Source organism: Megalops cyprinoides, chromosome 13 (assembly GCF_013368585.1).
Source record: "Megalops cyprinoides isolate fMegCyp1 chromosome 13, fMegCyp1.pri, whole genome shotgun sequence".
NCBI classification, from domain to species: domain Eukaryota; kingdom Metazoa; phylum Chordata; class Actinopteri; order Elopiformes; family Megalopidae; genus Megalops; species Megalops cyprinoides.
The window spans coordinates 9,095,358-9,346,009 of record NC_050595.1 but is presented as its reverse complement, the minus strand read 5'-3'; the positions used below and the strand labels follow the sequence as shown (position 1 = coordinate 9,346,009).

The window sequence follows — 250,652 nt, the reverse complement described above, 5'->3', positions numbered from 1 at the left end:
CGACAGAAAACATGTTTTATAGGCAAAGCTGAACAGCGAACTCCCTTTGACCTATATTCTCATCACATGAAGCCCACAGGAAAAATAACAAAGCCAGGCATAGGTGCGAGACGACAGCTTATTGTTTAGTCCCGGCCTTTGCATTCCGTCTGCCACCACTTTCCACACAACCTTTTAAACCCCTGTCTCACGCCATCCCATAAATGTCGCATAGCCAAAACAGGAAGCCGAGCCTGGGTTACGCCGCTGCCAAAAATGTCGGAAACCTTCAGTGCTGTTTGTTTTACATGGTGCAGACCATGGGGAGGAAAACACAATGGGCACTTATGATAAGAAATGCCATTATAAATCTATATTCTTTATTACTATGGTGTTGATTGTGTATAGTAGTTTGGCTGCATGGAATAAGGGGACAGATGAGCTTGATGCAGATAGCTTGGGCTGGCTCTGGCCCTGGCAGAGTGGCCATGTTGGCAGGACTCGGTGAGAAGAGGGTGATGAGCTGTTAGACTGAAAGGAGCTCGAGTGACGATTAATTTAATGACTCTGGGTTGATGGGGCCTATTACCCCATGCACAAGCTGGCACAAGCTTTCTCCGCATGTAGGCACTAACGCTGTGGGTGTCAAAGGAGGGAAACTAGGGCGGGTACACCCATTAATCACTAGGCTGGGCAGGAAGTTCACAAGCCTGCATAGACCAGCATGGCTCACAAGCTTGAAGCCGCTGTGTATGAAAAGCCCTGTCTCTTGTCTTCATGTGGTGTGTAGCAGAACATGGGAGTTAACAGCCAGTGTGTGCATTACCCTAGTGTGTGTTACATTTTAAGGGGTTCGTCTTAATGTACAGTGCTGATGAAAGTACTAAACACTACACACAGTGAAGTTTTACAGAAGCATATGATACCCGCAGGCAGCAAATGATATTCTTTTAAGATGTCATGGAACAAGTGTATATATAGAAATAAACCTGTATTCATTCTTTTACAGGAAACAGAATGATTTAAATATAGACCTTGTATAATGGCATAGCGGATGTCCTAATGCAGGGTTAACTTGCATAACTTGCATTTTATGTATTAGCCACTGATTTGCTGATGCAATTAAAGTTGAGTTTCTTAATTGCTTAGGGACAGCAGATGTGCCCCATAAGGGATTAATACTTGGCAACCTGATGATTACAATTTTTGTACCCATATCACTCTCACAGTACCACACATAAAAGCACACAACTGCAGATTTAAGCAGCTCCATCTTATGCTTGTCCTTACCCTTAAACTCGACCCCTTTTTGATGTGATGCAGTGTTTGACACCAGAGTATTAAGCCGTCTCTCTGCTTTCACAGACGTTGTCCCACTATGTGAATTCAGCACAGCATGGAATGGTGGTGGGGCCTTGAGGTTTCTGTGGCATCCTCTCCACCATGGTCCCCTCATCCTATCAGCTGAAGCCATCTGGAGAGGCTCAGCCAGTCAGGGGTCTGCAGGATGACCCAGCAGAGGAGACAGGAAGTCAGGAGGGTGCAGCAGCAGTTGCCCCCCCCGGCCAGCTTCATCTGGTTTGACTTCCTGCTTATCCTGGGGATTCTTCTCGCCTGTGCGATCCTCAGGAAATGGTGGATAGCGGAAGTGGCCGATGGCTCCTCATTGTGACACCAAATGCCAGCCATATCAGCTACATCTGGGTGATTCACTTCATTGTGATTCCCTCACACTTTCACTAAGGCCTCAACAATTACACAGCTTCAGCCAAAGGACAGACATTCACTTTTAATTGTAAAGAAAGCTGTTTAATCTAGATGCAATTGACTCCAGAGTAAAGAGGAAAATTACTAAGTGGTTCAATGAAATATCAAAATACACATTATTTTTGTGACTGTCCTAAATGAAATACAATGCACAATAGGACAATTTATATTGATTAATTTAGCAGATGCTCTTATGCAGAACGACTTACAAGAGTTACAAGCATTCAAAGGGATAGGCAATTAGTAGCACAAATATTGAATGATTAGTGCCATCCTTGAAATGTAATGGCATTTGCTGTCATGGGGCCTAAAAGCAGTGCAACGCATTCACTGTGATATCGTATTGGTACTCTTACTCACAAAGTCATTTATGATGTCTTGCATGAATGTATGCAATTCTAGGCCACTTTATCTCAAGGACAGCAAAAAAGGAGAACGATACAGCTCATGGAAATCCATCTCCAAATTGTTCCAGCAACAGACTTAGAGACACGTTATCAGTGCCAGCCGGGATGACCAATCAGAAGTCTCCAAAAGCTGGTGGAACCGTAGCGGCAACCACTCTGGACCGGCCTGCCGTCGTTCTGCAGGGTTGCAATGCCGGTGAGGGGCCACCGTATACTTCTAACCGCCGTCTCCTGCGACGGGAGATAAAGCTGCTCTGCCCCTTCGCTGTGTGTGCTGGTTCCAATCCTGACGGCCTGGCTCTGGGGAGCGCTCGACCTACCCTGAGCGCTGGGCTTGGGGAGGGACTTTATCTTCCAGCCCAGTGCAGCTCCAGGCGCTGCCCCTCCCTGCCTCGGCAGGTCCAGCGGCGCTGGCGACAGATAAGAGAAACGCTCTCTAACTGATGTGCCCGTGGGGGGGTGGAGAGGGGGGGGGGGGGGGTTGAGGAAGGACAGTAAGTCCGGAGAGAGGCGGCTTGTTCTCCCTCGTCAACTTACAACTTCATCTGCATTCTCATATAGGTGCACTCATTCAGCGCAACTGTAAAAGTTGCGCCAGTTAGAGCAGACAATGTTGACTGGTGATCAGTAAAGTGTCACTCATGAATTTCTGCGACTGTATTAGACCAAGGGTTACATTTACATTTATTCATTTGGAAGATGCTTTTATCCAAAGCAACTTAGAAGTGAGGCACATCACAAACAAAAAGCCACATAAGGAGTCAACAATACCAGAAATGCATCATGACCACATTTCAATAATCGGTTCGATAGTTGGTTGTCAGAAATTGTTACACACCCATCACTATCCTAGAATTTTTCTTGAACAATTTAATCTCCAAATCTGAGTGCTGTGAATACTTTCTTCAAGAGCCCCATTATGAAAAACAATGCACCAAACTGAACCTCATATGATGATGAAGAATAAAGAGTATTTCATTTGTGTTGGGAGTGACAATTTGCAGAATCTGTGAACACACATTGAGTGCTTGTCAGTGATTACCCCTAAATTGTCTAATGGGGAATCTGAACAAATCGGAGAAGGGTGTTCATTGCATAAGAAAAGTATCACTCCAACAGGAAATCATTCACACCTTATAAACAGGGCACACCCTTCAAATGTAACCTTTCTGTTGAATCTCATTGGTTATCCTTGTGATTTCTAGCCTACTGTTTTTTGATGTATCACTTAGGTGTGAAGTGATGTTTGAAATATGCTTTTGGTTACACCTTTGTTATATGCTATCTCTCTCTTGTACTTTGTCATTTGTATTGTGACTGTTTAAACTGGGCCCTGTAGGTCATGAAAATTGTGTGCCTTGTTCAGATGTACAGTTGTAGTTGAAAACAAATATTTTCAATAAGTTACTTTACATACTTTACACAGTGTTAAAATTTTATTCATTGTTACAGCTGAATATTTACTGAGGCAATTGGGGTTTAGGTACCTTGCCCAAGGGTACAAAAGCAGTATCCCAGCAGGAAATTGAACCAACAACAATTTATTAGCCTTGCTCCTTACCACTGCACTACACTTGAAATAATGACAGAGATGCCAAACTGTCTTCTGAAAGAGTAGTCAAAGACCACCTGGAGTGAAAAACACCATCAGAATTTAGCTTTCAGACTTTTACGGATAATATTACATTCATTTAATATTATTTTGATATTTACATTAGATACATTTAACTATTTAAAATTAAGCATTTTAGTTGCATGAGACTCTGTTACATTAGTTACATTTAGTTACTCAAGAAAATGAAAAATACCATAATTTTACATTTGTCTAACTTAAGTACCAAGTTAAAGGTGAACCATTACGTTAGACATGCTTAAAGTATAATGTGAATTTCGTAAACGACTGTACATGCGAAGTAGCACGTTCAATTTGTGAAAAATGTACTGTGTTATTATAGTTCCCTTAAGGGGTCGTTTGCGCTGATATGCCCCAAGGGTTTAACTAGCCGTCGCTGTCTCTTTAAAAGCTACTTCCTTCAATTGTCGAGGAGTCGTGAGCAGGAAAGAGGAAACGAAACCAGAAACCGAGGGGGCCGAGCTATTTAAAAATACCTACTGTACAACACGGAGTGCAGTCGCACACACATCAACCCTGTATCAACCCTGCGGTCACAGCGCAAGTGTGGAAAATCAGGAAAGGACGCACACAACAGAAACCGCAGTGATGGAGCGTTTATAGGCCTAGCACGTGAATCGTCTCATTTTCAACAACGCCACAGTAGTGGGTGATTGAAAAGGAATTCGATTAATAAGATCAGAAGAATACGTCCAGCATCCAAAGACTTCCAGGAAATTACACGGAAGGAAGAATCTCCGGTCATTGCCAAAGGCATCAAATAAAACCATCGTTTCATGGCATGTCCTCGATAACCATGCACCTTAAATTCAGCAAGTGATGCGAATAGGTAAAGAAATTAAATACGCACCGTGCGGACGTGTGTATTTTCCGCTATAGGCGGATCAGGTGCAGCGGATCTTTTTTTTGCATTGGATTTGCATGTGTGCACTTAATTGTACTAAAAGAGATACCAAGTCAGTCTGGGATTTGGATGTAACGTCTTGCTGCACGAAAACAGGGTTTATAAAGACAAGAAACGCTGTCTCCTTTCAGAAGTGGGCGACACATCAACTGAGGTGTTGATGCCATTGGTTACAAAAAGGAACGTCTTGGAATGTCATCTACAATCGAGAGAAAGAGCTTGGAAGCTCCCGAGTAAGTGCTATGTTTTTAAAGTGAACAAAGACGTATATTTATTTGTAAAAGGGGCCTCTTTCTGATTTTAATTATTATTACTGCAGAGTGGACCTCTGAGAAGCACACCGACCCAAAAAATTATCTAGTTACTTTGCCATAGTTATTTTACTTAAGCGGTATTTAAAATTTTGCTCACTGTTCACCGCAGGCAGGTCGACACTGTTTTCACATACAGGAAACATTGCAACGAGCATTTATTTCCAACTTTCCAAATGTAATAAGAAGCTGAGGGGCAAGCCGTCACAGAAGAAAACCGAGTGATGCATTTCTGTTACGCACAAGCATTTTTATTTCAAAGTTGTATTGGCACGGCGTATTACATTTTTACGATGGCGAAATACTATGAAAATGAAACTGACTTTACCCAAGATGTACACACCAATAGTTTCATCGGAACTTATTTAAAGGTGTTGTCTTTAAAAACATTGGCAGATATTGTTTTCTACATTGCGAATATTTTCATTTTAATTTAATAAAGTGTTGTTGTAACTGAGGAAGGGTACTCTCATTTATTGGCTAGTGTGGCACCATTTCAATTTTGACCGTAATACTCGAGAGCCTCTAGCGTGCCTTTTTTTCGTGAATGCAGTTATTTTGTTGGAGACAGTGCCCCCTTGTGACCAAATAGCATGAACGCACACGTCACTTGGACTGGACATTTGGACTGGAGTTGTTCTCCATTACCGTTTCAGCACTGAGACATCAATCACAAATCAATCTATCAATCAATAAAAATATTTGATACACATTCTACTACCACTTAAACGTTGTAGAATTGCTTCGTTGTCGTCGTTTTAAAAGCCCCCTGTCAGTTCCCCGTGCTAACCTCGAGGTGCCCCGTTTGCGCAGGGAGCCGGTGGACGAGGTCCTGCAGATGCCGCCCTCCCTGCTGACGTGCGGCGGATGCCAGCAGAGCATCGGCGACCGCTTCTTCCTGAAGGCCATCGAGCAGTACTGGCACGAAGACTGCCTGAGCTGCGACCTGTGCGGCTGCCGGCTGGGGGAGGTCGGCCGCAGGCTCTACTACAAGCTGGGCAGGAAGCTGTGCCGCAGGGACTACCTCAGGTGGGTCCAGCGCCACAGGCAGCCTGTCGTTCGCTCACGCTGACAGCCAGCCAGCAGTGGTGAATGTAGCATTACTGTAACGCATAACATTTTAGCAGCAATAGCCCTATTGTAAAAGCACCTGGAAAAGTGGGTGAACTGAATTTTGACTGGGTAAGTTTGGAATAGTGTAAGGTACAGTACCAGTCAAAAGTCTGGACACACTTAAGATAATGGGAAACATGCATTCAAAGACATTTGGATCTAAAGACATGCTTAAATGCTTGAAATTTTTTTCTTAGGCAAATATAAACAGTGAAGTTGATGCCTATGTATGAATTTCTTTCCAAAAAAATAATTTAAAATTATTTCTGGCTGCTTTGAAGAATCTGAAATATAAGATAGTTTTGATTTGTTTAACATTTTTTAGTCAGCAGGCATAGTTACATTTGTGCTATTTCATAGTTTTGATGTCTTTTACTATTATTCTAAAAAAGTGGAAAATAGTAAAAAATAAGAAAAACCCTTCTATGAGTAGGTGTGTTCAAACTTTTGACTGGTACTGTAAATCTATATCACGTGAAATAATTTGTTCTTGAATCACTGGGCTTAAGTTGTTACCTACACCCCTTTTTTTTGGACCCGACACACTATATACTTGTAAGCTTTGTTTTCTCTGCTGACAGTAGACGTGTATGTCAGGAGCACATTACAGAGAACAGTCAGTCACGACTACAAAGGATGAAAAGCACTCCCCTCCTGCAGCGTCCTGGAGGTAAAGGGGGTTGGTCACTTCTTGATGTCTTCCCTGTCCCTCATCTAGGCTCTTCGGTCAGGACGGCCTATGCGCGTCATGCGAGAAGCGGATCCGGGCCTTCGAGATGACCATGCGCGTGCGGGACAAGGTGTACCATCTGGAGTGCTTCAAGTGTGCCGCCTGCCAGAAACATTTCTGCGTGGGTGACCGCTACCTGCTCATCAACTCGGACATTGTGTGCGAGCAGGACATCTTTGAGTGGACCAAGCTCAACAACATGGCTTAGGCCCTTGCTCCCTGTGTCTCTCTCACGTCTTCCTCACAGAGAGAGAGAGAGATATGAACACAGAGGTTATACAGGGGCAGCTTGTTCTAGCCCCAGACGGCCAGTTTCAGTGATGAGTCTCAGATCTTTTTTAATCCATTCATTTTTAACTCCTTTTATGGATATGTATATGCAATAAGACACTTGCTTGTATTTGAATTCATTGTATTATTTAAATCGTAGACATTTGACTTTTGAACAAAATAATAATGATACAGTATTTCATGTCCTTTTTAGAATCAACTGGAAGCAGTATTTGGAACAGTTTTTTGGAATCAGTGATGGTTGATCACACAGCTAAGGCTTTAATGCACATTTCTGAATAGTGTAAATAACAGCTCTTTTGTTTTATCAGTTATTGTCTTCGCAAGAAGGAATATAAGGTGAACTTTTCTTCTTAACAGATCATTTCTATGTTCATAGAGTTCAGATGTGGATACAGGTCGGCATGAATGGGAGGAAGCAGGGCTTTGATGGGTCTAAAGAATGTTAGTGTGTGACTGTGACAGTATATTCAGTCTTCTCATTGTCTGCACTGCAAAAATAACCAGGACTGCTGGGATGTTTACATACATTCTCCTCTTGCAATAAAACAAAAATAGTTCAATTTTTGCCTTTTGGAACACTCTTACTTAATGTGTTGAATAGAATTATTAAATTATGTTAAAGTAAAAAAGTTAAAACTAGATTAAAAGGGTTGTCTTTATGAACAAAAACTATATGTTCACTGTGAGAGATTTTCTGAATTGATACTTATATTCAATATTTGGCCAACCATATCAATCAACTCTGTTACATATGCTGAAATTTCAGGAGGATCTACATTTCCCTGTAGCTCTGCCTCATATTAGTCCAGCAACAGTCACATATGTGAGGGCTTTAAAATAGAGAACAAATAATGAAAAGAATATAAAATGTTTCACAAAATCTGTACTTAAGCTTCAAAATTAAACATTTGTTGGCCATAAGCTGTCCTAGTTATCTTGTAATTAGACCTTTGGGATGGATCAACTGGCACAGTATGAGTAAACATACAGTATTTCAAACCATAAACAAAATGACACCGAATGAATAAAAAAATAACTGATGAAAGAAAATATTTTGGTACTAACAGATCCATCCATACCATAGAATCCACCCTATTCATGTTGACATTCTCTTTATCTATATGCATTTATTAGAAAAAAAAACTGTACCACTAGCATGCTTGCATTGCCTAGTTATCGCTTTTGAAGTAAATACAAATAACCTTGGCGTCATGGTTCAAGCCTTTGTTAGTTTAGCAGGATCTAGCGAAGGGGAGTCTTGCTGTTGGTTTGAAGAAGTACTTGTCAACAGCAGGGATCAAACCTGTTAGCTAATTCTTGTGAACTACCATACCACTTTGCACATAAAGTCTCCCTGTGAAATTCCCCTGTGACCCCCCTCCTCAATTTTAATACCACTGGTTTTTAACTTGAATGTTCCTGCAGCTTCACAACTCACCACAAGAGGGCAGTAGTAGACTATAGACGCAAATTGCATGTCTGTATTTGCCTTTGGTTAATGCAAGCCAAAACAGATCCACAGGCGGTATGGATTCCTCAGACCATCTGCAATCCATTGTCTCAGTCTATTTTCTCTTATTATCAGCCACAGTGTGTGAGCCTGAATAACAGGTGTACTCAGATAGTGCTGTTGCAAGTGAGAACTGCTGCCTGCTCCATTGGGTCGCATTGTTTCCATAATTTTTACCTGGAAACATTTCTGTTTGATGTTGCTGTTCCTTTGGTATCATGGACATAAATGCAATATGCCCTTTACATATATATATATATATATATATTGTGGCTTTGCAGGGTGGAGTCTGCAAATATTCATCTAAACACAAGAAGAGCTCGGCAGATAACCCAACGCTTGTTGGTGTGTCAGTTGCTTGCACACTTGAGGAATGAGTTGCCAGACCATTAGAGAGAATATCGGTCTAGCCGCAGAGAAGAAGAGAAAATGGCGGCTCTTTGCTCGGCTAGCATGGAATTAATTTGCGTCGATGGGGAAGGGGTGATCGCTCCTTATCCCCGATCCCGTTGGGGCTTTCTTGAAAGGATGAGGCACAGTGACACAGCCACCCACATGCACACGCAGACGTGCCATATATATATATATACGCCCTAAAAACAGGTCCTGAGAGACGTCTGCGCCCCCTTTCATGTGGGCTGCTTCATTAGGGGATCCCGCTCTGATCGGCTCCTGATTCATCCTTTCCAGAGCCCTCCCGAATCTCGCCACCCTCCCCTCTCTGCTGCCTCCGCCGGCTCCGGAGGGATTATGCCGGCAGAGCGAGGCGTTGGCGTGCTGGATGGGGCAGTGATGGAGGAGCAGCAGCATGTCCGAGTCGCTCCCTCGCTCCCCTCCGAAACACTGACCTCAGGTCATCTCTGTGCTTAGGCCACATGAGGGGACTATGCGTTGAACGCTGATCTTAGATCTGTTATAGCGGAGAGCGGGAAACAGAGAGACAGAGAGGGAGAGATTTATAGTTCACGAGTGCAAAGATGCATCCTCTCCGTGGTTGCGATGCATGCGTGAAAGAATGACTTCAACAACACCAGTGCTAAAAAGTTGTAACTCTTCAAAAAACTCCACAGATGTGAAATCACTCATTGAAATCACTTTTATTATTATCATTAATGTTATATTTATCATCAATCAGGATAACGATCAGGATTGCTCTGCAGGGAAAACATACATATAAATTATCTTATGTTTATGCAAGTATGTGTATCAATGGACATGACTCATGTGCCATTTCACAAACAGCTGATTATTTCAACCATCCATGAACCAAAGCCACAACTAACATTTTTACAGTACATTGTAAATTGCACTATACATGGCTAATTGTGTTTAATTAAGTAACCTCAGCGGGTAGGAATGCTCACACCACAGTGGGCATGGATGTCACAAGGATGGTGATGGGCCCCTGTGAAGTCAGCCCAAAACAGCTGTGTGTGGTTCAGCATGGTTCCCAGGAGAAGGCACTGTATGTCACACACAGTGTTTCTGAATCTGAGGCCTAAAGTAGTACACCCAGTGCACACCAAAGCGTTTGGCAAACTCTGGCACTGAAAATCCCACTACGAGCATGCCAATGGCCTATGTGCTGCCTCTCCAGCAGTTTAATTCTCACGGCCAGCAATGCCCAACCAGCAGAAGAAATGATATTCAAATTTCAACATGGGGAACTCCAGAGGAACTTCTTCGAGGTATAGCATGTCTCTGGTGATTATGTGACAAAGGTCAGCTGCATGGACTGTGTGAATCAGATGGTATGACAAAATGTGTCAACACAATCCAATGCTACTCACTTACTTGTGAATGCATACTTCTGGCAAAAAGTCTGGAATCACCCATAAGGGCCGCACTTTGAATTTGTTGGTATGCATACAGAATGAGCTGCATATTATCTCTGCATATCGACTAGTCAAATAATGTGGCCCACATGTTGTCTACACAGCTCTGGTTGTGTATGTGCCAGAAGTCGTGGGTGGTTAGCAAGAGTGCCTTCCAATTGGCCTGTTCCTCTCTCTGCGATTGAACAGGACTCTTCCGCAGTCTCCTAATAAATCTGACATACAGCATCTCTTGGGAGACTCCGCCTCCGGGCTTGGCCACTATGGCGACCACTTTGTCTGATACTGTCAGCTGTGGCCTCTGTGACCTCTGACATCTTTCTGTTGCAGCTAACATTTACAACAACTGCGCAACAGCGGCATCCACTACAGATACCTTCATGAACCTGCCCAAAGTAATCACAACTGGAAACAACCCTGACTGATCACTCTCCAGAGAAAATAATAAACAAATATCTGTTGACTACCCCATCAGGAATGATTTAAACCTTCTCGAGTCTCCATAGTCGTCTGCTAATTTATGTGTTTGTTATTTTTAAGCATGTCTGGTTTGGCGCAATGCTTCTCATTGTCTCAGCTCAGTGATCGATGGCCCGGGATGTGAGAACTTCTTGATGGATTTATGGAGTTCACCCATTATTTATGAGCTTAAACACGAATAACTCTGGGCGAAAAGTACCGTTTGATTGGGAACGAACTGTGAGGGGTTTTTTTTTGCTAACTCCAGCGTTGTTCCCCCAACAGTTTCTAAAAGGCGGTTGTAACACATGGTTTTGGAGCACTGAAGCTTTGAAGGCTTCCAGAGGCTCGAACTGATGAGACGGCTGTCAAACGCTGACAGGGAAGACTCGCGCGATTGTTGTGTTTGCTTTGCCATGCTATTTATAGCCGACTCTGTACAAAGGGGAATGGGAAAGGCAGGAAGACTAAGTAGCGGAGAATTGAGACGGTAGAAAAAGCTGATAATGTGGTCAAGATGCTTTCATGCAGCATTAAGCTAAGATTCCTCTGGTTCCCCATTACCTCTCTGTAGCTTTGTGCCCGTCATGGGAATGCTTCCATCAAAGGGCATCTTTCCCAGTGCCTGTCAGCCCCCTAAAGACCTGCGATTTCAGCTGACATCTCCTCTACTTCGGATCTCATAATCCCCTCACTCAGATCCCCTGCGAGCGCAGTCGTCTTGGCTGGGACGTGTCTGAGTCGGATAATTGCATCCATGGGCTGCCATGTTTTTTGACTCGCGTGTGAGGTCCCACAAAATGTTTAAATATGTCGTAATCGGGAACGGGAGATGCGCCGCTAACAGACGCTAGCAAGTGGTTCGCGTTTGGATCGCGAAAGGACCGCGACCACATGAGAGAGCGCATGGTGCCCGTCTCCGTGCGCGAGAGGGGAACAAAAAAGTCGCAAAAGAGCTGGGAAGTTAACCCAGCGCAGCGGCTCCAAGACAGCGTCTCCTCTGCGAGACGTGATGAAGGCTCCAAATCCGAGGACGACACCAGAACAAATATAACGGCACACACCACCCCCCTTCTGACACCGCGCCAGGAGCCCAACGCCAGACAGAATGGGTCTAATCAACGCTGTGTCCAAAAGCGCTTTGCCAGATTTTCCGCACATGAGACATAGAGATAGAGAGCACTGGTACCACACGCAGTCTGATTAAGGTGTACGGATTTAGAGAAAGAAAGACTGTAGGATTCCTGGTTACATAAAATTGTGACCATGTCACATATGACAGCTTTATGACAGAGTCTTGACCGGGGCTTAGATGCTCTGGTCTCAGGGAAGCAGGTTTGTTTTTGCATGCCTTGAGCTTAAATGAACCGAGGAAGGGGAGAGGTGTGGACAATACTCTGCGGACCACCGAGTCGGTCCAAACATGGATCATGTTTGCTGATCACCGCTGCGGTGTTCGCACACAGAGACCAGGGCGCGTAACTGCAACTGGCACCTGAACCGCATCCACGTCATCAGCGATCAGAGCAGGTGCATGGGCTCGACGTCCGAGACAAACAACGCCGGCGCCTCTGGGTTTGAGATGCGGGTCCCTGTGAAGGCTGTTTTCACTGCCGCGTCCAAGCGACTCCGTGAGAACGCCTGCTTTCAATCTCAGGTCCTTTCAACCTCACCCGGAGCCTGAGCCTCCTCACCAAGAAACAGGACTCGACTCAAAGACGTGGACTCATGCGAGGACTGCATATAGCCCGTTACATCACTTGTTATCCTTACCAGCTGCGCACAAGGCTAGGAGTGTAATAATGTGTTTGTGCGCAGACGTGCCTGCAACATCTCCCTGCATGTCACCAGCCCTCCACGAATAGCCCTCAAACTGCAATGAGCTAATTGCGCTCATGGAAAATGAGGGAATGTTCTGCAGCAAACCGCAATGTGCACCAGTCTGTTTGTCGAAGGCTGACCTTGACAACACTTCAGCCCGTTCAGGCAATTCCCGCAGCAAACAGCAGATGGCGGTAATCTCTCTTAAATAGAGAGTGGGCCACCGCTCTCTGGCAGGGAGAAGAGACGAAGACAAATGTGAAGAATTAAATAAGAAACTGATGAAAGCAGAATAACGGGTGCAAAAATAATGATTTAAAATAATTAGACATAACAGACCAGATTTACCCTCCATTTCTATAGTTCCCAGAAATTCCCCAGTGCAATATTGTGAGCTCACCAAGATATAGAAAAGAGAGATTTGAGGATTCATTTTTATAGTAAAAATTTAACACAAAACCCCTCCATCTTTCTAAGAGGGGGGGGGGGGGGGTGCACTAAATGATGGTGAAAGAGATAGAGGAAGCACTCCTCTATCTATGTGTGCACTCTGTGAGCACATGGATGTGTTTTTAGAGTCCATGTTTGACAGTGCAGTACAGACACTCTGAGGAAATGATGTCTTCAAGCAGCATGGTATTCAGCTGCTAGTGTATTTGTAGATGATGGCTGTGGATGAACTGCGGTGAATCATTTTCCTGTTGGGGCTATTTCAAGTGCTCAGACATCCTCACACTTGAATCACTGTGTTTGCTGCTATTATCGTTTCCTCAAGCCATCCCAGGGCTTTTCTTAGAGGAGCCTGAATTTGCATCTCCACACAGCTGATCAGACCATACAACTCACACTGATCTCTTATGATACACAATGTATGTACAATCATTTTCTATGCATTTTTGCAGTTGAAATTGTCACAAAGTGCTATACATATATAGATATAGTGCTTTGTGACATACAACCCCCTCATAGAGACCAAACTGGTAATATATTGAGTCTCACCTCTAGCTGTAAGTACCTAGCCAGCTGCCTAGAGACACATACATATTCCTTCCCAGACCTCTGCTGTTGGACAGAGGAGGAGGTTTGGAAAGGGTAGTGGGGTTGGGGGAGGGGAGGCAGGGATGCGGCAGCAGGTCGCTCTGAAGTGGGCTTGTGAGCGATGACCATATATCCTCTTAGCTCTCCCTCGGCGTGCACATTCTGACAGTATTAAATATGTGCCGTAGATTTATTGGTTGAAAAACCGCAGGGCCCCACAAACACTTCAGCAGAACCCCGCTGCTGCTGCAGGACTGGAATTCAAGAGCTGCTCCTTTGTACCTTTTCTTCTTTCTCCCTCTCTCCTTTCTTTCTCTCTTGTCTCTATATCTCTCCCTGTCTCCCCCCTCTTCCTCTCTCTGCCTCTGTCTTCTTCTGCCTCTCAAAATTTCTCTTGGTCTCTCTCCCTATTTCTCTCTCTCTCTTCTTCCGTCCCTCACCTGCTTTCATCTCTGTGTTTTTTCCCTATTTTTTGCTCCTCCTCTCTCGCTATCTTTCCCTCATCCCCTCATTTCTCTCTCACCTCCACCCCTCTGTGCTTCTCTCCTCTCCCCTCCTCTCCTCTCTCTCACCTTCCTCCATTTTCCCACTTTGTTTCTCTTCCCCACTCTCCTGCCCTCTGCTCATCTTTCCCTCTCTTCCTTTACTCTTCGATGTCCTCCATTTCTCTCGCCATACACTCACATGTCTCCCTACCCTTCTCTCTCCCCCTGGCTACCCGTGCCCCTTCTCTGCCTCTCACTCTCTTCTGCACTCTCTGTCCTTCCCCGCTGCTCCACTTTATTTCCCTAGACTTCCTCCTTCACTCTCACTATCTGCGCTCCCTCTGGAGAGCCTCACGAAACACAGGGCTGACAATAACAACAGCGAGAGAGTAGAGAAAGCATGAGAGACTGTGAGGACTGTGAGAGGGGAAACTTAAACACAATACATGCACACACACAAGCATGTACTCAGATATAGCCAGGAACCATGACTAAACTATACTATTTCTCTCTGTGTCTTGAATTTACGCTAACAATACGATCAGAAATGATTCACGTTCAGCAAAGACGGTGTAAAAGTGCTTCTCTACTGATTCCTCTCATTGCTATCATGGCACAAGGCAGAGATAATGCTGTGTTTCTGTCAAAGCAGTTTGCTTTGTTCTCTGTGTGCTTTATGTGATTCTGTTTTTGTTCATGTTGTTCTTGTTTCTTTTCTGGATCGTTCATAATACATATTTTTTTGCTCAACCCAGTCACAATAGCTGAGGGAACAAAACAGCACAGCGATGCTTTATTTCCCCGCTTTGTGACAAGGCTGAATATTTAAGTAACCCTGCAGAAATGAACCCGAACCTCTGATCAGTCAGAATCAATGAGGATTCACAATAGCGTTAGCTGAGGCAGCCAGCGCATCGGGGTCCCCACTTCTGCCTGCCACATGCGTGGATCGTAAGACTCCCGCTGACACGGTGCCTGTTTGGGGGGACGGCAAGGATAATCTCCGCGCGTAATTACCACAGACATCCATCAGGACACACATCCATCCATGTGCATGCTGGGATGTTAGGGAGGCAGGACCGGCGAGAGAGGAATAGCGTTTGCCGAAATCAGAGTGAGGAACACTCGTTTTCGATTGGAGGGTAGGGGCCTGGGTTCGGCCCCCTTTCTGGGGAGAGAGGGGTGGGTGCAGGACTCTCTGTTCACCAGATGCCCGGGGTTAGGGGGCCTGCTACTCCCTCTTCCTGGGTTCATCCACCCTTCTGTACCCTACAGAGCCCCAGAGTGTCCCCACCCAATACCCACAATGCAACACCCCACTGGAAACCTTACTACACACATCTCAACGGAAGCTTTTCTAATTTTCTCCTTTTTGATCTGACTTGATGATATATTGACCATAATCTTATTCATTTATCCTCTAATGAAAGGGAGATGGTTGGGGGCTCGATTTCATACGCAGCATATTTTACGCACACTTCAGCTTCCAGTTCAGCTTTTCCTCTGCATCTCCTCTGACCTACTACAATGAAATCCGAAAGGCATAAAAGTGGAGATAATGAATATATTCAAAAAAATCAGTCTCACAAACAAACTGGCTTTGCAGGCTTCTTCCACAGCCTCCAAAAAAAGCCAGTGGAAAAACATGGATCCAGAGAAAGAGGAGGCAATAACAAGTCTGGTCAGATGTGGAGGCTGGCAGGGCGAGGTTAGGCAAGTGGGTCCTCCTACGCACCTATCAGTCCCTCACCATCCGTCCCAGAAGCCACCAAGCACAAGTTTTCCACTGTAAAAGGAGCGTGTCTGCAGAGATTAAAAGTGAAAACTCAATTAAAGTGTGAGTCTTCGGGACTGGGCTGGATAGCGCCGGTGTGGAACACATGGCGGACCCCCCTCGAGCACGCACTTTCCCCAGGCGAGTGAAAGCGACACAGCTTGTCGACACGCTCCTCAGCACGTGTTCCGTCCGCGCACTTTCTCCACCATCAGCGCGTGGGGGGGGGGAGAGAGGCAACCAAATAGCTTGAAGATGTGGCGGTTGCTAACACACGAGAAAGTCCTCCCACTAACAAAGAATGTTGAGAGAAGAAGGGGATGCACTAAACTCAAACTGCACAAGAAGGCGAAACACTTTGTAAGCCACATTCTCACAAGGTGTACCAAACTGACACCTGTGGGACTCCAGCCAAAATGGGGGCACTACATTGCAGTTACCTGTCCTAACCTGTGCAGCGCTAAGGTCATCCTAGCTTTGATGTAAGGCTTGGGATGTCATTTTTTGTGACACGAGTGACAAATTACTTAATTATCCGGGAGTGAATGCGTCAAGGGGCAGTTATTGAAACAGTCACCTCTAAAACACACGTCTGACTGTAGCCGTACTGCCCCTATCTGCCCTCAGCGGCTCTCTCCTGCTCTCACACTCCCCCTTCCCTCCCTCAGGTCTAGGAGGTGGCCTTTACAGGCTGACTACTGCAGAGATGAGGTGAGCGTCTCCCACACTTTATCTCCCTGAGACTCCCTCTCTGAGAGTGGAGCAGCAGGAGCAAGGCCTGCTGCCTTTCAAAGGCTGAGCGGGATGGTGGTGGACACAAAACAGGCTGCTCCGTGGGCGAGGTGCGGTGCACCGCCACATCCATCACCATCTGACTGCAGAGACAGGCTTCTGTGTGCATCGCCCTTCCTATCACAGGAGTGACGGAGGTCCTTAGCAGCGGCAATGGTGGCACGAGGTTGAAACCAGGAAAAACGCACTAAAAACGCAAGGACACTTCAGAGGAGGCTCTTAGAATTGAATCTGCCTCACTCCTCTGACACTTTGCTATGAACAGAGATGCCCTCCCTGTTTTGAAAGCCCTGAAAAGGAAAAGCAGATAAATAATGCTAATGGTGGAGGAAATGTGACCTTTGACCCAGATTCCTGTTCTTGTCTTGCGTGACTGAACGTGGTTTGGAGTTATGGGCACTCCATACCCCCCCCCAGATCTCAGACGTTACCCCTGCAGCTCCAGGGGAGGGTCCAGCACTGACCTGCGGTGGTCAACATAAAAAGCCTCTGTGTGCTGATCTTATCTTCCTCCTTGAAATCTGAGCTTGCCTGGTGCTCCACCAAAACAGAGCCAGTCACCAAGGGCGTTGAGGGAATTCAGCGTGTTGGGGGGCGGAATTCAGGAGCCATGCTGGGGTTCACCCTGGTGTGGCAGCTGTGAGAGCCGGGTATTCACCATCAACTGTCATTCACAGACCATTACTACATTACTACACTACCACAGTACTACGTGTACATTACTACATCGAGGGACACCTTTTATGGAATGCAAACGCCTTTTCAAATGTGCACTGTAAGACTACTGAAAATCCTGCAGTAAATTTGCCTATTGTACATGACATTTTAATCAGGGCATTGTCAAACTCAATATCACGAGGCAGGACACACAATAAACTGTTAATGTGGTAACAGTTTTATAATTCCTGCCTTATAGCACAGAGAATGAGGCATCGGGGTAACTGAGTGTGTGTGAAAATGAGTGTGCCTGGGGATGCCAAGTGGGGGTGTGGTTACAGGTGGACAACATAGATGAGCCTAATCAAAAATGCAACCCATGCCATCAAAGACATATTTCCTTTGATCACATCGATGGCTTTTACATATGTTTTTTTGGGGGTCATAACTCATTTTCACTCTCAAACGATACCCATATGTAGTGCTGTTTCTTTGTTCCCGCAGGAGCCGAGAGCGGCGCGCAGGGGTTCTCTCCGTTGGCAAACTTCACAGCAGTTAAAACCAAATGTTTCAAACACCGTTCAAGGTCCACTCCTTGCCTCCAAGGGTTTTTAAGGTGTCTGATACTGACTGCCCATATTGCGCTCAGACAGCCATGAAAATGGACATCAAGGGCTGGTATGGAGGGCTGTGTTGACTCAGGAGAGGGAACCCAGTGCTGGAGACCATGCTAACAGGAAAACAAACTAACCACACAGTAAAAGGGCTCCATAAATCTCAATCTGATATACTGTGGTGAAAGTTCATAAGCTCTCACAAAATGCGCTAGTTCTTCCTGGCATTAAAAGTTTAAAAAAAAAAAAAGTTGATTGGAGTAACTTGAAGAAGCAGCTTGTGAGCATATTATGCTGAACATGCAGCAGGGGTTAATGGAATTGCAGTGGGGAGAGAGACATGTGGGGCCGGGAGTGAATAAACTAGTGAGGATCGAGGATTTCTTTGAGGAAGTTTCACGAAGGGTCCTTTAGCAGAGCCCTGGAGGTCTCTCATCCACCATCTCCTCACCCAGAAACCACCATGTCCAATCAGACCTTCCCTCCCACGGCAGGACCTCCGCAGCAATACAGCTCCGCTCGGGAGGACAGGACGCACACCCTGGGAATCAGACGCTACTAAGGGTATGTGTGACCTACGGCTCTGAACGGTTCTGCTTCCAAGGTCCCGATTCACATCTCCTTCAAAAGCTTCCTCTGAACAAGTGTGTCTACTGGGTAAGAGAGCTCAAGGCCTGAAGGGATGGCTTGAAACCATATCAACAATGGAACAGGAAAGGGAAAGAAGATGCACAACTGCCAAGAAAACAGAGCAACACCGTGCCTATAAGACAAATGGGGGTTGGATCCGGTTCTCTCCCATGCCTCTGTCAAACCAAAACGATTCTGTTATGTTTACTTTAAAGTCAGATGGATATGGACTCTGAACCCTGATTGCATGACTTGGCAGAAGCTTGTTTGCACTGCAGGTCAATGTTTGTGTTTGAGCATTTTAGAAGATTTGAGCTCTCACCGGTGCTGAGGGAGAAGTCCATTCGGATTGCAAAAGCGAAATAAAATCTGATGTGCAGATAACAGAAATGGACATTTCTGCAAAACAAGTCAAACAAGAAACACGTTTCGCCGTTTCTTCGTTCGTGCTGATGCTATCAGCCTAAAAGCTTACGACATCATAGAACGAAAGCAGCAAAAACCCACAGGAATCCATGTACAGCAAGAGAACATCTGGACAAATGTGTGGACAGGGAGGAAAATATGCCATGTGAGCAAAAAATGCATGGTAATTTCTAAAAACAAAACATAATGGCAGTATTAGCTGCAGCTAAAAGACTGATGCTGGTTGGCCAAGACATGTCACTCTTATACCGGTCAGTCTTTATCTGGGTTCTTTTCCCTTGATGTGATGCGCTGCCACACTCAACATAATTTCAAACCCTAAACGAAAATTAAGAACGGAATTCCCCCCCTTTTGTTCTTACATATTGTTTGTCTTTGTGGAACTTCACCCAGATTATAAACTTATGTTAATTGTTATTTTGTAAAAACCTAGGATCTGGAAAATGTTAAGATTGTTATAACTGTAACCTTAAATTACGTTGAACTCTGACCTTCCCCAAACAGCAAAGAATAAACAAAAAAAGGATGCTTAGGGAGACACTGATATTATTATATTTTTTTAAAATTAGGAAATAAACTCATCCAACATGCTGAATGAATGAGAAGTGCTGGAAAACATGATACGCCATGTAAGAGACCACCTCTGTGAGTTCCATTAGCGTTCTGTTAATGGAATCTCACAGAAACCGTTCGTTGGGGATTTGAGAAAAATGAAGAGAGAAAGATAAAAGATAAAAGCTCGTGAGCGTGTGAGAGTGAGAGAGTGCGAGAGAGAAAGAAGGCACATTAAACTACAGTAGAAACAGATAAAGCACATATGGCTCTGATGACTCTCGAGAGTAATAAAACAGAAAGGGCCCATTCTAAAAGCAGGCCCCCACCTGCGAGAAACAGCTTGGTGGTGTTGTTGGTGGAGGGAGAAATGAACCGCCAGGGTGAGAGTCACTGGACGGACCTCTTACGGCACGGCCCATAAGCTGCTTTGGAATCACTTGGCCGACTGGCTGACTGCGGTGTGGAGCTTCATTCCGCCTCTGTGAATTTGAATCCTGACGGCCTCCTCAGCTGCAGCAGTTTCAGCTCGTCACAGCCTCCCCTAACCCAGAGCGGGGAAGCCGCAGCACCACAACTTAGTCCTGCTCCGAGGCTTTGATCCCACAAAAATCATGTGCAGAGAGGAAACCAACAACTGCAGCAGCAAACATCGTAAAAACGTTGTGAGCTTAAAGGCTCCTCTTTATGAACTTTAAGACAGCAAATTTCAGAGGCACAGTTGCCTCCCTTGACATTTTCAAATATTCATGCATTCACACACACACACACACACACACACACATACAGTCACACACACACACACACACACACACACACACACACACACACACACACACACACAAACACACAGGAAGTAGAGTTCTGGTCAACACGCACGCATTTGAGACTGGTCATGTTGCGCTTGTTAACAGAGCCTGCACGCATGGTTTTGAGAGCATGTGCGGAGAGGGACACAAAGGATTGGGAGTGAAGGGATGTCCCAGGAGAAAGAGTGCTGCCATGGTTCTGGAGTATACCTGATCCGTGGGCTCTGGTGATGTTTCAGTCACTGTGTAGTCTGGGTAACGGGCCTGGCCCCAGGGCTCTGGCGTCTGCCATAATTCCCTCAGAAGGAGGCTTTGGTAACAGAGCCGGTCTTAATTAAATCAGATGTACTTGGTTTTGTTATTCTAAAAAAACCCCCCTATGCTCCCTCCCCCTTTTTTCTCCTGAATGGCAATGCCCCCTCCATCCAGCGATGGTCAGCCCACGTCAGGCTGCTCAGACCCGGGCTATGAGGCTATGATGGGAAGATTGACTCGCCACGCCAGGGCTCTGTGAATGATCTGAGGTCAGCGGCAGTATTGAGTATGAAGATTCAAACATGGGACAAGCGGAGAGGTTTGCTTGCAGCGAAGATGGAGAGTCAGCAGCGGGTCTGCAGTGACCTCCACACACAACACATGCTGCCTGTCCCAGGACTCCACATCTCCGCACCAGACGCGGGCACTGTCACGTCGGACTCCAGTCAAAGAAAACAGGGGATTTATAAATAGATAGAACAATGCGTGCCAGCATGAATCACTGGATAAAGACATACCCATCTGTTAAAACTCAAGAGCCTGTGCATGCAACCATCAGCTAAGGCATTTAGAGTCAAAGACCTCATGTGCAAAATTACAGATAACAGGGCAGTTAAAGTAATAACAGTACAAATGATTACTTATTTTGAAGAGATTCTAACCTATCTGCATATGTGCATTGTTGTGTTGATTGGTCAAATGAATATTGAGTTATATGGATCGTTCTGAGCTGCACCACACCCACAGCACAGTGCATCCGTGGGGGGGGGGGGGGGGGGGGGGGGGGGGGTCTTGAGTGAGCTGGTGCGTGTGTGTGTTGTGTGTGCGGAGTGTGGGGAGAGTGTGTGTGAGCAATGTGTGTGGGGGTACATGCACAGCGTGCATATGGTAAGAGAGCCAGGCCAGAGCTGCTGCTCTACATCAGAGACGCTGTCGGGCCATTATGTAGTTAGAGCTCATTTGCAGAGATGCTGCTGCCTCTGTGACTGTGCATTCATTGCGGGGAGATGGGGAATGTCCTGTTTCAGGTCAGGTAAAGAGGAGGAAACAAGGCCCCCGCTTTTTCGCTTTGCATCATTTTTTCCTACTCCATTTTGCCAAAAAAAATCGTCATCTTTGTGTCCTTGCTGCCCCTGCTTCTGCAGTGTATACAAACCTTCACAGTGCTCGCTCCTGGTGTCTTTTCAGTGACACTGGTCTCTTCACAAGCTGTAGCTTATGTTGCATGCTGTAACACAAGTAGGGTTACTGAGTTACAGAACGCATGCGACAGAATTACATGTTCAGAATAATAAATTATAAAAACGGTACTCCTTTATAATTATGTGGATAAAATAAAGATTCAGATTACAGATGTTTTGACAAAGTTCAGCAGAATATTTTTTGGATTACCTTTAAATCTTTTGAGAAAACACCCATAAGGTCCAACCGGACATAATGAAAATCACATTACTTTCCCCCTCTCCATAGTATGGCAAATCCATGCACCGCACCCCTGCAACTAAGACATCACTTTACAGCATTGTTTCTTTTGTCAGCATCACTAACAGATGATTTCATTCAGTTTTTGAGTTTTTCAGTATGACTTGGTTGCTGCAAGTTACATGATGGAAGTTTCTGGAAGTATGTGACAAATTAAGGGAGAAACAACAAATCCAGTTGTATCTTCAAAATGTGAAAATACTACCAAGTTTGAAATGAAGAAAATGTGGTAAGTCTAGCATATCTAAATGCAGGTGTGTCAATAAAATATTTTACTGTGAGATTTTATTTTTTAAAATAAGCGATATTCCCATTCCAACTGTTTAATCTACTCATAAAGTGATGACTACATATGGTCCAAATGTAGATTCAGGAGGAGGATTTTTCATAAATCCCACTTACCACTTCCTTTTTGTGTGTACTGTTCAGAGCATCCCTCCTCCACCCTGTCTCTGCTTTTTTCTGTCCTGTTTATGATATACAAATGAGGGGGGGGGGGGGGGGTCAACAACCTGCTATCCCTTCAACGAGCTTAAAGCCAGCAGACAGCAAAGCTTATAATTCTTCTCATATTAAAATTCCATATCTGTTGATTGTTATAAATTGTTATCAACAGGAAATCTATATGAGGAAGCAGATAAAGCCGTTAACTGGAATTCAATTTAGTCAGAAAAAAACAAAACACCCTTGATCTACATTTTGATGGCATCATTGAAACATCTACTTTACCGATGCCTTTGGTCAATGAGAGAATTGGGAATATGTACACTTATAGCTCAGTCCTGTTTCTATTGTCTGCTGTATGCTCTACTTCTGGCCTTATGATGAATTTCAGATTTGGAAGTTTCTTTAGTAGAAGAGAATAATGTGGCTATGAAAAGTGTCCAGGACCTTGTGGAAACATCTTTCTTTTTTGAGCATTTTGAGTTTTTTGAGCATTTTCCAAAACTAGCTAGCTTGCTAGATTTATGGTGTACTGAATAATAGATGTTTAGCCTGACACTGGTGCATTAAATGACATACTTTCACTCTGTACTGAGAGCCTGCAGACTTACTGTCAATTTTTGGTGGTTTTCTGGCCTCAACACTGAGCTAATCCAGCAGCACTCCACTGTTTTGTGTATGTTGAGCTTTCATAGTTTAAGCTTCTGTGGTTGAAGAAAGTTGCAGTCTGATTTCTTAAAAATCACCAGTTTTACCCAAATAAATGGTGTATCCACTAAAATGCTTTGATGATGTATTTCGTTTGTAAGCCTCATAAAAACATACAGTAACTATGTTTATGATCAGAGAAGAAAAAAACTAATCTAGCCCATTTACTGAAATTTCTGAAGTTTACAAGGCAAAGTCTGAGAGTGAGACATGCAATTGCATGTGTCACATCCAAGGCTTGAAAGGTTTGCATCATAGATAGAGAGCTGCTAGAACAGACAAATGTAATGACTTGCATTTCTGACGTTGCACATGCTACATCACCTACTTATACTGCTGGGGCCCTTTCCACATATGGGGTTTGCGAGAATTTCCTGTCACAAATCAGATTTCCAGATCAGGTAGTTTCACAGAACAATGACACTGCTCCAGATTAATCCTGTGATGTGTTGTTAGTAGAATTGCAAATTATTAGAACAAGCTTCTGCAAGGTTAACTGTGCCTATTGCACATTAAATACCACAATTAAGTCACAGTTGAGCTTGAACTTAATCAATGAACTGTTTCATTACAACGTCTAATCACATCTCCACCCTATGTATCATTGTGTATATGTGCACTAGATCTACTGTTTCACAAATTCTTTAAATGTATGACTGCTACAAAGACAACAAAGTGAGTTAAATGTGGTGTTCATCCTGCTTACTCAGAGGAGTACTAGGAAGACCACAAGAAGAAATAGGCTTTTCTTGCAGCGTGCAAATCCACTGAACACATCTCTGAAAGCAAACTACTTTTAGAGACATTTGAAAATATTTTTGTTGAATACCACCAATCTGACAAAAACCTATGGCTACAAATTAATAGCTCCCCTGGAGGCCTGTGGGTACTTGACTGTGTTTTGATTTGAGTTACCCACAGATTCTGTTCATTTTGGCATATCATTTCTTCTGTCTGCCAGGCCTTACATAATGTTCCAGGCTTGGAAAATGGACTGGGGTTTCCACTGATAAGGCAAAGTGGTCATGTGCAAATTTGAATGTTTTAAAAAATCTGATATGCATAACATTTCACTGGAGTGCTTTGAAATAGAAACGAAAGCATATAAGAGACATTTGAAAAAAAAAAAACTGGCATATTTAGTTAACAACAGAATGCATTGTCTCTTTGTTCAATCACATTTGCCAAAGAATTCATTAATATTAATTTATTAACCAAACAAGTTTTATTATTATTAAAATAATAATAAAAAGAAATTATTATTATTATTAAGCATCACTGGCATACTTAGAATATTTTTGACTTCATGTCACCAGCCACCTATTTACAGCGATAATGTGAAAGAAAAATGGTTGTATTCCAGGGGCTTAACTGGGTCAGGGCAGGAAATAAATAAACAGATCTAAAGGTAAAGAGAAAGGTTACATATTTTACTGTATCAATGATTAACATTGATGGTGTTTACGTAACCCCCATGAGTAAAACATGTTCATGTGTATATATTGGCTATTTTTCCAGTACACTAACTATGCATTATTCAGTATGTCAAACTTTTAGTTGAACTTTTAGTAGAGTAGAGTTTACACTCTCTGAGTTAAATGAAAACTACTGACAATAGCAAGATTGCGCAACATGACACAGTTAATCAACTCAAGCGTAAGAAATTAGACAGTCATTCTGAGAACTGTGTTTGATCACAGCATGCGGGATACTCATAAAATATCACTGTGCAGTGGTGTTGGGCTATAGCCACCCTCGTGGACTTGATATGTGATAACAAGGGATAACAAGGGATTTTGCATGCAGGATGAAACTCTATGCTTCTGTTAGTAGTAGTGCCTTGTACAATCACCATTCAATTGACATGACAGTGCAGTTTCAAAAAATGAGGAAAAAAACATTTTTAGAGCAGTTCTTAAAAATACAAAGGCTAAATATACGTTTTCTGTAAACTAGATCAAAACGCATTATTTGACCATCACTGAGTTTCAGTGCATTTTAGTCTGTAACCAAAAATGAGGCAGAGAGACTTCTGGTTTCTGTCGACCAAAACACATTTGCGGAAGCTAATCAGGTTCAGCATATCATCCAGAGGTATGCTAAAAGAAACCTGATAAAATAACTAAGTTTGAGTAACATAACAGAAAACGTTACTGATTACTTAAAGAGCCAGCCTATCTGTGTTTAGCATTAGAAAACACTTTCAAAGTAACCCTCCACATCCTGGGTGCAATATGTACAAAATGTCCTTCAAGTGTCCATCTGAAGTGTTTCAGAAATCATCTTTTACTAAAAATTCAGTTATATCAAAAGGCATCATCAAATTAAATACAACAATAATAAAATGTATACATAATTCATTTTTTCACTCCAATGTATACAACTGTATGTAATTATATTATTATATATGAGAGGGCAAAAACAAAACAACCCACAAAGCCCTGTCTCTTGTTATAAGAAAATGTATTTTCATCCACAAAACACATATTTGTCATGACAACTAAAACAAGGCTGTAGTTACGAGATGACTCAAACAAGTTCGCAGAACCATATCGGAAATAATGGAGGTTTTCACATTTTGCATTTTGCTGAAATGATAATAACCTGGAGGACCAGCCAGGACACCCATTGAGGCGTTGTCAATTGCCATGACAACACACGAGCCAATAAACAGCAAAACAAACACTTGTACAGTCTCTACGCACAAAGGAAAGCATAAACTGACGTCAAGAATGTGAAATTAACATCTACTGTGGGTTCCTTGCTGCACGTGATATACTATAAAACTTATGTATTCTCAGATTTCCACAAAACCGTTCAAAAGGTCTCCTCTTTCACTTATCATGATGGAATGACCACAGTCCGTTTGACGACTAAAAACTAGTAGTTACACACGGATTGTCTTATACGTCCTGCGTAAGCATCGCTGTAGATTCGCCCTCATTTTTTTCATCCATAATACCGCAAAATATGGATAAAAACTGTAATCGTGGAGGATATGCTCTGTAATTGAGCGACCGCAGTATTATTATTGTACATAGCTGCGTAGGGAACAGAATCGTTTTATGTGAGACGTCAAAACATTCCTGAAGATGGTTAAGCACAGCTTGTCCATGAGAATGTGGGGAGTCTGAGCTCAGAGGAAATGGGCTGAGGGGTCAAAGTTGAGACTCAAGGGGAGACACAGCCAAGGCTGGGGGGGGGAGGCAGGGTGGGAATGAGGCTACACCAATGCCAGCCCTCTCTCTGGCTGATCTGAGGGATGGTTCTCATTATAGCAGAAAAAAAGAAGAAAAAACTCTTTTCTTTCAGAGCATCATCTCTCCCCCCCCTCCTCAATCCATCCCGCTTTCGCACATGATGAGACTGGGAACCTGATTGATCTGGAAGCATGTATGGGGATTTGGCTCTGTAGCACCCCAGGGATGGTCTTCCCAGGTCACTAAAGCTCCTAAGGTGTGGCCTGTAGGTGCAGGGCATGGATGATCTCCAGGTAAGGAGATAAAGGACACATAAACGCTTGAACACAAAGGAAAATCTTTGTGCGTTGTGATTCAGTGGTGTGGCTGGTCAGGTTGAAGCCTGCCACAAATCAAAGGCATTGACAACACATTCATTCAGTCCTTTACTCTTTGGAAGAAGGCACCTACAGCATGTTTGGAAATATCTTCCTAAGATGTCAACTGTCCAATTTTGCATTTATCAGGGGCAACTACTGTAATTACCTGAAGTGGAGAACTGCTGTTTTAAGAACTCTGTTTCGTATCACCTAAGCCACTGTTAGGGCAGATAAGGAATTCCCCAGTCCTCCATAACTCAGATCTTTCTCTGATGTCATCCACGTGCATGAATATACCCCACTATATGTCTTTGTAAATCAATGTAGCAAAGTGTAACAACACAGCATTACAAAATTATTTAATTACTTGACAGACACCCTTATTCATAACCTCCTACATAGCTGACATTTAACATTTTCTATATACAAAACTGAATATCTACTTGAGTAACCCAATTGAAATGCATTTATCACATGTACAACTGCAATGCCCATTCAAACCTGTGAACTTCGGGTTGTATGGGAAGTTCTAGCCAACTACTACATCTCACTAGCAGGATAAGAACCAAAGAAAGTTATTTTAGTTTTCAAACAGCAGAGGACTGGATACGTTCACATCAACCTTATAAGGAAAATTGTCTGTTTTCCCACCAAAGACACCAAAAAGCACAAGGTCTAAATGGCACGCAACAGGGGTCCCAAAGAAACAGAAACCCGAACTAATGCATATAAATATAGTAACAAACAGCAGAACCTAGAAAGGGCCGTTCCCTGTAGCGTACACAGAGGTCAGTGGATGTACCAGCAGGCCTTGTTTCCCTTGAAAGCAGAGAGAGAAGGGACTGTAAGCCGTGTAAACACTGGACTTCCTCCCCCCCCTGCTCTATGCTTTCATTTACGGTGCCGTCAGCTGACATGTCTGACAGCTCAGGGGTCCCCCCTCTCAGTACCCAGCCAGCGCCCCCCAACTTTCTAAGGCTTGTGGCAGCTCCGGTAGGCCAGGAGTTCCGGAACAGGGTGATCCTTCCTGTTCCCTCAGGCCGAAACCATATGGGTGAAGGGTTTTTCTCGTATAGAAAACAGCAGAAGAGATCGAGGCAGGCTGCAGATCTTCCTCCTCAAAAGCACTGGGGTGCAAGCCTGACGCATCGCCACCCCTCAGCGGTGAGGCTATATCACTTGGCTGACATCACCACTGACCAGAGTGCTCCGCAGTTCGTCCGCAGAGTGAAGATCTCACACACCATTTCATCCACGCAAATGAAACGAGCTGGATGCCCCACGACCGCGGCTGACGGATAAACACAGCCCGATGATGGGAAACAGCGGAAACAACACGGACGCGTCCAACCCGGCCGGGTTCCGACCCAAAAAAAGTCCGCCGCAGGCCTCAGACTCCTGCGCTGTTTGCCGCTCGTCCCGCAAAGCAAACAAAAGGCGAGCAAAGGGGCTGCAGCAATGATTAGAAAAATCAAACAAATCCCGCGGAGGAAGTGACTGCATGGCCCTGGGAGGCTGGATCGGGTTGAGCGGAGAGGGTGAGTCAGCGGAGGGGAGAGAGGGGCGGGCCCGCGCCGGGGACCAGAGGTGTCAACTCGGAGCCGGCGGTGCGGCCCGTCTCGTTTCGGTTTACCCGATCCGTCATGGGAACATCGCCTCTATTTTCTTTTCATTACTGAACCAATCCCTCCTCAATCCGTCCAAACAACAGTGGAATAACAGCTTATTTGATTTGTTTGGTCTCTGCGGAGGGCACGGGGATTGCGCTTCGCGCCGAGGCCTGCCCGGGTCCACGTTTGTTGTGTTGCTTGGGCCGCGGCGAAGGTGGAAACAATCGCTCTCCCAAACGTAAACTTAATCAGCGGGACACCGGTGAAGCGTTACAAGATTTCATTTTTCCCACGGCAATAACCTGCTCATGCTCCTCTGGCCCACGGCTGGCTCAGGCACAGAGCAGTACCAGTAAATAGTATTCGAAAATGAAAATAATTCGTAAGGCGGACTAACTGCCTTTAAGGCCTTTGACTGTGCGCCTCAGGTCACATTGAGAGTAATGGGTTGCTTTCTGAACTTCCCCCCATAGTTACAATATGACTTTTCAAAGGAAGCCAAACGAGCACCAGGTCGCAAGTTGATTACGGAAATCTGATTTGAAGGGAAACCCATTGCTTGTGTCGGCCTTCGAGGGACATTCATTGACATTTCATTTGGGAGCGTCGTCGTGAGACAGCCATTTGTTCCTCCGGAGATGATGTGAAAACTTGCGCCAGTGCTCTGGAAGAAAGAAACAAACAGTACCACTTTTGTTATCCTTTTATTTTGTTCTCCTTCAAAAAACCTCTGGAGAGAAGAGGAGAAAGGCCCAGTCAACTCGGGTAAAAAAATAATAAAAAAAAAACCTCTCCCTAAAGTACAAAACATTTTCAGATGTTGCAGTGTCTGGGACAATTTGGGAGGGCAGGTGAGTGATGCAGAGTGGCAAGGCCTGGCATGCCTGTGTTGGGATCAGCACAATTTCCCCCTAATTGGACTTCCCACGCGAAGCCTGCTTCAGATCACCCTGACACAGTGGGCAGGGCTGTGGCAGCATCCAAGATCCCGCTCTACATACATGTAAAGTCTACTGTGATCTGTTTAGTGTTTCCCAAACAACTGGTTTATGATGCGTTTAAGTGCGCGGACTAGCTTGGCCCTGGGATCTGGCAATTTGCATGTGCATCTATTGAAAGAAGATGGTGTCTGGAAACAAGGAAAGAAAACACACTTGTGAGACTCAGTCAGTCAATCAATCAAAGTCATTTTAGTACCCGTCACAGGTACTAAACCAACAGAACTCAATTGTCCTGTTGTTGACAAGCGATTAATTGTTTATCACAGCCTAGAGGAAGATGTCACCAAAGATTCAGTGATTTGGGATGATTGTGGACATACAGAAAGCATCAACAAAAAAACCCACGCAGAATTCTGCCCCTGAATATAAATGGAATTGTTTATGACAGAAGTTGTGCGTAAGATATATAATCTGTAAAACCAGCAGTCCAATGCAACCACAAATTCAACAAAATGATATACGTTTTCCACTGGAACACACATAACATCATCACCTCTTAAACTGTCCACATGCATTTATAGACTGTAAAAAGACTAAAAAAAAACAGGTGAGATTTCACTGTGGCCTCAAGCTTTTATCTCCATCCAGTTCGTAACCCACCAAGTTCTCCCAGAACTTCAGTGCAACCAGCAGATCTGCACCATTAAAACTGAAGAAAAATGCTGACCCAGACAGTGCTTTTATTTCTGCCCATTGAAATACAGCAGCAGAAGTGTATTTAACCTTTGAACCAACAATTATTTGACATATAACCACCTGTCCCTTGCATGGGCAGTGTTTTCAACAGCTGGTGGATGCCGATTCCCTATTAGAGAAATTAGCTTTCCATCAATTTTTGAAAATATCGACAAAAGAAAGGAACAATCATTGAATTGAAGAGTGAACACTGATTGATTTTACGGTTTGCTAAAGGCTGTTGATGGGTTGCAGTCAGAAAAGCGTAACAGTCTTTGACATGGATAGACTCTGTTGCATTGCCATTTGAAGAAGGTCTTCATCTGAGTACAGGCATAGGCTGAGTCATTGTATACCTACTAATTTTTTTGTGTGATACCCAAGTAAATGGCAGCTTTTCACCAATCATTTACAACCAATTGTAAAAACAATAAATGTTTACCTTTTCCACTTCCAAAGTTTCCTTTCTCTTTTTGACATTTACATAACATTTTATGAACAACCTTTTTAGATTTTTGGCAGGTAAATACATGAATATCTGAGAAAGATCAAGAGATGGGGGAAAATGAAGGTAGGATGGCACAGTGTCCCTTGAAAGAAGCCATATTTACACTAAAGAACAAAGCTGGAAAATATCTTCTCACAAAAGGGGGTTCACAGGGAAGCACTATTTCTACCATAATTCTGACCGTTGCGGTCAGCGTTTGAAGTCTCTGAGCGTTACCGTGCTAGCCAACAATTTACCATGCATGCAGAACACCCTTGCCCCCCCTTTCCCCCCTTTCCCCCTTTGCTGTTTAACTTTTAATGTGACTGCGATTAACCACAACAAGATTTTTGAGGCCCAGCCCTTCATCCCTCCAAATCCCGCTGAACGTGTGTAGTTTTGGAATTCCGGCATGCCATCCCGACCGTGAAGCCTCCTTGACTCTCGCCGGCGCTCCACTCAGGGCAATTTTCCTCTCACTGAGCTTCCCAAAGCTGCCTCACCTGGAACCAATCAGTAACACAATCGAAGTGTCCTGACTTGAAAGCCCCGTCCTTCCCTTTGATAGTCTTCCCCTTGGTAGCCTGCTCGAGCGCTGGAAACGGTTCCTCTGGCGAAACAAAAGGGGGGAGAGAAATCGAGGAAAAATTTCCACCCATCAGAATGCATTATGTAAATGGCCCTGCAACAAAGCTCAGATACAAAGTGGAAAAGAAGACCGCGCCGGCTTCGGAAACTCTATCACAACGTTTTCTAAAGGGAGGTACACTGGGGTGACCTTGCTCCCCCCCCATCCCTCATTGATATCAGTCTAAGATCCCTTTACAAAGCCTTGCATGTCCTATTACCTCCCTGGTCCCTCACAGAGAGGTTCTCATTTTATGAACAGCTGTCTGTGGATTTGTGGTACTGTTCATGCATGCACAGGGCTCAGGCCAGTTTGGTACAGGGCCTTCCTCAGCTCCCAACTACCTGTTTTCTCTGGCTCTCTGCAGCTAGAACTCCAAAAACTGAATCCAAAGGCAGACGATTAAAGTTTAATAGCTGTCCATTGAGGGGTCCTAGGGGATTATTTCATGAGTCAACATGCCAGACCCCATTTCCTCTCCTCTCTCTTCCTTCTCTTAACAAATCCCTGTACTCGGATTGGGCCGTAGACTCACTAAGGCTTCTCTGAAGGTGCATGTGGAACTGACGGGCCACTCTGGGAGGGGCCGTCTGGGACAAGGGCTGTTAATGGCATGAGCCTAGGGGGCTTCTTTCTGGAAGCAGGCTCACTGACATGCCGATTTTAAGAGCCCCCCATAAATGAGCTCCCTCATCTTCTGCGACAAACTGTAAACAGATCAAGAGGGACTGTAAAGCATCTTGTTTAGTGCCACGTGATAATTCTTCTGACTCTGGGCCTAACCGTCGAGCTGAATTTCGCTCGACTTTCTGCGAGCGCAACTGGAGGTAGACTCTCTGCTGGTGAATGTGGTTAAAGCGCTTCAGTGTTTTGTGGTTGGTCAGAGGAGCTGAGGTGCCAAAGGTAAGTGAGAGCATCAGCTTTTTTTTACAACAGGGACCAAGTGTTTTCTGAAGAATTGTCGGCATTTGGCGGTTTGGAAGCAATGCCCGGCATTAGATGTGTTAGCAGGAAAATGCCACGGTGACCCTCTGCCTACAAACACGGCCCTTCTCTTTCAGGCTGACTCACATGCTGGCCGGTTGTGTAAAGGTGCTATATATGGGACAGAGGCTCTGTGTATTGTCCCGCCAGAATTCGATCCACAAGACTTTTCAGGAAAATAACACTGCTTTCGTTATTCAAGGGCTGGTGCCTCGGAGAGGGTTATTTACTGACCACTGCATGTGATTTTAATTGAGCCATTAGCCGTAATTCAATAAGTGATCGAAGGACAGGGCGCATGAATTGGAGGCGTAAAGTAAAAGAACGCTGCTCAGTGGACCCTTTGTCCCTGACCCCAGTCACAGCCGCTACCTTTAAGTGCTAGTCACAAGTCCCAACAGGCACATGGCCAGTACTCGGGTCCCAACACTGCCTGTATCTGGCACTGGTTGACCAGCTCAGTCTATGTCAGCCCCTTGCAATTTTTTTTTTTCTAACCTATGCTCACATGTCCAGCATTTCACAGCTGGGCCTATGTCTTTAACTGTGTTTTCTCCCCAGAGGCCCAATGTGTCCTTTTTGAACAGTATTAGATTAGAATTTATCCAAACTTTCATCTTGCAGAGATTGTCAGTTTTATATTTTGGCACTCTGTCATCTGCGCTATGTAACTTATTTGGACTGACATTTTAAAGATCACAGACGTCAGGTGACAGGGAAAACCTCAGTTGTGACAGGACTGTGCTGAACCAGAGAACAAGCAAGACCTCCAAAGTAGGAGACCCACATTACTGTGTAAATCCTAATCCATCTCACACAGCATGTAAACGGTATTGGCACCACAACTGTTCTCGGCAAACAGGGAGATATGCATGCTCCTCCTTACAATAAAACAGCAATTTAGTGATGTCAGGTTGCCCTGGTCCATTCTAATTCACCAAAATTCCCTTTTAAACGACATTGCTGGCACAGCAATAAAAGGGACAATGGTACATTACACATTTTTCAGTTCTACGTCAAACGGTTCCATACATGACTTCAAGTTTTCTAATTGCCATGTTAAGTCAAGCTCACGCGCAGGGCGGAGGTTGGTAGAACAGACCAGTATTTACTGTCAATGATGTGGCCCTCTGCATGTTTTTAGTCAAGTCAAATAAAACTCAATTCAAGGGACTTCTAACCCCTTGAGGTGGTTTTTATAAATCTCAATACGAATGTGGGCATTTCAGTTTGAGCCTGAAATGCTTTGGATTGGTTCTGTTAGGGGTACCATTTACTTCCCAGGCAAGGGGGGCAGACACTGTCCTGTTATCTGATAATTTCAATAAGGACAGCGGACTTCCTCTTTTCTTCCTATTGTATTCCACACTGCTCCACACTGTCTTACTGTATCTATAAAAGCCTTTACATCAATCTTTCACCAGCAGGATTGGCCATCCTCACGCTTTGACAAATAAGTTAGGGTATTACAGAATCATTGCGGAAAGCTTATGTTTCTAGATAACAATCCTCATTACAGTAATATAATTACTGCACTGCGCTGCAAGTTACTATACTAGAAAATCACCAAGACCAAAGTTTTATGAGGAAAACATATGTTTCTTGGTAGCTGCTCTCATTAGAGTAATATGCTATGAATATGGAGAAGGGCGCATGGAGTGCAGCTAAGATGAGGCTAGAAGGGTAGCCAGAGCAGAGTTTTATTTTTCTTGATAGGCTGTAAAGTTTTATTTTCAATCACTGTTACTGACTCCCAAGCAGGAAGTTGGGGCTTATTGCTACAGCTGGCACAAAGCAGAACCGAATGGAGGGGCTTAGCTTGGACACCACATGCTGTTTTTATTCATTTCCCTGTGAATACGCCACGTCAAAGCGCGGCAAACCATCGCCGCGCCGTGAGAGGAGCGCCGGGGAGTCGCCGAGAAACCGGTGCGCAATTATCACCGCCTCTAAAACAAACGCTTTCCGCCACGGCTAGCCGCTGAGGTCCTCTCAGTCATGTTTTTTTTTTTTTTTGTCTTCCATTCTCAGTGACCCAACAAAGATGACTTTTCAATGCATAATCTGCTAAATGACTCACTATTATCCTCTAGACTGAAATTTAAACAATTTCATTCATCTTGGTTGGAGTTGAAAAATGGATATGGTTCCAAACTGAGTGGCAACAATTGGCAAATCAAATCAAGAAAAAAAAATCAAGAGGCTCTAGCAGGTCGTATAGGATAAAACTTGTGGTCCAGAGTTAGGAGGTTTAAATAAATTTAAAAAGTATTTAAAGTACTTTTGTGCAAGGTCCCTCAAAGACCTTCAGTCTGGCTGTATCAGTGAATAATATGTGTAAAGTAAGCATTAAATGCCCCACAGGATGAAGCTGTCAAGTGAAAAAATAAATACTTGGTTTTGAAGATGAGGTAAGAAAACCTCCAAACCTAAATTATTATTTCTGTGTCATTAAGCAGACACAACAGCTCAGGGTGATGCAAGAACAATAAGTAAAAAATAAAAACATTTGTACGTGTCACGTAATCATCGGTAGGCCCCAGATCATTCTAACTGATACAGAGCCCTGCTGTGATGCCGTGAGAGTATTAGGAATGCCGCCATATTGAGACTCATTGTTAAGCTTACTGCCCCCAGGTCTTCCCCTTCCCTCTCTGGCCAGCAACACTCACCCCACCTCTCCCTCCCTCTTCGAACGGTGAGCCTAATTGATTTCACTTGCCTTTTCCACTGCCAGGGCCCATGCTAATCTAATAAATTGGCTTGCATTATTCTTGCGGTGGTTTTTTAAGTAACGTTGGCCCTGTCCTAGTAGCAGCGGATGTGGGTTTGACAGCGGCGTGCCCTTTTTGAGAGCAGGGGTGAGGGGGCAGCTGGATGAAGTCAGAGATCCCCCGGAGATCCCGTGTTTCATTATGGGATGTGGTCATCTTCAATCCCCACAGAACCATAAACTGTATGCCAGCATGACTACTGTACAAAGGCTCTCTCCCACAGGATAGTTGATTTGATTGAAAGGGAAATCTTGCCTCGATCATTCTATAAAAAGGAAGCTGTTCACTAAAATAAAAGCTTTTGAAAGCTGTTGTTTCAGAACAGGGAAGACACAGATGACTAATACTTGAAAGAACACACTACAAGATAGTGTGGTTATGAGCAACAATCCTGGAAAATTACATTTATGGCACTAATTTTGAGAAAACAGATATGTTCAAATATGTAGGGTGTTCTGTACAGAAAACTAGACTAACTATAAGGTCATACGTGCATATACTAGGTTGGAACATCGCTGTTGTACTCTTGGACCAGGTACCAAATGTAGATTGCTTATGCAAATATACAGCTCTGTGAATGGATATATACGATGTCAAATGAATAATAAACCAATATGCCTGCTGGAATGAATGAGGTGTAATCAATAGCAATTCAATCGTTAGGACAAACAATGAGCTGAGGTGTTGATGTGAAGACAAAGCACTGTGTTAATGTGGGAGAGAAGAAACTTTGTTACTCCCGAGATCAGATCACCTCACACGTGTTGCCCTGCCTTGTGCCACAGAAAACAGGACACTAAGAACTAAGAGAAATCACGTGTGCCTCGTGGACAGGACGAGCAGCTCTTTGTTCTGACCAGGGCAGGAACCTCAGAGCTTTCATCAACCAACTGAGAAAAGCCAAATTTTACAACCAAATGTTCAATGTCCACATGGCAAGACAAAGAGACAAGCTGTGAGCTTTTTGATGGACTTCCTAGTCCTCTGCTCATTTGCACTGGCACTGTCTGTTTAAGATGGGGAATAAATGACTAAAATGGCACAGAAGCAACCACTCTCTGTGTGTTCATTAGCTTTTACTCAGCGCAGCACTCCACACCTTTACCTGTTCTAAGCCTGCAATGAATAACCTTTTAGTCTCTCGACATGTTCTTCCCCAAATCCCGGGCCTAAATATGAAACTTGGACCATCTTCACAGTCCCTTACATAAGACAGCGCGATTGAGCTGTGCTGTAATTCTTGTCAAAACCTGTCACTGTCTTTGCCAACTCAGCCGTCCCTGCTTTTCTGGTCACCTGTTGCTACCGATTATCGATTGAAGCTGCAGTTCGACGGGCTTGATGCTACAGCTCCCTAACATTGTCAGCAGAGGAGTTAGGCAGAGAGAGGTAGCAGGGAGGGGGCCTAATATCATGCAGTCATAGAAGGGGAAGGGGGGGCATCGGGGGGTGGAAATAGGGCAACGGTCGACCATGAGCTGGTTTTCACATCCCCTCCCTCCACACCCCTTCCAATGAATGAGCTGTGAATACAAGGCATCTTCTTCCAAGCAAGTGTCCTCCCAAATTGAATAAGGAACATGACTCTGATTAGGGGGCCATGTGAATGGGCCCCTTTCTTGTCTCTCCCAGGACATTCCGAGTGATTAAGGCAGATGAGTGGCGGTCTCTGTTTTCTCCCTCCCGTGACCTCAGCCGCGAAGGTCAGTGCTGTCGCAATACCTGACACTGCTGGTAAGGTAGGCAGAGGGCCCATAAGCCCATACCCGCACAACAAGCTCCTTTTCAGACACAAGAACAACGGCAAGGGAAGGGGGTCAACTGCCGAGCTGCCCAGATCCGATCGGTGCGTTTGCGGCCTGCTGCCTTCGGACTCATCCCCAGTTGTCATGTCAGCTTGCTGTTTATCCCCCATTTCCTTCAAAACAAATTTTGTCCCCTGACTATAAGAGTCATGGAGGAATTACAAAATACAAACAAACAGTGTAGCGTTCACAAAGGGTTAAACATTTTGTTGCACAACAAACCTACAAAAATGCACCCTTGTGTTTTTCGCTCATGATTAGCATGTATCTGCTTAGCAGATGCTCTTATCATGGGAGGCTTACACAGCTCACATTTTACATTGTAGATCCATTTACAGAGTGGGGTATCTGCTGAAGCAATTCAGCCTGGGTACGGTTTCTTGCTGAACAGAATATGTACTTAGCAGAGGATCATATCCAGAGTGACTTACAAAGCTTAGAATTTTTACATGCTATCCATTTATACAGCTGGATGTTTATTGAGGCAGTTTAGGCTAAGTATCTTGCCAAAGGACACAACAGTAGTGGCCCACCTGGGAATGGAACCTTTTCCCTTTGGGTAATATGCCCTGATCCTTACAACACAGCACTGCTGCTATGTAGTGTGCAGCTGCTGGTGGACTGCCATCTTGTTCCGGCGGGACTGAGAGGGGAATGAATTCAGGGCCCCTGTGGTGGCACAGAGCAGACATCATGGGGAGAAACAGGATACCCACAACTCCCTGGCAGCACGGACCTTTCTCAAAATTTGGGCTTCACTGTACGAACCTGGCGTGGTGAAGCCAGCTCCTCATTCCCACACACCCCCCACCCTCGCGGGCTTGGTGGCCATTCCCGGCAAACGGCTGGCATGTTTGCAGGACAGATGCCGGGTTGTTGAACCCAGCTACCCCCATGCCAGGATTGTTTTCCAGTCAGATGTAAACTCTCCCACAGAGCTGGGCATTGGGAACGAGGGGAATTCCCTCACTGCTCGGAAAAGGAGCTGAAGGGTTGCTGACAGTCCCAATGTCACCGACAAAGAGCTTTCTTCCAAATGTTTTTGTGCAAGAATGCCATGGTTTCAGGGCATTGTGCTTACGCATCCAAACAGTACCTAGGGGTTCTGTTAGTTTCGCGATTCAGCATCTCAATAACAAACAACAGCATCCTTTCATGAAGCTGAGAAAGTAGTCTCCCCACCGATATAAGAGATCATGTTTAATCCCTGGGTCCACAGAGCTCCTCTGTAAAGCGTAACAAGTTCAGACATTTTTATGACACAGCCGCAACCCCATATCCGGATATTGCAGTTTGGGCTTCTGAGTCTTTAAAGCCAAAACCACTCAGCATAGAGGGAGATTGCCTCCCTGCTTGGCTCTCTCTGGCCAGGCCCACATGTGTGCGCAGTGGCTGGTTTTCATCCCACACTTAGGAAGGTAATTACAGGCTCCTTGGCACATTTATTGGACTGCGCGTGACAGAGGTGATCACTCGGTGACCCCCTGTCCCCATCTGTGGGGTCAGAGCGGAGATCGGGGAAAGGACACAGAGGAGCAGATCCCAGGTCAGGCATGGTGTGAGACTGGGGAAATTTGCAGAGAGGTACCATCTCAATCACTATGGACTGTTTCATCCCAAAAAAAACCTCTCTGGCCCCTCTCCTAGCCATTCCTGTGGGCTGGGGAAGTCTTGACAGACAGACCCTGGGTGGAGACGATGATGTCAGAGTCTGGTTGCCAAGGCTGGCCGTAGAGGATCATAGTTTCTTTGGAGCAGCCAGAGACCCAGTCATGGTGTCTGACACCAAATGAAGTAGCACAGTGAGGAAAGCTTTCCTGGTGAAAGACGGTTCGTGCATTTCACTCAACAGACAGGACGAGACGTTGGGCTAGCCACTGGCGAGAAGTGGTGGCAACACATTGTGTTTAAAAGTGTGGTTTTTCACGAAGCAGACATGAAAACAAGGGGGGAAATCTATAAAATTTGCAGCTTGTTGTTTTGCTCAGAGAAACCCGTCAGATTGTGCTGTTAGCCTTCAAAGGAAGTACGCCCTCACACTACTTCCTCTGTAGCCACGCTCTGATCTTGCTAATATCCCTGAAACAAATTGTTCCCAAAAAATGAGATGGACAAGATTATACAACGATTTAGCGATAATTTCTCCTCTACCCTACAACTAAATAACTGACAATAAGATGAAATCTAGCACCGAGTGCACCGGTCAGTTTCGCTGTTAGGTGATAATCTCATTGCTAGCTCGTTAAAACAGCAAAAGCCTGTGAATACCTTTGTAGCTTGAGCATCAGGAATGATTCCCTCTATAAACTGCACAGAATGAAGTACTTCTCTTTCAAGTCATTGTGCCCAATCACCCCCTTCAGTCCTTTCACACTCTCAGTATCCCCCAGCCTTTTGAATTACACTGAAGTCTTTTATGTGGAAACCTGTGTAAAATGAGAAAGCCAATGAAGGGCTTTTCAGCTGTTTCTCTTTTTCCAAATAAACTGCATGGAATTCTTCTGGTCACGGTAATTTTCCGATAAGGACGCAAACGCGGGATGGAGACGAAAACCCCGGAGGCCTGCAACGTCGGGGCCTGCAACGAGAGGACGCGCATCACTGCCTTCCCAGAATGCAACAAGTAACCCACCGCACCAAGCAACTCCAAAACAATCCCTTTACTTTGAAACCATTAAGTATGCATCGCTGAGGTCACCATGATGATGATATCCATAATGTACACCTGCACACCTGATGTGGACCTGTAATTCAGTGGAAACATGGTTTCCGTTTCTGTGACCTGTCTTCTTTAGAGTCACTTTCCACCCATTTCCATGAAAATTCATTGAAAGGAAGTGATATGCCAACTGGGATGAAGCAATAAATTTCTTCCCAGTTGGCATAAACTTTTGTTGCGAAGGGCCAGAGCAGTCACCCCACCCGGTCGCCCTTCGCTACAAAACCCATGTCCTCCTCCCTAGTATTGAACACTATTGAATTTTGTAAAAAAAAAAAAATTATAACATTAAATAAGTAATCTATGTCCAAATTTCTTGACCGTATTTGAATGAAACATTTGTATTACAGTAATTATTATAATAAAATAGTAGGTTTTATTTGTATAGCACCTTCCTTAAACCCAAGGACACTTCACATTACAAAATGTAAGGTGGGGGAGCAAGTAGACATTTTTTTCAATATCCCTGAATGTCACGAAATGTTGGTATCTGTGCATGCAATAGGACTCTATGTAAAGCACATCAATGATCCTTGTCATTGCGATGTTACTCAGCCCCGCATGACAACGTGCAGAAGCAGGTTTCATACAGCACACAGCAGTTACTGAAGGAACTGGAAAATGGAATCAGAACAGGAGAAAGCATTCCTGTGGCAGAGTGGAATCAAAACATTTTGCTGGGAGTTTTTCGTAAGATGCACTGGTATTGAGCCTGTATGGGAGTATGGTAGGATTATAAACCAAGATAAAAGATGGATCTCTGGCTTCAATACAAGAAAGATTGCCCCTTTCAGCTCTGAATCAAATCAAAGACAGACCTCTTAATTTCTGACAGGTTTTTCAAGCCTACAACACAAGGTTATTTCATAACGTCTAATTGCTTTCTGTGTTGTCATTAACAGGGAGAACAGCCACATTACACAAAGAACAAGTGAATAAAATTGCTTGAAGGGGCCAATAAAACCGTTCTGACAGGAAGTAAAAAAGGGAGAAGGGAATCAAATGGTTTGTGGCCTCACACAATCACCAGATCTCGCCCGAGAAATCAAAGGCTTTTCTTAAAACTGAAACAAAATATTTATACACTGTTCACAGTATCTTCTTTCGCAAGACCTTGGGGTGCATACTGTGAATATCCCAATTACTTTGAAACTGTAACATGAAATTGCCACAAGCCAGCAACACCAAAATTAGTAATTCAGTCTGAATGTTCGATTATGCCTTCTCATAAGAAAAGAGGAAAAATAAGGCTACCAAACCCCAAATGCTTCATCCTCCTCAATGAATACAGATTGCTACCAGGAGCAAGAACAAAGTAGTCCAATATTTAATCCAATGTGTTTAGAAGTGTGAAGTGAAATAACAAGAAAATTCAAGACACACACACACACACTGTTCTTCTTGGATCACTAATATTATTGAATGATACCATGCTTGAGTTCATTGGAATAATGTGCAATCTACAAATAAATGGTAAGTTTGTGATGCTCCAACAGACATGACAGAATGGGGGGTACTTACTTAACAGCACTGCCCCCCCACCCCACATCCCACCTTACCAAAGAAAATCCCATACCAGATAATGTATCAATAAGGGCTTTTTGTTCAGACTGGGAGATTGCTGGAGGGCCTGAACTGATCCATTCCTGGCCAGCCAACCTCTTCCTATTTGATCTCCTTTAAGAAAATATTGAATTAAATTACTATAGCGGAAGGGATTGGGGGCAGAGGCTGACCCCACAATGAGGAGCGAGCTGAGTGGAATGTGGAATTTGGGGGCGGTGAGGGGGTCCTTCGGTTTTGTTATGCGAGTTGGTATAAGGGCAAAGGAAGGTCAGTGTCTGAAGAGAAAGTGAAACCTGAATTTCATGGCAGCCTTAGGGGACAACAGGAGCCCTGTAGCTGTAGGTGGGAGAGCGTGGTGGGGTTGGGAAGTCAGTGGGCATGTCGGGCAGACAACAGGACTTCCACAACTTTGAGCAATTTCTGCATTGCATTTCATTACAGTCAGCAGTCCTGTCCATACCCCCCTTCACTATCACAGCATGACTTTCTCCCTGCTAGGTGAACAGCCAGCTTAGCTATTTCGACCATAGCAGGAGAACGAATGCATTTGTATATTATTGACCCATCCTATGCGTTTGTCCCCAAAATATTCTCTGGCATGCAACACAGAATTCAAAAATCTCAACTGTCAGGCAAATTTTGGTTGTGGAGCGGTGGAGGACCGTGGGATGTGGTAGGAGGAGAAGGGCCGGAGAGACTGCTTGACAAATTTGTGGAACTCCTCTGGAAATGAGGAGCTCTCTTGGAAGCAGACATAGTCAGCTTCGCCTTATCACTGCAGCGGAGACTGTCTTTTGCATGACAGCTGTGGGACTATAACTGCACTCTGTGCTGTTAGCAAGCTCTCTACAGCCTAGATATATTACCAGCTAACTGTCCTATGTTTTTAATGAATTTACTGTTATTATTCTGATTTACTCTTAAATTTTACATACACAGATGGAAATAGTCCGTAAACAAGCCATTTTCTTTGCCTATGAAAAATGTGTTGAATAGTATTTTGAAACAAAGAAGCACTCCAGTAATTCAAAAGTGGGCAAAGCCTGTAAAAATGTTATGCTCTATTTATGAATTAATAATGTGTGTCAATAATCCCAAATTTCCATCTGTGTATTGTAAGTTTTAAGTTTGTGATCCAACCTTTAATACTAAGATTGCTGGGTACATTCACTGTCAATATTTGATCTTTTATATACATCTTTTCCCTTCTATAGTACATACACCCCAGCTCACACACAGTGAAACAAGGCCTAGACAACACAAAAGTGGGGAAAGTCTGACCTACATGAAGCTGGCAAGTGACATTGCTGTTCGTCATCTGGACTATGGTGATAAATTCTCAGCCTGTCATTCAGCACAGAGATTCATACTGCATTACTGGGCTGTGCTGTATATTTATGGTAAAGTTCAGACAGACATATTTTGTGGGGAAATCATCATCTACTACAATGAGTCAGTTCCAGAGGACAAGCCTTGTGGTTTGAAATGGAAAACCGAAAGAAAGCTGTTTAGTAAAACAGAGATGAAAAAATGTTGACTTTCCGAAATTTGCACACATCCACACTCCCTGCCCCCTGACCCCTGGTAGGCATCCCCCTGAGCTGCAGCCCACCTCTCCCTCCGCTGGGCTGGACTCCAGCTGCCCTCTCCTCGGGGGATCTGGGGATGGACAGCAGGGGGGGTCAGAGGTCACCGCGATGACAGGTCGCGCCTCGCTGCGAGAGTCCTGACTTTCCCTGCAACCAAAACACAGGAGGAGGGGGCGGGGGGGGAGGAGCGGCGAGCACGTCTGGCCACCCCCAGCCAGCCCCCTTCAAAAAGCGCCCAGATAAAAAGCCCGGGGATCAGGCCTCTCTCTCTGGAAAAACACTGGTGGGATCGCGGGTCAGCCGGTGAGATCACACAGAGCTTTCATCCCTGTGAAGCTTATTTACAGGGAATGTGGCTTCATCCCTGCCAGGGAGACCTGCTCGCTTTGCCCACGCTGAACTCCCGTTTCAGTTGCGTGCTCCGCCGTCCCTGCTTGTTTTTCTGTCCCCCTGCGTTTCTGACACACTACTAGGTTTCTATTACAATCCAAACAGAGGAAGGGAGAAGAACAAAAAAACTGAGCAACACCAAAGCAAATGGATCACATTCCTATTTTTTACCATTTTTTTTTGCCTATCTTGCACTATGGATATTCCTGCTGAATCAGTCATTCTAAGGCTCTGGTACCGGTGGTGAGCATGTTCGATATGCCCAGAGCCGAGAACGGTTGTTCCAGTCTTCTTAAGACAACTGTGAGCCTTCCCAGAATTCAAAGTGCTGCGAGGGGCTGCAGCGGAGTCTGCGGTGAGGGGTTTGATGGAACATTCGAGCGACGAGCAACTTCAAATATGCCTCGTTTTTATGGCCTTGGAAGACAAATAAAAAGACAGCAACGCGCACACAGAGGGTACAGCAGAGAGCCAAATCTATAACTCTATAACTCTGAACTTCACACGGAGCCTCCAGAGCCAGCTTTTCACAGTTCAATCCATAAGGGAACCATTCAGACAAAACGCCTTTTTACAGACCAAATGGTACATTACGGTATGTTGGCTGGAGCCAGGGAACGCGGGGGTGAGCCCTCAGTCATGACAGATGTCCCTTGAATATCTTCCCATGTTTGTAGTGATGCACAGCACCAGCACTGAGGCTAGACAGATATGCAGGCCCCGAGACCTTCCAAATCACGCAAACCCAGAGAGTCAGCATCTCAGCAGCAATCAACAGGAGAGATCTGTGCCATCTAATAGCGCCGACTTTCCTGAATCCTGTCGGGTTGCTTTGGCTCCTGTTTGTAAAGCAATTTATTTCATGATGTTCTGCGAAAGTGTCACTTTCTAAAATTGATCTCATAATTAAAAAAATGCGCCCGACTGGCAATAACGGCTGATTTTGTAGACTCACTGAAAGGTTCTCTGGATTTGGGGGTTATTAAAAAAAAAAAGACAGACTTGTGTGCTATTACTTTTTAAAATACTCACTTTTGTTAGACCACACCAGGTGAAAACCAAGTTGATTTAGGTTGTGCACATTTGCACATATGCACATTTTGCTTGGATGGGACCCTTGACCGGTCTTTGGTTTTTGAACCCAGTGGCAGGTGAATGTCCACTGGGGTTTGCGCTGAAGTGGAGGCAAGGGCAAAAATGTTTCCATTCACAAGGAGGTTTACAACTTAAAACTTTGTGCCTTCACTCTGCACACCCTGACTGTTGTTAAAGAAAACTGAACATTTTATATTAAGCATAAGCATTTTGCCTGTTTTCTGTAGTTGAGTGAGTTCTGACTAACCTACGTTTAAAAAAAGCATGGACCACTACACTGTCAACCTTAAGGTACAGCGGAGGGAGGTGGTGGCTGTGACACCCAGCCCCAGAGCATCGGTTCCAGGGCAAGACCAGTAAGAATGGGGAGGGTTAATGTGGGTGAGAGAGGGAGAGGGCCAGTCACTCCCCACAGGCCCGAGTCTGGTCCAAGCCCCACTCCACAACACCCCTCTAAAACCCTGGATGAGATTTCAAAGTAGAGCCATGGGGTGTGTGGTTGGCCCTTTTACATTTGGGTTTTTCTTATTTGTGGTCCCATATTGTTGAAAGGCATTTCCATAATGGCACTCGTGACAAGACGATGTTTTCCCATCCATTTGTAAAAAGTCGCCAAAGTTTATTTTAGTACCGATGAGATCTCTCTCCTCTCCCTTAGTGTGTAAGGGCTTTATATTGTGGGGCTGTCAGACACTGGGAACTGAACATCAGGACTGCCCAGGAATCTTTTAAACAAAACTTAGTAAATCATTTTTGTATTTTGTATTCATTGGGGATGAAATTAAATGGTTTTAACCTGAATGTTTCCTTTATTCAGTCTAGCCACAATCTACTTGGTAGTAAAGAATTTAAGAAAGTGCTCCCTTTTTAGTAGAGTAAAGATTATTACAAGTTTGATCATCACTGAAATTAACAAAGCAAGTTGCTGGATGAAAGGACAAAATAATGGAATTACTCTGTTCTGCATACAGCCTTTGACATGATCATGGTAATACCAGTAATTTAAGCTAACACAGAACACTTTACAGGCAATATAGAGAAAGCCAACACCAACGAGACACTGACTATTAATAGGCCTCACAAATCATTTTGATTTGTAGCTAAAGTTCCTGGCAAACATCTCCATGTGGCAGTCAGATGCAAAAAATCAGTGTGTGAGCAAATAGAGGACTCTGCCCAGAAATGATTCTATTCACTCTTTACTGTCAGTTATGCTTCTGCCTAATTTCAGGAGGAATACCTACACTTTCTGCAGTGCCTGCGATATCTGCTCAGGGGCAGGTTCTTACACATCAGCTGATGATGCTAAACAGCCATGATATTGAAGCTCACTGAGATACAGCGTTTGACCATATTAATTATCATGCTTCTATAGGTGAAACTGGAAACTTCTACTGATTAACTATACTGATATATTAAGAATAATCATGAACATATGCCACTGTTCTGACCGATTGTCACTATGGCAACAGAGACTACTGCAGATTAACTTGAAGAACAACCTGACTGCCTGCAACACATAATGCTTCACTCTCTGTGAATTAACTGCCCTTTTGATGTTCCATCAATTTCCCTAGCAGTGCTTTTGACTGTTTTGATGCTTGAAGTAAGTATTTCAATTCACCTTTCTACAGGGCTTCAAACAACAGTCAATGGTTTAACAATAATAAACAGTAAAGTTTTCCTCTTGTTTAATGCTGTAGAATTTGTAGTTCCAACATCATTGCTTTTTAGTGCTACCTGTGCATATTAGGGAGAACCTGTCTCTGAACAGGTTTCATTGACGCTGTGCAAATGTGTCCAGAGCAGGTCTGAAACATGAGGATCAAGCTATGTGCTCTGTGTATGTAAATTCAAACACTGCAGCACACTGAACACGCGGTGTGTTTAGCCAAATGCTCCATCTGTCACATACACACACCGTAGCATTGTTACAGACAAACAATGTATATTGCAGTGTGAATTTATTTTCTTAGAGGGCTTTCTTTAAATCCCATTTTAATTTCATTGGCCTATTAAACTGTTTAGACATGAGGCCCAAGTGGATTATATTTAATTCAATGTTCAGGTGTTTTCCCTTCTGAAATACAAAACAAACGTGTAACAAATTAAATGAACCACAGTTTATCTACATTGAGATCTAATTATGTTTAACAGCAATACAAATAGTTATTGTGTAATTCTTTGTTTCTTTGAAGCAAGTATCCAGAACATGTCCATGTGTTCAGATACACTTGAGCAGTGGTATACAAAGTAATGCTCTTTTGTATTTCATTTTGAATTTAAAGCCAAGTAAACAAAAAAAATCTATTTCTTCCTTTTCAGGTTATGTTTCCACTCATATTGGAGCACTTGTGCTGGGTAATTGAGTTTTCAGATACACATTTCTAATTTTTTTTTCAGTCCTCTAATAAACTCACATTACATTTTCATTCATTAAGCCTTTATACCAATTTTGCTCTTGAGATAAAGTTATGCATGTTTGAGTCATTTTAACCTGATTCTTAGCCAATAGAAAAACACAACTTTATTTAGGTATATTTCATTACATTTTCACTCAGTAATGCGGGGAAAATGGGCACAGTGTGGATAATAAGATCAGTGCCATTTCACTGCATAATATCATTGAATGATAATTTTTCGAAGCTTAACGGATGCTATTTAATGGGTGACTTGACTGACCAGTCTGGTCGCAATTTCTCCATAAACAGCCAGACAAATGAACATATTTGTGAAATGTTCACAGAATGGACCTGATATATTCAAGACCAAATAAAATAATTTTTGCCCTGCTGATAAATTTTGTTATTGTCAAACCTAACATTAAATCAAAATTGCAGGTAGAAGTGTGTGTGTGGAGGGGGGTGGGGGGGGGTGGGGGGGTATGGCACCAAAGTGGCCTACAAGGGGAGCAAAAGAAATGTTGAAGGTTAATACACAGTTAGAGCAAAGGACCAAAACAGCTGAAGCTCAGTCCTCCACCTCTAAAAATTTTAATTCGACTTGGGATGGCAAAGGGAGCCCACAATATCGTTTTCAAATTGAAAGCATTCGGCTCCCAATTAGCTGTCCTTGAAAGTGAGTCTCTATGTAAAAAAAAAAAAAAAACAGACTGAAAGCCCTCTGTCTCTGTACTGACCATTTCCATTTTTATAACCTTTTTCAGAAACTAAAAAACAAAAACAAGAAAAATCATGTAAGAAGTCTTACTCAGAGCGGGGCTGGCTCCCTCCGCTTGTCTGCTTGGCAGTGGGGCTGTGGACAGGACAGCTCTTCCATACTGCTGACCTAAGTATGCGTTTGGATGCACAGAATACTCAGTAAATGCTGAATACACGGTGTACAGAGAACCAGCTGCACTGCCTGGGTCTTACATATTTCCAACAGTGTGGAAAAAAAAGAAAAATAAGCTGCAGGACACGTGTGTAATTTATTCACAGTATACTGTCAGCTCATTTACCATCTACAACCTATTTATAGCAGCAGGAAACACTTACAGTCAGTTAGTTATGAATCCGTGACTTGTGAGCTAGTAGTACATTCACAGCCAGCCCTCACGCAGGACCTATACTCCATAAATGTCTACACTTTAAAAGAGGTGTAAGCACAGCATTCGGTCACTACAGTTACTGACATGCTGCCGTAATGGTAAGCTGCCAAAGGTATATCAGGCAACATATTTAGCAACAAACAAAGGTATTTTAAATTTGCGTTCGGCATATCCAGGAAAAATCATCATTTTTTTAATCCAAAATCAAACAATAACACTGCATTTATTTCCCATGTGTATGTATGAGGCCATTTTTTATAGATTGAACGTTTTTAATATATATTCTTCCAGAAGTGAATTTTCATGAAAAATACCTTAAGCAAAATGTTTTATCAGAGAGCAGGTTTTTAACAGAAAAACAAATACACACAGATAAAGCGCTAAAATGGGTGTGTATGTGTCAATATATATGTATATATTCTCAGATTTAATAAAAAAAAAAAATTAAAAGTGGCTGGTGAACAATACCTTTTTCAACTTTGAGGATAATACCATCATCATTTAAAATTGAATTTTAAATCTATTAATTGCCTCTATCAGCACCTCTATATTTAGGTCATTTAATTGGATATTTTGGACATGAAGATGTAAGAATTTCGTAAAATAAAATTTTCTAGCAGTTTAGCATTGAGAGAACAGTATGACAATGTTAGTGTGGACATCATAGGTATCCTCATAGTGTCAGTCCAGACAACTGGAAACTTAAACCTACTACAAGGGTAGAAGAAAACAAGAGACAAATAACCTTCATATTACATGGAATGTACACATAAAAAAATCTATAGCGCCATTCACTCTCTGACCTTACTGTTGCTGTTGTTGTTCTCTGTAAATAGTTCTCTTCATTTTGGCCCGCATGGGAGACAACAGACTTCATTGAGATGACAGAGAAAATTGGAGTTGGACCTATCTCCTCTGTAGCCCTGCCAGCCTCACTTTCAGAGCCTTTTTAATTAGAAGAATGCTGGGAATTCACTCAGTACTGACTGCATATTAACAAAATATGCAGTCAGACTCCAGTCTATCTGCAATATCTTAAAGCTGCAGGGTGTTCATATCAGACCTAATGGTATTTGTGTCACATGAGGCTTTGTACATTGGAAAAATGTCACACATTTTTCTTAATTTTGACATTTTCAGAAGTACATACCCAGAAACGTTATCATCAAGCACCTAAAAAATGAACACATTGAAAATATGGAGAAGAATCTAGAAAAAAAATGAATCAAAGCACCTCACGTACATCTCATCCTACCATCACCTCTTCATTTACGTATAAAGAGCGCCTCTTTACATGAGTATGTCCTGAACAGGTGAGAAACTAAACTGGGGTTTTAAAAAAAAAAAATCAAGGTTTTCACAGACTGTTAAATAGTTGTGTATTTTTAAGACAGCATGCAGACAAGGCTGAGAAGACAAATCCTACCAGTCTCAATTCGCCATAACAAACAGATGGTGGGCCTCCACCACAGAGACACTGTGGTTCTGACTGTACTAAGCATGACGCATAACGCTGCCACAGGCTTGTTTGTTCCAGTAAGAGTATCGCATGGTGTTTTGCCATTTGGGTTGCTTTTGTTTTTGACTGTGCGTGCTAGACAGGCCCACCAACATGCCCAGGTCCTTTCAACCCCTGACCCCCTGGTCCCTCTCATGTGTCCCTTTGTGCTGGGCTGTCTGGGCGAAACCCGTCCATTCCTTGGTGAAGATGCACCCTCACATCGCCTGTTTGGAACTCAGCTCCAGATTTTTCAAGTGTGGCTGGAATTGGTTTCACATGAGCTGGAGGCAGACTGCGTCAGCAGATTTTCTGATCAAATTAAACAGAGAAGGGGAGGGAAAAAAAAAGAACCAGCGGTTGTACTGATCTTTAATTTAATAAACAGGACCAAGGAGGGAGACAAAAAAATGGTCAATTCCCTCTTTTTCCTCTGTTCTTTTTTTGGTCAAAAGCAAGTTAAACCAATTTTCGTTGAAGGAAAAATTAAGCCTCTGTGCATCTTCACCTAGAACACAACCATTTTTCAGATTTGTATTTGAACTGCCATTTAGGATGCCTGGAAGAGAGGGGTATTTTTACTGTTCCCAAGTCCGTTACAGGGGAGAGTTAACACTAAGGAGTAGTAATATAAGATCGAAGTCTAATGGCATGAATCGTGACCTGGGGCTGGCCATTCCCATTCAACCCCCTGCCACCCCCGAATGCCTATGCATATCAAGATCCCAGTGTTCACATCGGGGGGACTCACTTGGGGGGCTGGGGGGGCCGGGTGCTCAGTACCCCCCTGACTTACGGATGAAAGTTTATTAGGATTTGTAAAAATGTGTCCCATATGTGACCGGCTTTTGGAGTCTGGTCTTGATCTGCGGATTCCTCCTTTAGTGATATGATCAGTCGGGTGAAATTATCCCACCTCATCAAATTCAGAGCACACCCGGCGTGAGCCCAGCAGAAGGTGAGGGGAGTGCTGTGCTGCACATTGAAGCCGCTCCACGGGCCTAACAGCGGGGGGGGGGGGACAGGGGGCGGAGAGCTCTCTGCCAGTCCTGGCCCAGCCCACAGATTAGGGCGGCTTGTATCAGCCGGTGTATCCTGAGTTATTACGCAGTCAAGGTTTGTGTGGTCAGTGGTAACAAGGTCTGTCTCGCGTGATCTGGGTTTTCCTGTCTCAGGTCTGCTTAACGCTGAGCGAAAGGAGGAACCCACAACGCCACAGGTGAAGGTTACGAAATCCTAAGACGCTGCAGAACATGTGCATCTGTAGCTGTAAAATCCCACCGGTTAAAAGCATCTGGCCACAGATGCAGAGATCCAGACTCTCACCATGGGAAAGCAGTTTGGATCTAACTAGAACGAGTAAGCTACGGTGTCAAGTTTTTCTTTCCAAACGACACTCTAAAATGATGGGATATACAGAAAGACCCCTCAACTATTTGGAATGCAGGGAGATGGAATAACAAGTGCAATCAATCAAACTAATAGTTTGCAAGCAGCCACTGGTATGTAAATAACTTAAGTTTTACATGCTTTTGCAGCCACGTATGAATGGTGTCCCCCCCCCTATAATTTACTTCTTAAAACAGCCATCCTGGTTGTTTTTGGGTTAGGAGGCTTATGGGAGGTGGTAGAATATAGCTTTAGCGGTGCTTGGAAAAATAATGTACACTGTCCCCCACAAGTTTATGTGAATTATTTTAAAATTCTTTCATATAACTTAATAACATAATGATGGAGTGGTTCTCTGCACCCTACTTTACGATCTGTTAGCAATCTTTCAGGCAGGATTACCACCCACCATGTGTGACATTAGGCAGTAGTTTATGTGGTTGATAGTTGGGTATGCATCTTTGCACAGAGGTGCAAGAGATTGCTTTTGCATGATATATTTGGCTATTGTATTACACATGATATATACTGTATGATTTTCTGTTCATTCTTACTTATTAAATGGATCAATTATTTATTATTTTCTAAACAATCCAGTATGTGACAGGGTGAAAGTGCTGGTGATGCTGATGATGAGTACCAATAAAACATTTGCAAGACAGAGAGGGTGACAGAATTATAGTATTTTATTTATCTCAGAAATGAAAGTAGGTGCAAGACCTATACAAATACATGGAAGCCATAAAGCCGAACAAACAAGGCAACAACATAAACAGAACAGAACATAAGAGTGTAAATAAAACTCACCATCTGCAGGATAGTCACGCTATTGTCCACTGGTCCAATAGTTTTTTTCCAGCCAAAATCTCAGGACACGTAAAACCTGCCCGCTGCTGCCCTGAGCTACTTCCTCCCAGCTGAGAAATCCCAGGTCGATGTGCTCCCCCTGGTCACTGACTCAGTCTTGGACTGCACTATAAATAACGTTGACCATTTTTAACTCAGCAGTTTTCCAAGTTTATAGCAAAGTGCAAAATAAATAAATAAATCAGCAAATGACTATATATAATGTATGGTGAACCCAGATGTAGTAAAATTAGCATTACAACAATTTGCAGTTTGTATTACAAGTCTGAAAACTGCAATTTCCTGTAAACAATGTGTGAAAATATGTAAAAGACTTATCTCACCTTCTTTTGGAACCAGTCACCTTATTTTGGATGTGGAAAAACTGCAGTAGTGGAGTGCCTTACCTAGCTGTGGATGGAAAACTCCATTTTACAGTCACAAACCCCTATCACTGGATCTTCCTTCAGGCGATGGAGGGGATTGATGGCCAGACACATTTGATATACTGGAGAACCTGCAGCTCATGATATAGATGTTGTTCACTGTTGTCATGCAGGATCACCACATCATTGATGTAAGCAGCTGAAAATTCTGCCGTTTCCTGCAGCAGCTGGTCTATTAATCTTTGAAATGTAGCACGTGCCACCTGTAGGCTCAATGGTATGACAGTAAAGTGGTATGTTCAATGCATGCTCCATATAGCGTCCGAATGCTGTGGGCTCCTTTGTCTCTCACTCGGTGGCATCTTCCAGTGCCCTAAGTTTGGATATGAACTGGCATTCCTAACTTCCTAAAGCAGATGATCTTTGCAGAGCATTTGATAGGGGTCAAATCTGGAGACAGTATTCACATGGTGAAATTCTACGCCGAACCTCATAGTACCAACACAAGTGGGACCAGCACAAGTGGGAAAAGCCGTTCACTGGTTGATTTTTCAGCCACTCCCAATAACAAAGTCTCTACTCTTTGCTGCAACACCTTTTTTTCCAGTATTCACCAGCATTTTTTGCCTTAGCTATGCATCTTCATTAGGGTGGATGTTGTACCAGACCAAAGTGGTATAACCTGGTTTCGCCTAGATGAGGTGTTAATCTGGGAAACCCTTCAAATGAACCTGCTACTATGCTGTGAGGTAAGACAGCTCAACTGGTTGTTGTCCACCATCAGCTGGAAAATACTGCTCAGCGGTCTTTTCTTATTCTATAGTATGGATGGACAGCTGGGTTTTACAACCTTTGGTCTTGGAAAGAACTCTTTCAGCAAGTTGGTGCGAATGTTATGCTTCTTTTCCCTCCTCCCTGGCATGTATATCTCACATATTATGGGCCCTGATTTGCAAGTAACCTCATATGGCAAAAGCCATTTTGCCAGCAGCTTGCTTTCATGGCTTGGAAGCAGCAACGCCTCCTCTTGCCCTGGCTCCAAAGCTCTGTTTATGGGAGTGCGGTCATACTGTGACTTTTGGCTCTTGCGTGCTCTCTTCATGTTTTCCTGACCCAGCAGTGTCATCTGTTCCAGTCTCTCTCTCTCTCTCTCATCTGCGCAGTGCAAGACACCCCATTCTTGTCATTTTCACTTCTGCCTTCCCAGAAGTCCTTCAGCAGATCAGCAGCACCCCTCACCTGATGACTGTATAGGAAACTGTGAAAACTCCTCTGCACTCTGCACTCAAAAGGCAGATATGGCAGCCACTGATTCCAGTCAGTTCCTGTCTGAGAAACACATTTGCACGGCGTGTTCTTCAGGAGCTGGCTGAAGTGTTCAACCAAACTGTCTGTTTGGGGTTTATTGGGGTAGTTTTTATGCCCTTAATCCTTAACAGGTGATACGCCTACTTAAGGAGCTTTGAAATGAAAACTGGTCAGTTATTATTCCGTTTGGTATACCTACCATTCAGAACAGTTGCATGAAAGAATTTGCAACCGACTGGCTGTGATGTTTCGGAAAGCTTCAGAATACTTAGTCACTTAATATCAAACAACAAGAATTTACCCATTCCCATTTTCACTCCTGTTCACTGGCTCAAGGTGCCCTGTTCTGTGTTTTCACAACAATAGGTCAAATAGAATAGAGTGTAAAAGTTCAAAATGGAGATTATCTGCAGATAATACTCAAGCTCAGGAATCAGAGCATCAGCCCTATTACACAGCAAAGGGAAGAAAACCTTACATAATATATAATACACTGCATATATTATCAAATATCATTATTTATAATATTAAAAGTTTTGAAAAATAGACAGTAAGAAGGCTGTGATATTAAGCAAGCTTATATTAACTGGTTTCATCTGTAGTTTCCTTCATGCGTCTGTAAAACGGAAAATACCGTTATTTTATGCACCTATGTTGCGGGGCTGTTGTGTTACCTTGGGCCCCCATTAAAATTTCTGCCTTCTCTTCCCCTCTGCTGGTCACGTCAGGTTAAGCTGATGTGACCGGTAGATCTAACCCCCTTCGGCCTTGCATTTGAAGTAAGGGAGACAAGACTGTTTATTTGGGCTTCCTCTTTGTTTTAAGCACAGGATGAGATTTTTAAGGGGGGTTTAAAATGCCCCAATTATCAAATTGTAGGTGCACCGTGCAGTAATAAAAACCACAACCACTTATTTATTGTGACTTGGAAGGTCAATCACAGCCAAATGCAATAAAAACCTAGATGTGTTTCTTCTCAGGGGCAAAAAAAAAGAGAGGAACTGCGACAGTGGCCCCTTTGAAAAAATGCATTTGTTTAAAATGTCATGCTTGAATGACATACAGATTCCTTGTATTCAGGCCCTTCCATGTAATAGTGGTATGTTTTGTGTTAACAGTGGGGTCCTTAATGGTAACGGTTAGCTTCCTAGGCAAAATAAAAAGAAGCTGTCTTTGACTCAGCCAGCATCTCTGTGTGTAACAGGGGCATTCAAGGGCTAAAAATAAAAACAGTCAAATATGACTTCAAAAATCATTTGTCAATGAAAAACAGGAAGACTTTTTAAATGCATAAACATTTCATTTCTTTTTCATAACATGCAATAAAAAAAAATCATTTTGACAAATAATGTGATTAACTATGTCGGAACTGATTTTCATATTTTGGATATTTTATGAAAATTAGCACCACATAGCAGCGCAATAAAATGTTATGCTATAAAATAAATGAAAATCATTCTCATTTATTTTTTTAAACCTCAGTAAAGGAAATGCTTTGCTTGCAAATTGGGTGCCTCAACTGTGAAACCAAGTAGAAATTACAGTGTGTACACACTGAAATTACACAGCGACATATCCCAGACTTTAATTACCCTGTCAATTGACCATAAATTTGCAACAACAAAACACAAAACACCTCATAAAAAAGCCAGAAGAAAAGTGTTGCGGAGATCCGCCAGGAATGGGGCTCCAAAAAAGGACAAAGCCATTGGTGCTGAGGGAAAAGATCCCTCTGGCCCCCAACACTCTGCATTAAGCAACACTTTCTACCCAACCTTTTTTGCTACCTCTTTCTGCTACCCAGCACTCTGCTACACAACATACTCCTACCCATCTCCCCCTGCTATCCAAAACTCTCTGGTGCCCCAACCCCTATGAACACTCTCTTCTACCCAACACAACATCATTTCAGGGTCACGTGAACCACATTAACACCACACTACGTAGCATAAATATAATGTCATATTGCGCCTGTATTATATAAATGGCAAATATTATAGACTTGGACATAAATATGCAAAATAAAGCAGACCCGTGGAACCGCACTGTATGATCTGCTTTTCGTCGCGGCAGTTTTAATCCATTCTGAATGTATTCGAGAGCAATTAGTGTTGTTTACCGCTCGCGATGGGCTGTTTCCACATTGGCGGCTCGCAGTTAAGCAAGGGCGGCCTTGACAAAAAACAGGCAGGTGAGTGAGAGCAAACACATCTCGGCCCTGACAGAATGGCATGAATTAGGCCTACCCTCTTCGAGAGGCTACGTTTTACTTTGCCACCAGCCCTGAAATCCGCAGTAGCCAGTAGAGATATTCTACTGCACTCCCATAGAACCCTTAAGTGTGCAGCGACACTGTGATGTCAAGACGGACGACCTGAAAACAAACTCCTCTTCCTCCTCCCTTGCCTATCTTGCGGACAAGATTGTCAATCCAGACAATTCTTTCCCCCTTCCTGTGGCATACTGCGGTGAAAGGGCAGAATCAGAATGGCTTTGCCAAAGGCTGTGCCTCCCAATGACAACCTTTGATTCTACAGCTATGTGGTGGACTAATGTCTCTTCCATAGTCATGTTCTCATATTGCACAAGTACACAAATTGATTACTCTTCCATGTGTTGGAATTAAGCCTTACAACAAATATTTTTAGGGAGTGTAGGGTGGGGGGATAGGGTTGTGTCTTGAGGGTTCCTCAAGTAAGGAAGATAAGTGGAGAGGAAATACTAATTAGTTGATCACCATTGCTCTTTTTTTCCTTCTTGTAAAAAAAAAAGCCAAGAGAAATTTGGAACTGTATTCAACTTGTTCATACTTATCGCTTTAGATCACCACTGAAGCATTTTCCTGGTGGCCACATTCCTCCTCTTTTGGCTATGAATACCAGAACTGTGGGTGGCTCATCCTGTTCTTTTACTGCCCATATTCTCCCATTCACAGTTCTCTCATAATTAAGGTTTGGAGCAGGGGTGCAAATGACCTTCACTGCTATTAAAGATGGCAGAGGAGAAGGATATGGTGATCTAAGCTCACAGGAGCCAGTTAGGACTCTCTTCTCTGTAACCACTCTCATGCCACCATATCTGTGCTATATTACACGGATGTTCCAGATGAAGTCACAACAAGTAATTAAATGATACCTTGGGGTCGCTTGCCTGTAGTAGAGCGTTTTCTTTCCCACTGAGACGGCGCAGGGTTTAGCTATAAGAGGATTCCAGATATATTTTCCATGGAGAAATTCTCAGAAATCCAAGAGCCTACAGCTGTTGAAAAGCCGCCAGAATAAAAGAGGGCGTTTCTGTCTTCCTAAAGCTCACAAGGAAACAGTATTTCAAGATAAGAAGATTCCCCCCCATGCACTCTCATTTTACACACTTAATTTTCCATTCTTTTTTTTCGTGAAAAACATCTTCAAACACCCCATTAGGGAATAAAGAGAAGCCACGCAGAAACTTGGGGCCCGATTGCAAGCTTGCTGCTCTGCTGAAATTAGGCTCATTTTTTTTTTTTTTTTTCATGTGAAAGGATTGTAAACTGATGAAGTCACAACACAGATGGGAAATGGCAGAGACAAAACAGCAAATCAGATCAGGAACAACTTATGGTGTCCATTTTCAGTTGTGCCCTCAAGTTCCACTGTTTTGGTGTCTTCATCGTGCCACAATGCTGTTAAACTTTTTGGTTCAATCCAGGGTAAACGGACATTCAACAGGGGCTCACAAATCCAATATAAACATGTTTTCCCATCAGCAAATGAGCAAACATGTTCAAAAGAAAACTGGAATAAGATGGAGGTGATTGTGAGGCCTGTTAAGAGTTATATAAAGCCTGCTTGAGTCCTATTCATTTCTTCTTTCTGTTACAACAGTACTGAACCTGCTACAGCCCTCAATGGCCCAGTTCAATGAACTGAGCCATCATATTCAAACTTGGTTTGCGTTACATTTGTGCATTTCTCCTCTGAAATGAAAGAAAAATGAATAAAGGAAATGCATTCTGGTATGGGTGTAGATGATTACCCAGCAAAAAAAAAAAGCTTGAATGAAAGAGTGAATTCATAAATAAAAACAAGCAGCTAAGATCAGCCCTTGTTACGGGAGACAGTTTCCAGGCACTGCAGAGAAAAAGGCAAGAACACACCATGCATGTCTCTAGTTATGAGCTTGAAAATCACCAAAGCCCCGGGCTTGTGAGTGTCCCAAGGACAGATGTCTTCCCTGAAACAGCTCCGCTCCCCACAGACCAGGGCTGGAAGATAAGCTTGGGCCCCTGCTACCGCCCACAAGGTTCCTGTAGGACCCCACACGGGTTTGACAGGGGACACATCGAAGCCAAGAGGAGCTCCACTGAGAAAAACCTGTCACGGACATCAAACAAACATCAACAAAACAGATTACAATGAACAAAAATTACAATGAACACAGACATACATGCACAGTTCTGGTAATGTCTCTCGTGTAGCTTTCTCAATCCCCCCAGCAGGATGTCGGGCGGCAGTGTAGCATAGCTGTAAAGGAGCAGGGCTTGTACCCAAAAGGTTGCCGGTTCGCTGGGGCACTGCTGCCGTACCCTTGGGCAAGGTACTTAACCCACAATTACCTCAGTAAATATCCAGCTGTATAAAAGGATCACATTGCTAAAGAAAAGACCGTAACCTATGTAAGTCACTCTGGATAAGAGCGTCCGACAAATGCCAATAATGTTCTGTAATGTCTCTAGTGTAGCTTTCTCCATCCTCCGGCAGAATGTAGGAGCGTACACAGCTAATATAGCTGTTGCACGTTCCCTATGACCACATTTGCTCACACATTACAGAGAATGCAGCAAACAAACAAAGAAGGTTTACAGTCAGTAGCAAAATGAACTCATTATTATTTGGGGGGGGGGGGGGGGGGGCAGTGTTTTACTGGAGGGTTGAGCAATAAAACAATGAGGAAAAATGCGCTCAAAGCCTCGTTAAAAAATACCTGCGCAGCAAGAAAGGTGCCAGCATTAATATAGCCCCCCGACCCCCCCTCCACCTCCACCTCCCTTTAGCTCACTGGTGTCTCCAACGGCAACGGAGCCTACCTCCTGCACATGTTCCCTTTATCTATTTCTAATTTGTGGCGTGTGGGTTCTCTTTGAGAAATTAGAAAGATTGTATGTTACCACATCTGATAAATAACTACAGATTGTTGCCTCTCAGCGGACCAATATGTAATATAATCGTTGCCCACATTTGTTACCCCTGTATTTTCATACAGCTCTCTTCATTAGAACGGGGGGAAAAATATCTGATCATACATCATAAAAAGGACCTCCGTGCTCATATGTGTGCAGACCACAGAGAGACGGTCTATATTTTAGTGGTGTATTGCGTGATGGTGTGAGCAGTTAAAAAATGGGTTTCATGTTTTAATAAATCAGCAAATTTGTCAACATTTTTTTTACCAGGCAGCCGTTTCGACTTACTTCGTGCCACCCTTCAGTTAATGTTGGGGGGATGAAGATTTCTGTTGTTTCAGAGTGTGATACTCTAATACCACAAACAGATGCAGTCAATCAAAGCACATCTGCGTATATAGGAAAAAAAAAAAGAAAAATCAGCCACCATTAAATTTAAATAGCTGCAGTCATCTTCATTTTCTATGCGGCCTTATATGATAAAAGCTAACAAAATCATAAAGATAGGTACACCCAGTGTAGTATCACAGTAAAAGTGTCATAAATTTACAAAATGTATGACCAATTTGATGTTATTTTATTTTAATTAAGGTGTCATCTGAGTATATTTTAAATACAGTTAAATGTCAGTAAAACAAGAAAAAATAACAATAAATTCAACAATAAATTATGGGAGAAATAAATGAAAATATAGTTAAAACTATTAAAGCTTTCATTGCAAAAGAATGAGCAGCTTTATTGCTGTGTTGATCATCAGTGATATAAATAGACATATTTCAGTGCTAACTTTCATAGATATCATCAAAGCAAATTCTTGGAAAAACTTATTTGCATGAATAAATGACAATTAAAGTCATGAGCTAAAACATATTTTCAGTCTATATTTGCAGCATCAGGGGTAATGATTGTTCAAATATTGAACACTGGACACAAATTTTCAAAGAAGTATTTTGACAAATAATACAACTAAGAACACTTTGTGCAAAAAGATACCCAAAATGATCAAATACATGAAATACAATTTTGTTCAATGGATGAAAAAATACATTTTTGCTTCCTGTACTCCCCGTATGTATTTATCTTTAAAAACATTTTTAGAATGAATATAGATACATAGAATCAGCTACTGAATCACTACTGCTGTATTAATCTTTGCCACAGTGTAGACATAAGTTTATATATTGTGCATATATATACACAACCTAAATATAGTTCATTTTACAAGGTAATTTTAATGTTACATATAGATTGAATTAAACTGTACATACTTCTCCACAAAACAGAACATCAGAATATCATATATTTTCAGAACTTTACACCATTTTTTTCTATTAAAACACAATAGAAAACATCACATCAACAAACATCTTAATCATATTTCAGTGAATTTAATTAATGTCAATAACTAATTAATGAATTAGCAGCACAAAATAACTTAGTTAAGTTACTAAATTACTCCTGGGCTTACATTGAACAGTTTGGAACCATTATTTAGGAACCTTTCTCAGCAGTGTTCCCCAAATCTCATTTTACTTCAGATTGTTAGGCACTATTGCGCCAATGATGCAATCTTTCTTGTTTTTTCCCTTAAATTAAAATACTACTCTCGATAAATTGGGTCCAATATGAGACGCAGGTGGGCATGCGGTCAAAGGGAAGCTTTCAATGGCTTGCCAGAAAAGTGACATACGAATAACTCATCCATCATCGGGGATGTAAGCGCATGCGGGAGTGCTCTGCACTTGCCTACTCCGAGGCTCGGGACGAGGAGGCGGGAGGGCGCATGGTTCTTATAATAAAACAATTACAGCAAGCGAGACCCGGGACACATTTTTCCTCTGAAATGAAAGGAGCTGAAATCATGCTTGTGGCCAAAAAGTGGACCACACTCCGAACGTGCCAGTGGAAATATAAAACACATATTCCGTCTATTTGCTGGGGTCTGTAACGTGTTATTTAGCACAATGCAGGGTTCCAAGTCTTACCCTGTTTACTCCCCCCCCCCCCCCCCCCTCCCAACAAGAGTTTGGGCCTGGAGCGAGCATACGCTGTTCACACCATGTAAATGGCATTCGGGATAGCATGATACCTCTGTAATATTCATGAGATGTCTTTGCCTCCAGAAGCAAAAAAGGTAAAGGCCATTTTACAGACGACACTTGAACGGTCTCCAGTAGCCAGATCTTTCAGGACAGTATGAGCAGGTAAGACCCTACTCAGTACAGAAACCTCAAGATGGGCCACATGTATGTAACACCCAGAGTTGCCTATTAGTAACTGAATGCATCAGTGTGGAACAGTGGTAAGTGGCAGGGCTCGTAACTCAAAAGTTACCCCTGCTGTTGTACTCTCACTAAAACCCACTTGCCTTAGTAAACACCCAGCTGTATAAATGGGTAACATGTAGAAGCTGTGAGCTGTGGAAGTTGTTCTGGATGGGAATATCTGCTGAGCAAATGTAATGTATAATTTACAGTGTAGTGCATTCGTCCAGCATACAGACACTGTGCAAGCAGCTTGTGGCATGAAGGAGTGAGCCACTTTCTGGGCTCAAACTCTGTTTCACTGGTGTGGTGCCGTTCATTCAGGTCGTTCCATTAAATATCTGATCAAATGGTCACTCAAAATCCTGCACACAGCATCTGACTCATGATTTGGGAAACAGCAGGGGCCAAATAAACAACTTTCACTCTGACTGGCCTGTGGCATTAGCACTTCACAACCACAAATGAGATTCCCGTCCAGTGAGCAGATGTATGTAGCATCTCCCTGCCTGGAGATGCTGCTCAATAGGTGTCAGAGAAGTTGTTTGATCCACTTCATCACAGGTCCCTTAGTCATGCAGACCCATAATCACTGCAGTACTAAATGCGACTGCAGTCCTTTAACACCTTTAGTTTACTATTGGTGAATACGCTGGCATCAGATCCAAGGGAACACAGGAGAGAAACACAGCATTTCCACAGCAAGGTCAATCTGTCAGGGATTAGTGTAACAGGCAATGTGGGTCTTGTTTGAGTATTAGCCTGGGTGTTTTCAATTGCTTTCGGACATTGGCCGACTCTGAACGCTGTCAACCCCCGCTAAGACAGCCCTGTAACTACCCGGGAGGGTTTTGTTTGGGATGACAGTGCTGTAGGGTACAATTTATCATTGGGAAAAAAAACCTACCTAACTTTACGAACTGGCCGGTTATTGCTCGGCAGTCAAAAATGAAACGTCTCTATTTTTGTTTTGGTGGTGAGTTTGAAATGACTTTATTTTTCAGTAGATAAAGTCTGTTTTACTAGCTGCCTTATTGAACCTCCTGATATACATATAATATCCTTCCATTCATAATTCATGTAAAGTGTGTTCACCTTGAATTTATTAACATACTCACAATATTTATTTTTCATAAACCTTTCCAGATCGTTTTTTTTTTTTACTCAGTATGAAATAAGCCACAAAGTTTTGTTTCTGTAGGTGTTCCAAGGAACTGTGCACTAAGCTGGTCCTGCCATTTGTGACCATTTGTGATTCTGCGTTGTTCCACGAATGTAGCGAGGATAAGGAAGACAGGGTCAGAGAGAGCGAGGAGTTCGCACTCTGCACTGTCCAGAAGAGCCAGATTTATGCTCGCGTAATGCGGCTTCACGCTGAGCGCTGCGCAGCTCCCTCCAGCTCTCAATGGCCGTCTATCAATCAACGAATAGCGTTCTGTTAAGAACATAAAACAACAAGCTTTGCGTTCTCCGGCGGGAAACAAAGTCGCAAGCGCAGGAAGGGAGGGCTGGCTTTTCTGAGAGTAATTACCGCCGACATATGGAGACAGCAGCACGTAAACATACAGGCACCTTTTCAGCTGAATAGCTGCCCTTCATATCCAATCAGGGAGAAAGCGCGTCGGCGTGGGGCTATCCCTGTGCGCTTTGTGCAGGAGTGGCTGGTTTGCATTTGTTCTGCTGCGGCGTGGGCCCTCCATGCAGGTCCTGTGTCTAATGTATACATTCATCCCCTGCCAAGCGGAGCGCTCTATCCCGGAGCGAACACCGGGCCACAGCGCTGCACAGTGTGTGTAACACTACCTGTCCTTGACTGCAGTAAAAATACGCAAGTGACATCATGTCTGCCAGTACCTGTCCAAAGTGGCGGCCACATCGGCTGTGTACGCCTGTGTGTGTGTGTATGTATGAGTGCGCATTTGTGTGTGCATATGTACACATGTGTATGTGTGTGTGTGCGTGTGTGAGTGTGTATGAGGAGGGTTGTTCTCCTTTCAGCAAGTTTTATTTCTTTCTCTAAATCTCTGCTCCTCATTCCCCATGCTGCACTCCTGGGTCATTCTTGAATGACGTGTGGGTGTGTGACCAACTCACCAGCTACCTGACTGACAAGAGTGAAGGAAAAACGTGAACTGAGTACTAGTGTGGTCAGTATTGAGTATCTTTGGCACATAATACATAGTGCCACATAGTCTGTCCTTCGTTCTGTCTTCGGTTTCAACAATTTAGGTATGGCCTTTACCAAGTGTAAACATCCTGTACCATGGCGACTTGTATTCCTTACCACGCAGGCTGGCCGTTCTGTTTAAAATTCTCTCAGAGAATGCTGGCAGGATGTGTTTGAGGGAAGCAAATTAGTGTTACACCATGCTTAAACCAGAGGGCATTAAATAAACACTGTGGGCATCGCTGGTACCAAAAAAAGCTACTGTTCGTGAGACTGTTATTTGTATGACTCGTAAACTAAGCAGAAAGTGCAGCCATCCAGTATAAATATATGATAATGTGGAAGAAGTAAACACTTAAACAAGGAAACTCTGCAGAAATAAACTGCATCCCTTTAATATTGCCAGAGCGACCAAGATTCACATTTATTTGGATTACAGGTCAGACAGAATGACTGGGGGGGATGCAAATATTCAGAATATAAAATGGATGAAACAATCCATTTTAATTCAATTCAAGGAAAGATTTCAGCTGATCCTGAGACATTTTAGATTGATACACAGGTTTGAGCAGTTTGAAAATACTTCTATAAACTTGAGGAGTTGAGGAAAGCTGGTTTTTCAATATTTAAACCTTTCAGGTATGTATTGGTAAAGCAAACAATCCAAAAGGTAACCTGCAAAGAACAGGAAACCAAAATAAGTGAGTAAATATTCACAATTAAAATGAATTAGAACGAGGGTCTATTTCACTTCAATCGGTAATGAAAAATCTCTGATGAAACAGAGGTCAAGCTCATGTATAACCTTTACTAATGTTCTGTTTATAAGCTTAACATCATTCATTGCAGGAGAGAGCATTTAAATAAAACTAGAAAGTGTTTCAGCAATATGTTTTTTTTTGCGAAAAATGTTATACAAAACACACTACCGTTAGCCAAATGATAGCCAAAACTCGTATACGACACATTGAAAAATATGTTTTAATGTTAAAATGTAATTACATTTACTTACAATTACTTCCCCACACACATACTGTCTAATTATTATAATCTGCGGATTATCGTTACCTGAGATTTAAAAATCAACTTGAAGAAACAAAAGCAGGTGAGCATTAAATCATTCAATAAAACTAACTAATAAAAACGCACACCTATCAATACAAAGCTGGACACGTGCACATTTTTCCCTTCGTGACCTCTGATCTATTCAACATGAAAAAAGCATGACCTCCCAGAAAAAAAGACCCCCAAACATTGCCTCAGGGATAAACCTAATTTGATTTACTTGAGGGTTTTTATTTGTTCCTCGTGCCCAGCCTTTTACCTATAACGATGGTCTCTGGGGTCATGGCGACTCAGTTATTGTAGTAAATATCGCCACACAGTCTGCGTTTGGGAACTCTACCCCATGTTTTACATAAGGATTAAAATAGTCCGGTAATTTGGATTCAAAGCATGATGCCTAAATGCCTTTTTTGTTAATTTCTTTTATTCAAATACTTTATATTTAACGCAACACATTATCAAGAATGACAACGTTATATCAGATGGTGTGCTCTGTATACTATGACAAACTTAAAAAAAACAGTATTTCAAATGAAGTATGTATTTCACAGGGTTACACATAATATCTGGTGATTTATGCATATCTTGCTATCGTGTTTTGCTATTTTGGACTACTTTTTAGATTCCTCTGATTCCTTTGAAATTAAACACGATTTATTGTCAATTTCATTATCCACTAAACAAAATAGCCCTGAATATATTTATATTTCTGTGTGTAGCACAGAATATTGTATAACTTAATACAATATAACTTAAATACAACATTTATTGATAGATTATTGAATTTAATATTTGGTCGAAATCAGTCATGTCGCAAATTCCGTTCACGTGCTCATTTCACTGTCAAAGAGGTAAATATGGCAAGCGCCAGACCTGATTATTACAATGTGCACCTATTGCTACAATGAGTTTAATAAAGAGTAAAAATTGTGAACAACAACGAAAAGAATAACATAGATGAATGAATTTATACATTCATATTACTTCGTTGGCATTTGTTTATTATTATTTTAGCGGCAGCAGCAGTAGCAGTAGTAGTATTTTACTTTTCGTTATTATGATTATAATGATAGCAAACTGCATATCATTCATTGTTCATTGATTCATTTTCAAACCATACCCCATTTTATTCATGGATCCCTAAATATATGAAATGCCATTCCTGTACATCTCTGCCGAAGAAACAGCCCATTCTCAGTTTCAGTAAGACCAGCTATTGCAATACTGTGGCGTCTTACAGCTGAGCGGAAAATAGGAGGATTCATATTAAACGGAAAATCACATGCAGGTGCATCTTCAAATTATTTGCTGGAGACGCTCCACTTAAATCCACTGGGAAGAATTTCACAATTATTTTCACTTCTCTCATTTCACAATCTAAAAGCGATTCAAATAACCGCAATTTAGTATACTGACACATAACATGAAAGGTCTGTTATCATCACACTTATTTCACAGTAAACAGAAAAGCAAATATTGGTATGCCCTCACAGCGAATGTTGCTGTCATTGTAATATTATTATTATTATTATTATTAATAATAATAATAATAATGGTTTATCTGTTAAAACATGCCTAAGGCATATTCAAAGTATCTTCAAGTGCCAATTAATGTATTTGCTTAATTAGCAAAGGGAATTCCGTCTCGGAAACATCCCCACGGCCGGGACAGTCTTCATGTCGAGTCACCAGAGGGATGGGAAGTGTGCTCTATTTAATTTTATATGGAACGCGGCTTTGGATAAACTTGTTTTATTACGTTCCCCCCTTTCCGCCACGGACTCTGCTTAAATTGTCTTAGGACAATAGTCAAGGATAAATGCTGCTTTTGAATTCGCGCTAAGATTGAGAGAAGTAAAATAAGTAAAATAAAAACGTTAATAGCCATCTGTTATAAGGGATTTACGGGAAATTGAAAAAGCCCTTGTGAAAAAAAAGCTACAAGACTAAAGGTTGCGGGCTAAGTAAACGAACAATCACAAAAGCCCGTATTCTGCCACTGTAAATTGCAAGCCCAAAGATGGGTTAACATATTATGAGGTCCATAAATACATACGACCGCTGTTTCTGATGAATTGATGTCAGATATGTGGTAAATATTATGTAAATGAAATTTTCTCATAATGACGACTTTGAGTTTTTTTTCTACAATAAATGCCTGTCCATATTTTCAAAAGAGCATTTTCCTTATTTGGTCTCATTATGTGCCCTACATTCGGATATTACTTTCAAACTAAACGCGTTTATGTCCCCAGATTATATTCCGTTTAACACGCTTTGCCCTTAAGGCAAAAACAAGTAAATCAAACAAACGAATCCCAATAAAAATGCATCTGTATTATTACGCTGAAAGAAACTCTAACTCAAGGTGTTTTTCGTACTTATAACGGCCCGTATTTCCTCAATGAACACATTTCAAAGTGCTGTTATTATTCATGTAATATTATTAACACATATGTGAGGTATAATTGCCATTTTAACTGGCCTCATGGTGTTTCAATCATAAACACCACTGACATGAACGGCCATTAACAGTCTCAAGCAGTCCGTCATGCGGTGAAATCGAAAGGGTACTGAAACAAGAAGACCTTGTGTCTGTTTCTTAGTATTTCATTCCAAGTAATGTTTTCTAGTGATTTAGTGACTAATTTTATTTACATATGCGTTTCGTTTTATAGCCGAATATTAGGCCATTATATTGGGACTAATATTAGCCTATTCCATGAAAAATAAAAAATAATAATGCTTATTATTTTATTTATCTATCACCGTCTGTTTCTGTGCTTTTAGCAATTATTTTCAGCAGCTGACAGCTGGTGCTTCTTGGGGGACTTGTAAGTTCCGGTGCTGCTAACCGTCACTTGCGCGTCCAACGAGAGCAGCGTCCCGCGGAATGTGAATCCAAGCTCATATTCCACGCTGTTCGCAATAAGATTGCGCTCTAATTCCGCCATGACAGCATATGTGACAATTATTTCCAGCCCGCGTATTGCAGTTGGGAGGAGTGCGTCACTGAAATGAAAATTACTGTGTAATTAGAAATGTTTTAAATTACAAACATCATGAGTGTTATCATCGCAAGTCGGACATTACCTCAGATGTTCACCGTGATGATTCCCCTCCCAACGTGCATCCTTCGTTTAGCCTCACCTAATTATTCAATTTATTATTATTAGTGCACATTAATAAAATAATATACATTCACAAAAACTGATAATAATTTTAAAAAATCTTGCACTGGTGAAATTAAAAAAAACACTGCATGGCTCATTACAGGGCTCGGCAAACATTTTTTTTGTTCATTTAGAGAGTCCAAAAGATTATAAGACACTGAATACACAAAGGTCTACGTACAGTACAGACAATATTATCTAAAACTTATGTTGAGGTGATGGTGTCTTTGCTTATTACTTTTCAGATTAATTTATCGACTTCTTTGAGCTAATACATTAGTCATTTACGAAGCTTAATTTCAAAAAGAGAAAGAGAACAATTTACAGAGAACTGGACAGCTTTTATCGAAAATAGACCAAGGCGAGTTTGGACGAGGACGACATGGAGGTTATTAGTCTCTTTGTGGAATTTTGTTGAATATGTGAGTTGCGCTGAAAGCAGTATTGGCACACTCTGATAATGAAGACGAAAATGTAAATCGGTGGTTTATTAATAGTGTAAATGTCAAGCATTGTCAGTTTATGGAATAAAACTGGAGTGCAATCATTTCTATCCGGGTTGGATGACACAGAAACGGCGCTGGTGCATGACGCACAGTTCGTATATAAGTACCCAGACAATGCTACAGTGGGGTGTCATTGTAATGTAGGGATTCAAAAGAATGTATCGATGACAGAAAACATACTCTGCTAATCACAGCAGTAAGATATTTTGCTCAAAACAAGGGACGTGTTTTTCAAATTGAATTTGAATATTAACAAATACTTATACAGTAGTAGTATTTTGTATAAGAGAGAGACAAATTACAGGGTTATACAAGTGTATTTACTGTGAATGTATTTTTTCTGGGAGAATATCCCATAAGTGAGGTTTTCTTAACCAATGATGCACGTTAATTAATTCCATATTTTAAGTATTATGTGGCTTTGTAGGATCATTACCTGGAATATAAATATTTCTATCAAGGGAAAAAGGAATAAAGGATCATACAGTGCCACAAAATCACTTGCATATTAGAAAGAGCAGTGGGCCAAGAATGGACCCTTGTGGAACACCAGAAGTTAAATCCATGTGTTAACTATGATCTTGGAATTCATACTATTCAAAGTGACATACTTCAAAAATATTTATAGACAAAGATAGATAGATAGACAAACCATTGAAATTCAGTTTGTCTGATGCTACAGAGGTGTAATTTTCTTAAAATTACATACTGTTTTACTGTGTCAGACAGATTAAGAAATATGGATTAACTGAGACTGCTCAATAAGTATATCAGAGACATAAATGTAGAATATTTTTTTCTTAAGTCAAACTGGTGATGGTTCAAAAATGTATGCTTTTCGAAGAATTGGCCTGCCATAAACTATTGTTTCTAAACATATCTAGAAAAAAAAACATGAAAGAAATGAGCTGGGTTTATCCCCTGGGAATATGAAGGAATTGTCCCCTTTGTATGAGGGAATAAGGATTGCTCGCTTTAAATCCACGTTTCCTAATTGAAGAGAGCTACTGAAATGTGCAAGAGGTTGTACTATTGCAGATAATGATTATTATTTTGTTGTCTGTGCTAACTTAAGAATATCCAGGCTGGGCTGATTTGATGTCCTTTAACGTACCGTTTCATTTCCATTCACTGGATCAAATATGAATGCATCCCCAGAAGGCTTTGTAATAAATATATTTGGTCTTGATTTTGTTGGGGGAAATTCTGCCAGCTAATGAGGAGCCCATGCACCCAAAAATAATTAAATAACTCATTTGTAATAAGCAAAGACATCATCACCTCAAACATATTATTGTTGTTGTTGTTGCTATTGTTATTCCATTCGTGGCACGCCATCGGATGTTTCGACGCAACTAAGTAGCACTACACGAATGAACTGATTGTCATTCTGGTGGAACAAAGTTAATTTAAGAAAATGTGCCTGTGTAACCATTTGATATCCTATATGTAGCCAAAAGTAAATATTTTCTGAGAGAAAACAAATTGTGTACAAACAGCGACAATTTTAATGTAATTTTTCAATGTGACTGGGAGAAGTTGTGGTAAACCGACAGAACAACAAATAGACGATATGAATTACACGCGTTACTGACGTAAACTCTGTGAACATATACAGTATTGGGAAATGATATATTTGTTCGCACATCACGCGCTGTTTATCTGTTATCTGTTGAATGCCATTCGATGCGCGTGGGGCAAACAGCTTGAAAAGGGCTTCTGTTGTTCTGTTCTTTACATGCTATCCCGTTCTATTTAATATATAGAATAATGCGAGACAAAAGGTGCGTGAGGACATTAATTCCAACGTATGTCCCCAAAATAACTTGCAGACGGTACCAGCGTACGTCTCGCCAAATCACCCTTTACCCTGGCTGATAGTGTGTCTGTGAGAGAGAAAATAACACGTTAAAGTTCTCATGCAGTAGACATTAATTTATGGTGGTTCCAATATTCGAGAACTAGCGACTAAACAGAACCCTGTCTCAGTGAGGTGGACGCTGTTGACGAATTATGTGGCACCAGTAGGCAGGCTATTGGCTACCGGCAAAGAGAGGCTATACATAACCGTTCAAAAATGCAGACCTTTACGAGAAAGCACTGAATTGCCACGTTTTGTAAGTATAAAAAGGTTTAATGCCTATATAAAATAATAAATTAGCGATTAAGCTAATTCCCATTACCGGGAAAAATCCAGGTTTGGAGCAGTAAGTGCAGGGAGAACAGGGGTTATTACAGAGCCACAAGAGTCAAGTAAATTAAAGGCATTATATGACCCATGAATAGAAAACAATATCAGTGAAGTGGGAAAAGGTGACGTATCTTCAATGAAAGTTAAGAGCTCTTCAGTTGACGCTTGATAATATGTGATAGGAGCGTGGGTAGTTCTGTTGCAGGGCCGGAGATACGACTATTATATATGTGTATTTTAGCTATAAATTAACACTGTACCGTACCGTACACCCTTTTCAGTCAAATAGAGAATAAATTAATTGAGTATGATTTACTTTAAAGCGTTACATTTGAAAACGAAAGATTCATTTAAATGTTGCGTGGCCGCCTTACAGGAAAAAAACGCAAATTAAAGTTGTTGGCAGCTTACTTAGTCTTTAATTTTACTTTCACAATCGGGAGTGTAAATATGGCGTCTTTTTCATACTGTAATTTTTTATACAAATACACCAAGTGCAAGGGAGGGAATATAACAAACAAATAACTGTACTTACAGATAACTCGCAACTTTTGCAGTGGAGCGCACTGGGTTCACCTTTGTTGGCTTTCCTCTTGGGTTCAAACGGCTGCTGCTGGCTTCCTGTCTGCCATGGTCACGGGCGCTCAAGAGGCAGTTTGTGCGTTCGCTTCCAGCTGGTCGTTGTTCACTCGTACGCAGAAAGGGTTAAACATGCAGACATTCTGAAATTCAACCTGCAAATAAATTATAGGATTTTAAGCACATGAACGACATTAAGAAGGTGTTGGCAGACAGAAGAATACGACGACAAGACTACAACTGCTACTACCACTGCTTCTACGTCTACTACAACTTCGACTAATATTACCACTAATAATAACCACAATAACAGATCATTGATTTTATGCAAGCCCTGTAAATGCGACATAGTGTCAGATTAAAACAATTATAAGTGATGGCAGTATGTTTCTGCAGGTAATGGCAATTCAAGTGCCTAACAGTTTCCTGTTAGTCCGGTCACAAAAATTTCTACGCCGACCTTAAAAAGCTGTTGTGAGGTTGTTTTTAATGTTACTGTAAAGTCAGCCCAAGCGTAATTAATTTCTCCAGTCTTTAACCTCCATACGTGCGCGTCTCGCGCGTATATTCCCATTAATTTGTGTGCTTGTTATTCTACAGAACGTTTGCCGGATAAGTAAACATCTGAATACTTATGACTCAATCCGAGAGGATTAGTTTTAGAGACTGAAAAGTCTCTTTTTACAACACAAATTATACAGGATAAGAAAAAAAACAGTGTGGAGAGTGACATCTTATGCAGTATACACATAAAAATGTCAGTGTGTTTTGCTCGGCTGAGAAGAAAACGCTCTCTCGGAGCTATCTGTAGCCTGGACAAAGTCTCACTTAAGAAACCATTGCGAATCAACCATTACATTGCTCTCTGTGTTGCCCTTCGCATCCCAATCAGTTATATATTCATATCCTAATTACATTAATGTCATGTGTTGTGTCTCCAGCATATTTACAACAAACAGATTTTTTTTCTGCGAAGCAGAGATCTGACCTCAGCCATCCGTCCCATCTCCATAATAACCGAGGAGAGGTCCTGACTTAAGGTCTTTACTTGGGAGTTCTGGGTTGCATCTTCTGAAGAAAGGGGCATTTTTGTTACTCCACGGAACCTTAAGGGGGCTTTTTAGCATTTGGTCAGCTTGGAGTTTCTGCAAAACATCTGAATCTTTTTATAACCATCCCCAGCTGCCGCACCAGGGTGTGTGTGTGAGAGAGAGAGTGTGTGCGTGTGTGAGTGTGTGCGTGAGTGTGTTTGTTCGCCTGAGTGTGGAAGAGAGAGATAGGGTGAGAGTGTCTGTTTGCCTCGCGCTCCAGAAAGGAAGGAAGGAAAGGAAAAAAATTGGACGTCTTTTTCCCCCAAAACTTTTTTCTAGGAATGAACGCTGAGACGTGCGTTTCATACTGCGATATGACATCCATGGATTCATATTATAGTCCGTCTGCACCGCAAGGTAGGGATCACCAGGCAAACCCTTTTAGGACATTCCAAGCGAGTGACACCAAATACAGCCCCACTTTCCTGACCAACAAAGGTCAGGCTTATGGGGAAAAGCCGCGGAGCCCGTTCCAGCAGGAATGCCAGTCATTGGATGCCACTTCTGGGGAAGGCACCTTTAACAAATACCACCTCTTCATGCAGAGGTCCTCTTGCAAAACTCCCCCTGAAGGAAGCAAACTCCATCAGGAAAGCGGACACAACGGAGCGCTCATCTCCTGCTATGGTGAGTACCATAAAACGTTGGGAGTTTTATGCGTTTAACACAGTGGGTCGTTTCTTAAATTCCGGATCCCCGCTATGTCTGCTTGTGTACATGCTCTGCGACCCAAGTTTTCATATTCAACGTTTTTGTAAATGTTCCGTGACAACTTACAAGAAAGCAGACAAAAGCGTCACGCAGTTCATCGGAAGAAACATAATTCAAGCAATATTGAGTAGAAGGTTCTTGTGGGGCGTTACTTCGTTACTGACGGTGAAAACATAAAATCTTCGCAGGCGTTACAACATATCTAGTTGGGACAGTTATTAAGACGACCGAAATTTAAAGACATTGTTGGACAGAGGAGATCACTGGGACATATGCATACAAGTTCGTCCTTCGTTACAGATGTGCCTAAATTCTGTGTCTTTGTCGGGGACAATATGTTTGGCTATGGTCTTCTGTGGCTTTCCGTGTTGACCCACTGTCACTTAAACCCTTAATTTCCAAGTTTTCTGATGCGGGCTGAGGCTATAAGAAAGAGAAGATACGAGGTTCGAGATGATTGCTGCGATTAACTGTGGCTGTTATTCGTACGAAAGCCCATCACGAAGGACACCAGAGCATCAGTCACTAAATTATATTCATAATAAATGAGCTTAACTTCACAACTTACTACCAATATTACAACCACAACTATCATAACAACGCAATTACGAAGAGGCATAACGTTACTGACAATTAAATTTTCCCTTTAACGATTGAATTAAATTATGTTTAATGCGATAATCTACATTACAATCCTTAATATTGCAACTGAATCGGACAATTGAATTAACACGTTTGCAGATAGGGGTAATAAACACGGAGCATCGTACTGACATTAGCATTTGTGCAACACATTTTTGAGTTGGACAAGTGATTTTTCAGCCGTGCCAGAACGACAGTGACGTGCAGAACAGATTTAATAGTTTATCTGCAACTTTACTTTCTAGAGCATTGCTTATTGCGCTTAGGTTTAACGATGCAGCGAGCAGTTAAAAATTCGAGTTTAAAGTTAATTTTGGGTACCAGAACACCCCCTGCTTTGACAAGGCCGGGGTTAAGTTAACAGGCCATTGATCATTCACATGCTGGCGAAAAGCGGGCAGTGCGAACCGACGTTCATCTAAAAAATCAAACCTCCCTCAAAAAACACAATAATCAAAAACACAATAACACGATAAAAACTGTGGTGAAATAGTCGGCCTATTGCGTTAAACATTTAGAGAGTAGAAAATACGTTTATCTTTAATAATAGTAATAATAATAATAATAAAATAATAATAATAATAATAATTGAAGAGGCACTTCGTGGCGGGAAATGTTTTTACATTTGAGTGTTGCATCCAGCTCTTAAAAATAAAGGTATTAAAACATTCCTTAAATACAGAATAGCAGTCGGAATAGCACACCAGTCGGGAAAATGAAGAAACGATTTTTTTCCACAGACGTCATGCATAAACTCTGTAAAATAAGTTTAACCAATGTAAAAATAATTAACTAACATACCGAAAGATAGCACTGTATGAAAATAAAAGCAAACATTTTATAATCTCTATAACAATTGCTATTCTTACACATTTTCGAAATAGCAAAAATCCATAAAGGAATATAACGTTTCTGTAAGATTCTGTAACATCTTTATATTATAATTGCCAGCACGATGAAATCGTGCAATGAACTAATTCATGGTTGAATTTACATGGGAATAAAACAAAGAATAATACCTTGACTGACACTTCATTTTGTTTGAAAGTAATCAATACCTAGAAAATTTAACATGGGCTACCACACACGTGTCGATTATTTAACAACTGTTCCTCATACCAGTTAAATATTTGTTGATTCCGTAATATGGGTCAAGGTACAGCGCAGATGTACAGGTAATAAACGGCACTGTGGGAGATATGTATATTCTTACTACCAGCATGTGCACAAAACCTGATTATGTGTGGGATACCCCCCCCACGCACCACCGCCTCCGCCATCCCACAACACATACGACACATACAAAGAAAATCTGAACCAGAATAATAATTTGTTCAAATCCTCGCCTTTCATTGATTCTTGAAAGCGCCTTCAAAAGACGAATGACACTGTTTGAGCACTGGCAAAATCCATTGATCCAACCGTAGATTTAGTACAACTGCCGCATTATACATCAGTCCTTTCCACTTCCACAAGTCTGGGCGTAGACGTTAGGAGGGCACACCTGACAGTGATTTATCATCGAGCTTTATCATAAATCATGGGGACATTGTGTCCGAACGCTATGATACTGTCTTTAAGGCATTACATTGTACATGTTTCCTCCGATTCGTACACAGTATTTCTGGTTAATCCCGGTGACCGCCAGACACGTGACGACTTGTTAGAATGGAAGAAAGTGTCTTGCTTAAAGGCATTGTTCAAGGTCAAGAACAAAGCGCTGCAACAGATTAGACAGGCCTTCGATGACATTTTCCATTTTTCAGCGTTGGGAATACTGATGAACGAGAAGAAAAAGCTCCGTACAAAGAAATATATTGCGAAATATAGAGCGAATTTTGAAATGTATAAAGCAACAGCAAAATAATTAGTAAATGGATGACAATGATGGTTCATGACAATGATATGACAATTATAATGATTCCGATAACTGTGACTCAGTTCTTAAGCATGTATATGACCCGTAGGGATCATGGGTTTGTTAGCAAAATAGATTTTGATCTAACGTTTCAAAGCGCCCATAAAACTTAGCTGTAAATGTTTGCTTTCTTAGCTAATGTCTTTTCAAATTAGAACAGGACGACAACAGCACTCTTTTAAAGCATTTTAATAATGCCACGATCATTTTTTTAGCGTCCGGCATTCGGTTGACAATGAGATGTATCACATATAAGAATGTTTATCGCTAACTCCTTTATTTTTATTTAACTTTTTATACTGTAGGATACGTGACAAATAACTTAGGATAGGCCACTAGTGAGCCACGTTAGACAAACCTGAAATACGTTTTTCGGTGATGTTGAGTTTTCTGACAGATACACACCCACACATGGACTTCCTAGCAAACACTTAAAAGCCATTCAATAAAAAGGGACAAACGTCGTCTTAAAACTATCATAGATGGTTGTCATTGTTTTTGCAGTGACAAGAAAAATGAACAAAATATAAATAGTCCAACTACTGCTAAGAGGTTGGTAGCTAGGCCTTTATTTTCCCATTCTCCTTTAAGTCTTTTTGTTATAAATTCTAAATATTAATTCCAGTTATGTCTTTTATTAATCTCATTAGCATAATTCTTTGCCTACAAGGATTCGATTTGACCACGACTGAGTTAGTGAATTAGTGACTGAATTTCTTCATTTTACTGTACTTGCAACAGAATACTTCTTACTGTAAATATGATGACGTACTGGACATCAGCACGATATCACCAAACTCATATCAGTTTTTCCGGTTTGCTTAGGTTTAAATAAAATGGAGATTGCTGATAAGATTTTATTCTAGTATGGAAAGGCTTCACATTTCAAATAGCTGGAACTGCGGCACAAAAACCCATCTCCTTGTACTTTCATGGAAAAAAACCTTGCAATTCAGACCTAAGCGTTTAGATTCATAGTGCTGCGTATTTTCACTTAAACTTTGCAAAAAAAAAAAAAAACACCATTTGCTTTCCACGTGCGGTGCAAAATTTTAAAAAGATGGATCCCCATAACATCTGGATCTGAAATAACATCTTCCATGTGTCTCAAAGCGAGGACCCACAACCCCCCCCCCCCCCCCCCCACCCGCGCTTAAAAAACTTTGCACCCCCCCCCCCCCCCATAAGCTTTTAAAGCGCGTCTTGAGCAATAAAATATTACGACGCGACCTTTAAATATAATAATATCAACAAAAACAATTGTACAAACTCCAATACAATTTTACTTTCACTGTAAAATAGGCCCAAACTAATTGCATATTAACTTTGGGGCCTAGTATAGGAAAAATAAATAGACTGTGTATGAGAGGAATTAATAATAATAAACATTTCACTGACAAAATGCATTAACAAAATGTAGAAAACGTTACAGATTGCATGAACGGTGTAACCACAACTGTAAAACAAATTTCACTGTAGGCTATCACTCGAATAATTGATTCTTGTATACCATGCATATCAATCATCAATCATGTAGGATGAACTTAATTTAATGCCTCGTCTATCCCCAGAACTATTATCGAACGTAATATTGTTTGTGGATTTATATATGTTTTACCAATACTGCAAACGCTCCAGATTATAAAGGAGAAAAAAAATAGACACAACGCTATTTCACAGCGATATGAAAGGCAGAGAAAGAGACCGGGATACACTCGTATGAAGTACAAAGGTTGAAACAGGAGCGCGTGCAGTGAAATGTCTACTGTCATAGCGGACATTGACAAATTATTTTGGTTTCCTTGTAGACGAGGCCAACACGTATAATATTGCACATATGCAAATCAAAAACAAGAAAGAAGTTCTAATTAGCGTGCACAAACAATAGCAACATTAAATCAAGAATTGAAAAGTTAGAAACAAGTGACAATGCTTAACAGGCCTAAAGTAAAATGCGTATCATGGAGCCTTTGGGAGGTCAACGTTCGCCAAATCAGTAAGTTTGTCAATATGTCTTACATAAACAATTGTAAACAGCATGATAGAAACAAACAGGATTATGAGGTCCGAATTCATAAATCTGACCACAATGCGCGTTGTGCCCAATTTTGAATAAAACAATGGAATTAAGCGAGTGTTATTCATGTTCACAATGCAAAAAAGATGTGTGTTGTCTAAATCGAATGACAACTTTTGTAAAACAAAACAACAACAAAAAAATAGTAATAATAATAAACAAAAATAAACAAAAAGGTAACACCGTCTCAGTTTTGTCATTTAAAGGGCAAAGTGCAATGCGGTTTGATAGAATTCGGGCCTTGGTTATTTACAGAGCTAAAAACTAAAGAGAGAGTGGTTTGGAACGGATTAAAAAGTACCACCGCAAAACCTAGAACGAGCCAGTGTAGGGTTTCATTAAACTTTAATTAAAACATAAGGATACGCACCAACCAGCCCTTTCTGCGCCCTCCTAGCTTCATAATTTATTGAAGCAGATGACGTAACATAACTATTTAAATAAGGTTTAATGGCTGGCTGTGGTACAGATGTTATTGAATCAATTAGGTTTTATTCAACAAATGTGCGACCTTTTGACGATAATACACGAACTCTTTCTTTCCAAATTACCAGACTTCTTTTACAAGACAGAAAAAAATGCCTCTCGTTATTTGATGAGGAGGAAATAGGCTACAAACACAACAGTGCTGTTATCCGGTAAAGGGGAACCAGGGACCAGACATAAAACTGTGTTGTTTCCAGACTATGATTTAAGCTGCACTGTCAATCAAAAACGCTGAAGTACGTTAGCAAAATATGAATTTGCATATTGATGATGTGGAAAGGTCAAACAGCAAAAACGTGAACGGGATGTTTCAACCAGGGTTACGAAGAAGAGGTTTCAGACAATTCCTAACTGAAAGCTGGGGGCCAAACTCGGGGCCCTCGCTTTTCCGCCATCGCAGAATCATGGGACGAACTCTTACACTGCCCTCTGGAAAACGAATTTGGGGTGCGTTATAAAGGACTTTGACATTTCTGCCAGGCCATAAAATGTTATGCACGGAGAGGAGGCACTGTTTCTTCGTCTCGAGCAGCCACATAACGGGGAGGAGAAATGTACAGATTGATTGACAGAATTTTGCACTATGCAGGAAGCACCTGATTCCCACGGCCTTAGTGTCTGGTGCATGAAACATCTACTTGACTCGGTAAGCGCTGATGTTTGAGGAAAACCAGCAGTAATACACTTGACCTTCACTTCCAAACTACTGACATAGCTTGACCACACTGAGAAGCGGGACGAAAAAAACGGGCCGAAAAAAAAACGGGCCAAGGTCATTACTAATTTATTTTAGTTTAAAAGGGTACTGCTCAACATAACGCAGAACGTCTTTGGATTAAAGACAAATATTCCAGTTTACGCAATTACTTTGCAATTATTATATAAAAGTGTGTTAAAAATATTAATTTTAAAATGTGATTTAGATTTAATTTAGATATAATTATAGCCTACATTCAAATGTTTGTCCGTGGAAAACGCGTTAAAATGAGATACGATGGAAAAGTAATACTAATACTAATAAATACTGTCGTCTTATGAATATATATATAGATATACAACCTTTTCTCGGGCTCTAAATGAGATATGATCTCACATTCGTTATTATTCATTCGTTAGTCGTTATTCGTCGACAGAATCATAATGACATTCATGACACTAAGAAAGCAGCTTTCTGATGTTTTCCCTACAACAACAGAGATCTGAATTACATTTATTATAGGTCTACTTCAAAAAATTCGAAGGAATTAATCGCCACCTGAATTTTGCATACGTGATCGTCGCATGTGTATAGCCTATTGGATGGCCCCATAGTTACTTTGACTATAATAATCATGAATTATTAATCTTTATAGATTAAAAAGAACCGAAAGAGATCCTACACTTAATTCAACTCTATATATTCAAACGCAAATGTACATGACACGGACATTGGACATAGGTTTTCCATTCAGCCATGACTGAGTAGATAATTAAAACATATACTGTTCAAAAACAATGTACGTGCTAGTGGAGGAATCAGTATGTTGACGTGTTGTATAAAACGCTGTGTGCTCATTTACTACTCTTCCCAGAAATGGGCGCGTAAGTAGGCGGTTGATGCCGCTTTAGCAATTTTTCCTTTCTTTGTAACAACAGACGGACATCACTGTTACACACCAATTAGGCGGATTCTTTTCGTTCTCTATGATACAGGCAATATCGGGTGACATTTGTGCTAAAAAACGTGAGTGGTTAAGGTCAGATGCATTCATCTAAAAATGGAACACCTATTGAAAAATCGTACAGAATATATGTCATATTGCCAAATTGGGATGTAGTGTACCTTTTCGGGGTTGGCGAAATGCTGCCATTCATGGGGAAGTCTCATGGGGAAATTTTGTAAACATAACAACTACAACTATGCTTATGCATGCTCAAATGATACAACATACAGCATACTTTTGATGTGGCCAAGCAGATTAGTAACCATGAGTGGATAAATTACATTGCAAAGAAAATTCCTTCTGGAGCCTATTTACGCACAAAGTTGTACCCTTTTAAGCAAATGATCATTACATCCACATTAATGTTTTTTTCAGAAGTGATTATCTGAAGGCACGTCATAAAAACAATTTTGTATTCATAGCCCAGAGTTCAAAAACGTTTTAAATACCATGAGGTACCAAACGAATTGTATCACATGAATTCAAGCACGAAACAAAGACTGAAATCTTACAAATAACATTTTCAAACATAATTTTTAATTAATCTTAGTGAACCTATTTGTGTGAAATCTGAGCTGAAATGACAAATTCAAGGAGGCACGGTCACCTCACATTCACACATCTGAGACCTGCGTTTTGATCTCCGTTTACATGTTACCCTCGTGTTCACATGGGTCTTCTCGGATAGTCGGATGAGCTAGGTAACTCAGCAGTCTTTCTTTTCATGAAGCCTTTAAGTTGTTTAACAAACGCGTGTGCGGTGTGCTCCAGCCTCGCGCCTTGTGCCTTTTGCCGGCTCTCAGCAACCCTATTGGAAAATGGATTTACGGTAATAAGATGGATAGATGATAAAACCAAAAACACACTCCTAAAAAAGCATCACCGCCTTTCTTAAAACACTTCATATAATATCAAAATAGGTTATGTTTTGGTTATGACCTATGTTTGCACGACACAGGCATGCGCGGCGCTGTATGGGAATTCGTTAACGTTATGGCATGCGCAGCGCTGACATGTGCGCCATACGTCTTCTCCAATGTTCAAAATTAATCATCTTTAATTGCCGACGGCAAGAAAAAAAAGTGTTGTGCCGGGACAGCAATTACCGAGAAAGGGGCGCAACGTCTTGAATTGTTTCATGAACAAATTATTGTTCATACTCAAATTATTGTGTCATACTCAAATATTCTTGAATGAATTACTTCAAAAGTACTCGCTTACTCGCGTTTACCATATTAATAATAAACATTATTTAGGGCCAAGGGTTTTTCTAAATTTATAATTATCTCTTTTCACGTGGTGTGCAATTAAATTTACCAAGGATACTGTGGTAACGAGATATTAATATGCCATGTGTCTGATTGATAAAAGCCATCTTAATGACCATAACTTGCTGAATGTGATCAATCATGGTAGCTTCATAATCATTGCGAATTTTTAAAGCCCCCAGCTGGTCAACTATCTTGTGGTGTCATATAGAGCACGGCAGTAAAATATTGACAACACCAAATTACTACGATTTTTAATGAAAATAAACGGGAAGCCCTCATGCATCGTGGTACATATTCAACTTGACGTACGAAAGCATCTTCATATTTATGATTAGTTCTGCGCATATTGCAGTTTCAGTGGCTTCTATTTCAATACACTTTGGGACGGAAATAATGTGCAGATCAAAATACGAAAAACACATTTTAAACGGAGAATTCAAATGACAACCGTTCAGGTGGCGGAATAAGGGTGTTTCTAACGAGCCAAGAAAAATCCTGATTGGACAGTAATACATTGAAACTGCACCGCGCAAGGCTGCCAACTCCTCTAGAAGTTGCGCTTTCTATGCCAAAGTATGTCCCATAAAGTGAAACAAGAGCTGCTATGTCGTGACTGCAAACAATGTGAGCCAGAGCTTTCATTCTTGGCTTAAAGCGTCATCATCAGCTATTGTTATTTTCCATACAGGTGAGAGAAACTCAGATTACCCCTGGGCTAACTGCAGACTCTTAAACTGGACACGTAACAGGGCTATTTATTGCATTAAAGCATAAATGACAAGCCTTACCGTCCCAACAGTGCAAGTTATTGCTTACCCTGTTACACTTTTAACGAAACGATTACATGCAGTCACAAAAAACACTTCATGTCTTGACCTTCTGACAATGCTTTGTTTTTATTAAAATAGTGATCTTTGCTGGGGTGCAAGAAAGTAATTGTTTTGCTAAGATGATTTATGTTGCAGTTTCCATGACACCCCTTTCTGAATGCATATGTTTTCAGAGGATATATTAGCATGTACTCTATCTACCCAATTCCTCAACTACAAAGCTTACTGTAGCTTGCAGTTTGAGCAGTAATCTAGAGGAATCTGGCTCAAATTGGAAACACATTCACTCCATTTATTCAAAAGCTATAAAATATGAATGATGTAAACAGTGTTTCACACTCAAATGTGAACTATTTGACATTGAGGCAGTGGGTAGGTGTTTGGGTCACACCTCACTTGGAACACATACAAAGTAATTATTTTCTTGCGAAACGAAACCATGCTGGAGTTTTAACCGCAGAATACATGTGTTTTTGACATTTCATTACATTTTTGTATTTTTTTATGAGGTTAGATCAGAGAGAATATGTGGTCCTTATGACAAACTACAAATATCTGTTTGTGGATACCCACTACACTGCTAGTCAGGGGCAGGATCACATGGAGTCATGCTATACATATTACCCATGGCAATATAAAGACCACCAAGACCATCAAGCCATGGACACTAACATATCAATTTCCCACACAGGTACTTGAATAATTATGTTTCTCACAAGTTATGCTATTATTTATAATACTGATTCTTGTCTTTAGTCCTCAATAGAAAATTCCACTGTGACATTTTGAGTTATTGGTTCAATCAGCCTTCAGCAGGTATGCTGAAATTCCTGAAGTCATACAGACTTTAGTTTATTTCCCACTAAGACTGCAGAGTCCTTTGAAGATAATACCCAATGCTGCTTTGGGAGATCTTGGTGTTGACTTGAACCTGCCATTGACCTGTGTGTTACATCTCTGACTCAACTGATGTTTAAGGGAAAGGGATTTACAAGTAAAACCAAAGCAAACCAACAAAACAATGGCTTTGAATGAAGACCAGATCTTTCGACGACTGACCTGATTGCTGTCTGAAAGGGGAAATAGGAAGTTGATTTTTTTTCTGTATATTTAGGCCTTTCTAAGGAAGCATAATATGACAGAGCACTCAAATTACTACGAATTTTAATGAAAATAAACGGGAAGCCCTCATGCATAGCGGTACATATTCAACTTGACGTACGAAAGCATCTTCATATTTATGATAAGTTCTGCACATCTGAGTACGGCGATGAGTAACATCACACTTGCCAGACTGACCAAGTGTCAGAAAAGTGAGAAAGCACTTGCATTTCAGGAAAAGACCTGCTCCCATTAATCCGAGTCTAGATGCACGATAAGGGCTCATACATACCTTCAAAAACGCACGATGAAACCATAGACGGTCCCTTCAAACAACAAGAGGTGACTGGTTTGGATAACCTCTTTATGCAAAATGCCCTGTACAAATATATTACACATCAGCGCGGCAGTATTTGGTTTGGGTTGAGTTTCGGATGATTTAAGAGGTCCGTGTGTAAGGCTGACAGACAGGGGTGCAAAAACCCCCATTGTTGTTGCATGTGCGAGTGTTTTCGCAAATCTCCTCTCAACACGCAACCTCCCTAACGTATTGTGGCTTTTCAAATATGGGGAGAGCCACTCCAGCTGTGCCACCGGTGTCACAAAAAGCTGAACACGTCAAAGGCATAGCAACCTGCTAAGAAACAACATTAAGAAAAGAGGAGACATAACATAAGAAAAACAGCAGTGAAAAATGAGAACAAAACAGTTCCTACGGTGACAAGTGTATGTATATGTAGATGTTGACCCTCAACAGTTTTGCCTGTGCTTACCGACGTGACAGTCTCACCCTCTGATATCCCCTTTCCACAAACATAAGACAGCACTAATGTGAGGCGAATTATCAGTGCGTGAAACAAAGTGACCAAACGAAAGCCCCGCGAACGCAGCGTTGCTGGTCTTTGCAGAGCACATCTGGGCAGCAGAGCTGAGACCTGAGTCTCAGGCCGCATGTGACGCAGATTCTCTCCCCAGCCTCCCTGTGAGGACAGGGGGGTCATCCCTTTCATCACCTGTGCAAACAGCCGCCTACACACAGCGCTGAGTCCCGCAGATGCAGCCCGCCTTTCTCACAGGGCTGCACCACGCTGACACTGCTGCGCGCACGCACACACACACACACACACACACACACACACACACACACACACACACACACACACACACACCCCTAAAAGCCTGCTGATTCAGTGGACTACACATTACACCCAAAGCCAGCTCATATAGCGGGCTACATACTACACTAAAGCCAGCAAATGTGGTGGCTGACACAACACAACACTACACTAAAACCCCCTGATATAGCAGCTGAGACAGTACACTGAAACTCGCTGATATAGTGGCCTACACACTACACTATAGCCCACTGATGTGACGGCTGACACACCACACTAAAACCCACTGATATAGCAGCTGCCACAGGACACTAAAGCCTACTGATATAGTGGCCAGCACACTACGCCAAAGCCCACTGATGTTGTGGCTGACACACTACACTAAAACATGCTGGTATAGCAGTTGACATACTACACTAAAATCTGCTGACACAGTGGCCGAAACACTATGCCAAAAAATGGCTGACAGTGCCCGACACACTACACTAAAACATTAACATTTACATTTATTAATTTGGCAGATGCTTTTATCCAAAGCGACTTACAACTCAAGCAAAAAACCCGCTGACATAGCAGTTGACACACTACACTAAAACACGCTGACAAAGTGGCTGACACACTACACTAAAACTTGTCGACACAGTGGCTTACAGACAGCATTAAAGCCTGTAGAAACAGTCACCTACACACTACGCTGCAGCCAATTGGCCCACAGGCACAAGTTCCTCTCCAGCAGGTAGCTGCAGACTCTGGTCCTGCTCTTTCATTACTTTTGGGAGTTAAGGCCAAGGCCAAGACTGTATACAGTTAATGCAAGACTGTTTAGACTTCTTCAGTTTTTCTTTTGGGCACACAACAAATAGAATTTGCTCTGATGAACAAGAAAAAAAGTACAGTATTACTGCCAATTTATGTGATGTGTAAACAAAGACTTTCTCAATTTTCCCAGCATGCAGGCATCAATTTAAGAACTAAACATAAAATACTTGGCTGTTTTTCTTGCAAAAAAATCACACATTGCAAATATGTGCTTAAAAATCTGGGGAGGCGATGTTGCAGTGTATGTATGTGTTGATGTCTAGCACAGGAGAGTATGTGTGTGTATGTGCCCATGCGTGCCATGGATACATTTGTGCTCGTGTAACACATTGTAAAGTATCTGTGGCCAACTGTGATACATTATCAGGAAAAGCACCAGCTCCTTCATTTCCTTGGGAAAGTTGCCCAAAGTCACACCGGGGTTTGTCAGACAATCAGTTGGTAAAATGAATGTTCCAAACCTCTACATCAATATTTCCTCTTTTTGGAACCATACCTTTTTCCTTTCTTCCTTGTGAGTCTTGCCAGTACCCTCTGAGGACATGCAAAAGAGCTTTGGTCTCTTCCTCCGGTCTCTCCTTTTAAGAGGAGATCCCCTGTGCAACATGGCAAAGAATAACATGTCAAAATTATGAGGGAAACCAGTTGGCAAATGTTTGAATACTACCTTCTATGTCTACACCAGCTGTTTCTGCATTACTTTTTTCCTAAAGCTCGTTTTTACTATTACAGGACAAGCTTTTCATTTTTTCTCAGCATGTACAGCATCAGTGAAGAATACATATATCTTTGAGTACAACTCCAACAACACACACAAACACACACACACACACGGTCTTCCTCCATCCTCATCTTCCAACTTCCATTCAAATGACCTTATCTGATTGTAAATAGAGTAGAGGCAGGACTGGAGAAGTGGGAAGAGATAAAGGTGAGTAGCTCCCACATGAGACAGAAACACATGCTCACACAAAGGACCCAGGCAAACCACAGCAAATTCTGGCATGAAGAATGACATCTGGGCTGAAAGATCTTTGCCTGTACCCAGCTCAATAAAACGGCAGAAAACAAACAAAGGGATGAGGCTACTGAGCCTCCAGGTCAGACAGCCATAGCTGTGGGCCAGCCAGGCCCTGAGCGGGTCAGAACCACGCACAGCCGGCGAATCAGCTGCAGCTTGGGCCGCAGCGAGGTCAGCGTGTGGGTTCGCCTTCCAAATCCCAACATCCACACCACAGAAGACAATTCGGGCTATGTTCACAGAAAAAAACTTGAAAGTGTGTGTGCGCACGTTGGATGTTGAAGCATTTCACTGCGGTTGGAATTCTCAAACGCATCGTGCATTGAACTTTTGCAGTTTGGGATGATGAAAAGAGATCTGACCAGATCGCTCTCAGCAGTGAAAAGTAAACAAAACAGCCACTAAATCTTTGGTACACAGATGTGTCTTTGGTGATACTAGTAGAGAAAACCACAACGTTCATTAAAATTGAATTGCAGCGACTATTCTTGTGCAGAAAGAAAATGCCTGGCATTGAACCTGATAAGACACATGATCGGAAAGTGTAGTCAATCTTACGTTCCAGCTACTTTAAGTCTTACCATTCTGCACATTGATTCCTATCACTCTGTCTTTGGCTGTATGAATGCTGAGTGTAGAATCGTATAGTACAGAGATGATTTTTTACACTGGGATGGAAAGACAAGGCTGCTGTAGCTCCATTCAGACACACAAGAGAAGGAATGCTACTGTTTGCACATAATTTAGAAGTCTGTGTAGAGCCCAGTTTCAAAATGTCCTTAAATTTTGGCTGCCTTCACATTTTCACTGATTCTTAGCTGTAGTACAACTATTTCATCCTTTCATACTTATGAGCGATTTCAGTGTTTTTTTTTTTTTTTTGACAATATGAGCAGAACCTAATAAGAACCAGCCAGCCCCATAGCCTCGGTGTCCAGAGAACAAAGGCACCTTTCGGCAGGTTGTTGACTTAACGGGAGGTGACAAGGGCCGAGTATCGTTTTACCCAGCATGCAAGCATTTTGGCGCCACAATTTACATCAAGGTCAGTCTGTCTGTCGGTGCAGGACGTGGCCACTGCATACTTCTTGGGCCTGCGTGAAGCTGGTCCCTCTCCAGCAGGAGAACGAGAGACTGCCACGAGGGTAGCAAGGCTCAAAGAGGACCCATTCTCCTGTCTTCGAATGACAGAGATCTGCTAGTGCCTCTTATTATGGCATTCCTTCGCCCTCATAAAATAGTGCATTGCTCCACTGCGGTTTTTTTTAAATGTCACCCTGGAGATTTGGGACTTCACCGACAAAGGAAGCAGCAACTTTGGGTTCTCCTCGCTGCATGAACGAAGCGGGAAAAAAATGCAGCTTTTTAAAACACAACAGAGAAGAATAATGTGACAGACAGCCATTTTATCTTGATGAAAGAAGCACTGCAGGAAGATGTACTGGCGCAGTCGCTGCGGCGAGATTCGCCTCCGACTTCCCCTCCTGTGGCACAAACTGCGGCCGCTCGGCTGCCGGAGGCATATTTGCGGATGTATAGATGGAGGCCACGGCGTTCCGCACAGCGGGAAATGTTTGCTGTGCGCTGCGGGTCCGACCTATCAGTGCTAATCACAGCAAAACAAAACCGGAGCGATGGGAACTGAAAGCGCCAGGGCAGCGTCAGGCAGAGAGAGCGTTCCCGTTACGTCTCAATTACCGCTACTTGACATTTTCCTGCGCGTGGGTCTGGGGAAGAGGAGAGCCGAAAGATGAATCGAGAAGGGATTTCCAACGTAGCTATGCGTCGTTATTTCACCCATACCGAGAACCTTGACCACGCCCAGGTCTGTGGAAAACTCACCAGGTTCCAAGAACTGTGAGAAATACCAGCATGTCATGTGGGAGTGGATTTATCAGGGGCCGAAGCTTTACGGAAATGCTCTCATAGTTTCCCCCTGCATGTGCATTCTTCTGCAACCTGGCGGCATAAATCTCCTCTTGGCCCTATCTGCATGCTTGACGTCCACGGGGGTACCTGGTGGTTTCTTCAAAACCACTGCCTTCCTTCATCAGCCCCTGGAAACAAACAATTTCTCAGCCCTGAGTGACACTGATTGACCGTTGCTAGTTTGTTGCAGAAAATGTTGAAAGAATGGTATTCGTTTGCTTGACCTCATGCAGTTTCAAAGGATGTGGCCGCCACGCAAGACTGAAAAACATAACTACAGTGCTTTCGGGTACAGGGAGAGACATGAGTGTGTTGGCCTTGGGTAGATCACTTCCCTGCACAGGCTGGGACCTCAAGAAAACAGTCCTATTTCCTTCAACCCCGGCTCTACATCTGCCTCTGGGAAGGCGATTTTCTCTGGTTTTTACAAATGGCAGCACATGGAGCAACGAGAGGACCCTTCTGAACCAGGCCTCCTCCCAAACCATGTCTTGTGGTGTCATGCTCAGAATTAGCAATAAAAGTGATGCCTGTCCCAGCTTTTGCTACAAAGTCACCCACCACAGCGTCCGTATCGCAACCTGTCAATCACGTTGTGCGAAACACTTCCACTGACTGTGCGTTCTCTCGGTCTGTCTGTGAGCAAAACCCTGTTTGACTGTCGCTGACTGGAAAGGTCAGAATGTTGGCTAGGCTTCTGAGGGCTAAGCAGCCAATTACAACGTAATCCGCATTATAAGAACAGAAAACAAACCAATTATAGACACAAATAAATACTTAACAATGCAAACTCCCTCTGTGAATTTCTTTTGTTCCCTACTTCCAGTCAAAACAAATATTTAACATGCACAGGGTATGCAAACAATCCATTATTTATGTATGTTTAATTGCTGAGTTACCCCCCCCCCCACCTCAACCCCACCCCCCTTGTCCTTTTTTCCTTTTGAATATTTGGTCATTAACCCTTCCCGGGATCTCTGGGGTGCCTAATTTATAGTGTTTCTTTTATTTGCTTCTTGCTGACCCTACCGATCACATTCCATAAAAAAGCAGAGGGGGTGCCCCGCCGCTTTACAGCCAGTTAAATTACACTTTGATGTTTTCCCCTGTTTTCAACAGTGACTAAATGACCGCCCCTAATAAAGATCTGACCCTTAGTAACTCGAGGGGTCTGGCACTGACATCTTACAGGCCAGGAACAGGCCAGTGGCTCCTCTCTACTGCTACTACTAGGCCAGTTCTTTCTGAAGAGCGCAGATGATTTCCTTAAAGGGTCCATGCAGAAATATGAATCAATACACTGCAGAAAACCCAGATGATGACCATAACCTTCTAAAGAACTAGCTCCCTGACTTTGCTGAGAAGTCTATATTAGACACCAGTTACTCTTTGTGTTACATTGTGCTTCAAACAAAGGACATTTGTTTTAAGCACGATGAAAAACTTGGACTTAAAAACTTTCAGTTTAAATTGTAAAGATCAAGAAAGGCCATTTGAAAAATGAGGCATTTTTGTAGCTGCTGAGGGACGCGCACTGCAGAGCTTGCGTTCCGCGTATTTTTGCAGTACCATGTAACTGCCGTCCACGCTGGGCCATTGAGGAGATTCTTTTGGGCGCCGGGGGAAAATATAGGCGCAGTTAAATCGGTTTACAAGCCACACTTCAGCTTTGCAGGCAGGTGTGAACACACTTAGGGTTAAACTGCCAATTAGACCTCCGGTTTCATCTCACCCGCTAGTGAACTCCCAATCCGCAGGCAGGCTCGGCAGATCTCTCCACAACGGCACGGCTTCGGCCCAAACCACTTGAATGCAATCTAATTAAGCGCTGGGCTGTTTCAGCCATGGTTCCAGAGCACCACAGTCGCATCAATATAGATCAGTCAGACCCCTTGGAGGTGTAGAGGAGGACAAGGACAGACGATGGGCTCCAGACCCATCTCTTTCAGTCACTGTAACTGGAACCGGTGCAGTGGAATCTTGGCTTCCCAGGAAAAAATGCACCGTGGCTCTGTTTCAATACACTGTTGTAGTGCAGATTCAGCTAAATGAGAAACACACGGACACTGTAAGACTTTTAAGGCAGGGATTGAAGAGTTTATCATCTACTTCCAAGTGCTGTAAAAGATATCCTTGGAGAAATGCAAAAAAAAAAAAAAAAAAAAAAAAGACAGAGACAGAGATGGAGTGATAAAAGCTCAGGTTCGTCCGAGCAGAACCCAAACCGATCTTCATGTAGGGGAGAGGCACGAACGTGGCGATGAATGAACGGCCCACACAGGCAAAGTCACGGCACTTTCAGCACATCCAGAATAGGTGGAACTCTAGGTGAACATCCAAATCCAAGGCTGCAGTGAAAACTATACAGTGAGTCTTGTTGCACATGAGGAAGGAATCACATGCAGGCGACACAGAGATGAAATCACTGTCTGCTCTATCTGGATCGCCTCCATTGTGCTTGAGTTGTAGTTCCAATGGGGAAGGGCCCTGGCAGGGGAGGAGGGGGCACCTGGGAGATGTAGTTTTTAACAATGAGGGCTAAATGAAGGAGTGCAATGCCCTCTGTTACCCTTCCAGAGGTGTCCATTTTTCCCACACAAAGCACTTGATGTTAATGTTCTCCCTGCAGCTTAAAACTTCAAATCCCACCTGATACTCTTCTCATTTCCCACTTACACTGATTCAGGTTTTGACCAGAGGAAGGCACACAGAGGCCTGAGTGCTCACCCGTGTTTTCAGCATTGACACGCAAGGGCCTCCACTGCTGTATTGCTTTTATGACTTTTTAGTGAAGGCAGAGTGTGTTTCGCTCCCATATGGTGGGCCCCATGGGACTGGAGCAACTCTGTTCACCTTGAGTGGCAGAGAGCCTCGCTGTCAGACCTGGTTGCCCTGACAACAAGCAAAAGATTGTCACAATACCCACCCCCCTTCCAAAGGGAAAAAAAAAAAAGATCAGTGACAGACTTATAAACAAGAGCGTTTGATCGCCGGGCCTTGATTCCCAACAGCCCCTCTTTGTGGAGGCAAGGAATAACTTCAAAATATTTACACTCGGCCGAATATGTTTGTTCCCTCACACTTAACAGGATGTGTCAGGCCCAGGCAGGAGGCAATGTGGGAGCCATTACTCTCCCAGCCCCGGCTCCATTCCCAGCAGGCCGTAGCGCTCTTGTGCCCGGCGAAGACAAACAGAGACACGGCCAGTGAGCGGGGCGCACCCACAGAACTGCTGGGTGCTGCAGGCCCCAGATCCAGGCCCTCCGGCAAATTTATTTATGAGGCTGTTTGTTTACAGAACGAGAAGGTTCTGCTGCCCTCTTCTCCAGTTTAAGCAAGAAGGGGGGGAGGAGGGGGATCTAACCAAAACTCATTACAACTGAAACAGGGAGATGATTGTGACACAGCGAATGTTCTTGTAATAAGAGAAGAGAGAAAGAATTTTGCCGATGCCCCCAGAGAGCACAAACACGTGGAGCTGACTTGATTTTTGTGGGGGCTTGTTTACTCTGCAAGGGCCTACATACAGGCTTTAGACAGCGTATGCGGTTTTTGTGTGAGCTGCCGTGATTGGAGAGTGAGGCTAGCATGGTCACTACTCTTGGAAAGGGCACCCTGCGTTTGTGGGGGATCACTTTACCCTTCAGATACATTGCCCAACATGGCTCTGCGCGGATTCCCTTTGTGCTGCGAACGGGAGCTCGTGTTCATGTGCGCCCCCTTTTCCATCTCTAATTTGAGAAGGCTTTACCCAGGCATCAAATGAGAAAATGAGCAAATCTCAAGCCTGGATGTACTAGGAAAAACGTGCCTAAAATAACCCCTCATCTTGGAGTGCTAAGCTGGACTGAGGATTTGAGGCAGGGGTCAATGCCAGACCAGGGAGGGACACCCTGAGGAGCGCCCAGCCAAAATGGGGCTCCATCACATCTTCACACCCCCTCCCACCCTGAGCCAACCCAGGGAGGATTCAGCGTTCTGAGACTGTGGCAGAGCCTTTCAATCACCTTCAGAACACTCCTCAATGGATAGAACATGTAGCACACCTGGTGTGCACAAAGGTGTATTCTTTGTTCCGAGAGAGTGGACCTCTGCCGAATGGAGATATATCAGTACCTATATCAGTACCTGCAATTTTGTAGTGCAGCGTTTAATATTGCTTGGGTCATTCTGTTGTAAAAAGGAATGGTGAATGTCACAGACATGTCTGCATCATAGTGGGAGCCTAGAGCTCAACGGAATATAGCAGGCAGTTAGCGGGATATGCCATTCTATGCCCTAATGTGTAATGCGGCTGAATTCTCCATGTCTCTTCAGTCTGAGTGCCAGTTCAGTTCTCTCTTAACTACCATGATGTGCCTCCCTCCTATAAGACCCTGTAACAAATGACACTAATATTACAGCAGCAATAAAAAAAATAATATCCAATAAAACAATAACAATAATCATAATATTGGTTATTGCTATCCCTACAGTAATTACACTAATACTACTTCTACTTATAATAATAATTGTTATTCTTGTCAGCAATGTAAAAAACAGGCCATAAATCAGAGCCAGAAATAGGTTTGGAGCAGTCTAGACTCATGTGGATATCAATATTTAGATAGTAAGTATTTTACAGCGGAGTTAATAGCTGAGGTCACACATTTTTTCTCCTTCCACTTCAAACCCACTCGGGTCCTTTAATGCACATCTGCTTCCCCCGACGCCCCACACTGGAGCAGCACCAACCCCCGGCAGCTGCTTTTAACACCGCTGTTTTTTTTTTTTAAATTCCACTTTTAAACTGTCACTTTACTTCCTATTCCAATTTATTTTAATCCAAACCTATGGGATGCATAAGGACAGACATCGCCTCAGAGAAAGCCAAGAGGGAAAAGGAATGTGTCTCGTAATTCTGGAAAATATTACCTTCTCATTATCAAATAAAAAAAACCGCAGTAAAGCACAGAGGAAGAGGTGAAAATAACATAACAGTACCTCATACATTCTTTCATTTCTACTGCTCTCTCTTCACACACAAGCGACTCTAGCCTGGGCAGCAGTCCGGTCGTAGTTTCTCCACACGGTGACATCTGCATTTCTTTATTTCTTCTCGCTCTGAGCGCTTGACAACGTTTAGCTGAAAAGACAACAGTGTTCTGGTTAGCAGAGACATTGTGCGCCAGCTACCCACAATCCCCTGCAGCGGGATGTACCAACCCAGCAGCGTGCTGACACCTCCTCTCCCCTCTTCCCTGTCTCCAGCCAAAGACAGCACAGGGCTGACGGACTCCGAGTTGCCCCAGAACGCTGACCCCGCAGGGATGGACGGCAGCTACCTCAGCGTGAAGGAGCCCGGGGTGAAGGGACCCCCCGAGCGGCCGGGCTCCGAGCTGGCCAGCCCCCTGGATAAGGGCGAGGGCGAGAGCAACAAGGGCAAGAAGAGGCGCAACCGCACCACCTTCACCAGCTACCAGCTGGAGGAGCTGGAGAAGGTGTTCCAGAAGACGCACTACCCGGACGTCTACGCCCGCGAGCAGCTGGCCCTGCGCACTGACCTGACGGAGGCCCGCGTGCAGGTAGGCCCCGCCGTTAGCGTCCCACCTGTTAGCGTCCAGAGAGTACCTGCCATTACCCTTTATTTCCCTTCACTGCAGTGAGCTTTCAACACATTATAGCACTACTAGTAACACTGCTATAACAGTTTTGAAAACAGTTAATGTTTCCAGGTAAAACAGATAAGGACATTTTTGCTATATATTTGCAACAGTGTTATGTCACGATTAATTAACCCTCTGGCACTGGTGCAGGGAAAACACTGTTAACGAATGGCTAGATGAGAGTGGAGCTGATTTAAAAATAAAGCTAACATTGTCAACTTCTGGTGATAACAAGAGATTTCATTAAAGTCTGCCAGCTGCCAAGCAGTTTCAGTGGGCAGCAGTGAGATGGGTTTTATACTAATAAGAATGTTCAAAGCACAAGATTTACTAAACCCACAGTTAGACTCTTGTTAAATGATGGTATTTCATCTCCGTCAGGCATATATGTATTTAAATTTCCGGCCCTTATAATGCAGAGAGATGGACGGTGAGCCTGACATTATTAAACTTTCCACATCTGTGCCTGTGTGAGAATCACAACACGCTAATAGAAATACCTTTGGACCTATGTCATCACACAGCACCGGGGAGCGAGATTTATCTTCTAGTACTGTGCAGGGAGTCAAAGACAAACACAGGCAGAGCAACCCTGAGCGCCTGAACCTGGCCTTCACATGTGCACTGTCAGAAGAGTACGGTTTCATCAACACGCAAAGAGACGTGCTTTCATCTGGGGCACGCCTGAACCTCTGAACCCAGCTCCGCAACAAGGTCTGGGGAGTTAAACCGGCCCCCCCCCCCCCCCAACCCCTGGTTCCAGGATCATCTGTCCACAGCCGCCACATTCCGGTGCTGATTGACAGACCCCTTTTTCCTTCTTGGCCCCGGGATTTGCAATGTTTATCTTTCATTAATGCCCGGCACAGGGGAGAATGTGTCCCTCCCTGCTTTCCAAGGGCAGGTGACAGAACCTGCCCCTGTGCCTCTAGTCTCTTGGCCCGCCTGGCAAAGCAGCCTCTCACTTCCATAGCTGCACACAGGATTCATTACATTACATTTCCATGCATTCATTTAGCAGATGCTTTTATCCAGAGCAACTTCTAGCACAACAGAACATAAGTGTATCCATTCAAGTTGAATGAGCAACAGCGTCAGACCAGGCTCACAACACTCCCAGACCAGTGAGCGTGAACATAACATTCAAACCCTGCCACAAGTTAACATGCATCATGCATCAGTCACTAGATCACAGAATCCAAAACACATCACAACATTACATGTAAATGATTCACGATTCGCATGCAAACATCATGTAGCTTGCGTGAATCCCGTCAACCTGGATTTCAGAGACAACAGTTGTATGTTTGATCCTAACTCGTCAGATATCAGGGGAGTGATATTTTACTCTCAAGATCAGATCATTTGAAAGGCAGATCATTTGATGGCAGAGATGAATCTTAGACGCATCTCAAGGTCTGCTGGCACAGTGGTGCGGAACACTGCCGTGAGTTACAGGAAGTCCCTGAAGCCAGTGGTTATAATTCAGTCTGGAGTTCTGGAGCTCAGACCCTCTATTCTGGCTCCAGCGGCTTTTTTTAAGTTGTTCCTTTACGACCTAAGCACTCCCCTGTGGATCTGTTAAATGATTTAAGACACCTGATCGGAGATATGACAGGGGCTTTTCTGCTATCTAATGTGCATGCACCATCTTGGAAAACTAACCTATAAGGACGAAAAACAAGGGTGAAACCTTTAGGATAAAAGGTTTTTAAATTTTTAAGGATTAAAGCTCAGGATGCATTTAGATGTAACACAGGATGTTGTAGTATATTGAAATTGCCCTCAATTATTTTTGTTCCATTTAATTAATATTTATGATTTGCCCCTCAACCTTTCAGACTGCTGTCTTTGCTCAATTTGTAGCCTATGCATGACTGTTGACCAAAGAGTCAGATATTTTGTACGTACAGTATCTATGCTGAGGGTATTCTACAATCTGGATATTGTTATTTATATTAGCTATTAAGAACACTCGACAGCTTCTACATTGGAACGGCTTAAATCCATTGACTATACTGATTTAGGCTGCTAGTTAATTTTCCAAAAATCTATTTTTTCCCAAATAGAGCATTAGTGACTGGAAGACCTTCTGCCAGTGCTAGTTAGCAACTGATTAATTTAATAAACATTGTTCTTCAGAACACATCCACTGCATTAGGAATATATGATCTAATTTTGCACATGGAGAGGATTCTGAGCCTTTGGCTCTTATAAACTGTTGAAAAACAAAGCAAATAATCTATTAATTTGTCAACTGAAAATATTACATTTTAACACAGTGAAATATTGAAATTTGACAATATGCCACTCAGAGAGTACCACAGCACTCCTTCAGTTTCACTACACCCTTGCTAATCCCTAATTTTACATCACTGACTCATTAATGCTGGCTCAAGATACACACTAAACCAAAAGTGATATACTCACATCAATATTTTTTCATGCTATTACCTTTCATTTCACATGCCAGATACACTATTACTGAATCTGCAATAAACAGTCAATTGCAAGTAAGAGTGGATATTTAACATGCTATACATAACGAAATAACTAGGCTATTGTTCTCTGGATCTCTGTTCTTCAGAGAGGACAGTTTCAGAGAGAGAGGACGGAGCACTGCCTTGAGTTGTTTGCACTCCAGATACAGCTGAGAGGTCAAAGGTTGTTCCAAACTTCCTGCTAATGTTCGGGCTGCCCCGCTGCACGGCATTGGGGAAGGAAAAAGAAAAAAAACCTCACATCAGAATTATTCGGCATGGGAATAAAACCACTTTGAGGTGCCACGTTCAATTTCCAAGCATACGCAGAGACATAGACAGTACAGAACCACTGACCCCTTTTTAGAGGCTTCAGTCGGATACCTGCATTCATGCTGAATGCAAACAGAGCCATCTACGCCTCCAGATGAACATAATTAAATCTCTACTCTGCCGGTATAACACTGGTGCTGTTTTGCAGCTATGGTCCATGAGTATTTCCCAAGTCACACGGAACCTGAGAACCTGTTATAATGAATAAATTTGCTATCCAGTGCAAATGTTTTCAAAAGCTTTCCACAACTTCAGGTTCTTTCTTTGCTCAAGATCATGGTTAATGTTAATTACAGTAACTATCGAAGTAACAAAGAAAACTGAAGTTAGGGCTAGCACAACCCCTTTCTATATTTTTTCCCCAAGACTAAAAAACTGAAAATACAGCTTGAGTTTTCAAATTTTTTTACACTAATTTCCGCACTTGAAACCCACCCCCCCCCTAAGTTTGCGTTACATTTGTTGTCGGCTGCTCCTTTCCACAGTCTGGGTAAATATGCAAATAGCTGACATGATTTTCACATGCGTAGGACATGGAAGCGCTCAGCAGACCCGGCTGTGGAATGGAGGGGCTTTGAGTTTGATTGACAGGACAGGCAGGGGTTGAGAGGACTGGAACTGGGCAGCCCCACTTCAAAGCCTCCCTTTCCTGCGCTCCGTCAGCTTGAGTTCCCCGTTTCAGCATTCTCCTTTTCTCTGCTGGAACATAAATAAAAGGCCTTTAATAAGCCCGAGAGCTGCTTTAGCTGTCAACATCCTCAGCAATTACTGTGTCACTACCGCGTGTGTGGAGCACAAAGACATTTTTCTCTGCGCGTAGGCCACCTTCCCAGCAGATGTACGCAGAAACGGAGCAAACAAATAAACAGATTCGGCCGGCAGATAGAGGTTCGGGCTCGAGGCAGCACTGTTCAGTGTGCGCGCTGACAGAGGGAGGGAGGGAGAGAGGGAGGGAGGGAAGGCGAGAGAGGCACAGTTCATGTCTGACTTCATCGCGTTCCTCGGTGATCTCTCGCCCCCCCCGGTCTCCTCTCCCGGTGCTGTTCGAAGGGGCGGCTCGGGCGGAGCGGAGAATCTGCAGGACCGTGAGTCAGCCTGGGCAGTGAGGCCGAGGGAGAGAGATAGAGAGGGAGAGAGCGAGAGAGAGAGAGAGAGAGAGAGAGAGGGAGAGTCTGTCCGCTTCTCCAGTCTCTCTGGGGTTGGAGGGGGCAGCGACGGAAAGCCAGGGGCTTAGGCGTCAGGAAATTAAACATGAAATGAAAACAAGCTCCGGTTTGAACATTCTCCCAACCAGCTTTCCAATTTCCCAACTTCCCCCTTTAGATTTAAAGAGAAGAGAGAGGGGTAGAGAGAGAGAGAGACAGATTGAGTGAGTGGGGGAGAGAGAAGGAGAGGCTAAGAGCATTACAGAGAGAGGGAGAGAGAGGAAAAGAAAACTGAGAAAGGAGGAAAAATAAAAAGGGAGAGAGGGAGTCTTTTTTTTTCTTGAAATCCCCTGAATCCCCATTCTGTTCTAAATGTAATGGAACTGCACTGCTTCATTTGACCACTTTTTCTCTGTCCTCACCAGCGGTCAGAGCAACTTTGAAGGAAATTCAGTCACTCGTGTCCCCACAGTCGCAACGCAGTTTCACATTTACCGAACTCCTAAAGCCCTGTCATAGCAAATTCTCATAAACCCCCTTTATCAAAGCCAAACTCGCCGGGATTTACAACGGGCATGGAAAGAAACGTTTGACCACCGAGGTCCACTGAGAGAACCGGAGTAGAAGTTACAACTCCTCGAACTTCTAAAAATCAAATTGAGCAAAAGGAATATTAATGTGGCAAAGCCGGCCTTCACACAACAAAGCCAAAGCTTTCATATGACGTTAAATCAAAGGACCGTATTCTCTTCCATTACAAAAACAGCGCAAGCCCAAGCCAAGGCGATATCGAGTTGCACGTGTGCTCAGATAGGCCTTCTCTGACGTCTCCTTGGCTGAAGCGATGAATACCAGGCCTTAAACCTAGCTTACGACTCAGCCCCCATTTGGATCATTTTCTCAGGCTCTGACGGAAATTTAAACAGGACGATACTCGCAATTAACATCATGGAGCAAACCTTTTAAGCTGGCGTGGTGGAGGTAATTACCCCGCACTTTTCTCATGCGAAAATCGCCTTACTCCTGTCAGAATCCAGGGGGCATCGTCTTGATGCATGGGTAAATTTAGTGCTCGGGATCTGTTAGCGTTTTTATCTGGAGGGCTCCTGCAGACATCCCCCCGCACGCTGTCTGTATTAAGAGTCTGCCTTCCTCCTCCTGTCTGATTGGCTGCTCCGCCCTGCCAGTCTGATAGAATGCTTTATTACTTCACTCCACTTTTAATTACGCTGCTGAAAAAAATTCTGGCTGGAGTTGGGGGGTTTGTGGGGGCGGGGGGGTTGAGGTTGATACAAAGGGAAATATCACATCGGTGGCAAAAAAAAAAAAAAACCTCAAACTGATTGGCTGGAGACTCTTTGCCTGAATCGAGGTCAGCCTCCGTGACGAACCCAGATTGGAGAAAGCGGAAAATGAGAGCTGATTCTCCTTTTGAAGAAGTTTCTCCCAGCCCCAGAAGATGGGAGCAAGACAATCAGTAAATAAATGGGACTATATGGAAAGGGACCATTATCTCCCTCTAACACAATCACAAGAGTCACAAGCAACAGGGAAACCGCATCTTCTGTGAATAAGGTTTTGAACCACTTCTCTATGGCCTGTCCTTTACAAGTCTTTATCATTAACTACAGGAATATACTGTATATATAAAATAAGCAGGACTTGTATTACACATAAAATTAATTGCGACATTGTCTTATTTTATACAAGCATACGGCATTGTGCATAGTAAGGGATGAAAAAAAAGAGCCAAATGTTAAATTCTTTACAACAAGCAGTGAGCAAACAGGATCTCTAGAGAGTGAATGTTTTAACTGCAGTTATGTTATACCTGTTTATTGCTCTATTTTTGACAATTTTTCACAAGTTCTGGTAGACCTTTCAATGCTGCTAATAGGCTGCTATCATTACCTGCAGGAATAGACTCCGTATATGGAATAAGAATGTCTCATTTTATGCAGCATGTGCACGTAGGTGTAAGCGAATCAGGTGACAAATTATCCTTAAATTACAACAACTTATACCTCCCCCAAAAAAGAAGTGTAAATGATAAGACACAATGTGGAAGTCTATCCTCACCGCTTGTCTTTTAGCCCGCCTCAGTGCTTGTATTTTAGCCTGCCTGAAGGCAAAAGGGGTCCGTTGTGAGTAATTTGGCAGCCATATTCCGTTATCGCACATACTGTCAGCCGCATTGTCTACAGGCAGAGTAGCAGCATCCCCCGTCTGTGTCGAACAGTGCCCTCCCGTTGGAGGTTGAGGGCAGTAACTGTAGCCCCCAGCTCTGTGAGCTGTGGTGCCGTGTTACAGACGGAGTCAGGGGTCCAGCTGGGATCAGACCTGGTCTCCGGGAGTCTCATTACATCTCCCCGTAGCGTGCCAGAGAGCGGAGAGGCCGTAATGCGCACATGGGCCTGTGAGGGATCTGCTGTGCGCCTCCTGCTGCTGCTGATGGTGCTGATACGGATAGTCTGTCAGCTCCACACACTTCAAAGGCAGCCAGGTCGCACTCTTCCTCCCTGCTTCAGCCAGACACCACTTTAAAGGCTGCCTCCCCCCCCCCGCCCGGCTCCTACCAGCGCGCACAGACACACACATATAAGCATGCACACAGACTTACACATACACATACACACATATAAGCATACACACGCGCACACACACACATACACACAGATATGTGTGTGTGTAGCCGTACACATGTGAATACACAGACAAATCCACATTTATATCCATGCACACACACCGACATACGTGTAAGTATTCACATGCACTTTAAAGGCTCCCCCAGCCCAGCTCCTACCAGTGTGTACAGACATGCACATATAAGCATGCACACACACACACACACACACACACACACACACACATACACAGGTACACACATAGACATACATCCAAGCACCGTGTGTACGAACCCACACAAACACACACATACACATAAACACAGGTTGCTCCAGTCCTCTCTTGTCATTTTATTCTGGCTATCAGTCACTGAGTCTTATTAATGGTTTATAACTGTGTTATTGGCACAACATTCACAAGGAATCCTTAGTTGTTACAAACATTAAAGTATAGCCTATTGTTTCTTCCTCGTGTGTTATGGGAAATAGAAGGTCAAAATCTTCCACCTGAGAGCTTTTATCTCTAGGTGTTAATAACATTTCTGAAAGGGAAAGTTAACCTGATTCACTGTGATGCTATTTAAGGTCTTAATTTAACTTCTGCCACCTGATGTGATAAAACCTATACACTTCTGTTAAGAATTAGGTAAACAGTTCTTTAAAGCCCCTGTGTAGTTTCTGTTACTTTTTGAATTTTTGATTGCTGTATTAACCACAAAAAAACTGTGTTTTATGTCTTATTATATTTATAACAAAAGAATTTTCCACTGGGAAAATCAAGCCTGAGACCTCCTTTGTCCTATTAGCCCGATGGGTATTGTGTAGGTGTGTCTACTCTATGGGTAGCACTACAGTTATAGGAGCCTTCTATTATATAGTAACTTTTGTGACTTTTCCAGGCGCTATTGCACCTTACTCTGTAGAAGACTCTTGTTAAGAGCATATGCCAAATTAGTACATATCCTGTAAATCTAGATGTCATCTGGTATGAGGAGGTGTGGTTTTGTGTAAGCTGTTGGGAACATACACATCTTTGATGCTAGCACGAAGACAAAGACATCACACTCTTAAGGACTGACACTTTGAGTTTTCCAGGAAGAAAGCTGACATCTTAAAATTTAATGTCGCTTTTTTATGATTAATGTTGAAAGGGAGTAAGCATCGCTCTTTGAGAAAATAAAATCCATTGCAGGCATTTTGTTGCATGTTATAAACGATGGCAAATCAGCAACCTATTGGTTGTCGATTTACTGTGCACTTGGAACAACCAAATGAACACTTTCCTGAGAGTTCTTCCTCAAATATGTCTGGCATTTTCTTAGAAAACGAACAAAATTTTCAGCTCCAATTAGATATACCTATTGCATGAAAACTGAGAGGTAAACAAATGAAAAATAAGGTATGGAATAGCCATAGATACTATTAAACAAAAACAGTTCAAAGCAGATGGTTGTATTTATGCAACCCTTTATTATGTAATCAATATAAAATTGGGCTTTAATCAGTAATCTCTTTGCTCTTGATGGATGAAGAGAAGCAGGGAAGTCTGGAATTCAAAGGTGCAGGCAGGGGAAGTTCAGTTCCTCATATAAATAGCTCAGTGCGGACAGCACATTAAAGACGTGACAACCAAAACCTGCAGCAAGGCTTTCATGTACTTCATAATTTATAGGTCTTACTGTGCGCACACTCTCTCCTGCCCTCTCCTGCTCTGTCCGTCTGTCTGACTGTTCTGCAGCAGTTCTGTTTCACATTAAAAAACTGCGCAGAGAGAATTGAATTTACTGTTGTTACAGTACTGTACATTGCTTATTTGTAACGAGAGTTACACTTACAAAAACTAGACTGGCCTCCCAGCCCCAAGAAAAGAGTGGCTGTTCTTAGCAATGGTAACAACCCTAAAATGTATAATGAATTATATTCTATTACATTCCATCACTGTACATTCTGTTATCTGGGTTCACATACATACAGACAATTACAATCATGATCACATGATCTCCACCTAATGGTGTGGAGAATAAAGGTTCACTGTCTGCCTGAAGAAAACACTGAGTAACCCCTTTGAAGCCAGTATCCTGCAGAATGTTATAACACACTGGTCTTTCCTGCAGACATGTACTGTTGGCTTGAATATAAGCACTGAGATTGTGCTGTGGTTTGGCATGTACTTCACTTACGACCACCGCGACTTGGTTCTGACCTCTCCTCTTACTTCCGCAGGTGTGGTTCCAGAACCGCCGGGCCAAGTGGAGGAAGAGGGAGAGATTCGGTCAAATGCAGCAGGTCCGGACGCACTTCTCCACGGCCTATGAGCTGCCTCTCCTCACCCGGGCCGAGAACTACGCACAGGTACTGCAAGGAAGGGTCAAGGGTCAGGGGTCAGGGGTCAGGGGGTGGGAACATGCTGGGAGAGGAAGAAACACATGTCAAGCCATGCAGTGAAGCATTAGACTTGTCAGAACATCTAAGGCACAGCTATTCTCCTGAAACCCACAAACCATAGCTCCGGTCCTACCACTAGTCTACCACTTCTCGCAGCTGTAATCACGTCAGAGATACTTTAAGAACCACCAACAGAACTGGCCCATTACTCAAGATCACATTTGGTTTTGGGAGCCGTATGATTTACATGTAAAGCAAAGACTGAGGCCCTTGCAAGTTTCACATCATGTGAAGATAAAGCAACTAAAAAAGTGTGGGCCTAACTGAGTCCACTGGCTCAGAGAGTGAACCCACTCAGAGAGAGTCCAGTGTGAGATGGCGACACAGCAGGGTCAGGAGGCAGCCGAGTGCTGTGATTGGAAGGCTTGGCCTGAGCACGAGGCTGTTCTCTCTCCCTGACCCACTGACAGGTCAAAGGGAATGAAAGGAGCCCTTTCCCTCCCTCCCTCCTCTCTGGTGTCCACAGTGCAGAGGCTCGGGGTGCCCGGAGAGCCGGGTCAGGGCAGGGCTACAGCAGGGGGACACGCCTTCGCTGGAGGCTGGAGAATCCCTGAATTTATTATTAATCTGCCAGGAGGTCGGAGGGCAGGAGCTGCAGCTGTGGAATGCTGCACATCTGGGGCTTCTCCCTCTGCCTCCCTCCCACAGACACACGGGCCCGTCTCGAGAGCACCAGGCAGAACTCCACCCCCTCCAACACTGCTCCAACCCCCAGCCCCCCCCCATCACTGACCTGTTCAAAACCACTCCACCTCCCTCTCCCCAATACACCCCTCTCTACCCAATACAGACCATTTCAACATCCCACCCCTCTTCCCACGTCCACACTGTAACGCTGTCCACCCCCCTACCCTGCCCAAACGACATTGCTCCGACCCCCACCCCTCTACACTGACCAAAACCTCTCCACCCACACCCCCAAACCCACTCACAACATTCTACCCCCCTCCCCAATACCCAGTGCTCCACCTTCTGCATGCACATTGCCCCCCCCCCATCCCCTCGATTCCCTCTCATCCCACCACACATCCCACTCAAATCCTGTAACCCATGAGTAAGAGGGGGGAGTGGCCGTGTCCTGTTTGGGATTTTGGACACAATTCATCTGCTGTCCTCTTTTACGAGGTTCCACTGCTGAAGCAAGCTTGTTGTTGAGAATCGCGGAGCTTGTGAATGGCTTCTCCCCTCAGCGATGGATGACCTCAAAGCAGCCTTCCCTCATCTGTGAAGCAGAGGAGAGAGTCTCTGCCAAGTGCTTGATAACCCTGAGCTATTCCAGATATTGATTCCATTTGTAAAACACCAAGGCAAAGCACCAACATCACTGACAGACAAAGCCCATGATTTCAGAGTTTTGTCTGTTGGAGGGCTGTGAATGTCGTGTCGCTGAATTAGGAGAATTTGCTGGCAGCACTGAACCCTCATTGGGCTGGTCACTGGTGATGTTTTTCTTCACATTCTTTATGACTGGAAAAAACTGGTTGAAACAACAGAACAAAGTGGTGGTTTACACAAAAAAGAGGACAATGATGCAGATACAGTCACTATATGTTACTATCTGCCTTTTTCATCTCATCCCACAGTAAAACTCACAATAATACAGAAACAGAATATAATAAATTTATAATTTCAGTCTTTCACCAAGCATTGTGTGGAGGATGAATGGTTTAAAGAAGTGCAACAGGAGAGCTATGTACAATGCTTTCACATAAAGCCGAGAATTTATGATAGTGACTTTTGTGGCACTCACTGTGGAACACTTGTGTAAGCATGGGTTGAAAGACAGTATGATTCCTTTATCTTGAAGAGGTTAGTCATGATTTATGCCTGGTTTTGCACTGTAGACGGCATCAGTGAAGGCCCAACTCTCACCACGGTGGCTCTCTCTCTTTCTCTCTGCTGTGCTCCAGATCCAGAACCCCTCGTGGATCGGGGGCAGCAGCGCCGCCTCTCCCGTCCCGGGTTGCGTGGTGCCCTGCGACACCGTCACCTCCTGCATGTCCCCCCACCCGCACGGCGCCGGCGGGGTGTCTGACTTCCTTGGCGTGCCCAGCCCCGGGGGCCACATGGGCCAGACGCACATGGGAAGCCTGTTCGGTAGCCCCGGCATGGGCGGCGGCATCAACGGCTACGACCTCAACATGGACCCCGACCGCAAGTCGTCCAGCATCGCCGCCCTGCGCATGAAGGCCAAGGAGCACAGCGCCGCTATCTCCTGGGCCACATGATCACGCCCGCCACCGCCACCAACGCCGCTACCACCACCACCACCACCACCACCACACTCCCGACCGCGAGAGGAAAACCGAGACTACACAAAACAGTCCACAAACTGCATTAACGACAACCAAGCAACCAAAGAGTACTACGGCTACAGTGATGACGATTAGAGACGACTAACGGAGGACGGCTTAAACCAGGTGAAACGCGACAGAGCTGATCTGTGCCACGGGCTCCTCCAGAACCCTTGCTCCTTCACTGGCTTCTCTTGTGAGAGATCAGAGAGGTGGACCCAGGATGGACGCTGGGGGGATTGACTGGATTTGCCATTTAGAAGCTTAGCCAATCGAAGCAGGAGGCGAGGATGATGTAAACTAACAAACAGACCCACAGTGAAGAAGCCATGAACATTATTTTGCAGCTTTCTGGATGCAACCACTTTCCTGGTTGCCTGGCAGTGACAACCAAAGATGAAGGAAAAAGGTACATCAAATCTAAGAGATCAACAGCAAGTTCCCAGCACTTAAACTGAGAGCGCCAGGTTGGCCTAACAAGTCCCCCTCCAACGGATGGCAATATTGCAGTTCTGTTCTGGTGATTTATCTCCATTACTTGTTTTACAGTATTTATATTGTTAACATGCGTTGTTCCATTTCATTTTTTTTTTCTCTGTCACTTCTCTCTTCCCCTGTACCCCTGTGGCAGAGTGATCCTGGCCCATATCTGGCCAGTCAGTGAGTAGTGTAGAGACCAGTATATATGACAGAATCACTCTTCAACACAAAATTCAGCCAAACTGTTGATCACTGAAGCTCAGACCCATGCCCCATGCTTAGCCATCTAGGGAAATTTCCCCTCATCCTTCATCTCTGTATGGAACACAATCAACATCACTTGAGAAAGAGGAGAGGTTAAAGTCATAAAGACCCCAAACATGTCAGAAGGTAAATACGGGTCTCTTCTGTGGAGTGCACCTTTAACATATGTATTCACGCCTACAGTGCCAAATATTTCAGCCCAAAATTATCCTAAAAGGCAGAAAAAACAGGAATTTGAGAGGAAATCATTAAAATTTAAAATAAAGGCTGGTGTACTGTTCTCTGCTTTGTTCTGCCATCAAACATTTCCCTTTTAGAAGCGAATTCCACGCGGTTGTAGACTGGGAAGCGACAGTGGGCTGTGTTGGGGTGTTGACGCTCGTTCGTATCCCACCTTGCAACCCAAGGGGGACGAGGAAGCTTTGTATGTCAGAGCGGCCAGGGGCCTGCTGTTTTTTTGGGGGCCGCTGGGCCCTCGGAGTACTAGATGCGCGGTATAGTGGGGGGGTGGGGGGAGAATAAGAGAGATTGGCAGTGATTTAAAGTGGACATGCCATTTCCCTCCCCCCTGCGAGCCATTTCCACAGGTGGCCCTCCGTTGGCCTTGGGTTCTAGGGAAACTACATCCACGCTCCTCAGGGGCCCGGCCAGCAATAACACACAGTGCCAACCCTGTACAGCTCAGCACCCCTTATGCATGGCCAACGCGGCTCTGCACAAAGCGCTGGTCCCTACAGCACCGAACAGCAAGGCTTGTAAATCTTTGACTACGGTTGTCAATATTATTGACAGCTTTTTTATGTTTGGCCTTTCCTGCCGCACCTCAGTTGGGCTATCAGGTCTTCCCACTCACAGTACAGGCGAAGGCATTCTCATTGAAAATTTTTTTTTTTTTACAGAGGAGCAACTGCCAACAAGTAAGCCCGTTTCTCCAAGAAAAATAAGCTTTCAGTCATCTGTATCAAGTCAGAGTGCATTTCAACATGTGGACTGGCTTGATGAGGCAGACGAGGGTCTCATTTTATAGTTTGATGGATCTGCTGAGACGTAGCACACCACCCCACCCCTCCATCCAAAGGGAGGTCTCTCCACTGGAGGGATACATATCAAAGCAGAGCAAACCCCACTCTAGCAGCAAAGTCGTTATGAAGAGATTGATCTCTTTAACACCCCACTCTGATGAAGCGGTCTGAATTACAGCTGTGTCGTTCGGTTTGTGCAAAAAAAAAAAAAAAAAAAAAAAGCAGGAATTGGAATAGGGTAGGGATCAGGGCAGTGTTATTTGCTCCCAGACACACTGCTGTGTGACTGAATGTTTCTGTAAACTCAGAGGGGGATAGAGGTCTCTTCGTCGCTGAGCTGTGAGACACCTTCCCAGGTCGAGACCCACACTTACCTGACCCTTCTGTGTGTCTCCGGAGCTTCTTTGACTGGCCCCGGGTCAGTCCTGGCTCAAGAGATGGGGTGTCGGGTGGACTTCGATCCCAGATTCATTTATTTCTTGGCACAGACGTCAGGGAAGCCAGTTCAAGGAAAATGTCCCGCGTGCTAGACTCAGGATCCAGTTTCCTTCGCTCGTGAATGCCTACAGACTCTAGGTCATTCCCTGGCACCATGTCCCCCCCAACCTCCCCGCTGCCATTCATCTGAGATGTGGAGAAAGGAGGGGGCATAGCGTGACCCCCCCACATCAGCTCGCCCATGTCATGGACGAAGGCGACAGAGTCACCAGGAGTGGTCTTCATCGTGATTTGTACTTTGGGCTTTTTTTCTCCCCATTTTGTTTTTCCGGAGTCGGATTTTGATAAAGCCAAAACAAAGCTGTTTTAAATTTGGAGCCGAATCTGATACCCTTGCCCCCCCCCCCCCCCCCCCCCCCTTCAGAAAAGCCATTCCGAAGTTCCAAATAAAAAACACATTCCTTCCCCTCCACCAGAAATGCCGTCAGAATCCCTGATCTCACAATCTGAGGTAAACACCAGAAAGGAATATGTAATTCAATCAAACATCTCAAATCAATTGCCACGGAAAGGGAGTTTGCTTTTTCCCTTTCATCCTAAAAAAATGGACACAGATTGGCTTATTTCAGTTGGGAAGACCTATTTTCTTATAACTTGGACCTAAAATGTCCTTCGTACATAAAGGACAAAGTAGGGGAAGTCATTGAGAGTATATTGCTTTGCAAACACCGCACAGTGGAAAGAAAACACTCAAGAGGCCACTTCAGGTCTGAAACCACTTTCACTTCATAAGGCTTTTTCTGCACTGATTTGGCGAAATTGCACGGCCTCTGGGTCAATTGCTCTTTTTGTTACACAAACCGACAGAATTTTCCTAGGTTTCACTACAAGTAATTTATGTAATCGGCATAAAATCCCAGCAGATCAGAAATTGCTTCCTTTCCCCATGTTAATAACGATAACATGTGATATTACTTTCCTGTTCACTGCTCCCTGTCCACAGACACCTCCATAACACTACACCAGTGTTTTTTTTTATTCATATTTTTGTATTTTTCTCCTTTTCACCAAGCTTTAGTAGTAGGCAATTATGTATTTAAACTCGTCACCAGAGCAACCACTGAACCCACATAGGAGCATGGGGCAAGGCACATGCAATCCTCCAATACACACACACCACATCCTGCCAAGGCTATTTTCCACACTACAAGTCCCACAATGCACAGGGAAGCAAACGTCGTCAAAGTATAAGTGCATCCTCTTGATTCTATCAGAGTAAATCACAGGCACCCATTCGAGTTCCAGGGTGTGAAGCGCATAGTGAAAAGGGGGTCCTGGCCAGCCAACCTTCACCTGATGGAAGTGGGTGAAGGTGTTCTGCTGATGAGGTCATCTGCAAACGATGGTCGTTTTTGAACCTGGACCGTATGGCTCAGCTTGCGCTTGAAACAAGTTCTTTTACCTCTACTCAGGTGCCCCTCAGCATTTTTACTACTTAGGGCTCTGTGAACTGATCACTGCCTGTGTAAGTACAGCAACACAGATGTATCAATTTTAGCATGGGCATCTTTCAATGACAAATAGTTACTCTGACCTATCATTGACTACTTTTATTTTTTGAAGGCCTAGATTTACAGATACCCTATTTAGGGCACCCATCTCACTTCCTCTGGATGATTCAGAACAACTATGCAGTGTCTGTGCTTGCGTATCACTGTAAGGTAGAATAGGTAGCCGGGCTTGAAATGGAGGAAGCTTTTTTCAGAACTGTTATAGCGCAGGCGTGGTAAGCGAGTGACGACTTCCGTCTCTCCCTGACGTTGGGAGCGCCGCCCCCCCCCCCCCCCGCACCCCCACCCCACCTCCCCGCTCCTCGGCCCCCCACTCCGGGGTCCCGGGAGGGAGGACGACCCTCGCAGCTGCGCACGGGGCGAACGCAAAACAAACAGACCCTCGCGCATGCTTCCCCTCAGCTGTCGCGGCTCCCCTTTCAAAGCGCCCCCGCTGCGCCGGGGTGTCCCCCCCGCGCCTCCCCCGACACCCTCACACTCAGGCAGGGCTTTAACCCAACACGGGACACCTGCGGGGACCCATTCTGCGACTGCTCTGTGGCGAACTCCGTCTTGCATCAGCGACAACCTGCACTGCATGGCTGGTCTAACTGGAGGTTTCTCAGGGCTGAGGCTCAAGTCGAACCTTTACAGCTATTTATACACCCCCGTGCCGTGTTTTTTGCAGGTCTTGTTTCTGTGAAATGCTATTTTGGTAATACCAATCAGTGCGGGATCAACTGAAAAGGTCCGATTGCTTCACATTAGAGATCGCATTCAGAACAGAACCTGATATGCCGTGGTCACTGCTACGCCAGGAGTCACTTTTATATCACACTGTCCTTTAGAACGAACAAGACACACTGCCACAAAGAGCCCGATTATTGCCTTTCGAAATGGTGCATACCTCTCCTCCGAGACACACCTGGTCATTTACCCGACTGAACCCGGATTACGACACGCATGAATGAAATGAGGGTACTGGAAACACAAACATCCAAATCTGCTTTACCCACAGTGGCCTCCAGGGGTCGCTATGTCTCGAGCTTCAGTGATGACACCCCTGTGCAGAAGGGGACATCCCCGGGTGTGCCCCCTCTGCTCCGATACCCCCGTTTGCTTCTCTGCTGTCCCTTTACATTTCTTATACTACTGAAGCAGGGCAATAGAAGTTCAAAATTAATAATATAATACTTGTATTTGTTTATTGGTGTTTGCGTGTGTTGTTTTTTTTGTGTAAATGCATTGATTTCCAGTGTTAAGCAGACCCTTGAAAATGTAACTAATTTGTTGTAAAGTATTATTATGTCCTTGTAAGTGTAAGGGTATGTTGTGTGTGTTTTGTTTGTTTAAATTTTACCCAGGCTTAAATAGCTTAAAATTTGGTTTTCAAATTTGTACATGAACGTTAAAAAAAAAAAAAATTCATGGCTTTAAGCTACATTGTACTGCTTTTCAAATGTTATACCGTTAATATGGTTAATCTTGTTTGTGTTCTTATATATTTCTTGAGTGAGTTATTGCAATAAGTTATTGCACTTACAAAATGTTTTAGAGACTGACATTTTACTTGCATTGAAACCAGATCTTTGCTACATAGACAAAACTGAAAAGTTACAGCTGCCGAAGAAAAGCCTTTTCTCCCATTCCCAAAAAAAAGGAATAAACTCCACTTGTAAAATGCAAACTTTGACGTTGCATTGATGAAATACCGATTTCACATGAGCAGCAGTTCAACCAACTATGAATCTGAGACTATTAAACGCCGCAGTAAATCCCAGAAAGTCTTGTTTGCTTGTGAGGTTTCTCCCCTCCAGGTTGACATGGAAACAACTTTTTATAAAAATCAACGGCACAGGCGAATGATCACGGAATGAAATCATAGCGTGGGATTTCCTTGATGACTTTAGGAATTAGCTGACCAAACTCGATCCATCCCTCAGTCCTTTGTAGAGGCGGCCATGTCCCCTTAGCCTGTTCCCCCCGGCTGGAGTGGGAAGCATTCTAATGGGGTGGGGGGGGGGGGGGGGGGGCATAGAGTATTCTGAAGTAAACCGATCCACAGCAGGCAAGAAACTCCCACTGATTTTGCGTGGGAGTGACATTTCTTCTGGACGATTCCCCGCCGATTCAGAAGGAGATAATTTTGAAGAGTTTGGTTAGTGTAATGGAGGGAGATGCATTGATTCTCAGAGGGCCTGTTCTCCTCCCCTTTGCAATCTCGCTGAGGGAACAGAGAACCAATGCTCCTGTACACCCACTGCAAGGCAGCTTCCACCTGGTCCTCCGGCTATGGTAAAGATCTGCCCTTAAGAGTTCAGACATGTTCTCTTGAGGGGGCTGTTTTCTTTGTTACTGGTGTTTTATTTTGTTTGAATTTTTTTGCAAGTGTTTTTAAAAATGTACCGGTCATCAATAAAAAAAATTGTGAGATAAAAAGAAAAGATTGTGTGTGTATGTATGTGTGTGTGTGTGTGTGTGTGTTTCTTTTTTATTGGCTAAACGTGTTCTCCCTGTGGACAGACTTGAAAACCCCTCGGCTTCTATTTGCTTTGGAGGAAGTGGGGGCTTGAAACGAGATCGGAGAGCCTCCAAGAATCTCACGCTAATTGAATTCGACAAAAATACTAACAGCGCCCTTTTGAACTGCTGACATTGTGCAGGGTGGATTACAGAGCGAATATTAACAACAGGTGACAGCCGACGCTGAGCAGCGGTGCTGAAAACGGCGGGGCGTTTCCAGGGGCTCCGGTCAGCACCGACGCGGCTGCAGGCCGGAGCGCAGGGAGAGAGCGGGAACATGAGGAGGGAGAGCACTCGGCCCTCGCCGCTGCGTGTAAACACAATGCAAACACGCATGCACGGACACACGTGTGCACGGACACATGCACGCACACACAGAGACATGCATTTAAATGGATACACACACACACACACACACACAAGTACAAGCATGCACACATGAGCATGGACATACACAAACAAGAGCAAGCACAAACACGTGTGCATCAGCACACAAGCGCACATACATGGACGCACATTTGCTTGGATATGCGTGCGCACTCGGACATGCGTGTGCAAGGACGCACGCATGGACACACACGAGTGCGGAAACGCACAGATACACACAAGCACCAACACGTATGCACAGACACACAAGCGCAAGCACACACTCATCCACACATTTCTATACAGGAGATACTGTACATCCCACTTGTCAATCAGTTGCATTGCCATTATTTAGATCATACAATAACACTAATAAATTTGATCACCAGCCATTTATTCTTGTATGAGGCATATAGTCTGACTAGCGCAACATATGGTACTTGGCAATTCCTTGACATACGCAATATCTAACCTGTCACTGACACCTTCTGACCAGCTTATCTTGTGTTCCAGGGTACGGCAGTCAAAACAATGTCACTGCTTTTTTTCCAAGGTTCATTCCTCTGGGAAGTTAAACGCATTTTTCTCTGTCTTTAAGGTTTGGTCACTTAAACCTCTGTTCAATGAACTCATGTATTTGCTTGGTAGTGGTTCCATGCAACAGAAATGTTCGTAAATTTATCATTTAACACTATGAACAAATACAGTGAAAGCAAAAAAAAAAAAAATCTTGAAACTATGGTTTGACACAACCTAATTTATTATTTAGAAAACGGTATATGAAAGTAAAAAAGAAAACATCAGCAGAGATACAATATTGACATCATTAAAACGACAAATAAAAACTTAAAAACGCAAATGTCAATGTGCATGAAATGTATGCTGGGTAAAGTTACACTGCCATCAGGCATAAAGACTACTCGCAGTTTGACATAACATGTTTTGTATGGATTCTCTAGTGCTTTCATCAGCTGATACCGCCAAAGCAAAATGCTTGGCCTCTTATGGAAAGTATTACAACTTAATGTACAATTATGTACAGCTACCTGATGTCCCGATGTTACCTGGCTACATCCTGCATCACGAGATCACAAGGGTCATTCAACTGCAAAAATTAACCTGTCCCGTTAAACAAAATACACTTTGTGAAAAACGCATCTACAACATTGTAAAACATTTTCCCAACATTTAGGCTACATCCACTGCCTGTCCCTTGCCTCTTGCACAATCAACCTTTGAGCTGCATTGTGTGACTCAAGCTGTATTTTGGAAGGAAAACTATTTTTTGGTCTAGTTTTAGGAAGTGATAAACTTCAACTTGACCTAGTAAAAAAAAAAAAAAAACATCTGATTCTTGTTCTGCAGTGACATCATTCACAGTAAAGTTATGAAGGTAATGCCCTCTGTTCATTGTTGAAAGAGTCATGCTTGCAACAGGATACTAAGTAAGTAAGTTCAGTCCTGAAAATTAACCAATGAGGGCCCAATATCACCCACCCAAATTTCAGACACACTCCTGCCCAACTGCAGAACTGGTCCTTTAAAGGACCAGATAAACCCCTGCTTTGTGATGATCTGTGTTCTTACAGGTCTGCAGCTGGAAAACACTGATCCCAGAACAGCCAGAGGCCACAAGGGCCTCCACTGATCCAGGTCCAGAGCTGGAATACATGGATTCCAGCACAGCCAGAGGGCATGAGGGGCGGCAAAAATCCAGAGAGCTCCAATACTGACACAACAGCGGTCCCAGTTTGGGCACCTCATTGACACCAAATTTTGTTCGCCTCACATAATCTTTCTGTTCCCCGTTCCCAGTGTGAGTTCCGCTGATCAAACAGTGAGCAGACCTGTCTCCTCTTCCCGTTCACACGTGAACCGTTAACGAAATAAAACCAAGAAACAAAAATCAAAAGGCAACCGAAAATCAAAAGGGACCTCCCCTCCTCCCACACCTCCACCCTCCGTGTGGCACTGAAGATGACAGACGACCTGCCTGTCAAGCCGGGTTTCCTCACCTAAAGAAAATAAGGGGGGGAGGGAAGAAGTCGGCCCCTCCCTGGTCAGAGGCTGCCGATGTTGGGGAAGCTCTTGAGTTTTTCGGGGAAGTCGTCCTTGTAGAGGACAGGATCGGCCCGGTGCTCCACCACTTTCAGCGGCATGGTTCCGAACACAGACGCAAACTTATTGATGCACTCAGACCTTGAGAGGGAGACAGAAGGAACATCAGTTTAAGATTAAGACAAGACACCACTGCACAAAGACACATGCGCCGGCTACATTACATTACATTCATTTAGCTGACACTCTTATCCAGAGCGGCTTCCAGCACGAGAGGACAGAAGTGTATCCATCAAAGGTAAATGAGCAACAGACACAACTGTACAATGAGCCTAGACACAAGCACACATGCACAGTCCACAAGCAACTTGACCTGCATAATCCTGGCCCAGGTGCATGCGCACAGTTGACACAAGTTCATATGAAAAGCCCTGACAAAGATACATATGCAAAAACTAGCCATAGGTACACATTCACAGTCCCAGTGCAGGTACATATGCACAGCCCAGACACATTACTTATTGTAGGAGACCATTCAGAGTGGTATTTTGGCAGGACCGCTGGGTTGTTTTACATGGTTCAGAGGTGTGTTCTGGTTCAGCTGAAAGGCGGCAGTGAACTTCAATTCCACCAGGGGAAAAAAAAAAGCCCAGTTCATTTCTGCTCAGCGGCAAAGTGACTCACAGTAAATTTACAACAGTAGTAGACCACAAATGACATGTGTTCCCCGTTTAAAGAGGCTGGACTATCCAGACTGCAGTGCTTTTACTTAGCTTCAGACAAGCAACCAAACCAGCAAGGTCCTAGTATTACCTTTGTTGATTTTTTTTTTTAAGTTTAAGAACACTCCAGGACTCTGTAGGGAGTCATTAGGCTACTGCAGAATCATAGATAACAAAGGAGCATATGAACTTCAGTTAACACTGTTTCTTGGCTCTGAGATCAAGCCCAGTCTTTCCTGGAATGTAGAGTGTGCTATGTAAAACGGCGTTGATATATTTGTCCAGTCACTTTTCATAATGCTGAATAAACCACACTTGTCGTAGCTCGATGGTGATTATCATCATCATTGTGAAATGACTGAAAAAACACTGAACTGAGGTTTGAAATAATAACGTACGAGCCGATGAATATATTTTGGCGCAAAACGGTTAAACTCTAGGAAGAATGAGCAATTGGGGAACCTGTCTCTTTGGGACGGTCGGTGTGGTGCTGACACAGAGAAGGGCCACACAAACCGAGGGCCTGGCCAGAGTGGGAGTGCTGCTAACGATGAGGGTATGTATCGGCTATACGCGCCACGATGCCAGGGTGTGCCAGATGAAAGCCGTCTTTACGACGGCAGTGCCAGAGATCAATGGCTGCTCATAAAAGCGGACGAGGGGGGCCTCTTCCCATGTGAAGTGGAGGCTATCGGAGGTCAGCGTCGACCCTCCCGAATTCCTGGCATTCCCCCGGGCAGCTCAGCGCCCCCCTTTTATAGCAGGAAGCTGGGAGAGGAGCGAGACGCCCGGCGACCAGCGGGGATCCGCCATCAATCTCCCCCCACTGGCCGCCGGCGCGAGGCCCCGGAGACCGGTCACCCACGGGGTCACCCGCGGGGTCACCCCGGCGCTGGCTGGCCGTCTCGGCACACGTGTGACGGGCGAGGATCCGTCATTCTGTGGAAACCTGGCCCCTGCCTTCTGGGATGCTGTTTTTGTCTCCTCAGTTCACCACGGTTTCGTCTGTCCCCCTCCCCCATCCCCACCCCCTCGTCTGGAAACGGAGGCAGTCATTTTTTCCCCCCGGATCGGTCGGCAGACACACACAGCGAGAGCGGGACGTGGAGCGCGCGTGGGTCTGGGACCGGGCCCGAGCGGGTGGGCCAGCCCGAACGCCGCGGGTTTGGATGCTCTCAGCAGGGAGAACACTCCGGTTCTGTGGGGAGAGTACGCTGCCAGACCCAGACACAGTAGTCTGGCTCCAGCGAGCTGTGTGGGGGTACCCCAGTGAGCGGGCACTGGCATGTGAAGGAGTGCACAATGGGTTTCATATGAAGAGGAGGAGGCGGCCTGCCAGGGCCTGGAAACAGCCAGCACTCCCTTACTGACTAGCGCCCTGTCTAGTTCTTCTCCGATTGGCCCTGTCTCTAGCTCACCCTCTCTGCACAGCAGAGGTAGCAGGGAGAGGTCTGCCATTCAACATGCTGTTCAGAGAAGCATACCTACCTCTCCACCATATGCGTCTGGTCCAGGGACAGTCCATCTATGGCCGTGCACTCAGGGCACTTGAACTTCTTCCTCGGGGTCACCTGAAGAAAATCAGGATAACCAACACTTAGTACATTCTTCTCTTTCTTTAATGTCAACCATCATTTGCTATGGCAGACCCAAAGGAGGACACCGCTGCCTGAAAAACTACAACTAATGTTCCCCAACTGGGAGTGAAAACTCATTGTACACACTTTATCTATAAAAACTGACAGGCCCTGAAAAGGACTCTATTATTAATGATAAGGGCAGCGGCTACTCCCGACAGGCGAACTGCAACTAATGCTGTTCTCCCGTTGGGAGTGACAAACTCACTGACCACACTTAATATATAAAGGTAAAAAAAAATGACCAACTGACAGGCCCTTGGATAAGGCTGCGTTATTAATCACGAGGGCAGTGGCGGGTGTCTTGTGTCTGAATGGAAGCAGGAGGGAGAGGACAGGCTGATGACGGAGCGCCATAACTCAGCGGTAATGACGTGCCGGCATGCCCGGTGTAAACGGCGCTCTCCGGCACGCTCATAAAGGGCATGAGTAACTGCCGGGCCAGCCCCTCCTCCCCCCCCGCCTCATTACCCACGAGCCGCGCATCAGATTGGAGGGTCAGGGAGGTGAGGGGGGGGGGGGGGGGGGGGGTGCGTGTGATGGGAAGGGGGGGGGGACTGGCTCAGAGGCAGAGAGAGTACAAGCGCAGCCAGCTTTGGGTAAACACACTTTATCAGGTGGGGCATCGCTCAAAGTCAGATAAGGGAGCCGAACCCGAGCTCTGCTTTATATGAGAGGCCTGCACCTGGACTGGGTCACTCTCATCTGGATTTTGCCGTGCGGGGTTGGGGGGGTTTAGATCAGAGGGAACGGATCAGAACAACTGCATTCTTTAACGGACAGCAATTCCTCCCACCCCTCCGAAGATCGATGGCCTTTGCGGTGGCTGACGTGGACAATATACGTTATCACCTCTCTTGGTATGGCAGGAGAAACGCTTCTGATAAACTGGGCTCATAATCCAGCATTCTTTTAGCGGCTCCCTGAATTACCCTAATCAGCAATGGGAGCAGGAACGCATGCCGAAGGCCAGACTTACACAGACTCCACAACCCTGGACGTTAGACAAAAGAGTTCAGGTCATGTGTACTCAGAAATGTTTGTCTGTGCTGTATAGATGAGAAGCCTCATGAGACTCTCTGCAGGTATACCTTGATGGGGGCCTTTCCTGTGATGTTGGCAACCAGGAAGTTCATGGCGATGTCTTCACAGTTCATGTGGGCGTCTACCCAGTTCTTGATATCGCCCGGCATCTTGTATGTGTACAAGTAGTTAAAGTACTAGAGAGGGAAGCAAACAGCTGATATCAGGAATCATCAAAAAAACAGTATTGCCAAAAGAAGCATCTCTTCTTTCTTAGCTTAAACAAGGGAGCATTCAGAAACAACTGAAAATAGCCTGGAGTTCAAAGCCTTGCCTTTTTAATAGGTGAGACCTTGGTGTCAACCATTATTTCATCAAAGGGAACACACTTCCACCCATGCACAGTGTCTTTAAACAAACTCATTTTCTTTAGGGGGATCTGATTACAATGGATACGGTTGGGCCGGAGGATAGGGGAAGGGGAATGTTTAGGGTTACGGTTAGATAACCTGACCCCGCCCCTGACAAGGTCGCTCTGTGCAACTCCAGCCATCCCAGGATGAGAGCTGAGGAGGGCTTGCACACACACACACACACACACACACACACACACACACACACACACTCGCACGCACCCCCCCCCCCACTTGCCTTATGGTAGAAGGCTGCTCCGGTCAGCACCATGGACACCTCGTTGGTCCACTCCGACTCGTACTTCCACTTGCTCATCTCGTGGTCCCACAGGTGCAGCCGGCCAGGGTAGCCCACCAGCCTGTCCGGGAATTCCCGCCACACCTGTGAGAGACAGCCACACAGATGCGTCATCAGAGCAGGGACACATATGTCACCATCAAATGTGTCACGCACAAATATGTCATCTTTGCACACCAGTGTCACAATCTCCACTGGCTGACTGTATAAGCACATAAAGTGAGTAAGACAACAGTATTTAAGGCATTGAGGCACCAGAGGAGCTCATGTATTTCATATTTTAAATTGCTTGAAAATGAGCAACACGACGGTGTGCGTGTTAGCTGAGGTATTCCGCTTGCATTCCATTCAAGAAGTCTACTGAACTCTGACAGTTGGAATTTTGATGAAAATTACAGCGACCAATCACATAACCCAATGAGCGCATATTCGTGAGCGCAGAGATGTGACTTGCTCCAGTCTCTGCAGCTGACTGTCAGCGGGCTGGTGCAGTGAGCCTGGGTCCCTGCACCCCTCTCTTCCACAGCGCTGAGCCCCAGAGCCACGCCCCTCCGGACGCCCCTGCAGCGGCTCCCATTTCACATTATTATCCCAAATTGTCCACAATTGTCTCAATGGGACCTAAATGCCTCCAGGTGAGGGGCTGCTAATCCCGCAGGCATGGACAGCGTCAGGTTCGGCTGTCATCGTCTCCCCCGGACATCAAACAGCAGGCAGCCCCAGGCTGGCTTCAGGGGAGCAGGGAGTGGCAAGGCCATCGGCCCTGCAAAGCTCCCCTGGCCGAGTGGCCTCTCTCCGGAGGCGGGCGGGGGCGGCGGAGCGGAGGATCAGCTCTCAGCTTCTTGCATTACTTTTACCAAGGAGGGGGGAAAAAAAAACAGCCAGCACTGTGAGGTCACCGTGGTAACCCATCCTGTCTGGAGGGATCATGTTTCTTTCCTCATATTGCCTGTGCTTCCAACAGACAGTGAGGGATTCTTTGCGGGATCAGGAGGTGCCCGTGACACCATTAAGCATCGAAACCAATCAGAAAGAGCCGGCATCACACAGTCCAGCTGGTCTGAATCAAAGGAAAGCATGCACAGATCACTATCGAGGTAGTTATTTTGATACTTTAGGGTTTTCTTTTCAGTACTCTTCCACCAGTTATTTAGGGGTGGTAGTGTGTGGGGGTAGCGGTGTGCGGTCACCTCATATCCAAACTGCAGCTCATCAGAGGTCAGCATGATGATGTCATCATCGATGGCCAGCACAGCCTCCGTCTCAATCTCGTCGTAGGGGAAGAAACGGTTGCTAAGCTTGTTCTCCTTGGTCCGGACGACCTTGAGGGGAACAGTGACCTTGGGCCACACCGTCTCTGACAAGAAGGAGGAGAGTAAATCAGTGGGGGACAACGAGAGAGGGCGACGGGGGGGGGTGAGAGAGAGAGAGAGAGAGAGAGAGAGAGTGAGAGAGAGGAAGAGTGGGAGAAGGAGAGAGAAGAGGGATGGAAAGAGAGAGGAAGAAAGAGAAAGAGAAAGAGAAAGAGGGAAACAGCACAGTGAGGCCAGGGTTGTGTTAATCAGCTCCAATTAGAGGTATGTGGAGAAGATCAGGCATCTCCAATTGCTGGAAGGCAGCACTTTTCCAAGTAAAGCCACGGGAGACATTATAACCATGCCCATGGAGATGGCACACACAGTGGAAAAGAGAAGACAGGCACACATCAGCGCTAACGCTAACTGAAAGCCTGACTCAGCACCAAGAGACAAGCCAGGCTGCTCCAACATTCCAATCTGGGATTTGAACAGAAAAAAAAAAACTTTTTCTGTAAGTTGTGCAACAGTTTGGAAGCCATCTGTAGCACAAACAGGACAGCTGGCAGAGCGCTTGTCACCTAATAAACCCTCTACAGGGACATGCCGGATTTCATGATGGAGTCTGAGATCTTCCAGATGAATCTGTCGGGGCGCAGTAGACATGGTACAACTTCTAGTCTGTTTTCCCAAAGGCAAGTTACCGGATCACCGCAGAGGCAAATCTCCTAACAGCGGTTATTAGCTTGTTCCTGATTGCACCACGAGACTATGTCTCTCAGGTTTAGTCCTGCCACGCTTGTGGCGTCTATGAAAATGCATACGGGAAAAATAAAATTAAATAAATAACTCCAGAAAAGAAAATCAAACCCCCACAGGCTCCAAATATTAAGGCTGGAATCTGGTGGTTCCAGTGTGGGACACAGAGGAGCTTAGGGGCTCGTCCCACATCTGGGGTACTGTGGCTGAGCCCTGCTGGTGGGGGACAGGCCCTGCACATTCTCATGTTCACCAGCTCAGCCCCAACGATGTCCCACAACTTCAACATTTGCATTCCTGGTTTTATCAAAGGCTGACATTAGACCTCCTGTTAACCAACTGAATCCGAATGATTTAAAATAACTTCAATATTTACTGGCCACGTTGTCCTTGAACCATGACATGTTCACAGACTCGACCCCTTGGAACAGATCCTTACCTTAACCGGATGGGCCCGACCTGAGTTGCAACCCATCCTCCAGTTCCGGCTTGCTTAAATGCAAGAGCCCATTTTGCATATCAAACAAGAAAAAGAAGCAAATTACCCAGAAAACACAGAGAGAGGGGAAAAAAATCAGCTGCTGGCAGCGACTCCCAGCCTCTCATTAAGCTGACAAACAAGTGGGGCTTTGGAGTGGCTTGGGCCTGCCTGGAATAAATAAACACAATCAGGGACGAGGAGGAGGAGGAAATCCCTCCTCATCAATAGCAGAGCCGTGTGACTGATCCCCCCCCCGCCCCCCCAGCCCCCCCAACCCCCCGTAAACCCGGGTTGACCCGACAAACAGCCCTCGTTAACTCTAATGGGTCACACGGCTCTGGCCGGGACTCGGCTGACGTCCCTAATCAAAGGCGACGCCGGGGCCCGCTGCCCGGCCACTTCAAAGCACACCCGCACAGGGTTATTATGCCACCGAAAATCCATGGAGAGGATATATTTAATTCCTCCCTCTTGCTCGTTGCTTCGCGAGGGGGACTGTCAGTCAGGGCTCTCCATAAACCCGCCGCACACCTAACCTCCTTGTTAAGTGGCATCATTAGGGCAAGAGGTGCAATAAATCGGGGCTAATATCGGGTTTCCCTGACACATCTCTTATGGGTCGTAAATTACCCCCTAATGCTGCCAGACTGAGAAGGGGGACGATGGCTTTGGCCTCGTAATAAAGCAAATATATGGCGTGTTCCCGCTTAAAAGGGGGCGGCGTATATCAAGCATGGCTGCATTGTCTGACTAGCAGGGCTGAGAGGAGCTGATGTTACCTACAGATTGCAGGAACTCCAGTGGCTGGGGGAAAAAAGCAGGGCTGTACCACTTAAGCGCCTTCTCCCAGCCAAAGCTGCTATTTAAATTGGCACAGTCGCCATTTCAGACCATAAACATGCCAATCAAAGCACTCCAGGTCTGTTGCCCCCCTGTCTCAGTTTCTGAAGTCTCCCAGTGAACTTAAGTCAGGCCTCTCTGCTTTCAGCCCCAAACGTAAAATGTTTTCACAATATTCAGGCTATATTCACAATATATCTCAGACTGTTGGACCAAAGAAACCTACCTTTTTGGAAAAAAATTAACCCTTACAAAAACCCTTACAAATTACTTGCTTCTGTTTAAGAAATGGCAGTAAAAGTATATATTCCTATGCCAAATTTGACCATTATAAAAAGGTATTCAATAATATCACACAGTTATAGCTGGATTTATTAGTCAAGAGACAAGAATCTATGTATTTGTTACTAAAATTATAGAAACATTCTTGCTTGCTAATATTATTGTTTAATCTTAGCACATTTAAAGCAACTAATGTATCGTGCTATCACAGTTAAATGAAATGTTCATTAGCAGTATTACTGCTGAACCTCTATTTCTGAACACCCCAAACCTTCCTCGGGGCGGGGCAGGACTGGTGAGGGTATGGCTAATGGGTGACTCACCTTCCGGCGGGCCCTTGTTCTGGTTGTTCCACACCACCAGCAGCTTGGCCAGGCTGGGTACCTTGGAGATCTCGGTGATGACGCGGAAGAGACTCTCGATGCGGTCGTAGGTCAGCACCACGGCCGTGAAGCCTTGTGACCGCGGGGGGATGAGCGGCAGGAAGAGGGGGTTGTTCACACTTGACCACTTCTGCGGGGAGAGAACAGACCGCACCATGAACACACAGTCATGACCATTTCTACAGAGAGAGAAGAGACCACACCATGAACAGTCATGACCTCTTCTACAGGGAGAGGAAAGACTGCAGCATGAACACGCAGTCATGACCGTTTCTACAGAGAGAAAACAGACCGCACCATGAACAGTCATGACCACTTCCACAGGGAGAGAAAAGACTGCACCATGGAAACACAGTTGCAAATATTTCTACAGGGACAACGGAGACAGAGCAGAGTACACAATGAACAAACACTCTCATAACCACTTCTACAGGGAGAGGAGAGACCGCACCATGAACACACAACTGCTCCAACAAGGAGGAGCCATTGCAGTGGGGAGAAAAGACCACATCATTTATGGAAATGTTATTGCTTGTCTTTCTATCACCATGTGCCAGATGGACACAATCTCCAACATAATGATGTTTCTTTTTTTAGGCTGTTTGGCTGGAACAACTTTTTTTCTGTCAGAAAATAACCATGTGATGTTCCTGTTTGTGAACAACAATCACCTTGTAAAATCAGTAATGTTCACTTCAATACTGCAGGAACTTAAATGCCAAGCACTAAGGGGTAAAAGGCTTGCATTTAAAAACCCAAACTACATAAAGCAGTGGAAAACAATGGTCATTATCACACAGCGTGAGGAGTGTGCTGTGACCTTTCAGCCTGCCAAAGTATTTTCTCTAACCCTCTATCCTCCAGATCCATTAATCCTACAGACCAACAGCATGCATGACCGGAGAAAAGCCAAGCATTTCCTTTCTGCAATCACTTAGAGAGTGAGACAGAGAGAGACACACAGACACAGACACACAGACAGACAGACAGACAGACACACACACACACACACACACACACACACACACACACACACACACACAAACAGAGAGAGAGAGAGAGAGTGAGTGAGCGAGAGAGAGAGCGAGAATGACCAAGACAGAGAGAGAGAGAGAGAGAGAGAGAGAGGGAAAGAGAGAAGGAGGGAGAGAACTAGAGAGAAAGAGACGGGCAGAGAGGAGAGCAAGAAAAAAGAAAAGGACAGATAGTAAAGAGAGGGAGGGAAGGAAGCAGAGGGTGAGAGAGGAACAGAGAGAGGAAGAGAGGGAGAAGTATACCAGCATGAAATCTGAGTGTGTCGCAGAGTAGCTCAGATAAAGGGAGAGCTGGGCACCCACACACAGCTCTGACAGACACACCACTTAATGAGCGCTGGAGCTCTGTTCCCCACATCACTGCATTGTAAACTGCAAGCACCAAGCCATAAAACAACACTGTCTACTTGAGAGATCTCACCGATATCCTGATTTTGGCTTTCAACTGCAGGTCACTGTGTAGGATGAATAATGCATCAGCCAAACAGAGGCCCAGAGGCTGCATTCCAAACGTCTGAATTTAAGACTTCCTTCCTTTGAGCTCTTTTAAAATCGTTTACCTGGGTTTTTCCAGTTAAACCTCTTGTGCGATGTTTTTAGGTCACGGCTGAGAGCCGGAATAAAAAACATTGGTTTTCTGTCACCGCAATGCTCACACTGACCATCCAACATTTAACTGCGGCACAGACACCGGTTTAAACCGGGCGAACATTCACAAAAGCAACACGCATTGGTCACATCACATTTCCACTTCACTAGTGTTTCCAATGGCCCGTGATCAAAGAGCAAGACGAGCCTGGACCGTGAGCACAGACAAGAAGACAGCAGAAAACCTAACGACAGCGAACAGCAACACGCTCAGCTCCTGTTTTCGGAGCGCCATTCCTCCCAGCTGTACCGGGACTGCGAGGAGCTCTCCTGCTGAACTGCAGTGAACTCTGAGCTTCAGTCATACAGATGGGACCCGGAGAGAGGGGGGTGGGAGGGAGCGTGGTTTTGCCCGGACGGTGCCGGCGACGGCGGCTGTCTCCTGCCAGTGTGAGGCTTGGCTTACCCCTCCTGCCCTGGTTTTTAAAACGGGCTGTAAACTTCCCAAGACGCTCGCGCTCGAGCCCCCGGATCGAGTGACGCTGTGAAATAAACAGCGCAACCATGAAGGGCCCTCTGATGCGGTCACAGAGCCCCCCCCCCCCCCCCCCCCCCCGTTTCACTGCGCTCCGTTTCGGGGAGTAAACACTGGGGGAGTGCTGAGGGGAACAACCCCCCCCGGGTAGGCACACGGCTGCTCTCCAGAGCGGTACACGGTCACCTCGACCAGAAACTGCTGTCGAAGTCTCAGAGGGCATGATCACATGACACATCCAGAGGTCAGACGTTCATCTGCTCCTCCTGCTCCTTCTCCATCCAATGTGGTATTTCTTCCACACATTGCATTACATGACTGGAATCAAGCAGATGCTGTTATCCAGAGCGACTTACAAAAGTTACTACTTTCAGATGCTATCCATTTATACAGCTATGTATGTACGGAGGCAATTCTGGATTAGGTACCTTAACCAAGGGTACAACAGTAGTGCCCCACCGGGGGATCGAACCAGCAACTGTTTGGTTATGAGTGGTGCTCCTTACCACGATGCTACACTGCTGCCCTGTTGCTGAAACCTGCCAAACGCTTCTGAAATACTGTGGCTGCGCGAATATATAATGTTATGAGAACAATGCGTGTCGGCTCTTCCACGCCTGGGGTGCCCGGAGCAGCAAGTGACGAGATCGTCTGGCTGCAGTGGGGTAAAGCGGAGGCTCAGTTTCCACCCCTGTTTAACTGGGCCCTCATCAGCACGGTCGTGCCAGCTAACAGTGGGACTCAATTTAGCAAACAAACTGCGCCCGGGACCCCACACGCGGGGGCCCGCCAGAGATATGTTCAAATTTGTCAGAGGAGAAGTTGCAGATCTCCCCGTAAAACTGCGGGCTCCTCTCCCCAGCTGCTACCCAGTGCCCACCGAACACCCCCCCCACCCCACCCCCGGCGGTTTGCCAGCTGCCCCAGAGCATGCCGCCGCGGTCTGCCGCCATGGAGACAGCTGTCCGACGCTCGACATCAGTCAACCCATCCCCACCAATAAAACGCGCTTTATAAGCTAGTGGAAACTTTGAGGTGTCTGACACTGACACACGCAGAGGAGGAGGAGGAGGAAGTCATTTAAACGGAACCCGCAAAACAGAAGCGATAAAGCCCTGGGAGGGGCAGAGAGGGTGGTGGCGGAGCGCGCGCACAGCCTGCTGGGATTGGAAATGGCTGCAAAGACTGGGCCAGAACACCAGCGTAAACCTCAAGGGAACGCACAATTTGAGGGACCTCTGGCTTCGCACACACGACTGTTTAACCAACGGAATCCAGGCTGACAGACCTTGTAAGCTTTGACATCGGTTTCGTCATGGCATGCGTCGCCACCTCAAGGACTGAAGCGACGACCCCAAACCATCGAGTGCCGCCCGCTGGTCAGAGCTGCCGCCCCATTTAGGTCATAAAGTACCGAACACTCCAAGACACACAAAGCTATTTACCCTTTCTACACAGTCAGCCAGCTACTTCTCTCCACTCACAGTGCTCCTGTTGTTTGTAGGGGCCTGTGGATGGATCGAATCAGCTCTTACGATTTTGACGCAGTCATACAGGGTCCTCGCGTCTCTCTTCCCCTCAGTGTATTTCTTGGCTTTGCGCTCACTTCCTTCACCTTTTTATTGTGAGGTCACAAATCATGATGCAAGCTCTTTTGATGTCGAACTCTTGTGCAAATCAGTACCTTGCATCTTCAGCCATGTTGGATACTATGAAACCCAATACACTCCCAGTTAAAAAAAAACAATGGCATATTTATAAGGGTGTTTGGTATCTTCTCCAGGCAGAAGTCCCCTCACCAGAGTCTAACACAGTACTGAGTGTAATAAGTGTGGACAGCGTGTTTTAAATTTCGTTGAAAAGACTGCTTTCAATGATAAAATATAAAATAAACACCTCTTGTGTGTGGTGTCCGTTGGGCTATTCTGTCTGCGCACTGCGCACTGCAAGACACACACTCTGCCACACGCTAACTTTCCTCCCAGAGCCGGGCCCTGTTAACCAATTTGGAAGTTTCGGTATTTTGGGAAATACAGACGCCAATCTCTATTACTGCTATTCCACTCAAGCTGCCTGGAGTCTTCATAAAGCCAGAGAATGAGCTGGCTTTTCCAGACAATGATCTGGTGGAATTTTCACGGATTTGCTAAAAAAAAAAAAAAGGACCACTCCTTCAACAAACCAATATACTTCTGCCTAATGCCACTCTCTCTGTCTTCCTGCCAGCGGAGACATATTTTTCACTGCACTTCAGCTATTCGGTGACACCCCGACAGTGACATATATACTGCATGTGAAATTGTAAGGGCATGAGATAATTCCCCTCTAGTGAGGCTTTACGAGCTATTTGACGTATGAGTTATTAGACTTCATGCCCCTTGGGGACCGCTGTGTCAGCGCGGGGCGGCTTTGTGGCTCGAGTGATGGAGAGGGCACGGGCGCTGTTCCATGCGGCCCGGGTCATTTCGGCGGGCCCTGCGGCCCATGGGAGCACGGCTCTGGGATTGAGCCAGAGAGGAGGGCAGCCGAGAGCTCACCCTAACGAGAGGGGTGAATCTGGAGAAGCCGTACCAGATGGCTTTTGCAGCGAGCGCTCACACCACTGCGGCCGGTAGAGATCCAGAGCTGTGCTCCAGCAGCCGGGAGCCAGACAGAAAGCCGGAGGTTTCTGACTGTCAGAAACGGACAGCGTTCTCATCCATACGGTGTTTGTTACAGCCAGGCATACAGTGAAGCATGCTGGATCCCGGCTCTGTAGCTGTTACTACAGAACATAGAGACTGAACGCTGCCTGTTTATAAGGTAAGCAGAAGAACACTGCCTATTCACACAGAACATCAAGACTGAACACAGCCTGCTTAGACTGAACACAGAGACTGAACACTGGTTGCTTATATGGGACATACAGACTAAACACGGCTTGTGAACACAAGACAGAGACTGAACACTGGCTATTTATACAACACACGGAGACGGCGCACTACCTGTTAATACAGGGCACAAAGAGAGTAATGGACTGCCTGTTAATAGTGCACACAGTACACTGCCACAAACACAGCTCTTTGTGGAACTGCTTTCCTGCTGACCCCCTCCCCAGGTTAATGACTCCTTCATAGGGTGGCCAAAGGAGGGTCAGCTTGAAGAAGGGGTGGGGGAGGCCTCAGGAGAGGGGACCGGAGCCCCGTCTTCCCTCCTGACGCCCACACAAAACGTTCACCTTGCCACTCTCACACAGGCAACCGGGACAGAGCGATTCACCCTGCAACATCCCCGCTACACTGCACTCCCACCCCTGCAATGTGCTTTCAATTACTACCCCCTGTGGACACGGAGCAGCAAAGAGAGGCTGCAAAAAAAAAAAGAAAAGCGTGTTTGATTTATTCACCGCCCCGGTCCAATTCTGTTCAGCGTGTTTCCACTGAATATGTTGAGAAAGTATTTCATCTCTCCTCACATGCTGGAATGGTCAAAGGCCAGAAACACAGCGCAGTTAACCTCTTGTGGGCCGACGGGTGCGTCTGGAGCTCCGACCGCCATCTGCTGCAGGGAGGGACAGGACTGCACCTCGTCCCTCACCCTCCTCTGGAGCGTCACCCCCCCACACCCCCGCCCACGCGCTCCGTGGGTTTTTGGACGGCAGCGCAGGCACGGAAAGGAGGACTCGGAGTGCGCAGGGGGGTGGGGAGAGCGCGGTGCGCGCGAGGGTTGTGTGTGGGACGTGTGGGGCTGGAGGCGCAGCCGCAGGGTGACAGTGCCGGTGATTAATACGCCCAGAGCGCCGCTCGCTGAGCCAGGCTGTCTGCATCCGCGCGCTGCCACAACCACAGTGACGCCACGCGCACTGACGCAGCGCCGCCGCGCGCACACACACTGTGTACACAGGCACACACACACACAAAAACACACACACACACACACAAAAACACACACACACACACACACACGCGCACACACAGGGACAGTGAGTCACTCATACAGACACAGACAAACACACACACGCACACACAGGGACAGTGAGCCACTCATACACACACAGACAAACACACACAAACAGTATATAGACATACACTCACACACACACACACACACACACACACACACAGTATATACATACACACTCAGCATACACACACATAAACAGGGACCGTGAGTCACACATACACATACATACAAACACACAAACATTTACACACAGTATATACACACACATACAAACAGCAACTGTGAGCCACACACACACACACACACACACACACAAAAAAAAACACAAACAGCAAATGTGAACCAGAAATGGAGCAATCTGGCACTGCCAAACACACACAGACACACAAACACACACATTTACATTACGGCACTGCAGCTGAACGCTGGAGTGCAGAGCGAGGGAGCAGCATGCCGGCTGGGACGCAGTGGAGAGGAGAAGAAGGGAGGATTCATCAGGGAAACACAGAGGAGTGGAAAAGTGTGTCACCGAGCCCGCGTTCCGGCCAAACGGAGAGATCACGTTAACCGGAACGCTGACGGCACACCTAGGAAGCACACACCACTGTTCCACATGCACTGCCCGTTCAGCTAAACATAGCTCTGGAAACCTGCTGGAGCTCAAGTGCCGCTTTTTAAAGCAAAGAGGAAAAACAGCCGGGTGACATGAAGCAGGTCCCCGCGGACGGGGCGGGTGAGCGGGGCGTGGCTTACCACCGCGGGCGGGTTGTTCCACTGCTCGTAGGTCCGGGCGGCGTACGGGTAGATGCGGTCATTGATTATCTGCAGCGTCGTCATGCCGATGGCCTTCATGGAGCGGAAGTAGGCGTCCCAGAACCAGCGGGCCTTAGGACAGAGGGAGCAAGAGAGAGAGCGGGGGAGAGAGAAGGGGGAGGGGGCAGAGAAGAGAGGGGTGAAACACAGAGAGAGAGGGACAACGTTTAATTTTCGCATTTATGTTTATTCATTTGGCAGACACTTTCACCCAAAGTGACTTACAAGTGAGGTGGAGTGCAACACAAGCAGAATTTGAACTGTTTCACTCGTGCTGTTCCTCAGCTGTTTCAGGGGTTGCGAAAGCGCCGGGAACAGAGCTTCAGGTGTATGACACAGATTGCCATATTCTGCATCTCCTCCATGCAGCCCAGGGGAGATCTGACTGGAGCTTAACAGTACATGGTGTATGTAAAAGCACTTTCTGCAGATGTGTGTCACTGTGCACTCTAGGTACCACGCCATCCTTGTAAACTGCTCTCGGTAAGAGCATCCGCTGAGTAACTGAATGTAAATGTAGGCAGTCACCTTAAAGAGCATCAGTACTACCTTCCCTTCTTTCACTCCCCTCTGTCCTCCATACAACCACCTCCCTCAGGGGTTATGGGAAACAGGCCAGGCTAAACTTCTGAACCTGAAAGGCAATCTCATAAGCCAAGTGGAGAGGAGGAGGCAGCAACTGTCTGAGACGGACTGCTCTTCCCCAAAGGTATATATACATTACATTCTATGCAGCCAAGCAAAGTGCAAGGAAGAGTCTCTGAAACACACCATTGGCTAGCAGGAATTTGTGTTGAAAGGAGACACAGTCTGGAGACTTGTGCTGTAATCTGAACGGGGTCTGCGATGATGTCTCTGCTAATGAAGCTCTGATGATAAGACTGAAGGTGTCCTAATAGCCCTTGGCAGGAGTCTTTCACACAAACGTGATGTGGTCTCTGGGCCCGTCTGAATCTTCGGATGCACACTTTCACCAGCCACACTCCTCACACCCCTCCCGCCTACATCGGCTTTCCGCCCTCAACCTCTCTCGCTGATCCGTTAACGGAGTCCAAGGGGGAGCGGTCAAAGGAGAGGAGCCCGTAAGGATTAATGGCCTGGAAAACAGCGGTGTCTCCTGTTAGGAGGCACAGTGCCGCGGAGACCCCGCCCCGCCCCAGAGCGCCTCACGCAGCCCGGCGCTCTTTAACGAGGCCCTGCCGGGGCACTGGGGCGAGACAGGGGGCCGGGGCGCCCCAATTAAAACATCCCGCTACTTCAGGCCTGGCCGCTTCCACACCCCGCTCCTGGGAGCCGGGAAACCTGTCCCACTAGCTGACCACGATCATGAGAAGTAGACAGGCATGGCAGGGGCTGCTTCTCAGACTGTCCACATCCAACCTGGCTGAGCACACAAAGACGACGCATTTGTGGCTGTTGGGTTGGGTCCACAAACCCAGCCCGCTCATTTAATGGAAGTGGCCCCGTGCCGAGGGGCTTGGTTTAATGGAGGCAAAGGTCAACCTGCTTTGCCCCTGCCTCTACCCCTCTCTCAGAGTTCAGGAGAGGGACCATGCATGGCCGAACGCTTGCAGACTGAGGCCTATAGGAGAGCTGGTGGGCTACATTAAATTGTTTGTGCTGTCCTTTGCTTTGAAAGACACCCTTCAGCTCCGTCTGACACTTGACAGGCAGACCAGCGGAAACCCGACCCGGCAAACGCATGGCCAGAGCCGTGACTCCTAACGGCAGATTGGTTTGCCATCCCCAGCTGCGGATCCCTCCCCAACCTCCTTCCCCTTGTCTCCCTACCACCCTCCGCCTTCCTCCTCACCACCGCCCCCTGCTGGGGGCTGATAGGAAACGCCGAGGCACAGTCAGACAGATAAAACCACAGGCCTCTCCTCCACAGCTCCGAAGCTCAGGAGCCCATCACTGACAAGGGCTCAGCACACAGCCGGCGGGATAAATGACCTCAAGCTGTGAATAACTTCGATCACGCCAAGTTTATTATGAAACACGTCGACTTCACAGAGCTTGAGCAGCTTAGGGGAACACACATGAGGCTAAACTGCAGTGAACGTTACGTCAAAGTGTTCAACACTGACAGACCATGAAGCTGTAGTGCCTTTTGTATTCAGACGTTATAATGTTGTCCCACGTCTAGTGTTATTGCGGTCTCCAGATTCATCCAGGACGTAAATGATAGTGTGCCGAAACTGTGCCGTGAGTAATGGGGAATGAAATCTCTGGTGACAGGCGCGGCGCTTGGTGTGCAAAGCGGCACGTCCCCCGCAGACCCGTTTCCTGCCTGCCTCTGCGGTGCTGTCATCGTGTGACACGGCGCACCACTACACGCCACACCGCGTCTCACCGAGTCGGGCTGGACCGACCCCCCCGGCAGCGTCCTGGGAACCTTCCAGAATGCGAAGACGGGGCTGTCATCAATTAGCTGCTAGGACGCGCCGCTGCTGCGAGGATCGCCTCAGGGGACGTGCGCTCTGTGAGGAGCACCCTGGAGAAGCCTCCTATGAACCCTATATACGCTCCATTCACCAGAACAGCATTGCGCTATTCACATTACGTTTGATTAGCAAACATTTTTACAGACACGGCTTACATACGCTACAATTTCTGCATGTTATCCATTTATACAGCTATTCTGTATGCAGCTATACTGAAGCAATTCAAGTTAAGTACTTTGCCCAAGGGTACTTTTTCATGTGAGATTTACCATCCATAATTACTGCCTTTATTAGCATTGATACTACTCAGCATTTTATCCACTTGCCAAACACTGCTATTCAGAGTGACTTAAGGCATGCAATGTTATCCATGTTTCACAAGAGCATTAAGCATAATAATGAGTATCTACAGAACAGCCAGAATTGCAGTAAATTAGCACCCAGCCGAAAAACAGTGCTAAAATAAAAAATATGCCTAGCAATCGTCTATATGAACAATATACCTCTATCATACAAGTGGATGTAAAACAAAGCAATGGTCTATAAGAGCAATACTACCTTATATCAAAATGTTTATATGCCATGACATACTACCCAAGCAAGCAATGCAGTGACTAACAGTGAGTTGAACGCTACACGGAATTCTCTTAAGAATGCTAGGCAGAGGATGGGTCTCAATTCTGGACAATGTACAAAAACACAACAGCAGTGTGGTACAGTGATAAGGAGAAGGGCTCATAACCAAAAGGTTACTGGTTCAGTTCCCTGTTAGGGAACTCCTGATGTACCCTAGAGTACTTAACCCACAATTGCCTCAGTAAACATTCAGCTGTATAAATGGATAAAACTGTAAGCTACTGTACGTAAGTCGCTCTGGATAAGTGTGTCTGCTAAATGACAATAATGTAATGTAATGTAACATTACATATCCCACTAGCACTATTAAACGATAACCAATCGACAAACAGAATGACAATCCTCCGATAGCACAGTAGCCTGCAGCTCAGTCTCTCCCAGCAAAAGCAAGCGTTCCCAGCCCAGCTAAGAGACAGAGACTGTGCTAGAGACAGACCATCCCTCTGTTCCCCGTCCCTCAGCTGGATCTTCTGCGTCTGCATTGGAGCAGGCTGATTTATTGGGGGGTGTATTTATTACAGCAGAGCCCACAGGGGGCTCCCTGAGGCCCCCCCCCCCCCTCAGCCAAACTCGCACCCTGTAACGCTGAACAAGCACAACACAAAAACAGCTTTTATTTTTATGGAGGGAAGGGGGGAGCGTATTTGAAAAGGCTTTCCCATCCCAGAGGGAGTCCGGCCAACCCCGTAAATCAGAGAGTGATGAGTGTCCCGTCCGGCTGGAGAAAGGCAAAGGCGGACGGCAACAGGCCCCGCCCACTCCCAGTGCTTCCAACAGTTTTAATGGGGGGGGGGGGGGGGGGGGGGGGGGGGCACGGGCAGAGTCTCTCACCGGGAAGAGGAGCTGACCGTTTCCCCTCTCACAGCCAATGAAAAATCAGGGCAGTGCTGATTCCAGAACAGCCAGCTATCACCATCTTTTATCCTACAGGTTTGGCTACAGTGACTGTTACTGCAATACTGCCCTAATCAGCAATAAATATCTCATCTGATATGTTGTATAAGCAGGACCTACTTCATCCCATCACCTCAAATATATTAATGCTGAACGTAACCATGTATCACAAATCACGTAATGCCCTAAACTGGGATAAGTATGTCGTGACCAACCGCTCAAAACACATACCTAATAATGCGCACATATGAACCTCTCTCCATTCACTTTCGCTAGTACATCAACTGTAACTTAACCAAGAGCCAAATCAGGCAACGAAAGATAAATATAGCTTGCTGTGAGCTCTGAAGAGTGGAAAAAAAAGGTTTGCATGTGTCTTTCATAGTGAACTGATAATATATTCCACTCTTTTACAGTTGCTGAATGAGATATCAGCCAATAGGATCCATGCCTCTGGGTTGGCTCCCTCACGACTGGCCTGTTTCGGCTAGGTTTAGACAGGATTACATTAGCCTAATGCTAGAGCGCTTTGATTGAAAAGCTCTGCGCTAATGAAGCACGCATGTATTTTATTCCTGGGGTCTGACCCCGCGGAGTGCTCGGGGGAGTCTTCTGCTGCGCGCTGCGTAACGAGCTTCAGGAGCCGCCGTTGACCACTGTTAACATTTAGCAGCTGTTTAGCGCCGAGCGAACGAGGCTCTTGACCCAAATTAATGCAACCACTTCAACCGGGCAGGGCCTCCTTCTCTGGAACAAAGCAGCAGCTACCGTTCTGAGAAAAAAAAAAAAGCTTAATGAAGAATGGCTCTTTAGGAAAGGGCGCATGTGCTCATTTGATAGTTACGGGCTCTTAGACCAAGTTTCCCACTGTCCATCAATGGCCAACAGGGTATTTAGCAGGTTACGGTCATGTTCTGTATTACTAACTGCGAAGGGAATGATAGCTCAGTGACCACACTCAGTGTGAAGTCTGATTAGAGGGACAACGTTTTTCCCACAAGAAAAGACCAGGTTGTGAGCGCCCTCTGTTGTAAGAAAATAAGCACTACATAACTCCTCTGACAACTATATTGAAATAAATTTTAACTAAAAAACATACTATATACAATATATGAATAAATACCTTCCGCACATATTGATATACCTTTTTGAACAGGAATAATACCAGGGAAAAATGCAGATGTTTAATATTGTTTCTGCTTACAAATCTAATTGTGGTATACGTAATCACAGTGCTTTTTCCAATGCATGCAAAAACATGAAAATTCTCTATAGGCTCATTTTGAAACCTATTTGTAAGCAGTATGTCTCATTCAATAGATGTTTGGGGGTGTTTTAGTCCGAGTGCTTGGTTACCTTAAGTGTGCGTGAACTGAAACCTAACATCTCTAAAACCTGAAATCTAAAAATCTCCCTTCAGTCACAATACCTTTCTTCCCCCTAATTCCGGACGCATGCAACCTCTTAGCTGACATTCTACACTCCTCAACAGCACACTGTTAAGCTCCGTTTTATTTCCCCAGTTAGCGATTACTCAGCATTAAGTGCGCTGTAACCATAATATTCCAGTCCCGGTCGACGCAGCTGACAGGCCTCTGACAGGGGAGAGGGAGAGCTCTTGGAGAGGGGGGAGCATTTGCACTCCACAAATTAAACACAAGCCCTCAGAAAGCGGGTCTGCACCGTTTGTTTGGTCTGTGTAATTGGTAAATGGGCCTCGGTCGATACAGGAGAACGAGAGTTTGTGCTGGCGCGGGATCTCCGAGGGCTTTCTCAATTGTTTATTGTGACTTGATTTGGTTATCGAATGCAGGGAGAGGCGGGCTTGTCATTTTGCTCCGCAACTGACATCAGCTTGGGAGCTTGAGAAACAATGTGGACGCGAAGCCTAAACAGGCCTTATCAAGATTTAGCGGAGAAAGACGTCATTCAAAATGCACAGGGGAAGGCAATCTGCATTAAGGCCCACTGGCATGTCTCCCATCAGAACAAATCTGTCTTCAAGAGGAAGAGCTGACATCCTCCTGACGACTCACCCTGTCCTCCGTTTCCCATGGAGATATTCAGCCAGAGCGGGGCCAGCTTGTAAAGAATGAGCACTATTTTAGCTGCACAGATTGTCTTACTTGCAATGTTTGGACTTAAAACCTTGTGACTCTTTGCAACAGCCACACACATATAGCACAGCGACTCTCTTTTCCTTACACCACTGGGCTCAACAGCGCCCCCACCACTGTGGCTGGCTGTGAAAATGCAAGATCCTCGGAGATCTGCATCATTCTAAAATACAGCAAAATTTACAAAAAAATATATTTAAATTTAAAAAATAAATAAAAAATTTAACAACAGGAGACAGGAAGGCATACTACTGTGGAAAAATGCCTTCAGTGTATGAGAATTTTAAAAGGACAGCGAGAGAAGAATGTAAATTATTTTTAAATTGCCAATGTAACATAGTTTGAGCATTCTCACACCTGTCTCTGCATCTCCTCCACCTGTCTGTGTGGGATGCTCTTCAGGATGGAGAACATCTCTGGTAGCTTGTCCTCAGGGATGACCACCGATGCCCTGGATATACAAACACACACACACGCGCGCGCACACACACACACACACACACACAGACGAACACACACACGAACACACACACAACAGAAACAGTCAGAGATCTCCTGCAGATGGCAAATAGCGCTCTTTTTCACCGCCCCAGCCTCGGCACTATCTCACAGAGATATCTCACAGAGATCACACAGCTGATTTTGGGAGGCAGGCGCCCTCCACGTGTGGCGAGGCGGAACGGCAGCGCACCTCTTCCAGTCCAGGACCTCGGAGAAGGGCAGGATGTAGGAGTCGGCCACGACGACGGGGACGCAGCCGGCCTGCAGCACGTCGCTGAGAGCGGCCTGTCCGAGCCGCGCCCCCCGCAGCACCACGCAGAACGAGGACTCCTGGGAGAGAGAGAGAGAGAGGTGAGGAGGGAGGATCTGTTCTTTCAAGCTGTTACACCTCCGTCACTAACGTTTTTCATTAATCTTCACTTTTCACATTTTCCATGTTTTAGATATGTGGTCTTCCTTGGTGTCACTAAAAGAAAATTTGTTTTTTCAGAAGTAAAGCTTATGATATGTATAATTATATGGTGCACATGGTATAGTATAAGCATTACTATACACTATGTTTATTATATCACAAAAAGTTAAAGTGCAGTATACACATGGCTGTCACTGCTGAGATTGCTTTGAGTTTTAGTGGTGGCTGGCTCTTTAAAGGTGAAGAAACCCTTCACTCATGAACCTCTGTGATACAGGTGAGGCGGTTTCACAGGGATTATCCCCACCCCCCACCCTGAACCTCCCGCAGGCCCTCTGCCCGGCAGAATGCCTTCCAGATGTGCAGCCCTGGTGATGAGCACACTTCCTGTGTAGACAGGTCCAATTTGGAGAAGCAGCGCTGTGACCGGTATTCCTCTAACAGAACGGGATGCAGGGGCGAACAGATCAGCTGCTAGCCAAAAAAAAGGACCACTAACCCAGACCAACTTAATACAACAGGCAATCACTGCTAGTGAAGCTCTGGCCACACCCAGAATTAAAATAACAACAATTCATGTACGCAAATTGTAAATAAATGGAACTTATTACACCACAGTGATAACCCTGGGGATGGTCTGAATTCATTGTGAAGCCTGTTGTAGGAAATAATGTGCTCTGCTGTGAATGGAAGCGAACATCAGATCATTACTGTTATGAATTGCAGTTATAGCGGTAGTGGATTCTAATGCTGATGTCATGTTTTCAAACCAACACACTCCAGCACTCTGCTCCAATCATTCTCTCAGAGCTCAGCTCCTCCAACCAATAGCACTCCAAGGCTGAGACTGGCTGCAATGCCAGGAAGTGCTGAGGTGCTGTTCCTGTTGGGTTTCCAGGACCGGCCCGGCTCACCTGCAGGACCTGCGGGTAGTCGAACACCTGGCCCCTGTGGCAGCGCTTCCTGGCGGAGCCCATGCCCTGGGAGAGGTTGCTGCACTTGTCCAGGAGGAGCACCGCCTCTCCGTTCTCCGTCTTCAGCCGCTCCAGCTCCGCCCGGTACTCCTGGTGGATGGCCGTCTGCGAGGACAGGATGAAGTACCGCCGAGGCCTGCGGGACAGGGGACGGGGGACAGGGGGAAAGACGGACGGGGGACAGGGGGACAGGGGGACATGGACGTAAAAGAGAAGCACAGAGCACCAGGGTTTACAGGCTGGGAATCTCCAAACTGGTGATTGCACTCAATACAAAGCAAACGTTGCATGGAAGAACACACGATTCAAAGTCACAGCCACATGTGTGAAGTGGGAACAAACGTGCTTTGCAAAAGGCTGAGACACTGGCTGTCTGAGGGCGGGGGCATGGGCTCACCCGGGCGTTATCTCCGGCAGGTCGACCTCGGCCGACAGGGGGCTGTACACGGGGATGCTGACGTCATAGCCCTGTCGGTAGGTCCACGTAGAGAACCCTCCCCCAGCCAGGAGCGCCCTGGAACACACCAATGCCTCATGTCTCATGATCAACGCCTCATGTCACATTACCAACAGCTCACGTCACACGACTAATGCCTCAGAGGGGAGATCATGCTGCGCTCCGGCACAGATAATCACAACAGCAAACACAGGCTTACTTTCATTTGTGCTTGACCTCTTTTACTTAGGCATGGTGAACAGTGCGGTTTCAAGGGTGTACAACACGCCTGACATCAAAGTCCTCAAATACCTCCACACATTAACATACTGCTCCGCTTCCAAGACATACTGAGCTCCGCTCTACCTCACACACACATAAAACACACACACACACACACACTCACTCAGCTGGTTCTCATGAGGCCGCTTGCCAAATGGCATGCACCTGGATGAGCCCAGGAAATTCCCCACAGCTCTACATGAGAGGGCATCATTTCAGGGCTTTCCAGCACATAAAACCCACCTTTTCCACTCAAACTGAGAAGAGCAGCCAAGTAACAAGCTGGAAAACATGACCTCTGCTACAGTGAGTAAAGTCAGTTTATGTAGGATTATGTGTGCTTGTGTGTCGAGACTAGCATGGTCTGTATTTCAGGTAATTTCTCATTCTAGTAGGGGAAAAATAGCAGTACCTATGGTAATAATGGTGAATGGCTGAATATTGCGGTATAGTGAAAAAAAGACAAAGAGTGACCACCAAAATGTTAAAATGAAAAAATATTTTTAGCATAAAAAACTAAAGTATAAACCCGTAACATGCCATGGCTTCCTTTCTCTCTTTTGGGTGTATTTCCAAAGCAAAACTAATTGTATTTAGGGAAGTGTAAATGTTTTACCATCCAAGTAAAATAGTTAGAGAGACGATGACCCCAACTGAGCTTCCTACAACCAATTCCACTGATAGAGATATTTCATCCTAGAAATAAAATGTGCTATGAGTTCATTTCTTTGTCATAAAACAACGCCCTCCAAGCAAGGCACATCAATTTTCTCTGCGCTGACAGACTAGCGAGAATGCGAGTCACAGAAGTGTCCAGGCTGAGATGCAAATACTTATGCAACGCTTCCCTCTACTGGTCAAAGCTCGTAATTGCAGGACTGCCTACCTACCAATCTACATCCACTGATCAGGCATCACAGAATCTGCAGTTAGGCATCTTGAGTGGTCTCAGTAAGTTTGTACCTGTCCCTGGGCACATCCAGAGCGGTGTTGTAGTCAGGAGGGCCACCGGGTAACATGTTAAACAGCAAGTGGTTTGCCCCCCGCTCCCATCTGAAAAACATCCACAGTTTTCAGCATAGACAGTAATATAACACTCTGCTTTATATTTTAAGGCTTTAACTGCTGCTAATAACTAAAAATGGTCTGCATCACATATGAATTGTTTGAAAAAAAACTGGCTGTACTGGCTCAGTTGCCCTCTTTTTGGTGTTGGTCTGAGTATTTCATCATTGTGAATCTACAACCCAGACAAGTGAGAAAAATCTGGCAGTCTGTCATGAAATATATTGTGAATATGATTTTTTCAATATGATATTTCCATCTAAAAGATTTATTTTTTTGCTGTTATATTTCTTTAAATAACTGAAAATAACTAAAATACATATGAAACTAACAGAGTAGGATACATTCTGAATATGTGAGCTGTAAATATCAAATCCAGCCTAAAAAAAAAACAAAAAAAAAAAAGATACATGGCCTGAAACTGAGCAAGACAGAGCAGGAATGTAAGTGGGCGGGGTAAGACAGCACATGGGCGGAGCGGCACGGTTACCTGGGCAACATGGCCAGCGCTTGGGCAGTCTCACGGATGCGCAGCGAGTTCTGGTTGAGCAAGTCGATGGAGGGGATGAAGAGGCAGGCGTGGGTGATGTCATCGGTGTAGAAGTCGCTTTCAGATATGGCACTCAGCAGGTCGTTGTACTCGCGTGACAGACCTGTACTGCTGATGGGCATGCCCACCTCGTCCACGTAGCGCTGAAGGGGGTACACGTACACCTGCCAGACAATCAATCAATCAAACAGTCAATCAACCTTTATTCCACCACTGGCAGTTAGATTTTGGCTTACAAAAGAACATACATACTGGAAGTAAATACATACTATAAGAAGTATTCGCTTCAGCCAGGACGAAGATGTCTGTTGACATTCCACCATGGCAGACAAAGGTCCATTTACTATGTGGCCTTAGTCACAGCCTTGTTATTCTGGGTTATTGGGACTGCATGTGTATGCACGTATCTTTCTAAATGCTTTTACAAAAAGGTCACACTACAGGCTCACATAAGTGAGAACGCACAAGAAACCCGCCTCTTAAGTGCTCTAACCTGCCAGGCTACCGAGTATGGTGCAAGTGCAAACATGCCCTTCACTGTACCATCACAGTTTCCACAGAACTAACCAGTTTCACCAGATCAACACAAACCATCTAAGTGTGAACCAACATTCAAGTGCAGGAGACTGTTTTCTGGCACAGTCAGATAAAAGGTTAATTCTGAATATGGCAAGCTCTGTGCAAGGTCCTTTGACTTCCGAGGAGGCTAAATGTTTCTAATTTCATGGTTCACTGATTCTGCACGCAATGCAAACCCCTGCTTCTGTGCGCTGCGCTGCGGCTCTCACCTTGATGCGATTTTTGGGGTTGTAGCCGCAGCGGTACACGTCAAAGCACGTGTGCATGCGGCAGCTGAGGTCACCCCTCTCGGGGATGGGCCCGGACGCGGGCAGCCGCGTCAGGGGCGCGTCGCGCACGCTGCGCCGCTCCACGCCCCAGTCCGCCGTGGACTCGATGGAGTGGGGCCAGAACTGGAAGACGCCGGTGGCGACGAGGCCCAGGAGGACCACGGAAAAGAGGGCGATGTAGTAGACCCGGTGCTTAGTCTTCATCCGCGGGATCAGAGCCGGGCCCCGGGAGCCGTGCTTCGCCGACGTGCACATGCCGTTCCGATTTCCCGGAGTCACCCGCCTTCAGCGGCAAAGAAAAATTTCCACAGGGACAGACTGCGGCAGTGAGAGGAACAACCCGGCAAGACATCCGCACAGGCGGAAAACTTCAGACATAAAACTGGGTTAGCAAGTATATAATTCTACAATTTAGAGGAGTATATCTTCCAACTACACAACAATGAGAGTGAAGCTCTTTCAGGGTGTCCTTATGAGTCTGGGTCCTTATGAACCATTTACAAACAATATTGTCCAAAATACAAAAACATACAGTAGGTCTGTCACAGAACTGATTGATAATTTTTGTTCAGGTATCAATGAGTATTTCAGCACACAAAGAGGGAGGTAATCTCTTCTCCATATCTCAGCACATGCATATTTAAAATGCTCTTCCACACTGCTAAAGTATTGATATACTCATCTTTCCCACTCTGTTGCTTTATGTCGTACACATTAATGTCCTGTTTGAAGTGAAGCATTCGTCTGTTTTGTCAAGATAATTCTTCCTTCTGTTCTCTCAGATAGTCTATATATGACTGTAGCCTTCAAGTAATCAGTATATTTTTCCCAACAGACAGTTACTGATATGAATTTTCAACATTAGCGGCGTTAATATGACGAATGAGAAGAAGGAATGTTAGCCTATTTTCGGATCATTTTATTGTAATATTCACAAGAGCGTAGACTTATTTACTGTACACCTTTAAAGTTGGTAAAGAGCAAAACTTGGCTAGTTTGTAGGCTGAAACCATTATCTGAGAACACAGCTAGCTTGTATAGTAGCACCTATCTAACACAGTTACCTGCAGGTTATTATTTAACCAAGACACATGTTAAAAAGTAAACACAGTTCACCCACACTGTTCAAGATGGAATGGACACATTGCAATCAAACTGACCTTCATACAGTCGCGGACGATCAACACCGTACGGACTTCGTCGAGCTAATTCATTTCCTCACGATTATTGATTTATCAAAAATAAACAGCTGCCACATTTACAGTACAATGTTAATAATTGATAGAAATGTGAACACAACTGTTTTCACGGAAGCAATCCCGTGAACAAGGAAGTAGCTTTAGCTGCATTTAACCATAAAGACAAAATGGACTTGTATTTTTATTTGGTGTGAAGTATGAGAAACCCCGACATCTAATGGTGTGGAGGGTGTACTGACATTCCACCGCACTATGCTCGCTGTTGTGGCTGCGTGTTCTTTGTGCAGTTAACAGCTTTTCCATTATCAGTTTACGGACCCTAAATCCCTCCCACAACATTTTGTAAAAAGGCGTTACTACTGGTAACATTGATCAATGGGATCAACAAACGTCCCATGACATAGGGCCTACTCATAGATCGCATGATAGACTCAGACCTCCACCTCATTGCACAAGGAGACATGTTATTACGCTTCTTCAGAAAAGGAAAAGGTGTCTATTGAGGTTAATTAAATATATTATTAAATATATTTTTACATACTGTTAAAGAATGACCGAGACACATTTTCACATACCATAACTTTCATGTAATGTCACATGAAATTCAGTCATTAGAGATGAAGAAAGCTGTGAGTTTAACTAGTCATTAATGGGACTGCACGTTGTTGCTCCTCATTTCTAAAATAATGTTTGGCAATTACACATTATTCAACTTTTGCAAGCCCTGGTATGCATCATTTGAATAATTCATATGCAGACCTTGCACAGATAGAAAACACAGCACAGTAACGGGCAAGAGAGATCCCTCATTGAAATGCAGTACATTTTCATGGTGCCCTTCAACTGCATCCACTCCGCTCCTCCAGTGAAGTGGTGAAATTGGATGAGCTTTCTGATAAATGAGGTCTGTGAGGGGTACATGCATTCAACACAGACTCGTTTAGCTCCATGAAAAGGGCAAAGCTTTTAGTTTGATCGGTGTTCCAGCATTTGCAGGACCTGAAAGTTAGGTGTACACACCACCTAAAAGGAATCGCCTCTGAAAGGAGGACGCTTCTCTCCCCTTGTTTTTCCTTGTTTTACTTTGGTTAGAGTGACACTGTTGAAGACCAGCTCTCTCAGTAAAGTGCAGGATTGTGACAGACCACTATCCAAACAGCTGGACAAAGAACAACCAATCGCATTTTCAACAAAGTAGAATCAAGGATGTTTGGATTCGTTATGGTGGCAAGTTTATTTTTGAATTAATAGGGTTTTTGTTGCCATTTTTGTCATACCTTATTAGGAATCACAGATGCTTTGTAATTTTAGCCAATGCCTGTGACACATACAACAACTCACCACCATTGATATTTGGCCCCTGCTTTCCCTCGGTTCCCTAAACTCAGCACAGGGAGCTTACTACCTGGTCAATGTCTTGAGGTCAGTGTCCTCAATATGTATTCTTACACCTTGATAAATAGGAACAAAAGCATGTCATACATGAAAAAAAATGTACACATTGGATACTTGTAGCATCTTAATTGTTTAATGTTAAACTTTAATTTTAATAGCATTGTACAAAACAAATTCATATCACAAGTGCTTTTAAACCATAAAACCAGAAACAGGTCATATTCAGATTCAGGTTTTAAGCAATCCTTAAAACAAAATCTGACAAAACAAATCTAAACCAATATTCCTCCCATTTCAGTGTTCAGTGGAAACTTCTGGACCCCTACAGAGGCATTTAAAGGCTCACTGGTTCCCAGTTGTATAAAGGAGATAACAGAGATGAGATGAATAAGAAGCATGCATTATGATGGTTAAAGTCAAAGTGCTCTCTCTGAAGACATGTTCATTGACCTCTGCGAGTTGGAAGATGGATACAAATTCACAAAAAGTTAAATATACCACCTTACACTGTAGTGTCCACTAAGAAATATAAGACTACTGGTACAGTGGCAACTCAGCAGAAGCATGTCTGTCATGGCATTATCAGCCGTAAGACAAGTGGCTCATTAGGCAACCCCAAATCCAAAGGCAGCAGTTGGAAATCTGAACAAGCTGGCATTTTCAGGTTACAAAGTGTCAGAAAGAACCTTTCAAAGCACAGTCCAGTTGTCATGAAGAAGCTGCAAAATGAGGCAGGTTGACTTTGCCAAACTACATCTGAATTACAACTGGAGGCATGTCTCGAGGCCAAATGAAAGGAAAACTGAGTTTTTTTTGGCCATGATCATCAATTTTATGTTTTGCAATAAAATTGTTTTTTAAGTTGTTTTGTATCTGTGGGTCCTGAGGCCCTTGTTAAGAGAGGGTGTTATGAATTCCAATTCACACCAGAAGGGCAACTAAGTTAGTTCCTGGCATGAAATATAAAAGCTACAAGGAAAAACTCAAGTTACTTAACCTATTTAGACTTAGCGGGAGGAGACTTAGGGGTGATCTAATAGAGGTTTTTAAATTTATAAAAGGACTCAATAAGGTTAACTATAATACATTTTTTTCGGGTGAGTTCAGTCTGTAGAACAAGGGGACATAAATGGAAACTAATGAAGAGTAAGTTCTGCACTGATATAAGGAAGTACTATTTTACTCAAAGAGTTATCAATACATGGAATAGGTTGCCAGGTCATGTAGTTGACGCAGAGACCCTTGCTGTGTTCAAGTCCAGACTTGATGCAGTTTTGAATTCTCTTTAATTGTAACAGCGAGCTTAGTTGGGCTGAATGGCCTGTTCTTGTCATAGTATGTTTTTATGTTCTTATGAATACATGATCCTCATATACTCTGGAATAAAAAAAGTCTGAATTTGCCCTATACAATGCTATTAAAATTAAAGTGTATCTTTTTTTCTTAAATTTAAGCAGAAGAAAGATCTGGTCTGTACATTTTCAAAGCATGTTTTTTTTTTGTTCCTGTTTATGCAGGGATGGGATTAAAGAGCGTATGTTGTGTAGGTTTTTGTATTTGGCTTCACATCCCCTTTGCCTTCAGTAGCTTTGTGATGTGCGGCTGTCAGCACATCCTGAGAGGGTAATGGAAGCTGCTATGCTGGAATGAGGAGGGACCTAATGAGTGACAGCCAGAGCGATCCGAGCCGCATCCGACGACCTCATCGGATGCGATACGGCATTTGATTGACAGGTTGTGGGATCCTCCACCGCGCGCAGTTTTCCCCTGTTTCTGCCTGACACAAAATAGCAAAAAAAAAAAAACAAGTTTTATATAACCCGCACATTCTTCTCCTGGCTGTAATAACATCCCACTCACCTCAGGAAGGGCTGTCTTTTTTTTTTTTCATTATGAGCTGCTGGGTTTGAGTGACACGAGATCCTGTTTAATTCCCTGTCCCCTGTTAGAGGAGGGTGCATTCAGCCTATAGGGCCCAATGCTTGTGTGGAGGGGATTTCTATAACCTTATTCACACTCCAGGAAACAATCACAGAAGCTCTGGGAGAATTTTCCATAGGGATTTCAGAGGTCTGCACTGGCAGGGGTAGAACCCTTTTATGGTACTGTATACACCATGAGGCTTAGCGGTTTCAAAGCATTCCATGGAACACGTCAACAGTAAAGAATAAGAAGCAAGAATATGCACAATATTTACAATGTACTTTCATTTAAAAACACTTGAAAGCAGGTGGCATTTAAAAACACAAAAGAAAGGACTGACAGGATTCACTTTTATGCCCATACACAAAGGATCCATGCACAGACACATTACATAATCATTTTTATTATTTTCAATATCTTTTATACATTCTAATACAAATGCATACCATTACATTTCAGCTAAAATCACATGTAACAATTACCATTGCAATGACCATCACAGCACAATATAAAAAAATGCACCAGAAGTTGGCTTCCAAGCTAGGGGGATCGGGGAAGAGACACATAACATCCTTTGTAAACCAGTTCTGAACAAGGCTTTATACAGCATTAAACAAATGAGGCTCTGAGAGGAGTGTGTGTGAGATCAGTGGGGGAGAGGGTACAGCCATAGAGAAAGGAGGGGGGGGTACAGCCAAGTTATATTCAAACACAAATCTCTATACAGCTAAGCCAACTTCCCTCTGTATAAATATTCTTCTTCATCCAAAAGTCAGTGCAGTGCCTGTCTCCACTCCCGCAACGGAAATGCTGTGGCCGCCGGCTTCAGCTGCTCCACTTCACACTCGTTTTTTCTTGTTTTTTTTCTTCTCTTTTTCTCTGCCTCCCCATCCTCTGTTGCTTTATTTTGTGGTTCTCACATGCCACCGAGTACCTCAAAGGCCCAGCTGTGAAGTACGAGTCATTTGGTCGATGTTGAAGTTCCAAATTTGCCATCTTGTAAAATAAAAAAAAAGAACCAAAAAAAGAAAACTCTCCTTTTGTGTTTTGCAGGCTGTGTTTTTCTCTTCCTGCAATTTCCCTTTTGAAACAGTCCCTCCATACAGCACGCCAACTCTATTGGATCCCTCTGAACAAACACATCGCGAACACCATGGCGAAGAGCTGCAGATTAAACACAGCGGAACAGCCAGTGAACGAGAGCAGACACATTTTCTGCACTGTGTGAACTGTGGCCATCACTACCAAACGCCATTCATGTTGTGGGGATTAAATGCTGCGGTGTAATTACACTGATAAGGCATAAAACAACACGCAATGCGAAAAGAAAGATCAAAATCCCCATTTAACGGTACTTTAATCAAAGGACAGTACCTCTTCTTCCCACAAGGTGTCGCTGTACTACATTGAGTGAGGCAAGAAGAGCTTGGCACATGCTTTGGTTAAGAACAGCAGGCATTACTGATAATTCTTCTGGCAAATGCCAACCACTGCTTGATTTGTCTTTATGAAATTAGTAAAGGAATTTCTTGAGACAGCGGGTGTGTTTACAGCTTTGTTTAGACACTGTCCCATCACCCTGGCAACAATGACAGTGACAAAAAGTGACAAACAAAAAACAACATACTTCAATGGTCAGCACCACAATGGCCAGCGCTCCAGCCAAGTAGATGTACGTCTCAAAGTAGTCCACCACTGCCGAATAACAACCCTGTGAAAACAATCACAGTCCCGGGATTAAATAAAGGCAGAAACATGACATCAGCAAGCACACAAGCCGCCACAATAACACCGCGGGGCAAGAGAACAATGCGGCTCCCCCGGCTAAACATTTAACAATGACCTTCTCCGATCGATGAGGGGCTGCGGTCAGCCTCATTGCCTTTTCATTAAAATCCCTTTGTGTGAACGGAGCAGATGCCTGCCGATTCCCGGCTTTGTGCTGGACGCCTTCCCGACGGGTGAAAAAAGACAGCGAGGCCTCCCCCTTATCACCTCCTAATTGAATTGCGCTTCACCTTCCCTCTGCTTCCTCAAGCGGCCTCTCCTCCCTCATTACCGTGGAGACGTCGGCCCGCGACACAAGAGTAACCGCACTTTCAAGGTTTGTTCACGGTCGCGCGGTCGGAGAGCGTCTGACGGATGAGCCAGGGTGACGCACTTCTCATTAAGGAGAAGTATTCAGCGTCTGAAACGGAGGCAGAATAACTTAAGTGGGAGACTCAACCTGACCTCAAAGCCATTTCATCTTCAATGATGACTTTAAAACTTATTACTGCGCTTTCTTTTGTCACTTTAACAACTTTTTTTTGCATTCCTTTTCACTAAAAATGAACAGGAAATGAAAGTCGGGACAGAGCGAGGGAGCACCTTCAGACTACAAAATGTCAAGGCCAAACACACTTTGTTTTGGTTGGACTGGACCGCCCCTTGAGTATCTACTGTACTGCAAATGCCATCGCACTCAGCAACACCAGACTAATTCATCATCTTGCAAGAAACGCTGTTTCACATGCAAAACACATTTGCCGCTGCAATGTCCATGCTGGGATTAATTCGCTGCATAAAAGCCCCGCACTTTGTAGAGAGCGGTCCTGCGGCTGACCCCGCGACACAAAGAACACGGAAAAGCACTAAAGCGGCTTTCAGGGGAGCGGGGTGGCTCCCAGGGTGCCATTCAGGCCGCTGTTTTTCGCTTTTACGAGGATTAAGCAAAACGGCGGGGTGAGACCCCAACCGGCCCCCTCGAATCTGCATGCTTCTCAGCGTGGCGGTCATTGAAAACCGGTCCAATTGTGCTGTATTCCTATATGGAAAAAGAAAAAAAAAAACAGCATTCAAAGCAGCAGTGTACGGTACTGCAGTTCACAATGAAATATGCACCATTAGGTAATGGTTGGAAATGTCCCCGCTGTTTTGAAAGAGCAGACGTCTGCAGTTTTAGAGCTGGTGGGCCAGGAAGCGAGAACTGCTTCAGTGACTAAAAACAAACCCCGGCGAACAGCCGTCTGTGTACTCGAGAGAGGGTGGGGGTGGGGGTGGGGGCATCTCACCTTGTTGTGGCGGAACAGCATGCTGCCCATGAGGCACTCCTCTCTGCTGATGTACGCCACGTCTCCCAGGTGACTGTTCCTCTGGCAACAGGCCTCGGGCACCATGTCGTTGGGGTTGATGAGCCTGAAGAGGCTCTCCTCGAAGTCTTCAGGGCTGTTCACCCCACAGCAGTCGAACTGCGGAGAGACATACAGAGAGTGCCGGCAGCACACCATGCCAGCATTAATGTCAGCCTGTCTACTCACCAAAAAGCCACGATACAGTGATTCACCTTAAAACAGCATAACAAAACCCTGTCACGTCCACTGAGTCATTCGGACTGTGGGCACCTTTTGCCTTTTTCACAGGTCTAACACTGCCTACACAGATGACACCTTCCTGATATTACCAGGCTACTCTGAGAGGAGCATTACACTGATGGCTTTCAAGTGGGAGCCCATTTTAAAGGCTGTTAATGCCTTTCGTAGGGTGTTAACACTACCTACAGGAGGCCTGTGTTTGGCGCTGCGGTGAGGGCGTGGTTTTTCAGTGTGGTGGGTGGGCGGAGCCTCACCGTGGTCATGATGGCGTTCCATGTGGATGTGAAGACGTCAGTGTTGTTGTAGCCCTGGTAGTGCCTCTTCAGCTCCTTGGTGAAGTACTCTCGGGTCAGCTGCAGAGACACGGCACACAGCGGACATCAGACAGGCAGGACAGGGCACTTTGCCTGTAGAGCCGGTGGCAATCGTGGGAATGCGGGCTACTCACGTGCTCCCGGAATATGAAAGCCAAGATGGCGGCCGCCAGCTCTGCCAAGAAGATGATGAGGATGAGCATGAAGAACTGTGGAGAGAGAGAGAGAGAGAGAGTGAGAGAGAGAGAGAGAATCAGAGGCCAGACTGCACACATTTGTCTCGAGATTAAAGATGCATGAAGCTGCATGCACGCAAACCCCCCTGCTCAGCAAATGGAGGGGTAAAAAAAAAAACCCCAACAAATTTATTGAATTATTTCCCACCCTCCCAAGGCATTGTAAAGTAGGGGATCCGTGAATCAAGGCAGCGGAGGTAGGGGTTGGGGGTTTGGGGGGGTGGTTTGGCCGGAGGGGGGGAGGGACTCACGAAGAGCAGCAGGCACTTGTTCTCCCGGATGGCCCCGCAGCAGCCCAGGAAGCCGAGCAGGAAGAGCATGCCGCCCATGGCCAGGATGACGTAGACGCCCGTGAAGAGGAGCGGGTTGGCCGCCACGATCTCCCGGAAGCCCGTGGGGTCCACCAGCACCCAGACGCCCACGCCCAGCAGGAAGGAGCCGCCCAGCTGCGGGGAGACAAGAGCAGGGACGTGAGGACCCGGGACACGCCCGTGTCTCCTTGCGTTACGCGAAAGAGGGGACCGATCATTTTGGACACACAGAGCGTCTGTTAAGCAGCTCGGTGCTAGAAGTGACCCTGTTTGCAGTCTCCCCACTGCCATATGAAACGAAACTCAAGACTATGCTTTGGAGACAGGGAAAGGTGACATTTAAAATTGAAACTATTTAATTGTATCTGAAAATCTATTTACAATGTACAGGCCACAAATGTAGCATCAAGTTGAGAGGGGATATTAGATATTAGAGAGAGGTGTTTCAGGGAGAGAGGGAGAGCAGGGGAGAGACAGAGAAGGGGGAGGGCCCCTCCAGTGACAAATGGGCCAGTGTGAGTGAGTGTGAATGTGTGTGAGTGTGTATGTGTGTGTGTGTGTGTGTGTCTTGTGGTGGTGGGTGCAATTCCTCTGTCCTCTACCTTTCCAAGCGGGCAAACACTACAGCTCTCTTATTAAGCACCTCCCAAAAAGCTTTTACCCCCTGGAGCAGGGAGGGGGACTGAGGGCTCTCTGATCGAGTTGCTTGGAAAAACCGTGAGGGATTGTGATAAGAGCTCTCTGCCTTTCAATTCCTCCCTCTCTCCCTCTGTCTCTCCCTCATACACACACACACACACACACTCACATAATACACTCACCCTGTCTCCCTCTCTCCCATCCATGAAACCTGGCGTTGTTTTTCAAAATGTCGCATTAGCAATTTATCAGTGTGAAACCCTCCCTGCACTGGACCTAGCATGTACGCGTCTCTTTCGCGTGTCAGTCACACTTGCGTAAACCACACCAGAGTGACACAGACTGAATCAGGTGGTGGACCCAGGGGCTCAACCCATGACCCAATTAACAGGACTGTGGATTAAATCACTTGGGTTAGGTTCAATGTCAACCCCAAAAAGACGCAGTCTAAAAGGCCATACATGTGCCCATTCAGAAAAGTAGCCAGTGAGTCAAACCACTGCCAGCTAGTCATTCGATTACCTAACAGATTTGTCAAGAATCTACACGTGTCTGTCAAATATAGAACATGTTTGATCAACATGGCAATCCCTGTAAAGACACGCATCCATTCAATTAGGATGCTCCACCGACAGCATGCCTTCTGGAGTGTCTCACTAACTGCTCCGCTCTGAGTGGATTACCTGAGGAGATCACTCTGAGAAGTAATTACCCATTGTTTCCCGCCCACAGACGTCTGTTCAACAACTGAGACTATTCTCTCCTCTACACCCCTCTGCTGATAAGAGAAGCGGTGGCATTTTAATTGTTCCCTGAAAAAAAAAACCTGCTATCACCAATCTCACTTTTTCATCAGAGTATATTGGAAAATGCATTCCCGCTAGGCCCTATGGGAAATCCTCACGCCCAGATAGCGGCCTGATTGAAATCTAAAAAACACTTCTGGAATCTCATCTCTCCGGTTCCCTTGTGAATGGCCGACATATACAATCAGCCACATTCCATCAGACCGTGAACACGTCTTATCTCAGCCCAACACCTCTCTCTACATCATCTGCAGACCAATTTCGTTACTAAATGCTGATGTAAACATAATGAGGGAATGATTAGCATCACGAGGGGGAAAATGTCCTCCCACAATTAAGTCGCCCCAGCTAAATTGCCTATAAAAATTAGGTACTCCAAAGAATACCTTGTAGCATTATGTGTCTGTCGAACTAAACTGCCAATCCGAAAACAGTTTGTCACACTAGATGCTGAAACGGTTCTTCTCAACCACAGTTCTAAGGAAATTTGGTTTGTGGAAGACACAATGTATTGCATGAAAATTCTCCGTAAGTAACTCTGTGGCAGAATCACCAACAAAACATTCTGTTTACCATTTACACTGTTCAGAGGAATCATGTGAGGCTGCCCCACTATCTACCGTGCTTGTCCACTTGTCACACTCTAGTTATTTGTCAAGACAATATTACCTCTATGTTCACATCAAAATACATTCATCACCACATTCATGGCTTACATACAGATGACATTTTCAGTCATACATCAGGCCCACACTTCACTGTATCCTATACCAAAAGTTATTTGTGAATTTTGCCTGAAGGCCTTAAATATCTAGGAATGGTTCCTTATTGTCTCCCCCCTTACATGTCTAGGAAATGATCTCTCATCTCTCCTTCGTTAGTTTATTCTAACACTATTCTTCTAACTTCACTGTCCTCTATGTGCAAAAAAACGTACTTAAAAACGACTGACCTCTTTCATATGATCACATTCAACCAATCAGATTAATGCTTCTAAACTTTAAACCAGGCTATCACTAAGTTGCTGGAAACATTCAGAATCACATATTAAGCTAACCACTTTATAAACCTCAGAATCTATGGGAGGTTTAGGTGCTCCTGACTTTTTACAGTATTTTCTCTCCTAAAAATGAGGCAATGAGGCAAACTAGCTTAATTTTTAAGACTGATCTGCCCCCCAGTGTGGGGTGACCTAGAAAATATTAATCTAAGACAACAACTATAGGAATATATAGACCCTGCTTCTATAATCCTACTGTCACAGTCAAAATGGTTTATTATCCACAAGATAAATATTACCATATTTTGACCATTCATGATTTCACCTCACCAACATAACCTGTATTGCTGGGGAAAGAGTTTAGTTCTTATGGTGAGGAGAGAGGGAATATGCCATATATTGTACTTCATTTCCTTCAGAGTGACAGGTTGTCTCATTCATAACGCAGAGAGAAAAAACCTCAGCTCCACAAGAACATTTTTCTCCAAAACCTATGGATCATGTGTGGATTCCATCCCTTGCTTTAAGTGCACCACCTAACTATAAATATTTGCTCATTTCAAAGTGTTTATTTCATTCAGTGATTTGATGTTAACGTAGGGTTAAGCAGAATATTCCATTTATTATGTATACACGAATTCCACACCAGAAGGGGTTGTGATTTTCAGGGGGACAGAAAATGCAGTCACGTTCCACTATTGTCAATAGCCTCTTCTATATCGACTTCTATGTTGCCATGGACCTTCTTCCTTCTGCATGAGAGTGTTCAATTTGGCTTGATTTCTGTTGTGTCACTTGGTGAGTTCCATCCTATCAAAACAGGAATCCATCTGTTGCCCTCACTAGCTGTTACATGAACCCACCACAAAACAGGGGTGCTGCACCAAAACCATTCTCGGGAACATATTGAGACAAGGCAAACAAGATGAATTACTGCAGGCAAACTTTGGTTTTGGAGACACGTTTGACAGCTGACGCAGACACCTGATTTTCTGGATGAAATTCTAGGAAGAACAAAGAGCAGTGGCCACAGATGGGGCAGAGAGAGGCTGGGAGAAAGGAGCATGGCTTCCCTGGGAAAGGATGATTGCAAGTTCCTGCTAGACACCTTAAAGGATAATTTACAGTTGCAATTTGGACTGTGCAGAAGTTTCCGGCCTTCATTTGAAAAGCATATGGCCTTGAGACAGCACAACCCGTCCCCCCACCCACACCCAGTCCCTGGACCATCATCAACAAATCCCCCTTCAGAATCTTTGTAGTAAACACCAGAAAGGCCATCCAACAGTAATCCAACAGCACTGCAAGTAACAGCTTTAGCCTCTTATCGCTGCTTTATACAACTGGTCTGCAACAGCAGAAAAAAAAGATAAGACCAGAGCCCTGAAGCTTGTGAACCATAAGGGCCAGACTGTGTTAGGCTTACTGTACACTAAGGCTGTCAAACGCTTAAACTGTGGGAAATGTACTCATCAAAACGGGATGAGGAAGCAAGTTTCCCTCAGTGTGGCAACAAAGGCGGGAGAAGCAGAGAGGCCGGAGGGGGAATACTCACAAAGATGAAGAAGTTGAAGACGAACATGAGGTACTTGATGCAGCTCAGGCAGTCGCCCTCCATGGCCGTCCCCCTCGCCGAAGCCTCTCCGTGCCCCTGGGGAAAAGAAAACAGGCCCGTCATTCACAAGCGTACGACCTGACAGAAAACTCTCTCTCCCTCTCTCTCTCTCTCTCTCTCACACACACACACACACACACGCACACACAAACATACACACACAGACAAACACACACACATATGCATGGACACACACATTCAAACACACATGCGCATACACACATTCAAACACACACACACACGCACACACAAACATACACACACAGACAAACACGCACACATATGCATGGACACACACATTCAAACACACATGCGCATACACACATACACACACACACACACACACGCATACACACAAACATACACACACATATGCATGGACACACATTCAAACACACATGCGCATACACACACGCACACACACACACGCAAACAAAACACACACTCCATGCAATGAAATGCCACAGGGGAAGGACTGTGATGGGGGGGGGGGGGGGGGGGGATCATGGCACTTTATCATTCCTTTAATTAACCTAAAAAAGCCAGAGACTGCTTTTTCAGACTGAATTGATTTTGAGCTCAAGTATTAATTCAATTTAAGCATTTGTAATAGTGCTGACAGGGTATAATGTTGAAATACAATTGCAATGACTGTTCTCTCCCGAGTGTTTCTTTGCAGAACAGAACCTGAATTAAAGTAGAGTACTTCAGAAGGGATTTTAGTGAACCTTTCTGTGAGAGCGCACACAATAAACAGCATGGTGAAATAAACTCTGCAAAGAACGAGTGGCAAGCTTCAACACCCAAACCGCCATGACAGCAACAGGAGCCCAAGCATCACTGCGAAGCCTGCGACCGCAATGACGGCATGTTATGATCGACCACTAGACCTGCTGCATTTGTTTGTTTTATTTTCAGCGCTGCCGTGACTAACTCAAGAGTACCATCAGAACGCGAACGTTACGCAACATCCCTGCGACGTCCCTGCGGCATCCCAGATGGTTTGTGTCGCAGCCCCCGCTGTTTTCATTCCGTCCGACCGCAGGGGCTTCGCCAGAAGTGACAGATCCCGGGGAAAGGGACAATGCGAGCGAAAACATAGTCCCTTCCCTGGAAACCTATCCGCTGTCCATATGTTTCTCACGTTGTGGGGCTGCCGCCAAGGGCGTAGTTTTGGTCGCAACATTGGTAGGGACACAACAACCGAGGGGACATTGGAATTATGTAGTATGACTTCACTCCGAAGATAATGCGAACGAGTTCGCTCAAATATTGGTAGGGACATGTCCCTACCATCCATATGCAAAATTACGCCCTTGGCTGCCGCCATCCCAGAGCAGTGACCCTCAGGTTGTGTCACCTCATTGTTGTGTGATCTCGACCCAGACATGGTCACGGGCCCTGAAAGTACACACTCAGCCTTGTCTTGCTGTTTGATCTCAGGACGCAATACCTGAGGGCAGCATCTCACATTACATTACATGGCATCGCATTTAGCAGACACTTATCCAGAGTGACTTACATCAGTTACAGTTTTTTTTTTTACTGGCATTTAGCAGACGTTCTTATCCAGAGTGACTTACATCAGTTCGTTTTTTTTTTAATTCTGCCATTTAGCAGAAGCACCTAACATAGGTTAAAGTTCTTTTTTTTAATCTCATCCATTATTATTTACTGAGGCAGTTGTGGGTTAAGTACTCTGGCCAAGGGAACAGCAACAGTGCCCCAGCAAGGAATTGAACCAGCAACCTTTTGGTCACAAGTCCTGCTCCTTAACCACTATGCTACATCTTCCATCAATGCCTTTGTGGGTGCTCATCTGAAAACAGGCCACAGTCATGTTCAGTATCTTCCACACTGAGGCTGCAGTAGACCCCAGCAGTGCAGACTGTAAAGTCCTAAAGGGTTAAGTTTTATGTTAATCTAATGCTGTTTTGCTGTCCATTACAGTGTCTTTGATATTTTTTGTCCGGCGAAGGGGCTCTTCTTCTTGACTGAAGTGAATGGAAGCAGACCCTTGTGTAACAGAGGGCAATCGCTCTATCTGACAATGCACTCTATCTAATTGCGGCCCATTAGAGAGCATTTAGTTTAATGAAGGAGAAGATTTTCATTAGCTCTGGGATCTCAGGGTTTTCTGTACCATAGGTCGTAGTAGCCCTTCTATAATTCCTCCATCACTGTCTCTGCACCATGGGATACCCACAGGGCCAAATGGACAGTTTCACCCCTGGGTGTGATCTGTCAGCTGAGCGGTCAGATACTCCTGTTCATTCTGCAGAGGGACCGAGCCACAAAGACTGAAAAAGCCTTCCACCACTCCACAGCTGTGACTTGCATAAAAATAGCCTTGAGCAGCTTGGTCTCTCTCTGAGGCTGAATGGAAACATGGCTGTAACTAAAATGGCCTTTTCTGACAGCTTTGCTCACACATAATCCCAATAATCCCCTGGCAATCTTGTTTTCCCCGAGTAATATCCTGTGAAATTAAAAATCTGCACTCTCTCAGGTGTTCTGAGGTGGGAACTCCGGGCGTAATGGACCCATGCTGTGATGACGTTAAGCTAGCGGGTGTGCTGGGACGGTCTGAGTTTAACTTTCACCGTACGTAACTCTCGCTGCCTCATCTGAACCCTCCGATCCTGTTTAACAGGCCAGTGTCAACGCCTTTGTGGGTGCTGATCTGAAGACAGGCTGCAGTCATGCTTCAGTCATACTATGTTTATGTATATCCACACAAGCCCAAGGGAGGCCCATCTCCGACACTTCTCTCTGCTCGTGCATAGGCATCCAGGGTTTCAATTAACTGCCGCTCAGAAACACCTAACGAGTGCTTGAGAGGAATTAATTGAGGATTAGTATAAATTACATCTCACAGAGCAAGTGTCAAAGAGACCGTTTTCATCTCCGTCTCGTACACTCATTATTGTACCTCTGCACGCGGGAAAAAATTGCTTCAGTGGGAGGGGGAATTGGGAATGCTTTCAGAGCAGAGCTTGTGTCTGAAGCTCCGAATGCCTGATTTCTCTCCCAGGCCTCTCTCCTGGGAAATCCCAGGGCTTCTCACAGTCAAATCCAGGCCAGATTTCCCTTTTTAAATTCAAAGACATTTGGCATTAATTTCTTCTCACAAAGACAAAATGTTTCATATGGATGAATCTAGTTATGCTTCCCTGTATACAGGGAGGACTCTGTGGCTCCACACCCCAGCTCCACTAGAAATCCAATCACGTGAATCCGTGCGAAATAAATCAAACTGTCATGGGAGAGGCGAGGGCCTGGAGAAAGCGCAGCATGCGGGAGCAAGTGTATTCCCATCGCTCTTACGAAACACTGTGTTCCGATGTCCCCCATCGATCAAGCCACGGCCTTACCGAGTCAGTGCTGGGGTTGCAGAGTAACTCGAAACCCGCTGCGCTCCATAATTAAAAAGCACTTAAATATGCTCAAATACGCTGGACGCATTCAGCACGGTAGTGTCCTCCTCTGTGTGCCTCTCCATCTTTTCCTCTCTCTTTCTCTCAGCTAAGGAACACAGTGTTTATCTGCTGCGGTCAGCGATTCAGCCTCTCATTATGTTTCCAATCAGCTGTGGCTGGGAGAAGGAGTGGGGCGTTAGGGAAAGGGGTGTGAAGTCATGGTACCCATTCCCAGGCTCCCCCTGAGGTCCTCTAACCCTGAGATCGCACTAATGCCGCACAGAGTCCGCCGAGCCGAGCAAACGCATCACAGGACTTCTCCCATCTTCTCATTTCGGTTCCTTGTGCTGCTATTTACAGCCCTGTTCATTAGTCTCTGCTGCTTCCTGACTCTCAACACTGTGTAAGTAACTGAAAAAGTAACATTCATTTAAATTCACTTTTCATAAGATTAAAAAAAACAGGAGGCTTGAAGAATGCCTAAAGTCTTAATCTTTCTGCAGGAAAATCCTGAAACTTTTCTCAAACCGTTAGCATCAATGCCCCGCAGCGGCGTCTATATACTTTTATCACTGCAGCTCAACACTCCTCTAAACCATGCGAAGGATAGAATTATCAGCACACAAAAGTACAGTCATTGGCTCTAGTATGAAATTGCTGATATTGTACCAAATGAGGCATTTCGTCGCATTTTGGATTTGGGGCAAATACGATTAGCGGCTCTAATTGCATACCTATCAGTAACTGACACCCAGACAAAGCCAGCCTCAGCCTAAATATCAACTAACGGTCTCCTCTTTCCTACCTCGGCTTATCCATGCTTTGTAGCACATGCTCGATTTTTCTTACCATGCTAAATTAAGACAATACCTCATGACCTATAAAGAAACAGACGATTTAGTGAACACCAAAATCAGCCATAGCTAATTCATGCTAGAGTATGAGATATTCTGGGTATATTTAAACTCTCGAACACAGAGCTCAGTGGTGATGCACACGGCTGTGGTCGTTGCTTATTGTTCTGTGAAATGCGGCGGAGAGTCTCTTGGCTTCTTGGGTGCCACAAGTTTCTGTCTTGTCCGAAAACAGTTAACTTGCTGACCACGTGTGCAGGGCTTGAGTGAAATAAAAGAGTCTCCTGCAGCTTTACTGCATAAGCCAACATCAAAGGCAGAGTTAAAGGCCTGCCAGAACTTCCCATGTATCTTTCAGTCTCTGATTTCCAAATATTTTCTTCTAATAAAGGAATATTTCATTTCTGAGGCTGAATTCTAAACCGAAACTCAGCTAAAAACCTGTCAAATAAGACAAGACAAACAACACAATAGCCAAGGCTCCCAGATACTCTTTATAAAATATGTCAAAGCACACAAATGCAGTGATATAAAATTTCTCATTTAAATGTGAATCAGGCTTCAATTTCCACATAAACACCCCACTCCAAGCAAGAGAATATTTCAAACTCATGCACGCACCATGGTGAGTTTAATAATAACAGTCTTTATTTATGCAGCATCTTTCATATAAAGTTTGCAGCCCAAAGTGCTTTGCATAACAGGAAACAATACACATTTGAACATCACCATTCGAACATCAATCTCCAAGGTTAGGAGGCACACACAAACATAGGCTATTGTCCTCAAGGGCTGGGCTACAAAGTCACTCTAATGGAGAAAATGTCACCTTCACCTGAAATCACGCCGCAAGGATAGTGGTAGATTTGTGGCAGGTTTTCAATAGCAGAATACTACCAACATGACTGGAGGCTAAGGGAACCTCAACATTATCACCTCAATCCTAAATGATGTTCAGTTACCCACATCACTGCACACATCAAGCCTCCAGTATTTTACATGGTCACTCACAATGACCCTTCCCTCTCCTGTTCCATGACCCATTGACACTGGCACTTGATAAATAACTGTCATCTGTTTTCATATACTTGGTTAACGGACCTTAAAGAGCATAGCCAGTTCCATATTGGTGAAGTAATCCACTCCAGCACTGCTACGGGCAAAAAGATGAGGAGAGATACGATGTGTTTATGGAAACCATCGTCAGATGAATCCCATGTTTCTCTAAAATGTCAGCAATTTGGACAAATCAGATGACTCTAGCCCATCTTCACCGGCCACTCAATGGCCAGACTAAGAACACCTTCCTTCCTCTCTGCCTCTGAAGGACCCTGTAATTGCAGGATTAAAAAAGCACTGGGCCTCCGGTGTCAAGAGGACTGGAAACTGAGCTTCTTTAGCACCCTTGACCCAGAAATGATCACCTGTAATTGTCCCCTGCAGAGTAATTCCCAGGCCTGATAGCCCCCCCCCCCCTCTTCCATGGCACAGTTGAGACACCTGCCATTGTCTGTGCAGACAGCCATGACTGCCGCTCCCCCTTTGATGATAAGACACCGCACTTACTATACTAAAATCACACGCAGCAGGGTGCCCTCAAGTTTAAACTGTTTCCTTTTTTGTGGATTTTTCCGGTGTTTCCTTTAAAAAAAAAAAAGTCTGCTTTTTGTTCTTCTGGTTATCTAACCAGTCTTTCAAAGTTTGCTCGATACCCAAAAAGGAAAAAAAAAAGGGGGGGGGGGGAGGGAAAAAAACTATTATGGTTCCCCCGAGGCCAGCATTGTCCGTTAATGAACCCGCAATTAAGGGGAATGAGAGGAGCGTTCTGCCACAGCGAGCGGGCACCTTTGAAGTGGGCTGAATGCTAAGCAGTTCCTTTGCCGTTTTCTTGAGGCGCACGGCTCATCACAGACAGCAGCGGGGGCCCTCGGGGGAGCAGATATGTCAGTCTTATCAGGCTCGGTGTCAGGCCCTGGCCCCCGGACCGCCGCAATCATGGAGGATTTCACGCTCCGATAGAAACCCTCAACCCCTCACACAGCCACTGGTACCAGCCTGCTTTTCAGTGGCAGATATTATCCTCCAGAAATGAGAGAGCAATTACTGGAGCAAGCTGTGTTATTCAAATAAAGTGTTGGATATAAGATGGAGGGTTGGGCCATCTTGCCCAAGATTCAGTTGTAGACTGCATGAATCCAGGGCCTCTGAAAATGCACTATATGAGTTCTAAACACTGATGCACCCTATAGACAACGTGGAACGACTGGGTCCTTCAACTGCCTGGACATCTGGCCTCCAGGAAGTTGACACTGATATAAACAAATGTCTGATTTTGAGGAGAATATTCCCTCTAGGATTAGGCAAATAGCCTTAAGGAAGGAATCTGATTGAATTCACTCCATATAATTGGATGTGCCTTTCCCTGTCTTAAGACATATACATGGAGGATTCTCAGTCCACTTCCCAGCCAGTTTTGTACCTGTCAGCTAGGGCAAACCAATATCTATATACATAGATATTATAAAGACTTTTGTAAATTAAATATATACATTTACGGTCTGTCATGATTCCCAAGTCATCTCATCACAAGGCCTCAAAAGAAGTCAAAAGAGTATCCATTCCCTTTTCTTACTGCTTGTCTGGACAATTGAAACTGACTGGATGCCACAACATGCTTATTTCCTCTTACAAATAAGGAAAGGCCTTTTGTGAACTTGAAAGAGACAGTGAAAAATATTCTGTGTCCATACTGATAAAGCCGTGCAGGCTAAACAGACATGCCTTCAGAGAGTATTATGAAGGCACTGTGGCGTAATGGTAAAGAGTATTATAACCCCTGTAACCCAAAACTTGCTGGGCTGATTCCCAGGTTGGACACTGCTACTGTACCCTTGGGCAGAGTTCTTAACCTGAATTTCCTCAGTAAATATAAATGTATGGATGCACAGCATGTAAAAACTGTAAGCTATGAAAGAAAGGTAAAAGCATCTGCTAAGTGAGTGTAATGGAAATCTGAACTCTCTCCTTTGCCCTCTCATTTCATAGGGCCATTTCTTCAGAGACCTTAACTGTTCAGTTCAATCTGCTCGTGGCAACCATAGCTATTGTTATAGCTGTAATTATAATGCCAGAAAGAAGCATTGGACAAAGGATGTTAATGCATTATGTAGAGAAACAAAAAAACAGCACAAAGTGTGCTCCTATCAGCCAGAACAAAACAAAGCAGAACTGAGAATCCAGTGAGAAAGATCAGTGCAAGGGCTTGCTAGACAAAAGCAACCGTTTCAGCCCAGATCATCTACACGGTAGAGGAGGGTTATTAAGATTCTGTGTCACGTTCCCCATATCATCAACTTAGCCATTCTCCATAGTCTTATCACTAAATGGTGTCCTTTGTTGAAGCTTATCCACTCTAAGTATGTGCACAGTGCAATAGGACTTAAAACACTTCCAGGAAATGAGAAAAAAAGATATTGGATGACACCCAGCTTATGAGTGGCTCCTTTTTCAGCAAGTTCTGGCACGAGCCAGAGCTGGGAGACACTGTAAAAGGAAGATGCATCTGCATCGCCTCTGTAAAATAAGATGCCTCTGCATTTAATTGTGTCAGCACCTCAGTCTACCGGGAGAAGATGCTAACTGCAGCTGGGAGATGTAACCGCAGGTCAATACGCCGGCTAGGCTGCCAATCGATCGCTGATTAATCTCCTGAAGCTCTTTCCCTTACATCTCCCAGGACGCCACGCTTTTCCTTGGAGATGAGTTCTCCTTCTCTGTGGGCTTCCACTGATGCGAAACCAGTAATTAATCAGAGCCAGTTAAGCAGGACTGCACTGGCTTTTCCCAAGGGTTAGAGATGTTGAGGTACATTACCATGCGGCCAGTGTGTTTGAAACAATACGCAAGACCTCTGGGACATCTTAGGTTGTGTTCATGTATAAAAACCCCTGGTCATTATCGAATTCTAAATTTAAGACTGCGCTTGTGCTAGTCAAGAGCATGTTTATGAAGCCACCAATTGGCTAGAACACTGCTACAGTGATGTACAATGTACATTGTCTTTGTACACAATGAAACAAAAGGAACTACTGCAGAACCACCCCCGCAGATGTCCACTACTCTGACCAAAAACTCTTATTTTTGTTGTCCTTGTCTCTATGCCCCGATAATGGACAGTCGGTGATTACATTAACACACCCATGTAACATCAGAAGACATGTGGGTCTGCACGCCGCCTGCCACTCTAAACCAACAGCTGAAAAAAAGCAGGCTCTCCCCAGAGTAAAAGGACTGAAAGAGGACTTGCTGAAGGAGTCGCGTGTGTATGATCAAGAGAAAGCAATTCCTGCCCTCTGCGCAGGGCCCGGAATCTCAATGGGAAAACTATCTTTTGAGTCAGAGCCGCCTTCCTCGTTTCCGTCCCCGTCGAGCTGCGGTTTGATGTTTACATATGCCACGGAATCTGAAGACCAGAGAGAGGCTGCCATTTTGTTTGAGTTCTCGGCTGCATGCGCGGACACTCTCCTATGAAGTGTTGGCTTGTCAGCGTCCCTCCCTGATGGCTCCCAGTGATGAAAAATCCTTGTGTTCAAGTGCAATTGTTCAGGCAGGCCGCAGTCCCTGCCTTTGGGCCTAATTAACAGTGTGATACTCTTAACACTTGTGCATGCTCTTCAGACATGGTGAGTGATATAGCTTCAGGGCTCAAGGAGGTTAAATAAGTGATCTCTGTGTTTGCTTTAGATCTATCTCCAAGTCAGTAGTAATAGCTGTTACTTTCCTCCCTTAAATTTTCTGAGATTTCACTGTCACCTAATATTTCATTTCTTCAGGGGTTGTAGTTGTAGGCCTCTCTTTCTCATTCATACTCAAAACTGTGTTTGAGTTCCCCCTGGAACTACAGCAGCATCTGTTGGCAGTTTCCATATTGGGGCTCATCCACAAAGTTACATTTGTTTCTCTGGTATTCAAGCCAACTGCTGTTGAAGAACTGAATTCTGTTTTGGACAACATGAAACCTGGACTTCACAATCATTAATTGTTGAAGTGAAAAAGAACCATTGGCACCCTACTCTCCAAGCTTCACAAATTTCCATTCAAGATCCAAGTAAGGGACCAGAAATCATTTTGGTTATGGAACCACGAACACATGGAAGAAAAACCCGAAAACATAATTTCCCTTTCGATGTTACAGGTGGTCAGAAGAACACTAGATTACTGTGAGTAGAGTGGGTAATTTTGTCCCATTCTGAGCCGTAGGCAGGAGAGTTTAAACCAGTTCTCCGTCATTATGAATGCTTTTAATATAAAAGGACTACTCCAACAAGGACCTCGTGAAGCAAAATGAGTAGAGAATGACTCCAAATAGCGGGTAAGTAATTGTTATTATTATTCTTTTTTTAGATTACACGGACAGAGTACTACACAAGGTGTGGAAGGTGTAGGAGTCGGACTGCCCTGCGGTGCACACAATGTGATGGTAAAAAAACCACACCGCCATGAACATGTCCTCACCTCATGGGCGGAAAAGTGACACTTTAAAGCAATCATAGAGTTTTACAGCAGTTCCAGCTATGCTCTGTCTTCAGCCCATTTCCTTTACTTGCACTGTAGCTGCATGTAAGGAAATAACATTCCTCAAGCCACCTAGACCACAGAGCACAGGCAACACAAGGCATGTGGCTTGTGCACACTTCTTTCTCAAGTCCTCCCCCTGTTCAGATTCCTTTTGCAACGCAGGGGCCTGTTAGTCTTGGATCCGAGTGAAAAGGTCAGGTTAGGAATTGTTTTTTGGGGAAAGTATCACATACGAACTTGGAAGAGGGGAAGGCGATCGCACGGGGCAGTAATATTCAGGAATTTGCCCGCATGTTGGAGAGTCGCAGCCGGCTGGCTGGGACCCTGCTGGTAGAAGACATCCTTTCATCTCCTTGGCAACCAGGTGAAGGTGAAAGCAGCCTTTGCCTCTAGGGTCATGTTCACATATGTGCTTTCGCTTGGAGGGGACCTTTTGATTGGTTTCTCTCCAAGCTCAGTGGCATATGTGGTCAACGAGTTGTCATCAGCTTTGAAGTGGTGGCTAGGCAATTTGCTTCAGTGTAAAAGGTGGCTGACAATTCGATCACAACAGCGCTAACCCCTCCTTGCGCTTGCAGCCTCCTCTACAATATCTTACACTGGCTCAACTTTGCTTAGCTTCTGTCCATTACTGAGAACAGTGCAACTTCTCAGCAATCAAAGTCAGCCTACAGCATGTAGCATTGTGTTGCAGACACATTATCCAAAGCATTAAATAAACAATAAACAAACTGGCAGGGTCATTATAAGGATCATTGTCAACTTTCCTTCTAGCTTTTCCTGTGCTGCTGTCTTCCAATTTTCCCTCTGGTGTCTGGGCGATGCTTTTCTCACTTGAACATAAATGATGTAGAAGGATATTCTGATGTCACTGGTGGCAAACTATTTCAACTTTAGCTGTTTCGTGCAGTCAGAGATAATAATAAAAATGACACCAACTTGTTACTGCACCGTTGAGTTTACAGACAAATGCAACGTCAGATTGTATGTGTGCAGGCCTCAATTTGTACCAGTCCTCTCAAGACCACAGCAGAGGTGTGTGACAGCTCATACAAACCAATCAGGGAGGGTTTACCTGGTGCATATGCAGGTGAACCTGGAAAGCTAATTGTTATGTCTCATGTCAATAACATCTTCTGGACTAGGAGATCAATCTAAAGCCTGACGCGTCATGGGAAGCTGTTTATGTACTTCCCCTTTCATTACCTATTTATTGAGTCATTTTGCATGCGGGGACCCATATAAACATTCTGAGTCAAGAAACTGTTGAAGTTACCGCCAAAGGATTTTCTTTGCTATTGAACAGAGAACAGAGAACAGACATTTTTGTTCCAAAATACAACCACAATGGTTTAACTGCGAGAACAAAATGTTCTGGTTGGTTTTGATTATTTTATTCCGATAACAGCAAAAGGCTTCAGGGTACAGAAAGGCTTTGTCTGCACGCATTGTTCCAGCAGCCTGTTAGTTCTCAATTGTGATACACTTAAATGGGATGTGTTAAAAAGGCCCTGCTTGTGGAGGAGGACAGATTGGACAGTCAAAACAAGATCCCAGCTGGAGGGGGATGGAGCAGGAGGGGGTGGAGGTTGCCCGCATTCTTCCAAACCTCTCTCTGTATGGGCACCATCTGCCCCTTGACAAACACGTCACCTCAAATTAGTTGTCATGTACCCAGACTGAGGAGACAGCTTATGCGGAGAAAGAGAGAAAAAGAGAGGGAAAGGGAAGAGGGAAAGAGACAAAGAGAGAGAGAGAGTGTGTGTGTGTGTGTGTGTGTGTGTGTGTGTGTGTGTGTGTGTGCATGTGTGTGTATGTGCACGTGGATGTGCGTGTGCGTGCACTCAGAATGAGAATGCTTGGCTGTTCATATTGGTTTCATATTGATATCAAGCGCAGTAATATTGCACAGTTTTGCAGCTAGCCTGTAGGATCTGTCTGCTTCCAGGCTCTTATGGGTACTGAAGAGCAGGAAGTGGACAAGTGGGAGAGGACTGCAGCTCAAGTGTCCACAGCCTTGGCTCAGACCTTTCATTGCCCAAGGAGTCACGTGTTCCCATAAACAGACAGAGAGAGGCACCGTCCACACAATGAGGGAGGCAAATGATTGTTGCATCTACGTCAGCATGATAAGGGTTCTACTGAAAGGGGAAAAATGTCCATACAAGGCTCCTCTACATCACTGAACCAATACGCATTCCCTCTGGGACGAGCCTCGGACAAATTAAAGACATCAATGTAACATCAAGGTTCATATCAAATACAATTAAGCTAACAAGGGGAACTAATATGGGAGTGCACAGCGGATGTCACGGGTGAACTACGCTATGATACAGATTGGCTGTTACAGGTCGCTTGTGCTGCAGTTGTGGGAGACGCATCGCATCTAAACTCCTTTAACAACTGATCATTATCATTCTGAACAGCGCGGGGACAGACACAGCAAGCCCACAGAGCATGCAGTGCCTTTGAGCATTCAGACAGAGGAAGTGAATTACTGACAAGCAAAAATGCTGTTTCCAACAAATCCACGCTTACTGGAAAAACAGCGGTACTTCTCAGTACTTTAATGTTGCCCCAAATGCATTCACAGCTGAAGCTCAAACATGGAAAGAAGGAGTCCTTTCTCAAACAAGAAGAATAACATAGTCGCCCAGATTCAGCATCCTCACACTGAACATCTGTTAAACATATTACTGTCATTCTTGCATTTTTCTGTAAAGTTAAAAAAAACATCAAGGTTCAAGTTCTGGTTCAAAGTAAAACCAACAATGCTTCACCTAATTCTCAATATAGCCATTAGTGACATGTATATGTGCTTAAACTAGAAGAAAACACATATACGGCTTAGACAGGGTAAAAAAATAACTGAATGACGGACTATAATGCAGTAGAAAAACTGCTTATACTGGAACGGATGTCTGTCAACAGGAGAACTGAAAGCAAACCCCATTTCTACTTCATAGCTTAAGCAGAAACAGCATGTGTGTTACAAGAACGTTTAACCAAACAACTGAGGTGGAAAATGACCACTTATTAGCTATGGAAATGGAAAGCTACTCCCAAAATCTTCCCACCATGTCACTCTCCACGCTTTCACACGTGCCCGTGAGATGAAAGCTGGTGTCACTCGACAACTTGAGAAAGCAAGGAGCTGAATGCACACCCCCATTTTAACGGAGCAAACTGAGGACCCACAGCACTCCCCTATTTTGGCTTGGTTCTTGCTCTCTAAAGAGAAGGGAGCAGTGTCCGGCCAACCATTTTTAAATGCACATACTTCAGTTTGTTAGACCGTGGAGGAATGCCTTTCATGGCGAGATGGCATTCTTTCGTGGCAGAGTGATGTCTCTGTTATGGCTCCCCTTTGACCTTTTCCCCGCACGTCTGCTGTCGATGTGCTCGGAATTTTAATGCCATGGAGCCTGATGCAAATCAAGTCAACACAAGAGACCTGCACTGGAGTGACAGGCCGCAACAAAGCCAGCCGGCATATAGCATATAGACTGCACAAAAAAAAACCCTTGACAATGGCACTGAGAAGCCAGAGCCCACAGTGAGTGAGGATGCCCCCCTGTATGTTTCTGAAAGATGTTTCTTTCCACTATTTTACCTATGGAGTCTTACAAGCATGGAGCAGAAGTCAATCGATCTGCCACAGAAATAGTCTAGACAAGACTGACATTGTAGTTAATCACTGAATGAGACTCAAATGGCAAATATAAGAAAAATCATTAAGGAAGGGAACGGCGGTTAATCAATGTGAATGTGACTCGGGATGAATGCGATGCTTGTCGGGGAGGTGACAACGGTCTTGGCGTGACAGCTTCTCTCTCAGGAGTTAAGGATGGGTCGAAAATCGAAAGCCATCTGGCTTTGCATTGGATGCCGTGCTGAAAAGGTCACTTGCAATGATTAAAAGTCACAGGGGCTCAATGATGATGAATTAGAATAAACGAAAAAAAACCACCAACATACCATATGTACCTGAAAGCGTCTCTTCGTTCGGCTGGAGGCAAAACTGATAGGTGCTTCTCTGCTTCACCTCTGTAGTACTTCTCATCAGCTGCGGACAGAACCGAAAGACAGACAGTGGTTACTTTCATATTTAGGCATGACACAGATTAAACGCACACATATTTCATGCAGAACTCCCGCAATACACACACAGCGATGGCATCCTCATGGAACAGGCTTTAGGAATTAAACTGACGTGCTTTGAAATGTATTATTTATTGTGTGCTTGTCTTGACAGGTCGATCTGAATTTATAGTGCCGCTTTCCCTTCCTGAATATTTCACCGCATGGCTAGAGGGGAAAATTAACTGGGGGCAAAGTAATAGTTGGCCACTTTTCGCTGAACCAAACCAGAACTGTGGTGGAAGCAGGTAAAATATTTATGGCTGCTTCTGGATATTAGGGTGTGTTTTCTTCCCCGCTTGGGCAATTAACCTCTATTGCTGCACGCCCACGTTTGCTGTATTCTCCCTGTTATTATTTCTCCCGTTAACCTTCATTTGCATCTGAATTCATGCATAATCTTTTGCAAACAACATTCCCAGCTAATTAGCTACAGCCAGCTCTAACTGTCACAGTGGATCTTCTGCAGCGGGAGGCTAACAAGCCTTAATGCTTTTAACTCACGGTTTCCTGTTGCTTTGCCACAAGTGTTTTTCAATTTGAAACGTGGCATTAGGAGCAAATTAGAATCTAGGTATGTCTGCTGTGGCGCCAAAATGATTTCAGCCATGTTACTTTGAATGCGAAAACTTCTCTCTCTCTCTCCCTCCCCCCCTTCCCCCCATGAGGAGTGCACTCAAGTGCACTTTGGAGTCATAGGCAGCTCTGCCATATTCTAAAAAATTAAACAAGGAAGAAGTGAAGGGAGAGAATACTTTCTCCCACTCAACATGCATTTTCCCAATTAGATTCCATGCTGTTTTCATTCTGAGGGGAAGAGCAGTGTGGAGAGTCCCCCTGATGAGTTCTCATGAAAGAGCTAGCTGTGCACCACATCATTCACAGTCAGCCGTTTAAATGGGCCCAGCAATGGGCACATGCAGCACACCCCTGTGTCCTAAAGGAGAGTAGTGCAAACAAGACACAGTTGGGTAACTGACTGAGACATAAAACCACAGTGATTCTGGGTGAAACGAGAGAGACGATGATTAGTCGGTGCAGAATTTTGTCCAGAGAGGTTTCATAAACTCTCGCATGGACAAATGCATGCATCTAATTTTAGGAAATGGCCTTTCATTATTATGGTTATTAAACCGACCTGAGGTTTATGGTCTGTCATTCTCTTGACTTCCCCTATTAAAAAGTGAGACTCTATGTCCATTGCTGTATTAAATGTCATCTCTCAGACTATGTAATAGTCATAATACACACATAAATGTAATGAAGAGAGGGAGAGGGAGAGAGAATGAGAGAGAGAGTGACAGAGCAACGGATATACAGCATAGAAGTTATAGCACAAGTGTCTATAGAGTAAAGGAGATTATATTTTATGATAAAATTATCATACCATATTTTCTCTTCATAATCAATTACTGAAAGTCAGTTAACCTTTTTTGAAGGATTCATTTATTTATTGGTAATTATTATCATTGCGCTACTTTTGACCCACTTTGGGAGTGCTTTTCCATTCTCACTGTACTCTGTCTGCCAAAAGAGCAGGGCATTAAGAGATCTCATGGTTTGTCAGGTGTTTCTGAGACACACTGTTTGCTCCTGCAAGCAACTACACCCTGTGAGTCAGGTTCTGGCAATTCAGAAAAACTTTCACCAGAAAATGCGTTTGGTGTCCGGTTTCATGAGCCGAGCTTGGGAGAATGACTGCCAACAGTAAAACAAAAATGACTATTCAACAATGTAATTTTCCAGCAGCTGTTTCCCACAAAAAGCAGTGAAAGAGCCAGGGTTACCCGGGAGAGGAATAGCTAGGAGGGACTTGGGGAGAAGTAGTTGGTGATTTTTGTATGTGCTGGAGTTGTGTCCTGCATTTGAGACTCCTTCTCCATTCAGAGATTCAACAGAGGGAGGCAATTCCAACATTACTGCGCAAGATATTCAAAACTGATTCAAAACCTTCTCTTCCAGCAATCTAAGAGTGAGAGGAAGGCAGAAAACTAGAAGACTGTTCATCACCATTCCAACACTCTGCATTCCTGCTGCTCTTTGGTGAAACACAAGGTGCTTTGTCTGCTATACTGCGAATGGCATTTAACACTGGATGCTACGCAGCTTGCCTTAGAAATCCTTCCATTTCACAGGCTTCAGGGAAACAGCTCCAGTGTGAGTAGGCCGCGGTCTGCTTGCAAGAGTGCCTCTCCTCCACTCTACCCAAGGGCTTACCTCCTGTTTTGAGAGCCATATTCATAGGAGGCATGTTGGTGAGGGTCCGCGACATTGTTCGGTTTCCATGACGACTGACGCACAGAAGAAAATAAAGAACCGATAGAATCGGCAGATTGGGCGCGAGGAGGCCTGCACAGCGGATTAAAGCTCGGAACAATGGTACGTTCTGGGTCCCACGCAACCGGAATGGAGATCAGGTAAGGTCAGGCCGCTGTCAGTCTGGCATCAAAAGCAATCAGTGTAGAACATGGTTCACTTACTCCAGCTCCACTCGGAATACACCTCCTGCTTCCAGCATTGAAGAAGAAGAAACCCGAATCACAAACCAAGCCAATGTGAGATTTTGGTCCAGATCCCTAAACCAGCTCTCTCAGTGCAGCATAAGATAGCACAGATCCTCTCACTTAAGGTATGCTAATACCTGTATTAATTTGCCTAGATGGCCTTCTTGTACCCACAGTCCTGCTCACAGACTTCAACTATCACTTTGGCGGCAGCTAGCTGCTGCGACAATTGACACTTCTAAAGGAACCAGCGATGGGTGATTGAGAACTGTTCTTGCTAGGGAAGACAATCTAATTACCAGACCTCCGGTGGTTCACCACCGGTACTCTATTGTCTATCCTGATCAAAGACGAAATAATCTCATTACCAAACCCCCGGTATTTCACCACATGTATTCCCACCCTTATTGATAGTTATTTGATTATTGTCTATCCTAATCAAAGCGCAGCATCTATATAAAGAATGTCTTCAGTGGACCCTCATGTTCAGATCGACTCAGATCGACTGAACCCAGAGTGCGTTTTCACGTATTTCTGACAACTGCCGTTCCTGTAAATAAAGAAGTCTTTTTCTGCGAAGTTCGGAATTGCGCCTTGTTTTTCCTTACACCAATAATTGACATTCCTGCCAATACTCCTTTTACAACAGGAAAGGTAATAACCACCAATGACAAGATTGCATTAAATCTGTACTGGCTACTTAGCTGAGGTAACTAAAAAGACTTGAAATATTTGATTGTACGCATTCTGTTAGATATCTGTTCATCTGGATCTTCACCTTCAGCTTCACTTTTGAGATCAGGGACCTTGCTGAAGATTACAGCAGCACTTTCACATCTGGTATTCCAAAGCAGTACCTTGTGGAAGATTTCACAGGCAGGAACCTCTCTCATGTTGGGGCTTGGATCACTTCCTGATGAGCACCGTGCCCCTGTTCCTGTGCCTCGGAACCTCACACTGTGACCCGGCTGTGCCTGCCCAGGAACTAAGTAAGACCACAGCTGGGACACTCTGCTGATACATACTCCAGGAGGAAGAGCAGCAATAGGGAGTCATGGCAAGATTGCATCCGGGGGGGAGAAGGAACTCCCGACCTGATGCTTCCCTTAGCGATGGACACTTCCACTGTTTACTGGGTCGCTTAGCAACAACATCATGGACATCCTATACAGAATGACCTAGACCGGATTTTAATTCAAACACACAAAGGAGGGTGGACTCAACCAGGCCATCACAGGCTAATTTACTGTGCCTGTATCATGGATAGTTCTGACAAAACGGAAAAAATACAGTGAAACACTGGTCAGGACCACACCTGAGTCAGCAAGCATAGCTCCATCACAGCAACAGAAACAGGGCAAAGGATCCTGCCCGTCCGTGCAGCTAACCCTCTTCCCTACAAACTGTTCCTTCAGACATTACAACATCTTATGAAGTTCTCCCTTTTTGCATGAAAACAACCCTGCACCCTATCAACAAATGACATAAATTAATTACAGTATGACACTGCTATCAAGTGGAAAATAAACTATAATCACCAGATCCAATAAAGCTGCCTCTGCACAGTGCTGGATTAACGCCATCTTCCCCCTCAGTGTAAACTCAACCCATGCCAAATGGTGAGTTTGTACACATATCTCATCAACTCATTTCATTAAAATGACACTGGGAAAAGTCTGGCGTTTGCTTTTGGAGACAGTTCAGAGAAGGGGCTGCAGCTTTGGGCTCCATTTGGTGGTGAAGACAGCCTTAATTAGACAGAGAGGAGGTGAGTCAGCTGTGTGCCGGCGACTGTGCGCTCAGGTGCTCCTGATGCCAACACTGGCAGCCGGTATCTCGCCCACTACTCTGGACCAAAGAGGTAGCTGGCACCACCTTGTCATCGGGGACACTCAGTAGGAGCTGAAGGAAGGGGCTAGCTGCGAGTGAGGGCAGGTTTTTCATCTGCATAGACACAGGCCCTGCTGAGCGCTTCTTCATCTTTGAAATATGATCTTTTTCAGGAAAAAAAAACACATTGCTTTTGTGATCACCTGGATCTGTCAAACAATGTATGTGCAAGTAAAACTCAATGGGAGTGAGTGTCCTTTTACTTTCATGCCACAGAGAATCTAACTGAAGTCCTGCAGCACTGCTGAAAATATACTGAATGATGAAAGCTTTTCAAATTTGGGGGATATTGACTCTCATACCTCTTGCTTTGAAAAGTATAATGACAAGTGTCGTTAGTGGGGACACCAGAGGCCTGTGTCCCTCAAAGCAGGTACTGCTGGGAGGAGCTGTGAGCATGAAAAAGAATGAGAAAAATGAGGGCACGGTAACCGGAGTGCAAACCTCAGGGAGCACACAGCCACCACCGCCGACCAGCCGGTGCATTACTGAATGCACAGCCACTTGTTAATGTTTCCTTAACCAAGGCCTCCCCCTCATTCCCTCCATTCCTCTCACTCCCATTTCCCAGGCCCCCAAGGCTGCACCCCCCCCCACCACCACCACCACCCCACCCCACACCACATCCCTCCCCTGGCACGGGGGGTGTCTGAACATGGCTTTGAAGCAGAGCGATTAAAGAGGATAAGACCGAGGGAGAGACCTGTTGGATCAGGGGGGAGAGAGCGGTGCTCTGAGGGACGGGAGAGGCGGCGAACACGGGGCCTCCGGGACACAATTAAGCGAGCGCCTCTTCAAAGAGGGGTTACAACAACACAGCAAAGCAGGCCGGGAGCCAGGGCTCCTCCGGTGCAAGTGGAATTTACGGCTGATCCCCCCCGTCCGCCCCCGCCTTCCGCCTACCTCCTCAACATGGGGCCAGTGTGGCACAGTGACCCGCCCCAGTAAACTTTCGCCATGACATCTGGGCGACCCCCCCCCACACACACACACACCCACACCCACACACACACACACACACTCCCCTTTCTGTGATGTGCCATACCGTGGGGGTCAGCCAGCAGTAGACCAACAGGTAAGGGATGGACAGGGAGATTCACTGTTAACCCTATGAGCAGTGACGCAGAGAGGTCCTGACCTCTGGACGAGCGTGGGGAACAAAGCATTTCCTCTTGGTTTACAGGCCCTCTGAACTTCAATGAGCCTGCCGCGACACTGACTGAGCACCAAGGATGATCCGCGTAAACGACGGGGGGGGGGGGTAAATGTCAGGCAGACAAGGAAGTGGCCAGAAAGCATTTTTTTCTTTGTTCCTCAGGTTTTACTGCCGGCAATAATCCATTCAGGACTCAGCTGCTTGTCTGGATGTGTGTCCGAGCAAGGCCAAAGCCAAGGAACACCTGGTCCTGGTCAATCTGGCTGCCGTTTTAATGTGGAAATGCTCAACGTGCAGCAGGGTTTGTGTTTGCGGGTGCGGGGGTTTGGATTATTGTGGGCTGTCTGATTGCAGGTACTGTTACTGAGGTTTGATTATCATGGGCAGAATGATTGCGTGAACGGGAGTTTGATTAGTGCGGCCTTATGGCGGGCAGGTATGGGGGCGGATTATTGCAGGCTGGCCTGACCATTTGCCCATATGGGGGTTTGATTAGTGTGGGCTGACTGTTTGCAGGTATGGAGGTTTCACTGTTGTGGGCTGATTGTTTGTAGGGACCGTATGGGGGTTTGTTATTGTGGACTGATTGCCGCAGAGGCTTATTAAATGCCAAAATCAACCCGTGCCAAAGAAAACCCAGGCATTCTGCAAACCTCCTACCACTTGTCCCGTGTTTCTGAAGTCACTTTGTGCGACAGTGTGTTTATCGTGGCCTACTTCCTGTGCAGTTCCAAGCCTTCCCTGCTCCTCACATCTCCTTTAGGACTCCAGGCAGCACCATAAGACATGCACACACATGCTAATGTGCTGAACTTCCATGCTTTCGACGGAGGCAAAATCAGTCTTGCGAGCCAGTCAGAAATCATGACATATTTATTTGCGCATTTACATATCTTCAAATGGTAATACGATTTGTAGGATACATGCAGTATTTATTGAATAAATTTACTTTTATGGCTTCAGCATAGCACAACGCATTCACCTGCATTCATGAGTGGTTCGTTCGTTCAGTTCGTTCGAGTGATTCAAGGTGTTTCGTTCGGTCAAGAAGCACGCACTATTGAGAGATGATATAGATATGCCTTCTCTCTTCTCTGCTTTTATCGCAGGCCAGGTGGCTCTTTGTGTCTGTGCATTCCATGATACTTGGACAACAACTGTCCAATTGGGCAATTGCCCATAACTTATGTCTCCATATTTCATACATAACTTATGTCTTATGGCTTATGTCTTTATTATTCATCAGAATGTTACTTGAGTGTAAACCATTAAGGCTCCAATCAATACTGTTTTTGTTCACTGTTCTTCTCTTTACACTGTTGGCAGCTGTGTAGCAAAGTGTTTGGACTGGGCTTGTGAGCCAGAGGTTGCCAGTTTGACTCCTGTTGACTGCTGTTGTACCGTTTGGCAAAGTACTTAATCTCAACTGCCTCCAGTAAATATCCAGCTGTATAAATGGATAACATGTGAAAACTGTAAGCTACATAAGGCACTTTTGCTTAGCAGACGCTGTTGTCCAATGTAATGTAATGTAAATTGTTCAGGGCTGTCATGACATAAAAGAGGGCTTTACAGAGATGTGCCGCATTATGATTTAGCTGGTTTTACAACAAAATCTGTCTGAATAAGGCTGGAGAGAAAGAGAAGCACCACAAGACACCAACAGCAGCTTCGCTGAACAGTACTCCGCGTGGGATACCAATGACTACAGCTCCACAATACACGGCTCATGTTTGCCACAATTTGAAAAAAAAAAAGATTTACAGCGGGGGGAAGATTTATTTTTATCTATTACTGAGCCGAGGATGTTAAAACCCCCAGAGAGGATTGGGTCTGTGATTTATTACCCTCCGAGGGTCACTGCTCTGCATTTCCCACAGCCGTGCAATGCGCACCTCCGCCCAATCGCCGAGCGGCGATCGGCACTGAGAGAACATTTCTGCGTTCCGGCTTGCGCTCACAAAAAAAAAAAAAGAAAGTCTGTCAGCCTTTTAGGCCGAAACTGCCTCCCACAGTGAAACTTGTTTCTTGAGCTTCTCATGAGAAGCCGACATCTGGCCTCAATTGTGTGCTCTTGCAAAAAGAAAAGAAAAAAAAAAAACAAAGGTAAACACTACAGAAGCAGGCTATGTTAGGTAAGGCTGCAACAAACATTTCAGGGTGCTTGAAAGGCCCCACAGAGCCAATCGGTGTAAGCCAGCCGCCGCAGTGCTGCTGTTTGTCAGACCACAAAGATGTATGACCTCCCTGTTCCTCTGCTAGTCAGAACTGCACGGACACGGCTGCGCGCCACACGGCACAGTGAGGGCCAGCTCCAGCCCGGTGACGTCTCTCTCCCTGATTGTCGCTGACGTTTATTGGCCGGAGCTGACAAACTCTGCTTTTCCAGGCAAAAGCCTAACAGGAGAGGAAAAACACTCCGGGCTCTTTGCAGCCATTTGGGTTGCAGGACCATTATTGAAACCAGAGCAGGACCTTTTTTGCGTTTGTTTTCTTTCACGGAGAGCGCGCTAATTCCCAAACGCAACCTTCTGGACCGCATTCTGCTCGCAGGCGGGAGTACCTCGGCTGGACCGCAGGGAGCCTGGTCCTTGCATCACAGCTTCTCCTGAACCCTAATCCCCAAGGCCGTGATGTCACTGCTGATCGGCCCGGCTGTCCTCCGCGTAATTACAAGCGGGGAGCAGGAAAGTCAGCTTTCATTACCGTGATGCAGCAGACACGGGACAGGAGGCTGCAGAGAGCGTCCAATGAACGGCGAGAGAGAGAGACGCTACCTCACACCCGCCCACTCCCTCACTCCCTCGCACAGATGAGAGGGTCTCGCGTCTGGTTCTGGTTGTTCATGGTTTACTCCACATACCTTTCTGCACATCCTAACCCCGACCCCACACTCCGGCTGAACGAGCTCTTTAATCCAAGTTCTCTACGAGGGAAAGAGAACAGAAAATATAACGCCGCTTTATTTGCTTAATGAGACCGCTAAGAGTTCGGGTCAGGCCTCTGTCAGGGACACATAAGACAGAAATGAATACACCACTGGGAGAAAAACGCCACAATACAATAATGTAACACACATCTCTACTTGGGAACGGGTGACAGTAATGGAAACTCTCCACGGGAAGAGATGCGAGAGGCGACAACACAGACAACTTGCTCATCGCTATTGTAATTTTCCAGGGCGGACCAGAAGGAGCTCTGAGTAAGGCCTCCTGCTGCGCTATGAACAACAGAGGCTTTGCAATGTGTTCAATGCCCTACCCTCTCATGGCTCGGCCGAATAAAAAAAATAAAAAAAAAAACAGCCCACCCTCTCTCTCCCAGCATGCACCAGTGCGTGCGGTGAGGCGTCACTGCCAGAGAGAGGGTTTGCGGGTCCATGTTCATTATTCTAGGCAGAAACCACGTCTGTCCCAGCACCACATGTTGAGCTTCATGACTCATCTCTCTGGGGTTCATCCATCTCAGCACTTCAAATTAGAGCTGCAGATATGTAGCATTTGTCAGAAATGTGATACGTCAGATGCGTCAAAGCATTTCTTTATTATTGCACATTATTATTTCTTTCTTGTTGCTGGTGAGGGGTGACCCTCAGTCTTTGGGTCAGACCATCTATCTTTCTGTTTAAAAACACATCATAATCAAAACACTGAAAGTACAATGAAGACTAAACCATTAACCATATTAATGCTAAACCATTACAAGGCTCACACGAAAGGTCAGCTTTGGAACAAATGAATATGGAAAACTGCATGACAAGGAGTAAGGTGGATATAGGCAGAGGAACATTCAACTGTTTGTACAGAATTTGAGCTGCTGGACTGGTGTCAGTGGAACTCCACCCTGCTTCAGCATTTTAGCTCCATCTCAGGCCCCATCTGAATGCTGAGAGGGCAGACCCTTTGGATTCTCGTAGTCTGTTACTCACTGGAGGAGTCTGGACGGCCAGGGGGGCATGGAAGAGGTCAGCCGTTTTCTACACAGTACTCTCAGGATAACAGAGAGGGCACTGGCTTATAAGGAGGCCGAGGGAGGAGATGTCAGGAGAGATCAGACTCAGCGTGAGGGCACACTAAAAACCTGATTTAATCTCGGGCAAAGCACAAGAGGCATAAACAGGGACTACACAGCGCCAATGAGAAAGTTACCTACTCAACCCTTAAACCCTGAAAAAGCAACACATTACAGGGGAATGGGTAAATTAGTTTCCTTAAGAGCTAAAACCGTGTTTTCACAACCCTTACAGTCATCTGACTGGCATTCACCGAGGGGGCTATTTTGGGAGCGTGGGGTAAAGGTTAACCGGGCTCTCTGCAACACTTTTGCTGTAATGTTGCGTTGCCTCGGGTCTGGAGCTGTGGGAAAGGGAGTGTACGTCATTCCATCACAGTAATTCATCGAGAAAAGTCAAGGGAGTGGGGGGGGGTGTAACACAAGCCTTCTTGGAGAGCGTCTAGACTACATTCCCCGAAGAAACGTAAGTCAGCGGGCTTCCAACACAAACTCGCGTCGTAACAGAAATTAGTTCGCATTACTCACAAAGGCGAACGCGCCAGCAGCTCGCACTCCTCACACCTGACCACAGCGCTTTTGGGGTCACAGGCTGTCACCCCGAGAAAGGAAAATCCTCAATCAATGATCCGGTAATCTCGGCGCTCGGCTGAAATCGATGCCTTCATCCCTCTGAGAGTCGGGCGGGAAATTCCAATGAAGACACTCCAACACATGTTGCACCCAAATTAAAAAAAAAGAAAAGAAACAAGGCAATCCCCTTTGGGCAGATCAATAACACGGGTTCATTGTTGTCATTCAGCAATGGGAGACAAAGGGAGAGGAAAAAAATAGCAAATTGTTTCCTTTGAAACATTAAAATATTCAGTCTCACCAAAATAAATATGAATGAGTTTGCTGCTAACACAGAGGGCCCACTACAGACACCAATTACATGGGGACTAATGATGGAACATAATGTATTCCACAAGGCATGCGCACTTAACGAGGTTATGCTCCAAATGTTTCAGGGCATTATGGAATAACAATAACATTGTAATTGAGCAGCCCATCTAGCATGCGCTGCCACCAGCCCATAACAGGACCACACAGAGGAAAGCCTTGCTGGGCTCACTCTAATGCAAGTAATTTCATACGCCGCAACAGTCCCTTCCACAGCGTTCTCTTCTCCTTTTTTTTGGAGGAAAGACTTTAGTGTCGGTGCTCTGGGGCCTGAAAGATCCTGTTCCCTGCCGGTGTATGTGCCACACAAGCAGCTTTGATTTATTTGCTCCTGCCACGTGAGACTCGCACTTAAACTCTCTTTAAGAGCTCAGCGCTAGTGGCACTGATGCCGCCATGTTGTAGCCAAAGCTTAGCAAAACAAGCAAGCGGTCCCGAGACTTAATTTTGATTACAGTTATTCATGGCGCACAATGGACAGAGAGGATCTCTATTCAAAGACATCCGGGGGAATAAAGAGGGGTTCACCAAATCCCGACACATTATGGGATAGAAAAAACAAAGGCGGCCTTTTATCTTTCAATAATTTGAATGGAGAAGACTGTAAGAGCTTTAACTGAGGGCCTTGGAGATACAAAGAAATGGGGGGAATAGGAAGAGCACACAAGAGACAAAGAGACAGAGGGAGTCTCCCATTAACTCAGGGAAAGCAGGCGGAGGGAGGACAGAAAGGATCTTCACTTCACTTCGGCGCTCACCCTCAAACCTCCATTCTCTCGCACGCCTCAGAAGAAGCACAGAAATAAGGGTCGTGCTTGCGGGTGTCATAGAAACCACAGTGCTTGTGCCAGTCTCTAGCTGAGCAGCTGGGGGCTAGGGGTTGCAAAGTGTCCAGGCGGTGATGGGACCAGAGGTTCAGACAGCCCTAGTGGGAGGTGATGAGAGGGCCCTGTGTCCAAGGAATTCTCCTCTCAGGCCAAAGCCAAACCCCTTTTTTATATCACTCATAAAATTGATTTTCTCATCATCATTATTCTTCCTGTCCGGTATTTTCTCGGCTCACGCAAGGACAGTTCAGAAGATAGGATTATCTTAACACAACTGTGTGTGTGCACATGTGTGTGTCTGTGCATTTTTGTTTTATTGAATAATATCTTTGCATAATCTTTTCTAATACTTTTTTGCTTGTTACTTCTGAAGATTAAGCACTTCCTTGGAAGGCACTGTGAGCTCAGCCCATGAGGTTTTTAGCTGGCACAGGAAGGCTTGCGGGTTGCACGCAGGAGCCAAGCTGATCCAGAGCCTTGAGGACATCTTGTGATTGCTTTGTCAGGCCTCAGCCATGGAGCACGATCACATGGACACCCCTGAGACCTGCCAGTAATTACCAGTTAAGAAGGTGACACCTCCAAAAGGCTCCTTCCCCTACAAAATGCTGACAGTTGGGGACGCCATCACAGATGCCCCCTTTGTTGCTCTGAGTCCTGGGCATTCGTTTGACAAAAAGGTGTCCATTCGGCCGAACCAGCCCCTGCTCCTCGCTGGCAGAGTGACAGGTGACTGATAGCTGGGAACTCGTCCAAAAGCCACCAGTTTCTGACTTTAACCACAGAGACAGCTCGTGTAATTACCTGCTTCTTCCCTCTGATGCTGCATTCAGTTTAACCGCTCGCCCTCGAACTCACAGGCGCTTGCAACGCCTCCGTTCAATTTAGCATAATGAACCGAAGGTGCTCCGCTGTCTGCTAGCGATGGAAACAATGCAGATTAAATCCATTCCTTCATAGCGTCAAATTGCCTGCAAATGAGTGGCTTACACAATGTCGCGTTCGGCGTCTGTAGAGATGATGACATTTGCACACCTGAAAAACTGCAGGTGCGTGACAGAGGAGAAGAAAGACAAATGAATAAACCGCTTTCACAGACTGGGTCGTGCATGAATCAGAGTGTTCTTTTTATTTTACAAAAAAGGCACATTTTGGGTGCACAGACCTCCACCGGAGCATCTGTGGTCCTTCAGACCTCACATCTTTACTTCAAAGAAGGAAAGGAAATGAAAAATCATGTGAACTCAGTTACATAATTTTCAGCACAGGAACATTTCAAACATCACTCGGTGTCTATAGAATGTTGACTCCCATTGCAGCCTCCTAAAGAAGAGCTGGTATCTGATGGTTACGAGTACATGAACGATATTGCATTTTACAGTCTAATTCTTCCATTTTCTGTAGTAATGGATGAATGCTGATATGGTCTGGCCTTATCGATCCCCCTCCCCCTAAGCATACGTTAGATTTAATGAGGACCATTTTCTCTTTCTGAGTCTTCAGCCATTATACTCCACTCTACCACAGGGCAGTTTTGCAGAATCTGGTGATCCTTCCTGCCGGAACAAAAATCTCCAAAGGAACAGAGTTCAACAGTGTGGCTAGGGCAGCTGCATCCCACACTCAGAGCAGTGTTCACACCTTCAGATGATAATGAATATGAAAGTGATCCCTCCTGCCTGGTACAGGGGTGGAGAGGTTATCTCAGGTAGGACTGTGTGGAACAGGGGGAGCAGGAGAGAGTGGATGTATGTGACAGAGCTGTGCATGTTCAGGGCATCGGCAGGCCTGCGTTCCTTCAAAGCATCTCAGTATTTTACTCATGCACAGCAGGTAGAAGATAGCATAGCATGAGGAACAAATTAAGGCACACCAGATGAATGACAACTGAACTGGCCACCTACCGCTGCAGGTAAGAGGGGACACACCACTACATGCACAAACGCTGCACAGATTCGCCACATATTTTGTGGCTTTTGCCTTTGCGCTGCAGCTCCGTCCTGACTACCAGATAACAGGCTGGTACACTCTGTCATCCAGCTGGGACAGAGGAGGCACATCCAGAACATTCTTCAGCCATCGACCAATTTGTAATGCACAAACCCAGCAGAAAGCCTCGTAAAGCGTGGACCGGCTTAAAATTTTATGAAGTTACATAAAAAAATCAAGAAGCACTCTGGTCTCTCTCTAGTCTAATCGTTTCATCTTGGAAGGAGTTAAAAGTAAGCGTCTATGCCATGTAGACTTGATAGCTGTTAAGCTCCCAGGCTATTAAAAAGTCTGTCGTAACATCCACTGGGCAGGTAGCACAAAGTGCGCAGGGAGATGCCTGAAAAAGATGCAGTCTGGAACATATCTCTGAATAACAGTCACATCACTGCTCGAAGTAGCCCTTAATGCTGACCTGGATTTTTCCACGCTGTTGGTCAGTCCTGCAGGCCCTCCCTGCAGGGGGGGGGGGGGGGGGGGGGGGAGCTGTTCATTTGGGGACAGTAAAATCTACAGAGTAGCTTAAGACCTAGTGTCCACTGACACTGCTGCTGCTTCTAGAAATGGCGCTTACTGAGTGTCGTGCACAGAGGGTGAGCAAACCGTGGCAGATGGGCCTCCAGCTTGTCCCCTGCTATGTGACAACACCTCCTACTCATGCACACGCACACCACCCTGACACACCTGGACACCGGGGAATGTGACTCTTCTTGGACCCTGGCACCCTTGTGAGCACACTACAGCTACGCGTCCTTTCTTCCTACGCTTAATGAGGCAGCAAACCACATGCCACTGCTCCGCCAAGAAAAAAAAGCTTTTAAGAGCTGGAAAAAAGCAGTGTGTTTTTGTTTTTGTTTGCGTGGCGGCCTCACACCGATTCGGCACAAGGGTTTCCAGATGAGCTGGGTTTCTGGTGTCCTCTCCGCCCTCGCCTGCGTTTTACGAGCCACTCCCGGGGACCGCATTGATCCTGGCTGGGGAGGAATCATTAACCCTGCCCCCAGGTAGAGCCGGCACAATGGAGAGTTTTAATAAAGCGCTGATCAGTCCCCAGGCTGCTATGTGATGTCGGGGATGTAGGAAGGAGGCCAGTGTCCTCTAATAGGCAGCCGATGAAAGGCAGCATGGGAAGGCACTCATAATTATCATCACGGGGGCGGTCCTGGAGGAGCTGGAGCAGGAATCACCAGCATGGGCTGGCAGAGGTGAGGGTTTGGCATGCAAAAAAAAGGGGTGGAGGATTGGGGGAAGCTCTGGATATCGCTCTTCAAACTCTTCAAAGATAGGATACGGACACGGTGGCTGCTGTGACAACACTCATCACTGAGCAAGTGTTAAGCATTAAATATTGATGACCACATCTGCATGCTATTTAAATACATACATATGTGTTTCGTCAGCAAAATGGAAGAAAGACTGTAAACATCTGCAGCGAAATGAAGTGGCCCATTTATGTCTCTCTACATTTACCAGATTTGACCAATTTTGGAAACATAAACTGAAATGTGCTTGTTTAAAAAAATCTAGCTTAGTTCTTTTTGCCCTGCCTCTTACTGTAAAAAAAAAAAACACGACATTTCTTTTCCAGAAGAAAACAAAACTAATTAGCTTAATGCCAACCCAGTTATCCCAGCTGAGCTCAGCTAAAATCCACTGGAATGTTACGGGTAGGGGAATTTTGGTTTTCCTCTCTCCATAGCAGCCTGGCCCCGCAATGTGGCAGACAGAAGCAGCAACTGGATATGAGCGAAATTGCACTTAGCGTGTGTTAGATTTCAGAGGAGCCGTCTGCAATTAAACCGCTATTCAGAAAACAGAGACAGAAGCGAGAGGGAGCGAAAAACCTGACATTTCAATATTCCGTACTGCTCTACGCCTCTGTAGTTTCTACATGACTGCACCTTTTCAACACCCTCTCCCGACTCAAACTGAAATGCCAAACCCAAGTGGGACATAAATAAACAACAAGCCAACCACGACAACGGAGACACCAAACATGCATTTTGTTTGTTTTGCTCTCTAGGCCGTTAAACTCAGCACACCTCGGGGGTGAATTGAATTCACTGAGTAGTTTCTTTTCCACAAATGATTAAAGGGCAAATTTATTTTGTTCCATACACATCCTTACCAGCTCTTCTCTGTTCTTGATGGGTGACCTGGGTAACTCCGAAATACAGGTTACAGAACAGGGTCAGTAATGGAACTGATGGCTAAAACTGTGTTGTCCTGCTGGCACTACCAGAACTATGGGAGCAAACCCACTTCCCTCTGCCAGCAAAGTTGGCATGACCATCTGTGGTTATGTATCAACATCCATTTAAGCCCCTCAGAATGAAGGGATAATCAACTGCCCAGCAGGTCAGCACATTCAAGAGGTGCCAACTGTAGGTCAGCACCAGCCAGTGAACTGGCAGACATCGAACGCACACACAACAGCACGGCTATGGGGATGGGTGTGGCCTGTGCGTGGACAATGGGCAACGTGTTAAGGGTTGCCATGGAAATAACAGGAGAGGCACTACTCATACAGGGAATGCTACTCCATGACATGATGCTACAGGAGAATTTCTCTCACTGAATGAACAATCTGATGCAAAACAATAATCACAGATCTACAGGGACAGTAACTGCAAAAGACAGATATGCAATTACTTCACAAGACAAAGGCAATCCTGTCTGTTCTGTTTCGATCTCCTCCTGTAGAGATTTGTGGAGCATACCAAAGACACGTTGGCTGTACTAGGGAGAAGGGAGCAGAGGGGGAGAGACAGAGAAAGGGGAAGAGAGAACAGGAGACAAACCAGAAGTTGGCAGAGTCCCATTTCATTACAAATATGCCTGAGTCAGGAGAAACAAACCAAAATGCCTCTGAGTCACAGTGTAAGACCACAAAAGCTGGTCTCTGTTTAGGATATATTTTTCACAGGAAGAGCCACTCTTTGTAGAAGTGGCAGTTTTAACAGCTAAAGGTAGGAACACGTCATTTGCAATGTGCTAAACCAGAAGTCATTGTTGTCAATATGAGAACAAAGAACCTCACGACAAACCAGCTCAGTGTTGGTAGTAGAGCTTACGCTGCGGCCAGAATTTACGACAGGAAAGTGGGAATGATGTTAGACCTGGGCGGCCCCTATCACACAGTAGTGCATGGCTCCTTCTTCTTGCCACCCAGAGGCTCAGACAGAACACAAACAAACATGTTTGATGGGACCACTGGCAGAGGCGCTTTTTAGAGCAAACTAACTCAGGAGCCATAGATTCTGCTGACTCCTGGCCAGCCTGAGACACACTTGGAAGTGCACTTCATTCTATTGCAGTTCATGCAAAAGTCTGTAACATTCCTCTTGCTGCTTCCTGGTTGCCTGAAAATATACAGTATATATCTTTTACTGATATCCCGCAATTTACAAACTGTGGTTAGTGGGTGGTGTCTGAAGTGCCCCTGTTTGGGGAACATAGGCCTGCATATACTGGGGAAACACTGGTGGCTGCTTGACTTAAATGACCTGGACAGCATGGAAAAAGACACCAGATCCAAGTGCCTGCCGAACACCAGGGTTATCTAAAACTATTTCAAATATCTCTGTAAAGACTCTATCACTCATCACCAATATCAATTTTAATTTGGGCTGTTGGGAGTGTGTAATTGACTTCGACTGTCTGTGTGTCCGGACATTCCAAACTGCCCATTGTTCCAGCTTTTGACAGCCATAAAAGCTGTCCTATTCTCCAGTGTGTGCCGGAAGACTCTGTAGATGTCCAGGAAGGAGATCAGGCTTTTACCCTGCCTATCAAAACACCAGGATGCCTGTCTAGACGTTCCTCTGTGCCGACTGGTTGGATAACTGTCAAATATGCCGCCTAGATCCCATAATGCCATCACTATTTAAAACTGCCTTAATACATTATTGCTCTACAAGATTCGTTTTACTGTTATACATGTGTTTGGCCAAGTGTGCACGTGTTACGCATGTGTTTGAGGTGCGCTGTGCAAACCGCAGGGAGTTCTCCTGTTCACTGAGCATGCATCAGATTTCTTTTTGGAATCTTCACCTTGACAATAAGAGTTCACCCAGATTACAGACAGTGCAATTCCATCCTCAACTTCACTGAAAATCATCACCATGTAATTGGTTTTATTATACCTTCCACCCCCACTCTCCACCCCTGGGCAAATGCTGCCAAGCTCCCCTCAAGACCCGGAGAAAACCCTGGAGACGATTCGTGCACGAGACACAGACACCTCCTCCCGCACCCTCTGTAAGCATGGAAATACGGTTAATCTTCTTAATCATGCCTCACCACATCCCTCTCCTCTCAGCTTTCACACATGCTCAGGTAATCCCGATAGGCCCAGAACGCTCAGATTGCCTGTCAATCATCCCCTGCCCTCCATGCCCTGCTCCTTTCAAGCAGCTTTCACTGTCTTAACCAAGGACCCGGGGATGAATAGCAATAGATTGGGCTGGGATAAAGGTTTCCCACTGACATTAAAGGGATTTTTTCCCTTGCATTTACTGTCTGGCTGACCGGTGGCCCTCTGTCAGTAGCTTTTAAAGGATGAATGAGTGACATGGAAAGTTAACCTCAAAAACAAGCTGGTGGGAAAAGAGGGAGGGGTGATCTGAAGGGGGGAGTAAGTGTTTTGAACAGTTCAGACGTGCTGCGCCGCTCTGTAAATAAGGCGCGCAAACACCTCCGATCACCTCAGAAAGTTCCAGCTATCTGCTTTACCCAGCTTGTTAAAATAGGCCATTTTCCTTCATTACCTACTGGTGCGTTTTCTAGGGGGGAAATCAGCAAAGTGCAAGATAAGCATAAAGAATCCTTGCCTGACTACAAAACAAAAGGTCTGTTTCCTCATGATAAGCGAACGTGTCAGCTACCCCGGCCCCAGGACTTCCCCGTGAAATTCATTGTTGAGCTTCCAGCTGCGGGTCTTTCTTGGGTTCAGCAGCTGGGCAAGACAGGGGGCAGAGCTGCGGACGGATTGATTTGGGATCGAGAGCCACAGACCCCTGAGGTCACTGTCAGTCTGCGTCTGAACCCTAGGTTTGGAAAGGGAGGCTTCAGGGCCTTTTCCTCAAAATCAGACAAAGAAAAACTGACTGTGGGATTATCTTGGCACATGAGCCCAGAAAACAAGCTGCTGCACATTGGATATATCAGCTTTTCTTACAGTGATATGGTCTTTAGTCATGTGAAACACATCAGCTTGGAGACAATGTACTGTGAGATCATGCTCTGTCTTCTCTGGAAACCAAGACTGAAGCAATCTGACGAGCCTCAACTGGCAACTGTCACAGACAAAACAGAGCACATGGTATTAATGATTACAGATCCAATCAAAAAAGAGTGTATCAGAAGGGTTTCGTAACACAGAGTAAAGTACCCCTCTTCTTACAGTTCCTGTCTTCAAAGAAGGCCTAATTACAAATGCACACCTTTGCCTCTTTAATCATTTCTACTAATCCAAAAGCATTTTCCAGTTCTACTGTGGCAAAGAACCAAATAACCAGGCCCATTACTGGCAAAGGGGCCCCAACTGAAATACATTCGAAGAGTCCTCTGGCAATCAAAAAAAGCTATTTTTCCTCTTCACAAAGCTAACAGCTCTTCCATTTAGGTCCTGGATCTCCATAGAACATTCATGCAGGCTTTTAAGGGCCTAATACTCCAAGCTGGGAGATGAGTTATAACCTGCATCCCCCCTCAACTCCCACCTCACTAAACTCATCGATAGGGAATGGGCCGAGGGGCTGCGGGGATGGATGGATGGATGGAAGGGGGGGGGGGGGCGGTGGAATGAATTACCCGAGCCGATTAGAGCTGTGAAAACCGGAGCGAGGATCAAGCGGGGCCTGACAACTGGCTCATTTGCCGGGCGCATCGGCGAATATTAACATCACGGGGAGAGAGCAGGAGAGTGAGAGAGAGAAGGTCCTCTCCACGAGACGGAACGTGGCCGCCCAGTGGCACCAGACCTCGGGCTAATTTCATAAAGCTCAGGGGTTTAAGTGACTGGGACTTCACCCCCCCCCCCCCCACCCTGCAAGGAAACAGCACCTTCTCCCCTGCCGGATAACAGTGGCAACAGCTGCATGGAGTGCGGCTGAGAGAGGGGAAGGAGATCGGGGCTGGACGCCAGCTGCTCCCTATCCCACAGGCCTCTGGATACAATCACAGCTGAGGTGTCGTGCAGTAATGAAATAAACACACGTGAGAGAGGGAGGCAGAGTGTGCTTCACTGGACCCCAGACCAGGAAACGCGATACTATCACAGAGACCGGAGTGCAAAAGGGGGTTTTCCTTCAAAAATACATCGCTTCTGTGATGAGGTAAACACAACGGCGAAGGACATGCATCCACTGTTCAGGAAGGAGGTTATTGCATTCCCCCCACAACTTGGTTTACTGGGGAACAAATATGATAGATGGAACCTTAAACCAAGCATACAGTGCGCACTGCAGCCAAAGCCTCAACACATGGTTCCCACCATCTTTCATCAGGAGATTGTTACCACAACTCGTGGGCCAGCATTTCTTACTGTAGCTTCCCTGGCTGGACACCGCCAGAGAGGCCCAGTGAACCAGGCTGAAGGTATTCGTAAACCTCAGTTTAACCTTATTCAGAAGGGCTTGCTTTCCAAGGTCAAGTATCAGCAATGTTAAGTGAAGCCTTTGGGCTGAAAATGACCAGACGGCCTGTTTTTACTATTTTATCTTTAAACACACTGTCCAATCAAAAGTATGTGATATCTTGCATTTCAACACTTCGTGTTGCTTTCTGGTATTCCACTGCAAAATTGCAATGAGGAAGACCTCTGATTCATAAGACACTTTACTTACTATAACAAATCAAGCACTAGGTCTTTGGCAGGCCTTCAGTCCTTAGGTTTAGTTATTTCTGACTAAAGCTGCTCCACCATCACTGATATGTTTTTCCAAACAGTCAAACACTAACCACTAAATTGTGAACAAATGCTCCAGCTTTTGCATCTGCAAGACTACACAAATGTTTTTGATTATTATTAACAAACAATTACCAAACAAAGCTGCTATCATCTGAAGAATGCGTACTAAGGCTGCATTTATACTTTAAACAAACAGATTATGCAGAAGCCTCTGTCTACCCCACTTTCCACATCCATCCGCAATGCTAGCCCATCAATCTCTCCTAAAGAAGGTAATTGTACAGCCACTCAAAGCAGACTGATCGGATGGCTGGTCTTTTTCCTCATTTCCAATCTATATTCTGCAGCATTGATTACCATTCTAACCTTGCGGTGACAGAGCGCGGCTGTGAGTGCTTCTGACACAGTCATATTAGGCTACACTGTCCAGAGCGCCTCACCTCCCATGAATCCCATTATTAATGACTCCCTCTGAGCCAATGACTGCACGCGCAAGTGGCTGGCTAATTGAAACCTGCTTTGCTCGGAGCCTCAGTCTCTCTAGAACAAGTGCAGCAAACTTCACTCTGCAGGTTCAAGTCGAAGCTTCAGATCAGGGCTGCTGTCTATTTCCAAACTTCCAAACTCAATATAAACATTTCAATAGCAAGCTGTGTACATGGCATTGTCCAGCTAGCACAACAAAACAAAGATGATGATCATGTATTTATTTCCTTAGGCATCATACAGTAAACTATAGCAGCATGCAGTTTAAATGAATGTACATATACGTCTCGTTAGTGTACAACATATAAACATATACAAACCTATATACAGGGGAATGTAAATTGTATCTATTCTGTCTTTATCGTCTATAATAAAGTAACATACTAAGGCGTATATATAAAGGTGTTATGAAAACGTATTGATTTTCAAGGTTGAAGAACAATCAAACGTTAGATTACAACCACGTTCTCTCGAAAGAAGACAAGGAAATCAGGAATGTCCCAATAAAGAAACGGAAACTAGGAATCTACTGCTGGACATTTTTACGACCAAGAACAATCGGCGAACTCGGGGGTCCACGTGACTGTCACCTAGACGAATGTAAAGTGGCACTGAATTTCTGCTCTAGGCAAAGGTGCTGCCAACTGACACAAGAATATGTGTCGGGGAAGCAACCTCAAACGGTTATGACAGGAGCTCCTCGACCTCTTGCTACATGCTGCCACATCTCCACCTTCCTTGTGCTTGCGAATCGCTTTCAATGCCTTCAAAGAGTGCCTCGCGAAAGAAATGCATGTGCTGTAGCTAAATGGCTAGTGAAGTCCTCAAACACGCATTAAATAGTCAATTTTAAATGCAACAAACTACTGTGTTTATTACAACGTGCAGCAACGTGAAAAGACCATAACCACGAGCCAGGTACGAGCAAGCATGCAGGTCCTGGAAGCCCACCCCTCTCCAGTCGCAAAACCAGCAAATGTCACGATTCCACAAACAAATGCAACTAACAACTGGCCACCTACCGCACACAGTAACAGACGTTGGTGCCGCATGGTATATCAGGTTTTAGAGTTTTTAACCACTAAAATAAGTGCAAGATGAGTATGTTGACGTTTTACTGCGATAAACTGAACGCCACCCAGATGTAATGTATGGCGATGTACTGTGATGGCGTCTTGCTCTAAGTAACTATTTCTGGTAATATATGTCTTTTGCAGTGAGATTATTATGTGTATGCGACTTCTTAGTGTCAGTTCTATTATAATTCGTAGGACTTGACAGTGTAGTGGTCACCATTGCATACATTTGCGCTACGCAGTGCAAAAAGTAGCTATCCGAACAGCTCCTGTGAAATGGTTACGGAAAGCAGTGAAAAGTGAGTCAGATTCGAGGATCACATTTTAATGCTAAACGTTAGAATGTTATGAATAAGAATGCAGCGCAGATTTACTAAAAGAAAGTACAAAGATATTAGTGCCATACATGATTGTGGCAGACGTGCCAATAAGGTGAACTTGGACACGAAGTGTCTTCTAATAGGCTTTCTGCTGAGATGGTCCAACTACTCGCAAACATGCAAAATGTAGCCCATCCGTGCATTGTGCCAATATTTAATTTAGTTTTAGAGCAGTCTATAACGGGTCTTGGTAAAGTTGAAATGTTGCTGTAAAAATGGCAAGCTCGTGTGAAAATCCTACATCTATACCGATAAGTAAAAGGAGATCGTTTTCTTAAGATACTGTAGAAGTATTCTTTGCAAAGTAATCGAGGGACACAAACTAATTTCTCGCCGTAATTATGCAGATGTGTTATCTCGGCTAAACTTCATGGCGAGTTGCGGTCTCCGGGTTTAATTCTGGGCATTTGTTACAAACGTTTGACCAAAACAGCTCCGCTACAAAGAAATATGAAGAAACTAGCCCTTACCTCCAAATGTAGCTTAGTCCACAAAGCGTGCGTGAGCTGTACTGTACTCCACAAATACGTGACAGATAGCGGATTATGCGTTCTTCAGAAATTAGATGCACACGTAAACGGATGGAGAAATAAACTGTTGAGTGAGAGTGGTCTGCGACGGGGGAACAACAGGCTTCAGCCTTAACCTAATAAAATCCAGAGTCCCTAGAATTTACAGCCCCCAATTTGGTCATGCCCTCTTTCAGGGAGATTTGTATGCAAACAGCTCTCTTTCGAACTCATGCTCGATACGAACGTTCAGATTGCTCAGCCCCCCGAAGGCGGGCGCAACTTCAGTTCACGCCTACTGTTAACCCTTTTGTTTTATTTCTCGCCCAAGCCCTCCACCAACTATTAGCCTACATTGTCCCAGTTGTGGAAATGTTGTTTAGGTTCGCGAGTCCTGCGGCTGTGCTGAATAAAATAATGTTTTCCAGTCAGGCATAAATTTGTGCCTATAAGTCAATGGGAGAGGTCGTTTGCCAGCGGCAGGAAAGCGAGTGGTTGAAATGTCTTTCTTCTGTGGCTGTCGTGGAGCGTGTGATCTTTTCTTCCCTCTCTCTGTGGGTCGTGACATTCCTTACCAGAACCCACTACTCTCACCCTTTTTCTCTCAGGCAAAACTGGTCTTCAAGCAGTCATTTGTCATTGTGAGAAGTACGGTGTGCATTTAGACTAAGTTTATTTGTTGTGTACATGTATATCGTAAGCTGTTTAATTATCAAACAAGGTTACTATTTTGAATAATGCAACACACGTACGTTACACAAATCACGGCGTAAAATACTCACTTGACCTCACAGCAGTCTTGTCGATGGATATTGTGACAAGTCATTAACAATCCTCTTGTACAGACCCAGGTATTATTTAGGCAATTTTGCTTCCTCCCTCTCTCCCCATTCTATCACAGAATTCCATTCCGTTGTCTAAGTTGTGTGTACATTTTGCCTGTCTGCCACCGTAAACACACACAGCGATCTCCCCGAGCAAGTTTTTTTTTGTGTCTGTAGGTGCTCCATTTCAGGGCATTTGTTCTAGAGCTAGCATGAATTAAACACAGACAGAGACAAGCCGGGGAGCGCCGGTTCTGTCCCCGTGCCTGGGCCTAGACAAGCACAAAGGCTTTTATTTGGGATTTTACGGATTTGGATAATCACATATCAGAGCGGATCGCACACCCTCCGGTAAAACATGACTGATACGTAATTATAATGCACGCATATTATAATTATAGCCCCCAACTTAAACGGACACTTAAATACTTCAAGAGCCCGTGAAATGGATCGGTTGTTTTTTTTTTTTTTTTGTCTCGAGCTGCAGCTCACTGAATTTGTGTGTACAATACAACTGTCAGCCGTAATGCCGAGATACACAAATCGAGGCAACGGTAGTTAGCAGTCACGGCAGGCTGTCTCCTTTTTAGCTGCAGGCCAGAAAAGCCGCATGTGGTCATGACGTGACAATGGCGAGCTCTGTTTCTCTAAATTAACTATCACAGCACATGTGCAACGAGGAGTGCGCTGAGGGAAGTGTCAAATGGCACTTCTAGCCTGGTCAGGCAGTAGTGTTATGACTCAAGGCTGAGGAAGTGGTGGGAGGGGCAGGACGACAGGGTTCGCATTTCAGCCCTAAAGAAAACACAGAAGATTAGGACTCTCCACCAGCATTGTCATATTAATGGCCTTCTCTGGCCAGAGGTGCAAACTCTTTATCTAGCCACTGCTTGACTCTAGACTGAACAAAAGGTAATGCAGGTCAGGCTTTGCTCATTTTGCCACGGTAGACAAAAGATTGGTTTAGTAGCATCCTTGTAAATGGTTGCTATGTGACAAATTAATTACAGAGATGATACAGGGAATAAAAGAGAAAACATTAAATTATAATCAAGAGTGGCAAAAACTACTCTGAGGACAATTTTCACCCTCACCTCACCCTTTACTACTCTTGTTTGGGTAATAAAAGATGAGATCATTCATGCCACTTCACATCATACTTATAGTGTTTCACTTCTGGCAAAGACACAAGGTTTTCTATTTCTCATGTCTTACTAGAGGCAGACGACATTGCTATCAGACACAGAATCCCCTCCCCTCTGTGCCCCCTCCATTGTCTCCTGATGGCAGGCAAGTACCCTTGTTGGAGAGGGGCAGATGTGGCATGCTCAGTGTGAGGGTGTGACATGCTGCCCAGTGTTACAGTGCATCACTCCTGTGTCACGTGCTTCCCCAGATAGCCTCAATCTGTCATTTGGCATCAGGTAACACCCAGGGGATGGGCACCATACACAACCGGGGGGGGGGGGGGGGTGTACAGGGGGACGTGCGGCAGGGAAGGGGGTGGGGATGGGTGTGTTGCCATGGTGCTGCCTGTCGTGTCCCGCGCCACCTCATATGACATGGTGGCAGAGTCTGGGATGCAGGGCAATCTGGCCCTCCTGTCTGTGACAGACAGGGAGCTGCAGTTGGCAGGGTCAAATGACTGCGAGAAAGAGGGGCAGCAAATATCGGGGGCCATTGACCAGGGCCAGGCACATCCTTCTGACCTAAGTCTGAGATACACCTGGATACACCTGGCTTGAACGTCACCATTTAAAAGTCTTGCACAGTCTGTTAAAATCTCTTTAATGCTGATTGGAGAGGCGGTAAAAGGGGAACATAATTCTTAAGATATATGAAAGAAAAAAAAACTTTCTATGCAAATCTGTCTCTTCAAGAATGCCTTTCTTCATGCAACTCTGACTCATAGTTTTTTATTTAGCTGTAGCCTAGCAACCTGCCAGGCCTCTGGCTGTCATTGGCCAGGAGACAGCAGCTGAACTGGGGGGCACAAGAACATGCAAAGTAGAAAACATTTACAATATAATCATCAAGCAAATTGATGCCATCACAGAGGATGTGTAGAATCCTTATTCATGTAATACAGAAAAGATGTCTGCATTGTACTCTCTTGCCACGTGGAGCTAAACCAGTCCAGGACATCGGAAGTGCAATACCACAAATTACTGAGGACATAAATGAAGGAATCTGACAAACGTGTGGGACTGGAACCCATTATAACGGAAGATTCTCCCTCCTCTGGGCCATGGGTTCCCGCGGACAGAAGCCGTATCGACAGTGACATTCGGCGAACGCTCACAGCAGCCGGCAGGTGCTCCTAATTGACTGATCTGGGGCTGCGAGGTCCTGCGGGAGAAGAGAGAATAATGCCTTCAGGCAAGGTGACCCCAACCTACAGCATGACATGCTCTGTTTGAGGCGTGATGGAGATATTTATAGATGGGACTACAGGTAGGCTGCTCTGTTGCTCACAGTTACAAGAGCAGTGCCTCTTTCATCTCCCCGTTCCTCTCTTGTAGTGATTCAACTTATTTAATGTATCCAAACTAGGGAGGTGTAACCACTAATATTTCTCTGGGAATTGTGATGAAGAAAGCTTCTTTTCAAGAGCTGAAGTGAATGTATGTAGAAATTTGACAGTTTTTAATTGTGTTTACTGGGAAAATGGAGAGAGAAAGAGATGTGTTGTGGCACATTATCCAAGCTCCAGGCTCCAGCAATACACTTCAATCACTCATCAATTCTCAAGATTCCAAAAGTTAAGCAGAAAAGTTCCACCCACATCACTTGCTAGTTGTTTTCATACTCTTCTAGCATGCCACTGAGAGAGAATGAAAGAGTGGAGGTACACCACCACATATATGAGGGGGCTGTCAAACTGGGCTTAGCCCACCAATCAGCGGCCTAAAAGGTGGTGGGAACAGGAACATATGACCCTTCCGAAAAACACACACAAACACACAGAGAGTAGGATTCTCTGGGAAAAAAGAAAAAAAAAAACACATCTGCCATGTTTGCATTCACGTGTGAAATTGCCAACTGCATACACAGAATCAATTAATAAGTACACAGTCCCCTCTGTCCCTATTTCCACCCCAGGGACACAGTCACACGAACAAGACAAATATGGAGGAAATTCACCATGTTTCTCCTGTATTCCCATGACAGTCAATTGGATAGCCGAAAGAAAGTGGGCCAACCCGAGCCCCTTGGTCCCTTAGGTTTTTCCCCAGTCCCACTTAATGTAAGTTTCATTGAAAGAATATTTTGTTTTATTAATGTATTTCACTATTTTCATATGACACAAATCATTTCTTCCAAGGACACATTTGAAATACTGTCAAATGTGCACCTAAAATAAATAACTCCTTTAAAGTCTGTCTTATTCACATAGCTTGATTGAAGTTTTATAAAACTGATTTCAAAGCTGTAATTTTCCTGACCTTCTATGCAAATGATTTAAAGACAGAATAATCCAGCACAAATTATTTTAAGAATTTTTTTGTTCCACTTTATTGTATTTGGAGGGCAGGGAAAATATATGTCTTATTTTTCCACATCATTTAATGCACATAATTAAAATTACAGTACAACCTTTTGTGTTGTTCATTTGAGGATGGTGTGTGTTTTCAGGTTACACAGATATTATTCAGCTCATGGTAGATCATGGTTCAGGTTAGAGGGTTGCTGTAACCCTACTGCAAGTGTGACAATGGTCTGGTGCTAGCAAAACCCTACCATTACATCTGACCACAAGCAAGTATCTTTTACACTCCCATACCAAGAATAACACATATCATATTCATAAATCCAATGTTTATTGTAATCGTTTGTAATCGCTCTACAGTTGACTAGGCTCACGGTCAGGATTCATTTGAAGGCTTATTAGTTGATCTGTGGAAGGACAGTGGAGGCATTGTGGGCCTTTTCCGCATTACTGAAAACCCTCAGAGTGCTTGAGAACAGTTGGGATGTGTTAGCGCTGCCGGTTGGTTTTGTGGTTTGGGTGTTTGGGGACCATGTGTCGGCCGTGAGTTATGGGACACACGGAGGGTATTGTTTGCACACCCTGGCAGTCAGCCCTTCCGGAGATGGTGCAGCAGTTAATGTGAAAACCTGTTAACGCGGCAACAGTGAGATCTCACCAGCCATAACTCATCAATGTCCTCCGGCGGTCTCCCCAAAGTCCATCGCAGGTCCAGTTGTAGAGGAACCCGTATTGATGCTGTTTACAGTGCTTAAACTGGACACGGTTCAGTTTCCTAACAGATTATGTAGTCAGGATATTTGTTCTCTGTTCTGTTTTTTTTTTTTTTTGTACAAACATTTGAGCAAAGATATACTCATCAGCACTTCCGTAACAGCCGCATCACCTGTGGGTACATCTGGTGGTCAACACAGAATTAAACCAGAAGGCACAGCTACTGTTTGTGGAGTACAGTGATCTACCTTTTCATTAGTGGTTTGGCAGTGAAGCACATTCTTTGCATGTGAACTCACTACCAGAGAGCAACTATTGTTCAGGAGCCGCTACTAAGAAACTCGTTGTGCATTTTCCAATTAATTGATTTGATCGATTTTAACTTGAATGGATACACTTACATTCTATTGTGCTCAAAGTCACTCTGTTTAAGGGTGTCTGCTAAATGCATGTAATGTAGTGTAGTGATCTCATGTCATAAACATTAATTCAAGAAAAGAAGCAAAGAAGATTAATCTCCAAGGAGATTTTATCAAGGTAGACCATATATGGTGGTTTTTGGTAAGGCTACCTGTTTTTGCCATATAAATATGGTAGATGGATTCAGGAACACTGATGCACAACTAAACCCTGTGCTCAAAGAGGCATCAGTATACTCTCAGTCTCGGAAATAAAGAAAATAGTACCTATTAAATGGGGATTTAAAACTGAGAAACAGTGTGTAGAGGCATTGTTGTGGAAAGAAAAGTACCTTCGGCGGCTGTGATTTGAGGAGCGCAGAGAAGGCTTGCAACAGAAAATAGAGATTGTCAGACAAAAAGCCCAAAATATTTTTTACAGAAAATTTGAAATGATATCTCACATCCCCCACCCCCCACCAAAACCCCTCAGCAACTTCAGCATAGCTCCATTACTGACATCTTTTGTTGGAGATGAAAGAGCTCCTTTTCACCCGAGAACACATTTTTCTGTACCTGTATATTATCGTAATTAACACGGATTATTCATGCAGTTGTAGAAATGCAATGCATGAAAACTGAATCATCGACAACACTGAAAATGTATCAAGAGTATCCGTAACTACTGTATGAACATTATGCCTGACTTGTCAAAGCCATTTTCACTCCTTCCATTGTGCTGGTTTCAGCTTATCTCCACCAAAGTGATGCAGTATTTATTATCATTAGCTGTAAATGTTACGGTGACAGGATTTGAGTTTTCTCAGTGCACGAAATCCCAGACCCCCAGGGTGTGGACTCGAGAACAGTAACAATGAGGTTAAACTAACACTTCCCAGGGTGCAAGAAATCTGTTTATTCCTGTGGAGGCCATGTCTGTGTTGGTTTCCTTCAAAAAAAAGTGACAGGCCTGACATAGGAAGGTAATTATCATCCCTACACAAACTGACAGGCAGTAAACTGCGCACTTTCACTAAAAATCTGCACCCCAGCTTCTCCCCAGCCCACGTGTGAACGGATTGCCATGACATGTTTATGCTTTTTAAAGACGGAACAGACAGCCGAAGACAGCGCCTCCCTTATCATTCCCTGGAGTGCTGAGCAGGCAGATGCTGTGGGAAGCAGTGTGGCAGGACCTGTTCTCAACACACAACCAAACACACACACACACACACACACACACACATACACACACACACACACACACACACACCCACACGCACACACACACAGAGTCACACATTAGCCTGTACGGAACATTCACATTACAAGAGAATATGACACTTCACAAGTGGTCTAGGCATACCACAGAGGGAGCAATTAATGATGACTTGCGTAAAGGATGTAAATTTACTTTTAAGCACAGTTTCAAATTCCCCACACCCTTCATTTTAGCATTTTAATTCCCGCTCAGTGTATAAATGGAGGTTAAAAGACTTATCTGCGCCGGCTCCATGGCTTCTCCATCCCTGCAGTGTTATCGCTTTTCAGAACCCAATTTTCAACCCGCCCAGCGGTGTCATCTCTTACAGAGGAGTTACGACGTAGAGCTAATCATCCTTGAACAGGAGCTCCTGACAGTTTCAGCCCTGCGCTTCTCACGCGGCGTCTTATCTGCCAGAGAGAGTGGTCACCGGGGGTAATGTGGGAAGGCTCTCTGATGGGCCATCGGCCAAACAGCATGGAGAAATAAACCCCAGTCCTCATACAGGACCTCTTGCCTTTAGGCCTCATCCTGAACTGCGGCTGTATCTACTCTGATGTTTTCAGTACTGATTTTGTCACCACCAAAATATTTTCTCAGTTATATTCTTACAGTTGATGGTAATGTCTACACATCACTTTGTAACAGTTTAAAGCCAGCACTTTCTCAGTTGTTTGTGGATTTAACTTGACTCAGATGTACATTTTTTTTATGGTGCAGAACATCTTTTAATTAATCGAAGAACAGAACAAACCTTACATGATAGTGGTCCAACCCCAACAAAAACATCTGCTCCGCTGTAATTCAATTCTTTTGTTTTCTTTCTTGAGGGTTCAAAATAAAACAACGCCCATGGTCAATTGTGAAAACAGTGGTGGGCTAATGTTGGCCACTGGAATAATAGAGGCGGAGGGTGTGTCCCTGGGCTATGAGCGTGCTCCACCTGACCTCACCTCGCTGTCATCACAATGGCGGAGAGAAACAGGGGGGTTTAAGCACCCCCTGAGAATTCAGATGGCCACCACAGAGCATCTCCTAGAGCACCCCACATGGCCACATAAATAGTTTCCTGAGTTTAAACTGCCTGATGGTCTTCCTTCCATTCTCCCCCAATTTTCATCTGAAAGAGTCCCTGGTTTCCTCCCATTCTTCCTACCTCTTCACGCTTCCTGTCAGATTGACGGACAGCAGGAAACAGGAAGAGCCTGAAGACCTTTTTTCTGGCCTCTGTTTTATTTCTCCAGCTCACTCTCCCCTCATGAGTGGTAAACTTGTTACCCTGCCTCACCACTCGATAGAGTGTCCACAGGGAGGGTTAACAGTTTGCGATTTTTAACATCTGCTATTGTCTACCTTTCTGCCATTTCTACCTCACAGTTGTGGATGATGGATGGTAATCATGACGATGTGTGCTGTGTGGTCTTGGTAAGAGACAGATGAGGACTTTATGATCACAGGGCTACTCAGTGCCAGCTGACCTGTCCCCAGTACAAAAGAGACTAATATTCTAGCCTCTCTCTTCTAGATTTCTGATTTTACTGAATGCAGATCAGGTAACCCATTCCTATTCCTAATATCAACCATTATGTGAAAAGTATGAAAAACTGATCCAATGTCAGTGCATGATGACAGAATGATATAGATGACAAAATATATATACGCATCTAGAGTCATCAGTGATTGGGACCATAACCAAGGAGTGGGAGAAAACCTGTTGCTTGTTCACTGATTAATTACAATTCCTGGAGTGAGGGGATCCTTTAATGCACAACAGCATCAAACCCGTGCACAGCTGAGCAGGTCACGACAAGGACGTCTGTATCACACATGGCTCCCGCCCCCATCTGCCACCATGCTGTTGCTTTGCTGTGAAGTGTCCCTGTTCTCAAAACGCAACACACGTACCAACTGCTGTACGAGAAAAAAAGTGTGCTGTTAATCAGATTTCACATCAAAACAAAAACACAAGACGGACAATGTGGGTGTCTGAAATTCTCTGTAAGACGGTAGAATAATTACTGTGCGAGCCAGTCAAAGATATGGATTTCGAACAGAAGGCTTTTTGGTCGTTGCGGCCGCTGGATCAGGACTTCTGCAGAATGCCTGGAGAAAATAGAAACCATGTTGCCTGTGGGGTGTGATTGGCTGTTGTCCAGTAAAAATTCTGCCCTTTGGGTAGGTGGGCGTCCTAAAGGAATTCACTTCTTAAAAGCTCCTGACTGCTATGAAACTGTTTATGTGAAATCTGAGCACAGATGGCCTATTAAAACAAGGCCTCTTTGAACTGGCTCTGTACCTTTCGCAGTTTAAGATGGACCGAGTGTACCAGATGAGTCATTAACCAGCACAGACCAAACGTTTTGCTTGTTGCACCGCCAGTACTACTCCAGTCCACTTATTAAAATGTTTCCCTGACGGAAAACACATCGTTAATTACTCCCAACAATACAGGCGGTGCTATCAGAGGGGAGTACTGAATAATTAAAACAGTTTCCAGTCTCCTGGTGGTGAGATGACATGTCGCCGTAGGGGAAACTGAAACAAATCACTTCACATTTCTCCACAAGAAACTGTGTAGTTGAAATCGTGGATCTGATTAGAGGATTTGCAAAATATGTTTCTTCGCGTGAACTTAACCTTGAGAATAAATGTGATAAAAACTGAGAAAAATTGGTTTTTACATTTTTTTCTTAAAAAAAAAAAACAAAAAGAAAATTTGCCTTATTAGTGATGGCAACCATCTGCCTCTGATTATTTCACATTGCTCTCAAAAATGAATCTCACAAACTAATAGAACATAAAAAGTTTTAAGTAAATGTGGAAGGAATTTTTGGTTGAACACTCAGGCCAGCACAGTAGAGGCCCATTGTGAAACGAAAAACTAGCATGTGTTTGCATATACACTGGAGAAAGTACATGAGCAGTGGATTAATCCACAACGCTCTTGGAATACCAAAGGCATTCCAAATAGTAATTATGGTGTGGATGGACTGTAAAATTGTGGTGAGGGCGTTCTCTCCAGCACTGACCTGATAGAGTGATGGAGCAGACATGCAAATGAAAGAAGCATTTTTTTCCCCCAGACCCAGGATGATTGCCCTCAGAATCAAAGAACTCATATAATCATATAATATAACTGCACATAATTTAATCTCCTATACAACGGGACACGGTGCCGGGCCCCTGCAGATAAGCTTCTTTGCTGCACTTTACAGAGAAATAATGGTAGCATGCTACACGCCAGGAGGGCACGAAAAGAAATAGGGAGGGGAGGAGAAGAGAGAGAGGGATAAAAAGCTTCTTTCCATAAGTGAACAAAAGTGCTCATGAGGGTGCATAAAATATAAAATGTATACACGGTGCAGTTTTCAGGCTGATGGTTTGGAGAGGTTACATTGTAAAAACGAAGCTGCCAAAAGCAAACCTTTACAGCTTCTATTTTTATTGAGCCCTTGGAAATGGAAACAAAGAGGGAAACAGAGTGAGAGGGAAGAGCTAGGCAATGCCTGCACCTGCACGGAAAACAGAGATCTTCATCATTACATCATGCTCTTTCTCATTCTGTCCCTGGGTCATCAGTGCAACAAAACTGTCCTGTGTAACCCCATAAAACCATAAAACATAAAGTGATTGATCCTACAGGGCGTTTTTGCAGGTGAATTATTCAACGTGAGAACGTTTGCCTTTGACAGAGCCTTTGACAAACCAGAACTCCTCATCCTCATCCTTCATCCTGGTCTGTTCTGCTGTCAGCTGTCACGGCCGCTACACCTCTGGATCCTCCTGTAGCTGATAGGTCGCTGACGGATGAGTCTTGACGGGAGCAGGGGAGAATGCATCAGACTCAGGGACGCTGGGAAAGGTCAAGCTCTCTGGGGGGACGGTACGTTCACTCCCATTCATAATTGAAGACATTGTGTTGTAGTCTGCTGCAGAGGGGGCAGGTAGGAGGGCAGCTCCAGGTCCCAGCATGAGGCTGGAGGGAGGGTGAAATTATGGGACACCTGTAATTCCCAGCACAGTGAGGTGGCATATAGCCCTAGCTTCCATCCAAAAGATGTAACATTAGGCTTCAGCTACCAGCACAGGAAGGTGGCGTACAACCCTAGCTCTGAAACCTAAGATCCTGGACTCCAAACAAATTTTAAATCACATGGACACAAGTCACTAGGCTGAATACCACACCTGGTAAATCAGTGCAATTAGCCACACACTGAGGCCGTGTGGAGATTTCTTCCTTGACTGGTCTCAGCATTCTGTGGAAAACAGCAGAAATACAGTAGAAACACCCAAATAGTGCACATATTTATGGCCTTTCCCATAAAAACCCGGGGTGTATGTTTTCAAATTGCAGTGCGGTGGAGTTGATTTGGAGTATAATTGCCTAAGGCATTCTCTGACATCTCGGTAGCTATGACAACCGAATCTTTGACATCGACATCTAAGGGCCTGTGCCACTCCGAGTTCACACTAATGCACAGCTCTTCAATGGCAGCTCATGCTTGCTCCCAGAGAAGGGGGGGCGCGGGTGGTGGTGGCAGTTCTGTGCACTATGCACATTGGACTCAAACAAGCGTGCAGCATGTATATTTATGAAGCATACATACACATATATTCTAAAGTGACCTCAATTCCGACAAACAGCGAAACAGAGAGCTAATTTCAAGACCTATTGTTACCATATTAAAATGCTATCTCTGTCTAGAGAGAATAATAACAATGTTCAATGTGTGCACTCTGAAGATTATTTAAATGCTCTGCTCGTGCCTTTTAAAGTATTCCACCCAATTTAGAAATTGTGTAGGCGACTATTTAAAATAATGTACGATGACAGACGAGATGCAACGGCTCCCATTTCAAAAATGAGTTTCTCTCAGAAACACGGCTCCACATTTATGTCTGTACAAGGAGCATGTGATTTATGACTGTCAGAAATATGGCTCTGACGAAATGTTGACGGGAAAGTGTACAAGGAACACAGAATTCTTTATATTCCAAGCTCAGGCTGTTGCTGCGAGGCGCTGCGAATGTAGACATTATTGTTTTTCCACAGTAATTTGTCCTCTGGGACGAGGGGTATGTTGCCGCTCCTCGGTGCAATGAAACACAACAGTCAGGCAGGACAAGATAACACTGGGAGGTATATCTGGAAAACAAAAGGGGGTTTGAATAGTGTCTGTGTAACACCGCTGCCCCTGTGGATTGTGGGCCAGAATGACTGAGCAGCCAGCTTGCCCCAGAGACAAAGGCTACAAATGTGCTCCCCAAACAGAGCTTCTCCTCAGCGGGATGGGTAATTTGGTGTCTGTGTGAGCGCAATGAAAGCCAGACAGAGGCCTCACCTCAAATGTAGAAAACTGAGATGGTGAATGTAGAGGATTTTGAATTTTTACTGCTTATATAAATCTGTGATTTAATGCTCCACTCCACTGCACTTGTCTAGCTCCCGGAGTTAAAATTCTCACAACCCAGCAGTTCCGTTTCATTTAAAAAAGAAAAAAAAAAGCTGACATCCTCTGCAAAATTCAACTGCTCATTTTCCTTCACTTGGCACCCCATTGTGGCTTAAATCTGCTTTGAAAACCTTGTCCTTTCTTATTGTCAACCATTCTGCCATTTCCTTGCACAGTGAAACTCCCATATCCTAAGATCACTTGTAGACTACTGACTTCATCACCACATTATTCTGATACTAAATACCATTCTAGCTCTCCAATGGTGGAATGACATGCCACTCAGCATTAGGATAGCAGTCTTTCATTACCTTTTGTTGTCTTCCAAAGATTTACCAACACTACCTTAGAATTTTTGCTAGCCTTCAGATGTTCTTCTATTCACATTTTTTTTCTATTTGTTCATTTCATGCCTGAAATTAAGTTTGATCATTTATCTGTCTAAAACCTCTTGATCTTTTTTCCTTTCGAGATAGGAAACCAGCCTGCTTTTGATCTAAGCTGAACTGAATTCATATTCACATGAATAATTGTCAGGTTTCCATTATAATGAGTGTTAAGCATTTTCCATGCATGTACTTGTAGTCTTTTATATGATTTGTTTGGCTTTTTATTCTAATCATGCATATTAAAGTCAGATATGGAAGTCAGCTATAGAGCCTATTTCCCTAACTACTAATGATAATGATATCAAAAATGTAAGGCAGCAAGGGAGAATCTGAATTGTGATCACAGCTCAAGCATGAGATTGTGGCATAGCAGATTTCTATAGCTAGTCATAGTAATTAACATTTAGCGCAGTCATAGTTCATAGCAACACAGGGAGAGTTCAAAGCCCACAGCTATAATTGGCTGAACAGGTAAAGGGAAGACAGTGGACAGTTATTACAGATATATATTAAAGAGCAGAAAGTGTGAACAGGCCAGTGGGCAGAATACAAAACCAAAAATGCTATGTCAGGGCATGCAGAGACAATGATATGGAGCCAGCAGTTCAGGCTCCCAGGGTTCCAAGCCTACCCCCCAGCTGACACAATTAATCCCCCTGGTTCATCTGGCACTGTGAGCAGGGACAGAGCCGGCGCGGGCGCAAAGCTTATTTCGGATTTTGATGGGATGTGACACCGGTGCGCCAATGTCCCTCCCGCAGAGGTGCTGAAGTGTCCAGAGACAGAGGGGTGAGGGTGGAGGGATGGGACACTGGTACATGTCCACCCAGATCTGATATGACATGGAGCCACAGGGAGCGAGAGACCCCCACAGGACAGCAAGATGGGGAGGCTAAGGGCACAGCGGTCTGTAAAAGCAATAGGCTGTTCCTCCTGATAACCCATTGCCCTCCCCATTCCGGTTCTCTCCTGAATATGGGGCAGGGTCGGCACGGGTGGGGGTGGGGACTAGAGGGTAGGGCAAATCCAGGACATATAGCACATAGGGAATGGCTCAGACAGACCTCCCGCCATCATTAATACAGGTCAATGATTAAAACTGACCCAGAAACGGTGTCTGCGCTGAGCTGAACAGATTGATGGGCCTAATTTATTTCCCATCATTCCATCTCTGATGTCTTTATTAAACCCTGTGTAGAGCTGAAAAGATTAGTGCTTACAGATCTAGTGTTCAATAAATAAAAGGGGGCCACTAATTTCATAGCTTTGAAGCCTCACTAGACGCAACTGTCAGCAAAATTAAGCACAAAATACACAAAATAACTTGCTGTGTGTGCAGTCATTTCAGCTGAAGCTCTGGCTCTGGGAAGAATTGGATACAGCTACAAAAAGAAACTGGATGCACTGAATGTGTTCAAGAAAAGACTACGGGTCATTAAACATGACTGGACAGGAGTGTGAAAGCCTGAAACGGTAGCCCTCCGTGAATTTCTTTGTTAGATCTGGAGGACACAGAGTATGCGCCGGAGGTACCCTTCTGTTACCGCGCGGATGTCTCAATGCCCTCCAAGCCACTGTCACGAAAAACCCCATCGCCAGTCAGGTGAGTTGCATTAGCGAGTGTGGAGGTGCCAGAAGCAGGCTGGCACGCTGGCTTTTGGCTGTGAGGCAGCTGAGAAGATGGCGTGCTGCCGGGCCCTGTCAGGTCCACTGCTTCCACGAGTGATTTAGGCTCCGCTCTCATTCTCTATTTTCCTTCTCTCTCCCCGCTCCGTCTTCCCCATCTTTTTTTCTCTCTCCCGTTCCACCTGAATTTTCGACAGGAGAGAGCTGACTGAATGAGGGGCAGTAAACACTCACACTGGCCCACTGAGATGCAAATGAAACGGGGATGAGTGGCTAGAAGAGCGCTGCGTTTTGACATTTGTACCGATCCCCATTACTGTTCTGTGTTAAAGGCACAGGGTCATCCGCTGTCAAGGAGTCTGTCTCTCTTCTAGGGTGGCAGTGCAGCACAGCGGTGAGGGGTAGGACTCATAACCAAAAAGTTGCTGGTTCAATTCCCCGCTGAGATACTGCCGCTGTTACCCCTGGGCGAGGTATTTAACCCACAATTGCTTCAGTAAGTATCCAGCTGTATAAATGGATAAAATTAGAACCTGTGTTAAGTTGCTCTGGATAAGAGCGTCTGCTAAATGACAATAATGCTGAAGCCCACCAGCAAACACTTTTAACATGAGCGGCTGTGCATGACGTAAGGCCAGCAGCGCTATAAAAGACCCAGCGGAGTGCTTTTAATGGTCACAGCGGTTCCATGGTGCTTGGCTGGCATGAACAGTCCCGGGCGAGGAGGCCGTGCTGGGCCAACCGCCCGATCCGCATGCTCCCATTGGCCGGCGCGCTGCGCACGTTGCGCTGAGGTCTAACTTTGCTGCCGCAGGGGCAGGGAGCAAGAGGTCTGTTTTCCCATTTACATTCATTACAAATCATTATGTGCTCTCTGTCAGCCGGCCATGAGAACAGAGCGGGCCTCTCAACAGTTGGAATAACACACTTACCCATTCATAATGGCGTGGCGGATCTAGATTGAAATCAAAGCATCGCTGTTACGCAGTGGGTGATCTTGTAGATACAGAGAGGACACAGGTCAGTCTGGGTACCCTTGAGAGAAAGCCGAGCGTCTGTTTTTTTTTTTGTTTTTTTTTTCCCTGGCGCAGGCGCACCCCACACATCTCTGTCACGGTGCATTTGGGCTGAAGGGTTTTGTTCGCACTCCATTACTCTCACGGTGTTGACGCAGAAGGACAGCAAAGCCCTGTTGGGAGCTCATTCTGTCCCACCCTGTCACTTCCAGTTAAATTGCTGCAGGGCATAAATGGGAACTTAGGGAAACCAGAACCTTCGCCTTCCAAAAAAAAAAGGGGGTGATGGAGAGAGGGAGAGAAAGTGAGAAGGACAAGATGGAGAGAGGCCACGTGCACATATTCACAAATGGAGATGCAGACATTGGTAATTATGGTAATTGTGTGTAATTGTTAACTGCTCCTTACCTCTGTACTCAAAGGAACTTCCCTACACTGAGACAGTGAGAGGAAAATCTATTCTCCACTCTCAGCTACAGTACCTGTGAGGACTGTACAAGTAGTCAGCAACATGCCTGCAGTTTTGGTGTTTCCATTAAATCAACAATGAGGCAAACAGAGATGGGAAAGCATCTGACCACCAGGCTGGCTAACATGTCATATCATGTCATCACTTTCACACTAACATTGTAAAAATGTTGTTATTTCAGTGTCACGGCAGCATTACGGTATTGTTACAGTACCGTTACAGTAACGTTAGCTGGGCAAGTGCAACATGTGCTGCATTCATACCTCCTGGTGCCAGGTCCTGTTTTGCAGGTGCCTGCCAGGACCCTGGGTGTAACCTTCCCTTATCTCTCAGAAAAATGTATCTAGGTGGTGGGGTAGCGTCACTGGCAGGCAACATGAGAAGTGAGTTTTGTAAGAAAACCCGTTCGTTATTAAAGTCTCTCCGTCCTCGACGTGAACTTTTCATTTCGCCTGTCTGCAGCGAACGGAGGCGGCAATAAAAAGTGGCATTTCAATCGGCGGCCGCTGCCCCGCAGCTCGCGGTCCCCGGGAAAAAAAAGCGCTTCACTCACAATCTATCAATTTCTCTGCCGCCCGCCGCCTCTGTGCTATTATTCAGCGCATCTAAATGCAAACTTAATAACAGGCTGAGGATGTATAAGGGGGAGCCTATCGTTTCTCCCACTGTAACAAGCTGAGGGGGAGCGAATGCCTGCATCATTATGTCAAGCTCCAACCAGAGATGCGAGGAGCCCCACGTAGTAAACTACACCCCCCCCCAACCCCGCCATCCCCGATCAGAAATGCACAGGTGTCGAGGCAATTTAGTTAAAGGCCATGCAATTCATTTCCAGCCCTATAAAAGCAAGTCCTGAACGGAACAGGCTTTGTCACACAGAGGCTCATTTTCGAAATAGGAGCATTATGAAGGCCGTATGGAATTTCCGGGACTAATTTCATTCTTGTGGTGCAGGACCCTACTAGGAAGCAACTTGGAGAGAGAGCACGAGATATTCAAGCCAGGCCAGTGTGGTCGTAACGCATCTGGCTGCTCGGCATATTTTTTTATTTTTGCCGGCTCAGAGGAGCGAGGCCGTCACCCCTAAAGAAGGGCCCTGTGACACATTAGTGACAGCTCACAGATCTTAGCGAGAGGAACGGCCATGAGGGCACGGAGGGAGTTGGGTAAGGTGAGCGGCCGTATCTCGGAGCAGGTCTCCGGCTTGCACGCGTACGCTGTCCCTTCCTATCACGGGATGGTGCGCGAGATTTCGGGCGCCAGCCTTTGCTGATTCAGTACAGCTGTTCAAACAGCTCCATCTCCAGCCGCTTCTCTGCTTTCCTCCCACTCCCCCCTCCACGTTCCAAAGCTGGCACCCCCATACCCCCCCCCCAGCGGTGGCTGACCACAGACACAGGCACCGTTCTGTAGCCTCTCACACTAGAGCCCAAACACAGGGCTCTCACGCCGCTGCAGGAAAAACACTCCATGCTGCACTGAGAGCACGCAAACCTCAAGCAGCCCGGGTAGCTTTCATCTCATGCAACGCTCACGGCCTGATGAAGATGGCAGAAGTAAGTGAAGCTGCCATGGAAACGTACTATCCCCGAATGTCCATAAAGATTTTTTTTTCTCACTCCTGGAAGATTTTCTATCTCTCTGAGAGGGCTCAGCTTGTAAAAGGCCCATCAAACCGCATCGGACCAGTGCTAATCTTGACACACATCCGGAGTGCACCTGCACGTTTGCGGGCCCGCCTTCTCTGTAATAAAACGGCAATAAAGTGAGAGAGTCTATCTGAAACCGTTGGAGAGATGGCGTCATCTGGAACGCTCTGTCCCCCTGAAATACCACATCTCCATTACCGTCCTCTTGACATTAGCGCAAGAGTATGGGAAAGTATGGAGTTGAAGGGAGGAAACGAGAGAGGTTCGCCGCTAATGAAGCAGAGGCTCGGGGGGTCCCTCGAGCCTCTGCTGAACGATCAGTCCCTGGTGGCCGTTGATGCGTTTCAGGTAACTAGGAACTGCTGGGGAATCTCAGCCCTGTATCATCTGAGCAGCTCCGCTACAAGCCAGAAAAAAGAATCTGAAGCCCAGCCAATTTTTTTTTATAATGAGAAGAACCTGAGAGCTGGGAGAGGTCTGGCTGAACCATCAGGCTTGGCGAGGCACTTTACACAAGAGCAGAATCTCCCATCTCTCTGATCACTGGAGGGGATCGGTGCCCTGGGGCTCCGGGCTCTTGTTTGGAGCGATATGGCCAGAGACAAACCAGGCCCCCTTTACGTTTGCACTGTCACCGTGCGGAGCAGGAGTGGCCCTCCATTGAAAAGCCTGCGCTTGGAGCCAACATTAAAGGCCCTGGCAGCTCGTCCTGGCCCAGAGTCGCAGGCTGACCTGGAGAACGGTTTAAAGAAGAGCGCACATCCTGACCGGCGCCCCCAGACTCCCACGCTTCCCCCCGGGGACACGCCCCCGTCCCCGCCCTCGCAGCCTCCGCATGTGTCCACCTCCAGATTCGCGTGCCTGGGTTCAATCAATACTCATCCTTGACTCTGGCTCACAGTTAAATGTGAGTGTTAGTTTTTTCTTCACGAACAAAGTTCAGTGAGTTCAAGAATCATGAAAATTGGTGAAAAAAAGGGACTGAAAAGAGTAACACTTCAACTGTGAATCAGAGATATTGATTGAATATATGATTAATGAGGACAATCCCTCATCAAACATCATTGCCTCCTCACTTTGGGGACAGCAGAGACTGACTTTAGACCTTGGCTACTCTTGCAGTGTCGTACTCTATACATGGTATAAATGTTACCGTGCACAGTACTTTGCTTTAGGCTTTTTTTGGTTATTGGTTTTCATTTCATTGTTGCATTTTTTCCAAGGTTTTATAAGCGGTTTTATGAGCTTTTGCAATTTATCTCCAGATTGTCCAGAGGAAAAGAAGCCACCATACAGTGTTCGAGAAGGTGGAGAAAAACAAACCGGATCAATGCAGAGCCATGGCTACACGGGGAGAATGGGTGCCGCGTTGGGACTCGTCCAGCTTCACATCCCATGAGGCATTTAGGGCCAGGCCACAACGCATGCATGCGCTCATGGTTTGGAGCCTGGATTTAGGCTGCCACAGGAGGCCAGCCTTCTGTGAAAAGACCTCCGGGCCCGTCCCGACTCCCTCGCGTGCTTGTGGTCAAGCCGCCGAGCGTGCGCCGCTGCCAGACCCGGTTCCCCATCTCCCAGGGGAGCCATTATCACACTCCTCTCACTCCGCACAGAAACTGGATCCGGTCCGATGCAGTCCAGCAAAGAGCAAAACAATCACTTAGCGGCCGTTCACTTCGTTTAACCGCACCACTCCCTTCCTCTCCCTCCTTCTCTCTTTGTAATGAATATCTGGCCCGCGCTCCCTCTCTTTCCAACTCAAGCTCGACAGCCCAACATTGGAGCAACGTTGTCAGAATGTTCCTATGACGTTGGACCAATGTGACAGCACTGCAATTACATTGTAAAAACATTCTGCACCGGCCACATCTCGATTTCCCTCTCTCGTTGCTCGTGGCATCAGATGATTTCGGCTCCACTCGGGGGAAAAAGAAAAAACAGACGGGTCTCTGACTTCATTTCCCATGTGCGGATCCCCATTCAATTAAGCCGGAGATGCGGGACGTGGAGTGCATTACAGTCCAGCACACACATTGTTACTGTGATTGGTTTTAATACCCTCTGACTGACAGCCAATAATAGAGCCTGTATTATTCTCCAATTCAGCGGGGAATCACTACACTCAGCAGAGACACACCACGAATTACAACTTAGGAACTCACCGGTAACACACAGCGCATTATATCCTATCAATTCAGCAGTAACACACAGTGCATTATATCTAATCAGCTCAACAGTAGAGCTGTGCGCATTAAAAATCCAACACTCAACAGTAACAACATGCACATTATAACTTGGATGGCAGTGTAGCATAGCGGTAAGAAGCAGGACTTACAATCGAAAGGGTACAGGTTCAATTCCTCTCTGGTGCACTGCTGTAGCCCCCTTGGGGCAAGGTATTTAACCCAAAATTGCCTCAGGAAATATCCAGCTGTATAAATGGATAACCATGTAAAAATTGTAACCTATGTAAGTCGCTCTGTATAAGAGCGTCTGCTACAAAATGCCAATAATTCAATGTAATGTAATGCAATAACTTACAGACACAATGGCAACACATGACATTTGACCATCAATATCACACGTAGTACTGCATGGCTCCATTAATACTGTATTATGACAGTACACTCCCTAGTGTGGAGACTCAGTTTTCTCCCTCACGATGACAGAAGCAGGCAGGGTGGTGGGACTGTAGATGAAAGACGTGCTCAGGGAAAGGACCAGCTCCCCCAGCGCTGCAGACTCCCCAGAACAGAGCTTTGATATTATGGTCTGCGGAGCAGCTCACCGAGAGGCGTACGTGACAGCCAGCACCCAGCTGGACAATCTGCAGTCCATATTAAGATGTACCAATGAATCTCATTAACACCTCTTCTCTAATCAGTCCCAATAAGTCTCGGAATATTCAAGCGCACCACGCGCCGGCTTCTCTCGCCTTCCCCAACCCCCTCCCTGTTCTGTTCGGTCAGTGCTGATGCATGTATTCAACCGTGCTTTCGTTTGAAAGCTCCCTGGACAAGCTCCTGTTTCGTGTGAAATCAGCTGCTCGCTGCAGCAGACAGAGCCGGCGAAGGACAGAATGTACCTTTGCAAAAGTTGTTTAGTGTCTCGAGGGTCCATCAAACCCTGAAGCATCCCTCTTTGAAAACACTCACACAATCTGGGTAAAACAGTCTGTGGTCCATGTGGTATGCGTGATACCGCGCAATTGTTTTAGTCAAGGTCTGTGCAGGTTGCAGTTTTTCCATCCACACAAAAGAGGTGACATAATCGGCCTGCAGAACAGCAACACACACACACACACACACAAAAAAAAACTAAAACTCAACATCACGAGCAAAGTACGGGCCAACACAACAGACTGCAATCTGCGCTTCCTGGATAAGTCAACCCAGACTTAACTGAATTGATAAAAAGCAGGCTCTCGTTAGATAACATGCGATGACTTCATAATTAGATTCATCAGTCAAAACGCAATGACACGCAAACAGTTATCGCATATGTGGATGTGGGGGGCGAAAAGCTTTGGGCAGAGTTCATCGGCTTCTCCTACACACATAGGTAACGTGAGTGTCATTGTAATTTGGGCTCCAGGGGAGTGCCCTGTCCATAAACACAGCAGTGTGGATAGAGAGGGGCGGCAGGGGGTGACCCCCCCCCCCAAAGAGCGGTGAGCTCATCGCAGCGGATGCGCCAAAGCCGCGCCGTCTCACCGGGACCAGATCACAGGAAACGCAGCTCATCGGAAACACGTGAGGAGAGGGGCAGGGAGCAACAGGAGGCAGGGAGCACCTGGCCCCAGGGCCTGACAGCGAGGAGAACCGGAGCTGTCCGTCCTGGGTCTGCCAGGAGAAAGAGAGGGGGGAAATAACGTGTGAGAGTGTCAAACGGACTGCATCTTCCCTGTCACTGAGGCTGTCACCAACATCCACGCATTGTCTCTCAGGGTCACCAGCTATGAACCATTTGCATGCTTTGCGGCAACATTGTGACAGTGTTATAATATTGCCACAACACTGCAGAAAAATTGTGGGGACATTTTGCCGTAGCTGGGTGAAGACTATTCTGGTTCACACTGTAGCTAGTTGAGCATCCCCAAACATTGCCTGAAACAGAGGGATGCCGTTCACTCAAATCATAGTGAGGTGACATGCACTATGAAAACTGCTGAGCTCTCGGCTGGAAAAAAATTAAACGTGTGACTACCTTCCTTAAAAATTTGTAGCATTACATTATTGGCATTTAGCAGATGCTCTTATCCAGAGCAATTTACATAGGTTACATTTTTCACCTGTTATCCATTTATACAGCTGGATATTTACTGAGGCAATTGTGGATTAAGTACTGTACCTTGCCAAAGGGTACAATGGCAGTGCCCAAGTGGGGAATCGAGCCAGAAACCTTTCGGTTAGGAGCCCTGCTCATTGCTACTATGCTTACAATGCTGCCCCAAGCTGTTTTTGCATCTCTGTTGTATGTTGTCCACAGATCAGCAAAAGGACTGACTGTGGCTATTGACCCATGGTCTGACGAGAGAGACCAGAATCTCTGCAGTCAATATCTGCGCTCAGAGGCGGCGTTTGTGCAGAGCCATTCCTCTCTCAGTAGAAACCCTGACCAGGGGTACCGAGACTTGTTAAATAGGCCACAGGAAAGGAGCTGAGACAATCCGTTAAAAAACAAAAACAACACTCTTATTCGGCCCCTTTCAGGAAACGGAGATGGGGAGGTGGAAACCGGGGCTCGTTTTTAAGAGCCTTTCCTCTTCCTTTATTTGCATGTTTTCCTCATCTTTTTATTATGTTTCCATGCACTACATTTTACATGAGGCCCCTAAATGAGAAAAAGATGTAATTCGGATATGAACAAAAAAACTGCAGATTGGTATGTGGCACAAATTGGGTAAATCCTTACTGATTTGTTCCAACTGCATCGTTGCCATTATGTAATTTCTGTAATTTTTATGAAAATTAAATTTCCTTTCCCATCCATCTCTTAAAACTTGCATTGTTTCTCTGTAATGGGCTCTCTGAACTACACTGTGGTAACTCCACTGTTAAAGTCCAAAACAGTATTCAAAGTGTGCTTATGCAGAACAAAAGCAGCTATATTATCTAATATAAAATAATTATTCTTACTCAAGTTGTTGATTGGAGCATATATACTTACATTTGCAAAAGGTCTATGGATAACTGGTGAATGCACTTAACTCCCATAGTCAATTAACAACCAATTAATATTTGGCAGATCAACAAATTTTTGCACTGCTCATCTAATTCCCACAATCCCTCTTGCCCCAGCATATACACACCTGCCACATTGTTCTCCATCTGAATCTGAACAGACAGTAGAAATGTAGGACCCCCACCCACCACATTAAACACCAAGAGGAAAAGACACAGGATTCAGATTTCTCTGCCATTCTGAGGACATCCGAAGCAACTTCACATTAAAAAGCAGGAGACATCTTACCCTGTTGTTCACCCTCAGTTTCGATGCCTGCATTCAAACACTGAGAGAAACAAACTTTCAGAGGAGAGAGGGCTCACAAAGCCTAAGGGCTTATTTACAGAGGGGCTTGAAATAAAGGCAAAGAAGTCCGCGTCTGTAGCTGGGGGATATGTTGGGATTTTAGAGGTGCTAGAACTCTGTTGGAGTGCATATCAGTATCTAAGGTCTTTACGCTGAATGATCAATACTGGGATGTGTATCCTATTGAATGAAGCACAGAAGCCATCATGGCACTGTACAGGATGGCTAAGCCAGAAATACACAGCAGAAAAGTGCAGATAATTGTGACTTTATTAAATACTGAAACACTTAAAGTGGTCTACGTAAGGTGAACAATGAACACTGATTCTTGCTGTTATACATGAGTGTATTTTTATGTTCTGTACAGGTGTGCTCAGCAATGAATTTATATTTCTGCCAGATTTAATCCTTTCTTTCATTGACAGAAATGAACTGGATGCTCAGAGAAAATGAGATATTGACATTTCAGATGATTAATGGGGTTCTGCCAATCACAATGCAAAACCGATAGCAGATACAGCCAAACTAGTTAACAGTTTCAAAAATATAATTAACTGAATATTGTATGACAGAAAAAAATCTGCTGAAAAATAATTATATGGTAATTACTCTAGGAGCCTACTAGTGCTAATTGCAGTAGATGCGGGAGTTCATCTAGGAAGACAATACATATATTGTGTGAATACTCCTGAATAAATATTCTGGTGCACTTTAGATGTTCTATTTTCAGTCTGTTCCATTACCTTTTCTCTGAGCAAAAGGCTGGGTGCAACTAGAAATGTAGCCAGTATGGTCCACAGAGAAGGTCTGATTTTAACAGTCTTGTATATTGTATAGAAATGTATTATAAAATTAAGGAAATTAAGCTATCAGCTGTTATCAAACACTGATTATATTTATTGACTTAAGAATGAAACTATTGACTGTTGTCTATTGGAAATATGTCTTTAATGATGTTGATGTACTCAAAAAGCCAGATTGTAGCAGTATCTTCTCAAGCTGTGGTTCATGGAAAGGTCTTCCAAGTGGGCTGCCAAATAACACAGATTTATTTAATAAATCTAAATTATTGGGTAGTATATATACATTTATGTGTTGATATCATACTTAATGAGGTTACCTGCCTTAATGAAGTTAATTACCCAGCTAAAATAAAAATATACATTTTCTTTTAATTAATTTTGTTTTGAATAACTGCCTTGAATTCTTTTGACCCAATCAATACTTTCGGTAGTTGTTGGATATTTAGTACAGTTCCTCCTTTAGCTTTAGCCTGCTGCTTTGTGCACAACTTTGGACAGTCACATAAATTCCCATAGTACACAATGCCCAGCTTTTATATTCATAGCCTGTCAAACTTCCTATTTTTCCCCCTTTTTCTTAACATTGGTGCCATGCTCTACATGCAACACACGTGCACCACGGCAAGGTCATCACCTAGACAATCAAACAGCCCTCTCTATAGCCTTCTCTTATGGTTTGTTTCCATTAGTGTCACAACTCAGGCAGGGACTCAAGCGCAGACAGCGGAATGGGGTGCACCAAGCGAAGTATAACAAGCCGATACGGGGAATCCAGAAAACGAAGTCAAAAAACAGGCAAAGTCGGAAAACCAGAAAGACACGGCAAACAGTACCAAACAGATCCAAAAACACGGTCGAGGGAAACAGGCAAGATCGGGAAAACAGGCTGGCAGGCAGAACAGGAAAAATAGCTTGTAGCGAAACAGATAACTGAGACGAACTAGCAACGAGACAAGAAACAAACGGGGAATATATAGGGCAAGGCAGATGACAAGATGGGATGCAGGTGTGCAGGCAGGCAGGTAGAGACAAACAGGTAGGCGGAGAACGGGGCAGGGCTAGAACACAAGGAAAAACAAAAGCACATGGACAGGGAAAAGAAAACAACCGGCTAAGACGCCGCAGTCATGACAGTTAGCCACATTGACCTGTAGGTCTTCAGCCCCAGCGGAGTCTAAAAAATAAACAGCCTACATTTCTTACATTACCTTGAGGTGCCGTTAGCTGCAGAAGGACATCAGACCTTTCCCACCTTTTTTCCTTTTTCACCCTGCTAGCTGGCTAGCTTAATATCTAGCACTTACTCACTTACTAGCACCTAGCTAGCTAGCTAGCCAGCTAATGTCCTCTTGCATCATGTGGTCTGCAATGTTAGAAAATCAGTTCTCTTTTCCCTTGTTTTAACTTTTTTCTCAAGTGTGGCAAAGTAATCCTAAATGCTTAAAAAATGCTCATTCCCGCTCAATATAACATCTGAATATATCCAATAATGCCGCAATTTCTTTTTCAGTTAAGGATACAGGGGAAAACAAAACATACCATCTATTCAGACACCTAATTTCTCATCCAGTACACTGAAAAATAATAAGGCAGACTTTATATAATCTTTGGTTTATCAGGATTACAACTTGTATGCTCAGTGCAATGTGTTTCACTGCTGTTTTTCTCCACTCTCTTCTCTCCGCTGAGGAATCGATTGAAGACAGAGAGTGGGTAGCTGAGAGATACCCTCGGAGAAAGATCAGGGTATAGATTGCGTGTCACTGGCAGGGAATATCTCTCTCCCGTTGAAGCTCTGATCAAACGCGGGAGCAGCAAGCTGATGACAAACAGCCTTGTCTCTGAGAGATTTATGGCCACGCTTCAATTTTTTTCCCCCTGTTCTCAGCAGAATTCACGTTTCTGCAGCTTCCCTGACTGGGCCGGGGGGGGGGGGGGGGGGGGGGGCGTGTCCCAACAGGGGGAGGAGGGGCAGAGAAGCTGACCAGAGGGGGGTGACTGGAAATAGAAGCCACCTGTGCCCACATGGTAGAGAGTACCCAGACACCGCTCTGGTTCCAGGCTCCAGCGTTCCCCCCCCTGTCAGATCGGTGATCTGGCCAGGACTCTGACAGAGCAGGGAGATGTCTCTCCTCATCCCAGAGGCCCCTGCAACGCTCCAGTTCTGGCCTGGACTCTCTCCAACGCTGCCCTTCTGTACAGTGTTTTCCCCTGCCAGCCGCTCCCACGTGGCTCCTCTCCACTGACGGCTAATAATCAGCCTTTACCTCACACTGTCCATGCAGGAGAACTGCTGTCCACAGCTGCCATTAAGTGCCTGAGACCAGTGCTTTCCCACAATGAGGGTTTCCTCCCCATGTATCCCCATGTGTGCATGCAGGTACTCTGTCTCACCCCAAGCTAAATGTAGTTTTTCTCAACTTTTTTTCTTGCATGTACTTCAGTCCTCCTACACCAAGAGATCAATACATCCTTTTCCAAGCCATTTCATCTGATTCCACTTCCTCAGTCTTCTTAGTTGATGAATTAAGTATGAACAATTAAGCACAAATGACAGTGTCAAAATTAAATATTAATTTTATAGTTAGTCAGGTGACTGTGCAGATTGTTTATACGTTGCTGTTGATTGAGCCCCCACAGGGACACCTGGAGGATAATGATTGAAATACAAGTTTAAATCCCCAGGGGTCATGTGGACTAGAACAACTGAGGGCCCTAGCTATAAGGTACTCGGATCCAAACTGAGCTCTTTCACATACCTTAGTAGTTAAACAGTTTTGCTAAATGTTTTTTAGCAAAAAACCAAGGAGGAACTTGAGGACATTTTTGAGAAACATTGCATTACATTAATGCTATTTAGCAGACATTTTTATTCAGCAGTACCCCAAGAGGGAGTTAATCCTACAACCCTTTGGTGAGAAGTCCTGCTCCTTAGCACTACGCCACACTACCACTCAAGATGCAGTCAAGAGCATATCTGTTCTGAAGTGGGGTGAATTTTTAACTGTGAATTCTGAATAGATTGCTTTGCTGGCATTGTGGGGACATATACATCAATGTTGAAAACATTAACATTTTGAGACAAAAGCAAGGCACTGCATTGAACCACCAATTCTTGGGTATACACTGCTATACATCTTTACATGTACTGACCAAGGGTTTGTTGGACCCAGTAATTTTTCTCATCAATAGAAAACAGACACATCATATGGATCTGGAGAGCTTTCATTAGGTTAGGAGAGGACACAGTCAGAAGTAAAACTTTGGATGGGTGACAGGCCTCTAGGAAGAAAAAAAAACTACCAAACAGAACACAGACTGACAGCAAAGAGCAAACCATCGCTGTGTTACCATGATGAAATGAACACTGCATGTTAGAGCTCTAGGCCTTGACTTGTCAGTGGTAAATCTGCCATGTCTCCTCTCTGCTGGTAATGTGGAACTGCCAGGGTGAAGGCATGCATTGCGTATTAAAAATGTACAGACACACTTTAGAGAGACGCCAGAGGACAGCTCTGCTGGAGGTGATCACAGAGCTCACATGATAACTACAAGGAAACACTCATGGTCTCAAGGGAATTATAAGAAAACACTCAGATGAATAGGCTCATTCAAGTGTTATGGAAGAAGGATGAAGGTTACGGTTTCGGGGATAGCATAACATTTCACAGCTCATCACACAACAAAGTAAACACGCAGCGAAGCGAAGAAGCACAGCATGTTGCATTTATTTGTTTTGTTTTGTGTTTTTTTATCGTGTAGCTGATAATTGATAAACCATTTGTATTGGAGAAAAAAGGCTTTTTTTTTCAATGCAGCCAAAGTCGTTGACCATAAATAACATTAGCTTTTCTTTGAAAGGTTGTCCATTATTTTTCCTGATGCAGCAGCTGAATAAACTAGCTCATCTTTAAACTACCCACCTGCAAGGGACAAAAAATGTAATGCAAAAATGTATCTCATGACCTCTGCCTTAAGTGGACACTTCCAGCCTTGCTCTGAAATTGCTCCTGCTCGGAATCAGCGTGGACTAAAATGAGATTAAGTCTGAAAATGTTTGCCTGGATGGGTCTGGTGTATGTGTGTGTGTGTGTGTGTTGGTTAATGACAGCTCTGTGTCCTGTATGGTTAGCCCTGCATATGTCTCAGAGACATCCTGTCAGCTGTCATGTATCTCATAGCATGCGGCCGACAGCCAGGAATCTGTCAGATCCTATGGGCTGCTGCTGTTTTTCTTGCTACCCGTCAATTTGCGAAATTATACAAACCACGTATGCTTACACAAAACAACACATGCATCATGAGAGTCAGCTGCCACAGCTATAAAATCTGTCTTTTTTTTTGTTATAACAATATGTAATATGAAATGTTACATTTCCATTTTTGATGTTGATGCTAATCATTTTTGCTATATTATCGTATACTCCGCTATCAAATTTTCATGAGGCAGGATAAAATAATACTTTATGTACAGCACAATAACACATACACTGGAAAACCTTTGCCCTGCTTCTGTTCCAGACACCCATCTGAAAGCTCTCATTATCCAAAAGCCCCTGTAACATCACAATAGTGCTGTAATGTTTCAGTTATGTTGTTGGAATGTAATTCTTCAACCTGGCAGCTACGGCAGAGTTCTGGAGCTCACAGTTAATGGCTTGGTCCCAGTCATCTGCTTGCTGAGGAAAAAAGCATGCATACAGACAATGGAGTCTCTCTATTGCTGCTGACGTGTGGTGCAAGTGGCATCTGCATAAGAACATCCATGAGGAAATCTAAATGTTTACACACAGAACTGTCTTAACTGGATTGATGGATTGTTTTCTAATATGAAATCAGGCATGCTGCTTTGCATACAATGTGCAAAGTATAAAGTACTATGACCATATTTTTATTTCTCGACCACAACAGGAAGTCAAGATAACCCCACAGATGAGATGGCCAGTATATATAGCCTCCAATTGGCTAAAGAACAATAAGGGGGAAATCTAGGCAAATCAGAGGAGATTGTATTGCATGCGAAAAGAACAACCACACACCCATGGCTGAGCGTCAGGTGAGCGGTGATGTCAGCTCTGCGACGGCTGCATTACCATAGGTTAATAGAGATCAGGTGTCCTGGCGGTGTCCGTGATTGAGACTCGGCGAGCGATCTCGCTGTTCCCCCCCCCCGAGATCACGATCGGCACCGGCAGCCAGCTCAGGGGGACGGACCACGGCCCGCGGAAGTGGAATGAGTGGATGAGTCTGAGCCTTAGAGAAAGCAGATAATTGATCTGAGATGGAGACAGCGTTTTCCAGCTGCGGTGAGCGAGGTGCATGAGAATTTCGCAGCACCGAAAAAACACTTTTATAATTAGGCTCTGCACCTCCTGCGTCTTCTGGGGAAGGTTTATTTACTCGGCTGTGGTTGGCGGCAACATCGTAGAAGCACTGGGAAAAACTTTGTGTACTTATGACTGAGACAAGCTGGTGAAGCCCTGCGTAAGGCATAGGGGTATCATCTTGGCTTACACACACTTCTCATACCTGGGTATAATGACTCAGAGGGTTATGTTTATGATGTGTTGGGCCTGTGGTGATTCACTGATTCCTATATCTCATGGATGAGCTACAGTTTAGTACAAAGACTGAGATGAAACTGTTTGGTTGATATAAAGACCAGTGAATCTGCACAAGTCCCGCGTAGAGAGATTCTTTTTTAGCACAGCCAGAATCACAGGTGCAATAATTAGTGGTGGCCTCTAAAGCACCTACAAAGACAAACAGCACAGAACAGCCCCATCTGAAGCACAATGCTTATTAAACATTAGCATGATGTACACAGCCTTGCTACAATGACACACGAGACACTGTGAGGGAGTTACACACACTGCTGGGCTGTGAGTGATTAGCTCATGGCTCCTGCACAGACTTCTGGCTGGATGGGGGAGACAGCGGGTTTTTTAAGGATGTGACAGGAGAGCGCTGAATGGTGCCAGCTCCTGTCGGCAGGCCTCCGCGGGTCCTCCACTGGCTCACCACCGCAGAGCGGAAACGTGTTTTCAGAAACATTTACTCCCAAGTAAGGAATTCTTTGAAATGCTACAAAGCTTTGCTGGAGTTACACTGCTTCTTTCCAGGGTTTTTATTAAATACTTTTTTGGAAATTACACTCGGGTATGGTTTTCATCATAACGTTACAGTATCCATTGTCTGTAGCCATTCTTTTTTTTTTTGTTACATACATGCAGAGACATTCATTAAGATCTGCTTAGCAGGCAGTCAAGGTCAATGGTCCTTCCCACATTGAGTCCATCATCAGTCCTTATGCTCCTACACAAGCTCTCTGCTCAGCATTCTCTGGTCACCTGCCAGTTCTGAGCCATGCACCCTAAGCTCATCTCTATTTGTCAATGGCCCCTCAGTGGTGGAATAACTTACTGGCAACTGTCAAAACTGGAGGAACACACCTATTTATAACATAAGGTCATACAACATACACCCAGTATCATGCAAAATCTGGAACAGAGTTAGGTGTGACGTGGCCCTTAGAGATCACGGTAAGCTACTTTGAGTACTGTAGTATGATACAAGGTATTGCTTAATAATGTTACTGCTATAGATTGTTTGGCACCATGTGACCACCATGATATAAGGTAAGAATGTGCCTTTAGATCGATATTTGAACCCGTGTGCATTCATGATGTAGGTTTAGTCTTATAAGTAATAATCCGAGAATGCTGATGCAGTATAAGTATTAAACAGGAACTGTATTTCATTACTGTTTTGCAGCTCGATACTCATTTACTGTATTATTGGCTGTTCTGATCTTATGTTCTTCTCACTCTTGTCGCTCCTGAGATATTCAGTATGAATGCAATGACGACCTTGTCACTCAGCACTCAGAAGTGGCATTACCTGGCATCCACCTTATAATTACATAAATAAAAGAAAATAAACAAGGATAATGCTGCCCCCTCTGTGCCCCGTAATTGGATGTAGAGGTTAGGGTGTGGGTGTCGGGGTCCCCGACTGGAGGATTACACGTCCGAAAACAGGACGTTCAGGGCGGATGGTAGGGGGGCAAATAGGCCCGGACAGGGAAGTGGCAGGAGTGGGGGTGGGGGTGCTTTGGAACACCCCCCAGAAAGAGTGTGAACAGGATGCTGTTGTTTGGAGGGATGAGTGAGGCAGGAGACGTGTGCCCTAATGACAGCCTTCAGATCAGCTTCCTCATCAAACGATCACTGAGAGTCCCACAGGAACCCTGCCAAATACACTGCCAAACAGGGCTATAAACGCATCCTGCCAGAGCCCCCTCCGTCTCACACACACACACTCACGCTCACCTTCATGTTCTAAAACACACACACACCTTTTCTTTCCCTCTCTCACACGCACTTACATGCACGCTCACCTTTTTAAAAACACCTCTAGAACACACTCGCCTTTTCTTTCTGTCTCTCTCTCTCACACACGCATAAGCATACACCTCTTCTGTCTCTCTCTCACACACACACACCCCTTCTCTCTCTCTCTCACACACACACACACACACACACAAAAACACACCCTTTCTTTCTCTCTCAAAAACACACATTCACCTTTTCGTTCTGTCTCTCTCTGACACACACCCCTTCTCTCCCTCACACACACACACGCACACACGCACGCGCACACACACACACACACACACACACACCTCAGTGTCTCACACACTCCCAGGGCCACCACTCCAGCCCCACTTCCTAATGCACGGGGTTTCTTTCTGCGCCGTGTCTTACATAATAACGCAGCAGAGTGTAAACTGTAATTAATTCCTTTAGTGCCTGCTATGCCCTGGGGGCTCTTTTGGGGGGGGGGGGGGGGGGGGGGGGGGACTCTTTTGAAGCTGGCAGTGGGCCTTGTGTTTCATTAGCACTCTTGGCACTTTCATGGTCCTTCCTCACCGCTGGTCATCATTGTAGGAGATCAGAGGAAGCGGCCTTACAGCCCACCTCCCCCAGCCAGATAGCTTGTTCCTGTCACGGAGGCTGAATCAGTAAAATCCTATTGTGCGCTGACTGTAAAATCCATCGCGCAGAGAAAGCCAAATGTGATAGCGTATACAGGATGGTATATGCTGGGTATATGCGTTTAGCTTCACATCCCACTCAGTATACTTTATCTCCCATTCACAGCTCATGTTTTGCCCTGGCGAGACCCCCCCCCCTCCCATCACTGTCCTGTGAATAGCATAAACGATCCTCCTTACATGCAGTGACTTCCAGAACACATTGGAAAGAAGGTGTCATGTTGTGATTTTAAAAGGGGAGGGGGTCAGCTTTAAGAAGTGACATATCATATCGTACTGATTTGGGTGTTGATTATACACATTATACCATACAATACCATAGAATACATTAATCATTTTAGGGGTCGATTTAGTCATTTAACATTCCAGGAGAAATTTTTCAAGAATCCACACATGCTGCGATATTCTCTGAAGCTCTGTGACATCCCAGGACGCTTGGGCTTTCTGGAAATGGGATATTTAACAAACCAAGACAAGGCTGCACACTGTTAGGGGTAACAGCACACCGCTACCCGGTTTGACCCTGGTACGACTCACCCCTGGGAGAGCGACTGGAAGGTGGTCAGGTTTTCACTCCCTCTTCTCTGTGTTTCATCATGATCATGATCCCAGGCCAAACACCTGTGCTTGGCCCTCCTCATTGCACGTTTACCCCACAGGGGGTTTGAAATGTCTCACAACACCAAAGACCCCGACACCCCCCCGCCCACCCCTCACCTCCCCGCCCACCCCTCACCTCCCCAAACTCAAAAGGAGGGCCTATCACTCACAAACACAGCCAACTTCTGCCGAAAAGTAGCGTTCCTAAGATGCCTGAGTGATAACCACTTAAAAATGATCTAGATCAGCAAGATGTCTTCTCTATCTCAATCTCTAGTCTACCTTCCTTTTTTATCTGTCTCTATCTATCCCTATTTTGCATTTAAAAACTTCTTCTTGATAACTACTCTTAGCATAGCGACATACTTATCTGGAAGTCACTCTGGTAAGAGCGTCTGCTATATGATGTAACGTAATGTAATGTACAAACATAAACTTAAGGGGAAGAAGACTGTGCTAGTGCTGTTGGAACGCTCCCCCAGCTATGATCGTTTCCCGCTTGCCTTTCAAGGACAAGAGCACACTGACAGATACTTCTCACCTCCATCGCCTGATCTCACAAACGGCCCTTCCTCCAGTCTTCAGCTGGGCCTGCCTCAATCCCCTTCACTTCTTGCACTCAGAGCCATACAAAAATGCCTTCTATTGTACGTACACACTGCCCTCAGCTGGATGCACTTAGCATAGCAAGCCTCTTGTCATTAAAAAAATGATCAAAGTTATTCAAAAAGAAAATCTACTGTGCATGAAAAAAAACAATTCTTACTGTATTGCCTGTTATAAGAGTAATCATGTGCAAGAGTAATCTAAAACAAAGGCAGTGCTTTATTTCCAAGTTACTGGATTTGAGGTGCAGTGCACTAGCTCCCCCTTGTGCCACTTGATGGTAACATCCTTCACAGCATGTTCAACACAGTAATTTTAATGAGATCATATGTACAATATGCAGTTCTTTTCCCTCATATCTGTTACAAATTTAAACCTTAAGAAATAAACATCTTGGTATAAGCAATCTCAATCTGGTTTTCAGTGTCCCTGTTAAAGTAAAAATGATGACTATCCATGTGATTGGTGTCAGTTCACTTTAATGTAAGAGCTCCATCTACCAAACAGAAATACACAAAGGTTTATTAAAGGAGACCTATTGTTTCCAAAGTACTCCTAGATCTTGGAACATACCCCTCTTAATAAAAACCAAGAAAACTTTTTTTACATTTATGAAATAAAAACGTAAAAGCAATTAAGAAAACACAAGCTTCATTCTAAATCTAATGACTCACTGTACAGAAAAGCTTTCTGAACAAGATGTTTCAGTTCTTTCAAGTCTGGAAATTGCGAAGGGGATCTGCTTTTTGAAAAATACAAAAAAAGAAACAAAAACCTCAAATGAAAAACAGAGGGGACAATATTTTAAACAAACCACATATCATCTTCTTCCAAAGATATCACTTCCCTGACTACCATACATTCATGCGTTTCACTCTTCATATTAAGACGAATTGATCTTGTTTCAATGAATATTTCAGGAGAAGCAAACTGAAATCAATCATTATGAAAGTACATATGCAGAAATTTCACTTAATAATCCACCTCTGTCACTAGAGCAACAGCCCTTATGGAATCAATATGCATGCAAAGGAAAAACTACTTGCACACTTGAGTAATGAGTAGCAGTGTTTCTGAAGTAAAACCTGACCAACTGACTCCATGTGGGGAGTTGTGGAATGCAAGGTTGATATTGTGAGGTTGCTGGCTTCAATGGAGGAGACATTTGGGAGAGCAAGACAAATTTCCATTGGCAGTTACCACTGGCAACTTATAGCTAGGCTTCAATTTGTTATTTTATCCAAAATACTGCTGACGAAACACTCAAAGAGCCAAAACTCTGTACATCATGAAAAAAAGTGTGGAAAAAGAACAATAGCTTCTCAAAAAAAAAAAAAAAAACAAAACAATTGGCGGGCAACCGCTTTCCCATATAAAATGCTGACCATAATGTCAGACGATCAGACGACCATTAATTCCTAACTAGACTTATATATACAATTATAAAAAGAGACGGGTAAAAACGCACAAAAACAAAAACAAGAACAGCACGCACATTAATGCAAAATGGAAAAAAAACTTCATGCAAATGTATAGTTTTGGGTATTCTAACTCTTTCAGAGACCATCCAGGAAGGCGCTAGCCCAGACAGGGAGGGTGATGTTGTAAGACTGCTGCTTCCATTGACAGACAGGGTGCACTGTCACCAGCCAACAGGAGCTGGTACCTAAAGACACGCAGGCTGAAGGAAGCCCTTATTGTAAAGCCTGGGGAGACGGGCCACAGGGTGACTTAGTGTTGCGAGGCGGCACCAGTGGGTTCTGCGTTGGCTCGGTGGGGGGGGTTGAAAGAGGCCCCTTCCCTTACCCGAGCGCTGCAGGAAGGGGTGTGTCCCATGTACGGGGGGGGGGCCACCATGATGACCACAAAAGCCGCCAGGCGACCCTGCCCTGTTCCAACCAAGCTATTGCCAGGGGCCTCCCCCTCCCTTTACTAAAAATACGCAGGGCGCTCGCGGGATTGGGACACCCAGCTATTAAGAGCCTCGGTGCCCCACCTCCGACCCCTCCCTCCTCCTGACCACGTGGCCACACCCTCCTCCTGGTCTCTGCGTCACTGATCAACAGCTCACAACAATTGGCTAAAGTGCTCTCAGGAATCCGACCTACCAACTAAAATAAGAAGCGCTTCCAAGAACAACGTTAAAAAAAAAATAATAATAACAACAAACAGAGCAAACCACACATCAGCTTCATATATGCAGAATTTAAGCAGATGTAAGTAGGTGATGATCACCTGGTTATTCTCTTGATCCTTCATCTGTCTTGGGTGGTAATTTTTTTTTTACCTATATGTACATTACAATATTTCAAAAAGACCCATGAATTTCAAATTATACTCAATATACACAGTGGCATCCCATGAGATGAGGGGTTCAGCAAAAACTGAGGTCCAAAGGCAGGGCCAGAGTGAACTAATGAAGTTTAAACATTCTCAAAAAGAACATTTTTCCTAAATGGATGCAGCTTCACCACAGGGAAAACTCCAACACTTTACATTTGCTTTTGTAATAATGTAACTAACTTCCTGACAATACAAATCATTGTTTGTGTCTGGCGGAAAGCAAGTGGGCAAGTGGGGGGGTGGGGAGTCAGGTGTATCTGAGGCAGAGAGAGAGCAGGAGATCTCTTGTTCGGGTCTCTGAGATGGGGAGGGGTGGAGGAGGCAGAGATTGGCACGGTGTGGGCTGTGTGTGACGCTCCATCTTCCACCCTCAGTACTTGGGCACTTTGGTGTAGTCCTCCTGGTGTACGCTCTTACACAGGCACATGGACAGGATCATCCCCAGCAGCTGTAGGGAAGACGGCACCGGTCAGCGTACTGAGGCACAGTGATCTGGCTCGCACCCTACGCCCTCAGTAGTGCACTTCTTTCAACTCAACCCCCTTTAAAGTAGGGCACTGTGTAGGGTACAAGGGTGCGATCTGGACCACAGCTTGTAAGAACAAGACCCTGACAACATAAGAAGAAATACTGTGAAGGGTGCACTTTCCAATGGAAAGTAGTTCACTACTTAAGGCCTACAGGCATCACTTGGACCATGGCATGGGAGAAAAGGACACCTACAATGGGAGAAATAAAATGGTACTCTACGCCGTGAACAGTTTTCAGTACAATCCAGTGTAAAGTAGTTCACTGCTTAGGGTGTAAGCATGTGATTAGAACCACAGCTTGAGAAGACACTGACACCCAGAGGACAACTGACAGAAGCAAGCAGCTGGAGGACATCAGCGCCTCGCCCTTTCGCTTTCCCCCAGCCCCGCTCCTAAAGCCGGAGCCCACAGTCATCCAAACATTTACGTCTGCCCCAAGCTCAAGATCTCTTCTCCAGTTACAAGCGCAGCCAGCGGTGAAGCTTGGGAGACAACCAGGGCTCGGGCCTTTGGAGGAGAGAGAGGGGGAAAGATGAGAGGGCCAGGTCGGAGAGTTACACAGGCAGGGGGGAGGAGAGGCAGAGGAGGGCACGTAGCTTAGGGACATACGGCGCGTAGGAGGAGGGAGCGGGGTCAGGCGAGAGCGCGGCCGACGCTACGTCCACGCTCCAAACGAAAAAAGAAATACAGTAAGTACGAGCAAGCTAAATGTGGAATGGTGGAATACCTCGATGACCGCAACCCCTGCGCAGATTCCAAGAATAACTCCGGAGTTGTTGAATAGCCAGTTCTCCACACTGGAGACACAGCCCTGGGGGTGGGGGAGTGAGAGAGAGCGAGAGAGAGAGAGAGAGAGACAGAAAGAGAGAGAGAGAGAGAGATGAATGACATGATGATTACTGCACAGAGAAATAACAGCCTCTCCAGTAACAACTGTTGTCTTTGGAACGGGGCTGCTGAGTGGACAAATAACTTAGGAGGCCTCCAGGAAGATATCAATCTGAAACCAACTGGGAACAGTTTGGAAGGAGACACAAAAAAACATCACAAATGAATAGACGCATCAGCTCAAATAACTACTAAACAGCATATCTCACACAGGAGGTAGCAACTTTAATGCTGTACATTAGGCAAATAAAATGGTGGGGACAGAATGAAAAATCGGGCCACTGAATCAGAATGGAGTTGGTGCGGATCGGGTGCGGTACCGTGCTGTAGACGGGCCACTCCGGGGACAGTGTCTCACACAGGCCGCTTTCCTTGACGTCTACACCGGGAAGGGACGTGTTTCGGCAGGAGCAGGGGTACAGCATCTGGGTGCTGTTCTTGATCAGAGTGTTCTCAGTCCAGTTACTAGGCCCTGTCCAGCCACAGCAATGGATCTTGAGGGAGAGAGAGAGAAAGAGAGAGAGAGAGAGAGAGAGAGAGAGAGAGAGAGAGAGAGAGAGAACGATAGAGAGAGAGAGAGAGAGGGAAAAAGATGGTGAGACAGCTGCACTATACTGTTCATCCCAGTTTGACACTCCTGGAGCAATAATGCTACATTGAAAGTAGGGTGGATGGAAGACTGTAAGACGGTTAAAGACTGAAACTGAAAATAGTTTATCTAGTGGTGCCTGTTAAAGTAGTCACACTGTTATTACTGTTGTTGTTACCTGCTGACATTAATCTGAGTTGTGGTTGTTCTTGTATATTGTATTGGATTGCTACTGATTAAACTGTTCTGGTATCCAAATTTCTTGCTGTGTAAAAATGCACCTTATAAGAGATTGGGAATTTGAGAAAAGGGAGATGAAGAGAGAGAAATGGGGATCAAGAGGGAGTTACACAGTGGGGTAGTTGGTAGAGCTGGTAGATGAGCAAACTGGGCAATAAAAACAGAAAAGCCTGTGATTTTCTGCCATGAATGGCAAATGACTCAGATTAATGCTTAATGAGGGTAAATAAGGCATGCGAGTCCAATAATCGAGAGAAGATTAGAAAATGAAGTTTTGTAAAAACTAATGACCCGCTAATTAAATCTCTTCTGAAGCCGCACTGGCTCAGCTCCACAGGTGTGCGCATTAAACGTGGGCTGGACAGATGGCTGACCAGAGGTCAGTACTACAGCAGAGTCTCTGAGCCATCTTTAAACAGCCTGGGTAAACAGCGCTTCTATGCACTGAGGCAGGGCTCTGTGAGTGTTATTTGCTTGCCTAGACTGAATGATTTACTGGAAACAAAATGTTTTCCTCAAACACACCTGGATTCATTCCAATTCCTGTCAGTGTTGTGGAGGGACAACAAGCACAGCACATGTGACGATTACCGGGAAAGGGTCAAACGCAACACTGCACCAAAGTGCAGTGGCATCACAGTGAGGCTGTACATTGAACCAATGCTTGTGTACAAATGGCAGATACTTACAGACTGTGGCAAGCCTGTACAAGACCAGGAGGTGTGCAGAGCAACTTTCTTTTCATGCTTCCCTTTGCCGGATGTGCAGGAAACCACATCTTTGAAACTGTGTTTGAAGGATCCGGCATTTTGGTTTATGGTGGATTTTGTTGTGAGCTCGGCATGTGAACGACATAGCTGCCTTTACCTCGGGCCACTTTCAGACACAGATGGTGCTCAACAGCTTGGTGGAAACCCTCCTTTCCCCCATTCATTTTTAATATTTTTTCACTTGGTTCACGATCAACTCGTCCACAGACCACTTCCTGCCCTTATTTCGGCTCGAGTTTGGGCTGGAGGCAGAGAAGACAGACTCAAACACACACCAAGCCACATGTGTCCTCACGCTTGGCTACCTGTGCTCCCAGGACAGGTGTCACAAGCTCATGCGGCTCCATGCCAGCTCTACTCACACTTCATTAGCACGGCGAGGCTTTGCTAAGATAGCTTTTGCTGCACGCTTTGCTACTCCTGACCAGGCAGTCCACCAGGCCAAGCAGGCCAGGATTCTCTATTACTACTGGCTTAGCACACATCCTTATTCATGGCCACTCATTCTGCGTACCTTTGATGGACGTCCAAACAGTACAGCATGGTTGTTATTGGAGCAATTCAGGCTTAATAGCTGGCTGTAGTATTAGCTGGTGCCTGGCTCAAGGGCGTAATAGCAGGTTCTCCTGTGTTATTTGGACTCGCAGGCCTCGGTTCTGGGCCCTGTGCTCTGGCTCCGCTCCGCGGCCTTTCCGGGTTCTACTTACTGTTCTCTGGATGTAGTCCCAGGCCACGTCCGTCGTCTTGTTCTGCCCGGTGTAGTCCACGATGATCTTGTTCATGATGTTGGCCATCTCGCTCTTCAGCTGCAACAAAGGGGCGGGAGTGAGACATTGTTAAACCACAAAGCAGTCACTGAGATGACATTCCAGTTCTCGCAGGCCTCAGATCAGTGAGAGTGCTCACAAAGAGGTAGGAATGTGAGAGGGGAAGTACAATTTTGAGGCCTTGAGGACTTTTGCTAGACTGCTGCGCTTTTTTTTCTGTGGTGGTCGTGATTGGCTGGTGTGAATCTGGTGTAGCGTTTAACGCTAAGAGGACAGTGTATCTGAATGCAGGATCAGGTCTGCAGGTGTCTTTGCTAAACTGGTCGACCTGGTCTTGTGCAATGATGGATGACAAAGTAATCTAGTATTACATTAATGATGAAAAAAACTGCTGGGAAACAGACATCTGTCATCTGACTTTACCTGCGTCTCAGGTGACATGCCCCAAAATATCAGTTGTGCCTTTGGTGTTTCCGTGTTCAAACTGATACTATGCAGTGACACACCCCTGTACATGTGTTTCACCCTGGGCTGTAAACTGAAGGTAATGTCACAGTTGTGAGTCATGAGGCAACTATTGGCTGCTAGGCTACTGGAATTACAGGAATTATGTTAGGCAACACCTAGCGCCACACTGTTCAATGTTTCTGTTTCTAAAAAATGCTGTGGAAGATTGCTGGGAAACCCTGATATTGTAGCGCTGGAGATTCGTCTTTTTTCAGTTCCAGCCACGCTCTTAATGACATAATAGGATGTTATTATGCTGAACTACTTACTGCAGGTGACTGTGTGCGTATGGTAAAACACAAAGGACCCCCCCCCCCCCGCACAGGGTGACCTGTGCCCGCTTAACTGGCAGTGCAATAACTATTCCAATTATGTGATGACAAGCTCAGAGGGAACAAAAACCCGGAACACTTCTGATGTTCTGGGACCACAGCTGCTTACTGCTGTGCTGTGGTCTTGTGCTTCATGTTTTAGATAGAGCTTCAGTAGTTCTGCCTCTGGAGCACACAGATTCCCCACCCCCCCAAAAAAAAAACATATCCAGCTAACCTTGAGACTTCATTCATCTGCCTTTGAATTTAGGCTACTAAGTGTTCCTTCAGGAAAATAAACACGGATTAGACTATCTACAGTCTGCAGCAGTTGAGGGGAGCATGCTCCAAATGAAACCTGGGCCAGATGCTTCCCTATAACTCCTCTGGGAGGGGCGCTGCATGAGGGAAGAGGGCAGCCACGGCCCCCCCCAGGCCTGTCCACCCTCAGCCCCATTGGCTGGCTGACTAGGTCCAAGGTCTTCCTGACAATAACAAGCACTCTAAAAGGAGCCTAAAATGGATCAGCATGTGGTTGCTTCTCTGGGCTGCAGGGGGCGCTGTGTTTTCACAGCTGAGAGCAGTAGGCTGCCCAGAAAACACGTGGCAGTTCTCAAAACCTGTCTGTAACTGTGCACTGGTGAGAAGACAGCGCAGGAACACTGGGATAACGTCTCGCAAACGCTCAGATCGCACCTCCACCCACTCGCCACATGCTCTGAGCAAGGGACCGAGGGGCAAGTCGCAGAATCCTCCTCCAGCTTCTACACCCCCACCCAACCCCCGGGTTCTCTCGCTCCCTGGGTTCTGTCGCCCACGATGCCTCCTCCTCGTCCACACTCTCTACCTTTTGCTTTCATAGCCCTGCTGGGGACGACACTCCACCCCCACTTTCGGCAAATTCTCGCCCCTCATCTGCTCATTTCTCAACCCCCCCCCCCCCCCCCTTTCTCCGAACAAGCCTGGACTCACAGTTGACGCCCGGTCACAGCTGTGCAGCAGTGCCCACAGAGAAGAAGAGTAAGATGGAGGGAGAGAGCGGAAAGCAGGCAGGACGTGACATCACTCACCAGGTCCCGCTGGAAGTAGATGAGCACGGCCGCTGTCACCTGGGCGATGAGGATCAGCAGGAGGCAGGTGAAGTACTGCAAGACAGAGAGGATCATGGGATGCAGTCACGTGGGGGAGCTCCATTCCAACCCACAGCTGCCGCTTGTGCTAAGAGACCCCAGCTGTCCCGACAGGGATGCATTCTTCTCACAGCCCAAATGCCAGCGCTAATTGGAGATATCTGTGCGTTCTTTTCAACAATGGCCATGTGAGAAAGGATATGGCTTTGATTATCTTTCTGAGGCCCACATGCTGTTTCTAGGATTTTATGTTGTGGGAACCTGCTTGAAAACTGGAAATCCACATATTTTATATAAGTTATGCTACTGGTCCAGAATCATTGATAAAGAGTGCCCCCCTATAGGAATCCTGCAGTAATCCATGCATGACCCATGTCAGTGACTACAGCATGTTGTGGCAAAAGGGGGACAGGCATTCTACATGGATAACACGCAAGGGTCTAACAGCTGGTCTCCACAGGTTTAACTGGGTCAAATGGTCTGTCCTTAGTCCTGGTAACCCCCGAGGCAGTTTAACTCTTTCAGGTCTCTGATCCCCTCCTGTTTTCCTCAGGAAGATCCTCCATCCCACGGGTGTAATCCCGTGAGTCCCCCTCAGCTAATCCTGCCTGCATTAACCCCCGAGGAATGCGAATCAGCAATCCAGTATGGCACGAACGCTGAAGACGCACTTCTGTGATCCTACACAGCTTTGACACTGACGGTGCTCCTTACTGTTACTGTGTGACGACAGCGCCGGCCTTTAATGATCCTACATAGCTTTTCAACTACGCAGGATGACTTTTGATGATCCTACACAGTTTTGACATAGATGACGCACTTTTAAGGACACTGTGCAACATCAAGTGCTAAAGACGGGCATTAACGAAGATGCCCGAAAGCAAGACGGCCTTTAGCGCGCCTATGCGGCATTACTGCCGAGGCGGGCCCCCGGCTGACTCACCAGGCCCAGCAAGCAGCGGATCTCGTAGATGGCGCCGATGCAGCCCAGGAAGCCCATGAGCATGGACATGGAGCCCACGCCGATGAGGATATAGGAGCCCACCTTCAGAGACGTGGAGGAGTCCTCTGTGGAGGAACAACATGAGACAGGAAGGGGTTAACACTCCGAGCCCACCCTCCCACACGCACAAGGAGACGAGCAGAGCAGATAACGCACCCACACAGCCACCCACTCACGACCCGGCTTCCTCCATCGCATCTCAAGATCAGATGCGCTCACTCATGGATATGTATTTTCTCCACTGCAGCACAGCCACAACCATCTCACACACTGATAAAACCTCATCTACCACCCAAACTCAGCCTGCTAGGGCTCAGTGCACAGCATGACATGTTATGCAAACGCTCTGGTCTGGCGTGGCAGAGAGAGGCCCTGTATCACATTCAGAAAAATGGGAGCAGCATTTGAACAAACGGGGCTGAAGTTGATCTGAGGAGAGCTGAAGCTGGGCCCGTACGGACTCACTTGGCTGACAGGCCGTGGTACGCGTGGGGGGGGAGGCGGTAGACAAGAAACAGGACGTGGACCGAGGTGCCAAACATTCTGCGGCGGTTTCGAGCTCCCAGGGAAAAAAAAAAACGAGCGCGCTCTCTTTATCTCTCCCCACGGTGGAGTTCCGGAGGCTCGGACGCTCTGACCCCATTCCAGAGTCCCCTTCCAAGACACGACGGGGAGGACAGCCAGGGGAACCGGGCGGTGGCCCAAAACACAGGCCCCGACTGGATCATCAAAGCCTTCAGTAACATCGTACCATCAAAATGACTGTTCATTTCAGAGGCTCAGCATGTACATTTCAGCAAACTCTACATGATTGAAGCAAAAATAGGCCAGCTATGATACTACTGCTAGCCTATCATCTTATCTCTGCAGACAGATAAAAAACAGATAGGATGGACAGAAGATATGTATAGACATATATATATATATATATATATAAAAAATCTATATAGAGTATATATACATACACACCCACTGGTTTGTAAATAATTAGAAGCTAAAGAATCCACCAGAGCCAACTCCTCTGGAAAGTATAGGTTAGGTAACGCATTAAGGGGCTATACGCACCCAGCTTTCCCAGTGGCTTGTCATTGGATCTACAGCAATCACGCTTCAAAGCCAGCCACTGAGCCATAAACAGCACGGGGTTTCTAGAAATGAAAGTTTGCTCTCATGCCGTATGCTTATACTGCGTTTCGCCCCACCTCTGTCACCGCCATTAGGTATACTGCTCCGAGACGAAGGCGCAGTCACTGAAGAAATGTTTGTGGCCTCTGAAACCCACAGTGGGTGAGGCAACTTGATTTTCACGTTGTTATTCATAAGGTTTACTTCAAGATGGCAACTTGCAGTGCTTACTTGCTTTCCAAGAACCTGTGCTAGACTAAAAGGGTTGACTAACAGGATAATGGATTTCTGGTAACAACAACTTCAACAAAAACTACAGATATAAGCAGCTTTATCTTGTTATTTTAAGCACGTTTAATATGACAGAAGCTCTTTGGGCTGGTCTAATCTTACAGTGTCCTAATTACATTAGGTGGGGAAGAAGCCATGCTGTTACACCACTACTCTCTTCTCCAGACCATGTCAGTGGAAGTGTGACCACTTTGGTAGTTGCAAAAACCCCAGTGGAAGTTCCACTGCTCTTTTGCTGTGGTCTCCGGTGGAACTCCCACTGACGTCTCCACTGCGCCAAGATGGCGGATTTCTTCCCACTGGGGCTAAGAATGTGGTCTCTCTTGAGCCTTCCACTGAAATGTGACACGCATCCATGCAGATACCACTGGGTGCCTGAATTTTGACACATTCACCCACCAGTAGCTCCACTCTGAAGGCCTTACGCAAAGCTGGCCTGGCTCGGTCTGAAGACATTGTTTCATTTGTTTTGTAGAGATTACCACAAAATTAACTTATCAATGAACACAGAAAATTCTGAATGCATATATAGGTCTTGTATCTAGGCAAGGAGGATTACTACACATTCTGTACACTTATGATGCTGTTGACTAATCAAAACAGTTCAATTCATTGATTTATAGGGAATGTTTAGAATGTATCAAAGTCGACAAATTGTTAAACTACATTGAAGACATTCCTGTACCATATTTGCCAAGGAAAACCTGATCAGAATCTGAAGAGCCTCAACACATCCAGTAAGAAATTTGTTTTCCAACTCTTTAAATACAACCACTTTCCCTCTCATTGCCTTAGACTGCTTTACATTATCTCTCTCTCTCTCTCTCTCACCGTTATAGAAAGCCCAACGATAATATTTTATCTCCTCTTGTCCTTCTTAAAACCTGACAGCATGTATTTTCATCTGAAAACCAAACACACCCAAATATCTTTGTTGTAACTGCTCAATCTAAAGAGTCTGACATTGATAGAACTGCTGCTGATCAATACATCAACACTGTGATTAAAGAAGCCAAGATAATCTGGGCAACCACAAACTGATGACTGGTTGTCTAGCTGGGCAACCACATATAAAAGCAAGTGTTGAGCCCTGTGGACAATGATAAACCCCACAGGGTGTGTAAGAAGTAATCTCTGCAGCTGCCACCCAGTCTATGGGTTAGGAGTACTCTGTAGCCCATGGGAAGCAATGATATCCCCTGGGGATCACAAAGTTCCGGAAAGTTGTTTTTTCAGGAAGTACGGAACAGCTGGGTAATAAAAACAATGGGATTCCGCGAAGTTTATGATAAAGCGGCTCTATGGGGGCATGGAAATCCGAACAAAGATTCCACGCAGTGGAATGCGTTTAACACACAGGGCGCTTGCACTTTCGGTGAAATATGAGCACAGGCGAGGAATGTTCGCTGCGGGACGCATGGATTGCCAAACGCTTTTGGTGTATTACAACACTGCCTCTTTCAAAGCCAAACCGACCATCAAAGAAAAACACAGAGATTCCAACCAATCCATACTTTCAAGGTGAATCTGGCGGCGAGTTACATAAAACTCAAATTTTTGATTAAGTACAGTCAGTAAAATCTTTAACAATATTCTCTGTTTTAACAGTAAAATAAAAATCTGGAGTGAATAACTCAAGAAATAAAGCAAGCAAATAGAACCATTTCAAAAGCATCATTCATTCCCCCGGCTCAGAGTTGAAAACTACTGGTTTCAGCATTGTGGTTCCGCAAATCTGTCTTTGCTGCACACATTGAAACCATTTATGATAATCAGTGAGGAGACTCAGTTCCCCTCTGTACATCAATTCTTCGCTATTTGGATCTGCTTTTCTGCGCAGGGGTAGTTTGTTCTCGCTGATGACTCGCTGCAGTGAAAGCCCTGATCTGCCAGCCGGCGAGCTGCTGAGGGAAGAAGAGGCCAGTGTGAGCTCAGTCGCCACCTGCAGGTAAACTTGGATGCGCTGACCATCACATAAAGGCCGTGCCTGTTCCTCCTCTGGTTGGACTTTGAAAGGGGGGGGTCCCCTGTGCCTTTTGGCTTGGCCATGGCGTTTAAGAAGGGAACTCAGTGGTGGACTCTGGGCTGGGCTCAATGTGGCTCTGTCACCGAGGGCTTGGCGTAGCGTTCTTTAACCGCCCGCAGACACAGCCCTCCCTGCAAGTCCCTCAGAGCTGGGGATTCGATAAGTGGAGCAGCTGAGAGTGAGTGCGTGCGCGTGTGTGTGTATATGTGTGTATGTGTGTGTATATGTATGTATGTATGTATGTATGTATGTGTGTGTGTGTGTGTGTGTGTGTGTGTGTGTGTGTGTGTGTGTGTGTGTGTGTATGTGTGTGTGTGTGTGTGTGTGTATGTGTATGTGTATGTGTATGTGTGTATGTATGTATGTATGTATGTGTGTGTGTGTGTGTGTGTGTGTGTGTGTATGTGTGTGTGTGTGTGTGTGTGTGTGTGTGTGTGTGTGTGTTGTGGTTGGGTCAGGGCTGACAAGAGGGAACACTCATCAGCCATGCTTAATGGAAGACACAGGGCTTGGTGCTGGGAGTCTCATCAGCCACTCTGATCAGCGGTGAGCTTGTACAAATAGCCAGAGCTCCAGCAGCCATGCAGTGCATTTTTCATCACATTTAAAAACGTAACAGACTGAACAGTAAAAGGGGCGATTTACAATTGTTCACCAACCAGACGGGAAGCTCTGACTTCTGTGGCTCAAGACTGGAGGGTACAAGAGGCCTTGTTAATAACAGTAGAGAGCAGGAAGATGCACCGCTCACACTACTTCCTGTGTCTGTGATTTGAGCAGAGGCATAACAAAGACACATGCGGAGATAGGGGTTTCAGACCTGGACTATGTACTCCTCAGGGACTGTTGTATTGTTAGAAGTTTACTTTGAAACATATTCAAAGCTGTCCCTGTAATGGGACAATGTTAAAAATTAAATATGGTGAAAAATGTCAAATACAATTCTTGAAGTGAATAAATAATATATATAATATAAATATATAATATAAATAATATAAATCCAGGAAAATGAAATTGTTTTTTCAGTATCAACCTATAAAATGACAAATAGATGTGGTGTCCTATGGCTAGTATATATAAAACTTTCACTGTGTGTGAGAATGACTTTAGCCAGTGATAGAGCACTTTATAAGCTTATTCCTTCCTCACCACCTCAACCCAACCACAGGACCAAGCTTTGGCTCTCTCCTGCCTAGGCTACTGAAACACTATGCTTGCTGCCCTGCCTGCATGGGCAATCAAACCCCTGCAGCTCATTTAGAATGCTGCTGCTTGGTTGGTCCACAATGTCCTCAAAATCTCTCATGTCTGGCTGCCGATGATGGGTCGCATCATCGGTTTCAAAATGCTGGTGTTAGCCTACCAGGTGGTGTGGGGAATGGCTCCCTCTTACCTTTAATTGATTGATTTGGAATGGTACAATCCTTCTCTTGTATATATTGCATTATGATGCAGACGCACACTTTGGTGTGCGTCTCAAAGTAACGTTTGGTACTGACACTCGTTTATACGTGGTTGATAGTATCCCGTCTGTGCAACTTTTCTTGTCACTTTATCAGATGCACTTTGTAACAGAAGAGCATCTGTTAAATTACAACAATGTAATGTAACGTAATAAGATGGCTAGCTAGTAAGAACATCAAACTAAATATAGAAGTTCTCATTATCACCTGTGGTTTGGATTAAAGGTGCCATCACTATGTTGCACACTAACACACATTACCTACACCCAAATAAAAAAGCTACAGAAAGCTACATCCACACATGCCAGCTACACCCACCCACAGACGTTGTTTCTGAGATCCTTGCCCATTACAGTACCGATCATCAATCTAACTCCCAAACTGCAGTTATTTTCACTGTCAAGTCTTCAAAACAATTCTTTTTTGGTCTTTAATTGTGAAATGTGTGTTTATCTGTTTATCTTCAAGGGCTGCTTCTTAGTCCCTCTCTTCTTCAATCACGCCCTCTTGCAATGCGGATTTGCCCCCAACAGACAGCGCCTGTTAAGTTGTTGTTTGGTAACAGCTCATAGCGCTAATCAGATTACTTCTGCTCTGAAATAATAATCCTGCCATACTGATATCCAGTAGCTGAAAATCTTTTCAATAACAGCTCTGTTTCAGATGAGGTTGAGGTTCATGTTTTTGGTTTACAGTTAACATTCTTGTGCATTTATGGTCCCCCCCCCTCTTCCCCAGGAATCAGGCCAGTGAGCTAAAACACATTTGTTATATTGAATGGCTGGATGTTTTCCCTTCATGATCTATATTCCGGCTTCATCCTCTGATGTCTTATGATACTTTACGCAGATACAGCTACCGTGACACAGACACTGAGCACAGAGTGTTCTTGTCATGTGAAGAGGAGTGTGATAGCGGCACTTACGCAGAACGGCGATGAAGCTCTGGTTGTCCAGGAGAACCCATAATCCGAACCCCAAAATCAGGGCGCCAGAAAGCTGGGGGGCAAAAGAGAAAGGCAAGCTCTCATACACAGTGAAATGAAGGTCGCAGAGTTGTATGTTTTACTTAGCAAGCTGTGACTTGCAGGCTGTGCATCTTATAGGGCCAGAGACAGTGGAAAGCATGAGTGTGTGTGTGCACGTATGAGAGAGAGAGGGGGAACAGAGAAAGTTTGTGCGAGAGAGACAGAGATATTTAGAGAGAAAGAGTCGAAGAGAGTGAGAGACAGGGAAAGTGCAAGAAAGAAAGCGAGAGAGAGAGAGACACAGACTCTTGGCCAGCGGGGATCTCTGGCTTGTCTTGAACTATGCTGCTCCAGCTCCCTCCCCTCTTTCTCCCTCTCAACATCTGGGATTGATTAGGTCCCGTCTTTGCATGGAAAGAGGGAGAATGGCAGTCGTGCGCTGTTTTCAAGAGGCCCGAAACACAGGCACTGCTCACAAAGACAAGCCTGTGCTCAACGCACCTCTAGCGCACCACGGTTCACACGTGCCTGTGGAAGGACAGTGGTAATTCATCGATGCAATCTGTTACCACTGTTCAGCCTCCCCCTTTTCAATCTTTTTCAAATAAAGTGTACTCACTGACATCTGTGACTGTTTGTCAGCATGTCTGAGTCAAAGCAACATTTGCATTTTATTTTGTTGCAATTTTTTTTTTCTCGTGATGGCCAAAATGATCATGCCAGTCTGTTCATCACATCATTAGACTGTGGTTAAGCTTAAAGTTACGTCGCAGAAACAGCATGTACATGTATTTGTGAAATGTTTTAGTCTAATAACGTAAACAATCATTAAGTGTGTCATGATTGAATGTTGAATGTCATGATTGAACAAATCCATGTTGTGAAAATATTGTGATATGTACACATGGAACATGCTGACAGAAAGCTGCAGCCTGTAGACAGTGGGAGACAAAGCCGGCAAACCTTGCCTCAACGATGCCTGTGGAGATTTATTCCTTTGTTACCCAAACCATGTTAAGGTCCTCACTAGTTATCAAAGGGTGACATTTCCCAACTGCCAACATCAGAATTCTTGTACAATGAAGGCACCGCGTGATTAAGACTACTGCCGTGTCATTGTTCTCTGTGAAGGCCGTTTTAGCCTGAGGGGACTGTCTGGGATTTTCAGACTTTAAGAGCAGATCAAATGTTTCATTTCTTTGGGATGGAGAAACACCGTGCCCGATGGGCGACCCGGGCGCCGCTGGGTCCCTGGGACGGGGGAGCGGATGAGAGCTACCAGGGTAAAGAGGCAGTAAACCGCTCACCTCCTGCGTAATTAAGGGGTTGGTTTTTCGGCGGCGGGAGAGATCACAGGGACCGGGGGGGCTGATTCACTGCCTCCGAGAACACTTCCTCCACACTCTTAATTACCCGCCATTTTGGTGACTGGGGCCTTTAAACCATTAAAGCTGCTAGTCCTCTTAAACTTCTAATCAGCGCACAAGCATCTGGAGTACCGATGACAGCTTCCCCTTTAGACTTATTCCATCCATTTGAGCCATTATCTCTCCACAGACATGACCCATCACTGCCGTGGCTGGAGGGGGTCTGCTTTGTTTAATGAACCGTAGGTGTTCTTGACAGAGGAGGCGCTGGCACAGATCTGGCCATCATCGGTATCCTCGTTTGTAAGGCCCCTCATCCGTCCAGCCACGAGACGAGTAGGGGTGCAGCTGTTAACTATAACTGTGACATACAAATGCCAAGCCCGTTCAGAGTCGGAGAGAGGCACTCAGCCTAATCAGTCTTCTCATCTAAACATCCTGCGTGAGCAGGAAGGGGGGGGGGGGGGGGGGGGTGTGGGAGTACGAATCCTTTTACTTATATATTAGTTGTCTGAATAGTCTCTATGGGGCAAATATTCACATACTAAAGCCCGCCCCCACAACCCCACAGTACAGAAAGAAGGCCCTAGGTCTTTGTGAGTAATGATACAAGGTTGCAATACAGACGTGTTGCAGGAATAACCTTTTGTTCATTGTATGTGGTGTTCTTATATCACGCAGTACTTAATTGTGTTTTGAAGAAGACAACGGAGCCATTTCAGACACTTACGAAGAAGAGGAGATTGAACAGGAACAGGAAGTACTTGGTCGCCGTGATGCAGCCTTTCCCCATGGCTCCGACTCTGTGAACGGGAGAACCGACAGTGGTGAGGAACACAGGGGGAAAAAACAAAAAAGCCCAGCGCCCCGCCACATCAAACGCAAAGCTATGTCGACCCTGCCTCAAACCTTCAGCACCTTTCTGTTCTTGCCTCGGGTCCCGACAGCGACGGTGACACCCAACAACACAAACAAAACCTCATCGAGATTCAGGGGCACAGATAAATATAGCGAGGGGTTCAGAGAAAAAAACAAAAAAACAAAAAGAGAGCTTTCAACTTACAGCAGAGTGACACGCTCAATATGTTTCCTGCTCTGATGTTCATACGTGACTATTGAGCCGTGCTCTCTTTCCTTTGGGGTCTAAACCCCCCAGAGCGCTGCTCTTGCATCCTAAGCGATGACAAGCTCTTACTGTTATTAAAATAAATCTATAACAACCTCAGTGAGATGCAGCAGTCGGTTCAATACCCGTTCCTGGAAAACGCAGCGGCACAGCAAGCGACGCTGGGCCACGGAGCAGTGACCCACATTCACTCTGCGGTAAATAGGTTACTGTTACACGGTCCGGCCCGCACTGTTAGATGCAGGCAGCTCCGTGCTGTTAGGAGTCCACCCCCCCCCCCCCCACCCCCCGGCAGCGTACCCAAACAGGCCAGGACACTGCTCGTGTGCCACCACCACCAGCCACTGAAACCTATCGACTGCAGCCAGGGAGCCGCACCGGGGGGCAGAAAGAGCTGGACCCAAATGTGTGAGAGGAAAAACAAAATGGCATGCTGTGAGCATTCGTGGTCAGCTGAAAGGACACGGTGAACTATGGGGATAGAGTACTGGGACTGCCTCATACGAAACCCAATATGATGATAAAGCCACGATGAATACAGCCACAAGGACACCTTTGTTTTTAACGAACGTCCTAATACTCAAAATCATACCGCAAGCGCACATTAATATCTTTACTGGTATCGTTTTATGTGCAAAACCACATAACTGTGAGCTTCGATGCAGTGAAACATTGCACCTCGATTCCCACAGCAGTTGCAGGAAGTGAGCCAAGGCAATGGGAAACTCCACTGTCAACCCCAACCCCCAACCCCCCGCCTATGTGCCCTAACAAACGGGGACATAGCTGCTCTGGCACCGCCACAAGAATCAGTTTCAAGTCCTAAAAACTTCAGGCCAAAGTAAACTGTGCAAAGCAAGTCAGATTGGAAGTGCTCCCACTGGTGAGACATTCCCCCAACCGATCGCATATGTAAAAAAACAAAAGAGGTCCTCTCCTGAGTTCAGCATGGACCATGAGTACTATTACATACTAAGCACAGATACATCACTCTATATTTGCTTAGCAAGTGCTCTTACCCGGAGCATGTTATCCATTTACACAACTGGGTATTTACTGTTTAATGTAGGTTAAGTACAGTGCCCAGGGGTGCTATAGCAGTGGCCCACCTGAGAATCGAACCGGCAACCTTTGGGTTATGTGTCACTAGGCACAAGGCCTATGCATTTATCGAAATGCACCTAAAACTTGTGACCCTACCCAGATCTAATACCCAGATCTAATAAAGAATTTGGTGATTTCTTCTAGAGAAGCCTCCACCCTCAGCCTCAGCCCCAAGCCCTGGTGGATTTGGGGAAAAAAAAAGAAAAAAAAAAAAAAAAAAACTTTCTTTGAACAAAGCAGCAATACAAGGTACTGTGTTGGTAGTATGCCATGAACTATGCAAGAACAGCACTGTGACAGCATGGAACATTCACTTAATGCAATAATCTGAGCATGTAATGGATTTAATATAGCTCTCCATTAGCATTAGCCAGTTAGCTTGTTGGGCCACTGCAAGTCCATATGTATTTCACTGGCCCAATGCAAAACCAAACCAGTTCTAACCTTTCTGAATTGCCTCATTCTGTAAAACAAAACAAACAAAAACACACAAAGATTCATTTCTGCATATTTGATTTCTTACTCTTTGTCTGCAGAAGTTTAATGGAACTTATACAAGTAGCCTAACATTCATACATACATAGGTACACACACCACTTCCCCAATAACACCAACAAATCTGCAAACAATCAGGCTAAGTAGTTGTACTGGACGTTGGACATTATTAAAATTGTCTACATTTACTACACAATGTTTCAAATCATGTAAGAAATTAACTTGAATTTATATGCCTAAATAACTAAAAATGCCATCTCCTTCAACTAGCTAGCAAAGGTAGGAGAAGAAGTAACTGATGAATTTACAACATACTATTTTACTCTTTGCTGAGCCCAACCCACAATGACCTAACACCACATCTTTATTCCAAAGCATCAAAAACAACCACTCTGGGTAATTTCAAGAGTCTGAAAATATCCCTTTTGAGTAAATCACAGGCCCTGAATATCATATGACAGGCCCTTCTCCTTTGCCTGGATTTAGTCTGGGTGTCTCCCACTGCACCACCTTCCCCTTGCAGTGCATGCCAGATTTAACAGATAGGTTAAAAAGAACAAAAATAGCCATCTTCCTTGTAACAGTGCCAGATACCACAACATGTGTGAAGAGACAGTACAGTGGTATCAGATGCTCCTTACTAAACTAGGTTTGCCCAGGAATAACCCATAATCACCCAGCAAGAGTTTTCTGTTCTGTTTCCTCCTGTCAACTTCATGTTGCAGTAACTCACCCTCACTGTCTGTTATGTGCGGGGATTCTGAGGGACCGAATCAAGTTCACAGTAGAGACTGTGCAATTCCAGTGAGGGTCAGTCTCTCCACCTCATGTGCCCGAGTTTGCAGAAAGGTAGATTACAGACGCACTAAAGACACATTCTAATATTGTTGACCCCTTATATGGCTATTTGCTTGTGCTGTACTCTGCCACACTTGTAAGTCTCCTTGGATAACTGTCTGCCAGATGAATAAATGTAAATGTAAATGCAGACACATAATATGACCTGTGGAAAAATAAAAATTGGAAATTCAAATATATCATGACTGCTTCTGAGGATTTAGCTGGTAAAAACGCCCATCCCGACTACAGGCTAAGTCCTAAAACTCAGCACACTGCAAGCTTGAGTCACTGTCCAGCAGCAACTGGGAGGCCACAGCAGCAGAAAATGCTTGGCTCCATTCTGTTGGGGTAAAGTGAGTACCCTCATTTTACTGGTCATTAACACTCTGTAGCAACTCCCCAGGTGCTAAGGAGTAGCTCTGATGACGTCAACGATGGATGAGCCAATCCTGGTTGGCCGTTAGCCCTGCTGTGGTGCACTGTGGGACTTGCAGTGTGAAAAATAGCTGTTGGCTACGTGTGATTGTATGGAAGGATTGTGTATGATGTGCTTCGGTGCTCCCATGCGAGTACAGAGACCGCAATTCTGGTAGTCTAATGAACAAACTGGCAACTTCAAATTCAGAGAGAAAAAGAGGTAAAAGAATTAAAACACACATGCTGTGACTATTCAATACCTCAAGAATGAAAAATTCTCCTATCAATTTCACGCGGATGTGAAGAAAAAAAAAATTCTGTCTGTTTGTTTTGCTTGTGATAAGGTCCAGTCAAAACTACAGATAAACGCTGCCCTGTTTTTCTGAACTCGAATGCAAACCGTCCTCTTGTTCGGACGACAAAAGCGCCCATTCTTGTGTTTGTGCGGCCTGTTCCAGGCAGACCTACGGGACCAGGCAGCACCGGCAGACTGGGCACGCTCACAGAGCCCCCTTTGTGCCCCGCAGAAATGTGCACTAGGTGTGAAGGACAAGAGAAAACATTGATTGTGGTCCTTCGTGAAGCGCAGCAATTAGGGAGACTTTACTAGTGTGAAACTGATAAGCCGATTTGATTGGGCCACACGCATTACACAACCACATGAATTGATACGGTGGCTGATAGAGGAGCTGACAACATTGCATTCTAGATCAGAACCTACACATTCCACATTCATAGAACAAGCCAAATGCATCAACTGCATCATCATACATGGGGCTGCAGTTTAGTGCACACTTGGTAAAAGCTGGATTCCCAAGTGGGGCACTAGTGGTGTGTCTTTCAGCAAGGTAATTAACCTGGATATTATCAGTATAATCAACAATATGTAAAAAAAAAAAAAAAAAAAAAAAAGGGCTCTTCAAGTCACTCCAGATACATGCCTGCTTTGTAAATAAATGCAATCTTTTCATAATTGCAGAGAAATTTTTAGAATAGTATGTGTAAAGAGTGACAAAAAAATAGAACCATTTGAGACATTGTGGCTACAGTCAAATATAGGACACCACACCTTTTCCAAAGAACTCCTCTCTCAAAGAACCAGTCCTGCTAGCCTTGGAGGAGCTGGTCAGCCCCCAGAGAAGCTCGGTGTTTCTGAGTTCATCTGCATTCCACTCAGCTTCCCAGGACCCTCGGAAGCACCGGTTAACACCCCGTCCCCCAGCACCCCACGTCCCGGCCCTCTCCCCTCCGCCTTGAGAAAGACAGCCCTGCTTTGATTTCCCAGCACAACAATGGCAGCTTTCAGCCACGCTTTTCAGCCCTGACAAAGGGGAAACTTGACACACAGAGGCCCACTCCAACTATACATTCTATCCACTACAATCGCCACACCGAAATATGAACGATGGAGCTTTTAAAAAGAGCTTTTTTTTCCGTGGTCAGCCAAGATGTGGGTTTCCACACATTTTAAGCTGTCATGAAGTCTAATCGTGGGTAGGAGAAGGAACTAGCCTTCTTTTATCCCAAAGAAAAGCTATAGTAAAGAGTATATAGGAGCCTTGTAATAGGATCCTACACCAATACAAGCTACTACCCTTTCCATAAAAGTTCTAAACATCTAAAAGCCTAAACACTTAACAGTGTAAGGTGCTGGGATTGTCAGTATGCGAGTATCTCTGCAACAAGTCCAAACTCTTATGGGTGCAATTCCACTCCACAGCCACCTCCTCACACCAGCAAACGAGACACAATTTATATCCTTGTTCTTCCCAGACAACTTCTTTTAACCCCCCCCCCCCCACCTCAGCGGGCAAGCTGAGGGGGGTTCCTATGGCAACCATACAGCGGCATCCGTGAATGGGCTGAGAGCGTGTGCACTGGCTGCTCTCAAGAAGGCAAACATTCTCACGCTCTGCACTTCTGCTGCTGCTGGCGTGTAAACAGAGGACTGAGTGACGTCCTCACAAGGTAAGGTGAGGCTCCAGCCGCGGGGCATTATGTTTTGTCAGGGCTTTGGAGAACAAGAAACCAAGTACTACGTGTTAATTCACATGCAGCAAGAAAAAACATAATGCCCTTTTCCTGTGAAGCAAAAGGAAATATAGTCCTCAAGAGAAAGAAACAGTGGAAGATGTCGAATGACCCAGAAATTAACTTGAAATTGGCATTTGTGGTTTAAATACCGAGTGTGGAGCTATCAAAGTTCTCGTGCCTTCTTAAGAACTTCAGTGTTGTGCCACACTTTATCAACTGAATTACAAAACACGGCTGAGGTTACTTTCTTTGATTTTTTTTTTTTACATTCATAAGCAGAGAGTTTCCTTCATTTCTTAAGAATAAGGTGGGCTGAAGAGTGTGTCATGTTTCAGAGAGAAACAACAGGTCCCAAGACAAGCTATGTAGATATTACATACATGGGAGTGAACCGGACTGAGTTTGTTACAATTCCCATATGGACTATACCTGTACATGTTAAAGTGAAACCCTGCCATCACATCTGAAAGGTATGCACACAATGCCCATGTCATAAATGGGGAAATGACATTTTCAAGAAAAACACACCCAATTTCAGATTGTTCATGGTAGCCTAAAAGATATGTGGTTTGTCCCACTTAGAGCAATTATCTCAAAACCTGTCTGACTTTCTCTGTTTCAGCTGCTCTAATACTGTGTCTAAAAATCAACACAACTGGATTTCATTCTCCAATAAAGTTTATTTCAACACAACTGCTCTGTTGATCTCAGTTGCTGGGCAGACGAAGCCTCCATTATGCAGCCATAACAGCAAACAGCAGCCCAATTATACAAGATGACAGGCACCAAAACTCCAGGTTTGAAATAGGGATGTAAACTACCTCAGTTTACATGCTGGGGACTAGAGGCAGAACAAGGTTGCAGAAACTTTACTAAGTAAGAGTCATGTAAGACTATGTGTGGCTTAATTGGTCAAGGCTAGCCACTACAGCATGTGTTGAGGGCTCACTGCGAGGCAGTAAAAATGATCATTTTTTAAAGTGATATCAAGTGTCCATTCATATTATTATTCAGTAGAGAAGGGCAATGCAACATTCCAAAAATTTATTCAATTAATGATTATTACAATGAAAACAACACTAATTATGAAAGGAAGGAAGGGTTCTCTGGTGTATGTCAAGCTGGTGTTTGGAGGATTACTATCACTTCAATGAAAGCAGCTAGCCACATCAACACTTTAACCATCATTCATTAATTGTTTTAGAATACATTTCTGCATTCAGCATGCAACATCTAGTGTATCTAGCTTTCTTTCTGTATGCAGACCCTGGGTAGCACATCTGTAGGATAGCAGTGTGAAGGCATTCAGACACTGGTGACAGGCACCAAACTTAATTCTGATCATTTTTACAACAGAATAGGTCTACTTTTTCCACTAACTGATGCTTCTAACCAGACTGGAGAAAAACATTTTAAATGTAAAAAAGGATTGTTGATATGAGGCATCCTGGTGTTATGAAAACGTATGCTTTTTGTAAGATATCTATTGGCTAGCTAACAATAATGTTAAAATGACTAGCCAGCTGGTATTACTGCAACAAGCACAAATTTTCCTTGCGAATTTTGCATTTTGAATTTCCTGAAAGAAGACACAGTGTTGCCAGGGCAGACATTAGTTCCAGTGCTCTGTCTGTGTTCAGTTCATGACTCTGCTTCAAACATCGGCCCTGTTTTCCGAGACATTCTGCCAACCCCTGGAGCCCAAATGCCTTAAACTGGCATATCCCCCTATGCATGCACAGCTATTTAAGGGCCACTGTGCCATTTCCCTATATTTTATAATGTTTCTTAAAATAATTCAATAAAACAACATTTCTTTGCTATACATTGATTCATTATCAATATTCATACTTTTTTTTGTCTGGCCATAGCAACACTAATGATAACACCCTAATTGGTTACTAAAAATAAATACTGATCAGATTTCATAAGGTTTTGGTTGATTTCAGCTAAGGCAGACTCCCAGTGAAAAGAGTTTTGCATCATTAGAAAGACAAGTTCATTTACATCATAAAATATATGTCAATAGTTTTTGTGTCATCTGACTAGGATTACAGAATTTGTACTTAAATTCTCTTGTCCATTTTCACCATGATTTAAATTTTGATATTGTGAATTATGGTAGAGATTTTTTTCTCTTGAAAGCTCAAATCATCACATGTCAAACAAGGTGCTGCTACACATGATGGTTGCTTTTAAAATGTGCCCATGGGAATTCTGAGAGTGGCAGTGTTTTTTTTTTCTCCACTTCTGATTTACCTTTGGTGAGTTACAGCTAAATGAATAGTCATCATTTTTAACTGGAAATTCTCAAAGAAAAGAAAAAAAAACAACCCCTAGTGAGTTTTTCCAGCAATATTTGGGATGGACAAACATCACACTTCCCTTTTTCTGGCACACTTGGAACAGAACCCAGGAAAATTACAGAAATAAAAATAAAGACATTACAGACATCACAGCTAAATTAAGTCATTAACGCTGAGTGACAGCTTCATTGTAGATGCATCTGTTACTGAGGCGGCTCTAGCTGAAATTCAATGAACAGCAACTTTAAGCAGCATCTGAATTTTTTAAACATTAAATCAATTTTTCAGAGGAGAGGCACTCAAGCCGTATGCTGTGGCTTCATGAAGCCAAATGGAGCTTCCTTTGTTCCTGCCCTGGAGGTACTCCACACTGTTTTACAACACTGGAGGGAAGACTGAAAAATGCACAGTGTCATTGAGTTGAAGCTGAAAAAAGACATGTCTTGTAAGTTGGAGGGTAAAATGAGGCTTCTGTCCTACTTTAACAAGTGTCCGATACATAGCACCATAGTAAAACTTAATTGAAAGCAAAACTTTCTCAGAAAGTCCCAGCAGTTTTCTGAGACTATTGAGATTGAAGCTAAAAAAGAAAGAGCACCCTATGACTGAACTGTTCAACAAATGTCACAAAAAAGCCTGAATGCAACTAACAAAACTACTAAAATATGCTTAAGACCAAGGAATCAATCAATCTTCCTGAAATGTTGAATATCTGTCATCTACTTATCAGCTCAGAAAGGATTCACGGTCGACGAAGAGGGCCCCATTCCATACAAAACTCATTAAAGCCAAAGAACATTTAAACAAATGGTTGTTTTGCGTAACAGAACAACCAAACAACATGCAAAGTGAATCATGACCAAATATTTCGTTTGCACCCTTATGGAAAACATGCAGAAATAAAAAGACAAACAGAAGGCAACCAAAACCCTGCTTCTTAACTGAATCACAAAAAAAAAAAAAAAAAAAAAAAACTGCCATGGCTACTACGAAAACAAATAAAGACTACGACACTCGAGCTAACATCAGCACACGTTTACCCTAACTGGTTGTTTGTTTCCCTGAGTTAAAAATGGATTCATTGCAAACTTTGTTTAAGCTTGTCACTAAAGGTCGAAGCGTGATGCAACAACGGCTCTCTACAGCAGGGTAAAATACCAACAAAACTGGTGCGGTACAAGTTATTGTACAGCAAGGAGACCTCACCACGCCCACCCTGGGAGAACAGCCAATTTCAGTATGCCATCCTACCCACCGGCTACACACACACACACACACAAACCTGACCTACTTGCACATCTGCACACCCATTACATTTCACATATGTTGCATCAAATTCCACCCACGGGACAAAGCACTTGTTAAAGAGGGTATCCCTTGATTTTGTAATGCCCATACACCAACAATCTGGAGGTAGCCGCATTTTATAGAAATCATTCCAACACACAACCTAAAACTTTAGTTAAAAAAGATGCGATAATGATACATATCAGAGCGGAACTCTACTCTGTATGAAGCACACTATAGGGCTGACATACACCGAAGTAAGCGACCCAGTAATGCACCCCCCCCCCCTCCCCCTCCCTAGGAGTTCACCACTAGTTTGCGTTTCTCCAAAAGGACCAAAAAGCATGAATAAAATAACCAACACCTAGGTCGTCATGTTCCAAGCTTAATTTAAGGTTAAGCGGAAGTCTGTCCAAATTTTGGACACGTTTATATTTGGCATCAGTAGCCAACAGTAAGAACAGGCTTTAGCTTATTTAGCTAACTTACAGATGTAGCGACTCAACTCGCCTAGCACAAAGGCTTTGGAATGTCCGGCTGTTGAAGCCTCAAACCCCAACACTATTCAGCCAAGACAATTTACTTAAGAACCGTTACAAGTTACAAAAACAGAAATCAAAACCAATCGATTCAATGCACATCTGCTTTCAAAATCTAGCAAACTGAAATTCGACATACAGTGTAGCTACATGTTAACTAACGAGCGGTACGGACTGGAGCAAAGGTAGCCTAGTCTCTTTAATTACACATCTGATTACCAATACAAACAACTTGCCAACTATAGGATTTGTAAATTAACTGCCAGAACTGAATGACATCCTTATTCGACAAAATAGGTGGCAGCGGCAGCTACATTGCGAGATACACCTTTATTGAAATCTACGACCACACTATGAAATTGGTTTCATTAGCACAGAAAGAAGTCTGTACTCAAATAATGTTAGCAATCTTGGTTTACTAGCGAAGTAGCTAACATAGCCATGTGACTATTGGCTAGCTCCCGTTCATCATGTCTATACTGGCATTCTCCAATCCAACCCAACCTGTCTTGTTAGTTAAAAAAAAGAAAGTGAAATGCACATTACACATAATACACCAGACCTAACAAACTAAATGCAACACAATCTTGTGCCGTGACCTGGCTAGGTATCCTAGCTAAACTAACAGTTACAGTTATAGATGAAACTGGGCAGTTTTCAAGCGAACTGAAATAGTCTAAACTCCGGTCTACAGTCTAATTACTAACACAATAGCCCAAATAAGCTAACAGCGTATAAAGACACTTCTTGCAGCCTCACAACACCTGTTTTCAATTACAGAAAGGGGCTCTCTCACTCTCACATAGCTAGCTAACTATCTAGCTGACTGCCACATCCGCACATCCATTCAGCTGCACAGCATCCAAATAGAGACCGATCGCAACATTAAGGAATATCTCCTTGAAATGATAGTGCTTAACATTAGTTATCTCTAAATACTAGCAAGCTAGTTCGCTACATCGTTCATCACATGCCCCCCAATTTCTCGCTTTCTCTCAGCAATCATTAGCTGAAATAAGTTGGCCAACTACCCAGCAAACAACACAAAAGTTTTCAAACTTAGCTGACAAGCCAGCTATAAAAATGTATCCAGCTAGCGAGCACGTCTTAAATTGCTGCAGATTTTTATCTAGATCCATCGCTAGTTAGAACATCGACCTTATTACTTCAACAAAATGCGTAAATAATAATAATAATAAAAAAACAATAAAGACAGGAATGAAGAAAAACTGAGTGTACCGATACTTACTACTTTGTGCGAAGTATAGAATGAGAAGACTAGCGATAGCTATCGACAACAGATGTCAGCCGAAGCCCTGCACAACGTGTTGTGGGGAGCGAATCGTTTTACATGCCTACACAGCCTGGGAAAGTCTTTAAGTCCCCACCATGTGGTAGATATGGGCATTAGCGTGTTTTGTTTTGTGTTTTAGTTTAACCCTTTCGAGTAATACAATCGTGGCTGCACGCAGTGAATGGAAATCGTTTTACTTTAAGGGGTTTTTTTTTTCCATATTTTGCCTCACAACACAAGTACATATGTAGGCTACTTGCGAGTTGCTGTTACTTTTCTCGACCTTTTAAATGTTTATAAACATGATGGTCTATTTAAATTCACCTGCCCTTGTTTTCACGCGAAGTCACATTATAGGTCTGAGACAAAAACATCTTAAATATAAAATTCCCTTATTAATGACTTTACCTTTACAGTTTCGCCATTAAAATGTAAGTCTCGTGGAGAATAGACTGGAATAAAGGCACGGTCCATTGAGATGTTGAGATAGATTGTCTGCTTTAGCTAACATAAACCATCTGCTTGGACAATATGGAAGTCCTTTAACATAATCACTAAAGAAGGTTACTAATCCTTTTGTGGACATTAATGTACATTAATCTAAATATATAATTACTATCAGTATGTTTAAAATCACACAGCAATGCCAATATCATATTTAACGATATTAAATATTCCGTGATGAAAACTTAGCCCTGCTCCCACAGTGAGGGCTATAAATAGCAGTAGAGAACCCTTGAAATCTGTAACATCTCTCTGTCCCTTTGGGGAGGCCCCCAGTCCGGTTTCACCCCCACCCACACACACATGCACTTCCTGTGTTATACTGAACCTTTATCACCTCGGAAAACCACAGCCCAGCACTCCACAGCCTGGCCCTAAGAACTCCAACACAGAGAGTTCAAAGAAGGTAAGGAAACAGTAGGTCACTTATGATGCAGGCATTTCTGAATGAAACCAGATCTCATGTGTCAAAATGCTTAGAGATCCAACAAGTGGCTGTCAACACATATTACTTCAACCCACAGCTTGACCAAGACACGTGTAAACAAGTTGATTGCCTAACAGAGTCTGAACTGGCTTTGTCTCAGGCAAGGAACGGAACCAGTAATTATTGAATCATGTAGCTGTTTGGTGTTAAAATATCAATTCCTTTTGGTAACAGGTCTGATGAAGGAGTTATGTATTTGTCCTGCTTGTGGGACCTGCCCTGACTGGGTAGGGAGCATAGCCATTCCTGTGTATACAGCAGCATGCCAAAGTGTAGTTGCCTGGCCTCTGACACATACTTACACAGACAGCAGCTGGCAACAGATTTTGAAAAGTTTTGGACACTGGTCTTTATTCTATGCAGGTCAACTGTGATAAGCACTGTGTATTGGATGAGCCAAGCAGATTATTTAAAAATCACATTGATCTACAAAACAGGAAAAAACAAGTCCATTGCCCTCGTATAAATTAGTCGGGGCTAAGAGGGGATGGGAGGAGTTGTCAGGATACCAACCCCTGTAACATCTCAAGCTCACTGGGAGCAGATCCAATTGCATTTCAACTTCATTGT

The 250,652-nt window shown here is 44.8% G+C and overlaps 5 protein-coding genes across 6 annotated transcripts; 2 read left to right on the top strand and 3 right to left on the bottom strand.

The window, feature by feature from the left end:
* Positions 1–4,694: 4,694 nt before the first annotated feature.
* Positions 4,695–7,148, top strand: LOC118788082 (rhombotin-2). The gene is made up of 3 exons (XM_036543946.1): positions 4,695–4,923; positions 5,815–6,030; positions 6,833–7,148. Exons 1-3 carry the CDS (start codon positions 4,883–4,885, stop codon positions 7,050–7,052), a joined length of 477 nt encoding a protein of 158 aa, XP_036399839.1. The 5' UTR covers positions 4,695–4,882; the 3' UTR covers positions 7,053–7,148.
* Positions 7,149–71,766: 64,618 nt separating this feature from the next.
* alx4a (ALX homeobox 4a) lies at positions 71,767–104,008 on the top strand. The gene is made up of 4 exons (XM_036544614.1): positions 71,767–72,112; positions 92,359–92,672; positions 101,559–101,687; positions 103,691–104,008. Exons 1-4 carry the CDS (start codon positions 71,767–71,769, stop codon positions 104,006–104,008), a joined length of 1,107 nt encoding a protein of 368 aa, XP_036400507.1.
* A 7,169-nt stretch (positions 104,009–111,177) lies between these two features.
* LOC118788087 (exostosin-2-like) lies at positions 111,178–140,314 on the bottom strand. Its single transcript, XM_036543954.1, has 15 exons — positions 140,140–140,314; positions 138,920–139,262; positions 138,072–138,295; positions 137,480–137,569; positions 136,196–136,312; positions 135,739–135,934; positions 134,603–134,742; positions 134,269–134,362; positions 127,761–127,892; positions 120,849–121,038; positions 118,059–118,225; positions 116,809–116,952; positions 116,226–116,354; positions 114,986–115,068; positions 111,178–112,916 (listed from the first exon to the last, which is right to left on the bottom strand). Exons 2-15 carry the CDS (start codon positions 139,232–139,234, stop codon positions 112,778–112,780), a joined length of 2,160 nt encoding a protein of 719 aa, XP_036399847.1. The 5' UTR covers positions 139,235–139,262; positions 140,140–140,314; the 3' UTR covers positions 111,178–112,777.
* A 3,569-nt stretch (positions 140,315–143,883) lies between these two features.
* LOC118787982 (tetraspanin-18-like) lies at positions 143,884–188,665 on the bottom strand. Of its 2 annotated transcripts, none has more exons than XM_036543779.1 (9): positions 188,405–188,665; positions 165,599–165,686; positions 151,711–151,806; positions 147,651–147,845; positions 147,298–147,372; positions 147,104–147,202; positions 146,550–146,726; positions 145,124–145,207; positions 143,884–144,660 (listed from the first exon to the last, which is right to left on the bottom strand). In XM_036543779.1, exons 2-9 carry the CDS (start codon positions 165,599–165,601, stop codon positions 144,613–144,615), a joined length of 777 nt encoding a protein of 258 aa, XP_036399672.1. In that variant the 5' UTR covers positions 165,602–165,686; positions 188,405–188,665; the 3' UTR covers positions 143,884–144,612. The 2 variants fall into 2 exon arrangements, with proteins under 2 accessions (XP_036399672.1, XP_036399673.1); XM_036543780.1 differs by having other exon boundaries at positions 165,608–165,686.
* A 33,029-nt stretch (positions 188,666–221,694) lies between these two features.
* Positions 221,695–249,156, bottom strand: LOC118787930 (CD82 antigen-like). The gene is made up of 9 exons (XM_036543704.1): positions 249,047–249,156; positions 238,380–238,452; positions 236,241–236,313; positions 230,351–230,475; positions 229,348–229,422; positions 227,400–227,498; positions 225,414–225,587; positions 224,933–225,016; positions 221,695–224,123 (listed from the first exon to the last, which is right to left on the bottom strand). The coding sequence occupies exons 2-9, from the start codon at positions 238,440–238,442 to the stop codon at positions 224,046–224,048; spliced, it is 771 nt and encodes a 256-aa protein (XP_036399597.1). The 5' UTR covers positions 238,443–238,452; positions 249,047–249,156; the 3' UTR covers positions 221,695–224,045.
* Between the last annotated feature and the right edge of the window lie 1,496 nt (positions 249,157–250,652).

What these genes read in the sequence shown, in the direction of transcription:
- LOC118788087 (XM_036543954.1), bottom strand. Translation starts at nt 139,234, where the DNA reads ATGTGCACGTCGGCGAAGCACGGCTCCCGGGGCCCGGCTCTGATCCCG. An exon ending in ACTACCCGCAGGTCCTGCAG is followed by an intron (nt 134,743 to 135,738) that starts GTGAGCCGGGCC and finishes TCTCTCTCCCAG; the next exon opens with GAGTCCTCGTTCTGCGTGGT. An exon ending in GGAACAACCCGCCCGCGGTG is followed by an intron (nt 121,039 to 127,760) that starts GTAAGCCACGCC and finishes CTCTCCCCGCAG; the next exon opens with AAGTGGTCAAGTGTGAACAA.
- LOC118787930 (XM_036543704.1), bottom strand. Translation starts at nt 238,442, where the DNA reads ATGGGGAAAGGCTGCATCACGGCGACCAAGTACTTCCTGTTCCTGTTC. An exon ending in GAGCTTCATCGCCGTTCTGC is followed by an intron (nt 230,476 to 236,240) that starts GTAAGTGCCGCT and finishes GTTCCTCCACAG; the next exon opens with AGGACTCCTCCACGTCTCTG. An exon ending in GGGACTACATCCAGAGAACA is followed by an intron (nt 225,588 to 227,399) that starts GTAAGTAGAACC and finishes CTCTCCCTCAAG; the next exon opens with ATCCATTGCTGTGGCTGGAC.
- alx4a (XM_036544614.1), top strand. Translation starts at nt 71,767, where the DNA reads ATGAACGCTGAGACGTGCGTTTCATACTGCGATATGACATCCATGGAT. An exon ending in AGCGCTCATCTCCTGCTATG is followed by an intron (nt 72,113 to 92,358) that starts GTGAGTACCATA and finishes CCCTGTCTCCAG; the next exon opens with CCAAAGACAGCACAGGGCTG. An exon ending in GGGCCGAGAACTACGCACAG is followed by an intron (nt 101,688 to 103,690) that starts GTACTGCAAGGA and finishes GCTGTGCTCCAG; the next exon opens with ATCCAGAACCCCTCGTGGAT.
- LOC118787982 (XM_036543779.1), bottom strand. An exon ending in TCTTCAACTTCTTCATCTTT is followed by an intron (nt 147,846 to 151,710) that starts GTGAGTATTCCC and finishes GTCTCCCCGCAG; the next exon opens with CTGGGCGGCTCCTTCCTGCT. An exon ending in GGAACGCCATCATGACCACG is followed by an intron (nt 146,727 to 147,103) that starts GTGAGGCTCCGC and finishes GTCTCTCCGCAG; the next exon opens with TTCGACTGCTGTGGGGTGAA.
- LOC118788082 (XM_036543946.1), top strand. Translation starts at nt 4,883, where the DNA reads ATGTCATCTACAATCGAGAGAAAGAGCTTGGAAGCTCCCGA. An exon ending in AAGAGCTTGGAAGCTCCCGA is followed by an intron (nt 4,924 to 5,814) that starts GTAAGTGCTATG and finishes CCGTTTGCGCAG; the next exon opens with GGAGCCGGTGGACGAGGTCC. An exon ending in TGCCGCAGGGACTACCTCAG is followed by an intron (nt 6,031 to 6,832) that starts GTGGGTCCAGCG and finishes TCCCTCATCTAG; the next exon opens with GCTCTTCGGTCAGGACGGCC.